Source organism: Gigantopelta aegis, chromosome 8, assembly GCF_016097555.1.
Source record: "Gigantopelta aegis isolate Gae_Host chromosome 8, Gae_host_genome, whole genome shotgun sequence".
In the NCBI taxonomy this organism is placed as follows: domain Eukaryota; kingdom Metazoa; phylum Mollusca; class Gastropoda; order Neomphalida; family Peltospiridae; genus Gigantopelta; species Gigantopelta aegis.
In genome coordinates, this window is record NC_054706.1 from 72,467,328 (window position 1) to 72,698,326 (window position 230,999).

Sequence of the window (230,999 nt, forward strand, 5' to 3'; positions counted from 1 at the left end):
TTTTGTTTTGGTGTATTACTGTTAAGTAGATTAACACATACGGTATTAAAATTGTCCTTGGGGAAAAAAGGCACTCCTTTAGAAGACTAAGTGGCTTTAAGACCTCCTTTGTCTTGGTGCAAAGATGCCACCGGCAGATGTATAGTTTGTATATGCATGGACTTATCGATCGTGAGGCGACATCATGAAAAATGTCGGTGGGAATGTCTGGTAATGTCAATGATTTCAGAATGTGAAATCCGATGGGAAAACGAGCATGTATTATTAGCTGGTTAACTATCACGTCTGCAATAAGTATTGTATTTGGAGGGCAATTGGTTAGATCGCCACAATTCCTTGAACTCGAATTCCTACAGTCCTTAAGTGCCTCTATCAGCATTAGATGTTTCTGGTGCTGTGTACCGTGAAATGTATGACATTAAATAAATTTGTTAGACACAATTTAACTTTTGAAACTTGCAGGTTCTGACAAAGAGTTTATTCAGTATTCATAATCTAGAGCAAATACCAGTGTGTTCTCTCTCAATCTGTACAGTATTCATTATCTAGAGCAAATATCAGTGTCCATTATCTGCAGCAAATACCAGTGTATTCTCTCTCAATCTGTACAGTGTTCATTATCTACAGCAAATACCAGTGTATTCTCTCTCAATCTGTACAGTGTTCATTATCTAGAGCAAATACCAGTGTATTCTCAATCTGTACAGTGTTCATTATCTGCAGCAAATACCAGTGTATTCTCTCTCAATCTGTACAGTGTCCATTATCTACAGCAAATACCAGTGTATTCTCTCTCAATCTGTACAGTGTTCATTATCTAGAGCAACTACCAGTGTATTCTCTCTCAATCTGTACAGTGTTCATTATCTACAGCAAATACCAGTGTATTCTCTCTCAATCTGTACAGTGTTCATTATTAAAATACCAGTGTATTCTCTCTCAATCTGTACAGTGTTCATTATCTACAGCAAATACCAGTGTGTTCTCTCTCAATCTGTACAGTGTTCATTATCTAGAGCAAATACCAGTGTGTTCTCTCTCAATCTGTACAGTGTTTATTCTAGAGCAAATACCAGTGCATTCTCTCGCAATCTGTACAGTGTTCATTATCTAGAGCAAATACCAGTGTTCATTATCTGCAGCAAATACCAGCGTATTCTCTCTCAATCTGTACAGTGTTTATTATCTAGAGCAAATACCAGTGTATTCTCTCTCAATCTGCACAGTGTTCATTATCTAGAGCAAATACCAGTGTGTTCTCTCTCAGTTTGTACAGTGTTCATTATCTACAGCAAATACCAGTGTATTCTCTCTCAATCTGTACAATGTTCATTATCTAGAGCAAACAGTGTATTCTCTCTCAATCTGTACAGTGTTCATTATCTAGAGCAAATACCAGTGTATTCTCTCTCAATCTGTACAGTGTTCATTATCTACAGCAAATACCAGTGTGTTCTCTCTCAATCTGTACAGTGTTCATTATCTACAGCCAATACCAGTGTGTTCTCTCTCAATCTGTACAGTGTTCATTATCTAGAGCAAATACGTACCAGTGTGTTCTCTCTCAGTCTGTACAGTGTTCATTATCTAGAGCAAATACCAGTGTGTTCTCTCTCAATCCGTACAGTGTACATTATCTAGAGCAAATACTAGTGTATTCTCTGCTGCATAAGAATAAAAGTAACGTCATTAATGTTATATGATAAATATAATTTTTTTAAATGTTTTTAATGTTTGTTGATAATGTTACGTCTGCCAGTTTTACTTTGCACTTGTCGCGTATCTCGTGTGGCACGACTGCATACTTCTCTCAATGACATACCAGTCTGATCAAATTTGACAGAAAACAATTAATATCCTCTGTTAGACATAGTGTATATTGCAAAAACCTTGTTGCTTGTGAACTAATTAATATTCAAAATAGTTTCATTAAAATATATAAAAAATATTGTTTGTTTTATTACTCATTTAGCGAAGCATATTGGTCTTTGTGGACAGACATAGTTTTATGTACGTCATCAATGAAGTAATCATTTGTATAATTAATGTGTTAATTTTCTCAAAAATATAATTTGGGTTTTGTCTTGCGTAGGGCTCTCCAATAGCTGATTATAGCATAGCATGGTTAGACCGCTCGAAAAAAATAATAATAAAAAATGCATCGCATTCATCATCAATGTGCATTTTTGCTCCATCATCACTGGCCTCGGTGGCGTCGTGGTTAGGCCATCGGTCTATAGGCTGGTAGGTACTGGGTTCGGATCCCAGTCGAGGCATGGGATTTTTAATCCAGATATCGACTCCAAACCCTGAGTGAGTGCTCCGCAAGGCTCAATGGGTATGTGTAAACCACTTGCACCGACCAGTGATCCATAATTGGTTCAACAAAGGCCATGGTTTGTGCTATCCTGCCTGTGGGAAGCGCAAATAAAAGATCTCTTGCTGCTAAACGGAAAGAGTAGCCCATGGAATGGTGACAGCGGGTTTCCTCTCAAAATCTGTGTGGTCCTTAACCATATGTCTGACGCCATATAACCGTAAATAAAATGTGTTGAGTGCGTCGTTAAATAAAACATTTCTTTCTTTTCCTTTTTTGCTCCATCAGTACCGTAATAACCATTTTAGCGATCTCTTTTTTCAATTGTAGCTATTTTCATAAAATTAATTTAGCCGAAATCTCTAAATCTTTATCGAAAATGTGATAAAGTGTCATTGAAATCAGACATTTTGTCTTTACTGCTGTCGTTTAGTTGAAGTTTACGGTGCATCCTCCGGCATATGGTCATGAAGAGCACACGCCATCGGTGAAATGAAAACAATCGTTGACAAAATGTCACGTCAATGAACATTTCTCATTAACCTATGCGGATACACGCAGTGCATTATTCTGTGTTCTGGGGTGGCAGAGTACTTTCTTTAAGTATTCATAAAACTGAATCTCGGTTCCATTTGATGCAATTTAATTTACTTCTTTTTATTCCATTTAGGAGATGATGTCAATTATTTCCGAAGTTCAAGTACGCTATCTAGGTTATTGGGTTAGTATATGAGAGAAAAATCCATGGTTTTGTGTAATCATCCCATTAGTCATTCCGTAGAAATATATAGCTGCTGTAGAAATGCGTGGTAGGGTTGTTACATGCACAGAATTCTGTCATTGCTGCAATGCTATCATACATTTTCCATCTCTAGTGTTTTAAGTTTTACCACAAATCACTGTAAGCATTTTCCCCGCAAGGTCCAGAATATATGTCCGTCTGTGGGCACATTGAATGATTTTTCGTTTCATCCAGTCCTCCACAACTGGTGTAACAAAGGCCGTGGTATGTGCTATCATGTTTGTCGGATGATACATAACAGATATCTTTGTGTCATTCGAAAAGAGTAGCCCATGGAGTGGCCACAGCGGGTTTCCTCTCTAATCAACTTTATGGTCCGTAGCCATATATCCGACGATATATAATTAGTTATATGTGCCGAGTGTGCGTTGTCAAATAAAGCATTTTTTCTTCTCTTTTTTTCTTTCTTTGTCGAATAAACAAGATGTTACTGATGGCTAATGTAAATTGTTGGGTCCTGGCTCATGGACTATTACAGCTATATGGGTTATTTCTACCGAATAGCAGTAATTAACGAGAGGTTTATCCCAGCGTGGAAAAACTTCGTCGCTGCCCTAAATGCCATTAGGCGTGACAGGAAACGATGATGATGGTGTTATCCAGGTTTAAGATACGAATAGCGGGTTTTTAACAGTAGCGAATGTTCCAAGGAAGGGAAGGAAGGAAGGAAATGTTTTATTTAACGACGCACTCAACATATTTTATTTACCGTTATATAGCGTCAGACATATGATTAAGGACCACACAGATATAGAGGAAACCCGCTGTCGCCACTTCATCGGCTACCTTTTTTCGATTAGCAGCAAGGGATCTTTTATGTGCAGCATCCCACAGACAGGATATTACATACCACGGCCTTTGTTACACCAGTTGTGGAGCACTGGCTTCCAGGGATGGGGTGCAACTACTCAAAAGCGTACCCACAGTATTCAGGGCGGATTGTAACGTTTAAAAAAGGCACGTACAACTTTCAGAAGAACACTAACATGCCTTGGTTAACATGGCAATACTGCCATTATTGGCACTAAACACAAGTTCATCGTATTCATTTGCTGTATTTTTCAGAGAATTTCCATATTCGAGGGTGTTGCGTACCCCCAACATTCACACTGGATCCGCGCATGTTTAGAATGTCCCTTGTACAACTTAAGTGTAGTTGTGTATTAATGGAGTCTTCATTTCATGCACTAAAGTAAAGTTTGTTTTGTTTAACGACACCACTAGAGCACATTGATTTTGTTAATCATCGGCTATTGGAAGTCAAACATATTTTCATTTTGACAGTTATAGAGAGGAAACCCGCTTCATTTTTCCATTAGTAGCAAGGGATCTTTTATATGCACCATCTCACAGGATAGCACATACCACGGCCTTTGATATGCCAGTCGTGGGCACTGCCTGGAACGAGAAATAGCCCAATGGGCCCACCGAAGGAGATAGATCCCAAACCGACCGCGCATCAAGCGAGTGCTGTACCACTGGGCTACATCTCGCCCGACTTCATGCACTATACCACACGCTTGTCGAGTCTGGACTCTCTTATCAAAACGATCGATGTTTTAACGTGCTTACATCCAATTAAAGTTCAAACATGCTCGTTGTGGCTACAAACTCTGACAAAGCCAGAGGTGGGAGGCTTTTTATAGCGAGCTGTGGACAAATGGGATAACACTTAGTGAAAAGAAAAGTCTAAGTCCAACATTAACTCACTAAAAAGAAATTAACAGCTCGGTCGAATTTTATAAAAAATTTATATATACTAGTATACTAATAATTGTAATAATCGGGGCTGGGGGAGGGACTGATATTTTTTACATATTTTGAACGAAGGTCTAAACATTTTAAATTCGATCTGTATAGTTTTAGACACGGTGGTTTGATCTGTTAATGATTTTAATTGTGTTCATGCGCACACATACAGCATCTCTCTCTCTCTCTCTCTCTCTCTCTCTCTCTCTCTCTCTCTCTCTCTCTCTCTCTCTCTCTCTCTCTCTCTCTCAATATTTCTCTCAACAGCCCTGTTTGTCTGCCTTTCTGTTTTTAGTACATGTTATTGTGTAATTTAGTGAACTTTTCATATTGATTTTGGAAACCTGTTATTTTTTACTTCCTTAGATGACAAGGGACCAAAAAAAAGTTGTTTCCAATTTTTCTATTCATGGATATTGGCAAAATCCAAGAATTTTTTTTTTGATCATGTATACCTCAAAATGTCGCCTGCGAACATCAATAAAATTTGAATTTCTCATATATTTCTGGAAAAAATGGAAACAACTTAGTTTTGGTCCCTTGAGTCTAAGGAAGCACATGTAAACAATCACATGTTTCCAAAACTATATGAAAAGTCATCTACTTTCAGATGCTTCAGGAAATACACTGCCCTTGTCCAACTCTGCAATCTCAATAAAATAGTTGAAAACAACCCACCTGACAACAATGAACCAATTCTTGTGTGGCTAGACATGGATTTGTACAAACGAGTGCGTAAGCTCTCATTTCTGGACCTGCAGTTTAATGTCAAAGTTATCCCTAGCCCTGGTCAATTTCACACAGTGCTGTGTGCCTTACGATGTCTCGGAGCCACACTGGACAGCAGTGGTCTGGATGAGGCCTGGGTAACAGCTGGGCTCTACAGCAGCATTACTGTTGTACACATCTTAAATGGCAAGCACCACAACAGGGCCGTGAGTGCTCATCAAATAACGCTGCAAGTTTTGTTTGACTTGTGGATTGATGCATTCTTTGAACATAAGCCAATGCTTCATAAAAAAAATGATGACAACAATAGAACAAGTGAGGAAAGCATGCGGAAACGGACTTGGCATAGCACGGGCTCATAACGAACTTGTGAGAATGCTTGAGGATCTGAAACTAAAGGAACAATTGGAAGAGTTTGACAGGAACAATGAGAAATATCCTATGTACACATGGACACGAATGTATATGAAACAAGTCGTAAACCTCCTGGATTTCATTCGAGGTACACGGAATCGCAACTGGGTCTTGCATCTTGCTTCCTTGGAGAAGATGTGTATCTACTTCTTTGCCTTCAATAGGCATGACTATGCACAAAATGTTCCAGAATACATTGCCCACATGTATCAGCTTCAAACCAGTCATCCACACATATGGCAGAAGTTCGAGAATGGTGTATTTGCAGTTAACACAAATTCTATTCCATTCACGTCCATAGGGATTGATCAGGCGCAGGAACATGCTAACAAAGTACACAAGGGTGATGATGCAATCTGTGGAATAATGACAGATCCTGAAGCTTTACTCAAGTATTGCCTGAGCTCACCAGAACTCTCAAGGCTCGCTGGCGAGACTGAACGCATGCTTAATATCACCGGCAGTGGAACAAGGAAGCACCATCAAATTTCTCGTGATAAAAATACCTATCAGGAGAAAGCTATAAAGCAACTAAAGGAGGTTGTTACACATGCTAATCCATTCAACACATTCTGAAAATGATGATGGCTCTGAGATGAAGCTAGTCAACCTTATCACAAAACAGAAAATGCCTGAAAAGGTAAAGGATGACATTTTAAATATGGTGGTACGTGGTAGGAAAGCCCTTACAACCTTTGTTGAGGAAAGGATCCATGGTGACAAAAATATGTGGGACAAAATGCCCAAACTAAAATATCTGAGCTGGAGTAATGGGTGCAGGATTGTCACTCTCAAATCATCATCTGAAGTTATCAGTTTGAAAGCAACAAACTCGCTCTTTGTTCGCTTGCTCCTCATTGCAAAATCGTCGAGAGAAGTAGATCTGGAAAATATCGTAGGAATGCATGTGTTTTCTCATATCAATTCCACACTTATGAAGCCAGATGGTTCCCTACTACCCAGTTCAAGCAAATCTTCACTCATCCATGAACTAGAGAGCATGGTATCCAACACATCGATGTCTGAAAACCCAGACACATCACTCGACGAGCACCAGGCATCACTGGTTGCAACTAGCATAATGATTGATGGCATGGCTCTTGTACAAGAGATGGTTGTCCACAAAGGCCAAATTCAAACATGCAAAAACCTGTCAGACTTCTTTGTACGTTCCATCGACAATAAATCTCGTGAGTACTGTGAAACCTACCTAATGTTTGATGACTACAGTTCTACAAATTCTCTGAAAGACGGAACGAGACAGCACAGGACAGCTGGCAGAGCACATAGCAGAGGATGTAAAGTAGAAGATACCACACGCATCAAGGATTTAAAGACATTTTTGGCCAGTGAGGCCAACTAAGGCCAACCTTGTTTTGTATCTTGCAAATAATGCTGTCAAGTTGTGCAAACAGCCAATCACCACACACACACATACACACACACAAGGGAGTTCAATCATCAAGACCAGACATGGTGAATATTGTACATAGACAAGAAGAAGCAGATACACTTCTCATACTGTATGCTGTGGCAGTGAGTCGCTTGGGTAAGGTTGTACACATTTATTCATGTGACACAGATGTATCAGTGTTAGCTCTGCACCGGATACCAGAACTGAGCCCACACAGCGCCATCATCATGGGTACTGGAGATCAACGAAGAAAGATAAAACTCAAGCCAATTTACGATGCTCTGGGTCCAGCAAAGGCAGCAGCACTACCAGGATTGCATGCTCTTACTGGTGCTGATAATACTGGTCATATCCGTGGAAAAGGAAAGCCAACTTGCTTCAAAGTCTTTCTAAGGGCTGGCGTGGATGTTATCAGTGCAATTGCCGGACTTGGTGTTGGAGTGCAGCCATCCGACTCTGTGTTTTCTGGTTGTGAAAAGTTTGTGTGTCAACTCTTTAACCCAAACATTTCAACTGCCAGGGCTCTTAGATGGCACATGTTCAAACAGCTCAAATCTAACCAAGGTGTAGAGAAACTGTTTCCCACTCAGGGAGCCGTCACTGAGCACATATTGCGTGCACATCTTCAGGATTTGGTAGCTGAACAAGAGATATTAGATCCAGAAACTCTAGGGTGGCATCGTCAAGATAATGGCAGCTATGTACCTGTAGTGTCAAAGGTACCTCCAGCACCAGAAGCTGTTGTAGAACTTGTAAAGTGCATATGCTGGGTTAGCAAATGCCGTCAGAGGTGCTCATGCAAGACCCACAATCTGACCTGCATAGAACTATGCAAGTGTGAAGGAGCCGAGGAAACCTGCAATAACAATGTGACGGGTGATATCCTGAGTGACGAAGAGGACGAATTTGATGGTGAAAATAGTGACTAAACAATGCACATTCATGTGTGATAAAGTACATAATGGGCTCGTTATAATATCATTTCTGAATAGTGATGAATAATTACTATGCTTATACCAAATAATTGGGTTTCTTTCATGCAGTAACATTGTGATGGGTGATATCCCGAGTGACGAAGAGAATGAATGTGAAAGCGAAAACAGTGACTAAACATCACACTTTTTTATGTTCAGTTTGTCAAATAAATTATGATTGTTTTATAAACATGTGATTGTTTATTGTGCGTTCTTAAAATGTCAAGGGACCAAAACTAAGTTGTTTTCATTTTTTCAGAAATATATGAGAAATTCAAATTTTATTGATGTCCCGCAGGCGACATTTTGAGGTATACATGATCAAAATTATTTTTTCTCTTCACTTTTTCCAATAAATGATGATTCTAATGGCATCCTTGTCCTTGAAAACATACAAAAAGATGTGTTTTTCGAGTCGATAAGTTATTTATTGGCAAAGATATGACAATTATAAGATTTTGGGTACCGTACGGCGGCCATCTTGGATTTTGCCAATATCCATGAATAGAAAAATTGGAAACAACTTTTTTTTTGGTCCCTTGTCATCTAAGGAAGTAAAAAAATAACAAGTTTCCAAAATCAATATGAAAAGTTCACTAGACTGCTATTTGCTACATATCTGCATACACTATTTCCTACATCCCAATCTTTTTCTCTCTCTTCCTCTGAATATTTATCTAACCCCCCCCCCCTCTCTCTCTCTCTCTCTCTCCTCTCTCTCTCTCTCTCTCTCTCTCTCTCTCTCTCTCTCTCTCTCTCTCTCTCTCAATAGTTATTACTTTCCATTATATTTCTGTTGTTTTTGTTAAAATAGGAATGTGGTTGGAGTGTATGGGTGTGTTAATGTTATAAATGCATTTATTATTATATTACATTCTGAACAATAAACTAGTACTTTGCCGATCCCTTTGTCGCATACTACAGTGTATTTCAGAGCCATATTACCAGAAATAGCTCTCCGATATTCACTCCTACTTTTAATTTTTAATCATGATTAGTCTAGAGAAGCGTCATCGCATTATTGTGTCATTGATTTTCTTCTGGGATTTGTTTTCAAACCTAGAAATGTTAACGCGCTTCACTGTGGACACGTTTGAAAATCAGTTCACAGCTATGAACCACATCAGCGACATAACAGAGCTTAACAACATCTATTTCTGAACTTGGTGTTTTTGGCGAGTGAGAAAGCAGCTGCCTTATTTGTCATCAAGTGAATCTTAGGAGCGCGGTGTTGCGGTCGCTTTACGTCATTGGAGATAGCAACTGCGAACGGACGTCCGTTTTTAGGTTATTTCCTCCACATCAAAACAAGCACCGCTGCATTTCGACTGCCTCGGCTAACGTTCCAATCGGAGAACAGAAAACGTCAAAATGAGAAAGAAACCCTGAAAAGTTCACGAAGATGGAAATTAACTGAGGCATGCACGCTTTCAATATCTTGATGACGGCTTTTTCTTTTTGCTTGTTTTTGCTTGTTTTTTGTTCTTGGTTTTTTGTTTGCTTGTTGTTTGTTGTTGTTTTTTCGGGGGTTTTTGGTTGGGGTTTTTTTTCGGGATTTTTGTTTAGGCTAATATATAGAATATATGGAAATAATAGTGGTAATTAATTAATTTCTCCTCTTTTATCTAAATCAAGACGAAGGGACCTCTTGAACCCCTATAATTTGTCGTGACAGTGGTTTCTCTCTATTCTAAAACATTCCGGTACTTACGCGAAATACAGATGTATGCGTAGCCCAGTGGTAAAGCGCTCGCTCGACGTACGGCCGCTTTCGGATCGATCCCCGTCGGTGGTCCCATTGGCCTATTTTTTGTATTAGCCAGTGCACCTGGTATATCAAAGGCTGTCGTATGTGCTATTCTTTTTGTGGGATGGTGCATATAAAATATCCCTTGCTACTAATGGGAAAATGTAGCGGGTTTCTTTTCTAAGGCTATATGTCCAAATTACCAATGTTTAACATCCAATAGCCGATGATTAATAAATAAATGTGCTCTAGTGGTTTCGTTAAACAAAACAAACTTTAACCTTATAGCTGTACTTTTAAATGCGAAGCCGAACAAAGAATGAATGAATGAATGAATGAATGAATGTTTAATGACATCCTGGCGCAACAATACATCGGCCACGGGGTGTCAAACAATGATAACAATATTAATGAATTGCGAAGCCGAATATCTCACTGCGTTAATGAAAATGAAAGAAAGATATAAAAGTTTGTTTTGTTTAACGACACCACTAGAGTACAATCATCGGCTACTGGATGTCAAACATTTCGCACTTGTGACTCATAGTCTTTAGAAGAAACCTGTCCCAGCATGTGCCCCACGACTGGTATATCAAAGGCTGTGGGATAGTGCATATATCCTGTCCTGGACGAAGGAGCCGGCCGCGGTCGACACCTGCACCCATGACAGGCGTGCGCTACAACAGCTTGTTCAGAATGTACACGTTAAACCCTATGACCTGACTTGACCTTAGTGCATATAAAAGATATTTTGCAGTTAAATGAAAAAAAGGTAGTGGGTTCCTCTAAGACAATTACCAAATGTTTTACATGCAATAACCGATGATTAATAAATACATGTGCTCTAGTGGTGTGTTAAAAAATCAAACTACAACTTCGCGGAATGAGCATGTTGCTATGTCTCGAGATAACAATTACAAGTATAAAAATAATTAACAACAAAAATACACATGTACCTGTATTGAAAAATAATATAATATTACGGTGAAATGATATACTTCGTACATACAGATTTCTGAAATCAGGTGGAAATAACACAGGCATAATTAAGTCTCGATTATTTGAGGTCAATAAGTTCCACAAGAACAGGTGGCCTCTATTATCAGGTCATTTCTGACAGATGTACAAAACAAGTCTTCTACCAGTATATATTTGTTTCAACCAGCAATAAAAACATTCCTCCCTAAACGACACTCTTCATATCAATATCTTCAATATCGTGAAAACAGAAATAATTTTCGCGTGAATAGCGAAATATTTTTGTAATAACTCCTATATTTCAAGAAAAATAAACAATTCAGTTGTTTAACTAAAAAGTATTAATTTTTATGAAAGGTGGACAAGAATATTTTTTTCCATTTTAAAATGGCCAAAATTACTCGTCCGATCGCCCCAAATGAATAAAAAATTGCTCGGTCGAGTATAATGTACAATTTAGTCGTCCGCCTGGCAACCAAAATTCAGGCCCTTGGATTTCACGGAAACGATAGCCTGTCGGTAAAATCACGGAAACGAACTTTCCTTTCTTAATATTTTGGTGGGCAAGTGAAATTCGACTGTCCAGTTGCGTGTTCGTTATAACTGGGTAATCGTAATACGCTACGTGATAAACAGATGATTAAAATTGTGTGTCGCAATACACGAACATTGTTTTTGGTAGTTGGTGTTTTGGGGTTGTTGGGGTTTTTTGGGGGGTTTTTTTTGGGGGGGGGGCTTTTGTTGTTGTTTTTGTTTGTTTTAATATGACGATTAAGCAAACAAAAAACCCATCCCAAACCCATATAATTATCTTCCTTCAATTTGTTGTTAGGATGTTTTATAAGTTTGTCATATGCAAGCTTAGTGACTATTGTTCTTTTGACAAAGCAAATTTAGTTTAATTTTTATAATTAAATTTCAAGACGTGGCAGTAACGGTGATAATGGTGTAATTATCATTTATGAACATTCATCTGTAACAACAAACACACACCGTTTAAAATGTAAAATAATACATCTGATATACGGGTTAAGTGTCAGTGTGTTTTATTTACAGTTATTACTCGCATATATCTCAACATCGTCTTGTTAGAAGGAGAAATCAATATGCCACACCAACGATAAATGAGTTTGTTAGTTATAAAATTAAAGTTTAATTTGAGTTTGTTTTTGTTTTCTGTTTTGTTTTGTTTTGTTTTGTTTTGTTGTTGGGTTTTTGTGTTTTTTTAATGGGCATCTAAAAGTAACTGGCTTGGTGTCCAGTGGGTTAAAAACATCTAGAACAGGTGGTATAAATAAACATAGAATGGCAGATCTAGGGAGGGGGTAGATCGATGTGTGGGTGGGCGTGCTAAGTTAATAAAACATTGTTTACTCTTCTTGAAATGGTGGTTCTTAACCATAACTGAAATTAAGTTTTCCAAACAAATCATGAAGAGTATCATAATGTCGGCACCCAAATTCATGCTTCACACAATTTAAGCATGTGCGTTTCTAAAAAATAAACAAAATTAATACAAAAAGAGACAATAATAATAGAATAGTACATGTATATGATACAGTGTATAGTATATCTGAGGTTATATTGTTATCAATGTAGAGCATTGTTAGTGGATAAAATATTTAATTAAATATCAAGATTAAAAAAGAATATCATTAATAGTAAAAAAAACCTATATGCGAGGACGAGAGAGAGAGAGAGAGAGAGAGAGAGAGAGAGAGAGAGAGAGAGAGAGAGAGAGAGAGAGAGAGAGAGAGAGAACACTATTGTAATACAATATTATATACGTTGTCATTGTCATTTAAGAAGAAAAATAATAATATTTTTTGGGTAGTAATTTAAAATTAAAAAGAAGTGTACATTTACAATTTGTACAACAAAATGTTTCTAAAATATAATATAGTATAATGAAATAAACATTATTGTTAATTAAAAGCAGAATATGTATGTTTATTCTGACGTCATGTTTCTGACACTAACTGATTTATGTTAATACTGTAGTATGCTAGGAGTACACGATGACTTGATATATCACAGAACGCTTTAAGATCAGTGGTAAGCAAAATACTCATTTGTAATTCAAACTGCATATAACGTGAAATTTGATTGGCTAATCAACTTCATGTGCGATATCAAAACCACCATTAACATGAGGGAAACTTTAGGTGATCGCTCAAGATCATATATATATATATATATATATATATATATATATATATATATATATATATATATTTATATATATGTGCTACCTCTATGTGTTTAATATGTCGTTCTTTCTTTAAAAATAAAATCTTTGAAAAATCTCTCTGAAGCAAAATGACCCTTTAAAATTGATGTTTATATTATATTATTTTCACGCGGGTAAAACTCTTTGTGATATTAACCTCAGCTAATGGTCAAATACAACATATTCCGATGGAAAGAAACAAGGGTAACACGTGACATTTTAGATCCAATTTAAATAATTCCCAACGTAGTGATGTCTGTGATTGCTTTTTTTTATATGTAAATATACTCCATCAGAGACAGATGAATTCAGTGTCCGTCTTGGGAGAACAATTAAAAAGAACTAAGCATGCTTAGACACGATATTGCAAAGTAGGTATGGAATCTAAAATGTAGAATGACAATTAAAAAAAAAAAAAAGTAGTTTGGCCTTATATTTCATTGCCAAACACAGTTATGCACCCTTTTCAGTCCAATAAAAATAAGAAATAGTATTGCTTCATACAACTTCCTTTACAGCATCACACAGCAATATGATGTAACTATTCATTCTCAGTACCACTATATAACAGTGTAAACAATTCATTCTCAAATATCGCACCACATACTCCAATGCGATGCGACTATTGACTCTTTCTCCAAAAGAAGTCACCGTTCTTCTAAACCTATTGCGCCACCTCCTGGTGACTCTCTCGGGGATAAACGGACGATTCCGGGGTGATCTCGGTCATTTCCGGCGTGCCACCATTTTGAACGGAAATGTTCGACTGCCTCATGTAATACTTGGACCCGTGACGCGTTAGACCTTTGCGTTCCTTGACTGTGCGCGTTTTGACGAGGTAACACACAATCACTGACGTCATGATGTTCAGGAAGATGAGGAAACAGATGACGAACACCACAATGTCGGAGGCTGTCAACTCTGACGTCAGAGGCGGTGCTGGGGTCGTCGACGGCTCGATGAAGCGCTCGACCGCCAGCACCACGTTGGCGGTTCCATTGCATCTTTCAGGGGTGTTGGTCTCTTGAGCGATAACCTGAACAGATAAGAGAGAAAACTATTTTAGAAGCTTGTTACCCATCTAGTCCTTAGTAGTGATGGGGCAACGTAAAAACCGTCCTAGGAGAGCTCTTTTTTATTTTACTTTAACTTGAAGTTAGGTTGAAGCATGCAGTCCTGGCCAGAGAGAGAGAGAGAGAGAGAGAGAGAGAGAGAGAGAGAGAGAGAGAGGGGAGAGAGAGAGAGGGAGGGAGGCGAGGAGATTTTTTTTGGAGGGGAGAGAGGGCGGGGGAGGGAGGGGAGAGAGAGAGAGGAGAGGGAGAGGGGAGGGAGGGAGGGCGGGAGGGGGAGGGGGGAGAGAGAGAGAGAGAGAGAGAGAGAGAGAGAGAGAGAGAGAGAGAGGAGAAACGAGAGACAGAGAAGAGAAACGAGAGACAGAGACAGAGAACTATTGCAATACAATATTATGTACTCATTTTATGCGAGAACAGGTCCTGGGATACGAACCAAGTACCTGCCAGCCGTAAAGTAACCGTGGTCAGGGAATTTGTTGTTCTTGGTGACCTCTAAGATTGTCCTATAGTAACTTTATATTCGATAATTCTTCGTATGGACATTTCATATCGTCATTTACTATTAGCGTTTGGAGCCTACGCGAACACGAACGCCTCATTTAGCTCAACATAGCGCCAGCCCTGGGCAGTGCCATGCCGAGATCTATGGACTGACAAAGGTTAATTCTAATGGTTTGAGTAATCGAAGGTCACTTTATCAATGGTTAATGTCACTGGTCGATACAAACGACGACGAGTTTGTTGAAACTCTAAATGCATTAGTCGAAAGATATAGAATACCATTTTCAATTTTCAGAAGATCGCGGAACGCAGAAGAAGCAGAAAATTTGGAGAAGAAGTAAAAAGAAGTAGAAGAACAAAACGGAGATGAATAAGGTAAAGAAGAAGTAGAAGAAGAAGAAAAGGAGAAAAGCAGAAGGAAAGAAAAATGAAGGTGAAAGACAAGGAGGAGGAGAAGGATAAGAAGAAAAACAAGAAAAAGAGAAGAAAGAAGAAGAAAGAGAAGGATTTGAAGAAAGAGGAGAAGAAAGAGAAGAAAAAAATAGAAGATGAGGAAGAAGAAAAAGAAGAACGAAGGGAAGAAGAAGAAGAAAAACGAGAAGATGAAGAAGAAGAAGCAGAAGATGAAGATGAAGATGAAGAAGAAGAAGAAGAAGAAGAAGAAGAAGAAGAAGAAGAAGAAGAAGAAGAAGAAGAAGAAGAAGAAGCAGAAGCAGAAGATGAAGAAGAAGAAGAAGAAGAAGCAGAAGAAGAAAGCCCGAACCTGGAAGACGAGGTGTGTGTCCACGAGTTCTCTAAGACGGGTTGCGTTCATTAGTCGCACCAACACGAACGCTTCCGAAAACGCGTCCGAGGGACTCGGCGTGAACAAGTCGAACGGACGTCCGTCCTGCTCTGTTTTCAATAGAAACTTGGCGTTGAGACCCTGAAATACAGAAAGCAAAGTTCAGTCTTTAATTTTTATATGAGGACGGGACGTAGCTCAGTGGTACGCTCGCTTGATGCGCGGTCGGTTTGGGATCAATCCCCGTCGGTGGGCCCATTTGGGCTATTTCTCGTTCCAGCCAGTGTACCACGACTGGTATACCAAAGGCCGTGGTATGTGCTATCCTGTCAGTGGGATTGTGCATATAAAAGATCCCTTCCTACAAATGGAAAAGTAGAGGGTTTCCTCTCTAAGACTATATGTCAAAATTATCAAATGTTTGACATCCAATAGCCGATGATTAATATATTAATGTGTTCTAGCGGTGTCATTAAACAAAACAAGTTTTAACTTTAATTTTCATATGTTACTGAATATTAGTTTTAAATCTTTAATTGTCACTTTCACACAATCATAGGTCGACAGAGGTCATGACCAATTGCGCTTAAAGTCTTTTGAGGCCCAAGGTGGTCATTTTTCCAGGATTTTTCGACTGGATCCCATGTGTGATGGGATCACGAAAATTAGTGCAAGCAAGCCCGTGCTTATAAAACTTTAAGGTCAAGACTCAAGACTTTAGAAATGTTTCCAGATTGTAATTGTGTGCTTTGTTTATGGGCGTACGTAATTAAAGTCCTAGAGTCTAGAATTCAAAGTTTGATAACCACGGGGCCTGGGTATAAATCTCAATATCCCTTTAAAGGGACATTCCTGAGTTTGCTGCAATTTTTAAGAAGTTATCGACTAACAGAGACTTTTTAACGATTGTAATTACATATCAAATATATTTCATTAAATTTCATTTTATTTCCTAAAATATATTCTTTTCGTACGTACGAAATTATTTGAAGACAAAATCCAGTTTGGGCTTCTTACAAATATTAAGACGACCAGCAACACATTGAATATACAGACACTGATATTCTAAACAAGAAAATATATTTAACATATAAGTTTAATCGTAGAAATATTCTATTAGTCGGAAACATCTTATAATGCAGCAAACTCAGGAATGTCCCTTTAACTTAGTGACCAGTTACCTATAAAAAAAACACCTACAATAGCAAAAAATACTGTGGAATAACTAAGGTTAAAAATAAACTTGATACATTAAAAAGGGAAACTATTTTAATTGCGTATTTACAGATCGGTGGGTGGGTAGAAATATATCAACTGAATCACCGATTGTGATGATTACAAACCAATACGAATTCATACCGATAACCTATATATGGAATTTAATATTCACACGTTGTTGGTTTCATTAATAGTGAAATTTAAAAAAAGCATATTGCCAGAGGCCAACTTTGTTGCGATGCCATATAATAATATTACTAAATTAAACTTTAAATTGAATTTCAGCAAAAAGAGAATTAATCTCGCCGGCTTTTACAAGAAAAGAAGCTTTTATTGAACAATACTCCCCACCCACGCAGTACCTTGTTAGGACAGAATGTTAATTTTAATACATGCCCCGAAACAAGATCACCCAACTGATCAAGACCTTCTAAGGGCTATAATTAGGGGGCAACCATGGGAGACCATAAATGACAGCCCCCAATAGGCAAGGTCCCAGTATGAGCTACTATTCGGCAAACGAAGTCAAAATGTCGATGAACCGTTACAAAATGCGCCAAAAAAAACTAAATAATAATTACGCAATCCTTTTGTGCGCAATACTGGTTTGACTTAATCCTACGGGACATTCAAAAGTCAATAGCACCACAAATGCGCTCGCCCGCTACCAACCCTGGTCGGGCTGCTGGTGCTCTCTTGCACTTGCCAGCGTGTGCGGTCCCTCCTCCCACCCACCCCAAACCCTTTTTCTGTCCTAGACGGAGGAGTCAGTTTAGGCCGACACCTGTGCCCATGGCAGGCATGCGCTATAACAGCTTGCTCTGAATGTGCACGTTAAATCCTACGACCTGACCTGACCTGACTGTTCTCTTTTTATTACAGTTGGGAGCGACGTAGCCCTGATGCGCGCTCGGTCTAGGATCGATACCCTTCTCCTTCCAGCCAAAGGCTGTAGTATGTACTATCCTGTCTGTGGGATGGTGCATATGAAAGATCCCTTGCTCCGAATGAAAAATTGTTTTAGAGGTGTTTCCTCTCTAAGACTAAATGTCAGAATTACCAAATGTTTGACATCCATTAGCCGATGTGCTCTAGTGGCGTAGTCAAACAAAACAAACAAACCGCTGTGAGTGTTGCATTCTCGTCTTGTTTTTGCTACAGCTAGCGTAGGAACCACTTTATGTGTGTGGAGGGTTTCTTCTCTCTTTTGTCTCAATTAGTTTATAGAGATTATAACATGCCCCAAGCAGAAAAAGCTAAACTGAGAAAGACTCCCACTCACAGAGCCAAAGGCCTTCGCGTACAAACAGCGCCACCATTGAATGTATCGGTCATCGCGTTGCCATAGTTACAGGTTTCTTCAAGTGGAAGTCAGTGAGAGCTGGGGGGTAGGGGTAATTGAACATATTGCAGACTCGGTAGAAAGCAGTCGAGTGGAATAGAGGCTAGGTGATCTTAGGAAGTTGGAGATTTGTAGAGGAGCACCTGTGTAGTAATGATGGGGATAATGACCTAAATTTAGAGGGCGGAGTGGTCTTAACATTGCTATTTTTTAAAAGGCAAAATTTGCGTTGTGTAATTGGGTGATATTCAGAAAGGGTAAACAGCAATTTCTCCCGTGACGACACTTATTACGTCATTATTATCCAGTCCACCGTGTCAAATATATTTTATTAGCCGAAAATTCACTCGACGTTTACCAAAACTGGTCACTTCATGGATGGACCTTTTGGGTCATGTTGTTTTCATAAGTTATATACTGAATGTCCGTCCGTGACATTTAATACAGCCATTTTGAATATGACCCAATTGTTGATTGTCCTTCATTTTAACTACTAAAATTACATCAATGTTTGTATATATCCAATGTGCATCTGGCCATCCTAATGTTAGTAGTAATTCAAACTGGATGTACAAGATTATTGTGAGGTAAAATCCACTTTAACATGACAGACCGTACTTTTTAAATATTATGGTGTATTTTTCCATATTATAGCGTTATTGCCAATTAGACAATACTTAGATTTTATTGTTTACATTATCCATTTCCGTACATCCGAAGTCTTTCTGGACATCCTGGGGTTTTTTATACCACGAAATGCATTTGTTATATTGTTAAAAAGACACGTACCTCTGAGAAGTAATGGTTATGGAGACGTGCTCTAGTCTATTTTCTTAAGGGCATTAACCAAACGTAGGATCCATTTTTACGGGTTGAAATTAGGGTCTGCCACTTTTAGCTACTAATAATACGAACACTGCCATGAACACATTGGATATGCATGCTGTTATAATAAGTCAACCCTGGCAGTTAAGGAAATTACTACGGCGAAATAAATATGTCGAGGAAAAATAGTCCCCATGGCGTTTTCTACGGCAATTCTGCGGTTAATGTGTAAGAGAGAAGTTATTATTGTCAGTGTTACAAAAATAAATAACTAACACAGAAAAGTGAGATAGAAACTCGAAATAAATGCCGCGGAGTCTTGAAAGCAGCGCGACAATCTCCGCAATATTGCCAATTGTCGTCGTTAAGTGTTAGGGTTGTATAACTTACATTCTAAACAAGAAAAGGTATGTAATTATTGGATATTAAACGAGCTTCCATTTTGAATCTACGTTTATGTCCCGAGTGAAATAATGTTCAGTTGTCATGAGCTTTAGCGAGTGACAAAGAAAATCATTTCACGAGGGGAATAAACATGATTCGAAATGGTAGCGTGTTTAATATCCTATGTATTACCCATAATCGATCTTAATTTATATCACTCAAATCGTTTGGTTAGTGTTCCTGTAAGGCTGTAGTGTGCCAATCGATAACGCCATCGTGTGACGTCGAAGTGTTACGTCCCGCTTGGCGTTCTAGTGTGACGTATCACTTTGATATGTACTGAAATATATTTGCCCATATAGGTAATAAACGGTAATTTTAATCATTAAAAAAGCTTTGTTATTCTAAAACATGTTACAATGGCTGCACAGCCAGTGATGTCTTTAAATCGCATTATGTAAACGGAAATCTAACTGAAAATAGCTTTCGTAAACCTCTGAAGGCTAGTTTCTAAATAATTGGCAAAACCAGAACAAAGTCTGGTTAAAATCCTAATAATTTGGTCAATAAACTTTTGAACGTGAAAATGTGTGAACCTGTTACGCAAATATTTGATAAATAATTGGTAGAAACCTTTGTGATACATGTCAAACATTAATCTGGCTTTTGCTTAAAATACATCAAAATGCATCATTATGTTTTGGGTTTTTTTACTTATGGTCATTGTAACGAGATCAAGCGAAAACTGCATATGAAGGCTCTTCGATTAAAGAATTCACCTCAAGGTTACAGTTAATGACGTGAAACATAAAACTCCTGCCCAGTGGATTTTAATTTTCTCAAGTTTAAATACAACAGCAAATTAATACAGTTTTTGACGGGTTACAAAATACAGAAAACCATATATTTTTGGCAAATATCGGTACTCTTTTGAATGTATCTAAAGATATCTGTTATTATGTAACTTAATTTGAAATAATTTGAAATAAATATCTGATGTGTTATTTAAAAAAAATTTGAATCTGAAATAACAAAACTGTTATTAAAAGGGCAGATTATGTGTTTGACTAGTCCGCTGTAAACTATATCCTTTAACATATCACGTTATATTACTTGAAATAATTATGTTATAAAAGTTAAAGGGACATACACTAGTTTTTAAACACTAAGGCATATTTTTCTCCTAGACTAGTTTCAACCCGTAAAAATAGACATTAAGTTTGATTAATTTACAAACCTGTAACAAATTTGGATAAAACAGAATGAAACAAGAGTCTGTGACGTTGAAATACCCTTAAAAATAGACTAAAACTCGACTCAATAAACGATTCTTCTCACACGCACGTGAGTTTTTAAAAATATGTAAAATGCCAGGATGACCAGAAATACTTCGGTTGTACGGAAATGAATAATCTAAACAATAAAATATAAGTAATGTTTGTTTGATTTTAGTGATCATAAACAGCTCTAATAGTGAACATTTCTTAGATTTTTTTTTTTTTAAATTTGGTGGGGGGTTTCGGGGGGTGTTTGTATGTGTTGTTGTTGTTGGTGGTGGTGGTGGGGGGGGGGGTTATTATTATTGTTGTTGTTTTTTGTTGGTGGTGTTGTCGTTTTGTTTTTGTTTGTTTATTCTTTTAAAAAAATTGTCTTTGTTTGTTTGGAGATTTGTTGTTTTTGTGGGGGGTTGCAGCTAACGTTAAATGAATGTGATAGGATAAGGTTCCATGGCGCCGTGTATGTCGGAAGAAATTTTGAGATACATCCGAATGCTTTAGCTTTGTACAAACACAGCAGACCTAACAGAAAGAATCGGCTTGAAACCTTGCCGCAGACTAGAGTGATCTCACAAGTTGGCTGGAAAGACAGAAATGAGTGCGAGGAAAAGTAGTATTGGTTGTGACTTGAGTCTTGGTTGGGAACCTGCTATGTAATGGCAATTATTAGGGTGACATTATTAGAGGCAAAAGGATGTAGTTAGTGGGTATGTGCATTTTATTAACATTGAATGCTGCATACTGTCCATGACAGCACACGGAAGTTTGTATTGTTTAACGACACCACTAGAGCACATTGATTAATTAATCATCGGCTATTGGATGTCAAACATTTGGTAATTCTGGCTCGTAGTCAATAGAGGACACCCGCTACATTTTCCTAATGGTGCAAGGGATCTTTTATATGCACTTTCCCACAGACAGGAAAGCACATACCACGGCCTTTGACCAGTTGTAGTGCACTGGTTATAACGAGAAAAAACCCAACCAGTTGAACGGATTCACTGAGGTGGTTCGATCCTGTGACGCAAGCACCTCAGGCGAGCACTCAACCGACTGAGCTAAATCCCGTCCTAGCAGCACACGGAGACTATATAACATTAGTATAAAATCCATTGGCGTGGGTGTAATTTGCTTTTATCTCACGTGGGTTCGTTTACACTGAGATTACGTCCGAATACGAAAAAGAGCTGGACAGCAGGGGTCGTTCTTTTTAGGATATATTGCAGGTAAACTTTCTTGTATAAATGCGAATGGCTTGGCTAAATTAATATTCTCCACAATCACTCCACAACTTCGAACTTTTCAAATTTTGATCTACATATATGATTAGTTGACGTGCTTCCAGTCGGGTTCAGGGGCCCTGGGGACCCGACCCTCTAAATATATTCAATCGGAATGACAAAACCGTATTTCGTTATCAAAATCGTATATCTGCACAAGGCAGATTCGAAAGAATGTTTTAGGCAAAGTTGTGATTGCTTCCATGATCTACTATCAGGTGCTCATTCTTAGGAGGACCGCCACTCCCCTAGGAAATCCGTAACAGGATGTTTCATTCCTCCTGCACCGCCTGTAGGAGGACTGCCACTCCCAAATCAATCTTAAGAAAACCCACACTTGCACAGGATAGAGCTCAATGGAATATAACTAACCACTAACAACTAACCCACTGTCCTAAACGGACAGCCCCATACCTGTCAACTCTCACGCATTTGGCGTGAGTCTCACGCATTTGTAACAAACATCATGCTTTCATGCAACGTTACTATAATCTCAAACTTTTTTCTAAAAATAAAAATATTTTATAATCGTGGTTTATATTTTAGAGCTGAATGGAATTATATGCTGATTATGCAGGTCTCTGAAATCGTTACCTATTAATAATAATACAGCATATTGAACCTACCCTCGGTTCAATACCAACAATCACTCGCGGGTGCTACCGATGAACGACTTGTATGGTTTAACATTAACCGTATTAATTAGTAAAACTTGCACTCGCTCGAATGTGTTTTTTTTTTAGAGATTTCCTTTTTTGACTTAAACAAACAACAACGAAAAACTTCGCCCTGGACCCGACCAAGAGCATGCAGTCCCTGGACTGATTTCTAATTTTCTCACGCCTAAGACTTGTCACAGGTTGACAGCTCTGCTTGAGCCCTGATAGCTGAGGTGTGTGCCCATGACAGCGTGCTTGAACCTTAATTGGATATAAGCACGAAAATAAGTTAAAATGAAAATGAATTGAACATATATAGCTGTTATGCCATTTATTCATGAATCACTGTCATAACCATTGTGGCTATATGGAAAGACTGTGCAATTAATTGTGGTCAAGGCCACCTGTAGGCCGATCTTGAGGTGTTAATCTAGAGTTTTACATACCTAATACCTACCCTTAACGATAAACTCACCTGATCTCTATCTTCTACCTTCATGTAGCCGTCTCCCTGGAAGTAAATCAACGTGTTGTTGGGGGTGTCCTCTCTCACAAACGCCGTGTACGTCATCTCGCTGAACACAGGGCAGTGGTCGTTGACGTCTTGAACGGTCACGTAGACGTGTGTTGTCGCCGTTGTGTTGCCCAGCTGCGGCAGTGTTTGATTCAACTCGGAGGCCTGGCAAAAAATAAGGGCCGAATTTAAAAAGCCTGTTTAGGTCTTACACGTGTGTGACTACATACATGTACAATGCTTAAACACCTGTTTAGGTCTTACACGTGTGTGACTACATACATGTACAATGCTTAAACACCTGTTTAGGTCTTACATGCGTGTGACTACATACATGTACAATGCTTAAACACCTGTTTATGTCTTACATGCGTGTAACTACATACATGTACAATGCTTAAACACCTGTTTATGTCTTACATGCGTGTAACTACATACATTTACAATGCTTAAACACCTGTTTATGTCTTACATGCGTGTAACTACATACATGCACAATGTTTAAACACCTGTATATGTCTTACACGTGTTTAACTACATACATTTACAATGCTTAAACACCTGTTTATGTCTCACACGCATGTAACTACATACATTTACAATGCTTAAACACCTGTTTGTCTTACACGCGTGTAACTACATACATTTACAATGCTTAAACACCTGTTTATGTCTTACACGCGTGTAACTACATACATTTACAATGCTTAAACACCTGTTTATGTCTTACATGCGTGTAACTACATACATTTACAATGATCAAACGCCTGCGTTTAAGAAAAACAGGCTTCGTAAATTTGGCCATAAATTGTTTTTCTTTCATCTTCAGCATTTACTGGTGTAACCTTGGGTAGGAGGAGCATGAGGGCCATGTCCCCCCCCCCCCCCCTCGACTACCACCACCACCACCAGTCACAACTATTTTCCCCCACCACCTTTTAGATGTTTTCGGTCTAGCAAACAAATTGTTCTGGCTGAGCTAGGATAGAAGCTTTGCTCTAGTTCATTCAGCATAACAGATGCGAGAGAGTGGAACGAACTGCCGGACGCTCTTAAAAGTCTTCAAACTTATGTTTTGGGGTTTTTTTTTAAATCACATCTTAAAACATTTGTTCAAGCAATACTTTTAAATATATTTACCTAATATTACTGTTTTTAATTTCCCTGATTAGTTTTAATACTGGCCTATTTTTACTGCTGTGTTTATTATTAAATGCCTTTTTATATTTTATTGTTTTAACCATCCATTGTTAGATATGTAATGCGCTTTAGCATACACGAGTGTAGAGTTTGACGTCATACAAATGAACGTATTATTTGCTGTCGCCCCAAAACACGACTCATAGACCATATGGTCCTCCTCCCCCCCCCCCCCCCCCCCCCCCCATCCCATCACCCAATATAAAATTCTGTCTACGCCAATGTTAGCAAATAATATTTTATTCGGAATGAAAATGAGTGTTTTTCCATACTTGTAGAAAACTTTTAAAAATAAAATTGAAGGGGTGCTAACCTTTGTAAGAACCTCGAATGTGGTCATGTTATCTAGATGGCCTCAAATGCGAGTTCCTAGTATCTGGAGAACTAGATAACAACATAGAAATGTAATCCTATGGTGGTGATTGTGGTGATAGTGGTGGTGGTGGTAGTGGTGATTGTGGTGATAGTGGTAGTGGTGGTAGTGGTGGTGGTGGTGGTGGTGGTGGTAGTGGTAGTGGTGGTCTTGGTGGTGGTAGTGATAGTGGTGGTAGTGGTGGTATTGGTGTTTTTATTTGCTAATACTCAACTTGTTGATGGATGTATATACTATATGTTACAGTTTCTTACCTGAACTGTAAGATCAAAGACGCCGTCAGTGTTGGTGGCAGGTGGAGCGTCACGGTCTATTGGTTTTGTCAAGTTGATCCACCCTGTGGTCGGGTCGATGGAGAAATAATCTGTGTTTCCTATTCAAATAGAGAACATCATGTCATAATGAATATTTTTTCAATTTCTTTATTGACTTTGAGCTGAAAGCTCATCAGTACAGAATAATGATATATACATACAGGTAAACAGTGGTGATGTACATAAATTGATATAATTATATTATGCGAGCTGTGGAGAGTGCATAAAAAAATATAATTCGCAGGTTTAAACACTGTAAGTGATATATGTTTTCACGAGGAATGGAAAACTATTTCAATTTAAAGATCGTTTGACCATCTAACAAGGTTTTTCTAAAAATAAAACTTAACAATATTAAATTAGAATAATTAAATTTTCTTTACGGCAATCTGATTGGTCCAGAAGTGCTTACTTTTTTTCGTTCATATCTCGATGAACCGAAAAAAATAAGCCACGCCTACTAACCCCCCCCCCCCCCCCCCCCCCCCCCCCCCCCCCCCCCCCCCACTGACTCGCGCTACTTTTGTGCAACAAGCCGGATTATTCTGGCAATAATATTTCGATATTTTGAAGAAAACACACGTGAAAGCTACAAAAAATACAAAAAATGTATACAATAAATTAATGCAAAATGCTATAGCAGAGTAGACATGTAGATATATACGCATTGATTTAAAAAAAAAAACCCAACCCTCTTCGCTAATTATGACATGAGAAATCATGTAGGAAACTTCACTTCTGTAACTTACTTGCAAGCGATGTTCTACAGTTGTTGACGAAAATTAAACGGTTCCAACAACAGCATAAATGTTAGACACGTTCCCTTCGTTCACTTTCATAAAATATAAACTAAACACGAATAGGACAATTCCTTCCAATATAACTAAATGATCCGTTAAAATGCACAGCAGCTAGAAGAAATGAGGTCATTTACAAAACAAATCACCTGATTCAAATAATAGTGAATGAACGTTCGTATTCTTACACGACATAGTATCAATGAAGTTTACACAAACAATACTACAGGCGTATTTAACGCTAAACAAAATAAATTCAGTTATGTATTGATAAAGTATGCATATAAATTTAATTATAAGATTTGACCGCAAATATTTTTTGGTTCATGCATGTATGAACTGAAAAAACGATGTGTACACTTTTGTATGACCTTCTACGCGGGCTCATACAGTGTGCACATCGTTTTTTCGGTTCATACTTGCATGAACCAAAAAATAATTGCGGTCAATTCTTAAATGTACTTTGTAAATAAGTAGAACATTAATACTATTCTGTAAAACACCAAAATGTTACAACACCAAAAGAAATGTGTGCCTTTCATTTTTAAAAGTACAGTTATATAGCAATTAACAATTTAAAATTCAGTACACAAATGTTGAGTGACACTCCCTTTAAGCGAAAGCCATTTTATTGTTACATTGAAAATTTATATCGCAAATCCGACTTTATTAATGATAATAGTAGAGTAGAAATATAACGTGTGCCCTCCTTTGGTGGGATTGGAGTTAAAACATTTTCAATGCTGTTGTTTTCACAATGCAAACAACTTAGGTTAATATTAATAATGTTGATGCTAAATTTGTTTTGTTCTTTTAATTCCTGGCAATTATTAGGGATTGGAAGTCTAACATCTAATTCAGGGCAAGGATTGGAAGTCTAATATCTAATTCAGGGCAAGGATTGGGAGTCTAACATCTTATTCAGGGCAAGGATTGGGAGTCTAACATCTAATTCAGGGCAAAGATTGGAAGTCTAACATCTAATTCAGGGCAAGGATTGGAAGTCTTAACATCTAATTCAGGGCAAGGATTAGGAGTCTAACATCTAATTCAGGGAATGGATTGGAAGTTTAACATCTAATTCAGGGCAATGATTGGGAGTCTAATATCTAATTCAGGGCAAGAATTGGGAGTCTAATATCTAATTCAGGGCAAGGATTGGAAGTCTAATATCTAATTCAGGGCAATGAATGGGAGTCTAACATCTAATTCAGGCAAGGATTGGAAGTCTAACATTTAATTCAGGGCAAGGATTGGACGTCTAATATCTAATTCAGGGTAAGTATTGGAAGTCTAATATCTAATTCAGGGCAAGGATTGGGAATCTTGCGGGCTAAGAATAACATAACGCCTCTTCATGGCTCTGCCTTCAAATCTGAATGACAAAACCGTATTCCGTTATCAAAATTGTATCTCTGTACACTATCTTTTAACCCTCTTCATACAAGGTTTAAATTTGTTTTTTAATGTTTAGTTCTTATATAAGAAGGAATATATAAAACTACTTGCTAGTCACCCTCTTTTTAATGTCATCACATATGGAACCGCTGTTCATTATTTTGACGGTTATACATGTACAACTATATTGTATTTCATTTCGTCGTTTTATAGAAGTGGCCCCATACATTACTAGTATCCTCTGTCTAGTACAGCTTTAGATTTATCAATCTGGACGACAGAATCGTATTCCCTGATCAAATCGTATACCTGTACAAGGCAGTGTTGAAAGGATTATAGTCAAAAGTTGTGCTTGCTTACACAATCCACTGTGAGGACCGCCACTCCCCTAGGAGATCCATAACAGGGCGTTTCATCCCACCGTCTGTAGGAGGACTGCCACTCCCCTAGGAGATCCATAACAGGGCGTTTAATCCCACCGTCGGTAGGAGGACTGCCACTCCTAAGAGTAGCTTAGAAAACCCAAACTTGCACAAGACAGAGCTCAAATTATGTCTCATGTTACATACTGTTTACTCTGTATTATGGAATACACCACCGGGTTGTGATCAGACAAGTTAAAAACTGTTTACCGTGTATTATGGAATACACCACCGGGTTGTACATAAACAAGTTAAAGACTGTTTACCCTGTATTATGGAATACACCACAGTATTGTGATTAGACAAGTTAAAGACTGTTTACCGTGTATTATGGAATACACCACCGGATTGTACGTAGACAAGTTAAAGACTGTTTATCCTGTATTATGGAATCACCACCGGATTGTATGTAGACAAGTTAAAGACTGTTTACCCTGTATTATGGAATACACCACCGGGTTGTACGTAGACAAGTTAAAGACGGTGTACCCTGTATTATGGAATACACCACCGGGTTGTGATTAGACAAGTTAAAGACTGTTTACCATGTATTATGGAATACACCACTGGGTCGTACGTAGACAAGTTAAATACTGTTTACCCTCTTTATGGAATACACCACCGGGTTGTACGTAGACAAGTTAAAGACTGTGTACCCTGTATTATGGAATACACCACCGGGTTGTACGTAGACAAGTTAAAGACTGTGTACCCTGTATTATGGAATACACCACCGGGTTGTACGTAGACAAGTTAAATACTGTTTACCCTGTATTATGGAATACACCACCGGGTTGTATGTAGACAAGTTAAAGACTGTGTACCCTGTATTATGGAATACACCACCGGGTTGTGATTAGACAAGTTAAAGACTGTTTACCATGTATTATGGAATACACGACTGGGTTGTACGTAGACAAGTTAAATACTGTTTACCCTGTATTATGGAATACACCACCGGGTTGTACGTAGACAAGTTAAAGACTGTGTACCCTGTATTATGGAATACACCACCGGGTTGTGATTAGACAAGTTAAAGACTGTTTACCCTGTATTATGGAATACACCACCGGGTTGTGATCAGACAAGTTAAAAACTGTTTACCGTGTATTATGAAATACACCACCAGGTTGTACGTAGGCAAGTTAAAGACTGTTTACCGTGTATTATGGAATACACCACCGGGTTGTACGTAGGCAAGTTAAAGACTGTTTACCCTGTATTATGGAATACACCACCGGGTTGTACGTAGGCAAGTCAAAGACTGTTTACCGTGTATTATGAAATACACCACCGGGTTGTACGTAGACAAGTTAAAGACTGTTTACCCTGTATTATGGAATACACCACCGGGTTGTACGTAGGCAAGTTAAAGACTGTTTACCGTGTATTATGGAATACACGACCGGGTTGTACGTAGACAAGTTAAAGACTGTTTACCCTGTATTATGGATACACCACCGGGCTGTACGTAGACAAGTTAAAGACTGTTTACCCTGTATTATGGAATACACCACCGGATTGTATGTGGACAAGTTAAAGACTGTGTACCCTGTATTATGGAATACACCACCGGGTTGTGATTAGACAAGTTAAAGACTGTTTACCCTGTATTATGGAATACACCACCGGGTTGTGATTAGACAAGTTAAAGACTGTTTACCCTGTATTATGGAATACACCACCGGGTTGTACGTAGACAAGTTAAAGACTGTTTACCCTGTATTATGGAATACACCACCGGGTTGTACTTAGGCAAGTTAAAGACTGTTTACCGTGTATTATGGAATACACCACCGGGTTGTACGTAGACAAGTTAAAGACTGTTTATCCTGTATTATGGAATACACCACCGGATTGTATGTAGACAAGTTAAAGACTGTGTACCCTGTATTGTGGAATACACCACCGGGTTGTGATTAGACAAGTTAAAGACTGTTTACCGTGTATTATTGAATACACCACTGGGTTGTACGTAGACAAGTTAAATACTGTTTACCCTGTATTATGGAATACACCACCGGGTTGTACGTAGACAAGTTAAATACTGTTTACCCTGTATTATGGAATACACCACCGGGTTGTATGTAGACAAGTTAAAGACTGTGTACCCTGTATTATGGAATACACCACCGGGTTGTACGTAGACAAGTTAAATACTGTTTACCCTGTATTATGGAATACACCACTGGGTTGTACGTAGACAAGTTAAATACTGTTTACCCTGTATTATGGAATACACCACCGGGTTGTACGTAGACAAGTTAAAGACTGTGTACCCTGTATTATGGAATACACCACCGGGTTGTGATTAGACAAGTTAAAGACTGTTTACCCTGTATTATGGAATACACCACTGGGTTGTGATCAGACAAGTTAAAAACTGTTTACCGTGTATTATGAAATACACCACCGGGTTGTACGTAGGCAAGTTAAAGACTGTTTACCCCTGTATTATGGAATACACCACCGGGTTGTACTTAGGCAAGTTAAAGACTGTTTACCCTGTATTATGGAATACACCACCGGGTTGTACGTAGGCAAGTCAAAGACTGTTTACCGTGTATTATGGAATACACCACCGGGTTGTACGTAGACAAGTTAAAGACTGTTTACCCTGTATTATGGAATACACCACCGGGTTGTGATCAGAAAAGTTAAAGACTGTTTACCCTGTATTATGAAATACGCCACCGGGTTGTAGGTAGACAAGTTAAAGACTGTTTACCCTGTATTATGGAATACACCACCGGGTTGTACGTAGGCAAGTTAAAGACTGTTTACCGTGTATTATGGAATACACGACCGGGTTGTACGTAGACAAGTTAAAGACTGTTTACCCTGTATTATGGAATACACCACCGGGCTGTACGTAGACAAGTTAAAGACTGTTTACCCTGTATTATGGAATACACCACCGGATTGTATGTAGACAAGTTAAAGACTGTGTACCCTGTATTATGGAATACACCACCGGGTTGTGATTAGACAAGTTAAAGACTGTTTACCCTGTATTATGAAATACGCCACCGGGTTGTAGGTAGACAAGTTAAAGACTGTTTACCCTGTATTATGGAATACACCACCGGGTTGTACGTAGACAAGTTAAAGACTGTTTACCCTGTATTATGGAATACACCACCGGATTGTATGTAGACAAGTTAAAGACTGTGTACCCTGTATTGTGGAATACACCACCGGGTTGTTATTAGACAAGTTAAAGACTGTTTACCCTGTATTATGGAATACACCACCGGGTTGTGATTAGACAAGTTAAAGACTGTTTACCCTGTATTATGGAATACACCACCGGGTTGTACGTAGGCAAATTAAAGACTGTTTACCGTGTATTATGGAATACACCACCGGGTTTTACGTAGACAAGTTAAAGACTGTTTACCCTGTATTATGGAATACACCACCGGGCTGTACGTAGACAAGTTAAAGACTGTTTACCCTGTATTATGGAATACACGACAGACAAGTTAAAGACTGTTTACCCTGTATTATGGAATACACCACCGGGCTGTACGTAGACAAGTTAAAGACTGTTTACCGTGTATTATGGAATACACGACAGACAAGTTAAAGACTGTTTACCCTGTATTATGGAATACACCACCGGGCTGTACGTAGACAAGTTAAAGACTGTTTACCCTGTATTATGGAATACACCACCGGATTGTATGTAGACAAGTTAAAGACTGTGTACCCTGTATTATGGAATACACCACCGGGTTGTGATTAGACAAGTTAAAGACTGTTTACCCTGTATTATGGAATACACCACCGGGTTGTACGTAGGCAAGTTAAAGACTGTTTACCCTGTATTATGGAATACACCACCGGGTTGTACGTAGACAAGTTAAAGACTGTTTACCCTGTATTGTGGAATACACCACCGGGTTGTACGTAGACAAGTTAAAGACTGTTTACCCTGTATTATGGAATACACCACCGGATTGTATGTAGACAAGTTAAAGACTGTGTACCCTGTATTGTGGAATACACCACCGGGTTGTGATTAGACAAGTTAAAGACTGTTTACCCTGTATTATGGAATACACCACCGGGTTGTGATTAGACAAGTTAAAGACTGTTTACCCTGTATTATGGAATACATTACCGGGTTGTACGTAGGCAAGTTAAAGAATGTTTACCCTGTATTATGAAATACACCACCGGGTTGTACGTAGACAAGTTAAAGACTGTTTACCCTGTATTATGGAATACACCACCGGGTTGTACGTAGGCAAGTTAAAGACTGTTTACCGTGTATTATGGAATACACCACCAGGTTGTACGTAGACAAGTTAAAGACTGTTTACCCTGTATTATGGAATACCCCACCGGTCTGTACGTAGACAAGTTAAAGACTGTTTACCCTGTATTATGGAATACACCACCGGATTGTATGTAGACAAGTTAAAGACTGTGTACCCTGTATTATGGAATACACCACCGGGTTGTGCTTAGGCAAGTTAAAAACTGTTTACCGTGTATTATGTAATACACCACCGGGTTGTACGTAGGCAAGTTAAATACTGTTTACCGTGTATTATGGAATACATCACCGGGTTGTACGTAGGCAAGTTAAAGACTGTTTACCCTGTATTATGGAATACACGACCGGGGTGTTAGCAGTTAACAACTGAAGCTGTGAGTTGTGATTCTAATACAGGTGAGGTGGGTAGGGCCTAATACCCTCTATAGACTCTGTACCAGGCACGATTGCTTGATGTAGGATAACAGCATATTGATTTACAGACAGTAACTTTATAACAATTACAGTGAGCTGTCTTTATCACTTTTGTTTTTGAGCTGTCAACGGTCGTTCGCGAAATTTACACGTCGCGAACATGCGCTAAGGTATACATTCGCGAATAAAACACGTCGCAATATTAATACGGTTTACAGTACACCACCGCGTTGTACGTAGGCAAGTTAAAGACTGTTTACCGTGTATTATGGAATACACCACCGGGCTGTACGTAGACAAGTTAAAGACTGTTTACCCTGTATTATGGAATACACCACCGGGTTGTACTTATGTAGTACACGTGTATTTTAAGCATATAGGTTTTATGTAACTAATGTTTAATTTCAGGTTCTTAGAGGAGTATGTACCTTTAAGTATGGTATTTAGTATGCATTTCATTAATGTTAGTTTTCAGGCTGTAACAACTACAGGTTGAACAACATATCACTATAATTAACATTTTATCACCTTTTTCTAGTATTGCCCTGTACCTGTGATGTGTTCGTGTATGCTGGTCAACCACGCGTGACCACATCAGTGCAGTCAGTGTGAGCTCTTTTGGTAGCCATAGCTACAATACAAACACCCAAGCTATCTTTAAACTTTGACCCTTGTCTCTTTCTCTCCCATTGGATAATTAACGCTCACCTGTATCTGCATGCTTTCTTTGGACTGACCAGACAGGACAGAATTATTTAGTATTTGGAGAAACAAGTTCAGATCAGAGAGAAATAGTAGAAGTTTAATTTAAAGGTTTCCCCCAGTTGTTATGGAATATATCAACACAATGCCTACGTGTAATTCATATGGGTGTGTTTTGTGTATTATGTTTACATGAATAAAAGATGATGCCCTAACCCGTAGCTGGTGTTGTGAACTTTGTAGAACCTAGCTTCACGCACAAAATACCGATTGCTACATTTGGAGCCGACGTAGGCACCACGTTCATCTGAAACTGCGGGATCTTGGACAACTGAAAACCAACGTTTGTTTCTGTGCAGAACTTTCAAGAATGTGTTTCAACAGAACTATTGTGGTACCAGACTCTGATTAATGTGACTCTTGCGCCTTTGTTATCAGTACTGTTTGTTTTTGTTTTTTTTTGTGTTTTTTTCATCATTCGGAAAGGATATGTAAGTGCATTTTATTTATTTATCCTTTCACTCTTGTGTATTTTTCCCATTTTTTCCTAGAGCTCTAGAACTACAGTAATGTAATTTATTTCATTGTATTTTTTTACTCATTTTTGAGTTTTACATTGTAAATTATTATTTTTTTTTTTTTTTTTTTTAAATTCCAATGTTGTTGTTTTTTTGGGGGGTTTTTTTTTTTTGAACCTTGTGTACCAGTACTACAGCTAATTTAAAATGTGTTGGTTTTTTGCTGTAACTGTACAGAAATTTAAACCCACTGAGTGTATATTGTTGTTGCATTCAGATTTTCTACATTCATTTTTTTTTATAAATGTTGGATATACATTTTCTAACAGATTTCCTTTGTAATGGTTTAAATTATCAAATGGCAGAATAAGTGTCAGGTGATTGATTAAAATAAAACGCTTAAATCCTATTTAGGTAGCCTACGTAAATTAACTAAATTAACTAAACATTAGTATAACAGTTATCTATATTGTATCTATACATAAAGAGTAATTTAACTTTCCTTGTTAAATTGCAGTAGGAATTTGAGTTGACGGGACTGAAGACATGACTTAGCACAACTAACCTCTCATTCCTGTCTATTCTCAAACCTTTGTTTACCTTGGTTTCTACTTCCGCTTCCGGTCTGAAACTTCCTGTTGCATACCAGTCTTTTCCTAGACTGCCGTTGTTTAGTGGTGAGCCAGGAAAAGATGCTGAATATGACATCTGGAGATACGAGGTGGATTGTCTCATTGAAGCTAGGACTCATTCCTATGAACATACCTTGCAATCTGTAAGGAAGTCACTGAAAGGAGAAGCTGCAATGATGGCGATGAAGCTTGGTACCAAGGCATCCATGTCTGAACTTCTTGGAAAGATGAAAAGTGCTTTTGGGACACTTAGATGTACTTCTTCTCTTCTTTCCGAATTCTACAGCTCCAGTCAAGGAGAGGGTGAGGATGTCGCTGCTTGGAGTAGACGACTGGAACGTCTTCTATTTCAGTTGTCAGAACAGAAATCCATTTCCTCTTATGAACAGAACGAAATGTTGATAACAAGATTGTGGGATGGACTTAATCCATTATTGAAAAGTTTAGCAGGTTTTAAGTATGAGACTCTTCATGATTTTGATGAGTTGAGACTTTACTTGCGTGAGGTTGAGTTTGATTTAGATACAAGCAAGGCACAGAGAGCAAAGGGTAACACCAGATCTGCATCAGTAAAGATGGCTGCGACTCCTGATAGCACACATTCAGAAGTTTCAGAACTGAAGTCTATGATCCGAGACATGCGCACTGAGATATCCGACATGAAACAGAATCAGCAGTGGGTCATGGGACAAGTTTGTCAACATACAGCTGCCCCGTTTCATCAGAGGTCATCACGTGATGAACATCGTGGCCATTTCACAGGCAGAAGTAATTGTCGTGTCCGTGGACAAGGTTTTCAAAATGTGTCAACTGATTTTTCTGGTAGAGGTGACAGATCCTTTGAAAGATTCCCACAGAACATGGATGACCATCATCAATCTGCTGCATCAGCTGAACGGGAAACACCGACAACTCAGATTGATCATTCTACCTCTGATACTGAACCTGTTTGTTGGAGATGTGGCTATCCCGGCCATTTATCTTATGGATGTCGTGTTAGATTGGATCATCGCAGACGTCCTTTAAACTATCACAGGCTTATGGGAAGGGGGCTTCCATAGGTGAATGTCAGCGCCCCACGGAGATTCCTGACGGTTTAGTTGGTGATCCCAATGAAGTATATATTCAGGTGGAGAATATTTCTGTTTGTGCTTTGTTGGACACTGGTGCTAATGTTTCAATCATGTCTAAATCGTTTTATCATCAAAACCTGTCACACATACCTCTAGAGCCTTTGGATAACTTGTTGAATATTGAAAGTGTTGGTGGTGATTTCTTACCGTATTCAGGATTTGTGAAAGTTCACATTTCATTATCAGGCTGTGGAATAGATGATCAAGGAAAGTGTTGTTTACTCCTAGTCGTTCCTGACACAAGGTACAACGCAAGAGTTCCAGTTCTTCTAGGTACGAATGTCTTATCTCGCTTCTTGGATGACTGCAGAACGACGAATGGGACCAGATTCTTACAGAAAGCAGACTTACACACACCTTGGTATTTAGCTTTCAGAAGTATTGTGCTACAGGAGAGGGAACTTATCAAGAATGATGGACGATTAGCTTTAGTCAGGAGTGCCGAGTTGCAGAACATCATTATACCTGGTAACAGCACTGCAGTGATCAAAGGACAGTTGAGCAGACATATTGATTATCATCGGGTTTGTGCCATACTTCAATCAACCCCACGTTCAACTTTGACAGGTAATCTGGACATCACACCAACTGTAGTGAGTTACAACTGTACAAATGTAGATGAAGTTGAGGTTCATGTATCCAATGTCACCACCCACACTGTTGTTGTTGGTCCCAAAGTTTTACTGTGTGAACTTCAGCCTGTTACTATTCATGATTTGCCGGTTGGTGAATCAATGGATTCGCAAAGTATCTTGGAGCAGGTTGAAGTTGACACTGACGATCTTTCCACAGAACAAGTACAAGAAGGAGTTGATGTCATTCTGAAGTACCAGGATTTGTTTTCGAAGAGTGACAGTGATCTTGGTCACACAACCCAGGTGAAGCACCAAATTAACTTGGACTACGACTTACCATTTAAGCAACGACATCGACGCATTCCACCGGCAATGTATGAAGAAGTCCGAAGTCATCTTAGAGATCTTCTTTCTGCAGGGGTGATCCGACCTTCACATAGCCCCTGGGCATCCAACGTTGTTCTTGCTAAGAAGAAAGATGGTTCTCTTCGGATGTGCATAGACTACCGCCAGCTCAACAACCGAACCATCAAGGACTCTTATGCACTTCCTCGAATTGAAGAGTTACTTGACTGTTTAGGTGGTAACACTTATTTTTCAGTTTTAGACATGAAGAGTGGATATCACCAGGTGGAACTTGAAGAAAACCACAAGAAAAGAACAGCATTTACAGTCGGGCCATTAGGTTTCTTCGAATACAACAGAATGCCATGGAACGTTTGATGGAACAGTGTTTGGAAGGACTAAATCTGAATATCTGTCTGGTGTATATTGATGATTTGATAGTTTTCTCAAAGTCTTTTGAGGAGCATACAGAGAGACTACAGCAAGTATTCAAGCGACTTACTGAATGTGGCCTGAAACTAGCTCCGAAGAAGTGTAAGTTCTTCAAACACAAGGTAAAGTATGTTGGTCATGTCGTTTCTGCTCAAGGTATTGAAGCAGACCCAGCAAAGATAGAGAAGATTCAACACTGGCCAACACCCACTACACCAGACCAGGTACGACAGTTTCTTGGGTTTGCTGATTATTACCGGAAGTTTGTCAAGGATTTTTCCAAAATAGTCAGACCTTTATCACAGCTGATGCCCAAGACTGCATCCAAGAAATACAGACACAAGAAGCCTGTACATAGTACCACGTGGACACGGGGCTCTCAACAAGATGAAGCTTTTAGGACTTTGATAACCTGTTTGTCAACACCACCTCTTTTGGGCTATCCAGATTATTCCATGCCATTTGAATTGCACACTGATGCTAGCAACCCCATGGACTTGGTGCCGTTCTATATCAGAAACAAGATGGTAAGATGAGGGTTATTTCTTATGCCAGCAGGGGTTTGAATTCTTCTGAAAAGAATTATTCTGCCCATAAGTTGGAATTTTTGTGTCTAAAGTGGTCAATTTCTGAGAAATTCCACGATTATTTGTATGGTCATAACTTTGTGGTCATGACTGACAATAACCCGTTAACCTATGTTTTGACAAGTGCTCGTCTTGATGCTACAGGTCATCGGTGGTTAGCTTCTTTAGCTTGTTACAACTTTTCAGTTGAGTACAGACCTGGCAGAGCTAATACAGATGCAGATGTTCTGTCTAGGTTGCCCAATGACCAGGATGGAATACAGATGGAGCAGATACCCCTGGAATCCGTGACTGCTATCTGCAATTTTGGTCCATGTATCCAACCACGCAGAGAGCTTGTGTTTGTCCGAAGCTGTTGTTGATACACACGACGTGGAATTAACCGATGAAACGTGTACCATGAATGCCAACGAATGGATACAGTCACAAAACAGAGATCCAGATCTGAAAGTAGTCATTACAAATCTGCAGAACAACACCAGACCCAACAGAACCCAGTATATTGGAAATGGAGAAATAACAGCACTCTTGAATAACTTCAGCCATTTCCAGTTGAGACATGGAGTGTTATATAGGATTACCAAACATGATGGTAATGAAGTTGCACAGTTGGTGTTACCTTCTGCAAGTCGATCCTCAGCATTATACAGTCTTCACAACAATGTTGGTCATCCAGGAAGGGATCGGACACTTTCACTGTTAAAGAAGAGATTTTACTGGCCTGGTATGACGAAAGATGTCCAGAACCATATAGAGTCATGTGATCGATGTGTGAAGCGCAAGACATCAACTGCATCAAGAGCACCACTGGTAAGTATTGAGACATCACAACCACTTGAATTCGTTTGCATGGATTTTCTTGCTCTTGAGCCATCCAAAGGAGGTCAACAGTATGTGCTTGTTGTGACAGACCATTTTACCCGGTATGCACAGGCTTATCCGAGTAAGAACATGTCAGCAAAGACTACTGCTGAATTGTTTTTCAATAATTTTGTTGTCCACTATGGCCTTCCAAAGAGAATTCACTCGGACAAGGGAGCCAATTTTGTTGGAAAACTTATGACGGAACTGTGTAACCTGTTGAACATCGACAAGTCATCTACGACACCTTACCATCCAATGGGCAATGGCATGTGCGAACGGTTCAACAGGACACTTTGTGATATGCTAGGAACTTTGGATTCCAACTCCAAGAAAGACTGGAAAACTCATATTGGACCACTGGTACATGCTTACAATTGTACCCGACATGAAACCACTGGTTGGTCTCCATACTTTCTTATGTTTGGCAGGCATCCAAGACTTCCTGTTGACTTAGATTTTGGACTTGACATTGAACGAAGCAAGCCAAGGTCGGTATTGAAGTACACCAAGTCACTACAGAACAGATTGAAGAGTGCCTATGACCTAGCTGCGGAACAGGTCAAGAGGTCACAGTCCCGTCAAAAGAAGTACTATGACCATAAAGCCAGAGCTGCTATTTTATCCATAGCTGATAGGGTTTTGGTTAAAGTTGTAGCTTTTGACGGGAGACATAAGTTGGCAGATAAGTGGGACGACGATGTATATGTTATCCTTGACCAACCCAATCCTTCAATTCCAGTTTTTGTTGTTGGTAAAGAGAATGGGGAGGGAAGGAAAAGGACATTACATCGTAATCTTTTACTTCCCATAGGTGCTATCTTAGGTCACGGCTTACCTACACCTAAGCCACGACGGAACATCCAGAATCCGACACCTGTTCCAAGGACACGACAACGACGTCAAACCCATTTTTCGGGGTCAGAGAGTGAAGATGAAGAATTTATTCTGATACCTGTTGCTTCATCAGGATATCCGTCAGATTCAGCTGCTCATTCAGCTGATGGGCCATCTGAGGATAATGATGATCATAAGGAAGATGATAATGATGATTATGAGGTAGAACAGGATACTGAAGAAGAATCTGATGAGAATAGTTCAGAGGATGAACAGGAAGAACTTTCCTCAAACCCAGATATCTCTGACCAGACTTCCCTGAAGACCGTCAATCCGACTGATGTTTTGGATGAACTCCCAGAACCAGATCCAGTTGAGCTTGATGAGACATCACGACATTCACTTTCACCACCTTCTCCAGCTCCAAGGAGATCAAACCGAGACCGGCGGAAACCAAGGTGGATGACAAGTGAAGACTATGTTATGTCAGCAACAGTTCAGCAAGACTGGGTTGCTAGAGCTGATTATGTAACTTCACTTATTTCCCAGGGTCTACTTCCCAATGAAGCTGTGGTACATGATGCACTTCTTCAGCATATTTTAGGTAAATGATGAGGACATCATTTCACGGTGGGGGGGAAGTATGTAGTACACGTGTATTTTAAGCATATAGGTTTTATGTAACTAATGTTTAATTTCAGGTTCTTAGAGGAGTATGTACCTTTAAGTATGGTATTTAGTATGCATTTCATTAATGTTTGTTTTCAGGCTGTAACAACTACAGGTTGAACAACATATCACTATAATTAACATTTTATCACCTTTTTCTAGTATTGCCCTGTACCTGTGATGTGTTCGTGTATGCTGGTCAACCACGCGTGACCACATCAGTGCAGTCAGTGTGAGCTCTTTTGGTAGCCATAGCTACAATACAAACACCCAAGCTATCTTTAAACTTTGACCCTTGTCTCTTTCTCTCCCATTGGATAATTAACGCTCACCTGTATCTGCATGCTTTCTTTGGACTGACCAGACAGGACAGAATTATTTAGTACTTGGAGAAACAAGTTCAGATCAGAGAGAAATAGTAGAAGTTTAATTTAAAGGTTTCCCCCAGTTGTTATGGAATATATCAACACAATGCCTACGTGTAATTCATATGGGTGTGTTTTGTGTATTATGTTTACATGAATAAAAGATGATGCCCTAACCCGTAGCTGGTGTTGTGAACTTTGTTGAACCTAGCTTCACGCACAAAATACCGATTGCTACACTTAGGCAAGTTAAAGACTGTTTACCCTATATTATGGAATACACCACCGGGTTGTATGTAGACAAGTTAAAGACTGTGTACCCTGTATTATGGAATACACCACCGGGTTGTGATCAGACAAGTTAAAAACTGTTTCCCCTGTATTATGGAATACACCACCGGGTTGTACGTAGGCAAGTTAAAGACTGTTTACCCTGTATTATGGAATACACCACCGGGTTAGGAAATCCGCGGTCACCATCTTCAGCGTGCACCTGTATTACAAGGGTTCCCTGAAATACACAAACCAGTACATCACTTTTAAAGAGCTGTCTCAAAACTACAAGTCCCATGGGTATAATCAGGGAAAGATATCTATTATATCCAAAACAACAAATCAAAACATATATCGTCAAGGTTATAACAAGATCATTAAATATTTGTAAACCTTCATCATTTCGTTCCGCAGGTTTATAAATGTTTTACAAGTGCATATTTATATAGCTTTGTAAAGTCTATGCATTGGAAATATTTGTCATTTCTTTACCAAATGTGGCAATACACGTGTTTTGAAAATTGTTTAACTAAACCTATACAGTAGTAAAACGGTTTTACTGCATACAAATGCCCATCTGAATTTGTTAATGTCATAATAAATTTAATACATGAGTACAGTGTATACATATATAAAACATTTTTAAATGTCTATATTCATTGTATGTATCTATCTCACAGGTATATCGTTTTCTTCGACAGCAGCTCTGTAGACGTCAACTAGGAAATATGGCGGCGTGTCCTGGGCGTCCTCAACTGTGACGACCACGTCAGTAGTACTGTTCAGCTTTTGTTGGTCCTGAAATAATTAAAATAATAATTTAAAGCGACTGCCACTGGAAGATATCTCCGTCGTCTTAATAGAGCATTTTTAATGACTAAAATTACATCTCAAAGAAAATATCTTTAAAAGGTAATAGAATAGCTTACCGATGCCATCACTTTGATGGTGTAGGAATTCCTAGTTTCATAGTCCAGGGGCTGCAACAGGATGATTTTAGCATCATTTCCACCCACTGGCTGCAGTTCAAACATCCCATCATTCACCGGGTCAGACACCTGTTCGCCAAATGAAACAAAACTATATATATATATATATATATATATATTATAAATTTTATATTTTGTTTATATGTTATATACTTGTTTTATTCCATAACCATATACCTAGACACATGTACGACTTTTTGGTAAAGGTTTTAAACCAAAGTAATGAATGTATGAACGTAGGATCCTTTATTCTTCTCTTCCTGCGTCTTTTCCTCCTGTCGGCCTTCTACGTTTGCTTCTCTTTCTCCTTCCATCCTTCTGCTTTTCCTCTTCGTCTTCTTTCTTAATTTTTTTTTTTTCTTTTTTTTCTTTTTTTCTTCTTATTTTTCTTCGTCTCCACCTCCTCTTCTCGTTCTTCTCCTTCCTCTGCTCGTCCTTGTTCCTTTTCCTTTTCTTCTTCCTTTTTATTATTTTTGTCGTCGACCTTTTCCTTCTCCACTCCTATTTCTGCACCCAATACTACTCATTCGTCTTTTATATCCTTATCCACAAACAGGATAATACGTGCAGAGCTGTTAATAAGTTGTATCATCAAATCTCTGTTTCAGTCGTATGCAATCAAAAGGTTGTTTTGTTTAACGACACCACTAGAGCACATTGATTTAGTAATCATCGGCTATTGGATGTCAAGCACTGGGTAATTTTGACATATAGTCTTAGAGAGAAACCTGCTACATTTTTCCATTAATAGCGAGGGATGTTTTATATGCACTCAAACAGTATCCTACAGTCAGTATAGCACATACCACGGCCTTTGATATACCAGTCGTGATGTATATTAGATAAAATAGTAACTACACAAACTAGTGTCACAATATAACGAAATACAAAACTGTCAAAAATTATTTGACAAAAGAGTACCATTTCAAACGTTACTTGATTAATTAAATCCGGGTCTTTCGTTGAAATGTTGTAGAATATGACTGTGGAAACGGGAGTTGTCTGAAAACGAAGAAATAAACTGCTTTAGTATTCAAATTTTACTTTTACCTTTTTATATATACATGTATGTTGTTTCCAAAATGACTATTTTGTCCGATTCCTAATCCTTTTTGCATTGTCTGTGTACATACATATAATACACTTTTTATTTTATTTGGCGTCATTAATAGGTTGCCTTATATTATATTTAAATGGAAACAGTATTTGTTTAATCTATTTGGTGTCTAACATAGTCCAAAGGGAAACCCGCTGCAGCTACATACGCAACTTCAACCAAATAACATCAAGGTAAACACAGACAGGATAGTACATACCACGTTCTATGAAATATCAGTTGTAGAGCACTGGTTAGGACGTGGGAAAACCCAACCAGCTGATATGTTATGGAACTTCCTCTCACTGACTAAATATATATGGTACCGCGACCAACGTGTAATACAAATATCAAACATTTTAATCTATATCACAGTCGATTCCTGAATTCGAGGACAAAACGTTCACTAAATGTAGGGTTTTGTTCAATATTTGCCTATAGCAGTTGTACAACAAATCACTGGTGCATTAAACATGTATCATTAGAATTAAAATTTAATTTGTTTAACGACACTACTAGAGCACATTGATTTATTAATCATTGGCTATTGGATATCAAACATTTGGTAATTTTGACATATAGTCTTAGAGAGGAAATCTGCTACATTTTTTCATTAATAGCAAGGGATCTTTTATATGCACCATCCTGTAGACAGGATAGCACATACCACGGCCTTTGATATACCAGTCGTGGTGCACAGGCTCTGTATCATTAGATGTATGTGTTTGGACATTTTGACATAATACTCACTAAAGCTACGATCTCCTTCAGTAGCTGTGTGAGTGTGTCTTAACCCACTTCTGTCAAAACTAGAGATGTAAGTGTTAGAAAAATACCGGATCATTTCGCGGATCATCTATAGTACTGATACACAAACGATTTTATAGGACATCTACAAAATTAGATACTATAATGTTTTAAAGGTGCTAGAATGAGATGAACGGTTTTATTTGCGAAATGGGTCATCTTACGTTACAATAGTTTAAACCAATTAAAATGGTGTCAAAGTAGTTTTGGGAGTGGCAGTCCTCCTAACGGCAAAGTAGAAAATATGTATCGTCGTGGTAAGTGGCAGTGTTTTTGACTCGTATGCAGAGATACGAATTTGAAACTGGTTTTGTAGTTCAAATTAACGTTTGCCTCATGTATACATATTTTGTTTCTGTCATTCATAAAGAGATACTAGTATATATATATATATATACTTAGAAATCAGGGAACGTGGAATTGTAGACCAAATTTAATTCACTACCAGTGTAGTAATACTTGTATTTAACTACGGCTATTAGAATTGTTCTAAAAATCCACTAGCCATGGGATCAGTGATTTAATTTTTTTTTACTAACCATGATTAAAAATTCACTAACCCTACTGTAAGTAAATACAATTTTACTAATAGGAATAATCAGATATGTCGGCTAAAGAAGGAGATAGAGCTTATAAACCCGTATATTTGAGGGGTGGAGGGGCAAGATATTCATATTTACAAAATAGACTTAAATGCAACATTTGACAACTTTGTTTTCAGTAGCCGTGGGACATGGCGATAGTAGAGCCGAACATTGAATACCACTAGCCATGGAAGTGGGTCTATCATAATCTAGAAGTCCTGTTATTTAATACAAAATTGTATTGTGTGATTAAATGTCAGTAATGTCGGATTGACCACCAGCAACACGACTAACTTCTGACACTATGACTTTATGAAGTTTTGCTTGCAGTCACTATTTACAGTTATTATTTGTGTGATCTCTTATTTCTTTAAATCAGTATAATATATCATGCTTTTAGTCATTTTATAAAATGGGGTAGGATATACTACGGTCAATGTGCTATACTTGACTGTCATGATTTTAACAACAGTTTGGATTTCAATACTTACTTCCAGATGTTTGGTGTGATATGGCAACTGCAAAAATGTTGGCGGATGCTGATTGACATCTAATACTTTTAATGTACAAGTTAATACGATCTGAAAATAGATAATAATATAAAACATCTTAAAATAGTATCTCTATAATAGTCTATGTATGCGTGTATGTTTGTACGTTTTTGGAACGCAATATGCGTGTGTATTCTTGCTGATTGGCGTGTAAAACCTTTAATGTACACGTTAATATGATCTGGAAATAGATAATAAAACTAAATATTTTAGACTATTTTCCTTATAATATGTTCTATGTATGCTTGTGTCTGTCTGTGTGTGTGTGTGTGTGTGTGTGCGCGCGCGCGTGTGTGCGCGCGCGTGTGTGCGTGCGTACGTTGAATGTAATATGCTTTCTTGCTTGCTTGCATGCATGCATGTAATATAATGTAATGTAAGTGTTTGTGGCTAATAAACACATTTTAAATTAACATAATCAAATATAAGTTGAAAGTTGCTCACCTCATCGATTTGTTCATTTGCTTTAAAGTACAGTAGTTTTGTGTCTGGTGCCTGAAAGTATACCACACTGGTAAAAAAAAAACCGCAACACACAGAAAAACGGATGCATAAAACAGGCTCATATTAAATAACTGCTATTGTATAACTATAGAATTGATCCTTTGAGGCATCCATTTTTCGCATTGCTCGCCCACGCCGTGCCAAAAACTATACACATGGAAAGTAGTTCTTATATATTAAACAAATTAGGTTTCAACAGCTCACAGGTCCCGTCTGTTGACATGGTGGATTAAACAGATTAGGTTTCAACAGTTCCAAGGTCCCGTCTGTTGACATGGTGGATTAAACAAACTAGTTTTCAACAGCTCCAAGGTCCCGTCTGTTGACATGGTGGATTATACAAACTAGTTTTCAACAGCTCCAAGGTCCCGTCTGTTGACATGGTGCATTAAACACGCTAGGTTTTAACAGCTCCAAGGTCCCGTCTGTTGACATGGTGCATTAAACAGACTAGGTTTCAACAGCTCCAAGGTCCCGTCTGTTGACATGGTCCCGTCTGTTGACAGGTGCATTAAACAGACTAGGTTTCAACAGCACACTCCAAGGTCCCGTCTGTTGACATGGTGCATTAAACAAACTAGGTTTCAACAGCTCCAAGGTCCCGTCTGTTGACATGGTGCATTAAACAGATTAGGTTTCAACAGCTCCAAGGTCCCGTCTGTTGACATGGTGGATTAAACAAACTAGGTTTCAACAGCTCCAAGGTCCCGTCTGTTGACATGGTGCATTAAACAAACTAGGTTTCAACAGCTCCAAGGTCCCGTCTGTTGACATGGTGCATTAAACAAACTAGGTTTCAACAGCTCCAAGGTCCCGTCTGTTGACATGGTGCATTAAACAGATTAGGTTTCAACAGCTCCAAGGTCCCGTCTGTTGACATGGTGCATTAAACAGATTAGGTTTCAACAGCTCCAAGGTCCCGTCTGTTGACATGGTGGATTAAACAAACTAGGTTTCAACAGCTCCAAGGTCCCGTCTGTTGACATGGTGCATTAAACAAACTAGGTTTCAACAGCTCCAAGGTCCCGTCTGTTGACATGGTGCATTAAACAGACTAGGTTTCAACAGCTCCAAGGTCCCGTCTGTTGACATGGTGCATTAAACAGATTAGGTTTCAACAGCTCCAAGGTCCCGTCTGTTGACATGGTGCATTAAACAGACTAGGTTTCAACAGCTCCAAGGTCCCGTCTGTTGACATGGTGCATTAAACAGACTAGGTTTCAACAGCTCCAAGGTCCCGTCTGTTGACATGGTGCATTAAACAAACTAGGTTTCAACAGCTCCAAGGTCCCGTCTGTTGACATGGTGGACATTAAACAGACTAGGTTTCAACAGCTCCAAGGTCCCGTCTGTTGACATGGTGCATTAAACAGACTAGGTTTCAACAGCTCCAAGGTCCCGTCTGTTGACATGGTGCATTAAACAGACTAGGTTTCAACAGCTCCAAGGTCCCGTCTGTTGACATGGTGCATTAAACAGACTAGGTTTCAACAGCTCCAAGGTCCCGTCTGTTGACATGGTGCATTAAACAGCTTAGGTTTCAACAGCTCCAAGGTCCCGTCTGTTGACATGGTGCATTAAACAGATTAGGTTTCAACAGCTCCAAGGTCCCGTCTGTTGACATGGTGGATTAAACAAACTAGGTTTCAACAGCTCCAAGGTCCCGTCTGTTGACATGGTGCATTAAACAAACTAGGTTTCAACAGCTCCAAGGTCCCGTCTGTTGACATGGTGCATTAAACAGACTAGGTTTCAACAGCTCCAAGGTCCCGTCTGTTGACATGGTGCATTAAACAGATTAGGTTTCAACAGCTCCAAGGTCCCGTCTGTTGACATGGTGGATTAAACAAACTAGGTTTCAACAGCTCCAAGGTCCCGTCTGTTGACATGGTGGATTAAACAAACTAGGTTTCAACAGCTCCAAGGTCCCGTCTGTTGACATGGTGCATTAAACAGACTAGGTTTCAACAGCTCCAAGGTCCCGTCTGTTGACATGGTGCATTAAACAAACTAGGTTTCAACAGCTCCAAGGTCCCGTCTGTTGACATGGTGCATTAAACAAACTAGGTTTCAACAGCTCCAAGGTCCCGTCTGTTGACATGGTGCATTAAACAAACTAGGTTTCAACAGCTCCAAGGTCCCGTCTGTTGACATGGTGCATTAAACAGATTAGGTTTCAACAGCTCCAAGGTCCCGTCTGTTGACATGGTGGATTAAACAAACTAGGTTTCAACAGCTCCAAGGTCCCGTCTGTTGACATGGTGCATTAAACAAACTAGGTTTCAACAGCTCCAAGGTCCCGTCTGTTGACATGGTGCATTAAACAAACTAGGTTTCAACAGCTCCAAGGTCCCGTCTGTTGACATGGTGCATTAAACAGATTAGGTTTCAACAGCTCCAAGGTCCCGTCTGTTGACATGGTGCATTAAACAGACTAGGTTTCAACAGCTCCAAGGTCCCGTCTGTTGACATGGTGGATTAAACAAACTAGGTTTCAACAGCTCCAAGGTCCCGTCTGTTGACATGGTGCATTAAACAAACTAGGTTTCAACAGCTCCAAGGTCCCGTCTGTTGACATGGTGCATTAAACAAACTAGGTTTCAACAGCTCCAAGGTCCCGTCTGTTGACATGGTGCATTAAACAGACTAGGTTTCAACAGCTCCAAGGTCCCGTCTGTTGACATGGTGCATTAAACAGACTAGGTTTCAACAGCTCCAAGGTCCCGTCTGTTGACATGGTGCATTAAACAAACTAGGTTTCAACAGCTCCAAGGTCCCGTCTGTTGACATGGTGCATTAAACAGACTAGGTTTCAACAGCTCCAAGGTCCCGTCTGTTGACATGGTGCATTAAACAGACTAGGTTTCAACAGCTCCAAGGTCCCGTCTGTTGACATGGTGCATTAAACAGACTAGGTTTCAACAGCTCCAAGGTCCCGTCTGTTGACATGGTGCATTAAACAGACTAGGTTTCAACAGCTCCAAGGTCCCGTCTGTTGACATGGTGCATTAAACACAACAGCTCCAAGGTCCCGTCTGTTGACATGGTGCATTAAACAGACAACAGCTCCAAGGTCCCGTCTGTTGACATGGTGCATTAAACAGACTAGGTTTCAACAGCTCCAAGGTCCCGTCTGTTGACATGGTGCATTAAACAAACTAGGTTTCAACAGCTCCAAGGTCCCGTCTGTTGACATGGTGCATTAAACAAACTAGGTTTCAACAGCTCCAAGGTCCCGTCTGTTGACATGGTGCATTAAACAGACTAGGTTTCAACAGCTCCAAGGTCCCGTCTGTTGACATGGTGCATTAAACAGATTAGGTTTCAACAGCTCCAAGGTCCCGTCTGTTGACATGGTGGATTAAACAAACTAGGTTTCAACAGCTCCAAGGTCCCGTCTGTTGACATGGTGGATTAAACAAACTAGGTTTCAACAGCTCCAAGGTCCCGTCTGTTGACATGGTGCATTAAACAGACTAGGTTTCAACAGCTCCAAGGTCCCGTCTGTTGACATGGTGCATTAAACAAACTAGGTTTCAACAGCTCCAAGGTCCCGTCTGTTGACATGGTGCATTAAACAAACTAGGTTTCAACAGCTCCAAGGTCCCGTCTGTTGACATGGTGCATTAAACAGACTAGGTTTCAACAGCTCCAAGGTCCCATCTGTTGACATGGTGCATTAAACAAACTAGGTTTCAACAGCTCCAAGGTCCCGTCTGTTGACATGGTGCATTAAACAGATTAGGTTTCAACAGCTCCAAGGTCCCGTCTGTTGACATGGTGCATTAAACAGATTAGGTTTCAACAGCTCCAAGGTCCCGTCTGTTGACATGGTGCATTAAACAGACTTGGTTTCAACAGCTCCAAGGTCCCATCTGTTGACATGGTGCATTAAACAAACTAGGTTTCAACAGCTCCAAGGTCCCGTCTGTTGACATGGTGCATTAAACAGATTAGGTTTCAACAGCTCCAAGGTCCCGTCTGTTGACATGGTGCATTAAACAGATTAGGTTTCAACAGCTCCAAGGTCCCGTCTGTTGACATGGTGCATTAAACAGACTAGGTTTCAACAGCTCCAAGGTCCCGTCTGTTGACATGGTGCATTAAACAAACTAGGTTTCAACAGCTCCAAGGTCCCGTCTGTTGACATGGTGCATTAAACAAACTAGGTTTCAACAGCTCCAAGGTCCCATCTGTTGACATGGTGCATTAAACAAACTAGGTTTCAACAGCTCCAAGGTCCCGTCTGTTGACATGGTGCATTAAACAGACTAGATTTCAACAGCTCCAAGGTCCCGTCTGTTGACATGGTGCATTAAACAAACTAGGTTTCAACAGCTCCAAGGTCCCGTCTGTTGACATGGTGCATTAAACAAACTAGGTTTCAACAGCTCCAAGGTCCCATCTGTTGACATGGTGCATTAAACAAACTAGGTTTCAACAGCTCCAAGGTCCCGTCTGTTGACATGGTGCATTAAACAGATTAGGGCTAGAACTAATGAATGATTGAATCAAGCAATTAATCAATCGATGTTTAACGACAACTCAGCACAAAAATCCACATAGGCTATTGGGTGTTAAATAAAGATAAGTATGTGAATATGATTATTTAAATCAAGAATAAAAATTATGTAATTTTGTAAAACTACAGTGTAAATAGGGCAAGAACCTCAACCTAAACGAAAATAGGGCTAGAAGACACTTTGACTCAAGAGCTTGGCTTCTGGTGTATGAAACAATTATATATTTATAATATGACAGTAAAACAATTCTAGATTTTATGTATAGCTTTTATAATGCGAAGCAAATAAAAATGCTGAATGGTGATAATGTAGAAAATGTATAATTGCTATAAACAAGTGCAAAACAAGTCTGAGATGTTTTCTCTCTATTGGTCTGGTCTGTTTGTTGTTGTTTTTTGTTTTGTTTGTTTAGTTGGGGGTTTTTGTTGGGTTTTTTGCATCGGGTTTCTTTGATTTCTCAGAGTCTATCGACGGAATGTTGATATAACCATGTCATACACCAAATACGCTGAAGTTTAAAATGTGTTGGGATGTCATAAAACTTAAACAAGCAGTCCTTTCCTCTACTGAGCTATTTCCTATAAAAACAAGCAGGCCTTCACAAAGAATGCGTGAAACTTGGACCACAGAAAAACCTCATGCCATTTCATTGTGTTTTTCACAATCTATTAGTAATGTTTGCGTTTTCTTGGGTGATTTTCATTTTGTTTTTAAATTATGTAATGGCTTAAAAATATCATTCAATTTCTAGGGTGATATTCATAACTTTTTATTTAATGGAAGAGTTATTCAATTTCTAAATAACATCCCGTCTAAACATCAAACAAAATATATACTTTTTTTATAATTAGATCATTTAAAAGATTAACATCAAATTACGGAGATCTTAATACAAATAGTCTCGATAACGTTCTTACAAAATCCCTGTCCAACTCCGCTATGAGAACAACGCTAGCTGTCCAGTTGTCTCCACCTGAATCAGTTGTGTTTGTAACTTTGACAAGTTCTGATGTGGAGTTGTGGTTGGTCTCTATGGTAACACTGCGTCCAGGGTTGCTTTGTATCACAGTCAAATTTATTAAATACGAACCTAAAAAAAAAAATACGTTTTCGTATAACATATATGTATTATAATATCTCATTATGAGGGTTTGGTCATATATTTCTATCCTATTTAGCCAGCAAACTAATATTAAGTTATTAACAACCAAAGAAGCATTGTTTTAATTATTATTAGGTCGATAATTTCTATTGCTACATATATCAATTATATGAAGTTAGCAAACTGACGGATGACATACAAGCAAAGCTAACACTTAAAAATGTTATTTGATTCAATAAGGGGTGAAATAGTCTCAGTAAAGTTCTTATAAAAACATTGCAATCTGAACGCAATTATTATTAGTTTAGTACACGTTCTGTTTTAATTAATCACCAAAGACCAGGCCACAGACTATGTCACTCCCACCTTCCGTTTTGTGAAACTCTAAAACAAACCTTAATATCCCCTAGAATTTTAGTTTGGGGTTTTTCGAAATTTGGCGCGTTTTAACTTCATGGTTTTTGCTTCTCTGCAGTTAGTTTGTGTAGCTCGAGTGTCCTCCAGCCGTATTCAGTTTATATGTAAAGGCTACAGGACGATCAATCTATTGACAAATAATTTAGCCATTGTATTCCCCTTTTCCTTTCATTTGTAAACACATGAATTAACCAAGATTTTTACAATGTACTTGTATCTTTACCTTCACCTTTAACGACAGGGGCTTCAATACTTCTGATTCATATAACTTTCACTTGCCTTGGTGGTGTGATTAAGCCGGTACCGGCTCCCACCCAGAGCGAGTTTTAATAACTCAACGGGTAGGGGTAAGACCACTGCACATTCTTCTCTTTCACTAACCACTATCCACTAACAACTAACCCACTGTCCTGGACAGGCAGCCCAGATAGCTGAGATATGTGCTCAGGACACCGTGCTTGAACCGTAATTGGATATAAGCACGAAAATAAGTTGAAATGAAAAGAAATATAAGTTTCGGGTTCATGTTTAGAACATTTTATTTCTATACATGTGGTCTGCTCTTGCTTGATCTGGTGTCTACAAAATCTTTTGGAAATTTATCCTGCTAAAGCATGAGGATATATGACAATTGAGAACACACACTGCCGCATCCAGGACATAGTTTTGGAAGGGGATTAAGGGGGGAAAGGGCACATGAACCAACTCGCGAAAAGGGAAAATTTAAAATTTTAAAATTAAAAAAAACAGCAAAAAAAGAAGACACTTTCCCGGATCCACCTCTAAAGACGTCAACTAATCATAAACATAAGCAATGACTCGTCTTTTGCTAGAATTTGAAAAGTTCGAGTTGTGGAATATCCGATGTATTTGTAAGTGATTATATACTCCAAAATAAATGTCTAGATGTGATGAATCACCATTTTAGGGTGTATACTACCAAATCAAATCCCATAGACGACAATAGTAACATATGTGGCTAAAACTCCTACCTGCAACGTATCAACCGACATAAACGCCACGGATATAAATACTACCACCCCTCACACTTAAAGTGAATCAGAAAACATTGGGGGTCAAGCTGCTCGTTTCTGAGATAACGGGTAGCGTCTATGACTACCCTAGTTCCGCACAAAATTTGAGTACTTTTTTTTACAGGTGCCCCATACATGTTTCAAGCACAAGGCTACTTGACACATTGGTACTAGATGAAATAAAATTGCATATTTTTTTTACCCAGATGAAACTATTATTTTTTACAACCAACACACTCACATTTATAAACAATCACAGGACTTGTGGTGTTCACTTCTCTATCAAAAGTTCGGTGCACCTCGAACTTTGACCCAGCCGGAAGTTATTTGGTTTAGTACTACCTTTAAGCAATAAATAGACATAAATAGCATACAATAATGTAACAGGGTCTTTAATATAATCACGTGACGTCTATTTTAATATAATCACGTGATTACATGACGTGTATTTTCTGTATCACGTGGTCTTAAAGTATTCTGTAATACAATCGCGTGACGTGTATTTTCTTTATTATAATCACGTGACGTGGCGTGTATTTTCAATACTATAATGTTTAATTGTATATATTTGAACAGGAAATCTTACCGATAGGCAGATCTTCGGATTTGACGAGAATACATCTGGCGGTCGAGGGTGACCATCTCAGGGAGTTGACAAAAACTAAAAGATATATACATATGTATATAATAATGAATTTTTGTTTGTTTGAATTTTTAATGTTAAAATAAAACAGAATACAAAATTATGAACCACAACAATAGTCTTCTTAACAAAAAAGTATACTTAGCAGGCCAAGGTATGATCGGTAATTTTCCCTGGGCGTTTGACTCAAATGGAGCATAAACGTCGGAATGTTAGAAAATAATGCATTGCCACCTCACCTACCCACTCCTATCCACTCAGTTGAAATCAATTTAATATTTAACGGTTCATTCCTTCCCCAACGACTAAGTGGAGGGCTCCTACTTTTCACTTGTTTTAAACAGTGTTATTTTCCTTCGTATATAGCTACCCTTCAAAGTAAATAGTCATACATAAATTACAAAAATACCCGAGATAACACAAAAATGTCAAAAGAACTGTTTCGAAGAGTTACAGTTACAATAATATGTTAGACACCTCCTAGTCGCTGATTTAAAAGCGTTAAATATTCCCACATTGTAATACTAACATTGGTAATCGCTTGGGTATTTTTATTATGTTGACAAATTTACAGGTTGAAGCTTAGGTCGAGGTACCATGACGTAACCGTTCCCGGTGTCAAGTGTATTCTAATCACATATGTCAATATGGCTTTAGTCTCAAGAATCTTATCTGTTGTTTGTTTTGCTGGACGAGGTATTTTTATAACAACGTGCTATTTATCCATTTTAGTAATACAGAGGTATTGAGAACTTAGAGTCAGGCATAGTAATGAATGGTCTTAGTCAATGTTACAAAAATGGCAGTTTTGCATTTTGCGGAGAACCGCTCTGCTCCCCTCTTCACCCCCCCCCCCCCTCTCTCTCTCTCTCTCTCTCTCTCTCTCTCTCTATATATATATATATATATATATATATATATATATATATATATATATATATATATATGTCTCTCTCGCTCTCACTCTCCCTTTCTCACTCTCCTCACCAATATTTCTCACTTTCTCTCAACATTCAAAAGTCTCCAAAGCACGTTTTATTAATTTTAAAAAGAGAGAAGAAAAACATCTTCGCGACAATTTTATTATACAAAATAAACATTCACTTTAAACAATAGTGGGGCAAACAAATCCACAAAGTCTAATACCAAACTCTATTAGTTTTAAATGTGACACTCTCGACGTGTTGGTTTTTCAAAACACTGACTAGGAAAGTATTTTATTGTTCTTGGTCGTCAAAGGAAAGTAATATTAGACTGCTGTTGGAAAAAACTTTATGACTACTCGTCGTGTCAAAGTCATATATAGAGACAGGCAGTTCTCGAGAGCGGTGTTCGCGTAAACAGCTTGTAATGTATCCGTGAGATATAGTCTGTCTTTGCAAACAATAAAAGTTTTAAAACTGTTCAACATGCATTTCAAATATTTACAAGGTAGGCTTTCTGTCCTGAGTTGCAGAATTAGCCACTGTTTTTGATGGTGGTGGTGGTGGTGGGGGGGGGGGGGGGGCGTGGTTTCAAAAAACAAAAAAGAGACAGGTGGATTGTTTACTGTTTATGTGAGATCCAGTTTTCCTACATAGTTATAATATATGTATTTACAAAGCGGGTTTCTAGTTTGTAATCATTGTGCTTGGTAACGCGTTCGCTTGATGCGTGGTCGGTTTAGGATCGATCCCCGTCGGTGGCCCCATTGGGCTATTTCTCGTTCAAGTCAGTGCTCCATAACTGGTGTAACAAAGACCGTGGTATGTACTATCTTGTCTGTGGGATGGTGCATATAAAAGATCCCTTGCTGCTAATAATAAGACTATGGAATGTACAATTGAATTAGAGGAGAAATAAAATAAAAAAAAGATAAGCAGAAACATTTTGTTTTTTAATTCAAATTGACTAACCAACATCTAGGCCTACGCATTAAGTATAGGGGAATGTCCGAGTAACTCTCCATTCCTGAAAAATAATGGAGACGAGGCCCGCTAAGTCCCATTATTTTTCAGGAATGGAGAGTTATGAACATATTCCCCTACTTAAAATACACCAATAGATAATGACTACATATATATTACTCTAAGTAATGGAGAGTTATGAATTCATCGCTCCATTACTGAAAAATAATGGAGCGTTGAGACAATACAGTGACGTCACAGGTATATTTTAATTTCGTGTTAATCATCCGGAGTTGATGTCTGCATGCCGTGTGCTGACATGTAAATCCACTAATCCCCTTCTTATCTCGACAAGTTTAATCCGGTACAAAAGAGAGGCACTGGAGTAGATATGATAAGATATATCGTGTTTTAACAACTTGGTTATTCAGTAATCGTGTTTTGAAAGACGGTCGCTGAAATGTTTTGTGGGGTTTTTTTTAATTCAGCTTGGATTTGTTCCAGACATATTAGTCACATAGGTAAACTTAAGAGTTTGATTTTAAAAAAATTCGCATATAGATTCATAATTATTTGTTTACTTATTTTCGTGCTTATAATCAAATACCGTTCTAACATGCTGTCCTGGATACACACACACACACAGACAAGCGCAAGCGCGCGCGCGCACACACACACACACACACACACTGTGATACACACACACATAGACAGACACACACACACACACACACAGAGAGAGAGAGAGAGAGAGAGAGAGAGAGAGAGAGAGAGAGAGAGAGAGAGAGAGAGAGAGAGAGAGAAAATGCAGATACACGCACGTGCATAGACACATATACAGACACACACGAATACACACGCATATTAGACCCCAGCACTGAAGATTAGGCATACACCCCGCTTGAGACGCGAGTTAATATAATTGTCCTCTGTCACCCCCTGTTTCTGGCATCTGACATCTATGTAAACATGTTTAAATCAAAGCCCTTGTTAAGTATCCTGCTAATGACAAAGAATCGAGTCACACTGAGATGTTATGCTAAGAAACAAAACAAATTACAATACCAATAAATATACTTCTTTTTTCTTAAAACGTTAGAAACAATTTGAAAAACAATTCTACAGAACAGATCATAAATCTTTTAAAATAAGATACAGCAATAACAATGCAGGAGAACTATGGCTAAGAGACAGACGTATTAGGTTGCTGTAGCTGTTTTCTTACCTGGACAGAAGCAAAACAGAAATAAAGTCCAACTGTAAACCTCCATTGCGATCAGGTGAATGTGTCGGACCTTAACAAACTCAATAAAGTGTACCTATAAATCTCAATGGGTCTTATCTCCTGCGGATTTTCACATTGCGTACAGCCACTCCCAGGAGGTTCTGGTTTCTGTTCAAGAATTAAACACACTAACTGAAGCACACCGGATTTAGATGGACGTAGAACGTTTCAGCTAGCACCATTTTAATTTCAGTACGTCGTGGATGTATTTCTGATCAAGGTTATTTTGTATCGGTAGAAAGACTGTGGTATATCCTGATAAGCAAAGACATTTGGTGTTTTTCTGCCGATCGGCTGGTTCAAACAGTGACGACAATTTATCAAACACTTGTTACTGACTAGGTTAAGTGTTGTCCGGGTGGAAGAGAATGCATACAACGAAAGATACAGTCGAGCTCAAAAGAACAGAAAATGTTTACTTGTTACGGAGAAGCAGTTGTCTTGAAATAAAATGTTAAAATCTACCTAATCGTACTGGATTTTAAGACTCCATTTCAAACAGATTAAGAGCCGAGGTATAAAGTGTGTGGCTTAGGTTTTTTTATGCAAACACTGATACCATAATAAGTCCTTTTTTTAAATTTAGTTTCATGCTTATGATGAATGAATGAATGAATGAATAACGAATAATGGATGGATGCATGAATGAATGACGAATAAATGCATGGATGGATGGATGGCGGACGGACGGACGGACGGATAGATGGACTGCGGACGGTGATGGATGGAAGGAAGGAAGGAAGGAAGGATGGAAGAATGGATGGATGGATGGAAGGAAGGATGGATGGATGGATGGATGGATGGATGGATGGATGAATTGATATATAGGTGTTTAACAAAACCCCAGCATACAAAACAATACATCGGCTGCTGGGTGTGAAACTAAGGTAAATGTATTTATATCACCCTAAAAGGACTACTGCATTGTAGAAGTTTCAGACTATTAAAATCGTTTAACGACTAAAACTACATATCTACATTTTTTCATATCTATGTTCCTAGTGAAATAATGTTCATGTGTCACCCGCTACAGCTCGTGACAAGTGAAACTTAAATTTTACAATAACTGGTAACTCATTTATTGTTCTCTAAACAATTCATTATAGATTTATGAACAATAAACAGAACTTTGGTTTTTAAAAATTATATGTCAACTTGAATAAAATTCAAACTTCTAGCAAGAAAAGTGTGTAAAGTGCTTTACATTGATTCGTGGATTCTATATACAAACATATTTATGGATATCGAAATAAACAGGGTTTTAGAGAAAAAATAGCCTAGATAATAAATAGTATTACACACTTGGTACCAGTATTATCGAATTTATGTATCTTCTGAAACCATTTTCATTTGTCACTCGCTAAAGTTATAGTGACAAATGAAAATCCTTTCACCTGGACAACTCGTTTACCATCTCCCACACAATATGGTAATTTAAAGTATATAAGTAGGTATACTAATATATTTCTAGTTACCACTGACGAGATATTTATGTTTAAGTCTACACAGTCCAACTGTACACTAACAAGCGTGAACTCGACACACCTAGATAATATACATGTTTACCTGTAGGCCTACAGGTAATAAAACAATACACCAAGTAAAAAACAGGCGGGTATATGTACCCAGTATCGTATTACATAGACTAATTAAGGAAACACATTCAACAGTCAATTTTTTTGTACATAAACTTTCGCTGGGGAAAAAAGGATATTAGTTCAAAAGGAAATATTTTAGATAAATGAAAACGTTAGAGTTATGAATAGGCACTAAGCTTCGTTAGATCAATGGCTTGGTGGTATAGTGGACTTGTCGGATTCAAGGTTGCCAGGTAGTGGGTTCGTGTCCCACCCGAGATTATAAGGATTTTTCAATCTTATACACCGGCTAGAACAGGGACACTGAAACCGTGATGTGTCTGAAATCACTTTGGATGGTTATAGCCGATGATTAATTAATCAATGTGCTCTAGTGGTGTTGTTAAACAAAGAAAACTGAAACATGCTGAGTCCACTAGACGCTCCTCTCCATACCCATACACCTGTGACTTGCTAGATGCTTCTATTTCTCGTTCCAGCCAGTGCACCACGACTGGTATATCAAAGGCCGTCGTATGTGCTAGCCTGTCTGTGGGATGGTGCATATAAAAGATCTCTTGCTACTAATGAAAACAAATGTAGCGGGTTTCCTTTCCAAGACTATATATTAAAACTACCAAATGTTTGATATCCAATAGCTGATGATTAATAAATCAATATGTTCTAGTGATGTCGTTAAACAAAACATACTCTCTCCTTTTGTTTTTGTTAGATGCTGAAGAATTTAAATGTTGTCTGTCGATGGATTAGATTTATCCTGAAATTTATCACATGGTGGTTGGTTTGCAGGAGCAATTGTTTTATACCCATCATCTATCTCGTGGTCCATTCTTTGACGTGGTAAGGTAGCTTGTATGTCTCAGTGACCCAGAGAGCTATACCAGCGGGAGCTTCAGTTCCTGTTAGGGTCTCCTAAGCTGGATTGGTCAAAGTGTAGAGACTAGACTAATATGGATCACTGTGGGTCACTCAAGCTGGACTGGTCAAAGGGTAGAGGCTAAACTAATGTGGATCACTGTGGATCACCCAAGCTGGATTGTCAAAGGGTAGAGGCTAGACTAATGTGGATCACTGTGGGTCACCCAAGCTGGATTGTCAAAGGGTAGAGGCTAGACTAATGTGGATCACTGTGGGTCATCCAAGCGGGATTGTCAAAGGGTAGAGGCTAGACTAATGTCGATCACTGTGGGTCACCCAAGCTGGACTGGTCAAAGAGCAGAGGCTAGACTAATGTGGATCACTGTGGGTCACCCAAGCTGGACTGGTCAAAGAGCAGAGGCTAGACTGATGTGGATCACTGTGGGTCACCCAAGCTGGACTGGTCAAAGAGTAGAGGCTAGACTAATGTGGATCACTGTGGGTCACTCAAGCTGGACTGGGCAAAGGGTAGAGACTAGACTAATGTGGATCACCCAAGCTGGACTGGTCAAAGGGTAGAGGCTAGACTAATGTGGATCACTGTGGGTCACCCAAGCTGGATTGTCAAAGGGTAGAGGCTAGACTAATGTGGATCACTGTGGGTCACCCAAGCTGGATTGTCAAAGGGTAGAGGCTAGACTAATGTGGATCACTGTGGGTCACCCAAGCTGGATTGTCAAAGGGTAGAGGCTAGACTGACGTGGATCACTGTGGGTCACCCAAGCTGGACTGGTCAAAGGGTAGAGGCTAGACTGATGTGGATCACTGTGGGTCACCCAAGCTGGACTGGTCAAAGGGTAGAGGCTAGACTGATGTGGATCACTGTGGGTCACCCAAGCTGGACTGGGTAAAGGGTAGATGCTAGACTGATGTGGATCACTGTGGGTCACCCAAGCTGGACTGGGTAAAGGGTAGATGCTAGTCTGATGTGGATCACTGTGGGTCACCCAAGCTGGACTGGGCAAAGGGTAGATGCTAGACTGATGTGGATCACTGTCGAAGATGGATGAGCTGGGGCAAACTACTTGTAGGCGCCTTACTGGAGCTCAACGCATATTCGCTCATGAGAGTTCTAAGAAGAAGAAGACTCATCACCCATAACATCACATTGCATTTAAACGAAGCATACCCCCGTCGGTGGGCCCTTTGGGCTATTTCTCGTTCCAGCCACTACTGGTATATCAAAGACCGCGGTATGTGCTATCATGTCTGTGGGAAAGTGCACTCTGCTCTAGTGGTGTCGTGAAAGTGTGCTAAAATCGTTTCAAGGAATGTCGTAGTATTTTTAAACACTTCAGTCTAATAGTTTGGAATAGTTGTAAGGATGTAATGTAGAGCTCTGTGTGGGAGCCAGTACCGGGATTCGAACCCAGTACCTACCAGCCGTATGTCCGATGGTTCATTTGGTTGCATTTACTTGGTTGAATAACAACAAAATAAGTCAATATTCTTTCATATGTACATTGGTGTAAAAAAATTATCTGCGCATTAGACCAACCTCAGTGACGTAGGATGAATAGTTTGATTCACAAAGCCCCCGGCGCAGTATCATAATAATCAGTTTTACACGGACCGCGGACATGGTCGTTCCCAAGACACAGTTATCTGTCAGGGCATATTATGTGTAAAAGCATCATAGCCGCAATAATCGAGATTCTACGAGATTTGAACGGCAGAATGAAGTGACCTGTTCGCTTTTTCTGACCCGGTCGCTTTTAGTGACCCAGTCGCTTGAAGTTAATTTGTGGAATTCGTAAATAAAATATAGACGAAAGTTGAAAAAAAAAAAAAAAAATGTTTTATTTAACGACGCACTCAACACATTTTATTTACGGTTATATGGCGTCAGACATATGGTTAAGGACCACACAGATTTTGAGAGGAAACCCGCTGTCGCCACTCCTTGGGCTACTCTTTCCGATTAGCAGCAAGGGATCTTTTATTTGCGCTTCCCACAGGCAGGATAGCACAAACCATGGCCTTTGTTGAACTAGTTATGGATCACTGGTCGGTGCAAGTGGTTTACACCTACCCATTGAGTCTTGCGGAGCACTCACTCAGGGTTTGGAGTCGGTATCTGGATTTAGAATCCTATGCCTCGACTGGGATCCGAACCCAGTATCTACCAGCCTGTTGACCGATGGCCTAACCACGACACCACCGAGGCCGGTCGAAAGTTGGAAGTAATATTTTGTATATACATGCATTTAGTGGTATTAGGTTCCAATCCCGTGGCAATGTTTTTTCTTGGCGGGATGTTGCTCTCCTTTCTAAAATACACAATATTCAACATTTTCCGTATGTCTACATGTTGTTTTCTTATTTCCATGATAAATGTGTAAAAGGTTGTTTCTTCATATTGTGTATATAGTTAGTTACTTTGTTTTGTCCCCTGCGTGTGCTGTAACCTCACCGTGGTGCAGGGGTGTAACATTCTCTTAGAATGGCCAACACAAAATTGAAGTTTTTAGTAAAATTCAGAATCCGTAAAATTCTGTGATATTTGTGTTTTTGCACAGTTCTTTACACTGTTTTTGTTTAGGTCTTGAATTTTTATATTGATGTTGATCATCACCTTATTTATTTGCATTACCATAGTTTGACACCCAATAGCCGATGTATTTTTCGTGCTGGGGTGTCGTTAAACATTCATTCATTCATTCTTTGTTTTGTTTACCAACACCACTAGAGCAGGGGGTGGGACGTAGCTCAGTGGTACATCGCTCGCCTGATCTAGGATCGATTCCCGTCTGTGGGCCCCTTGGGCTATTTCTCGTTCCAACCAGTGCTCCACAACTGGTGTAACATATGTCGTGGTATGTACTATCCTGTCTGTGGAATGGTGCATATTAAAGATCCCTTGCTGCTAATCGTAAAGAGTAGCCCATGAAGTGGCGACAGCGGGTTTCCTCTCTCATATCTGTGTGGTCCTTAACCATATGTCCGACGCCATATAACCGTAAATAAAATGTGTTGAGTGCGTCATAAAATAAAACATTCCCTTCCTTTCTTCCTTCCACTAGAGCAGATTGGTTTATTAATCATCGGATGTTGGATGTTAAACATTTGGTATTTTTGACATATATAGTCTTAGAGAGGAAACCTACCACATTTTTTCATTATCAAGGGATGTTTTATATGCACTATCCCACAAACAAGCCTTTGATATACCCGTCGTGGTGCACTGGCTGGAATGAGAAATAGCCCAATGGGCTCACCGACGGGGATCGATCCCAAATCCCAGATCGACCGCGCATCTAGCGAGCGCTTTACCACTGGGCTACGTCCCGCCCCAAGTAAGAATGAATGAGTAAAGCGATATTGTACAAAATGTGATGACTTAAATTTGCCGTATAAATTTACTCGCGGTATGCATAGTTATTGCATACGTTCGATACGATCCCAAATGTCTGTCTGTTGTCAATCAAAACGTCGAAAGTGCACAATAATTATAACATTACATATTTGTGGACTTGGCATACTGTACTTGAATCTTGGAGCGTTTTTCACTTGCTTCTAAATAAAATTGCCAGGAGTGATAAAAAAAATCGATCGTCTGTGACTCCAGGGGATCGATTTTTCGATCACTTGCAAAACCATTAGGTACAACCTTTCAGACATATTCAACTTAGTGATATTCTGTTCTGTATAAAAAAAAAAAAAATCTTTCAAAATGTGCTAAAGGTTAAGAAATTCCTAATAATTAAAATGTCGTCTGTTGTGCATCGCGCCCAGTTTGTCAAGTACGGCGAGTTCCACAAACCGACTGCCAGAAGGAATTAAGGAGTGAAACGCACCAGGAAGAATGGAGGTGTGGACATTTAATGCCATGGGGATTTTTAAACAGGACTAATTGGAGCCGATATTTATAGATATTATAAAACCATACATGTAGGTGTGAATGGTTAATGTGTGCGTGCACTTGTCCGTTTGTTTTAAAGGGACATTCCTGAGTTTGTTGCACTTGTTAAGATGTTACCGACTAACAAAGACTTTTTAACGATTGTAATTACATAACAAATATATTTTTCTGCATAAAATATCAGTGTCTATATATTCAACGTGTTTCTGGTCGTTCTAATATTTGTACTAGGTTAAATTTCACTTTATTTCCAAAAATATAAAATTTTTCGTACGTACGAAATTATTTGAAGACAAATCCAGTTTGGGCTTCTTACAAATATTAAAACGACCAGAAACACATTGAATATACAGACACTGATATTCTAAACCAGAAAATATATTTAATATGTAAGTTTAATCGTAGAAATATTTTATTAGTCGGAAACATCTTACAATGCAGCAAACTCAGGAATGTCCCTTTAATACATTTCATGTGCGCGTATGCCTACATTTATGTATACTGAACAAAAAAAGAAACTTCCGATTTGTACATATAGTATTTGCTGTGTTAAAGAATTCATTGTGTAATGAAATTATACAGGTAGTATTAGCCTTGAGCTGTATTATCAGGATTCATGAATTTTATCGATTAATTTTGCACTGTTAATCGTCGACAATGTGAAATTCAATTTGCACGTGCATGCATGGTTCGACATGTCCCGTGTAGTATTCGGTCAATTTGTTTTACTTGTCTTACTGACATTGTTGTCAAGTGAACGAAAACGCTTCAAATTTTTTAAAAAACGTTTTTTTTTTTTACATTGTAGCATTTTTAATATGCCAAGAATACCCAATAATTTACGCGAACAGGCGATTGGCATGCTTGATGCTGGCATGTCGACAGAAGACGTTGCAAGGCATGTTGGGAGTTCTAGTCGAGTGATACGAAATCTTCGCGTAAGATTTCGAACGACAGGAAGCACCAACAACTTGCCACGTCGTGGACGTCCGCGTGTTACAACGCGTGGTCAAGACAGCTATATCATGAACACGCATTTGCGCAATCGATTCCAAATTGCCACTGCTACTGCTGTTAACACACCTGGGCTTCATAATAACCGAATCAGTGGGCAAACTGTTCGTAATCGTCTGCGGGAGAACGGTTTACATGCACGACGTCCTTACGTCGGATGCGTTTTAACGCAACGTCATCGTCTAAATCGTCTTAATTGGGCACGTGTACACACTCGTTGGATACGGAGACGCTGGAATACCGTTCTTTTTTCGGATGAATCCAGATTTTTTTACAACGTGGTGATGGCAGGGTGCGCGTCTACTGTATGAGAAATTAACGCTATGCTGACTGTTGTGTTCTTGAACGAGGTCGTTTCGGGGGTGGGGGTTGTGTCATGGTCTGGGCAGCCATTGCCCATGGTTATCGTTCACCACTAGTCGTCATTGATGGCAATTTAAATGCTCAACGTCATTCCTCTGTTCCATAACAACGCCAACATCTCGATTTTTCAGCATGATAATGCCACCTCTCATAAAGCTAGAGACACTGTAAATTTTCTTAGGACAAATAACATTGATTTCATTGATGACTGGCCCGCTAAAAGTCCTGATCTCAACCCCATCGAGCATGTCTGGGATAGTCTGGACAGACGATTGAGGCGTCGTCCCAACCCACCCGCTAACGTCAACGAACTTCGTCAAGCGTTCATTCAAGAATGGAACAATATTCCACAGGCAGAAATCAACACTTTAGTCAATTCTATGCGCCTGCGATGCACTGCAATGGTCAATTCAAGAGGTGGTCAAACCCGTTATTAAGTGGGTGGGGTTTTTTTTTTAACCCCTACCACACTTGGTAAAAATTTCTTCCACTTTTTGTTAACCTATGGCCATGATTTTTGCACCAAACGATGCATCATGGAACACTCTTTAAACGCATATATAACAATTATTCCCCCGGTTCGTTTTCATCAAGTTATGTTCAAGCAAAGTTAGCGGAAGTTTCTTATTTTGTTCAGTATATGTGTATTTGTGCTCGTGCGTGCGTGTCTAGTGTGGTGACGCGGAGGTGGAGGTTCGCGGGGGCCACCCCCTCACTTTTCTCAGGTACTCTCTTCAGAAGGCTGGAAAAACCGTATTTTAACACGTGAAATTTAAAATTATTTCGAGTGACCTTGCCCTCAAATCTTCATCCACCCCCCCACCCCCCCCCATCCACACCCCTCGCTGACTATCGAACTGACAGTACCCCGCCCCATATTCAAAAACACTCTGCGGACCCTGACTGAAACCGAAAGGAAATGTTAAACGTGATCTGAATATCTTAAATGACAAGCAATTTGTGTGTTTTATTCATGTAGTTTGTCAAATATTTCAAAACCATTACGGAAGGAAGGAAATGTTTTATTTAACGACGCACTCAACACATTTTATTTACGGTTATATGGCGTCAGGCATATTATTAGATATTAAGAGAGGAAACCCGCTGTCGCCACTTTATGGGCTACTCTTTTCGATTGGCTATAAGGGGTCTTTTATATGCACCATCTCATAGACAGGATAGCACATACCACGGCCTTTGATGTACCAGTCGTAGTGCACTGGCTGAAGCGAGAAATTGCGCAATGGGCCCACTGACGGGGATCGATCCCAAACCGACCGCGCTTCAAGTGAGCGCTGTACCACTGGGCTACGCCTCGCCCCAAAACCATCACGGATTTTTGGCAACTAAATTATTGTTATTGCTATTACCGTTATATAAATGTTAAAACTTGTCCTCCGATGTAGGAAGGCTAGATAACTAGAGGCTGATCGTTGATGTCGGTTATGTTCTAAGTCAAGTGCTTTTTGCTAAAAGTAAATTGTTATTGGGATAAATGGTGCTGAAAATAAATGGTGATTTTTTTTTTTTTTAATTCTGTCACATTAACCTAAATATGTTTGAGAACTATATTATGTACTCTTATCTGCATGACTTCATAAGACCGACCATTGGGTTATTTCTCGCCCCAGCCAGTGCCCCTCAACTGGTTTAACAAAGGCCGTGGTATGTATTATGTTGTCCGTGAGATGTTGCATAAAAAAGACCACTTGCTGCTAATCGAAAAGAGTAGCCCATGAAGTGGATCTCTCATTATCTGCATGGACCTTAATCATATGTCTGATGCAATATAACCGTAATTAAAATGTGTTGAGGGTGTCGTTAAAACAACCCTTCGTTCCTTCGTTCCTTCTTTCCTTCATAAGACCGAAGTGATGTAGTCCAGTAGCAGAGCGCTCTCCCGAGATGCGAGGAGTCGCAGAATCAATCGACTTCAATGGCCGCGGGTTTTTTCTCGTTCCAGTCAGTGCCCCACGACTGGTACACTAAAAGCAGTGGTATGTGCAGTACTGGCTGTTGGAAAGTGCATATAATCTTACATAATACATATTGTCCTAGGCGTTCCTCCCTCTAAGGGGGCTTTATCTAGCTCAGTGGGTAGAGTTCTCGACTGAGCTTCGCTCGAGGAATTGTATCCACTCGATGGACCCATTCTGTTATTGGAATACCCCGTTCCAACCGGTTCCCCATGACTAGTATAGAAAAGGCCATGGCATGTGCTATCCTGTCTTTGGGAACGTGTATATAAAAGAGCCCTTGTTGCTAACATCTGTGATGTTTAAACTGGGAAATATCGTCTAAACCTAACTAGAGCTCGTCTTAACAACCATTACTTCTCAGATGAATGTGCGTTTTTAGAATGATTAAAAAAGCGTTTCGGGGTAATACAAACACCTGGGGACCAGAAACACTTTAGGTGTATGAAAATGAATATTCTAAGTAATAAAATGTAAGCACTTCTAATTTAAATTATTAAAAAAGAATTTGCTTTAACAGTGCAAAATAGGTCGCAGCGTTTAAAAACTAGGGTATGTCACGTTAAGGCTTCTATTACGCACTTTAAAATGTTTTGGTGCATTGCTAGCGAGTAGATGACACATATTATCAGCAATTTTATAGGGTAAAAAAAAAAAGACTTTCCGTTTGAGGACGAAGTCTCTTTTAATACTAGTGATGGACTGGTAAATAATCACTGGCCTGCCGTTTGTCGGTTTCACACCTACCAAGGTCTGCTACCTACTTCCTGGAGGTTTAGTAACAGTTTGTTGTATTGGGCCATTCTGAGGGAATAATGTGAGCTTTTAATTTCTTTTCTTTTTTCTTTTTTTGCGTGTTTCCTGAAAAAATAAGTTTTTTAAAGTTTGTTTCATCTAGCAGCACCGTTAGATCACATTAATTAATTAATCATTGGCTATTGGATGTTAAACATTTGGTAATTCTGACTGGTAGGGATCTTTTTGTATTATACTTTCCAACAGACAGCAAAGTGCATACCACGGTACTGCGACACTGGCTTGAACATGGGGGGGGGGGGGGAAACACTCCAAGAATTGGTCCACCAAGGGTGTTTGATCCTCCATACCAAGCACCTCAGACGAACACTCTACCAACTGAGCTCGTTCCCACCCTGTTTGTCAAGAATGCATAGGTTGGAGCTGGTGTGAATGCAGGAGAAAGGGTACAAATACACAAGACGTGGCAGCTCTCCAGAATGTCCTGGACGGAGAAGCCGGCTGAGGCCGACACCTGTGCCCAGGACAGGCGTGCCCTACAACAGCTTGTTCTGAATGTGCACGTTAAATTCTCTGACCTGACCAGCTCTCCGGTGTGGTAGGGAAGACTGGAGCCACTAGTATGAAGGGGCTAGCTGAATCTGGACGACAAAACCATAATACGAGATCAAGGCCGTATAGCAGCACAATGCAGTCGAATGGGCATTTGGCAAAATAGTGTTTGATTCCACGAGTCTACAAGGGGACAGTCACTCCCGGGTAGATTGTTTACTGGAGATTTCATCCCTCTTGCATCGCCACAAGGAGGACTGCCATTCCCAGACTAGTGTACTAAATCAAACCTAGTACAGGACAGAGCTCATTGGAATACATATGCCTGTGATGACATGCACTCATGATATCAGGTGTCTGAGAAAGTCTGTCACTTATGTAAACATTTTAAAACATAAAATTTAATGTTCAAGAGTTTCACCAAAGATATGAAAAAGTATGCACAAGTTCAAAATATGGAATAGTGTCAATCATCATTTTGGTCAGTGGCGTTTCGTATTTAGTAGATATAGCCTCCATATATGTCTTCCATAAAATAAGGGCTAGTTAAATACAGGGTGATGAATGCTTAATTATTAAAAACAAAACCACTATGTACTATTAAAACATATTTTAATACAAAAATATAATACACATCCTTGTGTACATGTAAATACAAAACTACAACAGAAACTAAAGACAATATTTGATATTTGCAAGTGTCTTTTTATGACATAATTTGATTATTTCTGAATACCACAGCCCATATGCTGTCGAAATAATTTACTGTGAGATATAAATATATACTTTATTAATTTCCGTTGCATTCTGATGTAGAAAAGAGTTGTATTCACAAACAAAAAAGCCTTTCTGTTTCTTTGTTTTTCAAAGTATATCTTATACAACAGGGTTATTCCAAAACAATATGATTTTCTATCACTAGACCACCAGAAACCAAACAGCATGGTCAATATGAGTTTCACTGCCTTCCTCCCCAACTTAAAAAGAAATACAACAAAATTATGAACCTTATTAAAATCACTTAGTACCTTCATAAACTTGCTTTTGCCCTGTATCATTACATATACAGGCGCATTCGCGGGGGGGGGGGGGTTGGGGTCGAACCCCCCCCCCCCCACTCAAGGCGAAAAAAAAATTGTCAGAAAGCAGCTCGACTAGCCAGCAGAAAACACCTCAGAATAGCCCTAGAAGGGGTACATTTTTCAAAATTTTCGGGGTGAGGGCCTCCAGACCCCCCGGCACGGGCTTCACCAGACACCTCGATCCCCCTCTGCAAAATTTCCTGCGCACTCCCCTAATATATATCATAAACCTTTCACTCTTACACAAGTTACATACTTTTCACTCTTACAAAACTAGATACATATACATTCTCAGATCATATTTCCAGCAAAATAAAAAATAAAAGCTATTTGTTCAAAGCAGCACATATAAAACAACACTGGAAATATACAAATGTATTTATAATAATAAAATCTTAAGCACATTTTCTTTCAAAAGACTGCTTCAACAAAATTAAATTAAAATTCACCAACCTGTATTAAAAAATTTGTATCTTTTGTACATTACTTTTGTAATATAAGAAATATTGCTAATGCTTGTTCTTTTACTTAGTCCATCATTTACTCATGATTAGTTATGTGTTACAATCATCAACTGTCACCGCCTAACAATATAAAACTAAATATACAAATGTACATTTTCAGTTATATTTACTATATTTATATTTTAGCTATATTTCTTCTCTTCTATGTATATTTATATCTACAACGTAAACTGTGTCTCTCTGTGCAATATTTACAATCTTATTTACAAAATTTATTTTTTATAAATTTAAATGTCTATGAAAGTGAGCACTTGTTCTTTCACACTGCATATTCATTAAATAAAAATTCGAATTACTGAACTTGCTATAAAGTTTACTTTGCATAGCAACCACCTACATTTAAGGATTACTCGCACATTAATGTCACTCAAATGTACGTTTAAATGCCATCTCATCATAGAGAACACAATTAGCAGATCTCTTCAGCTTTATCAAACAAGCTGCGAATTATAAGTGTTCATTACAAAATATCAGAAACAAGGACATTACTTCAGTATTGACAGTGATTTTCATAAAGTTCCACTATTTACTGACTACTGATTATGAGGTGAACATGTTTCTCAGGATTTCTTGCGAAAATGTTTGATAAAATCGCTCTAAGTAGTTTTTTAAAGCTCTGTGGAGTGCTTTGAAATCTTTCTTGAAGTTCCAACACCCCTCTGTGAAGTTCCAAAACCCTTCTGTGAAGTTCTGAAAGCTGAGCTGAATGTGACTTGTTAACTACCACTGATCTAAATCCTGGGCAATGAGATCTGAAAATGCAAACACAGAATAACAGTAACATGATTATCTATTAATGTGGTAAACACATGGTTATCTATTAATGTGGTAAACACATGGTTATCTATTAGTGTGGCAAATACATGGTTATCTATTAGTATGGTAAATGCATGATGATCTATTATTATGGTAAACACATGGTTATCTATTAGTATGGTAAACACATGGTTATCTATTAGTGTGGTAAACACAGGATTATCTATTAGTAGATGGTAAACATGGGATTATCTATTAGTAGATGGTAAACACAGGATTATCTATTAGTAGATGGTAACACAGGATTATTTATTAGTAGATAGCAAACAAAGGATTATCTATTAGTAGATAGTAAACACAGGATTATCTATTAGTAGATAGCAAACAAAGGATTATCTATTGGTAGATAGTAAACACAGGATTATCTATTGGTAGATAGTAAACAAAGGATTATCTATTGGTAGATAGTAAACAAAGGATTATCTATTGGTAGATAGTAAACAAAGGATTATCTATTGGTAGATAGTAAACAAAGGATTATCTATTGGTAGATAGTAAACACAGGATTATCTATTGGTAGATAGTAAACACAGGAGTATCTATTGGTAGATAGTAAACAAAGGATTATCTATTAGTAAATAGTAAACACAAGAGTATATCTATTAGTAGATAGTAAACAAAGGATTATCTATTAGTAGATAGTAAACACAAGAGTATATCTATTAGTAGATAGTAAACAAAGGATTATCTATTAGTAGATGATAAACACAGGATTATCAATTAGTAGATGGTAAACACATGATTATCTGTTAGTAAATGGTAAACACAAATAAATAGCAGAGAACCTGAATTAACACAAACACAAATGATATCAAAATAAGAGCCTAATAACCCGTTATCGAACCAAGCCAAATAGACACAATATCAACAGATATGAACTTAATAATATGTTTTATCATGCAACAACTTAAACTGCTTTTGTGTTTTTCCTGGAGGTTTTTGTACTGTGCAAGTGAAACAGAGAGAGTTTTTAAATTATAATGACAAATTTTTTTATTTTACTAAAACTACCAACAACAACAAAAAGAGACAGTTGTGTCTTTTGACATAAGAATGCTTACCTGTTTTTCTAGTTCTCATGAAATTCTTATAACTGCAAAATAAAATTATATAAGTCTTCAACTATTCTCCAAAAACTTTTCATAAACAATTAATTTTGTAATTTTAAACCTATTGTTATCAGTACATAACTGTTTCTGATTTTTTACATTACTTTAAACTAAATCTGAAAAGAAAGTGTGGACCCCCCCCCCCCCCCCCCCCCTACATTTTATCTTTTTAATAAGAATGATCAAACTCATGCCCATTCCAAAAGTGAACTGCATCTTTTAAATATTCCACAACATTTTCTGGACACATTTTCATCCATAGATCTTCATCTCAATGCATGTTTCTTTTTTTAAACAATTAAACTTTAAAAAAATTAAATTAAATGAACATTCATAGGTACAACATTAAACCAAGTTTAATCGATCTGGGACTTATAATTTGTGAGAAATGGAGTGAAATTTATTTAGTCAATGCCATTGTGGTTTCCACCACCACCAATGGAAAAGAAATACCTACAGTACAAAATGACATGAAATGATATGAGCACTGTGTATTGGTGTTGTCTGCAGAACATCACAAATATTGTATGGCCTAACGACACCACCAGAACACAATGATTTATTAATCATCATCTAATTGAGGTCAAACATTTGGCAGATTTAGTCTTCAGAGAAACCCTGCTACATTCTTCCATTAGCAGCAAAGGGATCTTTTATATATGCACTTTCCTGCAGACAGGATAGCACATACCACAGTCTTTGCTATACCAGTCATGGGGCACTGGTTGAGACAGGGGAAAACCCCAGAGAATGGATTCCCTGAGGAGGTTTGACACCGCGACCAAAACACCTCAGTTAAAGAGTTCTACCAACAGGTAGATCCCACCCCTGGCTTAGCCAATCTATAGTGGCAACATAAACATCATATCACTTACTTGTTGAACAGTATGATGATTGCAATGATGAGGATCAGACAGCAGACGAAGATGAATATTGCCACGGCAACCAGCACCCACCAGAGTGAACTCCAGTTTATAGAATCCATAGATGTTTTCTTGGGAATACATGCCTGAAATAAAAGAATATATATATATATATATATATATATATATATATATATATATATATATATATATATATATATATATATATATATATATATATTCAATGGCTGTTTATAAAAATGTTTCTAGATATAAATCATGAAAAAAAAAAAACATTACAGTGACACAGATTCCATATACTAGATTGTAACCATGTCACCTAGATGTATATTGACTATGCACATTTTTGCTAATTGACGTTTTGCTTTTCATTATGGAATATTTTTTATGGAATTTAGATGTATACTGACTATGCACGTTTTTGCTAATTACCGTTTTGCTTTTTAATATGGAATATTTTTATGGAATTTCCTTCAAGAGCGGGGAAGAATGTTGGGTGGAAGCTGATGTAATGTTTACATACCTTAGTGCATGCCATGACATATTGTTCAATTCAATCACATTCTTCCATCCCTCTTGAAAAATATTCCATAAAAAACTAAGATGGCAGTTAGCTAAAACTTGCAAGCTAGGAGATCTCAGCGAAGTCGATATAAGTGACATCGTTACAATCTAGTATATGGAATCTGTGTTATTGTAATGTGTGTTTTCTAATTTGTGTCTGGACAAAATGCAGGGGAAATACATACATACATACATACATATATATATAGGTGATTGAGTACTTTATTGTAGTTGTTAAATATGTGGTTTGGACTTAAAATATAAAATTGTGCATTATGTTTTTACATTCTATAATGCACCATTTTAGTATAATATTAAAATCTAAATATTCTGGCATAATACTACATGTATTACAAAGTAAAATCCTAGCATATTATTACAGTGTACAAGCATAAAAATTCAGTCAAAATTATTAATGTTTTTTACAGGATTCACACTGGAAAGAATTTTGTTTTAGTCAATTTTCAGATATGTGGGGTATATTTGCTTGAAAATTATTAAAAAGATGCTAATTTAAAACAACATTTTTATTATCCAACTACTAAATGTTGTAGCCATTTTGTATAAAAATCAGCAATTGGCTAATTTGGCTATGGACAGGTTGAGCCCTGTTTTTGCAATGTAGAAAAAAATAAGAAATTTGTTTTGTTTAACGACACACTAGAGCACAATAATTTATTAATCATTGTCTATTGGATGTCAAACATTTGGTAATTTTGATGTATAGTCTTAGAGAGAAAACTGCTACATATTTGCATTAGTAGCAAGGGATCTTTTATATGCACCATCCCACAGACAAGATAGGACATAATGGCCCGAACGAGAAATAGCCCAATGGGCCCACAGACGGGGGTTGATCCTAGACCGACTGTGCATCAAGCGAGCACTTTACCACTGGGCTACGTCCCACCCCTTGCAATGAAGAGTCTTAAGAAAAGGTCACTACCACCGGTATATACACCAATATATTTTACCCCTGGTTTAAGAAAAGGTCACTACCACCGGTATATACACCAATATATTTTGCCCCTGGTTTAAGAAAAGGTCACTACCACCGGTATATACACCAATATATTTTGCCCCTGGTTTAAGAAAAGGTCACTACCACCGGTATATACACCAATATATTTTGCCCCTGGTTTAAGAAAAGGTCACTACCACCGGTATATACACCAATATATTTTGCCCCTGGTTTAAGAAAAGGTCACTACCACCGGTATATACACCAATATATTTTACCCCTGGTTTAAGAAAAGGTCACTACCACTGGTATATACACCAATATATTTTACCCCTGGTTTACTGTCTCCAAAATCTTTTAAAATTTGAAATATCTTGTTGTTCTTTTTCAGATATGACACTCCAGCGTAAACATTCATGACACGGTATTCACGGATGACAATGAAACAAACATCAGTCCTGTAAGAAAAACAACAACAAGTATAACATGGTTTGAAACTGAAAATCTATAGTCCGTCCAACTAGGAGCTCCTTTTTTATATTATGGAATTTTCTACTAGATATTCATTTCTGAGCTGACTGTTTTCTAAACTGCACACAAATTTTTTTTTTTTTTAAATTTGTTATTTCCAAAATACTTTGACTTTTCTTCTTACGTCAAATGAAACTAAAATTATTTACCAAAAACGTTTTTGTAGTTTGATGGGTCAGACTATAGGTACATTTATTAAAGGCACAATTTGAAACTGCCTGAATTTAGGTACATTTATTAAAGGCACAATTTGAAACTGCATGAATTTAGGTGCATTTATTAAAGGCACAATTTGAAACTGCATGATTGTAAGTACCGGTACATACATTTATTAAAGGTATAATTCTAGCTCAAAGTTGTTTAATGACAGCTTCCCATCAACATTGTATATTAACTTTTACTTTGAAATGAAAACACTTTACATCCATATATATGTATATGACAATAAAAAATGACAACCAAATAATGTGACAAATCCCACAAGAAATGAAGAAATATGGAAGAAAGCATTATCATCAATATGGGCAAAAAGTCTATTTTCTTTAATGACACCACTAGAGCACATTGAATTATTAATCAATGGCTATTGAAAGTAAAACATTTGGTAATATTGACATATAGTCTTAGACAAGAAACCGCTTCATATTTCCATTAGTAGCACAGAATCTTTTATATGCACCATCCCACAAATAGGATAGTACATACCACAACCTCTAATATACCAGTTGTGGTGCGCTGGCTAGAATGAAAAATAACCCAATGGGCCCACACATGGGGACCGATCCTATATCGACAGCTCATCAGGCGGACGGTTTAGACTGGGCTATGTCCCCCCCCCCCCAGTATGATCAGTGCTTTGACATAAAATCAACGCTTTGACTTACTTATTCAATTCATAGGATTCTCCAATACGGTGATGGGTCACTTTCTTCAGCTGAAAGACGGAAGTCGAATCAGCAGACGACAGTTTTCTGTGAAAAAGAAAGGAATGTAGGTTTAATGGCATCTCAGAATGTGATGTTAATCAAAGATATGTGGCTAAACATAAAGAGATTTTGAAACAGATACTGTCCTTTAATTAATATCATGCAATTACAAATCCTATAATGTTGTTAACAAAATATATGTGGCTAACATTAAAGAGATTTTGAAACAGGTACTGTCCTTTGATTAATATCAACTACAAATCCTATATATATAGAGAGAGAGAGAGAATACTACATGTCATTGAGTGGCCCTTAAATACCATTTATCGTTGTTTTAAAAAGTATCCAATGAGCAAAAGTGAATGTAATCCTTCAATTTCTTACAAATCTTCAAAAACACATTTAAATGTTTTTTCCAACTAAAACTTATTTACTGCCCTTGTGCTATAGCTGACTTATGTGTCACAGCGTTATCAGTTTCAGGTCAACTTGCACATCACAGAGTAATTGATTTTGGCTGTGCTTTTTATCATTGGGTGGTATGGCAGTAGCAACCTGGTCATCACCTATAGTCCATCCCACAGAGAACGCCTTTTTTCATACTATGGATTTTACTACAAGTTATTTATTTTTGAGATGACTATTTTCTAAATTGCACATAAAAATATTACTTGCTGGTTATTTCTAAAACACCGAACTGAAGTTATTTACAAAAAATATTTTGGTAGGAGGATGGGACGGACTACAGGAGCAGACATTCTCATGACTTTAAATTGTTATCACACATATATGTGTTACCAAAAATAACAAATGATGTTCACACCAATGGGTGTGTATAAGATAAATAAATATTGTTTAAAAATAAAAAGGGAATCCCCATTCAAATGTTCCAGTCCAGATCACAAATACATATGTGTGATACAAGAAAAATGGTTTGAACAAGTTTTTATTATTCACATGATACAAAATAACCGAGTTAATAATAATCATATGAAGCACACGTGTAATAACAAGTGTAATGATGTAATTTTGGGTAGCGACGTCATAACATGATGCTGTTTTCTCCAGTCCTAGCTCAGACTTTGCATGTGAAATATGACGTTATTTCATTGGCTCCTTCTAGTTGTGGTTGAAACATTTTGAGACGGTCTTTGTTATTCATCAGAAAATAACAATAATGATATTGATAATAAAGAAATTATTACATTCGTGTGTATGTGACGTTCTGATTTTATGAAACTTGTGTAAGGATTTATGTATTATACCCTCGCTCTGGCTCGGGCAATACAAAAATCCTGACACTCGTTTTGTAAAATCAGTACGACACACAAGCTCCTATAATAATCTCTAGTTATCACTCTAGTAAGACTGGATGAATAGGTGTGTAACAAAACTGGTCAATCAAATGATTCCTACTTGATCAACTCATTGGCCTTCTGCTGTGCCTGTTCAGACGGTTTCTCATTTAACACCACTCGCAGAGACTGGGTCGGTTCATACACAAACAGCTGAAATAATGTGACATAATCATAGTCATTCAAATAGTAGAATATTGTTTAACCTGTGAGCTACATGGTACGCCCATCAGGAGTTTGATATAGAGAAACACACACATTAATGAATGCTTTATGTATATTCCTGAATTATAATTATATGAAATTGTTTTGGACTAACTATTGTCCAGGCCATATCAATTGATATAGGATCATGAAAGCTTGCATGCAAGTAACCTATTTATGAATTACACAAAAATAAATTTAGGTAACCCATTTCCTTTTTGTTTAAGCAGTTATTTCCATGTAAATGATGTTCTAAATTTAATGCATGAATGAAAAATAGATTACACAAAATTAGATTTACGAGATGCAAACAAACCAATCATTCTCACATTTTTCAGAGTTATGAACACACAAAAATTAAAACAAGCACTCTGAGAGTACTTCTAAAGCAATACCAAGCCAAACATACTTTAATATCTTGTACGTTCAAGGGCCATAACTCTGTCAAAACTGGGTAAAACACCATGAAAGTCAAACTTGGTTTGTAACAGTATATGATAAAGATGTACTAGTACACAAAATTTCAGCTCAGTATCTGGAGGCATTATGAAAATAACATTCGGAAAAATGTATGTGGGACAGAGAGAAAGAGAGACAGACAAAAAGAAGGACGGAGATGAAACCTATAATCCCCTCTGATTGGACCAGTAGTGGACTAAAAAGAGGGATAGACAGGGGAAGAGAAGGTGATGGAATGCTGGGTTACAAAAACACAACTCAAGGACCTCTGAGAATTGAACAATTGCGTAACCTATTGAGATACACAAAAATAAAGTTAGGTATCCCATTTCCTTTTTTTCTTAACCCATTATGTCAAATGATGTTCACGCATGACAAATGATTTTCTAAATTTAATGTATGAATTAAAAAAATAGGTTACACAAAATTAGATTTGCGAGAGTGGCATCCTGATGAAACACTTATTCTGGCAATAGTCAGAGGTAAAAGAGTGGCATCCTGATGAAGCACTTATTCTGGCAATAGTCAGAGGTAAAAGTGTGGCATCCTGGTGAAACACTTATTCTGGCAATAGTCAGAGGTAAAAGTGTGGCATCCTGGTGAAACACTTATTCTGGCAATAGTCAGAGGTAAAAGAGTGGCATCCTGATGAAGCACTTATTCTGGCAATAGTCAGAGGTAAAAGAGTGGCATCCTGATGAAGCACTTATTCTGGCAATTGTCAGAGGTAAAAGAGTGGCATCCTGATGAAGCACTTATTCTGGCAATAGTCAGAGGTAAAAGAGTGGCATCCTGATGAAGCACTTATTCTGGCAATAGTCAGAGGTAAAAGAGTGGCATCCTGATGAAGCACTTATTCTGGCAATAGTCAGAGGTAAAAGAGTGGCATCCTGATGAAGCACTTATTCTGGCAATAGTCAGAGGTAAAAGAGTGGCATCCTGATGAAGCACTTATTCTGGCAATAGTCAGAGGTAAAAGAGTGGCATCCTGATGAAGCACTTATTCTGGCAATAGTCAGAGGTAAAAGTGTGGCATCCTGATGAAACACTTATTCTGGCAATAGTCAGAGGTAAAAGTGTGGCATCCTGATGAAGCACTTATTCTGGCAATAGTCAGAGGTAAAAGAGTGGCATCCTGATGAAGCACTTATTCTGGCAATAGTCAGAGGTAAAAGAGTGGCATCCTGATGAAGCACTTATTCTGGCAATAGTCAGAGGTAAAAGAGTGGCATCCTGATGAAGCACTTATTCTGGCAATAGTCAGAGGTAAAAGAGTGGCATCCTGATGAAGCACTTATTCTGGCAATAGTCAGAGGTAAAAGAGTGGCATCCTGATGAAGCACTTATTCTGGCAATAGTCAGAGGTAAAAGAGTGGCATCCTGATGAAGCACTTATTCTGGCAATAGTCAGAGGTAAAAGAGTGGCATCCTGATGAAGCACTTATTCTGGCAATAGTCAGAGGTAAAAGTGTGGCATCCTGATGAAGCACTTATTCTGGCAATAGTCAGAGGTAAAAGTGTGGCATCCTGATCAAACACTTATTCTGGCAATAGTCAGAGGTAAAAGAGTGGCATCCTGATGAAACACTTATTCTGGCAATAGTCAGAGGTAAAAGTGTGGCATCCTGATGAAACACTTATTCTGGCAATAGTCAGAGGTAAAAGTGTGGCATCCTGATGAAACACTTGTTCTGGCAATAGTCAGAGGTAAAAGTGTGGCATCCTGATGAAACACTTATTCTGGCAATAGTCAGAGGTAAAAGTGTGGCATCCTGATGAAACACTTATTCTGGCAATAGTCAGAGGTAAAAGAGTGGCATCCTGATGAAACACTTATTCTGGCAATAGTCAGAGGTAAAAGAGTGGCATCCTGATGAAACACTTATTCTGGCAATAGTCAGAGGTAAAAGTGTGGCATCCTGATGAAGCACTTATTCTGGCAATAGTCAGAGGTAAAAGAGTGGCATCCTGATGAAACACTTATTCTGGCAATAGTCAGAGGTAAAAGAGTGGCATCCTGATGAAACACTTATTCTGGCAATAGTCAGAGGTAAAAGAGTGGCATCCTGATGAAACACTTATTCTGGCAATAGTCAGAGGTAAAAGAGTGGCATCCTGACGAAGCACTTATTCTGGCAATAGTCAGAGGTAAAAGAGTGGCATCCTGACGAAACACTTATTCTGGCAATAGTCAGAGGTAAAAGAGTGGCATCCTGACGAAACACTTATTCTGGCAATAGTCAGAGGTAAAAGTGTGGCATCCTGACGAAACACTTATTCTGGCAATAGTCAGAGGTAAAAGTGTGGCATCCTGACGAAACACTTATTCTGGCAATAGTCAGAGGTAAAAGTGTGGCATCCTGATGAAACACTTATTCTGGCAATAGTCAGAGGTAAAAGAGTGGCATCCTGATGAAACACTTATTCTGGCAATTGTCAGAGGTAAAAGAGTGGCATCCTGATGAAACACTTATTCTGGCAATAGTCAGAGGTAAAAGAGTGGCATCCTGATGAAACAGTAAGGGATCTTTTATATGCACTTTCTCACATACAGGAAAGCACATACCACGGCCTTTGACCAGTTATGGTGTACCCCAATAAGTTGAATGGATCCACCATTGTGGTTCGATCCTACGATGCAAGAACATCAAGTGAGCACTCAACTGACTGAGCTAACCAATAAAAAAGAATTATCGGATATTAAACTGCAGTCAGTACGCTACAAATTAGACAATACACTACTGCTGATGACGCTGCAACATAAATTGCTACGTCATTATTCTTGTCAGACGTGCATTCTTTAGAGTTGGCTTTAAGATAGACATACATTGTGTTAATATGTACTTTTTATGAATATATAGTGTATAGGCAATAATTTTGTTTAAATAAAATGTTTAAACTTAGTAAAATGTCTCATTTGTTACTGATGTACGTTTCCATAAAACAAGCTTCCATTTCGCATCATGTTTATGTCCCGAGTGAAAAAAATTGTTGTAGTGCGCCAATCGATGACGTCATGAAGTGTTACATCTCACTTGGCATTCTATTGGGACGTTCTATCGGGACGTATCACTGTGACATATACCAAAATATTTTTAACCATATGGGTAATAAATGCTAATCGTACCAGATATTTTTAACCATGTGTGTAATAAATGCTAATCGTACCAGCACGGACATGGTGTCGTTGAGTTTTGGGTTGTTGAAGTCGGTGGCGATCACCTGCAGGGCAAAGTAGCTCCCCGCCTGCATGTAGTCTGTGTACGACGGCAGGTTTGTCATTATGATCCCGTTGTCACGGTTGATTCGGAACGCACCACGTATCGAATAGGTCGGCTGGTCGGGATCAGGGTCGTAGTATTCGATGTTGACGATATCGTACAGGGTCCGGTCGTATGGAGTGAGGTCGTTGTCGTGGGCAGTCACTCTGACGACCTGCTGTAAAATCTGTGGCATGCTCTCGATACCTGAAGACAAATAAGAAATAAATCCATGTGTGTGTGCAAGGCTGGATTATGCTACCATGGAAAATCATTTTTTAAAAACTGAATTTTCTTGAAGCAGGTTGGGGTGTTTTGATATCAGCCACCACACCCAGACACACTCACATATCTGAAATCAGTATTTGATACACTGACGACACATGTTGAAGACTGTCACAACATTAAGACCAGTTATGGCAACACTGGTAGCGTAATGATGATCAGAAGTTTTAAAATTCAAAACACAATGGATGAGTTTTAAATAAATGTTCTTATTTGATGAACACACACACACACACACACACACACACACACACACACACACACACACACACACACCACACACACACACACACACATCAAAACATACATACATATCAAGAAACACTGTGAACATATGACTTGTTTTTAATGAATCTACAGACATACATACAGACATACATACAGACATACATACATACATACATACAGACATACATGTACATACATTTAATTATCCCCTGCGCCAGTGCGTTAATATCTATGTATGTAATAGTCAACCTCGACATACATACAGTATATAGATATTCATACATCAATACATACATACATACATACGCACATACGCACATACATTGTATTGACACATACATACATATGTACATGTATGTCTATAAATAATGCTTTTGTATTGAAAACTATGTGTTGTGTTTGTCACATAGAATTATAATTATATGCCTGGCCTTACCCAGCAGTATAACTCTGTTTGGGAACACCGGTCTGTTATCATTTTCGTCAAGCAGATTCACGATGATGTAAGCCACCACATTCCTCTGCTTCATCTCGGTTTCATTAAACACGGACCGCCTGCGGCGACCAGCCGCTTTCGCCTCCACACACACGAGGTAGCTCTTCTGCTGTTCTCTGTCCAAGCGCTTCTTCGTCACTATCAGACCCTTGTGTGTGCTGGACAAGTAGAAATTCTGCTTAGCCCACTCTCTGCGACCTGAAAACATTTTTTAAAAAGCATTCTGAAAGTACTGCTAAAGCAATACATGTCCCCTACCGCCCAACAAATTTTTGTATCTCCTAACTGTCAAAAATGGGTAGATCGCAAGGAAAGTCAGGCGTCATCTGTAACAGTATATGATAAAGCTATACACAAAATTTCAATGTCTCAAGGAATTACATTTTTTTTGTTGTTGCTAAAAACTATATTTGGGACAGACGAACAGACAGATGGACAGACAGATGAACAGACAGACAGAAGTATGGAGATGAAACCTATAGAACCCTCCTGTTGGACTGGTAGGGGACTAAAAAGATGGTCACTGATTTAAAATGATTGTTGGTGATAAGAAATGATAGTCCTTTCTTTTACAGTATACATCTTCGTCATGCCCATGTGCAGAAAATTGTGCAGGGTCTAAAGTGTGGCGAGTGAAGTTTCGAGGAGAAGTGGGTCATGGGGTTTTTTTGTTGTTTTTTTAATACTTATTTTTGTGCTTATATTCTATTAAGGTTCAAGCCCACTGTCCTAGGCACACATCTCAGCTACCTGAGCTGTCTGTCCAGGACAGAGGGTTTGTGGTTAATTGTGGTTAATTGCTAAGGTAGATGACAATCATTCTTCGCACCCTTGTTTTGGCTTCGTACACAATAAATATAACATTTCACTTAAAATCCATAGTTTGTAAAAGGTACAATCACAAGATTTTCTTCAAACACATTCTGGGGCATTAGTACTGTTTAAACAGAAAATATTTAACAGCAATTTTGAATGGAATTTTTCCAGCATTCTTAAAACAGAAACGTCATTTATCCAGTTTATTGTTATTGTAAGGAGATGCAAAGTAACGTCACTGGAATACTGACATCATTCAAGTTCCGAATTAGCTATATTATTAAAATGCTTCGGCACATTGAAATAAAAACTGGTCTACTAACCGTGACCCTTGTCAAAATCTATAACGAACAGACAATGCTGTTTACAGGTTGGAATGTATTTATTTTACATAATTCTGTATGGACAATATATTAAGCTTAAGTTTCAAAAGATAAAAGTAATAAAAAGTATCATATCAAAAAATTAACATTGGATATGTTATATTTATTGTGTACAAAGCCAAAACAACAGTGCGAAAAGTGACTGTCGTTGAACTTAGGTTTAGAGAATGAATCTGGTTTTTCGATGTAAGGGAAGCAAAATAAGACAAAGTTAAAGTTTGTTTTGTTTAACAACTCCACTAGAGCACACTGATTTATTAATCATCAGCTACTGGATATGTCAAACATTTGGTAATGAGAGAAAACCACTACATTTTTCCAGTAGTAACAAGGGGTATTTTACAAGCACCATCCCACAGACTGGATAGCACATACATTGTACCACGACCTTTGATATACCAGTCATGGTACACTGCAAACTGGAACGAGAAATAGTCCAGTGAGCCCACCGATGGGGATCATTCCCAAACCAACAGCACAAAAGGCTAACATTTTACCACAAGGCTAGTGTCGGGATTTAGCTCAGTCTGTTGAGTGCTCACTTGAGGTGCTTGCATCGAAGGATCAAACCACCTCTATCTGATTGGGGGTTTTCTCATTCCAACCAGTGCACCACAACTTGGCAAACGCAATGGTATGTGCTTTCCTGTCTGTTGGAAAGTGCATATAAAAGGTCCCATGTTACTAATGGAACAATGTAGCAGGTTTCCTCTCTAAGACTAGATGTCAAAAGTACCAAATGTTTCACATCTAATAGCCGATGATTAATAAATGAATGTGCTCTAGTAGTGTCGTTAAACAAAACAAATTTTAACTTTCATTTCAACTTATTTTCGTGCTTATATCCAATTAAGGTTCAACAACGATGTCCTGGGCACACCCCTCAGCTTCCTGGGCTGTCTGTCCAGGACAGTAGGTTAGTTGTTAATTGTTGATGGTTAGTGTGAGAGAAGAGGGTGTAGTGGTCTTACACCTACCCTGTGAGTCGTTAAAACTTGCTCTGACTGGGAGCCAGAGAGGTACCGGGTTGCAAACCCTGTCCCTACCAGCCTTATGTCCAATAGCTTAACCATGACACCACCAAGGCCGGTAACTTTAACTAAAATAAGACATTCATTTTTCATTTCAACTTATTTTCATGCTTATATCCAATTACAGTTCAAGCACGCTGTCCTGGGCACACACCTCAGCTATCTGGGCTGTCTGTCCAGGGCAGTGGGTTAGTTGTTAGTTGGTTAGTGGTTAATGAGAGAGAACTCGCTCTGGGGTGGAACCGGTACCGGTACCGGGCTGCGAACCCTGTACCTACCATCCTGTAGTTCGATGGCTTAACCACTGCGCCACCAATGCCAGTAAAATAAGACATATACTTACAATCTGGTGATGTTTTGTAAGGGAAGTAATCCACTTGGTTCACGTAGATGTCGGGATCGCAGGCTTTCACTTGATACACACTGGTGTCCACTGGTGAGTTCTCACGCAGGTTTACGTGTAGCGGGTTAGGAACCTGAAACAGATACCAGTCTCAAATGTTACTTTTCAGGCCAATTATTAACTTGGTGGCAGTACAATTGGCACAAATCCAGGATTTCTTTTTATAAAGGGGATGTCTAAAAATATTAATACACGAGAACAAACAGGAAAATGAAAGTTCTGCACTTATAGATAGGCACTTAAAATTAGTAAAAAAGTAAAATTTTTAATCGGGTGTTAATGCCAAATCCTCCCTGGATCCATGTCTGAGGAAACGGAAAAGAAACTAACAACCTCTGGTAGTAGGGGAGTATAGTAGGTGGTTACAAGTGCGTCTTAACAATGCCAGAAATGAACACTCATCAGTGGTCAGATTAAGCTAAAAACGTATGGGAAATGGCAAGTGTGTGGCCCAGATGACCATATGAGACAAGCACCTCTCACAGTTGAAGAGACAAGGACCAGGATGTGGAGGTAGACAGTGAAAGAAGTTGAAAGATAGGAGCTGCCAGATCGGGAAGAAATGAGACAGAATTCAAAGCAGTGAAAAGAAAGGTGGCATTGCTATAAAAAAAATTAAAAAGGAAAGTAACTGGGGCACAACTGCACAGGGTTTTCTCCTGTTAGACAAAAATATTAAAAACATGGTATCAAAAGACTTGGTAGTTTGCATTAGTAAATGTTATAATATGGTCAGGCAAGATTGTGAGTTTATCAAAAGTGTAGTTGTGTTTTTGAATTTTTGGTCTACAGTGTGGAAGTTCAGATCATGCTTTTGTTCTACTTTTTTTAAATACTTATATTCGTGCTTATATCCAATTAAGGTTCAAGCATGCTATGTGGGCTGTGTGTCCAGGACAGTAGACTAATGACTGGTGAGAGAGGTCTGTGTACTGGCCTTAAACACACACCTCTTCTGGGTGGGACCCAGTACCTGGAGGCGAACCCAGTACCTACCAGCCGTACAAGACCAATGGCTTAACCACCTTACCACCTATATAACTGCCTTACCTTCAAAGCACAGCTGTCAAACGTGGGGGCGTTATCATTGGTATCGTTCACCAAGACCACAAGATTTCTGTAGCTGACGATCGAAGTGTTTGTACTGTCCGTGGCCATAAGGATCAACTGGAACAAAAAAAAAGGTTTTTGGTTTTTTAAAACAATAGATCCATGAAGGAGGTTCGATCCTAAAATCCAAGCACCTCGGGCAAACACTAAACCAACTGTTATATATAGTCTTAGAAAGTTAAAGTTATCTGTTTTGTTCAACTAGAGCACTTTGGTGTATTAATCATCACCTATTAGATGTCAATCATTTGGTAATTTTAAAATATAGCCTTAGAGAAGATCAGCAAGAGATCTTTTATATGCAGAATCCCACAGACAGGATAACACACATATCAGCCTTTGATATGCAAGTCGTGGCCACTGGTTGGGATGAGAAAAAACCCAGTCAGAAAATGGGTACACCCAGGGGGTTTGATCCTATGACCCAAAAACATTGGGTGAGTGCTCTGCTCTACTGACTAAACATTGCACATATACACAGGGTGACACCCAATACATGTTGCTAATGTATTTTTTGGTGCTGGGATATTGTTAACATTCATTCATTCAATACTGACTGAGCTAGATCTCATCACACTCAATACTGAAGGGCCGAAAACAAATATTTTGAGATAACAGTGAATTGATATAAACACTATACCTAGTTGCTGGTAAAAATTATGCCATGAACATTAACCGTAAGATTTATCCTGGGCTCATAAAACAAAAGGTCAAAATAACATCTTTTGAGTGTAGTTACCACAGTTAAAATTTGTCTTCTCTATCACTACAACACATTGATTTATTAATACCGGTTGTTGGATGTCAAACATTTGGTAATTCTGACACAAAGTCTTCAAAGAAAATGGTCTACATTTTTCCATTAGTAGCTATAGGGATCTTTCATATGCACTTTCCCACAGACAGGACGTACAGCACATTCCATGGCCTTTGATATACCTATCATAGGTCACATGTTGCGATGGGAGGAAATAACTTGTCAGAGACTGGGTCCTCTGAGGGGATTTGATCCTATGACCAGTGTTCGAAATATGTACTTGTCCGTTTGTCCTGATCAACAATTGAACATTTTCATGGACAAGCAAGATGTATGTCAGGGGTTGTCCAGTGGACAAATAAAATGTTCAGTGCAATTTCACTTTAAGCAATCAAAAACGTCTTTGAATTTGAATAAAACAAACTACTTATTTTGACAAGTGAAAATATCAGTGGAAAAGTATAATGTACTTGTTCGATGGACTAGCGAAAAATTCTGCTTATTTCTATCACTGCCAAGTACCTCAGCCGAGCACTCTACCAACTGAGCTAGAACCTGTAGTTACCGCAATAAGTGATTAATCATACCTCGTATTTATCCTTATCTTCACGGTCGAATATGAAATTTGTTGTTATTGTTCCACTCTCACGGTCTATTTTAAATTTCATGTGATCATTGTTAATAGTGGTTAGGAAACTGTACATCGCTTTCGCGTTTGTTGATTTAGCAGTTGCTTTCACCTTCAACACAGGCTGTGGTGGTATAAGACCCTGGAAAAGATGTAAAACATCACATAACATGGTGCACAGCTTCAGAACCGATATACAATCAGGGACCATTCTAATATTAGGTACATATATGCTCAAGGGGGTGGGTGGGTATCGTTCTAAACATTATGTGCTATTATAGGAGGTGTCGCCATACATATTGCCACTTCTATGTTAAGTAACAAAGATGGTAATGTCCACTGAGGTTGTATTTATGGAATTCATCATTCTATCATTAACATTTAACATGATGTGTGCATTGTACTCGACAGGACTTGAGTGCAAAAATATCTCTGCGAAGTGTGGCATCAGTTAAATACAAGACGGCAATTGGCAGTGCAAATCAAAAGAGAAGAAATGATTAGAACAATCAGAAATTGATAAAACTGCCATGCCTATTATGTTATAAATTACGACACTGACCTCGAGAATGTAAATTGATAAAACTGCCATGCCTATTATGTTATAAATTGCCACACTGACCTCGAGAATGTAAATTGATAAAACTGCCATGCCTATTATGTTATAAATTGCCACACTGACCTCGAGAATGTAAATTAATAAAACTGCCATGCCTATTATGTTATAAATTGCCACACTGACCTCGAGAATGTAAATTGATAAAACTTCCATGCTTATTATGTTATAAATTGCAACACTGACCTCGAGAATGTAAATTGATAAAACTGCCATGCCTATTATGTTATAAATTGCGACACTGACCTCAAGAATGTAAATTGATAAAACTGCCATACCTATTATGTTATAAATTGCCACACTGACCTCAAGAACATAAGCGACCTCTCCCCGTCTTGGCACCTTCCAGTCAGGTGTGCCATCATCCAGCTGTCCACTCTTGATGTTGATGTCCACTGAGGTCGTGTTCATTTTAGGAGGGTAGCCCCGGTCCGTGGCAGTAACTGACAATTTGAAGGACTCGGACAGGCCAGACAGGCTCCGGCGAGTCAAAATAACACCAGTAGTGGGAATTATCCGGAACAGGTTTCTTCCTGTAAAATATAACATTCTATATAACATTCTAAATCTGTATCCAGATCACACCTCTTTTTGTAAAATATAACATTCTAAATCTGTATCCAGAACAGGTTTCTCCCTGTAAAATATAACATTCTAAATCTGTATCCGGAACAGGTTTCTCCCTGTAAAATATAACATTCTAAATCTGTGTCTGGAACAGGTTTCTCCCTGTAAAATATAACATTCTAAATCTGTGTCTGGAACAGGTTTCTCCCTGTAAAAATATAACATTCTAAATCTGTATCCGGAACAGGTTTCTCCCTGTAAAATATAACATTCTAAATCTGTATTCAGAACAGGTTTCTCCCTGTAAAATATAAAATTCTAAATCTGTATCCGAAACACACATCTTTCTGTAAAATATAACATTCTAAATCTGTATCCGGAACAGGTTTCTCCCTGTAAAATATAACATTCTAAATCTGTATTCAGAACAGGTTTCTCCTTGTAAAATATAACATTCTAAATCTGTATCCAGAACAGGTTTCTCCCTGTAAAATATAACATTCTAAATCTGTATCTGGAACAGGTTTCTCCCTGTAAAATATAACATTCTAAATCTGTATTCGGAACAGGTTTCTCCCTGTAAAATATAACATTCTAAATTTGTATCCGGAACAGGTTTCTCCCTGTAAAATATAACATTCTAAATATGTATTCAGAACAGGTTTCTCCCTGTAAAATATAACATTCTAAATCTGTATCTGGAACACACCTCTCACTGTAATTTCTTTAATTTATTTTAAATTATTCAGTTCGAAACCCATTAGTTTTTGAATCTATTAATATATCAATGTTTTGTGATAATGTTTGCCCCATTTTGGCAATCTATTCAGCAAATTAATTTTATCAAATATATTAAAACATTTGTGTTTCTTTTGTTTTTTGGTGTAGTTAACTTGAAGGCGGGGTCGCAATTCTCACAGGTGTGTTCCAGACACAGATTTAGAATGCTATATAAGTTTGTTTCTTTTGTTTAACAACACCACAGGAGCACATTGATTAAGTCATCATCGACTATTGGATGTCAAACATATGGTAATTCTGACAGTCATCAGAAGAAACAACTATATTTTTTCTAATGCAGCAAGGGATCTTTTATATACACTTTCCCACAGACAGGAAAGCACATACCATGGCCTTTGATCAGTTGTGATGCACTGGTTGGAACAAGAGAAAAACAATCAGTTGAATGGATCCACCAAGGTGGTTTGAATACCTCAAGCGAACACCCAATCAACTGAGCTAAATCCCACCCCTATTATATTAGATATTATTACAGAATGAAAATATATCTGTATTCTTATTGGTCAAAAACAAGTCACATGACCTTCCATAAATAATGATATTGTCCTAAGACGGTACCACCGGTCCATCAAAAGTGATATTGCCCTGACCAATGAAAATAAAGATGAGATAAAATTTTATCCAATTAATGAGTATGTAACATAATGCAACGTCAACTGCTAATTCTAATGTAAACAAGCACAAACTTGTAACAAAACGCTTCAGTAAAGATAACATCTTTAGTCATACTGAGTTTAATTCCGCAACTACGACAAAAACAAGGTCAGTAACCATCAAATTGTGTATGGAATATGTCGCAGATTTAGAAACGTACATGATACATCAAAATGCAGTTGGAATCGGCACTCTCAGGATTTTATGTTACAAATAAAAAAATGCATTTGGAGGTAATCAGTAACTCTTCAGTATTTAATGTATGTTCATATTTATCACATTTTGTGTTTTATTTTGCTATTAATATGATTTTGACACTCTTGCTGGTTATAATGTTTCGAATTTGATTCTTGTCTTAGTAATGTTTCAACTGTTTATTTCCGCATTCCTCTGCATATCATACAACATCATAGGATTACGTGAAATCACTAAATCCCATCAATTTTAACATATTGCGGAAATTATAAGCGTTGGCGTATTTCGATTCTGATAAACAAAGCAGGAATGTACGAGTCTTATGGATAACATTATGTAATAAAACAATTATTTACCACATTTTGGGCAATATCATGTTTTATGGACTGAAGAAATTGATATTGACCGAGGCCAACAGCTGAGGTTAATATCAATTTCTTCGGTCCATAAAACATGATATTGCCCTCAATGACGGTCAATAATTGATAAAGATCAAACCAATTTACCATCATCCAAGGAATACACAATCTCTGCATTGATGCCAGAATCTTTGTCTGTGGCTTGAATCTTGCCAACACTGGTGCCAATAGCAGCGGTTTCCACGACTGTTATCGCATAAGGATCCCCGGTGAACTCAGGACTGTTGTCATTAAAATCGAGAATGTTAATCTCAACCTATGAAACACACCGTAAAGGGAAATATTACATTCAGACATAAGACAGTCACATGCAAGTAACAGCTAAGTAAATACTATAATTATAGTAGCTTTTTTAACTGTTAATAAGTTGCATCATCAAATCTCTGTTTCAGTGGCAAAGGAAGGAAGGAAATGTTTTATTTGACAACATACTCAACACATTTTATTTACGGTTATATGGCTACTGAGAGAGGAAACCCACTGTCGCCAGTTCATGACCTACTCTTTTTGATTAGCAGCAAGGGATCTTTTATATGCGCCCATCTCACAGACAGGATAACTCATATCACGGCCTATGATACACCATTCGTGATGCACTGGCTGGAACGAGATTAAGGCCCAATGGACCCATCGATGGGGATTGACCCCAGACCGTCCGCGCATCAAGCGAATGCTTTACCACTGGGTTACGTCCCATCCCTGTTTCAGTGGCATGCAATCTAAAGTTTGTTTTGTTTAACGACATCAATAGAGCACAATGATTTAGTAATCATCGGCTATTGGATGTCAAACATTCAGCAATTTTGACATATAGTCTTAGAGAGGAAACTCACTGCATTTTTCCATTAGTAGCAAGGGATCTTTTATATGCACCATTCCACAGACAGAACAGCACATACCACTCATGGTGCATGAACTGGAATGAGAAATAGCCCAATGGGCCCACCAATGGGGATTGATCCCAGACCAACCATACATCAGGCAAGTGCTTGACAACTGGGCAACATCCCATCCAAGTAACAACTAAGTAAAAGTTGTATCATCAAATCTCCGTCGCAGTGGCATGCAATCTAAAGTTTGTTTTGTTTAATGACACCACTAGAGCACACTGATTTGCTAATCATCGACTAATGGATATCAAATATTTGGTAATTTTTATATATAGTCTTAGAGAGGAAACCCACTACATTTTTTATTAGCATCAAGGGATCTTATAATTATATGTACTTTCTCACAAGCAGGACAGCAGATACCATACAATTTGATATACCAATCATGAGCCACTTGATGGTTTGAGAAAAAGTCCAGTCAGAAAATGGGTCCACCGACAGCATTTGATCCTACGACCCAAACACCTCAGGCGAGAGCACTATTAACTGCGACCCCTAAGTAAGAGTTATGTATCGCCCCACATGTCATGATTAACTGTAGCTTGATTAACTGCGACCCCTACGTAAGAGTTATGTATCGCCCCACATGTCACAATTAACTGTAGCTCTATTAACTGCGACCCCTACGTAAGAGTTATATATCGCCCCACATGTCACAATTAACTGTAGCTCTATTAACTGCGACCCCTACGTAAGAGTTATGTATCACCCCACATGTCACAATTAACTGTAGCTCTATTAACTGCGACCCCTACGTAAGAGTTATGTATCGCCCCACATGTCACGATTAACTGTAGCTCTATTAACTGCGACCCCTACGTAAGAGTTATGTATCGCCCCACATGTCACAATTAACTGTAGCACTATTAACTGCGACCCCTAAGTAAGAGTTATGTATCACCCCACATGTCACGATTAACTGTAGCTCTATTAACTGCGACCCCTACGTAAGAGTTATGTATCGCCCCACATGTCACAATTAACTGTAGCTCTATTAACTGCGACCCCTACGTAAGAGTTATGTATCGCCCCACATGTCACAATTAACTGTAGCTCGATTAACTGCAACCCCTAAGTTAGAGTTATGTATCGCCCCACATGTCACAATTAACTGTAGCTCGATTAACTGTGGGCCCTAAGTAACAGTTATTTATCGCCCCACATGTCACAATTAATTGTAGCTCTATTAACTGCAACCTCTAAGTAACAGTTATTTATCGCCCCACATGTCACAATTAACTGTAGCTCTATTAACTGTTGGCCCTAAGTAACAGTTATGTATCGCCCCACATGTCACAATTAACTGTAGCTCGATTAACTGTGGGCCGTAAGTAACAGGTATGTATCGCCCCACATGTCACAATTAACTGTAGCTCTATTAACTGTGGGCCCTAAGTAACAGTTATGTATCGCCCCACATGTCACAATTAACTGTAGCTCTATTAACTGCAACCCCTAAGTAACAGTTATGTATCGCCCCACATGTCACAATTAACTGTAGCTCTATTAACTGTGGGCCCAAAGTAACAGTTATGTATCGCCCCACATGTCACAATTAACTGTAGCTCTATTAACTGTGACCCCTAAGTAACAGTTATGTATCGCCCGACATGTCACAATTAACTGTAGCTCTATTAACTGCGACCCCTAAGTAACAGTTATGTATCGCCCCACATGTCACAATTAACTGTAGCTCTATTAACTGCGACCCCTAAGTAACAGTTATGTATCGCCCCACATGTCACAATTAACTGTAGCTCTATTAACTGTGACCCCTAAGTAACAGTTATGTATCGCTAGCTCTATTAACTGCGACCCCTAAGTAACAGTTATTTATCACCCCACATGTCACAATTAACTGTAGCTCTATTAACTGTGGGTCCTAAGTAACAGTTATGTATCGCCCCACATGTCACAATTAACTGTAGCTCTATTAACTGTGGGCCCTAAGTAACAGTTATGTATCGCCCCACATGTCACAATTAACTGTAGCTCTATTAACTGTGGGCCCTAAGTAACAGTTATGTATCGCCCCACATGTCATGATTAACTGTAGCTCTATTAACTGCGACCCCTAAGTAACAGTTATGTATCGCCCCACATGTCACAATTAACTGTAGTTCTATTAACTGTGGGTCCTAAGTAACAGTTATGTATTGCCCCACATGTTACGATTAACTGTAGCTCGATTAACTGTGGGCCGTAAGTAACAGGTATGTATCGCCCCACATGTCACAATTAACTGTAGCTCTATTAACTGTGGGCCCTAAGTAACAGTTATGTATCGCCCCACATGTCACAATTAACTGTAGCTCTATTAACTGCAACCCCTAAGTAACAGTTATGTATCGCCCCACATGTCACAATTAACTGTAGCTCTATTAACTGTGGGCCCAAAGTAACAGTTATGTATCGCCCCACATGTCACAATTAACTGTAGCTCTATTAACTGTGACCCCTAAGTAACAGTTATGTATCGCCCGACATGTCACAATTAACTGTAGCTCTATTAACTGCGACCCCTAAGTAACAGTTATGTATCGCCCCACATGTCACAATTAACTGTAGCTCTATTAACTGCGACCCCTACGTAAGAGTTATGTATCGCCCCACATGTCACAATTAACTGTAGCTCGATTAACTGCAACCCCTAAGTTAGAGTTATGTATCGCCCCACATGTCACAATTAACTGTAGCTCGATTAACTGTGGGCCCTAAGTAACAGTTATTTATCGCCCCACATGTCACAATTAATTGTAGCTCTATTAACTGCAACCTCTAAGTAACAGTTATTTATCGCCCCACATGTCACAATTAACTGTAGCTCTATTAACTGTTGGCCCTAAGTAACAGTTATGTATCGCCCCACATGTCACAATTAACTGTAGCTCGATTAACTGTGGGCCGTAAGTAACAGGTATGTATCGCCCCACATGTCACAATTAACTGTAGCTCTATTAACTGTGGGCCCTAAGTAACAGTTATGTATCGCCCCACATGTCACAATTAACTGTAGCTCTATTAACTGCAACCCCTAAGTAACAGTTATGTATCGCCCCACATGTCACAATTAACTGTAGCTCTATTAACTGTGGGCCCAAAGTAACAGTTATGTATCGCCCCACATGTCACAATTAACTGTAGCTCTATTAACTGTGACCCCTAAGTAACAGTTATGTATCGCCCGACATGTCACAATTAACTGTAGCTCTATTAACTGCGACCCCTAAGTAACAGTTATGTATCGCCCCACATGTCACAATTAACTGTAGCTCTATTAACTGCGACCCCTAAGTAACAGTTATGTATCGCCCCACATGTCACAATTAACTGTAGCTCTATTAACTGTGACCCCTAAGTAACAGTTATGTATCGCTAGCTCTATTAACTGCGACCCCTAAGTAACAGTTATTTATCGCCCCACATGTCACAATTAACTGTAGCTCTATTAACTGTGGGTCCTAAGTAACAGTTATGTATCGCCCCACATGTCACAATTAACTGTAGCTCTATTAACTGTGGGCCCTAAGTAACAGTTATGTATCGCCCCACATGTCACAATTAACTGTAGCTCTATTAACTGTGGGCCCTAAGTAACAGTTATGTATCGCCCCACATGTCATGATTAACTGTAGCTCTATTAACTGCGACCCCTAAGTAACAGTTATGTATCGCCCCACATGTCACAATTAACTGTAGTTCTATTAACTGTGGGTCCTAAGTAACAGTTATGTATTGCCCCACATGTTACGATTAACTGTAGCTCGATTAACTGTGGGCCGTAAGTAACAGGTATGTATCGCCCCACATGTCACAATTAACTGTAGCTCTATTAACTGTGGGCCCTAAGTAACAGTTATGTATCGCCCCACATGTCACAATTAACTGTAGCTCTATTAACTGCAACCCCTAAGTAACAGTTATGTATCGCCCCACATGTCACAATTAACTGTAGCTCTATTAACTGTGGGCCCAAAGTAACAGTTATGTATCGCCCCACATGTCACAATTAACTGTAGCTCTATTAACTGTGACCCCTAAGTAACAGTTATGTATCGCCCGACATGTCACAATTAACTGTAGCTCTATTAACTGCGACCCCTAAGTAACAGTTATGTATCGCCCCACATGTCACAATTAACTGTAGCTCTATTAACTGCGACCCCTAAGTAACAGTTATGTATCGCCCCACATGTCACAATTAACTGTAGCTCTATTAACTGTGACACCTAAGTAACAGTTATGTATCGCTAGCTCTATTAACTGCGACCCCTAAGTAACAGTTATTTATCGCCCCACATGTCACAATTAACTGTAGCTCTATTAACTGTGGGTCCTAAGTAACAGTTATGTATCGCCCCACATGTCACAATTAACTGTAGCTCTATTAACTGTGGGCCCTAAGTAACAGTTATGTATCGCCCCACATGTCACAATTAACTGTAGCTCTATTAACTGTGGGCCCTAAGTAACAGTTATGTATCGCCCCACATGTCATGATTAACTGTAGCTCTATTAACTGCGACCCCTAAGTAACAGTTATGTATCGCCCCACATGTCACAATTAACTGTAGTTCTATTAACTGTGGGTCCTAAGTAACAGTTATGTATTGCCCCACATGTTACGATTAACTGTAGCTCTATTAACTGTGGGCCCTAAGTAACAGTTATGTATTACCCCACATGTCACAATTAACTGTAGCTCTATTAACTGTGGGCCCTAAGTAACAGTTATGTATCGCCCCACATGTCACAATTAACTGTAGCTCTATTAACTGCGACCCCTAAGTAACAGTTATGTATTGCCCCACATGTCACAATTAACTGTAGCTCTATTAACTGTGGGCCCTAAGTAAAGAGTTATGTATCGCCCCACATGTCACAATTAACTGTAGCTCTATTAACTGCGACCCCTAAGTAACAGTTATGTATCGCCCCACATGTCACAATTAACTGTAGCTCTATTAACTGCGACCCCTAAGTAACAGTTATGTATCGCCCCACATGTCACAATTAACTGTAACTCTATTAACTGTGGGTCCTAAGTAACAGTTATTGGAACTGTTGCGACATGATAGACTTACTGGAACTGTTGCGACATGATAGACTTACTGGAACTGTTGTGACGTGATACACTTACTGGAACTGTTGTGACATGATAAACTTACTGGAACTGTTGTGACGTGATAGACTTACTGGAACTGTTGTGACATGATAGACTTACTGGAACTGTTGTGACATGATAGACTTACTGGAACTGTTGTGACATGATAAACTTACTGGATGTGATAGACTTACTGAAACTGTTGTCACATGATAGACTTACTGGAACTGTTGTTACATGATAGACTTACTGGAACTGTTGTGACATGATAGACTTACTGGAACTGTTGTGACGTGATAGACTTACTGGAACTGTTGTGATGTGATAGACTTACTGGAACTGTTGTGATGTGATAAACTTACTGGAACTGTTGTGACATGATAAACTTACTGGAACTGTTGTGACGTGATAGACTGCTGATTGAGAATTATTCCCCGGGTTATCTCTTGCAGATACCAACAGGTGGTATCTTCTCTTCGTTTCATAGTCAAGATCAACACCTTGATTCACAATCAGCAAACCCTGGAGGAATATTAAATTATTTTAAAAACAGATCTCATAAATTTGCAATCATGGCAATCAGCTATATATACTAAAGCTTGTGACAACTGAAAAATATTTCACTCAGGACATAGACAACATATGAAATGGAAGCTTGTGTTAATATCCTATAAATGTTAAATTACTGTAATAACATATATATAAACAGCATGAATTGCAAGTAATATTAAATTACTGTAATAACATATATATTCAAACAGCATGAGCTACAATTAAATATTAAACTACAGTAATAACATATGCACTCAAACAGCATGAATTGCAAGTAAATATTAAATTACTGTAATAACATATATGACCTACAATTAAACATTAATTTCAAAAATAGCATACATATTCAAACAGCATGAAATACAATTTAATCTTACATGGTTAATTAGTACCAACATGAGACCAAAAATTGGAATAACACATTTATTATTCTGTCATATTAGGTATATAATATAAAAGAAAATCTGATTTCATTTTCCTAGGTTAACATCACTAATTTTAAACCCAGTGTAAACCTTTCACATACTTGTTGGTTAAAAATCTTGAAATCTTTGCTGCCACTGCCCGACAAAATGTACTCGACTCGACCAAAATTTCCACTGTCGTCATCCCTTGCCGTGATGTAACCAACCACTGATGGGTAGGCATACGTTTCCAAGAGATTGAATGAGTACTTGCTCTGCAAAATCAAAATATTAAATCTTCAGTCTCGGATCACCATATTATTATAGGATTTATACTAGCAAATCAAAATATTAAAGCTAATTCAGTCTCGGATCACCATATTATTATAGGATTTATACTACTAAATCAAAATATTAAAGCTAATTCAGTCTCGGATCACCATATTATTATAGGATTTATACTACTAAATCAAAATATTAAAGCTTCAGTCTCAGATCACCATATTATTATATGATTTATACTAACAAATCAAAATATTAAAGCTAATTCAGTCTAGGATCACCATATTATTATAGGATTTATACTAGCAAATCAAAATATTAAAGCTAATTCAGTCTCGGATCACCATATTATTATAGGATTTATACTACTAAATCAAAATATTAAAGCTAATTCAGTCTCGGATCACCATATTATTATAGGATTTATACTACCAAATCAAAATATTAAAGCTAATTCAGTCTCGGATCACCATATTATTATAGGATTTATACTACTAAATCAAAATATTAAAGCTAATTCAGTCTCGGATCACCATATTATTATAGGATTTATACTAGCAAATCAAAATATTAAAGCTAATTCAGTCTCGGATCACCATATTATTATAGGATGTATACTACCAAATCAAAATATTAAATCTTCAGTCTCGGATCACCATATTATTATAGGATGTATACTAGCAAATCAAAATATTAAAGCTAATTCAGTCTCGGATTACCATATTATTATAGGATGTATACTAGCAAATCAAAATATTAAATCTTCAGTCTCGGATCACCATATTATTATAGGATGTATACTAGCAAATCAAAATATTAAAGCTAATTCAGTCTCGGATCACCATATTATTATAGGATGTATACTAGCAAATCAAAGTATTAAATCTTCAGTCTCAGATCACCATATTATTATAGGATGTATACTAGCAAATCAAATATTAAAGCTAATTCAGTCTAGGATCACCATATTATTATAGGATGTATACTAGCAAATCAAAGTATTAAAGCTAATTCAGTCTAGGATCACCATATTATTATAGGATGTATACTAGCAAATCAAATATTAAAGCTAATTCAGTCTAGGATCACCATATTATTATAGGATGTATACTAGCAAATCAAATATTAAAGCTAATTCAGTCTCAGATCACCATATTATTATAGGATGTATACTAGCAAATCAAATATTAAAGCTAATTCAGTCTCAGATCACCATATTATTACAGGATGTATACTAGCAAATCAAATATTAAAGCTAATTCAGTCTCAGATCACCATATTATTATAGGATGTATACTAGCAAATCAAATATTAAAGCTAATTCAGTCTCAGATCACCATATTATTATAGGATGTATACTAGCAAATCAAATATTAAAGCTAATTCAGTCTCAGATCACCATATTATTACAGGATGTATACTAGCAAATCAAATATTAAAGCTAATTCAGTCTCAGATCACCATATTATTATAGGATGTATACTAGCAAATCAAATATTAAAGCTAATTCAGTCTCAGATCACCATATTATTATAGGATGTATACTAGCAAATCAAATATTAAAGCTAATTCAGTCTCAGATCACCATATTATTACAGGATGTATACTAGCAAATCAAAGTATTAAAGCTAATTCAGTCTCAGATCACCATATTATTATAGGATGTATACTAGCAAATCAAATATTAAAGCTAATTCAGTCTCAGATCACCATATTATTACAGGATGTATACTAGCAAATCAAATATTAAAGCTAATTCAGTCTCAGATCACCATATTATTATAGGATGTATACTAGCAAATCAAATATTAAAGCTAATTCAGTCTCAGATCACCATATTATTACAGGATGTATACTAGCAAATCAAAGTATTAAAGCTAATTCAGTCTCAGATCACCATATTATTATAGGATGTATACTAGCAAATCAAATATTAAAGCTAATTCAGTCTCAGATCACCATATTATTATAGGATGTATACTAGCAAATCAAATCCCATAGTTTTTGTTTTTGTTTTGTTTAACGACACCACTATACCACATATAGAGCACATTGATTTTTTAGTCATCGGCTATTGGATGTCAAACATTTCCTCATTTTTGACTCATAGTCTTAGAGGAAACCCACAACATTTTTCCATTAGCAGCAAGGGACCATCTGTATGCAATTTCACACAGGCAGGATAGCACATACCACAGCCTTTGATATACCAATCTTGTGAGCAATTGTTGAGATGGGGGGGGGGGAGTCAGTTAAAGAATGGGCCCACTGATATACTCAGCTACTCATGTGCATCCCTTTCCATATCCCACAAATGACAATTATAGTAATATATATGTGGCTAAAACTGCTACACACAACATTATAATCAACATGGATACCATGGATATAATTACTACCATGGTGCACCCTTCATGTACATCAGAAGATGGGTGTAGGCTACTAGTTTCAGCTATATCAGGAAGCATCTATCTTTGTCAACCGTAGTTCTACCCAAACAAATTCATCCCAATTATAGAATGGTACACTGACAATAGTTCAAATTAATCCCTATTATAGAAGGACCACACACGTTTCCTGGACAACAGTAGCTGGTACACTGACAATAGTAATCCCTATTACAGAAGGACCATACACACGTTTCCTGGACAACAGTAGCTGGTACACTGACAATAGTAATCCCTATTACAGAAGGACCATACACATGTTTCCTGGACAACAGTAGTTGGTACACTGACAATAGTAATCCCTATTACAGAAGGACCATACATGTTTCCTGGACAACAGTAGCTGGTACACTGACAATAGTAATCCCTATTACAGAAGGACCATACATGTTTCCTGGACAACAGTAGCTGGTACACTGACAATAGTTCAAATTAATCCCTATTACAGAAGGACCACACACATGTTTCCTGGACAACAGTAGCTGGTACACTGACAATAGTTCAAATTAATCCCTATTACAGAAGGACCACACACATGTTTCCTGGACAACAGTAGCTGGTACACTGACAATAGTTCAAATTAATCCCTATTACAGAAGGACCACACACGTTTCCTGGACAACAGTAGCTGGTACACTGACAATAGTTCAAATTAATCCCTATTACAGAAGGACCACACACATGTTTCCTGGACAACAGTAGCTGGTACACTGACAATAGTTCAAATTAATCCCTATTACAGAAGGACCATACACATGTTTCCTGGACAACAGTAGCTGGTACACTGACAATAGTTCAAATTAATCCCTATTACAGAAGGACCACACACGTTTCCTGGACAACAGTAGCTGGTACACTGACACTAGTTCAAATTAATCCCTATTACAGAAGGACCATACACATGTTTCCTGGACAACAGTAGCTGGTACACTGACAATAGTTCAAATTAATCCCTATTACAGAAGGACCATACACGTTTCCTGGACAACAGTAGCTGGTACACTGACAATAGTTCAAATTAATCCCTATTACAGAAGGACCATACACATGTTTCCTGGACAACAGTAGCTGGTACACTGACAATAGTTCAAATTAATCCCTATTACAGAAGGACCATACACATGTTTCCTGGACAACAGTAGCTGGTACACTGACAATAGTTCAAATTAATCCCTATTACAGAAGGACCATACACGTTTCCTGGACAACAGTAGCTGGTACACTGACAATAGTTCAAATTAATCCCTATTACAGAAGGACCATACACATGTTTCCTGGACAACAGTAGCTGGTACACTGACAATGGTAATCCCTATTACAGAAGGACCATACACATGTTTCCTGGACAACAGTAGCTGGTACATTGACAATAGTTCAAATTAATCCCTATTACAGAAGGACCATACACGTTTCCTGGACAACAGTAGCTGGTACACTGACAATAGTTCAAATTAATCCCCATTACAGAAGGACCATACACATGTTTCCTGGACAACAGTAGCTGGTACACTGACAATAGTTCAAATTAATCCCTATTACAGAAGGACCATACACATGTTTCCTGGACAACAGTAGCTGGTACACTGACAATAGTTCAAATTCATCCCTATTACAGAAGGACCATACACATGTTTCCTGGACAACAGTAGCTGGTACACTGACAATAGTTCAAATTCATCCCTATTACAGAAGGACCATACACGTTTCCTGGACAACAGTAGCTGGTACACTGACAATAGTTCAAATGCATCCCTATTACAGAAGGACCAGACACATGTTTCCTGGACAACAGTAGCTGGTACACTGACAATAGTTCAAATTCATCCCTATTACAGAAGGACCATACACGTTTCCTGGACAACAGTAGCTGGTACACTGATAATAGTTCAAATGCATCCCTATTACAGAAGGACCAGACACATGTTTCCTGGACAACAGTAGCTGGTACAATGACAATAGTTCAAATTAATCCCTATTACAGAAGGACCACACACATGTTTCCTGGACAACAGTAGCTGGTACACTGACAATAGTTCAAATTAATCCCTATTACAGAAGGACCACACACGTTTCCTGGACAACAGTAGCTGGTACACTGACAATAGTTCAAATTAATCCCTATTACAGAAGGACCACACACATGTTTCCTGGACAACAGTAGCTGGTACACTGACAATAGTTCAAATTAATCCCTATTACAGAAGGACCACACACATGTTTCCTGGACAACAGTAGCTGGTACACTGACAATAGTTCAAATTAATCCCTATTACAGAAGGACCACACACATGTTTCCTGGACAACAGTAGCTGGTACACTGACAATAGTTCAAATTAATCCCTATTATAGAAGGACCATACACATGTTTCCTGGACAACAGTAGCTGGTACACTGACAATAGTTCAAATGAATCCCTATTATAGAAGGACCATACACGTTTCCTGGACAACAGTAGCTGGTACACTGACAATAGTTCAAATCAATCCCAATTATAGAAGGACCACACACATGTTTCCTGGACAACAGTAGCTGGTACACTGACAATAGTTCAAATCAATCCCTATTACAGAAGGACCACACAATGTTTCCTGGACAACAGTAGCTGGTACACTGACAATAGTTCAAATTAATCCCTACTACAGAAGGACCATACACATGTTTCCTGGACAACAGTAGCTGGTACACTGACAATAGTTCAAATTAATCCCTATTACAGAAGGACCACACACGTTTCCTGGACAACAGTAGCTGGTACACTGACAATAGTTCAAATTAATCCCTATTACAGAAGGACCACACACATGTTTCCTGGACAACAGTAGCTGGTACACTGACAATAGTTCAAATTAATTTATAGCAATTTAACATTCGTTTTGTTTCACAACACCACCAGAGAACATTGGTTAATTAATCATCAGCTAATGGGTGTCAAACATTTGGTAATTTTGACATATTAGAGAGGAAACCCGCTACATTTTTTAATTAGTAGCAAGGGATCTTTTATAGGTAGTGGTATGTGCTATCCTGCCTGTGGGATGGTGAATATAAAAGATCCCTTGCTACTAATGGAAAAATGTAGTGGATTTCCTCTCTAAGACTAAATGTCAAAATTACCAAATCTTCGACATCTAATAGCCAATGATTAATCAATCAATGTGTTCTAGTTGTGTCGTTAAACAAAACAAACTTGTTTAATTTCTTGCTTCCTACCTCTTCAAACTGTGGTGGATTGTCGTTTATGTCACTGATTTCTACTCGAATGGTGGTCACAGCTGTACGCCTGTCCACACTGGTAGCTACAACCTGCACAGTGAAAATCCTCGTATTCGATTCATAATCAAGGTCTTTATTTTCGACAATAGTCACTGTACCTGAATTCAAATAAAATTCATGAAGCATAACTGATATTTTGTTATATAACAAGGTTATTTGGCAAGGTTTACGTGAATATGAAGTGGCCAGAAAGGTGAATTAAAAGCTGCCCCCACTCAACTGCTTAATTAAATCTTATTACTCATATGGTTATAAATATCTCGGTTCATAAAGTGGGACATAACGTTTTGACATCATTTGATGACATCATAAGATTGGCACACAACTACTTTACCAGAATGTCAGTCAAACTATAGTTGAGTGATATAAATTAAAAACAATTAGGAATAATAAATAGGATATTAAACTCACTACCATTTTGTATCGTGTTTATGTCCCTTGTGAAATAATTTTCATTGTCGGTCGCTAAAGCTCATGACAAATGACAATTATTTCACTCAGGACATAAACATGATATGAAATGGAAGCTCGTTTAATTAAGAATTGACCACAATTATTTTTTGGTTCATGCAAGTATGAACCGAAAAAACGATGTGCACATTGTATGAGCCCGCGTAGAGGGTCATACAAAAGTGTGCACATCGTTTTTCGGTTCATACTTGCATGAACCAAAAAATAATTGCGATCAAATCTTATAATTAAATTTATATGCATACTTTAACAATACATAACTGAATTTATTTTGTTTAGCTTTAAATACGCCTGTAGTATTGTTTGTGTAAACTTCATTGATACTTATGTCGCGTAAGAATGCGAACGTTCATTCACTATCATTTGAATCAGGTGATGTTTTTGTAAATGATGTCATTTCCTTTAGCTGCAGTGCATTTTTACGGATCGTTTAGTTATATTGGAAGGAATTGTCCTATTCGTGTTTAGTTTATATTTTATGAAAGTGAACTAAGAGAACGTGTCTAACATTTATGCTGTTGGTGGAACCGTTTAATATTCAACAACAGCTGTAGAACACCGCTTACAAGTAAGTTACAGAAGTGAAGTTTCCTACATGATTTCTTTGGCCACCGACCGAGTCTCATGTCATGATTAGCGAAGAGGTTGGGGTTTTGGGGTGTGTGGGGTTTTTTTTAAAAATCATTGCGTATATATCTACATGTCTACTCTGCTATAGCATTTACCATTAATTTATCGTAAGTGTTTTCTTCAAAATATCTAAATATGATTGTCAGAATAATCCGGCTTGTTGCGCAAAAGTAGTGCGAGTCAGTGGGGGGGGGGGGGTAGTAGTAGGCGTGGCTTAATTTTTTTCGGTTCATCGAGATATGAACGAAAAAAAGTAAGCACCTCTGGACCAATCAGATTGCCATAAAGTGTATAGATGCAAAGAATATTTAATTATTACCCTATAAATATTAGATGTGACACTTGCTTGAATGGGGTGTGGTGACTTTACACTGGGATTTCCTCAAAAAGTATGACTGTTGTGCATATAGCCAGCCCTTATTAGTCGAGACTACATACACAGCTGTGATACACATAATATATATAGCCACTTCTGTGTTATATTAAGTGACATGGTCACAATGATGGCTGCACCCCTAAAGGCTTTTGTATGGTAGTCGACTGAACATGATCACAATGATGGCTGCACCCCTAAAGGCTTTTGTATGGTAGTCGACTGAACATGATCACAATGATGGCTGCACCCCTAAAGGCTTTTGTATGGTAGTCGACTGAACATGAGGGCAAGAACATCATTGTGTTATTTGACATTGAGTAAGCGATCAGAAGGATTGAAAACTGTTAAAAAGGTCTTGCGTATTATAGAACAGATTCTGGACTCACCATGTCCGTCGCCAAATTAGCCAAATTATACAAAAATGGTTACAACATTTATTATTTGGCTGATAAAATTCTCTTTAAATTAGCCACTTTTAAACAACTTTCAAAAATATACTATACATTCAAGGCTTCTAGAAATGTGTTTCAATCCACTAGCCATGGTATCAGTGTTTTTAAATATGTACTCGCCATGATTAAAAATTCACTAGCCCTACTTTAAGTAAATACAACTTTACTAATACTAATAACTGAATATGTCACCTAAAGAGGGAGATAGAGCTTACAAACCCTTAGATTTTTTTTTGATTTTTTTTTTTTTGGGGGGGGTGGAGGGGGCAGGACATTTATATTTACAAAATAGTCTTAAATGCAGCATTTGACAAAAAAATTTCACTAGCCATTGGGAATGGCAATAGTAGTTATTACTAGCCCAACATTGACTATCACTAGCCATGGGAATGGGGCTACCATAATCTAGAAGCCCTGCTACATATTTTAAAATTGGCTAAAACATTTTATTCCTAGTCTGAGGCCTGTAGTTGACTATAATGATAATTGAGTAAAACAAACCTGTTATTCTGTTGACACGGAAGACATTTTCTGGTCTGGCTGATCCAGGTATAATCTGGTAGTCTCTCAGAGTGCATGCACAGACTGGGTCTCTGGCTATCAGCGTGGTGATTGGTTCACCGCGGATGCCTTCCGGGACCATGAACTGATGAATCGGTCGGAGCTTGGTCCATGGGGGATCAAACACGATAGTCGATACATTGCTAGCCAAGATGATGATGTTCACAGAGGCTGTTAATGGAAAACAAATATATATATATATATATACTGTGCCAAATAAGTTTAGCAATTACGTACAAGATATGAAATACAGACAACCTGATTGGATGTAGAATTTATTTGTACACATTATTTCATTGATACAGCATTTCTGAATGTAGCCAGCAGTAACACGTTGTCATGGTGTCAACGTCGTCACTTTAATGTCAACTGATGAAACGGAGGGGTACATCTACCAAAATGTTGAGAGAGGCTCAATAATGTGTGTGTGCACCAGCGGCATTGATGACAGCAGTACATCGTCGTCTCATGCTTCTAATGAGACCATTAAACTCAGGAACAGTAATTGCGTTCCATTCCCTGTTCAGAGCAATTTGTAGGTCATGGACATTAAGGATATGAGGATGGTTTTCGCGTACCCTACGGCCCAGTAGGTCCCATGCATGCTCAATTGGGGACAAGTCAGGGGACTTTGGTGGCCAGTTCAACACTTGGATGTGGTTCCGCTCAAGAAGATTAGTGGTTAGCCTAGCGGTATGTGGTCTAGCGTTGTCATGTTGAAACAGAAAGCCAGGATGCTGCTGCAGGAATGGAATGACCACTGGTGTAATGATCTCGTCGCAGTAACGTTGAGCAGTCATGTTTCCGTGAATGAAAACGAGATCTGTTTTACCTCCACCATGAATGCCGGCCCAGACCATGACGCTGCCACCGCCATATCGGTCATGCTGAATGACGTTGTCTGCATCATATCGTTTTCCCCGCCGCCTCCATACACGACGCCTACCATCCGAAAACTGAACACAAAACCTGGATTCGTCTGTGAATAATGTCTGATCCCATTGTCTGCGTCGGCAGTGTTGGTGTATTCTGGCCCATCTCAGACGTTCCTGAATGTGACGCGCTGTCAGGGGAACAGCAACAACAGGGTGACGTGCTTGTAATCCAGCAGCATGGAGACGGTTACGGACAGTTTGAGCATGAATTCTAGTGGCTGTGGTTTGCTGCAAAGTATGGGCTAAATGAGGAGCACTTTCGAACCTGTGATGTCGAGATGACGTCACTAAATACCTATCTTCCCTTGGAGTAGTTAATCGTGGTCTACCAGAACATGGTCGATCTCGCACTGGCCCAGTTTGGTGTATGCGTTGTCAGAGTCGTGATATGGTACTGTCATGAACACGAAAGTACTGAGCGACGTCATGTACGCATTGGCCGGCGTTAAGCCGTCCCGTTGCTTCATGACGTTGATTTTCCGTTAAGCCTGGACGGCGACCCATTATAACAGGATAAATTCTTCCTTTTGTTTTTGGATAATGTTGGTTCAGTGCATCAAAATGTGATTTCAATACATCCGTATTGCATGCGCTTCTGCGACAGCACGAGCGCACCGCGTTTGCACGTGCAGTACACATCGCGGCGTGCGATATGACAAATGATGTTCTTTTCATTACCCAAAGCGACAGGGCATATGCAACTAACATATTACCAAGTTTTATCATTTTATTTTAATTTATTTGGAAGCAACAGTCATTTACAAAAACTTGCTAAACTTTTTTGGTTAAGTAAATATATACAGTAAAATCTCGTTGGCTCGACCTCGGAAGGGTCGATCACACCGCAACGCTCGAACCAAAAACGAAGTCCCGAGTTTTTTGTCCGGTAAACCCTTATATTAACTGATGATGGGTCGAATACGTCCAGAGTTGACTATAAGGCTTCGCTCGAACTAAATTATCGGTCCCGTCTGTGTTATTAGCTATATTTCCCTCGAACTGGTGATACATTAAATATCAAATGGAAAACAACCAAATAGGACCTACAATTGCCACGCTTACGCAGTTGGTTATTACAACCTTTGGATTATAATAATTTAGGCGAAACGAGTTATAGATGGATCGGAGAATCGCGACACTAGCCAAGCAATCCTTTCTTTGCCATACCTGTCATGGTGTGTGTTCAGCCAGCAGCTATTGGTAAAAGTCTTTCAAGTACAGCTAGTGTCACGGTGCCTTTTCAATGAAGCGTAATACCAGTCAAACAATTGGCCTTGGCGGGAAGCAGTTACCAAAATAATATGGTAACAGGTCGTTTCGCCCTTATTACTAGTTCACCCGAGTCGTTTTGAACAGGGTTGATTCGTAACTCTAACCGAGTCGTCAGGTAAGTTCTGTCTTGTATCACTCTCTACCACTTGAATCGTTAATGAAACAATGTTAAAACGTAATATACAAACATGAAAGTCTAAACATACTAAACGTAAGTTTCGCTTTATCAGTGATATTCTACATGAACGCGATGACGTACATGTTTATGTGTGTATGTGTGTGCGTGTCACGGTGTATAATATGTATGTAGGCCTGTTGTATGTATGCGCGCGCGCATGTGTGTGTGTGTGCACGCGCGCGCGCAATGAATGTTATTCGACAAATTAATGTTACAAATTTGTATTTTATTTATATTATTACCGGTGTTACTATACCAATTACAGCATATATCTGTATACACGAACACTAGATCGCTGTATATTGCATTAGGGGCCGAAACGGTTTGGGGCCGAACATGTACTGGGGCCGAAACGTCCTGACACCTATCTAATTCAACTTTCTAACTTATGTTACGGAAATATCCGATGTTGACCGAATGGTTCAGTCGAACTACCCGATGGGTCGAACACTTTCTCGAGCACCGACGGGGTTCGAGCCAACGAGATTCAACTGTATATATATATATATATATATACTTATATTATCATAAATATTTATTTTATTAAACCCCTAAAAGTGTGACATAGAGAATATTAACAGAGTGTCCTTGGGAGACCATTTATATTACAAGTGAGTTTTTAATCATACATCACATCACGTCATTGAGATATAAATTGGTGTAGGTTGGGAGAAATAAAACGTACCTTTGTGAAGGTGAGAGAGAAATAAACCTACTTGTTGCTGTCTGCATCCCTGTAGCGGATTTCACATCCTGCACTTGAACAGCAAATTGAATCTCGGCCGTAAGATCTCGACTCAGATTCATGGCCGTCTTGATGAGTCCTGACGTCTTGTCAATCTTAAACGCTTTCTGCACAGTGTTCAAACAGAGATGTTACATCAAGCTTTTAGTACAAAATATATAGAAGACACTAAATAAGGGGCTGTTTGATACCATATTTTATTTTACAGCGAGTTGTTAAAAAAACATATCTAACAAATGAAAGCAAGTTAGATAGGTATTTAAACAACGAGTGATAATATAAATGGTATCTACAATTACTGTGGCATTTCTTGGAATATCGTAAAAATGTAAACTTTTACGATGCCATGACTTAATTTTAACAGTGATTGAATACATCAGATGATGTATTTCGTTTAAACATATCGAAACTTTAGTTCAATGAACTTACAAATAACCCACAGTAGACAAATCATAAATGCAAGGAAGAATCATAGCACTAAAATCACTGATATACATCGGCAAATCAAAGCACTAAAACCACCGATATACAGTGGCATAGCATAACACATACATGTATAGTAGGCATATAGCCTAACTGTACTTACCCTATAATCAAAGAGGCTAATAGTAGGCATATTGCCTAACTGTACTTACCCTATAATCAAAGAGGCTAATAGTAGGCATATTGCCTAACTGTACTTACCCTATAATCAAAGAGGCTAATAGTAGGCATACAGCCTAACTGTACCTACTCTATAATCAAAGAGGCTAATAGTAGGCATATTGCCTAACTGTACTTACCCTATAATCAAAGAGGCTAATAGTAGGCATACAGCCTAACTGTACCTACCCTATAATCAAAGAGGCTAATAGTAGGCATATAGCCTAACTGTACTTACCTTATAATCAAAGAGGCTAATAGTAGGCATATTGCCTAACTGTACTTACCTTATAATCAAAGAGGCTAATAGTAGGCATATTGCCTAACTGTACTTACCCTATAATCAAAGAGGCTAATAGTAGGCATATTGCCTAACTGTACCTACCCTATAATCAAAGAGGCTAATAGTAGGCATACAGCCTAACTGTACTTACCTTATAATCAAAGAGGCTAATAGTAGGCATATTGCCTAACTGTACTTACCCTATAATCAAAGAGGCTAATAGTAGGCATACAGCCTAACTGTACCTACTCTATAATCAAAGAGGCTAATAGTAGGCATATTGCCTAACTGTACTTACCCTATAATCAAAGAGGCTAATAGTAGGCATATTGCCTAACTGTACCTACCCTATAATCAAAGAGGCTAATAGTAGGCATACAGCCTAACTGTACTTACCTTATAATCAAAGAGGCTAATAGTAGGCATATTGCCTAACTGTACTTACCCTATAATCAAAGAGGCTAATAGTAGGCATACAGCCTAACTGTACCTACTCTATAATCAAAGAGGCTAATAGTAGGCATATTGCCTAACTGTACTTACCCTATAATCAAAGAGGCTAATAGTAGGCATACAGCCTAACTGTACCTACCCTATAATCAAAGAGGCTAATAGTAGGCATATAGCCTAACTGTACTTACCTTATAATCAAAGAGGCTAATAGTAGGCATATTGCCTAACTGTACTTACCTTATAATCAAAGAGGCTAATAGTAGGCATATTGCCTAACTGTACTTACCCTATAATCAAAGAGGCTAATAGTAGGCATATTGCCTAACTGTACCTACCCTATAATCAAAGAGGCTAATAGTAGGCATACAGCCTAACTGTACTTACCTTATAATCAAAGAGGCTAATAGTAGGCATACAGCCTAACTGTACCTACCCTATAATCAAAGAGGCTAATAGTAGGCATACAGCCTAACTGTACTTACCCTATAATCAAAGAGGCTAATAGTAGGCATATAGCCTAACTGTACTTACCCTATAATCAAAGAGGCTAATAGTAGGCATACAGCCTAACTATACTTACCCTATAATCAAAGAGGCTAATAGAATGGATGAAGCTGCCCCCACTGTTTCGAGCCTGGACAGTTTTGGTTAAAATTGAATATTCTAGCTGGTGGTCACCATCAGCGTCTGTCGCGATAACAAACAGGATGGACGTACCAATGGGTTTAGCTGTGAAAAATAAAACATCAAAATAGTTGTCAATTGAAAAAAAACAAAAACAAAAAACAAAAAAAAATCAGAAATGCTTAATTTAATGACAGAATCAATTTTTGTTTACAGTCATACAGTATCTGATACATGGTTAATTACCACACAGATAATGAAATAGGTGGCATCTAGCTCAGTTGGTAGAGCATTCACCTGACGTGCTTGGGTCGAAGGATCAAAACCCCTTGGTGGACTCATTTTCTGATGGGAATTTTGCTTTTGCCCGACCCAACCAGTTCCCCATGACTGGTATATCAAAAGCTGTGTTATGCTGTCGGTGGGATGGAACATATAAAAGATCCCTTGCTGCTAATGTAAAAGTGTAAAGGGTTTCCTCTAAGACTATATATAAATTACCAAATGTTTGACATCCAATAGCCAATGAATAATAAATCAAAGTGCTCCAGTGGTGTCGTTCAAACAAACTTAAGGTAATGAGAGAGGAAATCTGCTGCTGACACTTCATGGGCTACTCTACAGGGCTCGACCTTCGCGGTAGCCCAGGCTTTTTTGGCTACCAAATGTTTGCTCAGTCTAAAGCTGATAGCCACCGGGCTACTAAATATTTGTTTTACATGTCCAGTTACTCTGAAATCAACATGTACAAGTGTATATTTCATGGTATATTTTTCATGATTTTAAAAAACCCTAAAACATGTTTAAATAAAAATAAATTATTTTAATATTTTCTCTCTTTTTGTAATGTATTAAAATTATGGGGCTACCAACTTTTACTGGGGGCTACCAGATTTTATAACCTGATAGCCCGACTGGCTACCACTAAAAAAGGTTAAGGTCAAGCGTGCATTCTAGCAGCACAGGATCTCTGTACCAGACTGTGTGACAACAACTTCCAGCTGTGACCACTCCAACCAATATCAACATTCTAGCAGCACAGGATCTTTGTACCAGACTGTGTGACAACAACTTCCAGCTGTGACCACTCCAACCAATATCAACATTCTAGCAGCACAGGATCTCTGTACCAGACTGTGTGACAACAACTTCCAGCTGTGACCACTCCAACCAATATCAACATTCTAGCAGCACAGGATCTCTGTACCAGACTGTGTGACAACAACTTCCAGCTGTGACCACTCCAACCAATATCAACATTGGCAACGCTCATAAAACAGGTCATGGAAAGGATGTTTGAAACTTATTTACGTCTATTTTTAACTAAATAAGTTGTGTTGTTTGTAATTATAAGAATTGTTTGTCTTTTTTTTTTTAATTTATCAATGTATAACAGTCATAAATTTAGTATAAAATTGCTTTGCTACTCTGCACAATTTTATACAATATGTGACATCGATAAATTCACAAAGTATGACAAACAATTCTGGCTACAATTAATTATGCTACATGTTTCTATATAGCCTTAGTGGCTATAACATTTTTATTAATATCAGCAGGCCCGTGGATTTTTGTATGAACCTTTGCCTGCCTGGGGGACACATACCCTGAAAAGGACAACCCCTGTTGTCCAGCTCTTTCTCCCAGGATATTGGTTTAAACAAACACACCCTCTAAACCTGGCCAGAGTACACCCATTTTACACAAAAAGCACTACTTTTGCATGGCCGGAATTACCACAAACAAGTCTTCAATGTCAACAAGTTACACATGTTTACAAACTACATGCTCTCCCGTCAACTGCAGTCAAATTGTTGCCACTTCATAGCTGTCTGCTATGAAATAATCACAGTCAAACTGCAGACTACTTGCGCTGACAAATTTCCAGATTTTGGACAACCAAATGGGAAGATAACTGTAATCAGAGGCTTATTCTTATAAAATGAGTTACATACTTTCTTCAATATTACGATGATAATTGAGAGACTCAAAGACTGGAACTTTGTTGTTTGCATCTGATATTGTAATTTCCACCTTGCTGGTTGCTGTCCTAGGCTGTGTTCCTTGGTCAGTCGCATACACCTGTGGTTAGAACAAAATAGTTGTGAAAACTGCCAGTCACATACACCTGTGGTTAGAACAAAATAGTTGTGAAAACTGCCAGTCACATACACCTGTGGTTAGAACAAAATAGTTGTGAAAACTGCCAGTCGCATACACCTGTGGTTAGAACAAAATAGTTGTGAAAACTGTCAGTAGCATACACCTGTGGTTAGAACAAAATAGTTGTGAAAACTGCCAGTTGCATACACCTGTGGTTAGAACAAAATAGTTGTGAAAACTGTCAGTAGCATACACCTGTGGTTAGAACAAAATAGTTGTGAAAACTGCCAGTCGCATACACCTGTGGTTAGAACAAAATAGTTGTGAAAACTGTCAGTAGCCTTCACAATGTGTGCTTTATGCTAAAACTCAGTGTTATAAGTCTTATTGGTTAGGAGAATACATTGTAATGAACAACATATAATATAAGAAAATTAAAATGACACATGTTCAAACTGGGAATTCTTCCTTTAAAAACTGACACTTAATATGAACACAGCTTTTCTGTTTTGCCTAGGCGGGTACATGTGCACTGGGGAGGTTTGGGGTGCATGCTGCTCAAAGTGAATTTTCTTTTTTTATATAACATATTTTCCAAGGAGCCATGACTTAAACCCCCTAAAAACTTCACTCCCAGTCTAGACCTTCAGTCCATAATTACCTGGGAATGGAATTAAAAACTAAATATTTGTTTTAACTACGTATGAATACATTTCATTATGACCCTTGGTCTAAACTCTCAGAGAGAAAACCTGCAGCTCAAATAGGCTAGCCATACCAAACAGGAAGGAAGTAATGTTTTATTTAAGAATTCAACACATGGCATCAGATATACATGTATGGTTTAAGACTGCACAGAAAAGATGAGAGAAAATCTGCTGCAGTCATACAATGAGCTACTCTTTCCGATTAGCAGCAAGGGATCTTTTATAAGCAGCATCCTACAGACAGGATAGTACATACTTTGTTTCACCAGTTGTGGAGCACTGGCTGGACCTAGAAATACCGCAACGGGGATGATTCAATACCAATTGCAGATCAAGCGAGTGCTTTAATTACCACTGGGCTACGTCTTGGCCCCATACCAAACAGAAGCAAGGAATCTTTTCTATAAACAGGGCTGGGATTTACCTCAGTTGGTTGAGTGCTTGCTTGAGGTGCCTGCATCACAGAATTGAACCACCTTGGTGAATCCATTCAGTTGATTGTGTTTTTTCTCATTCCTACCTCTGATGACTATATGTCAGAATTACCAAATGTTTAACATCCAATAGCCGATGATTAATTAACCTATCCATATATATATATTTCAGGTACAGGAAGGTCACAATTAGTCCTAATTACTTGAAAAAAGTGCCAGGAAATAAACTCACTTTCAAGTCATATTTTTTAACGACATCATAATCAAAGCTGACTTTGTTGCTGATGGTAAGAACTCCTGTGTTCATATTCAAATCAAAGTTTTCATCTCCACCTGATGCAATACTATATAAAATCTTCCCATTTAGTCCGGTATCAGCATCTGATGCATTAATCTTAAGAACATAAGTTCCTGAAAAAAATTAAATACAGACATTATCTTATAAATAATCTGAAATACATTATATGTTTTTCAAAACATTAAATAAAAAACATTACATTTTATCATCAAACAATAAACAGAAAACAGAAAAGGATTTTATATATTTTTTGAAACATCAATAAATTAGTATCTATATTTCATGTAACATCAAATAGTATTTCCATTTTTCTTGAAACATCATATATAAAATGTCTTCCAGGGACAGCAGACACATTGTCAATTTTTGCTTACAAACTCACAAACTGAAACTCTGCGGAATTCTTCTTTTATCAAATACAAATTGCTTCTAATATTTCATGAAAATATTTGTTTTACATAGTTTTATTACATACCTAATTTTTTGCATTTACTGAAACATCAAAAATAATTTTAATCTTTTCTGCATTTATTTAATATGAAATATACTTTCTGTATTTCATGAAAGAAGAAATGATTTAGTACAACCACAAAACAGACATTAGTTTCTATTTAATATGAAATATACTTTCTGTATTTCATGAAAGAAGAAATGATTTAGTACAACCACAAAACAGACATTAGTTTCTATTTAATATGAAATATACTTTCTGTATTTCATGAAAGAAGAAATGATTTAGTACAACCACAAAACAGACATTAGTTTCTATTTAATATGAAATATACTTTCTGTATTTCATGAAAGAAGAAATTATTTAGTACAACCACAAAACAGACATTAGTTTCTATTTAATATGAAATATACTTTCTGTATTTCATGAAAGAAGAAATTATTTAGTACAACCACAAAACAGACATTAGTTTCTATTTAATATGAAATATACTTTCTGTATTTCATGAAAGAAGAAATTATTTAGTACAACCACAAAACAGACATTAGTTTCTATTTAATATGAAATATACTTTCTGTATTTCATGAAAGAAGAAATTATTTAGTACAACCACAAAACAGACATTAGTTTCTATTTAATATGAAATATACTTTCTGTATTTCATGAAAGAAGAAATGACTTAGTACAACCACAAAACAGACATTAGTTTCTATTTAATATGAAATATACTTTCTGTATTTCATGAAAGAAGAAATGATTTAGTACAACCACAAAACAGACATTAGTTTCTATTTAATATGAAATATACTTTCTGTATTTCATGAAAGAAGAAATGATTTAGTACAACCACAAAACAGACATTAGTTTCTATTTAATATGAAATATACTTTCTGTATTTCATGAAAGAAGAAATGATTTAGTACAACCACAAAACAGACATTAGTTTCTATTTAATATGAAATATACTTTCTGTATTTCATGAAAGAAGAAATTACTTAGTACAACCACAAAACAGACATTAGTTTCTATTTAATATGAAATATACTTTCTGTATTTCATGAAAGAAGAAATTACTTAGTACAACCACAAAACAGACATTAGTTTCTATTTAATATGAAATATACTTTCTGTATTTCATGAAAGAAGAAATGATTTAGTACAACCACAAAACAGACATTAGTTTCTATTTAATATGAAATATACTTTCTGTATTTCATGAAAGAAGAAATTATTTAGTACAACCACAAAACAGACATTAGTTTCTATTTAATATGAAATATACTTTCTGTATTTCATGAAAGAAGAAATTACTTAGTACAACCACAAAACAGACATTAGTTTCTATTTAATATGAAATATACTTTCTGTATTTCATGAAAGAAGAAATTACTTAGTACAACCACAAAACAGACATTAGTTTCTATTTAATATGAAATATACTTTCTGTATTTCATGAAAGAAGAAATTACTTAGTACAACCACAAAACAGACATTAGTTTCTATTTAATATGAAATATACTTTCTGTATTTCATGAAAGAAGAAATTATTTAGTACAACCACAAAACAGACATTAGTTTCTATTTAATATGAAATATACTTTCTGTATTTCATGAAAGAAGAAATTACTTAGTACAACCACAAAACAGACATTAGTTTCTATTTAATATGAAATATACTTTCTGTATTTCATGAAAGAAGAAATTACTTAGTACAACCACAAAACAGACATTAGTTTCTATTTAATATGAAATATACTTTCTGTATTTCATGAAAGAAGAAATTACTTAGTACAACCACAAAACAGACATTAGTTTCTATTTAATATGAAATATACTTTCTGTATTTCATGAAAGAAGAAATTACTTAGTACAACCACAAAACAGACATTAGTTTCTATTTAATATGAAATATACTTTCTGTATTTCATGAAAGAAGAAATTATTTAGTACAACCACAAAACAGACATTAGTTTCTATTTAATATGAAATATACTTTCTGTATTTCATGAAAGAAGAAATTACTTAGTACAACCACAAAACAGACATTAGTTTCTATTTAATATGAAATATACTTTCTGTATTTCATGAAAGAAGAAATTACTTAGTACAACCACAAAACAGACATTAGTTTCTATTTAATATGAAATATACTTTCTGTATTTCATGAAAGAAGAAATTATTTAGTACAACCACAAAACAGACATTAGTTTCTATTTAATATGAAATATACTTTCTGTATTTCATGAAAGAAGAAATTATTTAGTACAACCACAAAACAGACATTAGTTTCTATTTAATATGAAATATACTTTCTGTATTTCATGAAAGAAGAAATTACTTAGTACAACCACAAAACAGACATTAGTTTCTATTTAATATGAAATATACTTTCTGTATTTCATGAAAGAAGAAATTATTTAGTACAACCACAAAACAGACATTAGTTTCTATTTAATATGAAATATACTTTCTGTATTTCATGAAAGAAGAAATTATTTAGTACAACCACAAAACAGACATTAGTTTCTATTTAATATGAAATATACTTTCTGTATTTCATGAAAGAAGAAATTACTTAGTACAACCACAAAACAGACATTAGTTTCTATTTAATATGAAATATACTTTCTGTATTTCATGAAAGAAGAAATTATTTAGTACAACCACAAAACAGACATTAGTTTCTATTTAATATGAAATATACTTTCTGTATTTCATGAAAGAAGAAATTACTTAGTACAACCACAAAACAGACATTAGTTTCTATTTAATATGAAATATACTTTCTGTATTTCATGAAAGAAGAAATTATTTAGTACAACCACAAAACAGACATTAGTTTCTATTTAATATGAAATATACTTTCTGTATTTCATGAAAGAAGAAATTACTTAGTACAACCACAAAACAGACATTAGTTTCTATTTAATATGAAATATACTTTCTGTATTTCATGAAAGAAGAAATGATTTAGTACAACCACAAAACAGACATTAGTTTCTATTTAATATGAAATATACTTTCTGTATTTCATGAAAGAAGAAATGATTTAGTACAACCACAAAACAGACATTAGTTTCTATTTAATATGAAATATACTTTCTGTATTTCATGAAAGAAGAAATTACTTAGTACAACCACAAAACAGACATTAGTTTCTATTTAATATGAAATATACTTTCTGTATTTCATGAAAGAAGAAATTATTTAGTACAACCACAAAACAGACATTAGTTTCTATTTAATATGAAATATACTTTCTGTATTTCATGAAAGAAGAAATTATTTAGTACAACCACAAAACAGACATTAGTTTCTATTTAATATGAAATATACTTTCTGTATTTCATGAAAGAAGAAATGACTTAGTACAACCACAAAACAGACATTAGTTTCTATTTAATATGAAATATACTTTCTGTATTTCATGAAAGAAGAAATGACTTAGTACAACCACAAAACAGACATTAGTTTCTATTTAATATGAAAAATTAACTCCAAATTATTTTATACTTTTTATAATATATTTGGTCATTTCTCAAATGGGTTTTTTCAAGAATTAAATAAACTTACCAGGTTTTGCAATTTCACTGATCAATTGTGAATAACTTGTTTGCGAGAATTGTGGAGAATGGTTGTTTTCATTCTAAAATAATAAAAACAAACATTTGGTCAACATAGAACCGTATACAGTGAAACTCCTCAAAACCAGACCATCAGTAAACCAGAATTCCCTGAAAACCAGACGTTTTACACGGTCCCATGATTTGCATATCTTTTAACACTAAAATTTACCCCTCTAAACCAGAAACCCCTCTAAACTGCACCGGATGAAATTATCCGGTCCCATTGTGTTCCTTTAATGCAAATTTTACCTCAGAAAACCGGACAGTCACACCGATGTCAATCATTACTGCATTACTTATACTTTGAATACCCACTCACCCGATAATGTGATTGCGTATGCAGAGCTAATTACATATGCGCATGCTCCAGTGTCACTGTTGTGCAGTTGACATATACCAATTAAGTGATTAATTAACAGCTTTGATGTTTAAATAACTAGAGGAAACACATGTACTACCTTTCATAGCCTACATGTACGTCTCATGATTACCACAATGAACAGCAAAGCAACTAGGAATTTAATTCATTTTTCCTAATTGTTTGAACCCTTTTTTGTTGTTGTTCTGTAGAGAACACCAACCAACAAATGGTTTACCTCAATACTGAAACCTCTGTAAACCAGATACCTCTCAAAACCGGACTTTTTTCTTGGTCCCATGGTTGTCCGATTTTGAGGGGTTTCACTGTATATAGGTGTATTATAAATACAAGTGCCATATTTCACAACTTTTATGTGCATTTCTTAAAAGAAACTACAAATTAATCAAACGGACATATAATCTTTGCTTAATGAAATCTAGCACATCAAATTTGTAAAAATAAATATTAGACATCACTGAATAGCAAGGGTGTGGAATGGGTGTGATCTTCAGAGACAAGACCTGTCATGGCTGACTGGATAGACAAGACCTGAGATGTGGAGTTGAACAAAAAGAATGCAGAAAAATAGAAAATGTTGTTGAATGATGAAAAAAGCACACCTCAAGGGAGTGAGAGGGATAAAAAAAAAATTATAAATAAATTTTAAAAAACAACAACATTTCTATATTATATTTGTCCTAACTGATGAAATAAAAACAGATTCAGTTTTGTCATTCTTACCTGAACTGTGATGATAACAGAAGCAGTTGATGTCATGGGAGGACTGCCATTGTCATTGGCCTCAATAATAAGAGTGATCCTTAAACACAAAACATGTACAGCTGCATTATTTGTATGCATTCTTTGTACACAAAATAACTGAAAGTCATCTTAATTCAGTACACTGCTAGACACTTAAGAACTCACAAAGGGATTGAGCAGAATATATTTGTCTAACCCTTAAGAAGTTTGATGGCACACGGTGTGGCAGTGATTCGATTCTGTTGTGGACATGACAGCATGCTGCGCACTAGAGCTGGGCGGTATTGAAATTTGAGGTTCAGTATCGATATTGGTATTTTGGGGGTGATTTACCTTGGTATTGGTACGGCATTCATTATTGACACAATACCAATACCTATATTGAGTGGTGTTTTCAACTTTAAATGCATGCCTGACTTACGCTTCACCCATTAATTTAATCTAAATAAAATTAAATTCCATACATAAGGTTGTCGTCTGATTTATACCCAACCCATTTTGCGTTTGTCAGATATATTGTTAGTGCTTTACTAAATGGTGGGAAATATTTTTTAACACCGAAATTTTAGTATTTTCATATTTGCTTGTATATTGGTAAGGTAAATCAGTATTGACATGATATCAATAACAAACAGTATCTACAGTATACCACCCAGCTCTACTGTGCAACTCTCTTAGCATCAAACCACCTCTGTGAATCCGTTCAACTGATTGGGTTTTTTCTTGTTCCAACCAGTGCACCACAACTGATCAAAGGCTGTGGTATGTGCTTTGCTGTCTGTGGGAAAGTGCATATAAAAGATCCCTTGCTGCATTAGAAAAATGTAGTAGGTTTCCTCTGTTGACTACAAGTCAGAATTACCAAATGTTTGACATCCAATAACCGATAATCAATGTGCTCCAGTGGTGTCGTTAAACAAAACAAACTTCTTCTTTTTCTTCTTTGTTAGCATGATGTTGCAAAAAGTCTCGGTCTGTGACATCATCCAGTACAGACACTGGGTAGAAAGGATTTTATATTGGGGGGAGGGGGGCCACCCATATTGGCTCTCCTCACTACGCCACAGAGCACAGACACAAGAAGGTTAATGACTCATCTTAGAGATAGCTTTGGGTATGCAAATTATGTCAAAAAATGCAAAACCCACTGTTATTTTCTAACAAATATCAATTATTAAATTCATCTTTTTAGCCAAATTAAAATGATAAAATTTGCCAATTTATTCCTAAAATTCACAATTGGTGAATATATGGTGAGTGGCAGAGCTAGCCCCGTCTCTATATATTTCAAGGCATAATATTTCATGTCAACCATCTATGGCATTGTGGGATGGGGTTTTTGGGGGTGGGGTTTTTTGGGGCTGGGGTTGGTTGTTTAGCCTATTGGGAGGTATTTGCTAGTTAGACTCTACCAACACTTACGGACGAAACTTAACCCAGTGGTAAAGTGCTCACTTGATGCGCGATCGGTCTAGGATCGATCCCCATTGGTGGGTCCATTGGGCTATTTCTCATTCCAGCCAGTGCACCACAACCGGTATATCAAAGGTCATGGTATGTGCTATCCTGTCTGTGGGATGGTGCATATAAAACATCACTTGCTACTAACTGAAAAATGTAACGGGTTTCCTCTCTAAGACTATATATCAAAATTACCAAATGTGTGACATCCACTAGCCAATGGTTAATAAATCAATGTGCTCTAGGGGTGTCGTTAATCAAAACAAACCTATTTTATCTACCAACACTTACAATCCTCCCTTATTTTCTGTCTGGTCATAGTCGAGCAGCTGCTGGAGAGAGAGCTTTCCGTTGACGCTGTCCAGCACAAAGGCACTGTTGGGACTGTTGCCACTCTGAATTCTGTATGTTATAGTTGCTCCTTCGGGATCTGTTGCCTGTCACAATAAAACAACACAGACTGAATATTCTGCTTTGTACACAATAAATATAACATGTCCAATGTTAATTTCATCTGTTATTTTTGACAAATGTACAATGATTTTCTTAAGCTTAAACTTAATATTTTTCTACAACTATGAAAAACAACAATTCCACTGAATTACATGTCTCGCCTTCCATAAACATATTCGGTGTTACTCAGTTTTTAAACAAAAATTTGTTTTATTATTTTGAGTGGTCTTGAGTATTCTGTTCAGTAAAACATATTGAGTAGTATAAATTATCTACAATATATATATAATTTAATGTAATATAAATAAAATAATGTGGTGTGTGTGAAAGAATTAATCAAAACATATTGAGTAGTATAATATATCTACAACAAAGTTATTTACAACATATCACTGAGAATTAATCATAATATATTGAGTAGTATAATGTATCTACAACAATGTTATCTACAACATATCACTGAGAATTAATCATAATATATTGAGTACAACATATCAGTGAGAATTAATTAAAACATATTGAGTAGTATAATATATCTACAACAAAGTTATCTACAACATATCACTGAGAATTAATCATAATATATTGAGTACAACATATCAGTGAGAATTAATCAAAACATATTGAGTAGTATAATATATCTACAACAAAGTTATCTACAACATATCACTGAGAATTAATCATAATATATTGAGTACAACATATCAGTGAGAATTAATCAAAACATATTGAGTAGTATAATATATCTACAACAAAGTTATCTACAACATATCACTGAGAATTAATCATAATATATTGAGTACAACATATCAGTGAGAATTAATCAAAACATATTGAGTAGTATAATATATCTACAACAAAGTTATCTACAACATATCACTGAGAATTAATCATAATATATTGAGTACAACATATCAGTGAGAATTAATCAAAACATATTGAGTAGTATAATATATCTACAACAAAGTTATCTACAACATATCACTGAGAATTAATCATAATATATTGAGTACAACATATCAGTGAGAATTAATCAAAACATATTGTCTACAACATATCAGTGAGAATTAATCAAAACATATTGAGTAGTATAATATATCTACATCTACAACATATCAGTGAGAATTAATCAAAACATATTGAGTAGTATAATATATCTACAACAAAGTTATCTACAACATATCACTGAGAATTAATCATAATATATTGAGTAGTATAATATATCTACAACAAAGTTATCTACAACATATCACTGAGAATTAATCATAATATATTGAGTAGTATAATATATCTACAACAAAGTTATCTACAACATATCACTGAGAATTAATCATAATATATTGAGAGGTGTAAGGTATACGAAACATATCACTGAGTATTTATCTACAACATATCACTGAGTATTTATCTACAACATATCACTCATCACTGAGTATTTATCTACAACATATCACTGAGTATTTATCTATAAAATATCACAGAATATTTATCTACAACATATCACTGAGTATGTATCTACAACATATCACTCATCACTGAATATTTATCTATAAAATATCACCAAGTATTTATCTACAACATATCACAGTATTTATCTACAACATATCACTGAGTATTTATCTATAAAATATCACTGAGTATTTATCTACAACATATCACAGTATTTATCTACAACATACCAATATTTATCTACAACATATCACTGAGTATTTATCTATAAAATATCACTGAGTATTTATCTACAACATATCACAGTATTTATCTACAACATATCACTGAGTATTTATCTATAAAATATCACTGAGTATTTATCTACAACATATCACTGAGTATTTATCTATACCATATAACTAAGTATTAATCTAGAACATACCACTGAGTAATTATCTACAACATATCACTGAGTATTTATCTATACCATATAACTAAGTATTAATCTAGAACATACCACTGAGTAATTATCTAGAACATGTCACTGAGAACTGATCAAAGAAAAGAACTGATCAAAGAAGAGAACTGATCAAAGAAGAGCACTGATCACAGAAGAGAATTGATCCAAGAGAACTGATCAAAGAAGAGAACTGATCACAGAAGAGAACTGATCAGAGAACTGATCACAGAAGAGAATTGATCAAAGAAGAGAACTGATCACAGAAGAGAATTGATCAAAGAAGAAAACTGATCACAGAAGAGAACTGATCACAGAAGAGAAATGATCAAAGAAGAGAACTGATCAAAGAAGAGAACTGATCACAGAAGAGAACTACCTTCACTTGAATCGTAGGTCTGAGCTCGAAACTCGTCTCAAAGGCAAACGTTCTGTAGATCTCTTTGTCAAACTCTGGACCCACGTCGTTGATGTTCTGGACGTTCAGGGTGAATGCCACTTCCGTTGTCCTCGGCGGCTGGCCCATGTCGGTGGCCAGGTACTGAATACGATGTTCCGTCTGCTTCTCATAGTCCAGGGGTTGGTTCAGCGTCACTACTCCCGTTGTGGGATTCACCTTGAAGCTGTGAGAAATAATACAATAGTGAGTTAAAGACCTAACTGATCGGGTCGGGTCGGGTCGGGTCGGGTCATAGGGCTTAATGTGCACATTCGGAGCATGCTGTGGTAGAGCACACCTGTCATGGGCGCAGGTGTCAACTTATGCTGGCTCATCCGTCCAGGACAGGACTCAGAGTTAACTGTTCTACATGTGCTTTTTTATTTGTAAAATGTTTGTGATAATTAAAGGTTTTTTAATGACTAAAATTACATATTAAATTAAGTTTTTTGTCTGAGAGTATCAGTTTTTATGTAAATTGTTATGCTAAAACTTTAATATTTGCACCTTTATCTGAAAAACTGATAAATTGGTTATTGGGGGGTTTTTCTTCACCAAATTCATGACCTCTTGTCTTGTTTTTTTCAGCTTCCATGATCCATAAGTCTATAGATCACTAACTACCCAAGTCTAGTGTACATTCTAAAGAATTATTTTAGATTCACATTCATATTTATGATCTCTTTTACATAATGATACAAAACTCATATGAATACTATAGACACACTCGTACTGCTTGTATCACTTACACTGAATCTTCAGTGCCACGGACTGAGTAATGGATTTGCCCATTCGAACCTTCATCTTTGTCCGTAGCCTGTACAGAAAATAACACATGTTTATTTCATTGCATACAATAGATAATATGGCTTTAAACTATACTAAAGTCCAAAACAAACTTTACAAATTATATACATAAAATTTGAATAATTTGATAAATATTGTTGCTAAAATAAAAAGAACTAATTTAGAAACCACCTCACAAACACACATGTATCATGAAGTGCATTGTGATGTTTAGATATTGAACTTCATGATACTTTCATATCCCATCCGTAGGGGACTAAAACAGCAAAGATTTCAATGTATCGGAAGAATAAGCCATATAAAAGTCAGCTTTTGCTCTAAAAGAATTTCTCATTCCCTATTCTTAAAAGGCCTCTACACCCAAGTTATAGTTTGTTTTGTTAAATGACACCACTAGAGCACACTGATTATTAATCATCGGCTATTGGATGTCAAACATCTGGTAATTTTTACATATCATCTTAGAGAGGAAACCTGCTATATTTTTCATTAGTAGCAAGAGATCTTTTATATGCACCATCCCACAGACAGGATAGCACATACCATGGCCTTTGATATACCAGTCATGGTGCACTGGCTGGAATGAGAAAGAGCCCAATGGGCTCCCTGATGGGGATTGATCCCAAACCTACCGCACATCAAGCGAGTGCTTTACCACTGGGCTATGTCCTACCTTACACCTAAGTAATATGCCCACGTTGCTGTACCAATCATCTTCCTACAAGACCACACTGTATAACAATCTTACCGTTAATCTGATGATTGTGGAACCCACTTTGGTATTTTCTGGAAGCGACTTGCTGAATGAAACACCAGAAAATATTGGAGAATTATCATTGAGGTCAATGAGGTTGATGGTCACCGTGGCTGTACTAGTAAGTGGAGTCTTGCCATCAGTCCTTTGGGATTCTTTTGCAATCAACTATCAAAAACATATAGAATAGCACCGTCGTCACTGTTTCAGATTATTCAGCAAGGTTTGTTAGTTTATTATGTATTTTAGTTTTAAAAAGACAAAAATTATACACATTGCAGTCCTTGCCTTTTGAAAAACAAAGGCGAGTGAAAAATCGCACACCTCAAAACGCTTAAAATTATTATTTTACGTGAGCTGTTTGTTAAGTGTAACATGCATTATTTTTCACACCAGCACACCTTGAAAGGGAAGGTTTGCATTGAATTTGTACATTAATATTCAGGCAGTTTAACACCTAGATATCATCATCATCATCATCATCATCATTAGTACATGTGTATAAAGTAGTTTGGTTGAACTTTAACTGAATATCATCATCAATATCATCATCATCATTATCATCGCCATAATAATCATCATTATCATTATCAAAATGTTATTGGTACATATCCAGCAAGTAGTATGGTTGAAATCTAACTGTATATAATAATATAAATATTAACATCATCATCATCACAATCATCATCATAATCACTGCCATTATCATCATCAAATGGTCATAAATACATATGTAGGAAATAGTATGGTTGAATTTTAACTGTATATAATAATAAAAATATCATCATCATCATCATCATCAAACTGTTTATAAAATATATATAGGTAGTATGGTTGAAGCGTAACTCTATATAACAGACATATTATCATCACCATTATAAAACTGTTATTTTAATATATATCTAGTAACTGAATAAAACAATAGAAACATTATCATCATCATCATCGTCATCATCATCATCATCATCATCAAGCTGTTATGGGTGTGTATCTAAAAGTAGTATGGATGAACTTTAATTCAATATAATATTGAAAATAATATCATCATCATCATCATCATCATCGTTGTCCTCGTGACCTCTTACCACAAGCTCCTGTCTGCGGTACATGGGTGTGTCATAGTCAAGGTAACTGGTGTTCACGATGATCAGCTGAACAGCTGTGTTTCCCAAGATCTCCTGCTCAGGAGACACACGGAATGCTGGGTATGTCTGCCGCTCAATAGCCAGTGTGTATTTGGCATTTGATGCCTGAAACCATAGAACATTAAAACAAATACTAACACACATTCTGAGAGTACTGCTACGGCAATACATGTCCCCTACTGGGCTTAACAAATCTCCTAAGTTCAAGGGCCACAATTCTCTGAAAAATGGATAAATTGCCATGAAAGTTAAACTTTATGCATAACAGTACACGATAAAGCTATATGTACAAAATTTCATCTCAATATCTTCAAGCATTGCAAAAACAAAGTCTGGAAATACAATTCATATCTCCTAAGTTCAAGGGCCATAATTCTGTGAAAAATTAGTAAATCACCATGAAAGTTAAACTTGATCTATAACAGTACATGATAAAGTTATATATATATATATACAAAATTTCATCTCAGTATCTTCAGGTATTGCGAAAACAAAGTCTGGATAAAAAATAATCATGCCTCCTAAGTTCAAGGGCCATAACTGTATGAAACATGGATCGACAATAGCATCTGACAACCACTGGACCAGGGGTGGGGAAAAATAAAATTGTCAATCGGTCCCACTCGATGTCGTCACTACCAGGGGGGGGGATTAAAAATAATAAAACCCATTTAAAAAACGATATTTGCCAAATAGTTTTTTAAAAATCATAGTGATATTTGTATAGTTTTATCTTGAATCATGAACGCGAAACGATAAACATGAAAACATAAAAAAAATAAAAATAATAATCACATATGATCAGTGAAAACCCCCACAAATTGTATATATTTTACATAATAGAATAAATAATATAAAAAAGGAATAAAAGTTATGAATTTTAATTCCCATATATGTAAAAAAAAGTACGAGTATTCAGTACTGTATCTTGAAAATTAATAAAAGATGGCACCGTTGAAGCGTTTGACAGCCTGAGCTAGCACATGTTTAGACAAAGAGAGTAATAACGTCATCACTGATTGGATGAAATTTGACCTCTACTGGCTCTTGAGATAACAGTACATGTAGCTGTTCTGCTTACTCCCACTTGTTAAAAAAAAGAAGGTGGAAACCTTCTGTTAATTTTAAAATCCTTTATAATTATTGGATACACTACATTGAACAGTCAACAATAAATACATTTATAGATTATTTCATTATATTTTATGCTATTTTAAGCAGTTTGTATTGCACAAAAGCCTCTTGCTTCGGACTAGGAGTAGGACACTCGACCCGACAGAGCTCCGTACACAGGTGTTGACAGGTGTTGATTGTAACCAGTTGCAAATTCCGGGTCCTTTGTTTTAATTGGAGTGCAATACCTTGATGGCTCTCGATCTAAACCAAGAATGGTGCTATCGTTAATGTATGTGTAATCTCTTGACCGACTCAGCGACTTTGACAAATGTCTAGCCTAGTGGCAGTCGATTGACACTACTCAGCACTGTACTAGTTTGTAGGCCCGACTTCAGTGACTGGCGATATACTTAGGCAGACTTTAAAATCACAAACGTCTGAAACACCGATGTATGGGCTGGCCGGTCCACTTGACAGATAGGAATTTGTTCCAATAATAGAAATGGACAGGTGCTTCGGACCGACAAGAATGACAAAAGTGGGACCGGCAAACGCGCGTTTTTAAAAAATAATTTTGGTCTCAGAGATCGAGAATCGGTCCCAGACCAGGAAAAAAGGGCTTTTCCCCACCCCTGCACTGGACCAGTCAAAGAAAGTGTTTGTAATATACTCACATCATCTGCGTCCGTTACTTGAATGTTCAAATCTGGGACCTGCGTGTTGCCTTTGTTTTGAAGTGTGTCCTGCTCGGTAAGATTCACAGTGTACGAGGGACTGGAAAATGTCGGAATATTGTCGTTCTTGTCCAAAATATCCACAGTAACAGTCGCCGTTGTCCTGTCCAGAGTCTCATTCCCATTATCCAGTTCAATGGCCTGTTTCAAAATAACATTTTAAATTAAAACTTGTTTATCCTGCAACTACCGTTTCTACTGACAGAATATGATAAAGTCATATGCTACATTGCAAAAGTGCTCATATGACCACTAGGTCATCGTACAATGTGGCTGAAATAACAGAAATAATAGCTTTTATCCATAATTTTTATGGTCTGCAGGATAAAGATAATAACTAGTTAATGACGTCGGATATCTGCTTTATCCTGTTCAGGCCGAATGAGAAATTCCACTCATCAAAACCTTGCAAAATTTCCCATTCTTAACTTCCAGATATCCGACGTCATTAACTAGTTATTCTCTGTGTAAAGAACATATTAAAATTGAATGATGCCAAAAACACTATACTATGGTGGGGGGGGGGGGGGGGTGGGGGAGCTCACAATTTATATTAACTCCATTAACCAAATCAAACTTTAGTTTACTTTCCTTTTTTTCAAATTCATTAAAACATTGCTAATAAGATGACATTCATAGATTCATAGATGTAACTATAAATCTATAAATGTTATAGTTCATGAGATATTGCGCTAAACATGAAAATTTAAAATGACAGCTAAATGCAGAAGTTGATGACACATCTGACTACACTGGGAAAATAATGCATATATTTTGCCTTTTGATTTCGTCAAGGCAAGATAAAAATATACATGGATCAGTTTAGTTGCAAAAACAAAAATTACAACATTATAAATATACTGTTCTCGTTAATATAGGTAACAAAAGAAAAACACCTGGAAAAGTAATGCCTGTATTTTGCCTGTTGGCTTCCGTAGCATTGGCCAAAAAACTCACCTGAATTCTAAACTCATATCGACCACTGTTTGCCTCTCGATCAATCACTTTGTTCACAAACACTGGTGCTGCGTAAGTAGGCAAGTCTGGGCTCATTCTAACAGCACGTCCAATCCGGAATAGTTTCTTTGGATCAGAGTCTGTAAAAAACCCAGGAGGAAACTTGATAAATCATAAACAAATAAATAGTCATCGCTTTACTTACAAGTATTTACAACTCTGCAGGGCTTGAATTTAAGAATTTATCACCCACAGCAATTAAAAAACCAAAATTGCTGTCAGTGAAAGGGCCCACCGATGGCAATTTTGAGTATGCTGACAGCAATTTTTTAAAAAACTGACTTTTGCAGCAAATAAACTTGACTGAAAGGTTATTTTTCTGTATGGTGGGGGGGTCAAATTTCTTCAATATATGTCAATAAACTTTAATAAACAGGAATTTATTATAAATGGAATCATGGACTACTAGCATAAGCTAACATTTAACAGAACCTGGTGTTTCTTTAAAATTAAAGGAGGGAGGTCGTGCCCCCCCCCCCCACCCCACCATGTTAAAAAAAAAGGAAAAGCAACAAAAAAAAAGAGGAATGTTTGGTTACTGTATATCGTTGTGTGTTGTTGACTTTGTAGAAATACCTATCCTTTATTTTGCCCCTTGTTGGTATGATGACATCATGTACAAGCTGCCTTATCTTTTGTGCAGTTAGTTATGACATAGTTCAGTTAAAACGGAGTGACGGTCTGACATTCACGAGTATTAGTTTCACTAAACCGATCAAAGTTTTAAGATATCTGTGGGATAACATTTTTTCTGGGTTTTTTATTTCCATCTTCATCGAGTGAATTAATCGCATTGATATTGCCAGCTTATAAAAAATAGTTTCGTTTTTGTAAAGGTGGTGTATATATTATTTGGCACCCAAGATAAATAATTTTAATAATGAACACTGCCACTTCCGTTGTTTTTATAAGCGGTGATATCCCCTGCCCCTCCCCCAAAAATAAAACGTTTCTAATATTTTTGTAAAGAATTGCTGAATAAACAAATGACAGTAAGTAAAAATCATTGGTTACGACCAATTAATTCTTCAATTGAGGATAAAATATCAGACACGAGTGAGTGGACACAAAAGACAAAATGACCATTCTGATCATGTGCCGTATAAGTGGTTTTTTAGTCGGAGATTGCCGAAACGATAAAAATAAAATGTTTTCATTACTAAAATAAAATATAACTTTTATTGTGTGTATCAAACATACAAGGCGTCGTTAAATAAAACAAACTTTACAAACATACAAATGGATACAGGTATAGTACACAACAGAGGCTGTTAAAAAAATAGTGCTAAATTACATTACGGTTACTGTCATAAGCTACTGAAGTTTACAGATTGCCGAAACGATAAAAATAAAATGTTTTCATTACTAAAATAAAATATAACTTTTATTGTGTGTATCAAACATACAAATGGATACAGGTATAGTACACAACAGAGGCTGTTAAAAAATAGTGTTAAATTACATTACGGTCACTGTCATAAGCTACTGAAGTTTACACAACGTGGCTTGTTTCCTTTGATGTCTAGTGTGCAGACTGACTGATGTTTTCCAGTGTGAAAAAAAGTGTGCATTTTGAAGTAGTGGAGCTGGGTGCTGTAACTTATAACAGGATGATGAAAAATAAAGAGGGGCGCAAAAAAACAACAAATGGGGCTGCCAACGTGAAAAGGGGTATCATAACACGAAAACGAGGAGGCAAAATGCAGTGAAAACATATATTATACAACAACACGGTACATGCATGACTAGTTCCATTAAGTGGTACTAACTAAACACCCATTAACTCCAACCAGGACCCAAACGCCCAGGTTAAATACTGGCAGATAACGTTCATACACATTTATACATTTTGCCATCGGTAAATTTTATTCAGCAGCACAAAAGTGCCATCGATGACAACCCTACCGACGGCAGTTTATATGTCACTGACGGCAATTGCCATAGTTTTATAATACACATAAGTTGATCATGAAAACATATAAGATTATTAAATTGTGTTTGAATGTTGCATTAGTAAATGATTTTATACGACTGGTAGGTAAGACTGTAGCTTGATTGTTAGATACTAAACTAAAACCTACCACTGAGTATTACTATTTTAATAGGTCTCTCATCTCGGTATTACCATCCTGAATACTAAAAGTAAAACCTACCACTGAGTATTACTGTTTTAATAGGTCTCTCATCTTCTTATTACCATCCTGAATATTAAAACTAAAACCTACCACTGAGTATTACTGTTTTAATAGGTCTCTCATCTCCTTATCACCATCCTGAATATTAAAATTAAAACCTACCACTGAGTATTACTAATAGGTCTCTCATCTCCTCTATCTTCTATTAAAACTAAAACCTACCACTGAGTATTACTATTTTAATAGGTCTCTCATCTCCTTATTACCATCCTGAATATTAAAATTAAAACCTACCACTGAGTATTACTGTTTTAATAGGTCTCTCATCTTCTTATTACCATCCTGAATATTAAAACTAAAACCTACCACTGAGTATTACTGTTTTAATAGGTCTCTCATCTCCTTATCACCATCCTGAATATTAAAATTAAAACCTACCACTGAGTATTACTATTTTAATAGGTCTCTCATCTCCTTATCACCATCCTGAATATTAAAACTAAAACTACCACTGAGTATTACTATTTTAATAGGTCTCTCATCTCCTTATCACCATCCTGAATATTAAAACTAAAACTTACCACTGAGTATTACTATTTTAATAGGTCTCTCATCTCCTTATCACCATCCTGAATATTAAAACTAAAACTTACCACGGAGTATTACTATTTTAATAGGTCTCTCATCTCCTTATCACCATCCTGAATATTAAAATTAAAACCTACCACTGAGTATTACTATTTTAATAGGTCTCTCATCTCCTCTATCACCATCCTAAATATTAAAACTAAAACCTACCACTGAGTATTACTATTTTAATAGGTCTCTCATCTCCTTATTACCATCCTGAATATTAAAATTAAAACCTACCACTGAGTATTACTGTTTTAATAGGTCTCTCATCTTCTTATTACCATCCTGAATATTAAAACTAAAACCTACCACTGAGTATTACTGTTTTAATAGGTCTCTCATCTCCTTATCACCATCCTGAATATTAAAATTAAAACCTACCACTGAGTATTACTATTTTAATAGGTCTCTCATCTCCTTATCACCATCCTGAATATTAAAACTAAAACCTACCACTGAGTATTACTATTTTAATAGGTCTCTCATCTCCTTATCACCATCCTGAATATTAAAACTAAAACTTACCACTGAGTATTACTATTTTAATAGGTCTCTCATCTCCTTATCACCATCCTGAATATTAAAACTAAAACTTACCACGGAGTATTACTATTTTAATAGGTCTCTCATCTCCTTATCACCATCCTGAATATTAAAACTAAAACCTACCACTGAGTATTACTATTTTAATAGGTCTCTCATCTCCTTATCACCATCCTGAATATTAAAACTAAAACCTACCACTGAGTATTACTATTTTAATAGGTCTCTCATCTCCTCTATCACCATCCTGAATATTATAACTAAAACCTACCACTGAGTATTACTATTTTAATAGGTCTCTCATCTCCTTATCACCATCCTGAATATAAAAACTAAAACTCACCACTGAGTATTACTATTTTAATAGGTCTCTCATCTCCTTATTACCATCCTGAATATTAAAACCTAAACTTACCACTGAGTATTACTATTTTAATTTCTCTTGCATCTCCTGTATCACCATCCTGGGCCATTATTTTGACCTGTAGTTCAGTTCCCTGTAAAAACAACAACAAAAAACTATGATAAACTTTTTAATTTACAAATAAATATCCAAGAACATTATATACATGTATATTGTTGTTACATTATGATGATTAGTGTTAGACATTGGTTCGGATTTCATCATTGGTTATTATCGGGGGCGGGATATAGCCCAGTGGTAAATTGTCCACCTGGTGCGCAGTCAGTTTAGGATCGACCCCCATCAGTAGGGCCATTGAGCTATTTCTCATTCCAGACAGTGCACCACGACTGGTATATCAAAGGCTGGGGTATGTGCTATCCTGTCACTGGGATTGTGGATATAAACGATCCCTTGCTACTAATGGAAAAATGTAGCGGGTTTCCTCTGTAAGACTATATGTCAAAATTACCAATGTTTGACATCCGATAGCCAATTATTAATAAATCAATGTGCTCTAGTGGTTTCATTAAACAAAAAACCCTTCTTGTTCTGAGGTTTATCGAAGGATAACATTCATTCTTTTAACAATGTCATCCAATCAAAATGATCACGTTTGACGTCCAACAGCTGATGGATGATTAATAAATCAATGTGCTCTAGTTCTCAAACAAAACAAACTTTAACTTTCAACTTTCCAATCAGAAGAGAGAGAAATCATATAACATAGGAAAGCTAGTAATTACACAGTATTAAACAAAAAGCTAAGAATGAACATAATTTAATTTTTTTAAAAGTTAAAGTATTTCGTGAAAATGTTTTGTGCAAGCTATAAAGAATCACCTACAATATTTTTAACCTTCTTTCAACCGACCACAAATTGTAAAGATTAGGTATACCATCTACCTATTGAAAGGCAAATATAACTATCGCCAATCCGACCCCCACTCCCGATGTCTACAACCCCTGTAATTGTCCACAGCAATCAGCAATGCTGTGGAGATTGCTATTGCGTTCTTGATTTTCTATGGCATCTTTTTTTACTGTGGACTACAAAAATGTATATCCAATTTTTTCCCACAGCATGTTTTTTGCTGTAGACATTTTCTTAATTGCAGAGGTGGCATCTATGATATATACTTACAACTGCAATGTTTTCGTCCACCGTCAGTGCAATGGGTGTGTTTAGGATAATGATATATACAGTCGACCTTCGATAACTCAAACTTCGATCTTTCGTAAACGTCGATCTCTCAAAGTGAAACGGCGGTCCCGGCCGAACTGCTATACAAACTAGTAATAACAGACTTCGAACACTCAAACTTCGAACATTCGAAAAACTCTATCTCTCAAAGTAATTTTGTGGTCCCACCATAAAAAAAATAAGGGATATTGCACTTCCAAAACTCGAAGTTTGTGGAATGACTGAGCCTTTTAACTGTACCGGTAATACTTTAAAGAAAAATGAATTGTCACCCAAGCCAAGCGTGAGTGCCCCGACTGGTCTCGGCTATCAATGATACACGCGGTAATTACAGAATAATAGATCGCCGACTATGCGGAACGAAATGATCCTACATGCCTGCATTGGGTTGTCGGTGTTTGTACACGGCAGCGGGCCTCATTACACAAAGTACGGATAGTCTTGTAATCTTCAAAGAACTGTTGTAATAACAATTAACGCTGTTTGTTTGCAGAACCGTGAACATTCGGAAGAAATGCTGCTCAATCTGTGCAAGATCACTTACTTCCGGTTATATGTAAGTACGTGCTTTCAGTTTTCGTTGTGGTTTTTTTACTTTACTGTCAATTAATACAATAAAAGTACATAGAGATGTACATCAAACTGATCGGATTTATCTCGTTTCTGTTAATATTTACTTAGTTTTATCATATACACAGAAGAAATGTGCTAACATCCGATATCAACGAAATGATAATACTGCAATGCAGTTTCACTTTGAGGTCTGCTGTATGAATTTCGAACACTCGAACTCCCTGAAACTCGAACTATTTCGTCGTCCCCTTCAACTTCGAGTTAACGAAGTTTGACTGTACTTACAACTGCAATGTTTTCGTCCACCGTCAGCGCAATGGGTGTGTTTAGGATAATGGGCAGAGTGTCTTGTCTGTCTTTAACTTCTATACCCACATTCTTTGTTGTACTGAGCTTAATTTTTTCTCCTTGGTCCTGCAAGCAAAATTCAGGTAAACATTTCAACACTTAACTCACATAATCACATTTTTAAAGAGTTATTACTTATTCAATTCAAAGTATTTACATTGAAGCCACATAATCACATTTTAAATTTGTTTCAGTTACAAATGTATTACTTATTCAGTTCATTTACATTAAACCCACATATAATCATATTTTAAATTTGTTTCAGTTATTACTTATTCAGTTCAAAATATTTACATTAAAGCCACATATAATCACATTTTAAACTTGGTTTCAGTTATTATTTATTCAGTTCAAAGAATTTAAATTAAAGTCACGTGTTTCATTTATTATTTGTTCAGTTCAAAGTATCATTAAACAAATATTCCTTTCCCCTCTCCTTCGATGAAAAGAAAATACATCACAAAAAAGAACTTTGAGTCTAGGCCTAAAAATTGCAGTAAGGATGGTAACAGAATTTATTATTGACATAGTTCAAGATATTCAGGAAAATATAACCACATCTCAACCAAATATAACCTGTATGACAAATGTGTCATAATGATTTCACATGCACAATGAATGACGTAATTTTTTTAAGCAGAGTCATAACTTAATGTGGCTTCTCCAGTCTTAGCTCTGTGTAAACGTTTATCAAACTGACGTCATTTCATCGTCTCATTCTAGTTATGTTTGAAATATTTTGATATGGTCCTAGGTTGTCATTCATAACAATAACATTTGGGATAATATGGAAAATAAAGAAATCATTACACTCACGTGTGAATCGTACTGATTTTACAAAACTTGTGTTAGGATTCATGTGTTACCCTCGCTCTTGCTCGGGCAATACGAGAATACTGACACTCATACGACACACAGGCTCATGTAATAATCTCTATCTATCACATGGGGGAGGCAGGTGACATCATAATTATTATTTTATGTCTGGTTGGTCTACTGAAATTTGTCTCATTTAAATAAAATATTTTATTATTTTGTGGGCACATAAAACAAATTGCCCCCATCCCCCTATGTGATCAGTTTGTGAACTGTCCTAATATATTACCTCAGCAAATATGCTGTATGTATAAGATTTGATATCTTCATAATTCAATGGTTTGACCAAAATAAGATTCAGTTTATATCGTCCTTGATCCAACATTATGGACTGCAGCTGGAACGTCGAACAGGCAACAGGAGTCTAAAAATAAAAGAAAGAATTGCACAGAATTAAAAGTCTTGCCAATGATGTGATTCAAACTGAATAATTTTAAATAAATTAAAGAAAAGAAAATTAATATTTGTGTTGCTATTGTCGTTCAGTATATAAAAATCGAGTGAGTGCAAGTTTTACTAATTAATACGGTTAATTTAAACCATACAAGTCGATCATCTGTAGCACCCACGAGTGATTGTTGGTATTGAACCGATATGCAATTATTAATGTATTATTATTAATAGGTAATAAATTCAGAGACCCTGCATAATCAGTATATAATTCCAATCAGCTCTCAAATATAAACCACAATTCTAAAATATTTTTATTTTTAGAAAAAGTGTGAGAGTATAGTAATGTTGTGTGAGGGCGTGATGTTTGTTACAAATATGTGAGACTCACGCCAAATGCATAAGAGTTGACAGGTATGTACAGTGAACATTTTGTTCAGCGTTGCATCACGATTCACTATGCAAGTTTTAAAGATTGCTACACAATTTTAAAACATTAAACAGCATCAACTAGAAATGTTGTGTTCCCTGGCCTGAACCGGAAATACATACCCCAAGACAATGGAAAACAGGAAATACATACCCCAAGACAATTGAAAACTGGAAATACATACCCCAAGGCATCTGAAGTTCACGATGGCATTGAACAGCTCATCTGGATCAACCACAATGATTTCACTAGTTGATAGTGTAGAACCAACTGGTAAATCCTGTAAAACAAACAGGTACTAGTAGTTGATAGTGTAGAACCAACTGCTAAATCCTGTAAAACAGGTACTAGTACTTTATAGTGTAGAACCAACTGGTAAATCCTGTAAAACAAACAGGTACTAGTAGTTGATAGTGTAGAACCAACTAGTCAATCCTGTAAAATAAACAGGTACTAGTAGTTGATAGTGTAGAACCAACTGATAAATCCTGTAAAACAGGTACTAGTAGTTGATAGTGTAGAACCAACTGGTACATTCTGTAAAACCAACAGGTACTAGAAGTTGATAGTGTAGAACCAACTGCTAAATCCTGTAAAACAGGTACTAGTAGTTGATAGTATAGAACCAACTGGTAAATACTGTAAAACAAACAGGTACTAGTAGTTGATAGTGTAGAACCAACTAGTCAATACTGTAAAACAAACAGGTACTAGTAGTTGATGGTGTATAACCAACTGCTAAATCCTGTAAACAAACAGGTACTAGTAGTTTGTGGTGTAGAACCAACTGGTAAATCTTGTAAAACAAACAGGTACTAGTAGTTGATAGTGTAGAACCAACTGGTAAATCCTGTAAAACAGGTACTAGTAGTTGATAGTGTAGAACCAACTGGTACATTCTGTAAAACCAACAGGTACTAGTAGTTGATAGTGTAGAACCAACTGGTAAATCCTGTAAAACCAACAGGTACTAGTAGTTGATAGTGTAGAACCAACTGGTAAATACTGTAAAACAAACAGGTACTAGTAGTTGATAGTGTAGAACCAACTAGTCAATACTGTAAAACAAACAGGTACTAGTAGTTGATAGTGTAGAACCAACTGGTAAATCCTGTAAAACAGGTACTAGTAGTTGATAGTGTAGAACCAACTGGTACATTCTGTAAAACCAACAGGTACTAGTAGTTGATAGTGTAGAACCAACTGGTAAATCCTGTAAAACCAACAGGTACTAGTAGTTGATAGTGTAGAACCAACTGGTAAATACTGTAAAACAAACAGGTACTAGTAGTTGATAGTGTAGAACCAACTAGTCAATACTGTAAAACAAACAGGTACTAGTAGTTGATGGTGTATAACCAACTGCTAAATCCTGTAAACAAACAGGTACTAGTAGTTTGTGGTGTAGAACCAACTGGTAAATCTTGTAAAACAAACAGGTACTAGTAGTTGATAGTGTAGAACCAACTGGTAAATCCTGTAAAACAAAGAGGCATAATAGTTGATAGTATAGAACCAACTGGTAAATCCTGTAAAACAAAGAGGCACAATAGTTTAAAGTGTAGAACCAACTGGTAAATCCTGTAAAACAAAGAGGCACAATAGTTGATAGTGTAGAACCAACAGTTAAATCTTGTAAAACAAAGAGGCACAATAGTTGATAGTGTAGAACCAACTAGTCAATCCTGTAAAACAAACAGGTACTATTTAGAAGTTGACAGTGTAGAATCAGCTAGTCAATCCGTCATTTCTGACTTCATTACTGTGATTAATAATCTACCAGAAGTGGAGGGTATTATAACCAAAACATAAATAGATATGTAGACATTGTTTACCATCAATATATATTCTATTATTTAAAGCAAATTATAATGAACAAACCTCTGGAACATTGGCCTTGTACGGTTCATTGAGAAATGTTGGCCGGTTATCGTTCACATCTTTGATGGTGATGTCAATGTCTGCTGTTGCCTGCAGTAATAACATCAAAAAATAGTCAAAAAGAAAGGAATATTTGGCAACACCATCCAAACACATTTTACACTATGGTTATATATCAGGGCTTTAGATCTCATTAAGTTGGGAACAAAAGGTTTTTGTCTGTGCTGAGCACTCAGAAGTCCTTCTAGTGCTGCAATGTTACTAACAGCTGCTACAGCGTTGTAGATATAATGCACTGTCAATGTTCACTGAGAATTAGATCTTCACATATGGTTTAAAGAGTGATAGAAGAAAGTGACTTTAAACAAATTAGATATTCAACAATTATTATAGTTTCTGTCATCTTGTTTAATGAAATATGTGCATAATGTAAAATGTATGAAGAGGTATTTTCCTGTTGCCCAATCCCAAACTGCTTTATTTTGTATTTGTGAAAATACATACTGTTTCAACCAAAGACCTGTCAACCTTCCCGGATTCTGCAGGAGACTCCAAACATTTAATCAAGTCTTTTGTTCTCCTGCCTGCATGGGATGACTTTTCTCCCAGAATATTGCAATTTTCTAAGCATAATAAAATTCCAACCTCTGCTGTGGCCATGTATTGACATTCAGTGTTGCTATACATCAAACTAAACTTGATCAATCCAATTCACCATAATAAAGCCTTGGACTTATAAAATGTCTCCACACTAGACTACATAATGCAACCATCTCTTGATCCCCACTCAAGTCTCAGACAGTATCTGCATGCAAACATACCCGTACCTGTCAAAATGGTAACATATATGTCAAGGGAAGTCAATGAAGAAACCAATTAACTATATAAGCAATAGTTTTATCAGTTTTGTATGTTTATAAAGTAGGCTTATGAAGAAAGATACCACCAAAAAAAACCCACAAAAAAAAAATAATAAAAAATAAAAAACCCACCAAGTGGTAAGTATAAAAATTTGCAGAGGTTCTGCACTACTTTACCGATAAGCCACGGCCATCTTCACAGATAAACTTTGGCTTTACTAAGGACGTATTTGTAATGTCTCCCTGAAAGCAAACAACAATGAATCAGTTCACATACACCTGTATATTTAAAGAAAATATATGGTAAACTTAAAAGAATCAGTATTTACTGTTTATAATCACATGCATATATTTATAGAAACTTTGAATTGGTATTACTTCAGGCACATGTGCAGGAATTTTAGTGGGCAGTCTAGACTGGTGACTGAAGTTTATAGGGGGTTAGAGAACTGCTCCTCCAAAAGATATATTGAGAATTTTTTTTTGTTTCAGCAGGGAGGCATTTGACCCCCGAAACCCCCCCCCCCCCCCCACATGCACAAGTATATATTTATTTTTATTTTCTTATTTAACACATCTCTAATATGTACAATGGCGTTGATTATTCCATAGATCGTGTATGTAACCTGCACAACACCAACTCTTGTTTTAAAGACTAAAATAAATATTATCTAAAAAAAAAAGAATGTAGAAGTCCAATGGAAAAACGTCATAGTCGTGTAGGCTATATTAATTATGAATAACTTACAAAAACATGTAGGCTATACTGTGAACATTGTGCTTCTCACCTCTCTGTCAAGGGCCACTTGCAAGGTGACCAGTCCTGATAGGGAATTAATGGACAGTGAGTTGCTCTCGATCTTGTAAGTAATCGGGTCATTGTCGTTGTCACCGCATATCACATAGCCAATTTCAGAGCCTGAAATGAGATACAACTCGTGGCCATATAAACACTAACTTGTATTGCCCAGTCATCACACTATGTAGTGTCTTCTCTATCTTGTTTTAGCATGTTGTGGCACTGTCACGGGGATTCTATAATACCCGTAACTGAATAAAACATGATTATCAAAATATCTTTCCTAACTGTATATCTATTAGATCTCTCTGTAACAGGCGGTTAAACCCTAGTATGGCTCATCTAGGTATGATCAGAGATACAATCTTATATAAGTATATATTATTATAGCACGTTAGTTCTCTAGAAAACACAACAAAAACACCATACACTTTGGAATCTGTATTAATCTACGCTGACAAATGTACAGCCGTAGTAGTTAATTAATAACAACAATAATAACAACCCAGAACTGATCACTTAATTAGTTAATCTCTAGGTGTCTAGTTACACAATATGCGAATCACTTCACCGTGACACAACACTCACACGTGTGATAATTGAGAAACGCTTCCAGGAGAAGTTAATTAATAAAGGAATTACAACACCATTCCTAACTGGTTAATTTTTAATTAACCCTTACTACTCGTTCAGTAACGTGTGATAATTGAGAAACGCTTCCAGGGGAACTTAATTAATAAAGGAATTACAGCTCTATTCCTAACGGGTTAATTTTTAATTAACCCTAACTACTCATTCAGTAACCTTGTAACACAGAATTAATACTGGTACCTATCACAATAAAGACAATAACCTACAGTTTACCTAGGTCTTCTAGGATGACTGGCTAAGCTTTATATTACCAAATACTCGTATAATGTTAGAACAAAAAGTCTACGATTTACTTCGTCAGATGACCGAAGACACTGTCTAAAGAATATTGGTATAATACAGTATTAAAATATTAAAAGTCACATCAATCACATCAAGGTTATACACAGAGCAGAAAATATATTTACCTGTCCGGACGGACACGTTCCCCCGGGATACCTTCCTTTTTGGTTCTCCTCGATATTTCTAAAAACTAGCTATTTATTATAAATCAGAATTCGCCTGGGGGTACAAGGCGGTACCTCCCCCTATCATCTGATATTTCCACCGCGACCAAGCGGTATTATTTCTCTCTGATCGTCAGACTTACTGACGCCATCGTCGCCAAATCACGGTCGTCGAAACCGTACTCGCAGAGGTATTACGTAACTACTCGCCACATGGCCTCCACAGCTGCACTAAGTGCATATTGGAATGCCCGATCGCGCGAAGTATTACGTAACAAGTTGCCCACCTGGGCTACGTGCAATGAACTGCACACGGCCATCTAACACAATTAAAATCGCCACAGGCGAAACAAATTTAAGAGCATGTTCCGTCACAGGCACCATGTTTTAATAGTAGTGATGGTTCAATTAATTGGAATAATCGAAGATTGGTTGGTAAAATCCAAATTCCAACTAATCGATTACAATATCTGGTAATCGATTATAAATGGACATACACATACTTTAATCTATGAAAATTGCCGAAGTGACCCGAATGGTATCTATAAAAATGGTAACTACAGATTTCAACTTTGTATTATTTTTGGATTGATCTGCGAAATGTAATGTTTATACGGCATTACCATTTTGCATAAATACAATGAAACCCCTCTAAACTGGACACCCATGGGACCAATACAGATGTCCAGTATTAAGAGGGATCCGGTTTAGAGAGATTAAGTTCTGTTTACAGAGGGTCTGGTCTTGAGAGATTTCACTGTACATAATATACATTATACCCTACAATAAAAAATAAATTTATTTGACAAAGGATAAAGACAAGTTGGGTAATTGAGTATAAGTAAACAAACTTACATATTTTTAACATTTGAGTTTAAAAAAAAAAAAAAAAAAGAGTTTAAAATGGTGATAACCAATTATAACCGATGATTGGTTGGTTCAAACATGAAAATCGAACCCATTCCCACCACTACTTAATAGTCTAGCACCATCTTGCATTAATCAGTGCCATGCTGCCCTGAGATTAAACAAGTCTTTTAAGAATTAATTCTGAAATTGCCTTTATAAAACACACAAAATTAATTAATAAAATATTCCTGTTATATATTTTGCCATTCATTTATTAAAGCAAGCACATTAATTACATATATTTTTATTTCAATAATTTTGTCTTTAATGGAAAAAAAATGCCCTGAAAATGGTGAAAATGCCCCAAAGTGTTTAGTCTACCATGCCTTGCCAAATTTCTAGGGAAAACACTCCTACAAAGAAAGAAAGAAATGTTTTATTTAACGACGCACTCAACACATTTTATTTACAGTTATATGGTGTTAGACATATGGTTAAGAACCACACAGATTTTGAGAGGAAACCCGCTGTTGCCACTACATGGGCTACTCTTTCCGATTAGCAGCAAGGGATTTTTTATTTGCACTTCCCACAGGCAGGATAGCACAAACCATGGCCTTTGTTGAACCAGTTATGAATCACTGGTCGGTGCAAGTGGTTTACACTTACCGATTGAGCCTTGCGGAGCCCTCACTCAGGGTTTGGAGTCGGTATCTGGATTAAAAATCCCATGCCTCGACTGGGATCCGAACCCAATACCTACCAGCCTGTAAACCGATGGCCTAACCACGACGCCACCGAGGCCGGTCACACTCCAACACTACCATTATCTTCACCACACACACATTGGGGTTTTTTCTTCAGATGAACTAGGATTTATCATCTCATTGTTATTTGAGGGGAGGGACATAGCCCAGTGGTAAAGCACTCGCTTGATGTGCGGTCAGTTTGGGATTGATCCCCGTTGGTGTGCCCATTGGGCTATTTCTCCACAACTGGTATATCAAAGGCCGTGGTATATGCAATCTTGTGTATGGGATGGTGCATATAAAAGATTCCTTGATGCTAATCGAAAAGAGTGGCCCATGAAGTGGCGACAGCGGGTTTTCTCTCTCAATATCTGTGTGATCCTTAATCATAAGTCCGAGCTATATAACTGTAAATAAAATGTGTTGAATGCATCGTTAAATAAAACAGTTCCTTCCTCATTGTTATTTGCTAGTTTGTTCGAGGGGTTTTTCATGTTTTATCTCAGCAATTGTAAATAAACTGAAACAACTGCAGTATATCACCCACAAACAGTGGGGGGAGGCTTTATAACAAATTCACCACCATTGTTGTTGCTTGACAATTCAGTCTCGGAATCTCTTTTATGTTAGTGGCTTCACTGTTGTTCTATGCAAAGTCCTGAAGGACAAGTAATAATATTCCGGCAGTTACGTCACATCCGCTTATGAGGTAAGAAGAAGGAAATGTTTTATTTAACGACACACTCAATACATTTCACTTACGGTTATATGGCGTTAGACATATGGTTAAGGACCACACAAATACTGAGGGAGGAAACCCGCTGTTGCTATTTCAAGAGCTACTCTTTTCGATTAGTAGCAAGGGATCTTTTATATGCACCATCCCATAGACAGGATAGCACATACCACGGCCCTTGATGTACCAGTTATGAGGGAGACAATTCATTTCATAAAGATGACAGTTTTATAAAGTAGAAATAATCAGGGCATTTAATGAATTCTGCTAAAGCCCTTTCTCTATTTTTAAATGTGTATATTGATATAGGAACTTTAGATATAGGCATCTTTCCAACAAAGAATGCTTGTTTTTCAATACTCCTCTAAAATGGATCTATTAACCTGTAGCACCTTTTTTGTTTATTATAATTAAACTGGTTATTTGTTTTGATTGGTCCACCTCAGCAAGTTGTACTGTACATGCATTGTGAATAAAGCAGCACTTGCGAGTAAAATGTTGAAGTGGATGAAACATCGAATGTGTTCCAAGTCATATTGTATTACTATTACTCAGGAAGATCTTATAATGGCAGAAACCTCAGGCCAGACCCATTAAAATAATAGAACATTCATGGAAGGAAGGAAATGTTTTATTTAACGACACACTCAACACATTTTATTTATGGTTATGTGGCGTCAGACATATGGTTAAGGACCACACAGTTATTCAGGGAGGAAACCTGCTGTCACCACTTCATAGGCTACTCTTTTCGATTAGCAGCAAGGGATCTTTTATATGCACCATCCCATAGATAGGATAGCACATACCACGGCCTTTGATGTACCAGTCGTGGTGCACTGGCTGGAGCGTGAAATAGCCAAATGGGCCCACTGACGGGGATTGATCCCAAACCGACCGTGCATCAACCGAGCGCTTTACCACTGGGCTACATCTCGCCCCCAGAACATTCGTGGAAATAATCTGTATGTGAGAGAGTAGAGAAAATGAATGGTTGTCTGTAATATTACCTTTAGTGAGATCTTCTGAGAGACCATCCCTAGTCAGTCGCTGATTAAGAGTACCATCAACCTTAGTTCCATTTTGAAACCTTGTCATAAAATATGGAGCACTGTTTGCTAAAAATAACAATTAATGGTACTGTCAAAAACCATGAATGATTTTTAAATAACATTTACAACTTTTAAATGATATTAAACATCTAAATAAGCTTTGTCACAAAAAAATGGACTGTTGCTTATTAAAAATAACAATTAATGCACTGCCAAAACTATCGTTTTTTAATTCACATTTACAACTTATAAATGAAAATAAACATCTAAGTTCTGTTAGTAAGCCTTTTCACAAAAAATGAACTCTTGTTTATTGTTCAAAAGTAACAATTAATGGTATTGCCAAAAACTTGTCATTTTTAAATTGCATTTACAACTTATAAATGATAATAAACAGCTAAATTACGTTGGAAAACCTTGTCACAAGAAAATAATTGTTTATTGAAAATAACAATTAAATGGTATTGCTAAAAATCATAACAGGTACATGTTTTTAAAATTGCATTTACAAGTTATAAATGAAAATAAACAGCTAAGTTCTGTTAGGAAATCTCATCACAAAACATGGACTATTGTTTACTGAAAAGAACAATTAAATGATATTGTCAAAAACCATACATGTCTTTTTTGAAAGGCCAGAAAAAAAGAGGCATTTGAATATATTTATGGGGGGATGGGTCCCCTGCACCCCTCCCACCCTTGGATCTAGTTTGTGTAGAGTATGTTTATCTCTTACCAGCACTTGTTACTTGAATCCACAGACCTGCAATTACAACAACACAAGTATTACTTTCACAGACATTTAATCAGCCACTACACCACCATGAACTAAAATCAACAAGGAAGGAAATGTTTTATTTAATGACACACTTAACACATTTTATTTATGGTTATATAGCAATGGACATATCGTTAAGGACCACACAGATATTGAGGGAGGAAGCCCGTTGTCAAAACTGCATAGCAGCAAGGGATCTTTTATATGCATCATCCCATAGACAGGATAACACATACCACAGTCTTTAATGTACCAGTCATAGAGCACTGGCTGGATAAAATCAAGAAGGAAGGAGGAAATGTTTTATTTAACAACGCACTCAACACATTTTATTTACGGTTATATGGTGTCAGACATATGGTTAAAGACCACACAGATATTGAGAGGAAACCTGCTGTCACCACTTCATGGACTACTCTTTTCGATTAGCAGCAAGGGATCTTTTATATGCACCATCCCACAGACAGGGTAGTACATACCACAGCCTTCGATGTACCAGTCGTGGTGCACTGGCTGGGACAAGAAATAGCCCAATGGGCTTACCGATAGGGATCGATCCCTCACCGACGGTGTATTGAGCGAGTACTGTACCACTGGGCTACATCCCATCCACCTAATAGAATGATACCTTGTTGATCATAAGGACATCCGATGAGAAAAGACTGGATCAGCCAAATGGAAGAAAAACAAACATTCTAAGAGTACCGCTAAAGCAATACATGTCTTCTACCGGGCCTAGGGGGACGAAACACAGTCTAGTGGTAAAGCGTTCGCTTGATATGCGGTTAGCCTGGGATCAATCCCCTTTGGTGCACCCACTGGTTCAAGGGCCATATCTTTGTGAAATATAGGTAAATTGCCATGAAAGTTACATTTGATCTGTAACAGTAGCCTACGTGATAAAGCTACATATATATATATACAAAATTTCAGCTCAATATCTTGAAACACTGGGAAAAAAAATGTCACAAAAACTATATACATGTATGACAGACATACAGAAGGATAGAGACGAAACCTATAATCCCCTCCAGTTACAAGATGAGACCGGCCTCGGTGGCGTTGTGTTAGGCCATCGGTCTACAGGCTAGTAGGTACTGGTTTCGGATCCCAGTTGAGGCATGGGATTTTTAATTCAGATACCGACTCCAAATCCTGAGTGAGTGCTCTGCAAGGCTCAATGGGTAGGTGTAAACCACTTGAACCGACCAGTGATCAACACCGACTGGTTCAACAAAGGCCATGGTTTGTGCTATCCTGCCTGTGGGAAGTGCAAATAAAAGATCCCTTGCTGCTAATCAGAAAGAGTAGCCCATGTAGTGGCAACAGCGGGTTTCCTCTCAAAATCTGTGTGGTCCTTAACCATATTTCTGACGCCATATAACTGTAAATAAAATGTGTTGCGTATGTCGTTAAATAAAACATTTCTTTCTTTCTTTCACAAAATGAGCTAAATCCCATCAATCATTCGACTGTAAAAAAAAAAATGGGTGCCACCAAATGGAAGAAGTGAAGATGAAATGATAGGTCATGAGATGAGGTAAATATTACCTATAAGTAAAAATGGAGGAAGTGAAGATGGAATGATAGGTCATGAGATGAGGTAAATATTACCTATAAGTCAAAATGGAGGAAGTGAAGATGGAATGATAGGTCATGAGATGAGGTAAATATTACCTATAAGTCAAAATGGAGGAAGTGAAGATGGAATGATAGGTCATGAGATGAGGTAAACATTACCAAGTCAAAATGGAGGAAGTGAAGATGGAATGATAGGTCATGAGATGAGGTAAATCTTGTCCATAAATCAAATGGAAGAAGAAAAGAAATAATAAAATAAAACAGAAAGGAAAATCTTACCAAGAAGTGTTAAGGAACCAAATATCCTCAACTGAGATCTCATGTTGAATTATGGGATAGGTGGTGTACCAACACCTGTAAAAAAACAAAATAATATGTATTCCACAACTGCATGATAATGGTACTGATGGTGATATATATACTCTTCAAAAAAAGAAACGCAAAAGGGTACAAATGGGTTATAACTCCGATTTTATGTTTCCTACCGGTTCATGCTTTGTGAATATAAGGTCATTGCATGTCCCAAACACATTCCCACGGTTACATTCGATAAAACGCAGCTACTGTACAATAAAGTTCCAAAATGTGAATATTCGCAAAAACGCAGCCACGTGCAAACCATGTCACCACTGCACGTGCGTTGTCTGCACGTGCAACATGAACACCGACTGTATAAAAGTGCAGGGTGTTCGCTTGCCTGGCCTCTGTATCTGGCCGACAGTTGACAATCCAGGACATGCCACGTCTCAGTGAACCGCAGAGAAACAATGCCATCGGCCGACTAGACGCAGGCGAATCCAGAACGGCCGTTGCCAGGGCATTCCATGTGTCCCCAAGCACCATCTCCAGACTGTGGGACCGTTACCAGCAACATGGATCAACACGTGACCTCCCTAGATCCGGTCGACCACGGGTCACTACCCCCGGGCAGGACCGCTACATCCGGGTACGCCACCTTCGGGAACGATTGACTACTGCCACCTCCACAGCCGCAGCAATACCAGGTTTGCGCAGGATATCCGACCAGACCGTACGGAACCGCCTACGTGAGGTAGGAATTCGTACCAGACGTCCAGTTCGAGGTGTCATCTTAACACCACAACACCGTCGACTCCGACTGCAGTGGTGCCAGATTCATCGACAATGGCCTCAACTGCGATGGAGACAGGTGTGGTTCAGTGACGAGTCCCGATTTCTGCTCCGACGTCATGATGGAAGATGTCGCATGTATAGGCGTCGTGGTGAACGTTATGCGGCAAACTGCGTGCAGGAAGTGGACAGATTCGGCGGGGGTAGTGTCATGGTGTGGGCAGCCATCTCACACACTGGCAGAACTGACCTGGTCCACGTGCAGGGCAACCTGAATGCACAGGGCTACATTGACCAGATCCTCCGGCCACACATCGTTCCAGTTATGGCCAACGCCAACGCAGTGTTCCAACATGACAATGCCAGGCCTCACACAGCACGTCTCACAAATTTCCTACAGAACAACAACATTAATGTCCTTCCTTGGCCATCGATATCACCGGATTTGAACCCAATTGAGCATCTATGGGATGAGTTGGACCGATGCCTCCGACAGCGACAACCACAGCCCCAGACCCTGCCCGAGCTGGCAGCAGCCTTGCAGGCCGAGTGGGCCACCATCCCCCGGGACGTCATCCGTACTCTGGTTGCTTCAATGGGCAGGCGGTGCCAGGCAGTTGTCAACACACGCGGAGGCCACACCCGGTATTGACTCCAGATGACCTTGACCTTGGTGGTGTGTCCTATCACTTACTCACAATGGACTAGAGTGAATTGTGAACAATCCTGCAACATTTGGTAATTATCGGACTCACCATTCAATAATTAAATCAATTCTCCAAATGTTACGACAATGTGGTTTTGCATTTCTTCTTTTGAAGAGTATATATATATATTTTTGCTTCACCCACACCTTTGAAGAGCACTTTTTAATGACTTTTTTCCAGCAGCACCCCATCCCCACTCCCATGTCCTATGTGTCTGATATACAGCAGCACCCCATCCCCACTCACGTCATAATTATGTGTCTGATATACAGCAGCACCCCATCCCCACTCTCATGTCCTATGTGTCTGATATACAGCAGTACCCCATTCCCACTCTCATGTCCTATGTGTCTGATATACAGCAGCACTCCATCCCAACTCTTATGTCATATGTGTCTGATATACAGCAGCACCGCATCCCCACTCTTATGTCCTATGTGTGATATACAGCAGCATCCATTCCCTCTCATGTCCTATATGTGATATATACAGCATCACCTATATACAGCAGCCATCCTATATGCATGTCTGATATACAGCAGCACCCCATCCCCACTCACATGTCATAATTATATGTCTGATATACAGCATCACCCCATCACCACTCTCATGTCCTATGTGTATGATATACAGCAGCACCCATCCCCACTCACATCCTATATGTTTGATATACAGCAGCACCCCATCACTACTCACATCCTGTGTCTGATATACAGCAGCACCCTATCATCACTCACATGTCATGTGTCTGATATACAGTAGCACCCCATCCCCATTCATGTCCTATATGTCTGATATACAGCAGCAACCCATCCTCATTCATGTCCTAAATGTCTGATATACAGCAGCACCCCATTCCCTGGCATGTCCCATGTGTCTGATATACAGCAGCACCCTATCACCACTCACATGTCATGTGTCTGATATACAGTAGCACCCCATCCCCATTCATGTCCTATATGTCTGATATACAGCAGCAACCCATCCTCATTCATGTCCTAAATGTCTGATATACAGCAGCACCCCATTCCCTGGCATGTCCCATGTGTCTGATATACAGTAGCACCCCATCCCCATTCATGTCCTATATGTCTGATATACAGCAGCAACCCATCCTCATTCATGTCCTAAATGTCTGATATACAGCAGCACCCCATTCCCTGGCATGTCCCATGTGTCTGATATACAGCAGCAACCCATCCCCATCCATGTCCTATATATCTGATATGTAGCAGCACCCTATCCCCACTCACATCCTATATGTGCCTGATAAAGCTCAGCATCTAGTCCTCACTCACATCCTGTCTGATATACAGCAGCACCCATCCCTACTCTCATGTACTATGTCCAATATCCTACAGTATTGCAGGTGCCTGTGAAGGAGTGTAAAATGTGCACAGGTATGTAAAATTACTTTGCAGTTGTGTGCACAGGAAATTATACTTATACAAGGGGGTCTAGATTGTGGTGAGCAAAGTTTTAGGGGGGTTGGGTCATGCTCATCTGGATAATAGTTTTTGACAAAACAAATTGCTTATATGAGGGGAGTTGAACCCCAAAAAGCCTGTTATATGACAGCCTACAAGATATATACATATTTGAATAGTAGAAGAAATACCACAACATACAATGATAGGAATTTGTATATAATACTGAAATAGAAATCACACGAATACACAATATAAACCTACCTACAACAATCACTGCTAAGCTAGTGTGTGATTTTGACATAAGACTATCAATCTTTGAATATGTCTAAAACAAAACACTTACCTTGCTTAATGTCCTATACTTGTATAAACCGTATTAGAAATCCATGGGTGTGTATCTATCAGAGTTATTCTATCATGTGCATACATATACACTGCACACACCTGAACCACCCGTTATGTTCAGGGACACGGCATACAGCTTTCGATCCACACACTGCGGACCGGTTTGGTTGGTATATAAATAGATTCGTGGCGATACTATTCAGGCCAAACACCTCCCTGTTTACCGCCTTAGTTAACTTGTAACTGGTGTAAAATGTATAACCGAATAAAAACGAAATGGGCATGAGGTTAAAGTTAAAGTTTGTTTTGTTTAACGACACCACTAGAGCACATTGATTGATTTATTAATCATCGGCTATGTCATGTCAAATATTTTGTAATTTTAACATATATAGCCTTAGCGACAAAAGAACCGCTACATTTCTCCTTTAGCAGCAAGGGATCTTTTATATGCACGATCCCAAAGACAGGATAGCACATACCACGGGCTTTGATATAATAGTCGTAGTGCACTGGTTGAAACGAGAAATAGCCCAATGGGCCCATCTACGGGAGTCGATCCCAGACCGACCATGCACCATGTGCAGGCACGCGCTTTTAACAGCGCATTTGAGAAAGTTCTTTAGCATAAAAGAACACGGACTGCACGGGCTATAGCCAGTTACAACCGGAAAACAGTTCACGAGGAAATTTAATGTTTAGCTACGGCTACCAACACGTTGTTTAATTAGGTGCCACTTAATTAATGTCACTTGGTCTAATGAATCGCGGTCAGCTAGAAAAGAAACTCGTTACACGGAAAATGAATGCGTAGCCGCAATAAAGAGAACCATGCAAGAACAGAACTAGTAAAAAAGTATCGCTAAAATAATTAAAGAAAAAAATCATCAGCCAGTATCAGGACAAGGGCTGGTCCAAGGAGTGAGACCATTTGCGTCACCCCACCTCCACCCCCACATCCGAAAAAACAATATCAAAAATAAAAAAATCAATCAATCAATCTAATAATTTAAAAATATATATATAATAAAATGTCCCCATTTTAAACAATTTGATTACAATTTTCATTAAACGAATTCCAAACTTTATTTGCCTTTTAAGGAATTTAGATCATGCGCCCCTTTTAGCCTTGACCCCTTCCTAAATTATTTCCAGGGTCCTCTCTCAGAAGGGTAATATTTTCCAAGCCATGTTCAGTTTGTACCAACTAGTTCCAAATTTTCAATGACTGGTTGGAAATGGCGACTTATTAGAATAATAATAACAGTGTGAATGACTGGCAAAACCGGTTATCGGCTATGAATAGCTGCATGTCTCAAAACGCATGGGACGGAGCTGGCGTTACGTTTAGCATAGGACTACTGCAGGGCGTGTTGATACAACCAAAGGGTCGAACAGGTAATAATGTAATATTTAGTTGTGTGTTAATATATTATACTTTTCAAGAATAGCGAGATGTTATTAGGAAATATTTGTATTTATTGTTATACGTCGGCTGTCAGCTAGTGAGATACTTGGCTGTCATTGTTTGAAGGGTGGCGTACACAAGTACATTCTTAGTAAATATACCAAGTAGCTATCACGGATTTCGATATTTATTTTGGTTCAGGGGTTGAAATATTTCATTTCTTCCAGTCTCTGACATGTTGATTTGAAAAGGTGTAGCAGATTAAAACATCAATTTAAAGTTTGTTTTGTTCAACAACATCACTAGAGTAATTTGATTAGTTAATTATTTTCGGCTATTGGATGTCAATCCTTTAGTAATTCAGACATGTAGTCTGCAGAGGAAACTTGTTACATTTTGCAGTTAGAATCAATGGATCTTTTATATGCTCTTTCCCACAAACAGAACGTATACATACCATGACCTTTGATATAGTGACAGCAATAAACAGTAAAATATCCAACCCTCTTTATGTGTGTATCAATATAATGGGGGGGTGGGGGGGGGTAACAGGTGGCAATATTTCCATATTATTTTATATGTGTAATGAAACTTCTTTACAAAAGCAGCAAATACATACAATTCTAGGGGCTTTACAAAATGCTTATTGGGGGGTATCATGTTTGTCAAAAGGTACATAATGTTTTCAAAAGTTGTCTTATTTGTATTTTATAAAGTAAAATGCAGCTACTCAATGCTAGTTCATTCTTTAACAGATTTTTTTTTTTATCTAGTATTTATTAGCAAACAAAACAAATGTAAATAGAAATAAAAATCCAATTATATTGGTCAGATTACATCACAAGGGAAAAGGGGGGGGGTATTGGTCGGTGTTACATAATAAGGAGAAGGAAAAGGGGTTATTGGTCCGTGTTACATAATTTTAGAGGCCTAATATCTGTATAATTTTTGTCCGGATTTGAGGTTTTGCTTCAGCAGTTGCCCCCCTTTGCCCCTTGTAGACTTATGATTCCAAAATGCACACAAATTCTTTCAAGAAATTGCGCAATACTTTCTTTTTTTACTTTTATTCTACGGGACATTCAAAATTCAATAGCACCAAAATTGCCCCCTGCTGGCTCTCTCTTGCACTTGCCAGTGCGGGCAGTCCCCTCTCCCACCCACTCCAACCCTTTCCTGTCCTGGACGGAGGAGCAGGCCACGGCCGGCACCAGCACCCATGATAGGCATGTGCTACGACAGCTTGTTCTAAATGTGCAAGTAAAACCCTATGACCTGACCTGACCTGATCTTTCCAACTAGAAATTTTGAGTATAGCTTATGAATAGTTACAGATCAAATTTGACTTTCATGGGCATTTTCCCATTTTTGACAGTTATAGCCCTTGAACTGATAAAATTTGTTGGGCTCGGTAGGGGACATATAACGGGCTTCCACACTGAAGCACATTTATCCTGCTAGTAGTGGCTCCAGAAGACAACATGCCGACATACTAATGTTACAGTATTATGTATCCATTATTTTAGTATTCATTGAGTGCTTGCTTCAAGTGCTTGTTTAGCAGGATCAAACCACCTTGGTGGATCCATTCAACTGATTGGGTTTTTTCTCATTCTAACTAGTGCATCACAACTGGAATACGGTTGTGGTATGTGCTTTCCTGGGAAAGTGCATATAAAAGATCCCATGCTGCATTAAGAAAAATGTGGTGGGTTTCCTCTGGTAACTATGTGTTAGAATTACCAAATGTTTGATATCCAATAGCTGGGAGGCGAGATGTAGCCCAGTGGTAAAGCACTAGCTTGATGCACGTTTGGTTTGGGGTTGATTCCCATCAGTGGGCCCATTGGGCTATTTCTCGCTCCAGACAGTGCACCTTGACTGGTATATCAAAGGTTGTGATATGTGCTATCCCAGGGGTGCAGAAATGGAATATATTTCACGAGCCCGCTGGACCAGAACCACCTAAAATTTACTAGCCCGCAATAATTTCTACTAGTTTGCTATCTATTGAAGTGTTCTTAATAATGTTTTGTCAATATATATATATATCATTTGAAGTGAAGACACTGTATATTAAAATGTATGTATGTATATATTGCCTGCAATCCAGTGAGTTTACTGGGCACATTACCTACAATTGTCTAAACTGCCTACAGTCCTGTTAGTTAACCACTTATCAACTTTATGTGGCAAACAAAATAAAAAAGACAGATCGCCCGTTGGACTGGTAGTTAATTTTTTAACTCGTCCGTCAGAATTTTTACTTGCATTTGGCGAGCGGGCGAGTACTTTCTGCACCAACGCTATCCTGTCTGTGGGATGGTGCATATAAAAGGCCATGGTATGTACTATCCTGTCTGTGGGATGGTGCATATAAAAGGCCACGGTATGTACTATCCTGTCTGTGGGATGGTGCATATAAAAGGCCATGGTATGTACTATCCTGTCTGTGGGATGGTGCATATAAAAGGTCATGGTATGTACTATCCTGTCTGTGGGATGGTGCATATAAAAAGCTGTGATATGTGCTATCCTGTCTGTGGGATGGTGCATATAAAAGGCTGTGGTATGTGCTATCCTGTCTGTGGGATGGTGCATATAAAAGGCTGTGGTATGTGCTATCCTGTCTGGGATGGTGCATATAAAAGGCTGTGGTATGTGCTATCCTGTCTGTGGGATGGTGCATATAAAATATCCCTTGCTGCTAATCAAAAAGAGTAGTCCATGAAGTGGCAACAACGGGTTTCCTCCCTCAGTATTTGTGTGGTCTGTAACCATATGTCCAACGCCATATAACCATAAATAAAATGTGTTGAATAAGTCGTTAAATAAAACATTTTCTTCCTTCCTTCTTTCAATAGCTGGTGATTAATAAATCAATGTGCTCTAGTGATGACATTAAAAAAAAACTCTCTCTCTTTTTTTTAAGACTTAGTGATTTAGGGGTGATCTCAATGTGTCTTGCACGTTTATCACCACCATCAAGCAATTTATTTAAAGTAATTTTTAATTATTCCTAATATCACGACCAAAATAACACATCTGGATACATTACTTTCTTTTGTTACTGTTGTTGTTGTCACTATTGTTATTGTTTTTTATTTTCAGTGCTGGACGTCAAAGGCTGTGTCTTGTGTGACAGACACCAGTAATATGGACCACATTCTTGTGGTTTTCACTGTGCTGTTATGTGGTGAGTTGCAGGGTTTGAATTTTATAACAGCATCGCCTTCCTTACTTGCCATTGTGCCCTGATAAATTGGGACATTGTTGACATTAAGAAAAATGCCTTGATGCCCCATCCAGTTTGCTGTCATGCCCTTCCTGTACGTCCCATGTTGTACATGTTTGTGTACCCTTAATTGTGAAAATATAATAAATAAAAATTGCAAAGCAACTAACGATTTGATGATACAATTTGTGAACGTTTCATATTTCAGTTTTAAGCAGCCTAAACACACATGCAACCAATTTTGCTTTCGTACCTGCCTTGATGTCCTAAGTTTTGTTTTATTCTCCCTCAGAAATTCTAGATCCTCAGCTTATTGTATTATTATATAATATTTGATTGTATTATTATATAATATGTGATTGTATTATTATATAATATGTGATTGTATTATATTGTATTATATAATATGTGATTGTATTATATAATATGTGATTGTATTATATATAATATGTGATTGTATTATTATATAATATGTGATTGTATTATTATATAATATGTGATTGTATTATATATGTGATTGTATTATTATATAATATGTGATTGTATTATTATATAATATGTGATTGTATTACTATATAATGTGTGATTGTATTACTATATAATGTGTGATTGTATTACTACTATATAATGTGTGATTGTATTACTATATAATGTGTGATTGTATTACTATATAATTTGTGATTGTATTACTATATAATATGTGATTGTATTACTATATAATATGTGATTGTATTACTATATAATATATGATGTTCATGCTATTAATGTATTAACTGGTTTCGTTTTAGGGCACTATGTAGCAGCACAAAACAAAGCTCCATACTTTTTTGAGAATGCCACCATGAATGGCTTTCACGTTTCAGAAGACACTCCTGTGGGTATGTAACTCTCAAACCGTTAAACTGTTCAAAATCACATTTCTGCACCAGTTAGAATCCAAATGATAGTTTGGCTGATCTATAGAATCTCTGTTAGATGCCTGTCAGTGGACCAATACCGTGACTGATCTATAGAATCTCTGTTAGATGCCTGTCAGTGGACCAATACCGTGACTGATCTATAGAATCTCTGTTAGATGCCTGTCAGTGGGACAATACCGTGACTGATCTATAGAATCTCTGTTAGATGCCTGTCAGTGGGACAATACCGTGACTGATCTATAGAATCTCTGTTAGATGCCTGTCAGTGGACCAATACCGTGACTGATCTATAGAATCTCTGTTAGATGCCTGTCAGTGGAACAATACCGTGACTGATCTATAGAATCTCTGTTAGATGCCTGTCAGTGGGACAATACCGTGACTGATCTATAGAATCACTGTTAGATGCCTGTCAGTGGGACAATACCGTGACTGATCTATAGAATCTCTGTTAGATGCCTGTCAGTGGGACAATACCGTGACTGATCTATAGAATCACTGTTAGATGCCTGTCAGTGGACCAATACCGTGACTGATCTATAGAATCACTGTTAGATGCCTGTCAGTGGACCAATACCGTGACTGATCTATAGAATCTCTGTTAGATGCCTGTCAGTGGGACAATACCGTGACTGATCTATAGAATCACTGTTAGATGCCTGTCAGTGGGACAATACCATGATCAGTAGAATCTCTGTTAGATGCCTGTCAGTGGGACAATACCGTGACTGATCTATAGAATCACTGTTAGATGCCTGTCAGTGGGACAATACCGTGACTGATCTATAGAATCTCTGTTAGATGCCTGTCAGTGGGACAATACCGTGACTGATCTATAGAATCACTGTTAGATGCCTGTCAGTGGACCAATACCGTGACTGATCTATAGAATCTCTGTTAGATGCCTGTCAGTGGACCAATACCGTGACTGATCTATAGAATCTCTGTTAGATGCCTGTCAGTGGGACAATACCGTGACTGATCTATAGAATCTCTGTTAGATGCCTGTCAGTGGGACAATACCGTGACTGATCTATAGAATCACTGTTAGATGCCTGTCAGTGGGACAATACCGTGACTGATCTATAGAATCTCTGTTAGATGCCTGTCAGTGGGACAATACCGTGACTGATCTATAGAATCACTGTTAGATGCCTGTCAGTGGACAATACCGTGACTGATCTATAGAATCACTGTTAGATGCCTGTCAGTGGACCAATACCGTGACTGATCTATAGAATCTCTGTTAGATGCCTGTCAGTGGACCAATACCATGACTGATCTATAGAATCTCTGTTAGATGCCTGTCAGTGGGACAATACCATGACTGATCTATAGAATCACTGTTAGATGCCTGTCAGTGGGACAATACCGTGATCAGTAGAATCTCTGTTAGATGCCTGTCAGTGAGACAATACCCTGACTGATCTATAGAATCACTGTTAGATGCCTGTCAGTGGACCAATACCGTGACTGATCTATAGAATCTCTGTTAGATGCCTGTCAGTGGGACAATACCGTGACTGATCTATAGAATCTCTGTTAGATGCCTGTCAGTGGACCAATACCGTGACTGATCTATAGAATCTCTGTTAGATGCCTGTCAGTGGGACAATACCGTGACTGATCTATAGAATCTCTGTTAGATGCCTGTCAGTGGGACAATACCGTGACTGATCTATAGAATCTCTGTTAGATGCCTGTCAGTGGACCAATACCGTGACTGATCTATAGAATCTCTGTTAGATGCCTGTCAGTGGAACAATACCGTGACTGATCTATAGAATCTCTGTTAGATGCCTGTCAGTGGGACAATACCGTGACTGATCTATAGAATCACTGTTAGATGCCTGTCAGTGGGACAATACCGTGACTGATCTATAGAATCTCTGTTAGATGCCTGTCAGTGGGACAATACCGTGACTGATCTATAGAATCACTGTTAGATGCCTGTCAGTGGACCAATACCGTGACTGATCTATAGAATCACTGTTAGATGCCTGTCAGTGGACCAATACCGTGACTGATCTATAGAATCTCTGTTAGATGCCTGTCAGTGGACCAATACCATGACTGATCTATAGAATCTCTGTTAGATGCCTGTCAGTGGGACAATACCGTGACTGATCTATAGAATCACTGTTAGATGCCTGTCAGTGGGACAATACCATGATCAGTAGAATCTCTGTTAGATGCCTGTCAGTGGGACAATACCGTGACTGATCTATAGAATCACTGTTAGATGCCTGTCAGTGGGACAATACCGTGACTGATCTATAGAATCTCTGTTAGATGCCTGTCAGTGGGACAATACCGTGACTGATCTATAGAATCACTGTTAGATGCCTGTCAGTGGACCAATACCGTGACTGATCTATAGAATCTCTGTTAGATGCCTGTCAGTGGACCAATACCGTGACTGATCTATAGAATCTCTGTTAGATGCCTGTCAGTGGAACAATACCGTGACTGATCTATAGAATCTCTGTTAGATGCCTGTCAGTGGGACAATACCGTGACTGATCTATAGAATCACTGTTAGATGCCTGTCAGTGGGACAATACCGTGACTGATCTATAGAATCTCTGTTAGATGCCTGTCAGTGGGACAATACCGTGACTGATCTATAGAATCACTGTTAGATGCCTGTCAGTGGACCAATACCGTGACTGATCTATAGAATCACTGTTAGATGCCTGTCAGTGGACCAATACCGTGACTGATCTATAGAATCTCTGTTAGATGCCTGTCAGTGGACCAATACCATGACTGATCTATAGAATCTCTGTTAGATGCCTGTCAGTGGGACAATACCGTGACTGATCTATAGAATCACTGTTAGATGCCTGTCAGTGGGACAATACCGTGACTGATCTATAGAATCTCTGTTAGATGCCTGTCAGTGGGACAATACCGTGACTGATCTATAGAATCACTGTTAGATGCCTGTCAGTGGGACAATACCATGATCAGTAGAATCTCTGTTAGATGCCTGTCAGTGGGACAATACCGTGACTGATCTATAGAATCACTGTTAGATGCCTGTCAGTGGGATGACTGATCTATAGAATTCTGTTAGATGCCTGTCAGTGGGACAATACCGTGACTGATCTATAGAATCTCTGTTAGATGCCTGTCAGTGGACCAATACCGTGACTGATCTATAGAATCTCTGTTAGATGCCTGTCAGTGGACCAATACCGTGACTGATCTATAGAATCTCTGTTAGATGCCTGTCAGTGGACCAATACCGTGACTGATCTATAGAATCTCTGTTAGATGCCTGTCAGTGGAACAATACCGTGACTGATCTATAGAATCTCTGTTAGATGCCTGTCAGTGGGACAATACCGTGACTGATCTATAGAATCACTGTTAGATGCCTGTCAGTGGGACAATACCGTGACTGATCTATAGAATCTCTGTTAGATGCCTGTCAGTGGGACAATACCGTGACTGATCTATAGAATCACTGTTAGATGCCTGTCAGTGGACCAATACCGTGACTGATCTATAGAATCACTGTTAGATGCCTGTCAGTGGACCAATACCGTGACTGATCTATAGAATCTCTGTTAGATGCCTGTCAGTGGACCAATACCATGACTGATCTATAGAATCTCTGTTAGATGCCTGTCAGTGGGACAATACCGTGACTGATCTATAGAATCACTGTTAGATGCCTGTCAGTGGGACAATACCATGATCAGTAGAATCTCTGTTAGATGCCTGTCAGTGGGACAATACCGTGACTGATCTATAGAATCACTGTTAGATGCCTGTCAGTGGGACAATACCGTGACTGATCTATAGAATCTCTGTTAGATGCCTGTCAGTGGGACAATACCGTGACTGATCTATAGAATCACTGTTAGATGCCTGTCAGTGGACCAATACCGTGACTGATCTATAGAATCTCTGTTAGATGCCTGTCAGTGGACCAATACCGTGACTGATCTATAGAATCTCTGTTAGATGCCTGTCAGTGGGACAATACCATGACTGATCTATAGAATCACTGTTAGATGCCTGTCAGTGGGACAATACCGTGATCAGTAGAATCTCTGTTAGATGCCTGTCAGTGAGACAATACCCTGACTGATCTATAGAATCACTGTTAGATGCCTGTCAGTGGACCAATACCGTGACTGATCTATAGAATCTCTGTTAGATGCCTGTCAGTGGGACAATACCGTGACTGATCTATAGAATCTCTGTTAGATGCCTGTCAGTGGACCAATACCGTGACTGATCTATAGAATCTCTGTTAGATGCCTGTCAGTGGGACAATACCGTGACTGATCTATAGAATCTCTGTTAGATGCCTGTCAGTGGACCAATACCGTGACTGATCTATAGAATCTCTGTTAGATGCCTGTCAGTGGACCAATACCGTGACTGATCTATAGAATCTCTGTTAGATGCCTGTCAGTGGACCAATACCGTGACTGATCTATAGAATCTCTGTTAGATGCCTGTCAGTGGGACAATACCGTGACTGATCTATAGAATCTCTGTTAGATGCCTGTCAGTGGGACAATACCGTGACTGATTTATAGAATCTCTGTTAGATGCCTGTCAGTGGACCAATACCGTGACTGATCTATAGAATCACTGTTAGATGCCTGCCAGTGGGCCAATTGGGTCATTTCTTGTTCCAGCCATGACTGTATGTATGTATGTATGTATGTATGTATGTATGTATGTATGTATTGATGTATGAATATCTATATTGTGTATCTATGACGAGGTTGATTGTTACATACACAGATATTAACGCACTGGTGCAGGGAATAATTAAATCTTTTCTGGCCTCACAAATTGTCCCGTGCCGTTGCTGGGACTCGAACCTATGGCACCAAATCACCCACAACTTTGCAGACTTGCCATGATACCTTTTGAGCTATTGAGGCATCCATAAAATGGATGCTCTTTAACTCAACTATATATGCATGTGGTCTATAAGTTACACGGTCAATCCCGCTTACATGCATGAAACAGTGTGTGTGTGTGTGTGTGTGTGTGTGTGTGTGTGTGTGTGTGTATGTAGTAAAAAACATGTAGTGTTGATTGCATCCTTCAGTAAAACATTTCTTCCTATTTTTGTGACTTCCAATCTATTAAGGTTGTACCAGTATGTTAGAATATATGGGGTTAATTGTTTTTAGAATATAAGGGATGTTTGATTATTTGTGGCTTACTTTTAATGACATTTTTATTGATACAAACAGGGACTGTGATTTACCAGCTACAAGGCATCGATCCCAATGGAGACCAGATTTTCTTTTTCATCAAACCCGAGAATGAAGAGTTGGTTGTCAACAAGAACACAGGAGTGGTCTCACTGAAGGCACCTCTAGTCTACAATCCTGTGAGTTTACTGGGCACATTATCTTCAGTTGTCTAAACTGCCTACAATCCTGTGAGTTCATGTGCATATTCCATAATTGTCTGAACTGCCTGCAATCCTGTGAGTTTACTGGGCACATTATTTACAATTATCTAAACTGCCTACAATTCTGTGAGTTTACTGGGCACATTATCTACAATTGTCTGAACTGCCTACAATTCTGTGAGTTTACTGGGCACATTATCTACAATTGTCTAAAATGCCTACAATCCTGTGAGTTTACTGGACACATTATTTACAATTGTCTAAAATGCCTATAATCCTGTGAGGTTTTAATGTGCATTATCTACAATCCTGTGAGTTTATGTGCATTGTCTACAATTATCTAACCGTCTTCAGTCCTGTGAGTTACTTTGTCGTCTGTACTACTATATGTAGCTCAGTGGTAACGCACTCGCCTTATGTGAAGTCTGGCTGAGATCAGCAGTCCCTGTCAATGGGCTATATCTCATTTCAGTCAGTGTACCACGACAAAGGCCATTATATGTGCTATCCTGTCTGTGGGATGGTGTATATAAAGATCCCTTGATTCTAATGGAAATATATAGCGGGTTTCCTCTCTAAAACTATGTAAAAATTACCAAATATCTGACATCTAACAGCCGATGTTTAATAAATCAATGTGCTCTAGTGGAGTTGTTAACCAAAACAAACTTTAATTTTTTTAACTGTATTACTATGTGTTTTCAATTCACCAGTTGTTGCCACACACATACAAATACACACACACACACACACACATACACACAGAAAGAGAGAAAGAGAAAGATGGAGAGAGAGAGAGAGAGTACTTTGAGCTAGGATTGATAATGTCATACTGTTAGTCAAGCTAAATGTTTTGTAAATGTCTTTACTGCAGTGTTTACTAATAACTTGATAAGAAAGTTATTGTATTTTGTGTTTCTCTGTTTAGCTCGACTATGAAAGAAAGTTTACCATTATCATCACAGATCAGTTTGGTGTAAATGTGAGTACTTTTACATTTCTCTATAGGATAGTTATCCAACATATGATTAGGGTTGGAATTCACTAGCAAACACACGCACGTAGATACGCACACGTACATACACACTGCCTTACATCTCTTAACACTGATTATTTTGGACAATGTGATTATTGCCCTTCTCAATATTTTCAGTAGTGCAGTTTTTCACTGAGTGTAAAGTTCTTATAAATATGAAAGTCTGGTGTCACTAAAAAATATTATTTTATCTATTTCAGTTATTTGCACAATTGTGTGGTTTTCAATTGGACCACAGGCTCCTCCCCACCCCTCCAGATTTCTAATATCTAATAATACTCCATTTAAAGCTAAAACTCATGACAGGTGGAAATTATTTCACTCAGGACATATATTTGATAATAACTCATATATTTGATAATAATTGGTAACTCGTTTGTTATTCTCTATATATGGGGTACTAGCCGAAGCTTCTCTCTGTGGGCTGGTGACTTTCTGAAACATTTATCTAACCCTTATTACCATGTTCTTTAAAAAAAAACACCTTAATAAACCTAGCTATGGCCCTGTATTTGTTATTGCTTGTGGTTCTTCTGTATTAAAACTACCTTTTTTTATATTTCAGACTCAGCTTGGAATTAGTATTTTCATTGATGATGCTAATAACCAGGAGCCAAAGTTCACCAGAGATACATACCAAATTACAGTTCCAGAAGTAAGTATGACATGTACAATTGGCAGTGACATGTAGTTAAGTATAGTAGGGCGCCCATCTGAAGTAGAATTGGTCTCACTTTTTTCTATGGAGTGTTCAGTCCCAATGAATGCCATACAACACTCTCTCTCTCTCTCTCTCTCTCTCTCTCTCTCTCTCTCTCTCTCTCTCTCTCTCTCTCTCTCTCTGACTACAGGTCGATAGGTACAGGGTTCGCAGCCTGGTAGCAGCTCCAATGCAGAGCGAGTTCTTAAGGACTCGGTGGATAGGTATAAGGCCACTACACCCTCTTCTTTCTCACTAACCACTAACCAACTAACAATTAACCCAAATAGCTGACTTGTGTCCCAGGACAGCGTGCTTGAACCTTAACTGTATATAAGCACGTTAATAAGTTGAAATGAAATGTGATCTTAATTTGATAATAATCTGGTAATAAATGAACACAATTATCTACTCCAAATTATGTGTCCTGGGCCCCGTTCCGTGAAGCGATCTTAGAACTAAGATCACCTTAAGTGTATAACTAACTTACGCCCTTAAGATGATCTTAGCACTGAGAATTGCTTTGTGGAACGTGGCCCTGTTTGGTGGAAATACTGCTGTTGTTTCTTCTAGGATAACATATATATTTCTTTGCAGAGTACCCAAGTTAATTCCCCTATTATAAGTGGTTTGTCAGCAACAGATGCCGATTACAAAGGAGCACCAATCAGTGTAACCTGCAACATATCAGCAGTAGAAAATCCAGATCAATCGGTAAGTTATTTAAATATCAGCAGTAGAAAATCCAGATCAATCGGTAAGTTATTAAAATATCAGCAGTAGAAAATCCAGATGAATCGGAAAGTTATTTAAATATCAGCAGTAGAAAATCTGGATGAATCAGTAACTTAAATATCAAAGTAGAAAATCTAGATGAATTGGTAAGCAAAACCAAATATCAATAGTAGAAAATTTAGACAAATCATTATGTTAACCGAAATTTCAGTAGTAGGAAATTTAAGTGAATTAATAATCGAAATGTCAGTAGTAGAAAATCTAGATGAATCAGTATGTTTACCCAAATAATAAGTATGAAATTTAGATAAATTGGTATGTCAAGTTAAATATTGACATTTTGTAATCATTGAAACATTGGCAAGTTTGACTGAAGTATTTTTCTTCTATATTATTGACACTGGTTTGCCACTTTGCTTTTTCAATATTGTATATGTTTTTTTAACTGAAAAATAATTTTTAAATTTGTGAAAATATTAATGATTTGGCAAAGCAATTTGGCAAAGTTTTCACAATTTTAGTAATCATCCAACTTGCCTTGGTGCTTACATTTCTGTTAATATATCAAAAGCAAGACTTGCTGTATCTCCCCACTAAACTTAAAACTGGAACCATCAATGAGAAATCGGCCATACAGCACTGTAATCTTGGTGACTTTGTTTGTACTACCCCTTCCCCCTCCTCAGTATTTAGGTGATAAAATTATTGGTGATGCAAATGTGACATCTTTTCAGCGTAGACTAAACTATAAGACTTTCCTAGTATTTAGGATAGCCTGACTATTGGTGATGAAAATGTGACATTATCATTTCAGCATAGACTAAACTATAAGACTTTCCCAGTATTTAGGATAGCCTGACTATTGGTGATGAAAATGTGACATTATCATTTCAGCATAGACTAAACTATAAGACTTTCCTAGTATTTAGGATAGCCTGACTATTGGTGATGAAAATGTGACATTATCATTTCAGCATAGACTAAACTATAAGACTTTCCCAGTATTTAGGATAGCCTGACTATTGGTGATGAAAATGTGACATTATCATTCAGCATAGACTAAACTATAAGACTTTCCCAGTATTTAGGATAGCCTGACTATTGGTGATGAAAATGTGACATTATCATTTCAGCATAGACTAAACTATAAGACTTTCCCAGTATTTAGGATAGCCTGACTATTGGTGATGAAAATGTGACATTATCATTTCAGCATAGACTAAACTATAAGACTTTCCCAGTATTTAGGATAGCCTGACTATTGGTGATGAAAATGTGACATTATCATTTCAGCAAAGGCTAAGCTGTGAGACTTTCAGGGTGGAGGTGCTTTCGTCCAGTAACAGAGAGTGGAGTGGGAACTTGATACTTCAGAAACCACTGGATTTTGAAACTCGCTTTTTCTATCAAGTGCCACTTGTGCTCAGTGTGAGTAGACTATTTGCACTCATATACATTTTGCATAAAGTCATTAAGCATACATTAGGGAACATTTCAATAGAAACCACTGGATTTTTCTATCAAGAGCCACAAGTGCTCAGTTTGAGTAGACTATTTGCATTCATAAACATTTTACATAAAGTCATTAACATACATTAGGGAATATTATGATAGAAAACACTGGATTTTGAAACATGTTTTCTATCAAGAGCCACTCATTTTCAACGTGAGTAGACTTATTGCACTCATAAACATTTTACATGAGGAAGGAAGGTAATGCTTTATTTGATGACCCACTCAACACATTATATTTACGGTTATATAGCGTCAGACATATGGTTAAAGACCACATAGATATTAAAAGAGGAAACCCACTGTCATAAGTTCATGGGCTATTCTTTTCGATTAGCAGCAATGGATCTTTTATATGCACTATCCCACAGACAGGGTAGTACATAACACAGCCTTTGATATACCAGTCTTGGTGCACTGCCTGGAACGAGAAATAGCCCAATGGGCCCACCGACGGGGCTCGATCCTAGACCAACCATGCATCAAGTGAGCGCTTTAACACTGGGCTACATCCTGCCCCATTTTACATAAAGTCATTAAAATACATTATTGAACATTTCAATAGGAATCTCATACAGATTTATCATGAAGACATTAACAAATACGAGTTAACATTTCAATAGGAATCTCATACAGATTTATCATGAAGACATTAACAAATACGAGTTAACATTTCAATAGGAATCTCATACAGATTTGTCATGAAGACATTAACAAATACGAGTTAACATTTCAATAGGAATCTCATACAGATTTGTCATGAAGACATTAACAAATACGAGTTAACATTTCAATAGGAATCTCATACAGATTTGTCATGAAGACATTAACAAATACGAGTTAACATTTCAATAGGAATCTCATACAGATTTGTCATGAAGACATTAACACACATTTTATATGAAGACATTAAACATGAACTCACATTGAATACAATTAACATACATCATTGATTTACATAAACAAAATTAACAAGTCTTAGGTAAATAGTGATAGAAAACAACATGCATACAAACTTAATATGCATTTAAACATATTACCATAATAAGATTTACATAAAAAGAATTTAATAAGCAATATATAATTAACATTGCTTGTGTTCACATTTTATAAGGATTGAATTTATCATACACTTGAACACATAAGTTAACTTTATTTTCAGGATGGGTTGCACTTCAATTTACAAAGTATTGAGATCAACTTGGAGGACGTTAATGATGCTCCACCACTTTTTGAGCGAGCTTTGTCGACCATTATAGATGAGAACATGCCTGCTGTAAGTTAATCCATGTTAAACTCATTCTCTCGCATGCCCACTGGAGACAATTTATGCTATTACACAACAATATACCACATATGTTTGATAATGATTTACAAATATTTGATTGGCTGCTTTTGGGATATATTTATATTTGTATACATAAATGTAGTAGCTTTATTACTCACATCTTTTATTTTTAAATGTTTATCAGTTATGATTTAATCTGAACAATAATTGTTTAACTTTTTGGTGTTGTAGTTTTCATACATTACTAATGTCCTTGCAAGAGATGGTGATGTGAACAAGCCAAGGGACATCGCCTACGAACTCACCTGTCGTAAGTTTTGTCTTGCTACTATTATTTTTATTAAAGTTTGTTTTGTTTAACAACACCACTAGAGCACATTGATTTATTAATCATCAGTTATTGGATGTTAAATATATTCTGATTTTTTAGAGGAAATCTGCTACATTTTTCCATTAGTAGCAAGAGATCTTTTATGTGCACCATCCCACAAACAGGATAACACATACCACAACCTTTGATATACCAGTTGTGGTGCACTGGCTGGAACGAGAAATAGCCCAATAGGCCCACAGATGGGGATCGATCCCAGACTGACAGCGCTTCAAGCGAGCACTTTACCACTGTTAAACTGTACCACCCCTTGTTTGTATGAACCATTTTTATTACCCCAGCGGACACTTGAATGAAAAAATTTATCATGCATTTATTTAACTGGCCATTTGATTGGGTAGTTCAATTCACTGCGACCAATGAATGGGTGTGTACTAAATCAGATGCAACATATATAGACCTTGGCCATGGTGTAGCAGCTTTGAGTCTCTCTTGGGTTGTCATGCCATGAACTGAACAGTTCAGGCCCTTTTAAGGGCCCCTATGGGCAACCTAGGGAGACATGTCAGCACCATAGGTCCAATTAACGAGCTAGTCTTGGCCTACTATAATTCCAAACCTATACGTAGCTCCCTATCTTTTCCTTTTCAACCGACCGTTCAAAAATTGCGCCTAAAATTCCTTCATCAAAATGCGTACCCATTCTCTTTGGCTTAATATTATGGGACTTTCCAAATCCTTGCACCAGCCATTGCAGGTGGTCCCCCCCCTCCAACCCACCCCACCCCTTTCCTGTCTTGGACAGAGGAGCCGGCCAAGGTGGGCACCTGTGCCCAGGAAAGGTGTGTGCTACAACAGCTTATTCTGAAAGTGCACGTTAAACACTCTGACCTGACCTGACAGCATCTCTCCAAGATCAAACTGCTGGCCTTGCTAGGAGTAGGTCCAAGTGAAACCCTTAATGGATATAGGCATGTAAAACAAGTTTTGAGTTGGTACTAATTTTGAGTTGGTACTAATTTCAGAAAACTGTTGGATTACATGTCAATATAAACAAAACTTTGGTAAATGAAGGACAATGACATGTGGATTCTGCTCACTTTAATTTTAATTAAAGAATTCACTTGGAGCCATATGTTCTGCAAACTTAACTCAGAATGAAAGTAAATGTATATGCACACATTTCTATCTTTATTAAAGTCTGTTTCAAAATAATTGGCATATTATAGTTAAGGGGCTATGCATAAACACATCCAGGCTTGGGGTAATAAATAAAATATCAATCTTGCTACTATATATTATCAGGTTTACGTCCCTCATGAAATAAGCTTCTTTTGTCACTGGCTAAATCATATGACAAGTTCACTCAGGACTTAAATTTGATAATACATAGTAGCTCATTAAATATCCTCTGTATGGTCACGGTTTAATAGTAGCTCATTAAATATCCTCTATATGGTGACTGTTTAATAGTAGCTCATTAAATATCCTCTATATGGTGACTGTTTAATAGCAGTTCATTAAATATCCTCTGTATGGTCACGGTTTAATAGCAGTTCATTAAATATCCTCTGTATGGTGACTGTTTAATAGTAGCTCATTAAATATCCTCTGTATGGTGACTGTTTAATAGTAGCTCATTAAATATCCTCTGTATGGTGACTGTTTAATAGTAGCTCATTAAATATCCTCTGTATGGTGACTGTTTAATAGTAGCTCATTAAATATCCTCTGTATGGTGACTGTTTAATAGTAGCTCATTAAATATCCTCTATATGGTGACTGTTTAATAGCAGCTCATTAAATATCCTCTATATGGTGACTGTTTAATAGTAGCTCATTTAATATCTTCTGTATGGTGACTGTTTAATAGTAGCTCATTAAATATCCTCTGTATGGTGACTGTTTAATAGTAGCTCATTAAATATCCTCTATATGGTGACTGTTTAATAGTAGCTCATTAAATATCCTCTATATGGTGACTGTTTAATAGTAGCTCATTAAATATCCTCTATATGGTGACTGTTTAATAGCAGTTCATTAAATATCCTCTGTATGGTGACTGTTTAATAGTAGCTCATTAAATATCCTCTTAAATATCCTCTGTATGGTGACTGTTTAATAGCAGTTCATTAAATATCTTCTATATGGTGACTGTTTAATAGTAGCTCATATAATATCCTCTGTATGGTGACTGTTTAATAGTAGCTCATTAAATATCCTCTGTATGGTGACTGTTTAATAGTAGCTCATTAAATATCCTCTGTATGGTGACTGTTTAATAGTAGTTCATTAAATATCTTCTGTATGGTGACTGTTTAATAGTAGTTCATTAAATATGGTGACTGTTTAATAGCAGTTCATTAAATATCTTCTATATGGTGACTGTTTAATAGCAGTTCATTAAATATCTTCTATATGGTGACTGTTTAATAGTAGCTCATTAAATATCTTCTATATGGTGACTGTTTAATAGTAGTTCATTAAATATCTTCTGTATGGTGACTGTTTAATAGTAGTTCATTAAATATGGTGACTGTTTAATAGCAGTTCATTAAATATCTTCTGTATGGTGACTGTTTAATAGCAATTCATTAAATATCTTCTATATGGTGACTGTTTAATAGTAGCTCATTAAATATCTTCTATATGGTGACTGTTTAATAGTAGCTCATTAAATATCTTCTATATGGTGACTGTTTAATAGTAGTTCATAAATATCCTCTGTATGGTGACTGTTTAATAGTAGCTCATTAAATATCTTCTATATGGTGACTGTTTAATAGTAGCTCATTAAATATCCTCTATATGGTGACTGTTTAATAGTAGCTCATTAAATATCCTCTGTATGGTGACTGTTTAATAGCAGTTCATTAAATATCCTCTGTATGGTGACTGTTTAATAGTAGCTCATTAAATATTCCCTATATGGTGACTGTTTAATAGTAGCTCATTAAATATCTTCTATATGGTGACTGTTTAATACTAGCTCATTAAATATCCTCTATATGGTGACTGTTTAAAGCACAGTAATGAACTGTTAACACAGGGCTCAAACTTAACAATTTGTCGCCTACAGCAATATTTTAAAGAGTTAAGGGGTGCTGAATAAATACATCCCAACTTGACATGAATTCACAAGAATAATGTCATGTATCTTGTATGACATCATACTGTAAAAGCCTGGCTAGATTAATCATACTAATATTTGTGTACACAAACTGGAATTATATGATTTTCTAACTATTCTTATTGGATTGCAGGAAAATAAAATGACTGGTTACTGCCTTAATATATGAGCTTTTATTGTGTTCAGGTCAACTGGTAAATTCAGCTCGACAGAGTTAGGCTTTCTAACCTTCACATATTAAAGCCGATATCTTAAGGCAGTAACCCGTTATCTATTCTGTTGTACAAGATGTATGTATACACAAATTCTAAATTATGACATATATATGTATTGTTTTCTTTCCAGATAATGATTCCTTTTCAATCCAGTCCTCTCCATATGGACAGGCCAACATCACCAATCTGATGACAATTGACAAGGAGTCCGATCTTTTCCAGGAAAGAGGTTTCATCATGTTGTGTATTAAGGTGAGATAGTGATTACAGTCTAGTAGGTGACAGTAACTGAAATCTTTCACAGGTCCGGGAAGTTATAGTTCCCAGTGTATATGGGAAAACTGTGTTTCAAGTGGGTTACAGTGTTACTGTAATCTTTTACAGGTCAGGGAAATTATAGTTCCCGGTTTATATGGGAAGACTGTGTTTCACATGGGCTATAGTGTAACTGTAATATTTTACAGGCCAGGGAAATTATAGTTCCCGGTGTATATGGGAAGTTAACTTGGGTTACAATCTAACTGTAATCTTTCACAGGCCAGGGAAATTATAGTTCCCGGTGTATATGGGAAGTTAACTTGGGTTACAATGTAACTGTAATCTTTCACAGGCCAGGGAAATTATAGTTCCCGGTGTATATGGGAAGTTCACTTGGGTTACAATGTAACTGTAATCTTTCACAGGCCAGGGAAATTATAGTTCCCGGTGTATATGGGAAGTTAACTTGGGTTACAATGTAACTGTAATCTTTTACAGGTCAGGGAAATTATAGTTCCCGGTTTATATGGGAAGACTGTGTTTCACATGGGCTATAGTGTAACTGTAATATTTTACAGGCCAGGGAAGTTATAGTTCCCGGTGTATATGGGAAGTTAACTTGGGTTACAATGTAACTGTAATCTTTCACAGGCCAGGGAAATTATAGTTCCCGGTGTATATGGGAAGTTCACTTGGGTTACAGTGTAACTGTAATCTTTCACAGGCCAGGGAAATTATAGTTCCCGGTGTATATGGGAAGTTAACTTGGGTTACAGTGTAACTGTAATATTTTACAGGCCAGGGAAATTATAGTTCCCAGTGTATATGGGAAGTTCACTTGGGTTACAATGTAACTGTAATCTTTCACAGGCCAGGGAAATTATAGTTCCCAGTGTATATGGGAAGTTAACTTGGGTTACAATGTAACTGTAATCTTTCACAGGCCAGGGAAATTATAGTTCCCGGTGTATATGGGAAGTTCACTTGGGTTACAGTGTAACTGTAATCTTTCACAGGCCAGGGAAATTATAGTTCCCGGTGTATATGGGAAGTTAACTTGGGTTACAGTGTAACTGTAATATTTTACAGGCCAGGGAAATTATAGTTCCCAGTGTATATGGGAAGTTCACTTGGGTTACAATGTGACTGTAATCTTTCACAGGCCAGGGAAATTATAGTTCCCAGTGTATATGGGAAGTTCACTTGGGTTACAATGTAACTGTAATATTTCACAAACCAGGGAAATTATAGTTCCCAGTGTATATGGGAAGTTCACTTGGGTTACAGTGTAACTGTAATCTTTCACAGGCCAGGGAAATTATAGTTCCCGGTGTATATGGGAAGTTTACTTGGGTTACAGTGTAACTGTAATATTGTACAGGCCAGGGAAATTATAGTTCCTGGTGTATATGGGAAGTTCACTTGGGCTACAGTGTAACTGTAATATTTTACAGGCCAGGGAAATTATAGTTCCCGGTGTATATGGGAAGTTCACTTGGGTTACAATGTAACTGCAATATTTTACAGGCCAGGGAAATTATAGTTCCAGGTGTATATGGGAAGTTCACTTGGGTTACAATATTACTGTAATATTTTACAGGCCAGGAAAATTATAGTTCCCTGTGTATATGGGAAGTTCATTTGGGTTACAATGTAACTGTAATATTTTACAGGCCAGGGAAATTATAGTTCCCGGTGTATATGGGAAGTTCACTTGGGTTACAGTGTAACTGTAATATTTTACAGGCCAGGGAAATTATTTCTCCCGGTTTGTATGGTAATGATGCACTTACAACGGCGGACACGACAATTCGGATAACTGTCCGCGACATGAACGACAACGCTCCAACCTTCCACCAAGACCACTTCAACGTTTCTATCTACGAGAGTATTCCCAACCTGGCCTCACTGCCTGATCTTTTCATGACCGTCACAGATAAAGATTCCGTGAGTGTTTTCTTAAATAGAGAAGCGGAAAGCTCAGTTAAAGATTAATAAAGTAAAGTTAACATCAGACCCCCCCCCCCCAAAAAAAAAAAAAGTGTTTGCCAAGTTTAGTGAAATATGAGGTTAAAGGTTAACTTTGTAATAAAGTAAACAGGGTTCATAGCCGTCTTTAAATTCCTTGAAAGTATTTGAATTTGAAAAAAATCATTAGTCTTTGAATTGTAATACGGTAAAAGTCTTTAAAAGTCTTTAAATTCTCACAAATCATAGCCAAAGCAATATCTTTTACAGCTGTATGTACTTGATATTTTCCAGTTACAAGGTTTAATCTGTCATGATGCATGTTAAAAAGCTCAGTTTTTTGCCATGGACAGTAATGTAAACAAACTGATTTGGTATTTTTATTGCATTCTGTTGTCTTTGACCACTGTGTAAAAGCTTTTTAAAGTCTTTGAAAATGGTAGATAAAAGTCTTTGCAAGTCTTTGAATTTGTTTGGTCTTTAAGGCTATGAACCCTAGTAAAGTTAAAACCAGAGCCCCCAAATTTTTTTTAGTTGAGATGACAATACATTTTGTAAAACAATTTTTGAACATCCTGCATTAAAATAGCTTTTCTGGCTAAAAGGAAAAATTACCAAGAGTTAACTCTCTTAAATAGTGATGTAGTTCTTATGATTTTCTCTTAAGTAGTGACATAATTTGTCTGATTTTCTCTTAAATAGTGACATAATTCGTCTGATTTTCTCTGAAATAGTGACATAATTTGTCTGATTTTCTCTGAAATAGTGATATAATTTGTCTGATTTTTTCTGAAATAGTGACGGAATTTCTATGATTTACTCTTAAACAGTAATGTAATTTCTATGATTTTCTCTTAAATAGTGATGTAATTTCTATGATTTTCTCTTAAATAGTGATATAATTTCTATGATTTTCTCTTAAATAGTGATGTAATTTCCATGATTTTCTCTTAAATAGTAATTTCTGTAATTTTCTCTTAAAAAGTAATTTCTATGATTTTCTCTTAAATAGTAATTTCCATGATTTTCTCTTAAATAGTAATTTCCATGATTTTCTCTTAAATAGTAATTTCTATAATTTTCTCTTAAATAGTAATTTCTATGATTTTCTCTTAAATAGTAATTTCTATAATTTTCTCATAAATAGTAATTTCTATAATTTTCTTTTAAATAGTAATTTCTATAATTTTCTCTTAAATAGTGACATAATTTGTCTGATTTTTTCTGAAATAGTGATGTAATTTCTATGATTTACTCTTAAATAGTGATGTAATTTCTATGATTTTCTCTTAAATAGTGATGTAATTTCTATGATTTTCTCTTAAATAGTGATATAATTTCTATGATTTTCTCTTAAATAGTGACGTAATTTCCATGATTTTCTCTTAAATAGTAATTTCGGTAATTTTCTCTTAAAAAGTAATTTCGATGATTTTCTCTTAAATAGTAATTTCCATGATTTTCTCTTAAATAGTAATTTCCATGATTTTCTCTTAAATAGTAATTTCTATGATTTTATCTTAAATAGTAATGTCTATAATTTTCTCATAAATAGTAATTTCTATAATTTTCTTTTAAATAGTAATTTCTATGATTTTCTCTTAAATACTGACGTAATTTCTATGTTTTTCTCTTAAATAATAATTTCTATAATTTTCTCTTAAATAGTAATTGCTATAATTTTCTCTTAAATAGTAATTGCTATAATTTTCTCTTAAATAATGACGTAATTTGTCTGATTTTCCCCATCTGCTCTATAGTGTACATACTGAAACATTTAGTGTAGGTATTTTGTAAGATGCATTTTAGTGCTTACTTGAAAGCAAAAGTAGGAAGAACTCATTTTACTAGTTATTGGGATTAATACAAAATATATAGTAAAATACATTTAAAGCATATAAATCATAGGTGATGATTTTATCATAAAGTTAATCTTGACAGCACTTTAGTATACTTTAAATGCAGAAGTTTGATGTTTAACGTATAGTTTATTTTCAAACTTGATATTGAGATTGGAAGAAAATCTGCTTTGGCTACATACATGGCCACCGAATAGCAGCAAATTAAGGGATGTTTTTAATGCTCGTTCTCATAGGAATGCCATTGTTATATCATTTGTGAGTGGCTGGTTGGTATGGAATTAAAATCTGATAATTTCACCAAAAGTGATTAATATGATGACCAATCACTCACACATCTGGCGACTGTTAGTATTACACCCTTGGTCATGTGTGTCGACTCACTAATTCCAAACATACATGTAGCTCCCTTCTTTCATTTTTAGAACAACCATTCAAAAATGCTCCAAATTTTCTTCATCCAAATTGCGCACTCATTCCCTTTGGCATATTTTAGGCCATCATCCAAATTCCAAATTCCATAGCACCACCACACCCTCCTCCTGTTACTGGTCCTAACCAGGCAGCTGGCGCTCCCTTGCACCAGTCAGCACAGGCAGTCCCTCCTCCTACCTTCCCCACCTTTCCTGTCCTGGACAGGGGAGCTGGGCCAAGCCCGACACCCATGCCCATGATAGGCGTGTGCTACAACAGCTTGTTCTGAATGTACACGGTAAAGCATGTTCTGTTCCTGTTCTTGTTCATGTGTATTCTTAACAAGATATTTGAATTCTTTGATATCATATTTCTAATTACTTATAATACATTTAAGGGGTCTAAAATCCAGCATTTAGAAGCTATAAATGGCCTCAAAGCACCTTTCCCAGCATCTGGTTTTCACACATTTTGGATATAACGTCAGTGGGATCATCTTAATAATATAAAACAAAAACAAAATCTATGATTACCAATTTGTCCTCTTTTTTTTCTCTTTTTTTCAATAATTTGTTCTAGGTTCAGTGGTATTTTTATGGAACTACATTATGGTTCTGTGTAATACTTATATTGCTGTTTATTTTCCAGTCGACAGCCAATTCCTACGACTTTGTGTTGATGGACCACACAGATGTGTATGAAATGCACCCAAAGAGTGGCCAGGGACAGACTATTGGGGTTATACGTGTGATTGATACGTCCAAGATTGACTACGAAATAGGGCCCAGGACATTTATTTTGAGGGTCAGTTGTTTTTTACTACATATTAAATTAAGCTCAGTTGTTGCAGTTGTTATGGGTCATTCACAATGGTCGATGTTTTCACAAGGATACCATGGGCATCCGAATAATAGTTTCTGGCATGAGTCTTTTTTTTTTGTAGATGGTTTTCTGACCTGAACTTTAGCAAGCTCTAAGAATTGATTTTCTTGAGACAAGTGTCAGAAAAAACATGTACAAAAGGACAAGTGCCAGAAATATTTTCTAGTTCAATCAGTCTTATAATTTTAGTATAATCACTATAAAATTCACTGCATTTTACTTTTGAACCACTCCTTCTCTCAGCTGATGATGTCACGTAGTACTTTGCTTGTAGAATGAAACAACAAGACCAATGAACCAATAACAAGAATGCATTACTGTCTAGGGAGGTATGCTAGTAAACAGTTTTCTAGCACATCTTTCTGGCACTTTTCTACTGATTTATCGAATTAGAATAATACTGTCTATCACCATTGTAAAGTATATAGATAAGGCAATTCCAAACCAAGAGATAAAATGTTTTTTGTGAGGGTGGAGGTTTACCGATGCACTATGGTTTCATCTATTTAGAATTTATTTTATAGGTGGAAGCTAGAGAGAATTTTGGAGGAATTAGACTAACCGGAACAGCAACTGTTACCGTGTATGTCCTCGATGTCAACGACAACGTACCACAGTTTCGGCAGTCTAGTTATGAAGAGAGTGTTAAAGAAAATGAAAGTGAAGGTCACCTCATCGTGACTGTATCAGTAAGTAACAAGCCTGTTGATTGGATGTGATATTGTGACTGTATTAGTAACAAGACTGTTGATTGGATGTATTATTATGACTATCGGTAACAAACCTGTTGATTGGATGTGATTACAGCGTTCATTCATACGGTTGGTAGAATCCTGGGGAGTGATCCATCATAGGACTGATTTATCTCTGTAAACCCAATGATTTTATGTATTTTAACAGTTTAAGTGAAACTATTTAAACAATATATATGTGAGCAACTGTAAAATGTATTAACAATTAAGCCAGTAGTCCAAGGGTTAATAATACTTGTTTATTTTGCTTCCAGGTTGTTGATCCTGATTCAGGAAATATGGGTTCCCAAGGTGTAAGATTCAGCTTAGTTGGAAATGGGGCACATTTGTAAGTATATTTCACATATTACAGTATGCAGTCAAACTATATCTACAGTGGAATCTCAGTAATCCAGACTCCAGGGCCCATATTTTCGAAGTTATCTTAACGCTACAATATCATAAAACCATCATAGGCTATGACATCACTATGGCATATGCTCTCTTTATCTTTCTCTCGACTAAGTGTCAAAAGTTTAAATTATGCTGAGGTGTCATTAAACAAACATTCCTTTCCTCCCTCTGACAATTATAGACCAAGTGTTGAAATAACCATATGTTAAGACATTAAATAGCCAAATTTTAAAATGTGCTGAGGTGTTGTTAAACAAATATTCCTTTCCTCCCTCTGACAATTATAGACCAAGTGTTGAAATAACCATATGTTAAGACATTAAATAGCCAAAGTTTAAAATGTGCTGAGGTGTTGTTAAACAAATATTCCTTTCCTCCCTCTGACAATTATAGACCGAGTGTTGAAATAACCATATGTTAAGACATTAAATAGCCAAATTTTAAAATGTGCTGAGGTGTCATTAAACAAATATTCCTTTCCTCCCTCTGACAATTATAGACCAAGTGTTGAAATAACCATATGTTAAGACATTAAATAGCCAAAGTTTAAAATGTGCTGAGGTGTTGTTAAACAAATATTCCTTTCCTCCCTCTGACAATTATAGACCAAGTGTTGAAATAACCATTTATCTCGCCTTAATGTAAAATTCTTTAATCTCATTGGTTGTTTGCCGTTGGACAAATCCCTTATCCCCCTGTGGGCGGAGCCAAATTCTCTTATACCCCGTCTGTAATTTCCAACAGTTTCCAGTTGCCCCAGTTAATGCTAAAGCAATAATTAGATTATAAATAACATTGATAATCAATCAAGTATACATAATTAATTTTATTTTTACTATAAAATACAATATTTCAATACTTTTAAAAGCTGCAATGTTGAACTCGGCCACCTAATTACGGTCGTGGTGTTATTGTATTAATGCGCGATTAGCAACAGTTGTTTTTTTGTTTTTTATTTTTAATATATATTTTTTTTTACTACATACATTTCTAATAAAAAAAAAGTTTTTTTTTTTAATTTTTATTAATATCTGTTTTAGACAATTTCGTATTAAAACATTTGAAGTTAAAAACTTGTTTATCGATGGAACTATTTTTCATCACTGGCAAGTGGTTTCGTTCGCGTCCGCGTGGTACGGCTCCGTTAATAAATTGTTAACAATTATTGTCTGGCGTTATTTTGATTATTTGGCTATATGGTTTAACATGTCGGCAAGATAAATTCGTTGTAGAAGCATCTCTCGGGGTATATGGCTTTTTATGTACCCTCTGTGTGTTCTTTTACCCCCTCGCCTTTGGCTCGGTGTAAAAGAACACACAGAGGGTACATAAAAAGCCATATACCCCTCGTGATGCTTCTACAACTTATAATGTTAAGACATTAAATAGCCAAAGTTTAAAATGTGCTGAGGTGTTGTTAAACAAATATTCCTTTCCTCCCTCTGACAATTATAGACCAAGTGTTGAAATAACCATATGTTAAGACATTAAATAGCCAAAGTTTAAAATGTGCTGAGGTGTTGTTAAACAAATATTCCTTTCCTCCCTCTGACAATTATAGACCGAGTGTTGAAATAACCATATGTTAAGACATTAAATAGCCAAAGTTTAAAATGTGCTGAGGTGTTGTTAAACAAATATTCCTTTCCTCCCTCTGACAATTATAGACCAAGTGTTGAAATAACCATATGTTAAGACATTAAATAGCCAAAGTTTAAAATGTGCTGAGGTGTTGTTAAACAAATATTCCTTTCCTCCCTCTGACAATTATAGACCGAGTGTTGAAATAACCATATGTTAAGACATTAAATAGCCAAAGTTTAAAATGTGCTGAGGTGTTGTTAAACAAATATTCCTTTCCTCCCTCTGACAATTATAGACCAAGTGTTGAAATAACCATATGTTAAGACATTAAATAGCCAAAGTTTAAAATGTGCTGAGGTGTTGTTAAACAAATATTCCTTTCCTCCCTCTGACAATTATAGACCAAGTGTTGAAATAACCATATGTTAAGACATTAAATAGCCAAAGTTTAAAATGTGCTGAGGTGTTGTTAAGCAAATATTCCTTTCCTTTCCAAATAGTTGTAAGTAAACCAAATATTCCTTTCCCTTGTTTCAGGTTTAAGATTGACCCTCAGAGTGGTGAAGTGAGGGTTGCATACTGTGACACACCCGGGATGGGTAACTGTATTGACTACGAACGTAAGAAGAAGTACGACCTGAACGTCATAGCAACTGATGAGCTGGGAAACGGTCTCACATCGAACGCCGACCTCATCATCAACGTCCTCAACATCAACGACAACAGGCCAGTGTTTGAGAGAGGAGAGTACATCAACAGCATCATGGAGGGCAAGATCATCACGCTGGATCCACTAATAGTGACGGTGAGAGAAATATTGTACAAAACAGAGACAAACACTGCAAATAAACCATAGGCATGTCATGTCATAGTGTTTAACGTGCACAGTCAGAACAAGCTGTTGTAGCGCAGGTGAGAGAAATATTGTAGAAAACACTGCAAATAAACCATAGGTATGTTATGTCATAGGGTTTAATGTGCACATTCAGAACAAGCTGTTGTAGCGCAGGCCTGTCGTGGGTGCAGGTGAGAGAAATATTGCAGAAAACAGAGACAAACACTGCAAACAAACCATAGGCATTTCATGTCATAGGGTTTTCGATTAGCAGCAAGGGATCTTTTACATGCACCATCCCATAGATAGGATAGCACATACCATGGCCTTTGATATACCAGTTGTGGTTCACTGGCTGGAGCGAGAAATAACCCAGTGGACCCACTGACAGGGATCGATCCCAAACCGACCGTGCATCAAGCGAGCACTTTACCACTGGGTTACGTCTCGCCCCAGGCCTGTCATGGGTGCAGGTGTCGGTCTAAGCCAGCTCCTCCATTCAGGACAAGATCATAGGCAACAGCAAGGTATCTATTATATGTAGCATCCCACAGACTGAATAGTACATATCGCAGCCTTTATTACACCAATGGAGATCAATCCTAGACTGAATGCACATAATAAGGCAGCAGCAAGGTATCTTTAATATGGTAGTATCCCACAGACAAATAGTACATACCACAGCTTTTGTTACACCAGTTGTGGAGCACTGGCTGGAATGAGAAACAGCCCAGTTGGCCCACCAATGGGAATCAACCTTAGACCGAACACGCAGAATAAGTTGTGTCGTTTTTGGTGGTGTGCAATCTAGAGTTGAAGTTTGTTTTGTTTAACATCACCTCTAGAGCACATTGATTTATTAATCATCATGTCAAACATTTGGTAATTTTGACATATAGTCTTAGAGAGGAAACCCGCTACATTTGTCCATTTTAACTTTAACTTTCTAAGACTATATGTAACAGTTGGTTTAGTGCTTGGATTTTAGGATCGAACCTCCTTCGTGGATCTATTGTTTAAAATGTTTTTATTTTTTTGTTCCTGTCGATACTTATATGCTCTAGTGGTGTTGTTAAACAAAACAAACTCTTTTTTATGACATCAAACTGACTGGAATGCACAATAACTGGTTACTGTCTTATAATATACTTTATCCTATGAAGGTTAGAAACAGCCATATAGTTAGACCTTGTTTGACACTCGATAGCCAATCTTTATTTTTGTGCTGGGTGTCGTTAAACCATTCATTCATTCATTAGTTTAGAAATGTGTTGAGGTGTTGTTAAACATTCATTCATTCATTAGTTTAGAAATGTGTTGAGGTGTTGTTAAACATTCATTTATTCATTAGTTTAAACATTCATTCATTCATTAGTTTAGAAATGTGTTGAGGTGTTGTTAAACATTCATTTATTCATTAGTTTAGAAATGTGTTGAGGTGTTGTTAAACATTCATTCATTCATTAGTTTAGAAATGTGTTGAGCTGTTGTTAAACATTAATTCATTCATTAGTTTAAACATTAATTCATTCATTAGTTTAGAAATGTGTTGAGGTGTTGTTAAACATTCATTCATTCATTAGTTTAAACATTCATTCATTCATTAGTTTACAAATGTGTTGAGGTGTTGTTAAACATTCATTTATTCATTAGTTTAGAAATGTGTTGAGGTGTTGTTAAACATTCATTCATTCATTAGTTTAGAAATGTGTTGAGCTGTTGTTAAACATTCATTCATTCATTAGTTTAAACATTCATTCATTCATTAGTTTAGAAATGTGTTGAGGTGTTGTTAAACATTCATTCATTCATTCATTAGTTTAGAAATGTGTTGAGGTGTTGTTAAACATTCATTCATTCATTCATTAGTTTAGAAATGTGTTGAGGTGTTGTTAAACATTCATTCATTCATTACTTTAGAAATGTGTTGAGGTGTTGTTAAATATTTCTTTCTGTTCCTTTGACTGATGAGTTTACGAATTTTGTTGTTTAATCTTAAGGTTATATAATTTGTTTTAGGCAACAGACCGCGATGGTGATTCCATCACCTATTCAATCCCCAGGAACCAGCAAGCGGGAACGTTCTGGCAGATAAACTCTGTCACTGGCAATGTAACGGCAATCAGTCCCATCCGGTTTGAAGACGCAACCACAAAAGACGAAGGCTTGTAAGTTACATTATTATGCCATCTCACCTTTTTTATTTCTGAGGTTGGTATATAAAGTTATCCTATAACTTACCCATAATATCCATGTCATAAAACCATTTGATATTTTGGTGTGTTAACCCAGTTAATATACTTATTGCTGTCAATGGGTCATTTTTTTTACAAGCCAACAAGACCTGTATACCTTCAGCATAACGTTTTGATGAGATTTAGTTAATGTGCTAAATATGTTGTAAGTACGATGATGTCATATTACCAACGAAGACAACTTTAGAACTGTGATTTGCTAAATATCTTATAAAAATGTTATTTTATTATAGGATAAATAGAATTCGCTACTCGTATTTGTTTTTTAATATGTACAAAATCAACCTCGTCCAATTAATTTGTATTTATCTTGGCAGAGCCATGACAAATACTAATTAACAGAGACTTGGTTGATGTTTTACATATTAAAAATACTTGTGATGAATCCTCTAGTTTAGTCCATCATTATTCAAGGAGCGGGACATAACCCAGTGGCAAATTGGTCACCTTAAGCATGATATATCTAGGAATGGATCCATTGGGTTATTTCTTGTTCCAACCAGTGCTCCACAACTGGGGTATCAAAGGCCGTAGTATGTGCTATTCTGTCTGTGGGATGATGCATATAAATGAGCAATCAAAATTTTTATGGTCATGTTTCCCCCAGAAAATATATTTAAAAAAAATGAAAGTTTGCTTTTGACCTGCAAACCCCCATCCCTTTATACATGTGCCTGCATTTCTTCCATTGTTCATCTTTAATACGTTCTATGGATGATATCAGTGTTTTAGTTACATATAATCATTATATTAATACAGTAAACTCAGTTGAAGAAGAAGAAGGAAATATTTTATTTATCGACGCACTCAACACATTTCATTTACGGTTATATGGTGTCGGACATACGGTTAAGGACCACACAGATATTGAGGGAGCAAACCCGCTGTCACCACTTCATGGACCACTCTTTTCGATTAGCAGCAAGGGATCTTTTATATGCACCATCCCATAGACAGGATAGCACATACCATGGCCTTTGATGTACCAATTGTGGTGCACTGGCTGGAGCGTGAAATAGCCAAATGGGCCCACCAACGGGGATCAATCCCAAACCGACAGCGCATCAAGCGAACACTTTACCACTGGACCACATCTCTTCCCCCCCCCCCCCCACACACACACACACACACACACACACACTGACGGGGATCGATCCTAAACTGACCACGCATCAAGTGAGCACTTTACCACTGGACCACATCTCTTCCCAACCCCCCCCCCCCCCCACACACACACACACACACTGACGGGGATCGATCCTAAACTGACCACGCATCAAGTGAGCACTTTACCACTGGGCTACATCTCATCCCAACTCAGTTGAAATCCCTCAAAGTTAAATAATAATAAACAGAGATTTATCCAGGATCTTCTGCCAGGGTTCCATGTCTGATATGATTGGGAAAAGTAGCACGAATAAATCATACCTGGGATATTTGTCAAGCCACTGAATGATGCAGTACACCACTGTTGAATTAATTTATTCCAACAGATATGTATTAAACATATAATATATTGGGAATTTTTTATTCCAACAGATATGTATTAAACATATAATATATTGGGAATTGTTTATTCCAACAGATCTGTATTAAACATATAATATATTGGGAATTGTTTATTCCAACAGATCTGTATTAAACATATAATATATTGGGAATTGTTTATTCCAACAGATCTGTATTAAACATATAATATATTGGGAATTGTTTATTCCAACAGATCTGTATTAAACATATAATATATTGGGAATTTTTTATTCCAACAGATCTGTATTAAACATATAATATATTGGGAATTGTTTATTCCAACAGATATGTATTAAACATATAATATACTGGGAATTGTTTATTCCAATAGCCCCTGCATGTGCTGTAACCTCACCGTGGTGCAGGGGTGTAACATTCTCTTTGAGAATGGCCAATACAGCATAAAATTGACGTTTTGAGTAAAATTCAGTATCCGTAAAATTCTGTGATATTTGTGTTTTTGCACAGTTCTTTACACTGTTTTTGTTTAAGTCTTGAATTTTTATATTGATGTTGATCATCACTTTATTTATTTGCATTACCATAGTTTGACACCCAATAGCCGATGTATTTTTCGTGCTGGGGTGTCGTTAAATATTCATTCATTCATTCATTATTCCAATAGATCTGTATTAAACATATAATATATTGGGAATTGTTTATTCCAACAGATCTGTATTAAACATATAATATACTGGGAATTGTTTATTCCAACAGATCTGTATTAAACATATAATATACTGGGAATTGTTTATTCCAACAGATCTGTATTAAACATATAATATATTGGGAATTGTTTATTCCAACAGATCTGTATTAAACATAATATACTGGGAATTGTTTATTCCAACAGATCTGTATTAAACATATAATATATTGGGAATTGTTTATTCCAACAGATCTGTATTAAACATAATATACTGGGAATTGTTTATTCCAGCAGATCTGTATTAAACATATAATATATTGGGAATTGTTTATTCCAACAGATCTGTATTAAACATATAATATATTGGGAATTTTTTGCATAGGAATTGGGAATTTTCAGTGCCACTTTCGTTTTAGAAGGCGCCTATCTTCAGACCCACACAATGCCTGGATAAATCACTGACACATTTTATAAATTTGTTTTTCAGTTTCCAATTTCAAGTGCAAGCAACAGATGGGACATTTGTGGAAGAGGCTAAAGTGACTATTTATGTTATTGTAAGTGGTTAAAACTTCATTTCTGGATATTGTATAAAATAAAAGATAAATAGTTTTTAATTTATAACAAAACATATATTGAAGTGTTGTAATTTTTAAAATATTTTTCTGTACAACATATTTATGATTATTGGTAAATATTTTTTGCAGAATGTATGTTTAATCATAAACCAAGTTAAGTTAGACCTTGCAGAATCCATCTGAATACACAAATTGACCAAGTTAAGTTAGACCTTGCAGAATCCATCTGGATACACAAATTGACCAAGTTAAGTTAGACCTTGCAGAATCCATCTGAATACACAAATTGACCAAGTTAAGTTAGACCTTGCAGAATCCATCTGGATACACAAATTGACCAAGTTAAATTAGACCTTGCAGAATCCACAAATTGACCAAGTAAAATTAGACCCTGCAGAATCCATCTGGATACACAAACTGACCAAGTGAAATTAGACCCTGCAGAATCCATCTGAATACACAAACTGACCAAGTGAAATTAGACCTTGCATAATCCATCTGGATACACACACTGACCAAGTGAAATTAGACCTTGCATAATCCATCTGGATACACACACTGACCAAGTTAAATTAGACCCTGCAGAATCCATCTGGATACACAAACTGACCAAGTTAAATTATACCCTGCAGAATCCATCTGAATACACAAACTGACCAAGTGAAATTAGACCCTGCAGAATCCATCTGGATACACAAACTGACCAAGTTAAATTATACCCTGCAGAATCCATCTGGATACACAAACTGACCAAGTTAAATTATACCCTGCAGAATCCATTTGGATACACAAACTGACCAAGTGAAATTAGACCCTGCAGAATCCATCTGGATACACAAACTGATCGAGTGAAATTAGACCCTGCAGAATCCATCTGGATACCCAAACTGACCAAGTTAAGTTAGACCTTGCAGAATCCATTTGGATACACAAACTGACCAAGTGAAATTAGACCCTGCAGAATCCATCTGGATACCCAAACTGACCAAGTGAAATTAGACCCTGCAGAATCCATCTGGATACCCAAACTGACCAAGTTAAGTTAGACCTTGCAGAATGCACAAACTGAATGCTGTGCACCATAATGGTTTCAATGAGTACAGCCCTGCTGGTTTTAACAACTAAGACTTTTTATACCCCAGGGTCATTCATTGTTCTTGTTATCTCAGGCCCATAAGCAGAGTGTGTGCGACAGGTGCATATGCATCCCTCCAAATTACCAACGGTCCAATTTTTTTTTATCAAATTTAGATAACGTTGTGTAAACAGGGTTTTGTTTGGGGGTGGGTTGATTGGTCCCATCATGAGAAATTCACACTGCCCCCCCCCCCCCTCCATATTAAAAATCCTGCATATGGATCTGTATCCTATTGGTCAGCTGTTTTTACCCAATATTGTTTTTAACTTCCAAGCTAGCTTTCTCTATTTTATACCTTATTGGCTTGTATGCATGGCCACCAGTTTGGTTGTTTATTCTTCTAATGATGTTTGTTTACACTGACGAAATGTTGAATATTTTAAATGTTTTAATATAAATTTAAATTTAAGGCTGTTTCAGTGAAAATAAAACAATTTATGATCATATTTTGTTAATTGTTTGATTTTGGGTTTTTTACAGGATGTCAATGACAATGCGCCAATATTTCAACAGGCTTTTTACCGAGAGGAAATTCCAGAAAACACAGGAGGAGGTTAGCATTCCATTTGGATATTTATTCAATGTTCTGTTGTTTATGTCAGTATGGTCACTCTGTTGAGTAAACCTGAATACAAACCTGTGGCTATGATCAATAAATATTATTTGATCTGGTATGTGATGATATGCATTTTTCAGACTTCTCCGTCATGTGCGTATAATTCCAATCTGTAAATATCATTTTATTATAAATGCTTAGATTGGTCTAAACAATAGCATGTGACTTTAAAAAGCTATATAATTCATAAAATCACAAATCTCAAGTTAGTACTACCTTCGGCAATGCTAAGGAAAATAGATTGTTTCATAAATTTCATATGTCTCATGCTATAATCTCTCTCTCGAACTCTAATTTATAATTCAAAATAAATATTTAAAAAAAAATTACAATAAAAAAATCAGTCCCCTCTCTTTAATGAGGAGATAAAAAAATTGTTCTCCTGAAATTTAATTTGAGCTATTGACAGGTGATCGATTGGTTCCATTGCCGTGTATTTCAAACCCTATTGTTCATTAGGTGTTGGCCTGGGAAGTAAAAAAACCTATTTTGGGTAGTACCAGCAAGCCGAATAATAAATGTCCCGGGAAGTAGAAGGGTCCAATTGATTTGCATGTTCTTCATTGCTGTATGAGCTGTTTTCTTTACCAATGAAATGAGGAAGCGAACTCACATAGGATTGGTAGCTACGGTTGTTTTTATTTGTCAAATTTGGGCTCTCAGCTCATGGACTAATTATTATTATTTTTTTATTTTTTTTATTTTTTATTTTTTATTATTAATACCTATTATATAACCAGCCATATGAATTCATAGTACTAATATCTGTACTGTGATACAGTATCAGCTCGTTGTTACCTTTTGACTGCACACACCAACAGACATGTAATGGGGGCAATTAACTAGTGCCGGGAAGTAGATATTTGTAATTGGTAAATACCAAGTGGTCCCATTATGTAGAATGCATTTTAGGATCATTTATACAAGTTTATCTACTTCCCGAACCATAACCATTCATTACAGTGAGTGTTTTCCAGGTGTGCATATTGTCACTGTGACGGCAACAGACAAGGATTCCAATGCAACAGAGTTTGGTCGCATTGAATACCGAATACGGTCGGGAGCGGAGGGCAAGTTTGAGATAGACTACAAGACAGGCGAGATAAAGACGACACCGGCAGCCAAGTTTGACTTTGACATAACACGTGAATACAACATGATTGTAAGTGAATCACTTCTTTAGAGTAGCGGGCAGGTAGTAGCTGGTGTAGGAGAAAAATGTTCCCTGGATCAGTGACACGACAAAACATTACAAAATGTACCTATTTATGTTCACCTCACCTATTCTTATTAAACTTCTACTCATTCTCCTAGAAAGGGAGAAGTCACTTCGACTTTTTTAATTCCAGATTAGGGCCTGGTATGAAGTTGTGACAATTTGAGGTAGTTCTTTGTCGAGTTGTGACAATTTGATTTGGCTCTGTCAAGATGTGACAAATTTGAGTTTGCTGCTCTATATTAAGTTGTGACAATTTGAGTTTGCTTTTTCTTTTTAGTTGTGAAAATTTGAAATTCCTTTGTATCAAGTTGTGACAATTTGAGATTCCTTTGTATCAAGTTATGACAAATTGAGTTTCCTTAAAGTTTGTATTAAGTTTTACTGTTTTGAGTTTGCTATGTATCTTGGGAAATTTGATTTGCTTTATAAAGTTACAATTTTATTCTACTCTGTCAAGCTGTGCCAATTTTATTTTGCTCTCTATCAAGTCATGACAACTTCAGTATACTATATATTTTTCTCTGTTACAGGTTGTGGCCCTTGATGGTGGCAACCCTCAGAAAAGTGGTACAGCGACAGTACAAGTAGAGATCATTGATGAAAACAACAAGAACCCATACTTCCGACCAACCACGCAGAGGGTTGATGTTAAAGAAGGTTTGTCATTGTATTCACATCACCTACGCAGTGTTGAGTTTCCTGCTTCCTATGGTCTTTTCTGAACATGGTTTTACAGGCTGAGTGGGAAGGCAGGTGTTTTCAAGATCCACTGCCCATAGCAAACATTGTTTTAAAAGTTATAACAAGGCTCCATTGCCTAGGAACACCAACATTCATTTATTCATTTCAACTTATTTTCATGTGTATATCCAATTAAGGTTCAAGCACGCTGTCCTGGGCACACACCTCAGCTATCTGGGCTGTCTGTCCAACACAGTGGGTTTTTTTTATAGTTGTTAGTGAGAGAAAAGAGGGTGTAGTGGTCTTACACCTAACCATTGAGTTGTTAAAATTCACTCTGGGTTTGAGCCAGGACTGAGCTATGAACACTGTATCTACCAGGCTTATGTTTGATGACTTAACAATGACACCACCGAGGCTTGTGAATCCTGATATAAAATCTAATGACTAAAAGAGGACTGCCACTAAGGCTCAGAGCATTAATAATAATTCTAATGATGACAACCTTAGAACTAAACACTAAGGGCTGATTTCATATGTCTGGGTTTCGAAACACCGGGTTATAACAAAACCTAGGTTTAACACTGGTTTACATAAAATGCTGAAAAACCTGACTAAGACATACATGTGTGTATTTTACCCGTGTTTACAAAACCATGCTTTTTACATGGGTTACCCGCAGATTTCACATGTATTTCCATCATTTTACTCACAATATTAGTTATAATCCATGTCAAATGCTTACAGAACCCTACATAGCTGCTGGTAATAATGCAAAAATGCTTACAGAACCCTACATAGCTGTTGGTAATAATGCAAATATGAATAAACATTTTGTTATTGGCATTTCCCTTTAATTCTAACATAATATTAAAAAACAAAAGATGGGACGCGTACGCCTGATGGCATCGAGATAACATATGGTCAAATTTTCAAAACTGTGGACCTGTATCGCCTTGTTCCCCCTTTATTAAGACGAGACAAACACGAAAGTATGTCATTATAAGACTGCAGTCTGTGATAGACGTTTATTGCTTTGATACTGGTGGTAACCGATCAACTTTCATTACTAGTACTTACTGTTTTCGTGCAGTTCATACACCATGAAGAAAATGTTTATTTTTACTAATTTAATAAATAACTATATTTATTACCCCCAGTGACCACTCATAACAGGGAAAATATTTTCCGTATTTTCTCAATGAGAAATATTATGCAGTGTTGTGACGTATAATATTACTGGATGATTTGACGCTTACAAACCAATGACTTTGTCGGTACTAAATATAAAATCATCGCGATTTGGCAAACACACAAAATGACGTTATTTACTTTAATGAGTTTGCGTTCACGACTGTTTTAATATTAAATTTATAATAAAATGTCATTTTAACGCAAATCATTATTTATATTTTTAGCAGAATAATGATTAAAATGCAAAATTATAGTAATACCCAGAACAGTGTGTAAAGTGGTTTACATTGTTTCTATAACCTACATGTACGTGCATGTGCGCCTAAAATAAAGGCATTTAGAGAAAACATAGCTGGGGTAATAAATAGAATAGCAAACTCAGTACCATTTATTATCAATGTATGTCCCGAGTGAAATACTTTTCATTTGTCACTCACTAAAGCTCGCGACAACTAAAAATGATTTGATTTGGGACCTAATTTTGATAATAACTGGTATCTCGTTTATTATCCTCTATATATCTCAGGCGCTTTGTTGTTCATTCGCCACGAACATGGTGAAGGGGTGGATCTAATTATACGGGGGTGCTAAAAAAAACCTGGCAAAAGGGCATCTTGTCTAAAGGGGGAGGGGGTTCGAACCCCCCTACCCCCACCCTGTATTCGTTTCTGTACAGTGGCGTAGGCAGGATTTTGTATTGGGGGGGGGGGGCACCTGGCAGCCAAGTAAACAATGATATTGAGTACGCCACTGATCACCCCTAATTTTTCCGGGATTGGGGGGGGGGGGTCATGGCCCCCTACCTCCCTCCCCGGCTACGCCACTGTTTCTGTAGTGGCTTCAAATGATTTCTAAAATATGTTCACATTTCATGGCTCTGCAATACTGACGTAAAACATGGTTTTGCTGCCAAAATTATCTATGAAGAAAAGTTACTTTGAGCAAACCCAGCGAAAAACCACCTCAAGAGCAGGTTTAAACAAGCAATACAATTGTAACCCAGTGTTAAACTAGGATTCCTGAAAACCAGACATGTGAAATGCACAGTAAACATGACCCAGGGTTTAACCTAGGTTTAAACAATATGTTTCCAAAACCCACCGATAACCCAGACATGAAATCGGCCCTAAGACTGTTTCAGACATGAGATATTGGTGGACTTCAGACATGATAAGAGTGTGTGTGTGTGTGTGCGTGCATGTGTGTGTGTGCACATGTATGTGTGTGCACATGTATGTGTGTGTGTGAGCGAGTGTGTGTATGTGCATGTGTGCGCACGTGTGTGTGTATGTGTTCATGCGCATGTGTACGTGCATGCATGTGTATTAAATAAATAAACATTATGCTTCATAGGTCTGCTTTATGGCTTTCATTTTTGTTTTTCTTCAATTAATGACACATTTATTATTTGGGTTCTGATTCTAAGCTATAGAGCCCTTTTATAATCATTAGAGTTACTATTGGGGCTGTTTGGAGTAATATTAGATACATATGAGAATAACTACTACTGTTGCAACAGGAGTTAGTTCCCTCTACACACACACACTGTATTTAGTTCAGTGTTTGGAGTAATATTAGATACATATGAGAATAACTACTACTGTTGCAACAGGAGTTAGTTCCCTCTACACACACACACTGTATTTAGTTCAGTGTTTGGAGTAATATTAGATACATATGAGAATAACTACTACTGTTGCAACAGGAGTTAGTCCTCTCTACACACTGTATTTAGTTCAGTGTTTGGAGTAATATTAGATACATGTGAGAATAACTACTACTGTTGCAACAGGAGTTAGTTCCCTCTACACACACACACTGTATTTAGTTCAGTGTTTGGAGTAATATTAGATACATATGAGAATAACTACTTCTGTTGCAACAGGAGTTAGTCCCCTCTACACACTGTATTTAGTTCAGTGTTTGGAGTAATATTAGATACATGTGAGAATAATTACTTCTGTTGCAACAGGAGTTAGTTCCCTCTACACACACACACTGTATTTAGTTCAGTGTTTGGAGTAATATTAGATACATATGAGAATAACCACTTCTGTTGCAACAGGAGTTAGTTCCCTCTACACACACACACTGTATTTAGTTCAGTGTTTGGAGTAATATTAGATACATATGAGAATAACTACTTCTGTTGCAACAGGAGTTAGTTCCCTCTACACACACACACTGTATTTAGTTCAGTGTTTGGAGTAATATTAGATACATATGAGAATAACTACTTCTGTTGCAACAGGAGTTAGTCCCCTCTACACAATGCTTTTAATATTTAATGTTTGGAATAATATTCAATTGATTTCATATGTGGCACGTGGTACCTCAGTTATAGAGTTAGTCCACACACACACACACAAACACACACACACTTACACTTCCACTCACACACACACACACTTCCACTCACACACGCACACACACAACACATACACACACTCACTCACACACATGCACACACACACACTTCCACTCACACACAAACACATACACACTTACACTCACACACGCACATACACATTTACACTCACACACAAACACAAACACATACACACACACACAACACATACACACTTACACTCACTCACACACATGCACACACACACACTTCCACTCACACACAAACACATACACTTACACTCACACACACACATACACATTTACACTCACACACAAACATATACACACACACACAAACACATACACACTTACACTCACAAACACACACACACATACACATACACACTTACACAAACACACACACACACTGTTTTGAACCCCTGTTATCTGTTTAATGTTTGGAATAATATTCAATTAATTTTACATATGGCAATTTGTACCTGTTATATAAGAGTTAGTCCACACACACACAAACACACACACACACACACACTCACACACACTTTTGAGCTCCCACTGTTATCTGTTTAATGTTTGGAGTAATATTCAGTTGATTTCAGATGTGGCAATTGGTACCTCAGTTACAACAAGAGTTAGTCCCCCCAACACACACACTGTTTTGAGTTTAATGTTTGGAGTAATATTCAATTGATTTCAGATGTGGCAATTGGTACCTCAGTTGCCACAATTGTGGCCCAAGACCCCGATGCCAATGTTCAACTGGAATACTCATTCATTGAGCCACAAAATGCCATTAACCCAGAAGGACGACCGGTGGATCCTGCACGCATTCCGTTTAAGGTATTATAGTAACAAATATTTGTATTAAATGATACATGACTGGAGTATCAAAGGCTGTGGTATATGTTATCTTGTCTTTAGGATTGATCATATAAAAGATTCTTTGCTACTAATGGAAAAATGTAGCGGGTTTCTTCTCTAATACTATACATCAAAATTACCAAATGTTTGACATCCAATAGTCAATGATTAATAAATCAATGGGCTTCAGTGGTGTCATTAACAAACAAACTTTAACTTTATTAAATGACATTTTAAAGACATTCCATTGGTCTGGCCCCATTATTGTATGTATGTGCTGTTTTCGTTGTGTTAGAACTGGTTTACTCTGGAACCGTCGTCTGGCTATTTGAAGACCAGTTATCTAATGTATGATATTATTGTATGTATGTGCTGTTTTCGTTGTGTTAGAACTGGTTTACTCTGGAACCGTCATCTGGCTATTTGAAGACCAGTTATCTAATGTATGATATTATTGTATGTATGTGCTGTTTTCATTGTGTTAGAACTGGTTTACTCTGGAACCGTCGTCTGGCTATTTGAAGACCAGTTATCTAATGTATGATATTATTGTATGTATGTGCTGTTTTCGTTGTGTTAGAACTGGTTTACTCTGGAACCGTCGTCTGGCTATTTGAAGACCAGTTATCTAATGTATGATATTATTGTATGTATGTGCTGTTTTCGTTGTGTTAGAACTGGTTTACTCTGGAACCGTCATCTGGCTATTTGAAGACCAGTTATCTAATGTATGATATTATTGTATGTATGTGCTGTTTTCGTTGTGTTAGAACTGGTTTACTCTGGAACCGTCGTCTGGCTATGTGAAGACCAGTTATCTAATGTATGATATTATTGTATGTATGTGCTGTTTTCGTTGTGTTAGAACTGGTTTACTCTGGAACCTTCGTCTGGCTATTTGAAGACCAGTTATCTAATGTATGATATTATTGTATGTATGTGCTGTTTTCGTTGTGTTAGAACTGGTTTACTCTGGAACCTTCGTCTGGCTATTTGAAGACCAGTTATCTAATGTATGATATTATTGTATGTATGTGCTGTTTTCGTTGTGTTAGAACTGGTTTACTCTGGAACCTTCGTCTGGCTATTTGAAGACCAGTTATCTAATGTATGATATTATTGTATGTATGTGCTGTTTTCGTTGTGTTAGAACTGGTTTACTCTGGAACCGTCGTCTGGCTATTTGAAGACCAGTTATCTAATGTATGATATTATTGTATGTATGTGCTGTTTTCGTTGTGTTAGAACTGGTTTACTCTGGAACCGTCATCTGGCTATTTGAAGACCAGTTATCTAATGTATGATATTATTGTATGTATGTGCTGTTTTCGTTGTGTTAGAACTGGTTTACTCTGGAACCTTCGTCTGGCTATTTGAAGACCAGTTATCTAATGTATGATATTATTGTATGTATGTGCTGTTTTCGTTGTGTTAGAACTGGTTTACTCTGGAACCTTCGTCTGGCTATTTGAAGACCAGTTATCTAATGTATGATATTATTGTATGTATGTGCTGTTTTCGTTGTGTTAGAACTGGTTTACTCTGGAACCGTCGTCTGGCTATGTGAAGACCAGTTATCTAATGTATGATATTGTATGTATGTGCTGTTTTCGTTGTGTTAGAACTGGTTTACTCTGGAACCTTCGTCTGGCTATGTGAAGACCAGTCATCTAATGTATGATATTATTGTATGTATGTGCTGTTTTCGTTGTGTTAGAACTGGTTTACTCTGGAACCGTCGTCTGGCTATGTGAAGACCAGTCATCTAATGTATGATATTATTGTATGTATGTGCTGTTTTCATTGTGTTAGAACTGGTTTACTCTGGAACCGTCGTCTGGCTATGTGAAGACCAGTCATCTAATGTATGATATTATTGTATGTATGTGCTGTTTTCGTTGTGTTAGAACTGGTTTACTCTGGAACCTTCGTCTGGCTATGTGAAGACCAGTTATCTAATGTATGATATTATTGTATGTATGTGCTGTTTTCGTTGTGTTAGAACTGGTTTACTCTGGAACCGTCGTCTGGCTATGTGAAGACCAGTTATCTAATGTATGATATTATCTAATGTATGATATTATTGTATGTATGTGCTGTTTTCGTTGTGTTAGAACTGGTTTACTCTGGAACCGTCGTCTGGCTATGTGAAGACCAGTTATCTAATGTATGATATTATTGTATGTATGTGCTGATTTCATTGTGTTGGAACTGGTTTACTCTGGAACCGTCGTCTGGCTATTTGAAGACCAGTTATCTAATGTATGATATTATTGTATGTATGTGCTGTTTTCGTTGTGTTAGAACTGGTTTACTCTGGAACCTTCGTCTGGCTATTTGAAGACCAGTTATCTAATGTATGATATTATTGTATGTATGTGCTGTTTTCGTTGTGTTAGAACTGGTTTACTCTGGAACCGTCGTCTGGCTATGTGAAGACCAGTTATCTAATGTATGATATTATTGTATGTATGTGCTGTTTTCATTGTGTTAGAATTGGTTTACACTGGAACCGTCGTCTGGCTATGTGAAGACCAGTCATCTAATGTATGATATTATTTTATTTATGTGCTGTTTTCGTTGTGTTAGAATTGGTTTACACTGGAACCCTCGTCTGGCTTTGTGAAGACCAGGCAGAAATTGGATCGAGACCAGGCCTCAGTTCTAACTCTGACGATGAGGGTAGTGGACATCTCGGCATCGCCACGGCAGACCGGAACCGGTGAGATTATCATCCAGTAACATAAATCATGTGTGTCACAGGTGGGTGGGTGGGTTAGGGGGAAGTAGGTGGGAACAAAGCCCCTGTCAACAATTTCCAGGGCCCGAACTTAAGAATTTGTCTCCCACAGCTATTTAAAAACAAAATTGCCATGGATGAAATGGTCCACTGACAGCAATTTAAAAGCCTGCCAATGTCAGTAAAACACAAAAAGACTTTTGGAGCAAATAAAAACACAACTAAAAAGTTATTTTGTGGTGTGTAGATGTACTAATGTTATATACTGGCAGATAATGTACACCAGACGTAAATATTTTACAATCATTGAGGAGCTTTACCAATGGTAATTTTGTGCCATCGCTAATGCTCCTGACCTACGGCAATTTATATCTGAATGACAGCAATTTCCATCGGTGCCATCATTAAGTTCAAGCCCAGAATTTCTGCTTCCTTTTTGTAGTTTTGTTTCAAAATTTAAGAAAACTTACCCTGGCTATTAGACAATGTATAATTATTCATTTATCAAATCTGTTTTTGTGTTTTGTAAAATTGGTCTGAGATGTACCAAAATTAGTAAATTCCTATTAATCACAGCAAGGTTGACATATCCAACAATATAAAAAAATAAAGCTTAAATTGTAGGATTGGCTGAAAGAATGCTTTTAATATATTTTGACACGCTATTTCGGATTGTGAATAGTCTCAAACATCAAAGTGTAGCTGCTTATATAGACAACTTAAAACGTTTTTAAAAATTGCAGTAATGTGCCTACAAACTAACTAACTGAAATCATATAAGCATCATTGTTTGTTCAGTTAATTAGTGACAAAACCGTGGCACAATTTGTTTTTTCACAACAGTCTATAATTAAAGGCGCAGACCCTAGTTTTAGAAAAACTGGACGCTAAGATTAGTTAATTTACAAACCTGTAACTCATCTGGATAAAGTTACAATAGAGTGAAAGAAGAGTCTGTGACGTTAAAACTGGAAAATATCCTTAAAAATAGACAAGAACTTGAATCAATAAACAGCTACTTCTGAGATGCACGTGCATTTTTTAAAATATAAAAAATGCAATCTTTGGTACTACAAACACCAGGATGACCAGAAACACTTCAGTGTAACGGAAATGGATAATCTAAAGAATAGAATACAAGTAATGTTTGATTTCAGTGATCATAAACAGCTCTAATAGTGAAAGATATGCTGTAGTGTTTGATTTCAGTGATCATAAACAGCTCTAATAGTGAAAGATATGCTGTAGTGTTTGATTTCAGTGATCATAAACAGCTCTAATAGTGAAAGATATGCTGTAGTGTTTGATTTCAGTGATCATAAACAGCTCTAATAGTGAAAGATATGCTGTAGTGTTTGATTTCAGTGATCATAAACAGCTCTAATAGTGAAAGATATGCTGTAGTGTTTAAAAACTAGGCTCTGTCCCTTTAAAGGAACTGTCCTGAGTTTGTTACCATGTTAAAATCCTGACTGCCAAGTTTTAATGAATAAAATTACGTATTAAATACTTTTTTTGTTCATAAACTCTGCTGGAAGGAAGAAAATGTTTTATTTAATGATGCACTCAACACATTTTATTTATGTTTATATGGCGTCGGACATATGGTTAAAGACCACACAGATATTGAGAGAGGAAACCCACTGTCGCCACTTCATGGGCTACTCTTTTCGATTAGCAGCAAGGGATTTTTTATACTGGTATGCATCATCCCACAGACAGAATAACACATACCACGACCTTTGATATACCAGTTGTGAAAATATGCTGGTTGTATACTAAATGTATTTCTGATCATCAGTATGTAAAAATTTATTTTATTTCCAAAAAAAAATTTAAACTCCAGTTTGGGTTACTACGTATATGTGGGTTGTCAGTATTTATAGATATCAATAAGTAAAATTTATCTGGAATAAATAATGATTTTCCAAATATTCCTGTAGGATTGCAGGATAAAAGAAATAACTGGATACTGTCTTATAATATCGGCTTTATCCTGATCAGGTTGAATGGCGAATGCAGCTCGGTAGAGCCTCTTTGCATTCGCCATTCTAACCTTTGCAGGATAAAGCTGATATTATAAGACAGTAACCAGTTATTCCCTATATATCCTGTTAACTAATGAATATACTAGTAAGTAATAAATATTTATATGTCTTAAATTTTTTGTTAGATGTTGTTTTGGGTTTTTTTTTTACTGTGTTTTAGCATTAAGAAATACTAACATTTTGTATGGCCTTGTTAAATATGCTAATATTTTATATTCGCTGACATTTCCTGATTAACTGTAAGTCAGAGATTCTGGCATGATATTTGTGAGTACTGACACCTCGGTCTTCACTAAATATTGTGCATATAGAGAGAATAAGTAGTTAATGACATATGTCATCAGCTTTATCCTGTGACAGTAAGAATGGGAATTTCTGCGAGATTTGCCGAGAAGAATTTTCCATTCGGCCTGAACAGGAAAAAGCTGATATCCTATGTTATTAACTAGTTATTATTTGTATTCTGCAGTCAATAAAAATTAAGGGGAATGGCTATTATTTCTGTAATTTTAGCTACAGAGGTCAAATGAGTGATTTTTTAATGTTGCTATGCATGTGACATCACATACGTTTATGGCTTTGCTTTAATCGGCTGCTAGAAACAGTGGCTGCAGGATGACATGTTATAACTGTTAATTAACAAAGGAATGTTTACCTGCGATAGGGGTGGGATGTTGCCCAGTGATAAAGTGCTCACTTGATGCATGGTCAGTTTGGGATTGATCCCCTCCTGTGGGCCCATTGGGCTATTTCTCGTTCCAGCCAGTGCCTTGCAACTGGTGTATCAAAGGCTGTGGTATGTGCTACCCTGTCTGTGGGATGGTGCATATAAAAGATCCCTTAATTGTTACTAATGGAAAAATGTAGTGGGTTTCCTCTCTAAAACTAGCCAATGATTAACAAATCAATGTGCTCTAGTGGAGTCGTTAAACAAAACAAAGTTTAAATTTAACTTTTTGTCGCTATGCATGTGATGTCATCATAATCGGCCACTAGAAACAGTGGTTGGAGGATGACATATTATCATGACATGTTAACAAAAGAAGCAATGTTTACCTGTGACAGGTACCCTGATCATTACGGTTCTCGAGGTGAACGACCAGTCCCCGCAGTGGCCCGACGCACCGTACAGCATCACAATCAATGAGGAGCAAGCCATCGGGACCTTCATCATGACTCTGATCGCACGTGACTCGGACGACTCGATTGCGTCATACCAACTCGTCAACAACAGATACAACTTCTTTGCAATCTCTCCATCAACTGGTAAGTTGGATGTGCTCATCTTTTCTTCTTTTTTTCTTCTTTTTTTATATCCCACTGCAGTGCCCTCTTTCATTTCTCTCCTTTGACTGCCATCTCATTTCTTCCTGATCTGGCAATGCCTATCTTTCAACTATTTTCGCTGTTCCACCTCCACATTCCGGTCCTTGTCTCCCCAGCCATGACAGATGCTTGTCTCTTGTGGCTATCTTTGCCACACACCTGTGTAAGTTGGTATTATCAAATCATGTGTTGCTAGACAGATGCTTGTCTCTTGTGGCTGTCATTTCTCATCAGCTAACCTTTTTAGCAACACATGATTTCATAATACCAACTCGTCAGCAACAGATACAACTTCTTTGTAATCTACAATATGTGTTTCTAACTATTAACAATAGTATGCAGTCGTGTTGACTATACAAAATCATATTGACTACAATATGTGTTTCTAACTATTAACAATAGTATGCAGTCGTGTTGACTATACAAAATCATATTGACTACAATATGCATTTTCCAGATGTGTTAACTATTAACAATTGCATGAACTATGATATTATTTTCCGCAGGTGTGTTGACTATTAAAAACCGTATAGACTATGATATACCGCCATACATCAGTTCCACAACATTCACAGTGCTAGCCACGGATAGCGGCTTTCCTCAGAGAAGCAACCAGACCACGGTGTTCGTGACAATCACCAACATCAATGACAACAGTCCTATTTTTGATGCGGTTTGTATTACATACACTGTTATTCTATATTACATTTCATTCTCTCCATTTGTATTACATTGCATTCTCTTTCCATTTGTATTACATTCATTATCTCCATTTATAGTATAGTCCATTTGTGTCCAAAGGGAACTGATGAAATGGCAGAGTGCCTCAAGATATTGACCTGAAATTGTGGGTAGCTTAATCATGTACTGTTACAAATCAAGTTTGACTTTTATGGTGATTTACCTATATTTGACTGAGTTATGGCCCTTGAACTTAGAAGATACTGAACTGAAATGTTGTGTATAGATTTATCATGTACTGCTACAGATCAAGTTTGACTTTGATGATGATTTACCTATATTTGACTGAGTTATGGCCCTTGAACTTAGAAGATACTGAACTGAAATGTTGTGTATAGATTTATCATGTACTGCTACAGATCAAGTTTGACTTTTATGGTGATTTACCTATATTTGACTGAGTTATGGCCCTTGAACTTAGAAGATACTGAACTGAAATGTTGTGTATAGATTTATCATGTACTGCTACAGATCAAGTTTGACTTTGATGATGATTTACCCATTTTAGACTGAATTAACACCCTTGAACTTGAAGACATGAAAAACTTGTATTCCAGACTTTTTTTTAAATGCCTCAGAATATGGAGCTGAAATAGTTTTGTCATGATAGGCCTCAGATTACAGTTATCTTCCCATTTGGTTGTCCAAAATCCGGAAGTTTCACTGCGCAAGTAGTCTGCTGTTTGACTGTGATTATTTCATGGCAGACAGCTATGAAGTGGCAACTGTTTGACTGAAGTGACAGGGGATAGCATGTAGTTTGTAAACATGTGTAACTTGTTGACATTGAAGACTTGTTTGTGGTAATTCCGGCCCATGCAAAAGTAGTGCTTTTTGTGTAAAATGGGTGTACTCCGGCCTGGTTTAGAGGGTGTGTCTGTTTAAACCAATATGCTGGGAGAAAGAGCTGGACAACAGGGGTTGTCCTTTTCAGGGTATGTGTCCCCCATGCAGGCAAAGGTACATACAAAACTTCACGGGCCTGCTTATATTAATCAAAATGTTATAGCCACTAAGGCTATATAGAAACATATAGCGAAATTAATTGTGGTCTGAGGCCATGTTGTGTTACAGAGATTTATCTATTTTTTTTACATAGTTATGGCCCTTGAATTTAGGAGATAAAAAAATGTGTTGGGCCAGGTAGTGTTTGTTTTTTAGAGACCACTATACAACAAACAAAGATCTGCTTCTGTAACTTTGGCTGCATGTGTTTTTGTTGCAGAATACATACAACACACGGGTTGACGAGAACTCCCCAGCCGGTACTTCACTAATGACCGTGCACGCCCGGGACAAGGACCGGGAGGATTACGGCGAGGTCCGATACAAGCTGGACGCCTCCGAGAACCGATTCACTATTGACAAACAATCTGTAGGTTCACAAACACTGCAAATGTCTTCTCTTTTTTGTCTTTGTTTTTATCCCACTGATCCTTTTCTTTTACTCCTTTGAATTCCATGTCATTCTGTCCCCATCTGACAACTGTCCACCTCCACATCCCAGTCCTTGTCTCTCCTTATGTCTTCTGGCTGTCTGTGCCACACACCTGGAAATGTCTTCATTTTACGAAGCGATCTTAGTGCCAACAGTACCTTATACTCCGTCCCACAAGGAACGTCTTTTTTTCATTTTGAAATTTACAACTAGTTATTTATTTCTGAGCCAATTGTTTTGTAACTTGCACACAAAAATTGTATATTTTTTATTATTTCCAAAACTTTACTTTACATTAAACCAAATTGAAATTATTTATTAAAAAAAACCCATTACTGTTGGAGTATAGGACTATAAGTGCCTACATGTAACTGCCTTATGCACTTACGGTGATTTTAGTGCAAGGATTGTAAAACGGGGCCCAACGCTGTAAGTAGTAGGGGTCTGGGGAAGCACGTGTATCAGCCAATGGGGGGTCGGTCGATCCCCTCCCACACTGGTGACTTTTTTGTTCAATATGCCCCCGGACCTCCCTAAGCAACTTCGTGCCTCACCATAAACCTAAACGACCCCCCCCCCCCTCAAAATCCTGGCTACGGGCCTGTGTATTACCTTTTAATTTAGATTTCCAAGTAGTCTGATACATTATATTTGTACTTGAAAGATATTTTGTTGCATGTTTGATGTTAGTGTTTATTTTGGAAATATCTTCATTTGTCAAAGCAATGCTATGACTTCGTGAAATGTGGTCCAGCGCTGTCACTAGTAAACGGCTGGGGAAGCAAATGCCCCCCCCCCCAATCAATTTTTTTTAAAGTGCCTTTTTAGTAAAAAAAAAAATGCCCTTTTTGTCTAGCTGGGGAAGACCCTATGTTACTATGTCCTAATTATTTACTAGCCCTGCCCTTAGTTATTTTAGGATCAGTACAACCACATAATTTTAATTTTAAAAGGGTTTCCAAGAATACACGTATTACCTTTTATCATATAATTTCTTACATTTTCAGTGCAATCAAAGTATGTGATATTTTTCAGATCACATACTTTAAGAATTTGATAACTTTGCAAATTAGATGTAAATTAATTAAGGTCACAACACTAGGTTTATTGACATTTAAGCAAACGTACTAGGGTGACACTCCATAATTGACATATGCATTCAGTCATCAAATAAAAACATTTCATTAGTAATTTTACACTGAAAGCTGTCCAGTGTTCAGAAAACTAAAAATGTTATGCACCAGTTTATTTTGATGAAAGGACATCCAAAATGACGTCATTCGAGTTTGACATCATTTCCATTCAAAAAAACACAGAGCCACATATTCTTATGTCATTTGAATGTCTAGTAATGGTGGACTAAAATTAAAGTTGCGTGTACAGTTTACAAAAACATATAGTATTAAGCTTAAAATTATATGATAAAGAAGTTATTACCCTTGTGTGTTTTGGTATCATCAATATCATATATTAGGAATAAAAATAATGTATTATGCTCACCAGAGGCTCGCATAATACAGTTTTTATTCCTAATATATGATATTAACAATACCAAAAAACACTCTGGTAATGACTTCTATTTATCCTGCGACCACTGTTTCTATTGACAGATTATGATGACAAATAAAGCAAAGTCATAAACATATTCTAGCAGATTATGACTTTTGACATCCCTCATATGATGTCACATGCATAGCTACTTTTTAAAATTGCTCATTTGACCTCTAGGTCATTGTACAATGTAGCTGAAATAACAGAAATAATAGCTTTTGCCCTTAATTTTTATGGTCTACAGAATAAAGATAATAACTAGTTAATGAAATAGGACATCGGCTTTATTTTGTTCAGGCCAAATAAGAAATTTTCCATTCTTACATTCACAGGATAAAGCCAATATCCTACTACATTAACTAGTTACTCTCTAGTCAGATATTTTATATGTGTACTTGACAGATTTGATGTTAATGTTTGGTTTTAGAGTGCTGTACTTGGTGCACTACTTAGGTTTCAAGTTGATGTTTATTTTGTTTTAGGATGCCCAACTCAGACTCTGTTGTGTTTTGTTGTTTCTTACAGAGTGTTATAACTACCACTAATAAAGCTAAGCTGGACCACGAGACTCAGTCTGATGTGTTTTGTTGTTTCTTACAGAGTGTTATAACTACCACTAATAAAGCTAAGCTGGACCACAAGACTCAGTCTGATGTGTTTTGTTGTTTCTTACAGTGTTATAATAACCACTAATAAAGCTAAGCTAGACCACGAGACTCAGTCTGTTGTGTTTTGTTGTTTCTTACAGAGTGTTATAACTACCACTGATAAAGGTAATCTGTACCACGAGACTCAGTCTGTTGTGTTTTCTTGTTTATTTCAGGGTGTTATAACTCACCGATAAAGCTAAGCTAGACTCAGTCTGATGTGTTGTGTTGTTTATTTCAGGGTGTTATAACTACAACTGATAAAGCTAAGCTAGACCACAAGACTCAGTCTGATATGTTTTGTTGTTTATTTCAGGGTGATATAACGACCACTGATAAAGCTAAGCTAGACCACAAGACTCAGTCTGATGTGTTTTGTTGTTTATTTCAGGGTGTTATAACTACCACTGATAAAGCTAAGCTTGACCGCGAGACTCAGCCTGTAATAGCTATTCAGGTGGTTGCTTATGACAGTCCTAACCATCCTACCGTTAGAAGAAACATCAGTGTACCGGTAAGAACTTAAAAATTTTTTCTCCATTCTATCCAACAGTGAGAGGGAGCCGAGCTCACTAATATAATGAACTCCATTGAAAACTCACAAGTATACTGAACTTCATTGAAAACTCACTAGTATACTGAACTCCATTGAAAACTTACTAGTATACTGAACTTCAATGAAAACTCACTAGTATACTGAACTCCATTGAAACACACTAGTATACTGAACTTCAATGAAAACTCACTAGTATACTGAACTCCATTGAAACACACTAGTATACTGAACTCCATTGAAAACTCACTTGTATACTGAACTCCATTGAAAACTCACTAGTATACTGAACTCCATTGAAAACTCACTGGTATACTAAACTCCCATTGAAAACTCACTAGTATACTGAACTTCATTGAAAACTCACTAATATACTGAACTTCATTGAAAACTCACTAATATACTGAAATACAATTAAAACTCTCTAATACACTGAACTCTAATGAAGACTCACTAGTATACTGAGCATCACTGAAAACTCACTAATATACTGAATTGAAAAATTATTTCTCCAGTCAATCCAACAGTGAGAAGGAGCCAGTGCTGACTAATATACAGAACTCCAATGAAAACTCACTAATATACAGAACTCCAATGAAAACTCACTAATATACAGAACTCCAATGAAAACACACTAATATACAGAACTCCAATGAAAAGTCATTAATATACAGAACTCCAATGAAAACTCACTAATAAACAGAACTCCAATGAAATCTCACTAATATACAGAACTCCAATGAAAACACACTAATATACAGAACTCCAATGAAATCTCATTAATATACAGAACTCCAATGAAAACTCACTAATATACAGAACTCCAATGAAAACACACTAATATACAGAACTCCAATGAAATCTCATTAATATACAGAACTCCAATGAAAACTCACTAATATACAGAACTCCAATGAAAACACACTAATATACAGAACTCCAATGAAAACTCACTAATATACAGAACTCCAATGAAAACTCACTAATAAACAGAACTCCAATGAAATCTCACTAATATACAGAACTCCAATGAAATCTCACTAATATACAGAACTCCAATACACACTAATATACAAAACTCCAATTAAATCTCACTAATATATAGAACTCCAATGAAATCTCACTAATATACTGAACTCCAATGAAAACACACTAATATACAGAACTCCAATGAAATCTCACTAATATACTGAAATCCAATGAAATCTCACTAATATACAGAACTCCAATACACACTAATATACAGAACTCCAATTAAATCTCACTAATATATAGAACTCCAATGAAATCTCACTAATATACTGAACTCCAATGAAAACACACTAATATACAGAACTCCAATGAAATCTCACTAATATACTGAAATCCAATGAAAACACAAATATATAGAACTCCAATGAAAACACACCAATATACAGAACTCCAATGAAAACTCACTAATATACTAAACTCCAATGAAATCTCATTAATATACAGAACTCCAATAAAAACTCACTAATATACTGAACTTTATTAAAAACTCACTAATATACAAAATTGGTTAAATACATGTATATTATTGTGCATTTTTAATGGAGTTTAGTGTATAAGTGTACTGATATTCAAGTTTCTTAAAAAAAAAATTAAAATGTGGCAGTGTTGCAGTGTCAGGGGGTGTAGTTCAGTGGTATTGGCTCACTTGAGGTGGATCTGTTGTGTTTTCACTTTGTATTAACTGGTAAATCAAATATTGTGGTATGTACTGTCCTGGCTAGTCTTCAGTAGATCTGTTATGTTTTCACCCCATTTAACTGGTAAATCAAATACACTGGTATGTACTGTCTTGTCTGTAGTGGATTTGCCATGTTTTCAACCCCATTTAACTAGTAAGTCAAACACTGTGATATGGGAATGTACTACAAAAAAATTGCCCTTCTTGTTCATTGGAGTGAATTAGCCAGCTTTTCGACGGTGCCAGATAAATCTGTTTAGCGCACCAGGCCTAAACGATTTCTACATACGCCTGATGTCATAACATGTTTTACGATGTCATAATTTATGTTTTTCAGAATTCCCCAAGTTGCCATTTGACATTGCATCATTGTTTTAAAGATATTTAAACAAATTAATATTTTCAACTTCATATTTATTATTATGTTGTTACATTTTTATGTCATTGCATAATGTGGACTATATTTTTTAGTGTATAATTAAATGAGTTTATAGGTGAAATGTTTACGAATCATTCTACAATAAACAAACTATGGTTTACAACATTAACGTTTTGTTACTGTAATTAAATGAGCAAGAAAAAGAATCAGTCACCATTGTGAGGTGTAGATAAGGCAATTTCATCCATCGGGACAAAAAAACGTTTTTGTCCCTCGGGTTGGAATTGCCTTATCTATACATCACAATGGTGATAGATTTTTTAAATATTTTGCTGGAACCAGGGTCTTCTGTTCTTATTTCCTCCCCAACCCCCAAGTATATTAGGCTAATTATAGGTTTGGCTGTGCAACTACTGAATGTTTCAGGCCCGTACACAGAAATTTATAATTGGGGGTGAGTAATCGATGGCCCAAAGGGCCTGAGTTGCTAGAGGGGCCCAGGTGCATGTCCCCCAAACTTTTTCTTAATCTACAATGCAGGAGATGCATTTTCCTGCATCCTAGGAAGTAAATTTGAAATGTTTCTTTGCCTCCAAATGTTTTTTACACATCCACAGACGGACCTCGGCAGACTATGGGGGTGAATCCCCACTGCGTACGGGCCTGTATTTTTCATCTAATTTCTGTTATAAAACAAATTTAAACATTTTTCAGGTTTACTTCATTCTTGACGACATTAACGACAATAAACCAGTATTTAGTTCTGCAGTTTATAGAGTAACCATCATCGAAACTATTGACATCGGAGCTCCGATTATCCAGATGTTTGTCACAGACGAAGATATTGGAATTAATGAACAAATTGCCTATGCAATCATAAACGAGTCATCAGTTCCAGGTAAGTCACTTATTCTGATTAAAACCTGTTTTCAATTTGTCAAGTGTAAGCCGGTTCTTTTCAAAAATGCCCTCTTTATGTTTAATTATTTATTTTTTATTTATTTATTTATTTATTTACTAAAAGCAAGATGTGGTGTGCTGATAATTAAAAATCAATTTTAATTGTGGAACATATTTTTATGTATCATTTTAATAAACAACTTTATTGCCTGTATTAGTGGAATTTTTTTTTTTAGATAAAATGTATTGTTTTTGATTTTACATTTGATATTTATATTTGTCATTTGTTGTAAAATGTATTGTTTCTACTATCAAATTAGGGATACTTATATTGTATTTGACGATTTGTGGACATCAATGCTGAATTTACTGTTGCAGATTGAGATTTACCGGCAATGCAGTCAAATACAACATACTTATCCCCATTCTAATTTAATTCAATAAATCCATTAAAAAAGTATATTCATGTAAATAACTTTTTTAAATTCAAGAACGCAGCATTAGCAAAAACCATGTTTCAAGTCATCTGCTTAAAAAATAATTATAATGCAAGCAAATTAAAATATACATTTTTGCTGCCAGCGTGTTCTTTTTATTGTGCATTGATAAACATTCAGTCGTTCTTTCATTCATTCATTCATGCATTCATTCATTCATCATTCATTCATTCATTCATTTATTCATTTTCTTTTTCCAGATATTTTCACTGCCATTGTGTTCTTTTTATTGTGCATTGATAAACATTCAATCCATTCATTCATTCATTCATTCATTCATTCATTCATTCATTTATTCATTTATTCATTTGCTTTTTCCAGATAATGCTTATGAATTATTCAGTGTTGGCAAGCAATCAGGGCGAATCATTGTTAAAAGTAATTTACGGGGCCACGCTGGTGCGTATACTTTCAAAGTTAATGCTACTGACCGCAACGGACGGGGTTGGAGTAGTACTGCCACTATTTATGTCAACGTTACCTCGGCAGTCAATTCTCCTCCAAAGTGGACCAGACCTCCGTATACTAACTTTACCATCTCAGTTTTAGAGGTATTTTCAACTTGATTTTCTTGGTTACTAATGTTTTTTTCTAATCAGTTATGTTTAGAGGTATTTTCACATTGATTTTCGGGGTTACTAAAACAAAATTGAATATTTATTTTTATAGGTACGTGTATTTTCCCCATGTATTCATTAGTTACTTCTGGGTTTGTTTCTGTTTTGTCTCACTTGAATGAAGTGAAAACACCAAATTTAGGTATTAACTTTGTAGGGGTCAACTTTTGAGATTAGTGTAAGCCTAAAAACAAATTGTGTGTTTCCGGGAATGTTCCCCAAAAGAATTTAGGTAACTTAAGTCAGGGTTTATGGTGGGTGGGTTTAGGTTTTGTGTTTTGTTCTGCAGGTCCATATAAAATAATATGCATGTACTCTTATTACCTATATAATAATTAAATGTCTGTTACATTCATTACAATTTAACGTCATCTCTTTGGTCCACGAATGTACAAATAATGTCAGGGAACATCATACCTGATAATGTCACTTTATATTGATAGTTTGTCTTACTGAGCATTATTGTTGAAGAACCAAAAAATAATTCAAAATAAAATATGAACTTTTAATGTTATTATTAGCAAGTATGTTTAAACTTTAATTATAAGCATTGTCTGTTAATAATTTTACATTCATCTGGCTATGAACAAACAAAACAATCTGCACACTGCTGTGAGAATGGCTTCGCTGATTTACACAGTTTGCGGATGATTTTTTTTTTTATACCCATATGAACATAAAAGAAATAACGACAATCCTTAAGTAAAACCTTCTTCTTTTTTTTAGTTAAAAATACACCGGAAACAAATTAGGGTTAGCCCTTTTTCTAGTTTTTTATCATTTAGTTTCATTTCTCACAAACTACACAGTGTAAGTCCTACACCAATAAGCCTGAGTTGTAGTTGAACCGATGTGTGTTCATCTTAATGTATCTTAAAATGTTTTATTATTTTTTATTTATTAAATTAAATTTTCAATTCATTAACTAATTAATTTTTAGAGACGACTCTGTTATTCATAAATTTTACATCATGGCAATGTTTGACCACTGATGTTTTACAGCTTAAAGCTGTAAGTTATAAGGTATATTTTAATTAACCATTGCAGAGCCAGTACTTGGGAATGCATGTTTATTCTTGTATATGATCTGACCACTGATGTTTTACAAACATGTTTTTCAGTACAGCTTAAAGCTGTAACTTATGAGGTATATTTTAATTAACCATTGCAGAGCCAGTACTTGGGAATGCTTGTTTATGCCTGTATACGATCTGACCACTGATTCTTAGACACATTTTTCAGTACAGCTTAAAGCTGTAACTTATGTGGTATATTTTAACTATTACAGAGTCAGTACTTGGGAATGCTTGTATACGATGCCCATGCAGAGGATAACGATACTGGAACCACTGGCCTTGTTGACTACAGTTTTCTTGTACCGGGTCAGGGTTATGTTGCGAAAACGCCCGCATTCCGAATTAACCCTGTTACTGGCGTGATTCGAGCAGAGATTGTGTATGATCGGGAGGGACCAGAACCAAGATACGTGGTGAGTAATCGTTGAACTAACCAACCAGGAACAAGCTTTCAAATGCACAAGGGTAGTCTAGTATATTTTAATGCATGAGTAATTACCTAAAGCTATCCGATCATCGTCAGATACTGCTGTAATATCATTTGTACATATGTTTATTGCCATATATGTACTTTCTATTTGTTCATAAAGGTATGTATTGTAATTCTGTATTGTTTGTACCTGAGGGCCTCAGGGAAGATTAGCTTTTGCTAACTGTGTTACCCTCACTAATAAAGAATTTATTTTTACCGGGGGTATTATTATTATTATTATTACTATTATATATATATATATATATATTTGTTTGTTGTTTTTTTGTTGTTTTTTTTATTATTATTATTATTATAGTAATTAAAGCCATTTTGATAATTTAAATTAGAACTACTTACATTTTATTATTTAAAATATTAATTTTCATATACCTGAAGTGTGCCGTCATTCAGGTTTCTGAGAAATAATGGTTATTGAGACAAGCTCTACATATTTTTAGATGGTGTTTCCCCTTTAAACATCACAAATTTTAGCTTCTCTGTACAAATATGTTACAGGTTTGTAGATTGACAAAACTTAGTGTCCATTTTCACGGGCTGAAATTAGAGTCTGTGACTTTAATAATATTATTAAAAAACATAAATAATAATAAGAAAAAAACACAAACAAAATGAAGTCACAGCTTGAAATTGTGATTTTGTTTTATCGTTTAGTTGGAACTGGCTGCTCGAGATCGTGGAAGCCCACGATTGGTCCAGACCCGATTCTTGTATATCAATATTCTTGACGTAAATGACAACAAGCCAGTGTTTGAAATGGAGGTAAGTCACATGGTATTTATTTATCTTCACTGAAATGTCATACCAGCAGGTCACCTGCTTATATAGAGAATAACAGGTCAATGATGTACGTTATCAGTTTCATCCATCTATTTGTCTGTCCATCTGTTGTTTTTCAGACGTTTTTTCTTTTTTCTTTTGCAATGCCTCAACATAAATATGATGTGTTGAAATTTGTGTACAGATTTATCATATATACTGTTACAGATCAAGTTTGAATTTTATTTTTTACAGAGTTCTGGCTCTTGAACTTAGGAGATATGAAAATTTGTTGATCCTGCTAGGGGACATGTATTGTTTTAGCAGTCCTTTCAGAATACTTTTTTTTTAAACATATTGAGTTGAAATTTGTGTACATTTTTATCATATAGAGTTACAGATCAAGTATGAATTTATTTTTGACACAGTCATGACGCTTCCAACGCCATATAACCGTAAATAAAATGTGTTGAGTGTGTCATTAAATAAAACATTTCCTTCCAGTCATGGCCCTTGAACTTAGAAGATATGAAAATTGTTGGAAGTACTCTCAGAATGCTTGTTTTAACTTTCAGAATGGCAAAACTAAACCCATTGAGTTTGAGAAGGTGAAGGAAACTGCCCCAGTCAATACTTACGTTGGCCGCGTGAATGCCTCGGATGCAGATTCCGAGAAATATTCAAAGATCTATTACTACATCATCAGTAAGATGCTTTCTACATTGGAGAATTTTAAAAAATGTTTTACAATATATATATTTTTTTATACTTTTTTCCATAAACAATAATTGCCACATTTATGTATAGAAGAACAGAAATGGTGAGAAAAATACACAGATAAGTAACTGACTGAACAGTGTAATGCAATAGAAATAAAAAATGTTAGCAGGAAATTATAAACAAAAATATGTCATTTATAACAATATGGTGTTTCTATGTTGTTTATATGCAATTTAGGGTTGTCTTTTATTTCTTTTATATTCATCGGGGTATGAATTTTTAAAAATCATACTCAAGCTGTGTGAATCAGCAAAGCCATTCACACACATAAGTTTGTGGATGATTGACAAAGAACCAATATAAAGTGACATCATCAGATGTGATGTTCCCGTACACCATAATTTTGTACATTCATCTAGAAATTAACAAACTCACATTGCTACTGCTTGACCAATGGGATGGCTTTATATTGTAATGAATATAACAGACATTTTATTATTGTGTGATGAAAATCGGTGCAATATCATTTTCTGTCCAGGTGTCCAGTTATCTGACCATGTTAACATTTGGTTGTCTGAGTTATCTGACCATGTTAACATTTGGTTGTCTGAGTTATCTGACCATGTTAACATTTGGTTGTCTGAGTTATCTGACCATGTTAACATTTGGTTGTCTGAGTTATCTGACCATGTTAACATTTGGTTTGAGTTATCTGACCATGTCAACATTTGGTTGTCTGAGTTATCTGACCATGTCTGAGTTATCTGACCATGTCAACATTTGGTTGTCTGAGTTATCTGACCATGTCAACATTTGGTTGTCTGAGTTATCTGACCATGTCAACATTTGGTTGTCTGAGTTATCTGATCATGTCAACATTTGGTTGTCTGATTTATCTGACCATGTCAACATTTGGTTGTCTGAGTTATCTGACCATGTCAACATTTGGTTGTCTGAGTTATCTGACCATGTCAACATTTGGTTGTCTGAGTTATCTGATCATGTCAACATTTGGTTGTCTGAGTTATCTGACCATGTTTACATTTGGTTGTCTGAGTTATCTGATCATGTCAACATTTGGTTTGAGTTATCTGACCATGTTAACATTTGGTTGTCTGAGTTATCTGACCATGTTAACATTTGGTTTGAGTTATCTGACCATGTTAACATTTGGTTGTCTGAGTTATCTGACCATGTTAACATTTGGTTGTCTGAGTTATCTGACCATGTTAACATTTGGTTGTCTGAGTTATCTGACCATGTTTACATTTGGTTTGAGTTATCTGACCATGTCAACATTTGGTTGTCTGAGTTATCTGACCATGTTAACATTTGGTTTGAGTTATCTGATCATGTCAACATTTGGTTGTCTGAGTTATCTGATCATGTCAACATTTGGTTGTCTGAGTTATCTGATCATGTCAACATTTGGTTGTCTGAGTTATCTGACCATGTTAACATTTGGTTGTCTGAGTTATCTGATCATGTCAACATTTGGTTGTCTGAGTTATCTGACCATGTCAACATTTGATTGTCCGAGTTATCTGACCATGTCAGAATTTGGTTGTCTGAGTTATCTGACCATGTCAACATTTGGTTGTCAGAGTTATCTGATCATGTCAACATTTGGTTTGAGTTATTTCACCATGTCAACATTTGGTTTGAGTTATTTCACCATGTCAACATTTGGTTTGAGTTATTTCACCATGTCAACATTTGGTTTGAGTTATTTCACCATGTCAACATTTGGGTGTCTGAGTTATATCAATATTTGGTTGTCTGAGTTATCTGACCATGTTAACATTTGGTTGTCTGAGTTATCTGACCATGTTAACATTTGGTTTTGGTATGAGGGGTAGCATGCTCAATCACTCTTAAGGGACTTGGGTTTCTTTCCCTTGCTATGGGCATATAAAAGATGTTTTTGAAGGAGTAGCCTCTTGGTTGGCAGTGGGTTTGACTTCTCTTTGTCTTCATCAAGTGTTGTAATAACAATATGTTATGCACCAAACAGCCATAGTCTAGACTGTGTTGAGTTAAACAAATATTATTTTCCTTTTGCAAAATATGTATGCATTTCATTGTTTCAAGTGGCAATGAAAATAATACATTTTTAATGTATTTTTCTTCAAAAATACACATGTATTATATTATTTCAGGTGGCAATGATGACAATACATTTTACCTGGAGAGCACGACTGGCAAGATGTATCTAGCAAAATCACTCGACCATGAAAAACAGTCGCAATACTTACTGTACGTGTTTGCCACCAACAACATCAGTGACTATTCAGTGAAGTGGAAACGACGTCGCAGGTCCACGGACCCCAGCATAGCTACGGTTCTGATTCCGGTGGAGGACGAAAACGACGCACCCCCTGTATTCGTTGGCTTCAACTCACCTGTGGCTGGCGTTGGCGAATATTATGGATGTAGGTGTCAGATTAAAGAAAGAATTTATTTTAATTTAAAAATTACAAACTTCACCCTGTTATAAGGTTTACTCTATTTTGACTGGACAGTGTCAGAGAAAAACCAAATGTTATCCTTCGATAAACCTTAGAAAATGACGTTATTAATTATGTCAAATGTGACGTCATACATAAAACAAGTCATGGAAAGGACTTTAAAAACTGTTGTTCATGTGTTTTAACTAAATAAGTTGTGTTGTTTGTATTTATAAGAATTGTTTGCCATTTGTTGTGAAATTATCGATATATAACACTGCATTGTACAGCCGGAATATAGTGACAGTGTTGGCAACAGAGGCCAGTTATACAGTGAAACTATCGATATATAACACTGCATTGTACAGCCGGAATATAGTGACAGTGTTGGCAACAGAGAACAGTGAAACTATCGATGTATAACACTGCATTGTACAGCTGGAATATAGTGACAGTGTTGGAAACAGAGGCCAGTTATACAGTGAAACTATCGATGTATAACACTGCATTGTACAGCCGGAATATAGTGACAGTGTTGGCAACAGAGGCCAGTTATACAGTGAAACTATCGATGTATAACACTGCATTGTACAGCCGGAATATAGTGACAGTGTTGGCAACAGAGGCCAGTTATACAGTGAAACTATCGATGTATAACACTGCATTGTACAGCTGGAATATAGTGACAGTGTTGGCAACAGAGGCCAGTTATACAGTGAAACTATCGATGTATAACACTGCATTGTACAGCCGGAATATAGTGACAGTGTTGGCAACAGAGGCCAGTTATACAGTGAAACTGTCGATGTATAACACTGCATTGTACAGCCGGAATATAGTGACAGTGTTGGCAACAGAGGCCAGTTATACAGTGAAACTGTCGATGTATAACACTGCATTGTACAGCCGGAATATAGTGACAGTCTTGGCAACAGAGGCCAGTTATACAGTGAAACTGTCGATGTATAACACTGCATTGTACAGCCGGAATATAGTGACAGTCTTGGCAACAGAGGCCAGTTATACAGTGAAACTGTCGATGTATAACACTGCATTGTACAGCCGGAATATAGTGACAGTCTTGGCAACAGAGGCCAGTTATACAGTGAAACTGTCGATGTATAACACTGCATTGTACAGCCGGAATATAGTGACAGTGTTGGCAACAGAGGCCAGTTATACAGTGAAACTGTCGATGTATAACACTGCATTGTACAGTCGGAATATAGTGACAGTGTTGGCAACAGAGGCCAGTTATACAGTGAAACTGTCGATGTATAACACTGCATTGTACAGCCGGAATATAGTGACAGTGTTGGCAACAGAGGCCAGTTATACAGTGAAACTGTCGATGTATAACACTGCATTGTACAGCCGGAATATAGTGACAGTGTTGGCAACAGAGGCCAGTTATACAGTGAAACTGTAGATGTATAACACTGCATTGTACAGCCGGAATATAGTGACAGTGTTGGCAACAGAGGCCAGTTATACAGTGAAACTGTCGATGTATAACACTGCATTGTACAGCCGGAATATAGTGACAGTGTTGGCAACAGAGGCCAGTTATACAGTGAAACTTTCGATGTATAACACTGTATTGTACAGCTGGAATATATTGACAGTGTTGGCAACAGAGGCCAGTTATACAGTGAAACTATCGATGTATAACACTGTATTGTACAGCCGGAATATATTGACAGTGTTGGCAACAGAGGCCAGTTATACAGTGAAACTCCTCTAAACCGGACACCCTCAGGGACCAAGTAAAAAGTGTGGTTTTAAGAGGTATCTGGTTTAGAGAGGTTGTTTGTACAGATATTTAAAAAGTGACCATGAAGGAAATTCCGGTTTACAGAGGGTCTGGTTTTTAGAGGTTTCACTGTAGTTTAAAATATGTGGGAGTATAGTGACTGATAGCTAAAAATGTGCCGAGGTGTTGTTATACAGATATTCCTTTACTTTCTAGGTATTCCAAACACTGCCAGAGTTTAGTGACAGTCATAGTAGTGCTGTTATACTAACATTCCTTTCCTTTCTAGGTATTTCGAACACTGCGTCGTACGGCCGGAGTATAGTGACTGTTTCGGCAACCGACGCGGACTCGCAGGGGCCGAGTGGGGTGAGGTTCTCCATCGCGTCGGGCAACAGTCGAAACGGCAACGATAACATCTTCCATGTGCACGACGAGACGGGACTGATCAGCAACCGGCTCCTTCTTAACACATTCGCATTCCAAACGTTTGTCCTCACCGTACAGGCCAGCGATAGCGTGCTGGCCACCAGTGGAGGCAGGACACCCGTCACCGCTAAGGTCAAGGTAAGGGTTTACCTTTTGATTTATAAAATACTGCTCTATGGCTCGGCTAGCCTCAGTGGTATAGTGGTTAAGATGAAAACTTTACTGCTGCTGGGCTATGTCCCGCCCATGAATGAAATGAATGCTCATATAACTTCTTCTCTTTCTCTTCTGTATGTATTCATTCATTCAGTCTGTCTCCCTCTACCCTAAATTCCCTCTAAAACCACTCCACCCGCTACCAATCCTGGTCGGGCTGCTTGTGCTCCCTTGCACACACCAGTGCAGGTGACCCCCCTCTCCCCTCTCCCACCATCCCAAACCCATTCCTGTTGTGGATGTAGGAGCCGATGGTAGTTGACACCTGCACCCATGACAGGCGTGCACTACAACAGCTTGCTCTGAATGTGCACATAAAACCCTCTGACCTGACATACTTACTCTATCAATATTCTTTATGTGTTGTATGTATATAATATTCTTTATGTGTTGTATGTATATCATATTATATATGTAACATAGCGACTCTGACATTATCGAGAATTTTTAGCAAATAATTTTTTTTTAGTTCCAGCCAGTGCTTCATAACTGATGTAACAAAGGCTGTGGTATATACTATTCTGTCTGTGGGATGGTGCATATAAAAAATCCCTTGCTGCTAATCAAAAAGAGTAGCCCATGAAGTGGCAACAGTGGGTTTCCTCTCTCAATATCTGTTTGGTCCTTAACCATATGTCCGATGCCATATAACCGTAAATAAAATGTGTTGAGTGCATCATTAAATAAACCATTTCCTTCCTTTCTTTAGATCTTTGTCACCTCAACTGATACAGAGGTGAAACTGGTGATTAATCAAAAAGCAACTGAAGTCCAAAACTATGTCGCTCAGATTCAACGGTAAGTTGTACTTAAGTTACAAAGTTTAAAGACATTAGTGAGCTCCGTGGTCTAATGGATAAGCTGATGGACAATCAAGCTAACGAAAGTGGTTGAAATCCCGTCAAAGCTTGCTCACACATTCATTTATTTTTCTCATCTATCACCCTCTGACTACCATACTCATTACCTTATTATAAAAAAACTTTCCAATTTCTCCCACGATTTCAATCTTTTTCAACCTCTTTCTGTCAGTTTCCTCCAACTCTGTCTTCTGAGCTGTCCAGACCATGGCCTACCTGTCTGAACTTCCTCCACATGTACAGTCTCTGTGTACTTCTCTGCACCCACCTGGCATCCTCATCCTCTGCTGCTAATAAAGCTAACTAATGACCCCCGGTAGTAAGGGAGCATAGTAGGTAAGTTACAAGTGCCACTTAACAATGCCAGAAGTGGTCAAACTAAGCCCACAGCTAAAGGTTGATGGGAAATGACAGGTGTGTGGCACAGATAGCCACAAGAGACAAGCACATGTCACAGTTGGAGAGACAAGGACTGGGATGTGGAGGTGGACAGTGAAAGTAGTTGAAAGATAGGAAGAGTTGCCAGATAGGGAAGAAATGAGATGGAATTCAAAGGAATAAAAGAAAAGGGTCAGAGGGATAAAAAAAACAAAAAAAAACTTTATATAGACATTTCAGCATATTTTGAAACTGTGGTTAAATGATGTCTAAAATTTTAACATTGAGAGATGGGATCCAGCTTAGTCGCTTGAGGTGCTTATGTTATAGGATCGAATCATCTCAGTGGACCCACTCTCTGAATGAGTTTTCTCATCCCTACCAGTGCCTCATGACTGGGCAGTGGTATGTGCTGTTCTGTCTGTAGGAAAGTGTATAAAAGATCCTTCGCTGTCTATGGAAAAATGTAGAGGGTTTCCCCCTCTTAAGACAATGTGTCAAAATGTAGAGGGTTTCCGGGTTTCCCCCTCTTAAGACAATGTGTCAAAATGTAGAGGGTTTCCCCCTCTTAAGACAATGTGTCAAAATGTAGAGGGTTTCCCCGTCTTAAGACAATGTGTCAAAATGTAGAGGGTTTCCCCGTCTTAAGACAATGTGTCAAAATGTAGAGGGTTTCCCCCTCTTAAGACAATGTGTCAAAATGACCAAATGTTTGACATCCAATAGCTGATGATTCAGTGTACTTTAGTGGTGTCGATAAACAAAACAAAGTTTTAACTTTATAACACCTGACCTAAATATTGAGAGAAAACATCAGCTGCCAAGCTACTCCCACTACCAGTCATGGGGCACTGGGTGGGGGGTGGGGGGGGGTGGAATGTAATGGGTAAAAAAACAGTTGAGTTTATTTATTGTCAAATAAAATGTAATAATATAGAATATAGGTGTAAAAAAAATCACTTAATGGGGGACTGGATAAAACATCAGTTGAGAAATTGTCCCATAAAACAAAAAAATTACATAGCAGAAATTACAGTCAAAGAAAAAAAAAAAAAAACCGACTTCTGAAATGGTCAACTTGATAAACCATCAATTGAGTAACTGTCCCATGATACAATAAAATTCAATAAAGAAACGCCATTACGATAATCTCTGTTACCTAGACAACTTGTGATGTTTTTGTCATTTCAGAATTCTTCAGAAGCAGAAGAACATACACTATGTGTGTATCACCAAAATACGCGACCACCTCAGGACTGATGGAACACTATCAGACTCAGTGTGAGTAGAGTTTTCCTTACAGCATTTGGCTATTGTTGGTAGTTTTTTGTTTGGTTTGGGGTTTTTTTAATTCATCCTGAATGGCTTTGTTAAAGTGTTTTAACTTAGACTGCATTTAATTGTAAAGCATTGACTGGTTAAAGGGACATTCCGGAGTTTGCTGCATTGTAAGATGTTTCTCACTAGTAAAATATTTCTACGATTAAACTTACATATTAAATATATTTTCTTGTTTAGAATATCAGTGTCTGTATATTCAGTGTGTTTCTGGTCATTTTAATATTTGTAAGACGCCCAAACTGGATTTTGTCTTCAAATAATTTCATACTTAAGAAAAAAAACGTTTTTAGGAAATAAAATGAAATTTAACGTAGTACAAATATTAGAATGATCAGAAACACGTTTAATACAGTCATTAATATTTAATGCAGAAAAATATATTTTATATGTAATTACAATCGTTAAAAAGTCTCTGTTAGTCGATAACATATTAAAAATTGCAGCAAACTCAGGAATGTCCCTTTAAGTTTTTCAAGGTTATGTAACTCTACATTTTATTTTAGCATATGCTCACTAAATCTGAAAAACAAAACCATTAATTTGTTCATACTTGTACAGTGTTTCTTTTTTATGTGTTTTTTCAGTGCCGACGTCTTTGTATCAGCAGCTTTTGTGAATCCCGGAAGTCAAACCGGATATTCAATGTATTCCACTGAGACCCTGGCTAACGAACTTAACCAGAACTACACCAACAAACAGGCCGACCTCGACTCTCTTCACATCACCTCAATCAATGTAGGTCATAGATCACTGTTTTATGGAATTAATTTAAACCAGATATTTAGTGTACCAGGTATGTGAATCCTGGAAGTCAAACCGGATATTCAGTGTATTCCACCGAGACCCTGGTTAATGAACTAAACCAGAACTACACCAATAAACAAGCCAACTTTGATTTTCTTTACATGACCTTAATCAATGTAGGTTTTATGCAATTACAAGTTAAAGTAAAACCAATTTAATTGACACAAACTGCAGAAATTTTGCTATGCTGAACAATGAATCAGATACACCCATGCCCTAGCCTTAGCCCTAGCCCTACCCTACCCTACCCTACCCTATTGTATCTTATCTTATCTTATTACATTAATGTAACATAAGGTGCAAGTGTGGACTTTTAAAGTTGCAAATACGAGTCGCATTCATTTTAAACCAATAGCTTTGAGGGATATCTTTCCAGACACAATAAAATCTTAACAATAATTTTAATGTTAAGATTTTATCTTCTTTATTCACAGCCATCAGAAGAAAGTTCCTCCTTCCTGACAAGAGAACCGGTGTTGGCTGTACTGATCATCATTATCCTGCTGGTTGTCATGGCACTCATTCTCTTCTGTATTGCTTGCTACTGCATCGCAGGATCGTGAGTACAGTTTCTCTGCATTTATTTACATGTGCTTAATTTCGCTTTAGTCTTAGGAATTATTGGGAATTTCAGCATTGATCATTGGTTACAATCAGTTTACACAAATGGATAACCTTTTGATTCTACAATAGCTGGATATCTCTCATACATTTCTATTAGCCATGTGTATTCTGTCAATTAGATGTTCAAGAATTTTATAACATGGAAAAAGCAGGAAGCAATATTTTTGTATCTCCACTCATAAAATAAAATTTTATTTAAACCAAAGTATGCATACAGGAAAACAAATGGAAGCCGACCTACCATGTGTTAAATAATTCAAAATTGTTGTGATCTCAAATTTGTTTTAATGTTTTTAAGGTATTGTCGCAATTCAGGTTTTAAAAATTAAACGAGAAGGTATATTTTGAAGGTTCAAAACTGAAATATCTATTTTACATGTGTATATCAATTCATATTTATTCAGGGTATGACATCATATAACTGTGATTAAAATGTGCTGAGTGTTATCAGATAGAACATTTCTGTCTTTTTCTTTCTTTCTGGCTATTACATGTACAGGATTTTTTAAGGTTTTTCATATCACTTGATGTTTTGTCATTGAACCTTCATTACTGACTGCAGTCTTGAATTGGGGAATATCCCTGGCATAGGAAGTGGGGGAGCAGCAATGTTTTTTATATATTTATACATGAATTTATATATGTGTGTGTGTGTGTGTGTGCCCCACACACACACACACACACTTTTTGGCACCTTCCTACACACATGAACCAAAAGGATAGATCTTGTTCTTTCAGTAATCATTTAAAACATTTATTTTTATTTTAGGAGAACCAAGAAAACAGATAAAGCAACAGCAGGTTAGTATTTTCTTCTGTTTTCATATTAGGTAATGACCAACAACTTACAGTAGAAAAGGAACACGTTAATGCGAGCAGCTGGCGTAACAAGCAAAACGATGTTGTTTTATACAATTGTTTTGCCAAGAAAACTGACAATTTATTAGAAGATGCTAAGAATACATTTACAATGGAAATAATTTTGGTTTACTCAATTTTATCAACTTCAGTGGAGTATTTTCTTGAAAAATTAAGAAAATTTAGGTAATTTATGCAAAAGGGTTTTTAGCCATAATAATTGTTTTAAGATAATATGTATAAAAATTAGCATTCAGGTAATTTGTTTAGTTGCAGATTAGCCCAGGTTTAATGTGCATCTTCTGAAATTAAAGTGGTTGTACTGGACAATATTGAATGGGGTAAACAGAGTGAAATTTAAAGTAAGAGTTTGTGTTGCTGAACAACACCACTAGATCACAATGGATGTCGATTATTTGGATTGAAGATTAATTAAAAGGGAGATTCACGGTACATGCTTTTGTAACTTTAGAAAGTTTTATATATATATTTAATTTTGGTTGTTATTAATAGAATAGTTAGGCTTAAATTTTGTTTTGTTTTGGTTTTTTCAAAGATTTACTTTTGTTGTTTTTCAGCACAACGGACATACATATATCAAGAGGTAAGACAAATCTGCTATCTTCCTAAAATATTTCTAAGTATATATACATTGCAATTAATTACACTGTATTTTTCAGTCTCTCACAGTATAGAGCCCCTCCCCTCTTCAATTACAAGTAACGACTGGTACTTTACTGAAGTCTTCATTTTACTTAACACGATGATACAGTAAAATAAACTGCATCAATTAAGGAGATAAAATACTATTATAAATAATGAAAATTCTAAATAATTACAGCATTGTTAGACATCAAATAGTGACAGTTTTAAAAATATGCTCAGAGATCTCCAAAAAGATGTTCCTTTCCTTTACACTGTACTTATTGTCATAGTTTAAAAACTTTACTTAAAGCAATAGTTTTAAAATGTGCTGAGGTATCATTAAAACCCCACATTCCTTCCCCAATTATGTCATTAAACATTGATTCATTAATTTATTTCTGGCCCATAGTTAGCAGAGTCAAGGGGTCAGCTAGTCGTGTCACCACTCCCACCACCCTAAAAGAAAAATGTCCTTTTAGTTTAGAAATGCACTTTTTGTCTAGCTGGAGATGACCCCAGATTCATCACCAAGTGGGTATGGGATTATTTTTCTCTCTTTGTTTTGCAGTTCTCTGCTGTGACAAAACTTAATCCATAAAATACATCAGTCTCTTTATGAAAATTAACCCTTTGTAAAATTCATCATGATCCAGTCTTCTCCATGAGAGGCTGGCAGTTGCTGATGCTTATCTCATACTCACCTAAAGCCCATGGACCTTATTTTACTATGCCCTAGTTCTATTTGACTGTAGGCTAGACATCGCCCTAGTTTTCATTTAAACTGTGTCATATATATATAGAGAGATTATTATCTGAGCTTGTATGTCATACTGATTTTATGAAATGAGTGTTAGGATTCATGTATTATCCGAGTTTCGTAAAATCAGTTCGACACTCACGCGAGTGTAATAATTTCTTTATTATTCATATTATTATTGTAATTTTTTTTATGCATAACAATGCCCAAGGACCATCTCAAAATGTTTCAACCACCACTAGGAGACAATGAAATGACGTCATATTTCACATGCACAGTCTGAGCTAGAACTAGGGAAGCAACGTCATATTATGAAGTCACTTCCCCAAATTACGTCATTACGCTTGTTATTATATGTGTGCTTCATATGATTATTATTAACTCAGTTATGTTGAACCATGTCGATAATAAACACATGTACTAACTATTTTGCTTGTTATGTTGCAGCCTGTTGTTGAGCACGTAAAAGTAGCTGACGTAAGACCACAAGAGCAACTCCCAGTTGCACAACCAGTCCCAGTCGTACAACCCGCCCCAGTGTATGACAACAGCGGGTTTGAGCCAGAAGATGAGTATGCTGTAGTTCAAAAGAGGAAACCCCCCACAGAACAAGAGCCTGTGATAGTGGCTCCAGTTGACGCACCCTCTCAACCTGACGACGGACCCGTTCCCGTCATCGAAACTTACCCAGTCGACGACGACAACACATTTCCCCCTCTGCCCCCTCCGATAACTGATGAGGGTCCACTCCCTGTGATCGAAACTTACCCAGTCGACGATGACAGCGCATCCCCCCCTCTGCCCCCTCCAGTAACTGATGAGGGTCCGGTCCCTGTGATCGAAACTTACCCAGTTGATGATGATGGCATGGAGCAGCCCCCGCCCCCACCTGCGGAGTTTCGTAGTCACGAGCCCAATGATATTGAAGTTGAGATTAAAGAGGACACACCCATGTCAACTCCAGTGTCCACGCCAAAGTCATCACTTCGACACAGCTCACCGCCAACTCCCAGGATGCATCACCAAATTGACACGGAAATTAGAGATTAGAATCACCAAAACATTTGGTCGTGGAACTGGTTTATTAATGTGGTTGGTTTATTATCCATATACACACCTTCTATAAAAACAAAAATGTAAAGCAATAAAGGAGGATCAGGAAATAAACAGTTGTGTGAACGTTTGTCTGAAAAATTTAATTTCATTTATCAGTTACTTAATACATAAAGGAATTTCATTCATTTTAAAATGCTTACATAATACAAGTATACTTTTTTATAAATGGATTCAGTTTTTAAAAAAACTCCAAACATTATGGTCAATGCTGCCATCTGATGCAGTCGTATTGTTTGTTCTTTAACCTACAAAAGAATATTAAATCTAGAATTTGAGTGAAAAAGGTTTGGACTTATTTAATAAGCAAACACATTGTCATCTTTACAACATATCAGAATTCACATGTTTAATTTGTTTTTAAATAAGTCATATCTGAAAGTGGAATTTTAGTATAAAAAAAAAAGGTTTGGTCTTGTATAATAAGTAAATATTTTAACACGTTCTTGTTTTGTTAAAACGCTATCAAAATTGGCATGTTTAAGGTTACTTATCAAAAAAGATCAAAGAAGGTCACATTTGACAGTATATTTTTCTCCTATATTGTTATTGATGCCTTTGTTTAGCATAGAACTCTTAATAGCCCTTGTCTGCTCTGTAATTAGCTTTAATAATAGTATTTTACAAGTCATAAAATACAAAAATGAGTTTTGAACATACATTTACAACCCTTTTTGCTTTGCTGTATTTAAAAATGTTTTACAAATGTTTAGTGTAAAAAAACAAACATTTAATATTAATATTGTACTAATGATTAGCTATCGGTTATGAAGAAACAAACTATAAGTTTTGTCCATTCACTTTAAATCCATGACAAATACAAATCATATTGTGTTGTGATGTAATATTTTTTTTGTATACTGATTCTGATAGTGGTCACAAACTCGATATTTACACACCAATAATTTGGTAACATATCTGATGCTAATTATTTGTGAATATGTATGTTATGAAAATGTATTTTTTATATGACTCCTGGTATTAAAAAAATGTATGTATTTCTAATGTTAGAATCACAAATTAGATTTATTTTAATCTTCCATATCAAGAGAATTTATTGTTGAGTTAGTAGAGTGATTACGAGACAAAACTGTATGTATTTGTGTTTGTTAGTTTATGTACATATGTCTACATTGTATCATAGATAATTATTTTATAGTGAGAAATTTTAGATATGTATGTATATGATACATTTTATATACAAAATTAATAAATATTTTATAAGATTATCTTTTCATTTTCTTTGTTCGGTATATAAATTAAAAAGATCATAGGCACTGGAAGTACCCTCCCCTGCCCTCTAACTGAAGATATGCATTGGCAGGGCCATAGAACACATTTTATTTACGGTTATATGGTGTCCGACATATGGTTAAGGACCACACAAAACTTGAGGAAGGAAACCCGCTGTCACCACTTCATGGGCTACTCTTTTATTATAATAAGCAGCAAGTTATATCTTCCCATAGAGAGGATAGCACATACCATGGCCTTTGATATACCAGTCGCGGTGCACTGGCTGGAGCGAGAAATAGCCCAATGGGCCCACTGACGGATCATGGCAGGGCCATAGAACCCAGAGGAGCGTATCAGGAAGGGCATGTGCCTCTCCCCCCTCCCCTCCCCCCATTGTGTTGCTAAAAACAGTTTTGTTTTACTATTATATACTGTAAATCAGGAAATGATAGTGAGCATAAAATGTTAGCGAATTTAGGGAGGCCATACCAGGCCCGTAGGAACGACTTTGGGAGTGTGCGTGGTGGAGGGGCACAGACTGATTGGGTACTAACTATATCAGATTTTGGTTACAATGGCAACCATTAATGTAATATTTTTAAAAAGGCTCACAAGTGGGGGGCACATTTACAGTATTTAAATTATTTGAATGTGCTTATGTCCCTCCACCATACTACGTACTTCCACACACACACACTCCATACATTGTAACTGCAGGCCTGATTGGATCCCCAAATGAAAGGCACAACTAGTGTAACAAAGGCCATAGTATGCACATTGTGTGGTGGCAGCAGGTTTTCTCTCTGATTATCTGTGCTAACTATATACCTGTAATTAAAATGTGCTGAGTGCATCGGTAAATAAAATGTACCTTTTTTCCTTCCTTGTTGTAATGGTGGTATGTTCATTGATGATGTGTTTGCCATGCTACATTCAGAGCAGAATAAAACATTCTCTAGAACGGTTTATGTGCTTTAAATTAAACTAAATGACCACTATGGGAATTAGTTGCTTGCTTTTTATGAAGGCAAAGTAGATGTCTGCATGGGAATTTCATATAAATGAGTCAGAGATGCAATGCCATATTGTACTACATTTACTGCCATTCATAATAAATAACTATATTTTTTGTATGATTAAAGAGAATATCAGAAACTGTGGATTGGCCAAAAATCCATGGCTGGAAATAAAAAATAGGTTTTAATCAGTCCTACATTGCCAGGCTGAATCTGTGATGGTGTGTGTTCAAATCCTTACACTAATAAGACAGTACAAGTAGGGACCAACTGTATTCCACTGAATTTCCTGGCCAGGACAGGCGTGCACTATAACAGCTTGCTCTGAATGTGCACGTAAAGCCTCATGACCTGACCTGATTACACTGATTTAATTGCTTTGATTTGAGGTGGACATATTGTTTTGAACTAAACTTTTAATATTGATCCTTCTTTTCTTTTTCTTTTTTTAAATTTATTTTCGTGCTTATATCCAATTAAGGTCCAAGCACGTTGTCCTGGCCACACCTCAACTGTCTGGGCAGTCTGTCCAGGACAGAGGGTTAGTGAGAGAGAAGGTGTAGTGGTCTTTCACCTACCAGGTTTTTTTCTGTTTCCTTTATTTGTTCTTTTTTTTTCTTTTTCAATAATATTTATTTCTGTTCATATTTAGATTGCAAAAAATATTACTGTCGTAATGTATATGTATTATGGAGGCCTAGTAAGTTGTATAACTTGTGCCTAATCCATTTGTTTTTTAAAAAGCAATAAAATATGTTTCAATCAAACCTACCCACAGAAAGAAAGAAATGTTTTATTCAACGACGCACTCAACACATTTTATTTACGGTTATATGGCATCAGACATATGGTTAAGGACCACACAGATTTTGAGAGGAAACCCGCTGTCGCCACTACATGGGCTACTCTTTCCGATTAGCAGCAAGGGATCTTTTATTTGCAATTCCCACAGGCAGGATCGTACAAACCATGGCCTTTGTTGAACCAGTTATGGATCACTGGTCGGTGCAAGTGGTTTACCCCTACCCATTCAGCCTTGCGGAGCACTCGCTCAGGGTTTGGAGTCGGTATTTGGATTAAAAATCCCATGCCTCGACTGGGATCCGAACCCATTACCTACCAGCCTGTAGACCGATGGCCTAACCACGACGCCAGCGAGGCCGGTCCTACCTACAGAGTCGTTAAAACTAGCTCTGGGTGGGAGCCGGTACCGGACTGCGAACTCTGTACCTACCATGCTCATGTCCGATGACTTAACCACGGCACCACCGAGGCCGGTGATATCGATCCTTTCATTTCATTTAAACTTATTTTCGTGCTTGTATCCAATTATGGTTCAACCACGTTGCCCTGTCCAGCACAGTGGTTAGTGGTTCGTGAGAGAGGAGTTGAAACTAGCTCTAAGTGGGAGCCGGTACCGGGCTGCGAACCCTGTACCTACCAGCCTTATGTCCGATGGCTTAACCACGACACCATCGAGGCCGGTAAATATTGATCAAACACGTTTGACGCGACATAATTTTCTTCAGGGGACACAAATCGTTTGGAATATACAATTTAATTTGTTATACGAGTTATTTCCCTTGCGCATCTAGAACGATTTTAAGTGTAAATTAATTATATTAAAACTAGCACACTAGGTAATTTTAAGTTTTAAATGTAATATACATGACAGAAAAGGAATATGTTTAACGATATCTCAGCACATTTAATGTGCATCCATTTTGTGTATATATAGAATACTAAACGAGCTTGCCTGTCATACCATTTTTATGAAATGAGTGAACAGTTTTGGTATCTGACGAGCGAAAGCGGGTCAGATTGATACCAACACTGTTCAAGAGTTTCATTAAAAAAATGGTATGTCAGACAAGTGAGTATAGTACTTTATTTATTACAAACCAACTGCAAACAAGCCGCAACGCAGAAGTAAGCAGATGTCGAGACCTACTACACGTTATTTTTCTACGAATTGGGTCAGCAAATGATCTACGTCACGCTCGCGTCACGCCAATATTATACTAGTTAGATATTGAGTGATTGTTATGACATGAGCAATATCTTACACATGTTCGTACTTGATCCATGGTGAGAGAAAAGGGGGATGGGTGGCAGAGAAGCATGACAGAAGGGAACCAGACATGCGTGCACAGGGGTTTAGGGATCAAAACATACCCATGCTGAAATCTTTCTCTTTTTTTTAAATATACATGTATATATATATATATGTTGTCTAGCCCATTTTCCTGCACACGCGCCCGCGAACGCGCTACGGCTAAATAGCTACTCCACCTAAAAAGCAACTAGATTTTTACGTGCCGTTTTTTAGACCCTTACTGGTCCAACTGGATGGAACAATAGGTTTCGTCTCCGTCCTTCTGTCTGTTTTTCTGCCTGTTCAGGACATTCTTTTTCGCAATACTTCAAGATATTAATCTGAAATTGTGTGTATAGCTTTATTATATACTGTTGCAAATCAACTTTGACTTTCATGGCGATTTTTCAATTTTTCAAAGAGTTATTGCCAATGAATTTAGAAGATACGTAAATTTGCAATACCGGCCTCGATGGTGTCGTGGTTAGGCCATCGGAAATAAGGCTGGTAGGTACAAGGTTCGCAGCCCGGTACCGGCTCTCACCCAGAACGAATTTTAACGACTCAATGGATACGTTTAAGACCACTATACTCTTCTCTCTCAATAATCGTTAACAACTAACTACTAACCCTCTGTCCTGGACAGACAGCCTAAATAGCTGAGGTTTGTGTCCAGGACAACGTGCTTGAATCGTAATTAGATATAAGCACGAAAATAAGTTGAAATAAATAATAAATTTGTAATGCCACCAAATATTGACCTGAAAATGTATGTATGGTCTTTGAACAACAACGCCACCACGTAGATCTAAATTGATGTCCACGTAAAATTTATAATTTCAAATTATAAACATTTACATATTGTTTCGGAACACCCCCCCCCCCCCCCTTTTACCTAAAGCATAATCCGCCCTTGAACGTAAAAGATACGAAAATGTGTTGGGGCTTGGTAGGGGACATGTGTTGCTTTAGCAGTATTCTCAGAACACTATGTACAGTTTTACGTGGATTACTACTAATAATGTGGGTAGAATTATGGAAATACGTGGTGAAAAGGTTTCAGCTCATTTTGTTCAAATTTATATATCGTTTTTGCCTGAATAAAGGATTTGCTCCAGCTCTGGGGGAGCAGTTGCCACCCCCCCCCCCCCCTCCCCCTCCATCTTGTACGCTTAAGTGGTTAACGGGAAAAACCTTAAGGACGATCGATCCTGCGACCTGTTGTACGCAAATCAATTATTCTACAACGAGTTACTTCCCACTCCTGGTCATGTTATAAAACAGGACAAATTTTTATTTAAAAAAAATTACAGATCTTAATATTAGTTTATACAATAGGTGCGATTTTTCACATCAAATTAATATATATATATATATATATATATATATATATATATATATATCATATGAGACGTTCTTACTGAATAAATATGTGTTATTGAACCCCTACTAAAACCGCTGTTGACATGTTAAAACATTTACTGTTGTTTACAGAATTTCATTCAGTTATTAATCATCGAAAATTGGATGCTGAACGCACGTAATCATCAGAGGAAGCGCGCTACATTTTTCCATTACAAGCAAGAGGTCTTTTACAATTACTTTCCCACAGACAGGACACCAAATACCACGGCTTTTAATATACTCGTGTTTAGATTGTATTGCATATATATATGTTACAATTTACAATTTAAGTATTTTAAACTAAAAATAATAATAAACTAAAAATAATTAAATACTTAAAAATCGAAACACTGAAACAGTTTATACACTCAACAAGTTTAAACTGTATTGTGCGCAGAAACATCAGTTCTTTGATTAGTCTAAGTCACAAAAATGGGGGCGGGGTGGAACGAGAAGGGTGGAGTGAGATCGGTGTAAAGTTCTTAGAATACTATTATGTTTGTATGGTGGGATGGCGGTCAGCGCTTCTACATATTGTGCTATTAATACCGATCTGACAAATAAATCTGCATAACAATATTTCACAGGTCGCTGAATTAAGGATGTAGTCTTACATCCTGGTTTTTCAGTGTGAATACATTTAACTTATTTAGGCTTGCCAATCCCCTCATTCTAACATTTCTTCTTTTTTATTCGTCCTTCCTTTTTTGTGGGGAAGGGGGCGGGTGGGTGGTACTTAAGTAAATATAATTTAAACCTGAATACATGCATTTTAAACTTAGGTAGGTGTATTTTATTTTGGAACCGTATTCGAGATTCCTCACTAATAATCTAGATCAGTTAAACTTCCTAACATTATCTCGCTTAATATAATTAAAGGTACATAATCTTTTAAAAACAATGCATGATCATTTTAAAAGAAAGAAACAAATGTCTTATTTAATGACGCACCCAACGCATTTTTAATTATCACTGTATCGGTACTCGGTTACAGCGAGAGTGGACTGTTGATAATTTTTGTTACGGCGTGTTGCTTGTTTTTGATACGGACTTTTTACATTTTACTGATTTTAGTACAATGAACACTGGCTGTGGCTGTTGCTATGGAACAGACGAAAAAACCCCAGGTAAAACCTCTATTTACATTGAAGTATAGAAACAAACACATGTTATACGCTGTTATACACTAAAAAATGAATACATATTCGGTAAGTATTATACAGATTCGCCAATTCCACCATATGGATAGCTGGCCCTTATTCGGGTGGGATTATCCGACATATAAACTGAATGCACTTCTTAATTTTAGAAATGACAAAACTTGTTTATAAACTATGTTTTATCTGATCAAAACAAAAACATTTTAAAATGGTCAAATAATCATATACTTTTCAATTATTAATATTCGAGGAGGAACAGCCAAAACATAATGACAAAGAGTCAGAACAATTCAATCAACAATTCAACTGAATTGAAAACAAAATCGTCATACTAAATATTCCATATTTCTGAATGTAATATGTTAGATGGTCTCTGATGATGATATTGACTGGTATGGTGTAACGAAAATCACAATAAGCTATTTGAGTATTGTAATATTTTTACTGTACATAACAAAAGAACACTCATTATTAAACTTAAATACATCTTGCAAATGAGTAATTAGCATTACCCAATAAAATCAACTGAATTGTAAACAATAACCTGGATCAAGAAGAATGGATGTTTCAAATGTCGAGTACGTACCAGTACTACACAATCGAAAATTAACAGTGCTTTAAATGAAAATTAAAAAGTCAAATGATTAAGCTAATATAAGGTTTTAAAAACAAGTTGCATTTGGCCACTTTTATACATCTTCCTGTGTCGTGCAAACGATGGACGCCATTTGAATGTTTTACGACATCCACACATTTTGTTCATGTCACCATGCTTACCAACTATGTGATCTTGCAGGCACGCTGATGTTTTGAGTTTTGATCCGCATTCTTTGCATGCATATTTTATTAGGGTTATCACTGATACATGGTCCTTTGTGTTTTCGCATACTTGAAACATATGCAAAATGTTTTGAGCATTTTGGGCAGTTGTAAGGCTTGGTTCCGATATGGTTATTCAAATGGCCGAAATAAAGTGACTTATCACAGTATGTCTTATCACAATATGTACACGAATACTTATATGTCTTAGCATGGTGACGCTTTTTGTGTATAGGAAGTCCCTGTCGAGTTTTATAGACCTTGGAAGACACCTCACATAGCAGTTTGTCATCACCGTGCGAGAAAATAGCATGCTGCCTTAAAGGCATATTGTCACAGACCACTGACCTATTTAATGGTCTAACAAAGTATTACCTGAACAAAAATAATTTGATTTGTCCCTAAATGTACTTTATTCAACCATCTTCATAACCACCATACTCCATTTATTAATGATGTTTTGTAAAAAAAATAACTGAATTATGACAATGGTCCATAATTCAAAAACTAAAATTGCCAATAGTGATGACATGAATTTCACTCTATCATGGTTCAGTTAAGGTGAAAACACGCCATAACAGCATTGGAAAAATGCCGTAACCTATAAATAGAAATCGTCAAAACTCCGTATCATTTCTGTTTTGATTTAGAAAAGATAAACATGCATTTTCTAATACAGTATTTTAAGGCAATGTTATGACAATAAATGCTAACAGTTTTATTCTATACACAAAATGTATCGCTTGTATGAAAGTTACCGTAAACATAGGTAGTCCTGACATATTTTTTCTACGGATCTTTTTTAGCATGCAATATTGCATGACACTGTATTAAATAGTACTTTAAACTACGCTATACATCGCTATGCACAAATTAAAACACGTGCATATATGTACGATACGTTAACATTAATATCTGAGTGGTTTGAATAATTAAATATGAAAGATACCTTATAACCATGAACAATATTGTCTAAAAATATACCGGAGCTCGTGCAAGAAACAAACAACACGCCGTAACTAAAAATCTACTATAAAACGTCCATATTTCCATGGAAAAGAATAGTGAAGAATTGTGTCTTCGAGTTTGAGGAAACAAAATGGAAAAGACAAATATCTGTAACTCCGGATACTAATAATTTTCTACAAATCCACCCAAACCTACAAATACATAAAGCATGGGATATTTCTCGTTCAAACCCTTTGCTAAAAGAACAGGCACATCATGTTATAAGTATATGCGCTACGTGGAGGCCTCGATCATCTCAAGGTTTTTGTTCCCTTTGTAATTTACATTACTCCGATCTTCTTATACATGTTATAATTAGCTGTCAGTATTTATCTAAAACCAGAGATGACTTTTGGTGTTCAATCTTAGATATTGGTCCAATTGAGCTAAGCACAGAATTGCATTATCTTTCAG

General features: G+C 37.0%; 2 protein-coding genes and 1 long non-coding RNA gene across 3 annotated transcripts; 1 reads left to right on the forward strand and 2 right to left on the reverse strand.

The window, feature by feature from the left end:
* Positions 1-42,261: 42,261 nt before the first annotated feature.
* Positions 42,262-44,868, reverse strand: LOC121379002. The gene is made up of 3 exons (XR_005958793.1): positions 44,818-44,868; positions 44,314-44,403; positions 42,262-42,337 (listed from the first exon to the last, which is right to left on the reverse strand). It is a non-coding gene; the product is annotated as an uncharacterized LOC121379002 (long non-coding RNA).
* Positions 44,869-67,401: 22,533 nt separating this feature from the next.
* On the reverse strand, positions 67,402-149,618 carry LOC121378364 (cadherin-23-like). The gene is made up of 41 exons (XM_041506498.1): positions 149,487-149,618; positions 146,197-146,271; positions 144,295-144,321; positions 143,517-143,624; positions 139,065-139,195; positions 138,454-138,519; positions 137,417-137,506; positions 135,720-135,815; positions 134,945-135,079; positions 133,777-133,905; positions 131,727-131,808; positions 127,941-128,080; positions 126,924-127,124; positions 125,074-125,238; positions 123,983-124,156; positions 123,177-123,244; positions 122,368-122,611; positions 119,939-120,084; positions 118,166-118,244; positions 117,011-117,083; positions 112,921-113,099; positions 111,400-111,526; positions 109,401-109,549; positions 107,414-107,549; positions 104,253-104,483; positions 101,760-101,920; positions 95,943-96,095; positions 95,255-95,386; positions 88,958-89,126; positions 86,541-86,767; positions 85,578-85,760; positions 84,174-84,290; positions 83,064-83,196; positions 80,431-80,688; positions 79,390-79,688; positions 75,620-75,711; positions 74,162-74,248; positions 73,078-73,204; positions 71,213-71,346; positions 70,290-70,321; positions 67,402-69,164 (listed from the first exon to the last, which is right to left on the reverse strand). Exons 2-41 carry the CDS (start codon positions 146,237-146,239, stop codon positions 69,133-69,135), a joined length of 5,355 nt encoding a protein of 1,784 aa, XP_041362432.1. The 5' UTR covers positions 146,240-146,271; positions 149,487-149,618; the 3' UTR covers positions 67,402-69,132.
* A 1,131-nt stretch (positions 149,619-150,749) lies between these two features.
* LOC121378362 (cadherin-87A-like) lies at positions 150,750-223,073 on the forward strand. Its single transcript, XM_041506496.1, has 41 exons — positions 150,750-150,886; positions 154,008-154,092; positions 154,920-155,009; positions 160,283-160,422; positions 161,375-161,428; positions 162,048-162,137; positions 162,780-162,896; positions 164,211-164,345; positions 165,592-165,705; positions 165,949-166,027; positions 169,524-169,645; positions 171,398-171,598; positions 174,541-174,696; positions 175,299-175,463; positions 175,781-175,854; positions 178,041-178,308; positions 180,358-180,506; positions 183,260-183,329; positions 184,969-185,041; positions 186,082-186,266; positions 186,854-186,980; positions 191,266-191,408; positions 194,019-194,151; positions 197,283-197,483; positions 198,050-198,216; positions 199,510-199,659; positions 202,312-202,434; positions 205,278-205,461; positions 206,282-206,511; positions 207,866-208,066; positions 208,798-208,905; positions 209,478-209,607; positions 211,782-212,054; positions 214,112-214,389; positions 215,177-215,265; positions 216,897-216,986; positions 217,631-217,781; positions 218,285-218,409; positions 219,244-219,275; positions 219,911-219,936; positions 221,182-223,073. Exons 2-41 carry the CDS (start codon positions 154,053-154,055, stop codon positions 221,782-221,784), a joined length of 5,886 nt encoding a protein of 1,961 aa, XP_041362430.1. The 5' UTR covers positions 150,750-150,886; positions 154,008-154,052; the 3' UTR covers positions 221,785-223,073.
* Positions 223,074-230,999: the final 7,926 nt, after the last annotated feature.

Coding starts and splice junctions, on each gene's coding strand:
- LOC121378364 (XM_041506498.1), bottom strand. CDS start 146,239: ATGAGATCTCAGTTGAGGATATTTGGTTCCTTAACACTTCTTG. Junction 135,816..137,416: donor ACAAGGCCAATGTTCCAGAG/GTTTGTTCATTA, acceptor TTTGTTTTACAG/GATTTACCAGTTGGTTCTAC. Junction 84,291..85,577: donor AAGATAAGGATAAATACGAG/GTATGATTAATC, acceptor TTTTTGTTCCAG/TTGATCCTTATGGCCACGGA.
- LOC121378362 (XM_041506496.1), top strand. CDS start 154,053: ATGGACCACATTCTTGTGGTTTTCACTGTGCTGTTATGTG. Junction 194,152..197,282: donor GCCACGGCAGACCGGAACCG/GTGAGATTATCA, acceptor TACCTGTGACAG/GTACCCTGATCATTACGGTT. Junction 216,987..217,630: donor GGAACACTATCAGACTCAGT/GTGAGTAGAGTT, acceptor GTGTTTTTTCAG/TGCCGACGTCTTTGTATCAG.